Genomic DNA, 259,215 nt, shown 5'->3' with positions numbered 1-259,215 from the left:
AAATCAATTGCAGTTAGAGGCTACATTAATTTTCTTTCTGTAAGCACTTATTGAAATCATCTGAGCACATTACAAGTACATATTTGCTTACTCTGTATGCTCAAATGTGACCCGTTATGGCCACTAGAAAAAAAGAGGAGGCCCGAAAAACAGGTGGGGGTCCTCCACCACCACCACTCACAGAGCCTGGCCACTTGGCTTCCACATTTGTGATAATGTTGGCAGCATCACATATGATCTTCACAGTGCAGAGAACACAAATTAGCATCCATTACTATAATGAAATGATTTGTTAGTTTGAAATGCTACAGGGAACTATGTACCTGTACATTGATGCTGTGGAAAGACTTCCTGTTCACATAGTCTCCTTCATTTACTGAAGGAGCAATGATTGGAATGTGAGTGCCATCTATACAGCCAATCACGCCTGGGAACCGTGAAAATAAATGTAAAATTTAAGTAGTAGTTCAAGTATCACCACACCATGAATTAAATTTTGTTCATCCTGCTACCTGCAATTTTGTGGCATCCCTCTTTGATAAATCTTGTGGGTCTATGACCGGGGAACACCACAGACGAGTACAGGAGACGTTTCAGTGCAACTGTAACATTCCTGACTGCCCGACAGACGGTAGCCTTGGAAACGTGCTCAGCGTCACCAATATTATACAGAAAGCTCCCGTTTGCAAAAAACCGAAGTGCAATACAAATAATATGCAATGAACTGAGAGAATGTCCACGATGTGTCACATGAGCAAGATTAGGCCTGAGGATGTTATTCAAATAACTTATAGATTGTGCTGAAAAACGGTAACGTTCACACAGGAAATCATCAGGAAATGATAAAATGTCCGAACGCGCACTAATCACTCTCTCCCGGCGGAGAGCTCTGCGGAGAATTTGGGCTTCAACATCTACTGGCTCTTCAAGGAAGGAGCACGCCATGTCTGACACTTCCTACAGTCAGGTTTCCGACACAGAGGCGGAGAACGTCAGGGTTAGTTGAAGTAAACCTGCTAGGGGGCAGGTTAGCTTCACGGAGTGTGTCGTCATAGTAACTCACTCAGGATTAATCTAAACTCGCTTTGTGAAACCGAAAACCCAGAGTTTTCGTTAACTCAGGGTATACTTACTCAGAGTTTGCACTAAACCGGCTTCCTGAAATAGGGCCCAGATCTAAATCCAATCAAGAATCTGTGGCAAAATCTGAAAACTGCTGTTTACAAATGCTGCCCATCTAATCTGACTGAGCTGGAGCTGTTTTGCAAAGAAGAATGGGCAAAGATTTCAGTCTGTAGATGTGCAAAGCTGGTAGAGACATAAGGCAAACCGGATTATAAGGAGCACTGTCAATTTCCAGAAAAATCAAAGGACTGATTTTTAGAGTGCCTTATTTTCCAAAAAGCACAGTAATAACATAATAACAACGGCCCGCTAGCATGCTCTTGGTTGCTGAGGGCTATGCTGTGGCTGAGCTGCAAGATTAACTCTGCAAAACCAACTTTCATCAAGTAACAGGGCTCTAGAGTGCAACCAATTTGGTCGCAAATGCGAATCCGTGTAAATGAGAGCAGGTACACTGATTCCACACAAAGACGTAAACACAGAACGGACCGACGCATCAGAATCAGCTTTGTCTTTCTCGGCTTTCTCACCCGACGGCTCGTAGACGGACACGCTGTCGGAGCTTAGCGATCCTGATGCGTCCGGTCCGCGCTGCGATTACGTCTTCTTGCGCTGATTCTGAGCTGCAGGTTTTGTCTCTCCAACCAAAATTCACAGAGCCAGCAGCAAAAGAAGCAGCAAACTGCGCTTCACATTTGATCAATGTCATTAATTTTGCTGTTTTGCTTCCACGACTATTAAAATCACACTCCATGCACAGCTAGCTCTCTCTCTATCTGTCTCTGTACTTCAAGAACAGTTTCCCGTCTCAAATCTCTGTTTTCTGTATTATTCATGCGCTTATTACCCACCAGTCTACCGTTGTTTTTTCCCTGCTAATATTAGCATCACACGGCACAGCTTCTGTATCACGTGGTATAAGGCTCCGCCCTTGTCATTTGTTGAGCAGGAAGAGTGAGCACTTGGTTTCATGCAGAGTACGTCCCGGATCAAAATGCGGTACAATCGTCGTCGTCTTTTTCTTTTTCTTTCTTTTAAATCGTCATTTGGAAATGAGATCGCAAATAAGTTTGAATCGAGATCGCAATTTTCTAACGATTAATCGTGCAGCCCTAATCCTATTAGTCGACTAATCGCAAAAATAATCGGTGACTAGTCGACTATCAAAATAATCGTTTGTGGCAGCCCTAATGCACACAGGGAAAAGTTAGAGAGGAAAAGAGAGAGCAGGAAATTACTCTTACTCTTAGGACGTATATGGCCCAACAGGCCTCGCGATACAGATGAGCTACATCCTCCTGGAAAGCAGCTGCCAATACAGTCTCCCCCATCTGCTGGAAGGCAGATGCTTCAAAACAGAGTGAGAAGTAAAGAGAGAGGGAAGGAACTCAAACAAATTAACACTATATTTTATCTTTAATAATCATATATATTGCTTTACCAAAACAGCTTGTTTTTGTGTTTTTTAAACTACCATCTCTCTTAAACCAACTTGAATTGAACAGTGAGCACAGCCACTAAGTTCTATGTAACAAAAATACAGGGATGGAAATAAAGAAATAAAGAACCTTGAACCTTGATGGGAGGGAGGGAGACGGTACCTGCACTGACGTTTAAAAAGAAGGAATAGGAGGAGGAGGGGTGGAGGTGGTGGAGCTCTCCGACAGGGGGAAAACTGAGATTTCAGTAAAGCTCAGTCCAAAGCACTTTCCTAATGATTTCCCTGTAACATTAGTCCTCGAGGTCCCCGTCACAGCAGACTACTGTGAGTGCCACCAGACAGTTAATGAGACAAAAACGAGACGCTCTTACAGCCAGGAGGATGCTTCCAGATGACGCTTGATTAATTTGATTGATTATCTGTGAATAAGTCTTGAGCCTCTCCTCAGTTCTTTATATTTTGCCTGTACTGAGCCAGATGTTCTTCTTCTTCCTTTCTTTAGACTTTCTGAAGGTCATTTAAAGTTTTTCTTTGGACATTAACTGCTTTTTCACCCATTTTCAGTCCAGTCTTTGTACCTGATCGCTTTCAGAGCGATATTTTTGTTTTTTGGGGGGGTTAAACCACTTAACCTAACTCAAGGGGACAAACACGAGTTGTCAAATACAATACAAAACACACAACTTAGCAAAGAACCAATTTTAAATTTTATCTTTAGGGACTTTGTTACTAGCAACCTGTCACAGAAAAACACTATTTAATTTCTTTGGATTGGGAAAGTAGAAGACAGAAAAAAAGGGGACAAGCTGAAAAATCTATCTACAGAGGAGGAACAGTACCTGAAAGTCATGTCAAAAAAAATTCAGCAAACACCTGACACAGGACCTGAAAGATGCACTTGGTCCTTCAGTTGATCCATCTAGTGTTCACCAAAGCCTCATCTCATGGTGTCAGTGAAGGGTGGCTGTCAAGAAGCCATTATTAAGGAAGGGAACAGGGAGAAAAGGCTGAGGGATGCCAAATTACACAAGAACTGGACTGAAAATCAGTAGCAGCAGGTCTGATGGAGTGATGAACCAAAATTTGACAGTTCTGGTTCAAATTGTGGTAATATGTCTACAACCACCTGTAAACTACTGTACAGCTCTGCCATAGTTTGGGTCTGCATTTCAGCCAGGGTGTTGGGGATTTCGTCAAAATTGATGGAATTATGAAAAGTACCACCAGACTTTGATGCACCATGCAATACCATCTGGAAAGCGTCTGATCGGCAGCAGCTTACTAAACACATCGAAACACCATCATTCATGGACTGACCTGAGCCGTGTGGGATCATCTCGGCAGAGAATGGAACAAAACGGCAGCTGATATCGAAAGAAGAGCTCTGAATGTCCTTAAAGAAGCTCGGAGAACTATTCCTGAAGACTACTTAAAGGAATTCCAAAGAAATGTGCCTAAGAGAGTTCAGGGCGTGCTGAAGATAAAGATGCTCAAGCTCATTACCTCATTATATCAACTCTGTTTTTGCCTTTTATATTGTATTTTCATGTAAACTTTTCAAATTTAAACTGTTGCACCCGTTTCCCATTACCCAGCAAGTTATATCTTAGAATTAAGGTGTGGCTCAAACTTTTGCACAGTCCTACATTTCCCATCTATAAAATGATTTGACACCTGATAAACCTTTAAAAGCACTGACCTGCCTCTCCAACTATCTGTTTTAAACAACACGCACTTACCAGCAGTTGTGTTGCGTTTTCGTCAGTTAGTGGCTCAGACCTAAAACAGCCCAACATTATCTCTAATTCAGGTCTGGACCCAAGCTGACCCATTAAAGTACGTGGTACTCCTTTTATTTGTACTTGTGTACTCAGGCATAAATTAGACTTTTCAGGTACAAACTAAATAACACAAAGAGGAGCTTATGAATAAGAATGAAACTGAGAGGCCCACTGCAAGAAGATACACACCCAAGTGCTGAGATTGTAAAGATGAAAAGTGAGCAGAGGAAAACGAGCGTTTCAGGACACCGAGGCGGTTTCCTCTTCTTCCCATCTGGCAGCCTCACAGCGGGGAGTTATGAGGTAGCCCCAACCTACCTCACATCTCCCCGCTGTGCAAGAACAAGCTCAGCAACACAAGCATCCTCTCTCTTTCGCGAGTGCATACGTGCACATCTACAGTGCTGCATGCCAATGAACCCATTTTCTTGGAGCACCTACACAAGCTGCAATCTACAGATCGTGTTTCACAGCGCTACAGCGAGAGGCAAACACCTCCCTCTGTTTGTGCTTCATTCTAGCTTCGCCCTTCTCTTCCCAACTACACACACCAACACCTTCCTCTTGTGAATTTTATTTTAATCCTTAACATAAAGACAGCTATAAATTAGGATAATCAAACTTGATTTATTACCTCCTGCACCCCCCCACTGTGTGTTCAACAGGAAGCTAAAGACTGGTGCTGTTAAAGTGTTCAAAAAACAGCAGGAGCTCGGTGTGAGGCCACAGTGGGCCAAAAAACACAAGATGACCTCCAGCAAGGACAAAATGTATCTGGACGTCTCTGTGAGCATCTGTCTCACTGTGTAAGTGTAGCACAGTGTCTGTGTGTGCATGGCTGGGCAACAGAGACAGCACAACTGAAAGCCAGCACTCAGACGAGGACCCGGTGCATCGTCTGTCTCATCTCAGCCAGTTTACTTACAAACTCTTTAAGTTTGAATTTTAAAGCCGACAATGTGCACAGGGCAGTGATATTTAAAATGAAGGTAAACTATTCCAATCTCTGCAGCCCCAATTGTGTATCTCACACACACACACACACACACACACAGTCCTGAATTCATTACTGAAGTCTCATCCAGACATTCAATGTGCTGTGTAATTAAATTGAGATGTGGGGTCAAAATTCCCACCTAGATTGAGTGAGATGAAATAGAAATCGGCTCACCTCTAACTGACTTTATAGAAATAATTACATAAGCTGCATTTATAACTGTTATTAAATAACAGCAGCACACGAGAACTAAAGTGTAATCCCAGCACATTTCGCTTCGCTTCCACTGATTCTTTAGAGATGACGACCGTGGTGGGTAATTAAGGGCAAACAATATACAAGTGGCGTGAAAAATGGAGGCTGCATTACCTTTCCAAAGCTTCCTTTCCCGATGGCCCGCAGTATCTGGAAGTGGTCAAAGTTTACTGTGGAGAAAATGAGAAGCAGTTAGTGAGAACGTGTCAGTTTGAGCTGAGCTATAAAACAGGGAACATGACATGTACAGCACTGTGCAAAAGTCTTGAGCCATCCCTCATTTGCTTCCAGGGATCCGGACTTCCCTGTAATCTTTAAAGTGGTATTAAGGAATAGCTCTCCAGGCTTTTTAAAGTGTTTCTGTTAAGACCCTTCACACTAATCTCTGAAACATTCAAACATAAACAGACACCTAAGTCATGGAAAGGACCAGAAAACTTAACAAAGAACCAATTTTAAATTGTATCTTTACTAGTGCTGTCAAAATTATTGCGTTAATTGTTAAGATCAACGCGAAATGTTTAATGCATTAAAAAAATTTAACGCTGATTTTTTTTTAATTAATTTCCTGTAATCTAAGACCTTTAAATTCATGAGCACCTCTGGAGGAGGGGGCAACAGTGTGCTATGCTGGCGTTTGGCCTGACAGAAATGATTAGAAGAAGAAGAAGTGACACCATGCTACTATCTAGCTAACACTAGCTAACACACGCAAGCATGGACGAGGGCGGACTTTTGGGTGGAAAGTTTCTCTTTAAGAAGTTGCCTGATGGCTTGTTGGACAAAACGAGAGTAAGATGCACAATTTGCAAAGCTGAATTCAAGTACCACAGAAGCAGTTCATCACTGGCGTATCACCTGAGAGCAAAACACCCAATTGAATCCACCTCTACGGGACCTCGCCAGTCTACGCTTCAGGAGTATGGTGCTTGTGGACGAATAACAAAAAATGTGAGAGAAAAATTAACCAATTCCTTGGTTGTTTGGATAGCTAAAAACTGCCGACCAGTTAGCATAGTAGAAGATGATGGACTGAGAGAAGTCATTCGTGCTGCATCAGGAGATGAGTGTTACAATCTGCCCTCGAGAGGAACCATTGTGTCGAGACTGCACACTTTGTATGGGGACCAGAGGGCTCAGCAGTCCAGCAAGCTTGTGCAAATAAGGAATGTTGCTCTCACCGGAGACCACTGGACTTCGGTGAACAACGATAATTACTTGGGGGTCATGGCGCATTTTATTGATAACGACTGGACTATGCAATCGTTTGCACTAACAGTGAGTAAAACTGAAGAGAGACACTATGCTGAGGCGTGTGCTGACCATTTTCTGAATGTTCCAAACGAATGGAAAATCAAGGACAAGGTAACCACGCTTGGGACCGACAGTGCTCGTAACATGGTTGCAGCCGCCAGACTACTTCCATTTGAACACATGCCCTGCATGGCCCACATTCTGCAAAGAACGGTCACAGTTTCTCTTAATGACAGCGCATTTGAAAGGGCTCTGGCCAAATGTCGCAAGATTGTTGGACATTTTAAGCATAGTCCAGCAAACGCTCAGGAATTAAAGGCACAGCAAGCTGCACATGGACATCAAACAGAACCGCTTGTTCAGGACGTTCCAACAAGATGGAACTCCACCCTAGAGATGATCAAGCGGATCCAGAGAAACAAATTTGGGCTGACCACCATCCTGACTCAACAAAACAGCAAGGTGACCATGTTGACTGACCAGGAGCTTGACAGACTGCACAAGCTGGAGGAACTACTGGAACCTTGCAGGTAAATCATTTTCTTTCTCATGATTGTGTGTCTATCTTTGCATTCTAGCTTTGTTTTCAAGTATGTTCTCCACCTCCACCTCTCTGTGTATTTTCATATGTTGTATTTATGTTTGTCTCTGTGTGATTAATAGAAAAATACAGACTTGATCTTTCTATTGCAGATATGTTACCGAACTGCTGGGGGGAGAGCGGTATGTCTCTTGTTCCATGGTGTTGCCAGCCTTGTGTCATTTGTTCAGGATTATGGAGCCCTCAGATGATAACCCAGTTTACGTTTTGAGGTTTAAGAAGATTTTTACCACAGACCTAGCTCAGCGGAGGGACAGCAGCAATCTCACATGGCTGAAGATCGCTACTGCCCTTGATCCCAGGTTTAAAGACCTTAAATGCCTTTCCAAAGATGAAAGAAGAGAGGTGTGGGCATCAGTACATGACCTTCTGATGTCAGAGACGGATGCACACCAACCATCTGCTCAGACAACAGAGGAACCCTCACCAAAGAAGAGCAAGATGTCCATCTGCTTGCTGGGTTCTCCTGATTCAGATACAGAGGAAGATGCTATAGACTGCTGTCTGAATCTGTACAAAGCAGAGCCCAAAATTGACATAGGAAAGTGTCCACTACAGTGGTGGTTAAAGAGAGAAGGAGCACATGCCAGGCTGGCACCTATTGCACGCAAGTACCTGTCAACCCCTGCAACCACAGTGCCTTGTGAGAGATTATTCTCACTCTCAGGTCACATCATTCAAAAGAAGCGTGCTTCTTTGTCATCAGACAATGTAAACAGAATAGTCTGCCTCAGTAACTGGCTGAGAGCAAAGAAGGACTAAGCCAGATTGCTCCTTTGAAGTGAAAAATGTTCAACATTCTGGGTTTTCAGCCGTGTCTTTTTGTGTTTTAAATACTGAGTTTTGTGCACCCTTTATTGTTATGATATTCACTTTAACCTGTAGGCCTGGGTTCAGTCACTGTTGATGGCCTTAAAGCTTTTTTGTAAGTTTTCACTGTGTTAAAGATTGATGAAAACTATTAAAATTTTCTTTGAATTTCAGCATACATTCTTTGTGTTTATTCTGCATTTACTTCATTGTGTTGCATAAATGTCTGTTACAATCTTAAAATATAAAGAACAAAAAAATGTAATTGGAGGCAGGCTATTAATAAAGTAATTGAGATAAATCTCAATTAATAACAGAAAATTGTGAGATTAGTTAGTTAATTTTTTTTAATCTATTGACAGCACTAATCTTTACACATTTACTTGCAGCCTATTGCAAAAAAACAAAAGCCCACATCATTTGTTCTCACTTCTTTAGTTGAAGAATGCAGTTAATAACACCGTTAACACAGACTGACCTGGCAAAACACGAAAAAATAAGGGGGTGGTTCAAGACTTTTGCTCGGTACTGTATGAGAAATGGAAATGTGCACTTCACAATGTATCGCTGCACTTCGGCAGTACTGTGAAGATTAAATGTTTTTTCCTTCCCGATGCATGTGAAAGGTTAAGACTTACATCTCCAAATGTACTGGAACTGATTTGAACCAGAGGACTCAGCCACACTGTTACTATGTACTGCATAAACACGTTTACCGATGAAGGTAAATCAGACGCTGTCCTGACTGTGTGGCTAAATTTTGTGCTGAAAGCATCAAATCAATTGAATATGATTAACTTGCTATGAGAGGTTTTTACTCCAAGTGTGACTTTTTCTGGCTTCATACACCTTTCAGGGTCAAATTCAAGCACTTTGTGAGCACGTTTAATGTCCATTTTCAACATTTTCCAGCACATTACCATAAAAAGGATGCATATTTCACTTCGCATCACCTGAGTAAGACCACGTGAAAGGCCAAATTAATAAGTCTTCTCATCAGATATTGATGCTTCTTTCTTATGTGACACAAAAAACAGGAGGAGACAGATCTTTGCTTGTGTTGTTTTTTAAGTTCATTCATTCAAAACTAACTGTAAGACGCTTAACTACATTGCAGTCTGTGTTATTGTTGTAGACCTAATTATCACCTTTAAAGTGTTTGTGCTAATAACATCATGTAGAGTAAGACAGGCATAGAGAACAGCACTGACTGGGAGAGGCTTTGAACAGATGACATACTCAGATCAATTCAACACTTTAATCAGAATCAGAATCAGAATCAGAATACTTTATTGATCCCTGGGGGAAATTATTTTTTGTTACAGTGCTCCATTTTAAACCAACATTAAGACAAGACAGACAATACGCTAACTAAGAATAGTACAATATATACATATATATACATACATACATACATAAGTCACTTATAAATAAATATTTGGAAAAGAAACATGTGTAGTTGTAGCAGCAAACAGTGTGTTAAGTGGATGCGTTGTACAGGGAGATGGCCACAGGCAGGAATGATTTCCTGTGTCGTTCAGTGGTGCTTTTCGGTAATTTCAGTCTCTCACTGAACGAGCTCCTGTGACTGACCAACATGTCATGGAGTGGGTGGGAGGTGTTATCCAACATTGTCTTTATCTTGGACAGCATCCGCCTCTCCGACACCACCTTGAGGGAGTCCAGCTCCATCCCCACAACATTGCTGGCCTTACGGATCAGTTTATTAAGTCTGTTGGCATCTGCGACCCTCAGCCTGCTCCCCCAGCATGCAACAGCATAGAGGATCGCACTGGCCACCACAGACTCATAGAAAATCCTCAGCATTTTCTGGCAGATGTTGAAGGACCTCAGTCGCCTCAAAAAATAGAGACGACTCTGGCCCTTCCTGTAAAGTGCTGTGGTGTTTTTAGCCCAGTCCAGTTTATTGTCAATGTGTACTCCAAGGTATTTATAGTCCTCCACAATGTCAACACTGACCCCCTGGATTGAAACAGGGGTCAAGTGTTTCCTGGTCTTCCTGAAGTCCACGATCAGTTCCTTGGTCTTTGCCACGTTGAGCTGCAGATGATTCTGCTCACACCACGTGACAAAGGAGTCGACCACAGCCCGGTACTCTGTCTCATCATCCCTGCTGATGCATCCAACCACCGCAGAGTGGTTGGATGCTTTAAAAATGCAGACTTTAAAAATGCACAAGCGTCTTTCAAAAACCCATTTATTTAATCTATCATCATTGATATTATTATGTACAGTTATAATGTACTGTTCATCTCCCTTAAATAAACAGGCAGCCTTAAAGTGTGAAATAGTCACTTGTCTACTGTGTCAGTGGCTGATAGTGCCCCACAGGCCTCAATGTCAGCTTGAAGCCATCATGTTTCAATTGTTTAATGATACACAGATTTTGAATGAAAGCGAGGAAACTTCGGTAGCACAAAAAAGTGCCTATTCTTTGTTCCCATACGGTTCAGTCATATTACCGTCATTTCCCCCTAAGCTGTTCCCAAAGACACCAGGTTAATACTTGAAAAGGCTGCAGCGATACACAAAAATATCATCAATATTCTGTTTACTTGGTGACAACGTCGCTTTTAGCCTTCAATCAGAAAGCCTGACGTTGGCTAGTTAAGCATCGGGCTAACGTTTAACGCTTTCACTTGAGGGAAGTAACTCGTATTACTGAACAACTACAGGCCAATCTCAAATCTCCCGTTTTTAAGTAAGATCATTGAAAAAGCAGTTTCTCAACAGCTCAGTTACTTCTTAAAACAGAATAATTGCTACGATGCCTTCCAGTCAGGTTTTAGACAGAACCACAGCACTGAAACCGCTCTGACCAAAGTGTTTAATGACATATGTCTGAATACAGACAGTGGAAAAATGTCAGTCCTAGTTTTACTGGATCTCAGTGCAGCATTTGATACAGTTGACCACAACATATTACTCAAACGACTGGAGAACTGGACAGGTCTTTCAGGAACTGTACTAAACTGGTTCAAAACATACGTAGAAAACAGGAAATACTTTGTATCAATAGGTAACTTCACATCTGAGCAGACAAGTATCACATGTGGAGTTCCCCAAGGTTCCATCTTGGGACCCCTTCTGTTTAACATCTACATGCTCCCACTGGCACAGATTATAAACAACAACAAAATAAACTATCACAGCTATGCAGATGACACACAAATATATATCACAATGTCACCAGGAGACCGAGGCCCTGTACAGGCTCTTGGTAAATGCATTGAGGAAATCAATGACTGGTTGTGCCACAATTTTCTCCAGCTAAACAAAAACAAAACTGAGGTAATAGTCTTTGGCGCCAAAGAAAAACGATTACAGGTCACCAGAGAACTTCAATCTATACATCTAAAAACCACAAACCAGGCGAGAAATTTGGGTGTAGTGATGGATGCAGACCTAAACTTAGAAAAACACATTAAGACAATAACAAAGTCAGCTTACTATCACCTCAAGAATATATCAAGGATAAAAGATCTGATGTCTCAACAGGACCTGGAAAAACTAGTCCATGCATTCATCTTTAGTAGGCTTGATTACTGTAACAGCATCTTTACAGGTCTACCTAAAAAATCAGTCAGACAACTACAGCTCATTCAGAACTCTGCTGCTCGAGTCCTCACTAAGACCAAAAAAGTGGACCACATCAGTCCAGCTCTGAGGTCCTTACACTGGCTGCCTGTCCGTCAGAGGATAGACTTTAAAGTTCTGATGCTGGTCTATAAAGCTCTGAATGGTTTAGGACCAAAATACATCAATGACCTCCTGACCCAGTATGAACCATCCAGATCCCTCAGGTCATCTGGATCCGGTCTTTTATCAGTTCCCAGAGTCAGAACCAGACACGGAGAAGCTGCATTCAGCTTTTATGCTCCTTATATCTGGAACAAACTCCCAGAAAGCCTCAGATCAGCTGAAACACTCAGTTTATTTAAATCCAGGTTGAAGACTCACCTGTTCTCAGCTGCATTTGAATAAAGCACCAAATCCACACTTTAAGCTTAAATTTCAAAACTTACATTTAACTACTGATTTTATCTACTGTTCTGATTTTATCTGTTTTGATTTTATATACTGTTTTGTTTGTTTGTTTGTTTGTTTGTTTGTTAATTAGTTAGTTAGTTTATTTGCTTGTTTTAATCAATTTTAAATCATGCTTTTTATTTGTTCTTGTTTCTAATGTCTCTGTAAAGCACTTTGAATCACCTTGTTGTTGAATTGTGCTATACAAATAAACTTGCCTTGCCTTGCCTTGCCTTGCCTTACTGCTACTGCTGTGTAATCTTGGTTCAATTCACAGCATATTCTACAAGTTACCCTGCAATAACTAACTGTTAGAATAGCGCCACCGTATTGTATCGCACTGAGTGCACTTCAATCCTTTATCCCGCGAGTTTGCTAGCTAGCAAAATAATAATACCAATTTTAAACAAATAACATGTGTAACGTACACACTCGAGAAAATTATTTACTAGTACTTACGCAAACTCCCCCGTTGTGAAAACGTACAAATCCTTCTTGTATTTTTCGTTTTCCAGCAAACACTCATTAAAACGGCCTCCAGGGACATTAGCGCACTCACCCCCGACTGATCAGGGAGGGGGTGAGGGGTCACACATTGAAACAGACTAACGTGCAGAGGTACAGCCCAGGCAGAGAAATGTTGCTTTTAGACTTTGCGACTCGTTTTATTTCTCTATCTGATAAGAAAACTATTCAATCAGATAGTTATTTGTGGTGAATGAAATACGGTTACAGTTTCAAGAAGTTTTAAGCACCAAATCCGAAATCCAAGCACTGCAATATTAAAATCCAATTCAATTTCTTGTTTGCTCCGAAATCTACGACATGACTATATACAGAAAAGCTTGACATGGTATGCAAAAAAAACCCCCGAAGACAATACAAATACAAATACATGAACAAAAAAGGTTTTAACTGTCAGTTATGTCATTTTAAAATTTTCCAAAACTAACATTTTCTTTGATTGACTGATATTAAATTGATTAGGGTCAAGTTTAGTGTGAACAATATTACACAAACAAGCACGTGTGTGCGCATGCGCACATATGAGAATCCCTTCGATCGCTTCTCATATGTGCGCATGCGCACATATGAGAATCGCTTCGATCGCTTGTGACGCGGTAACTTTGCTTTGATCCTTTCTGACGTCATAACTTTGCTTTGATCCCAAAACCCATAAATAGGAGCGCTCACCTGTTACTTTATGCTTAACGGACGTTGACCTGCAGCAACTGAAACCCTTTCGAGAAGTTTTGAGAGCAATTTACGAGAGAAACCAAAACAAGTTCCGTTTTGTTTCTCACCAATCCACAGCGCAAACAGACACATTACACCATGTCAGCCAACCCATTCTTCGGCTCAGATGAGCTTGGAATATCTAAAGGGACCATTTTGGGAGATCACCACATGGTGGAGGCTTTCCTTGGAGAAGGAAGCTTTGGTGTTGTAACGAAATGTCGCGATACAAAAAACAACAAAACTGTTGCTATTAAAGTCAACAAGAGCGACCCTGAAATTCTGCTCCAGGCAAAACTGGAAATTTTCATCCTGGAGCAGCTACGACGCTTGGATCCAGACAGGTGCAACATTGTCGAATGGAACGGCTATTTCCTCGATGGAGAGCGCATTTGCTTGAATTTCGAACTCCTCGACCAAAGCCTGTCAGACTACATAGGGGACCGGAATAACCGAGGTCTCCCAATGAGAGAAATCAGGCCAATTTTGAATCAGCTCGCAAATGCTCTATTCCACCTGGGTTCTGTGGGAATAGTGCATGCTGACCTCAAACCTGTCAACATCATGGTTGTGAACCGCAGTGAGTCTCAAGTCAGAGTCAAAGTTATAGACTTTGGCATCGCATGTAACACCTCTGCAGTGATTCCTGGTGACTGTGTGGGGACAATTGGTTATTGTGCACCTGAGATTATGCTTGGCACTCCATATGATGAAGCAATTGACATGTGGTCTCTGGGGCTGGTAGCTGTGGAGCTTGCTACAGGGGTGCCTCTCTATCCTGGGGAAGACGATTATGACGTTTTGAAATTCATAATTGAAACTCAGGGTCAGCTACCAGATCATCTTCTAGAGTCTGGCTTGTACACTGACTGCTATTTCATCGAGGATAACCACAAAGAACAGCGCTGGACATTTAAGACCCCAGAACAATTTCAATACGAGACAGATTATCGATCCAAGGAAACTCGATCGATAAAACTTAAGTGTCTCGATGACCTCGAACAACTGCTGAAAGTTAGGCGAGGACCGGAAAATGGCCAAACATTATTTGTAAGGCTAATCAAAGAAATGTTGGCCTTGGATGCAAATCAGCGCATAACACCCTCGGAGGTTCTGAAGCATCCCTTTTTCGACCCTGGCCTCTCAAGGAGAACCCCCTGCACGGACATGAATAGTACAGGGGGAGAACTCCTTGTGCTCTCTCAGCAGCCTTCAAGCTGGAAAAGTCATGGATCGCAAAAATTCAGCTGCAGCTTCCAAAACTCAGTTGAATTTCCTCAAAAAAGAGACATCAACATCTCAGCCAACCCATCTGCCTCTGAAGATGATCTTCAAATAATGGAAGGGACCATTTTAGGAGATCACCACGTGGTAGAGGCCTTCCTTGGAGAAGGAGGCTTTGGTTTGGTAACCAGATGTCGCGATACAAAAAACAACAAAACTGTTGCTATTAAAGTCAACAAGAGCGACCCTGAAATTCTGCTCCAGGCAAAACTGGAAATTTTCATCCTGGAGCAGCTACGACGCTTGGATCCAGACAGGTGCAACATTGTCGAATGGAACGGCTATTTCCTCGATGGAGAGCGCATTTGCTTGAATTTCGAACTCCTCGACCAAAGCCTGTCAGACTACATAGGGGACCGGAATAACCGAGGTCTCCCAATGAGAGAAATCAGGCCAATTTTGAATCAGCTCGCAAATGCTCTATTCCACCTGGGTTCTGTGGGAATAGTGCATGCTGACCTCAAACCTGTCAACATCATGGTTGTGAACCGCAGTGAGTCTCAAGTCAGAGTCAAAGTTATAGACTTTGGCATCGCATGTAACACCTCTGCAGTGATTCCTGGTGACTGTGTGGGGACAATTGGTTATTGTGCACCTGAGATTATGCTTGGCACTCCATATGATGAAGCAATTGACATGTGGTCTCTGGGGCTGGTAGCTGTGGAGCTTGCTACAGGGGTGCCTCTCTATCCTGGGGAAGACGATTATGACGTTTTGAAATTCATAATTGAAACTCAGGGTCAGCTACCAGATCATCTTCTAGAGTCTGGCTTGTACACTGACAGCTATTTCATCGAGGATAACCACAAAGAACAGCGCTGGACATTTAAGACCCCAGAACAATTTCAATACGAGACAGATTATCGATCCAAGGAAACTCGATCGATAAAACTTAAGTGTCTCGATGACCTCGAACAACTGCTGAAAGTTAGGCGAGGACCGGAAAATGGCCAAACATTATTTGTAAGGCTAATCAAAGAAATGTTGGCCTTGGATGCAAATCAGCGCATAACACCCTCGGAGGTTCTGAAGCATCCCTTTTTCGACCCTGGCCTCTCAAGGAGAACCCCCTGCACGGACATGAATAGTACAGGGGGAGAACTCCTTGTGCTCTCTCAGCAGCCTTCAAGCTGGAAAAGTCATGGATCGCAAAAATTCAGCTGCAGTTTCCAAAACTCAGTTGAATTTCCTCAAAAAAGAGACATCAACATCTCAGCCAACCCATCTGCCTCTGAAGATGATCTTCAAATAACGGAAGGGACCATTTTAGGAGATCACCACGTGGTAGAGGCCTTCCTTGGAGAAGGAGGCTTTGGTTTGGTAACCAGATGTCGCGATACAAAAAACAACAAAACTGTTGCTATTAAAGTCAACAAGAGCGACCCTGAAATTCTGCTCCAGGCAAAACTGGAAATTTTCATCCTGGAGCAGCTACGACGCTTGGATCCAGACAGGTGCAATATTGTCGAATGGAACGGCTAGTTCCTCGATGGAGAGCGCATTTGCTTGAATTTTGAACTCCTCGACCAAAGCCTGTCAGACTACATTGGGGACCGGAATAACCAAGGTCTCCCAATGAGAGAACTCAGGCCAATTTTGCATCAGCTCGCAAATGCTCTGTTCCACCTGGGTTCTGTGGGAATAGTGCATGCTGACCTCAAACCTGGAAACATCATGGTTGTGAACCGCAGTGAGTCTCCCGTCAAAGTCAAACTCATAGACTTTGGCCTCGCATGTCCTGCTTCTGCAGTGATTCCTGGTGACTGTGTGGGGACAATTGGTTATTGTGCACCTGAGGTTATGCTTGGCATTCCATACGACAAAGCAATCGACATGTGGTCTCTGGGGCTGGTAGCTGTGGAGCTTGCTACAGGGGTGCCTCTCTATCCTGGGGAAGACGATTATGACGTTTTGAAATTCATAATTGAAACCCAGGGTCAGCTACCAGATCATCTTCTAGAGTCTGGCTTGTACACTGACAGCTATTTCATCGAGGATAACCACAATGAACAGCGCTGGACATTTAAGACCCAAGAACAATTTCAATACGAGACAGCTTATCGATCCAAGGAAACTCGATATATAAAACTTAAGCTGAAGGTTAGGCGAGGACCGGAAAATGGCCAAACATTATTTGTAAGGCTAATCAAAGAAATGTTGGCCTTGGATGCAAATCAGCGCATAACACCCTCGGAGGTTCTGAAGCATCCCTTTTTCGACCCTGGCCTCTCAAGGAGAACCCCCTGCACGGACATGAATAGTACAGGGGGACAAAACCTTGTGCTCTCTCAGCAGCAATCATCGTTTGGGTGGCCAGAATTCTAGGGGAGCTAGAAATTCTTGTGGAAAAAAAGCCCAAAACAATAACATCAACAAAAACAACCAATGAATGTGGTCTTAAACTTGGGCACAATTTGGCTTGAAATCCATCAACTAATCTCTCAATATTCAAAGCGGAACAGCAGACAACTTACCATCACATCAGTCCTTCAATCAGACCTACAACAAACGTCTTCCTTCTCTCACCCCAACCGGTCGCAGCAGATGGCCGCCCCGACCTGAGCCTGGTTCTGCCGGAGGTTTCTTCCTGTAAAAAGGGAGTTTTTCCTTCCCACTGTCGCCAAAGTGCTTGCTCATAGGGGGTCATATGATTGTTGGGTTCTCTGTATGTATTATTGTAGGGTCTACCTTACAATAATACATACAGCCTTGAAGTGACTGGTGATGTGATTTGCTGCTGAATGAATTGGGAACTAATTGGATATTAATTAAATAAACCTGCTTTGAGCATCAATTAATTGTTGTTTGAAATTCTTTATAAATATATAAATATAGTGCCACTCTTCTACTGTTCTACCTGTTTTTCAGGTAGTTGTTTACATTATATAATTTATTGTGTTCTGTATACATCACTACAATGTGATACCGACAACAGGGACTTCCGCGGCAATCTCTTCAATCGGAGGACCCTTCACGTCAATTCCCCACGCGAGAGGGGTACCCTGCGCGTCCATAAGTGAAGCAGAGGGAGCCTGACCATGCGTCACACGTTTGACGAGTTGGGAGTGAGAATGTGTTGAGTAAGATTTCAGACCACGTGAGACGTTTCATGAAGAGGGGCATGTGGTAGCACATGATGACCTATATAAGCATTCGATCAAACGTTTGGGGATTGGAGTTGCAGTTGGAGCGGTGCTCACTTGTTGTGCTTCAGGTGAACCTCGAGTGCAGCCAGTATAGTCTATGGTCATATGGTTTTGTGTGTGTTTGGTAACTGTGTGGCATTTATGTGTTACTCTAAATCTTCATGATATCCATCTTCACTTGTACAAGTGAAGAATCCTTTGTTGTTCTTTCTTTGATTGTTGTTGTTGTTTTTGATGCAGTTTTTTTTTTTTATGGGAATGGGTTTGAGCCAAGTCAGTTACATGTACATGTGAGGCACTGATGTCACTGGGATGACTGGGATGAAATCGATGTAATATAGAACAAATATGTACAAAAGTGCTCACACAAGCTGCTTGACAGTAAAGCTGAACATTCTTTACTGATGTCCTTTTTTCTGGTACTTGACTCTACAAACACAGTGATATTACTCAGTAAATGACTGATTTATTATCAGCTGTCCTGGTAGAGACTGAACACTCTACATTTACTGAAAGCAAAGAACTCTGCTCATTTAAGCTGCTGATTTTCCTTTGGCAGGTGATGATAATGCAGGAGGGCTCAACCTCCCTGTTTGGCTCCCACCTCAAGCTGGCAACACTTCCCAACAGCTCTGACACAAAGAAAAGCAAAGGCTTTAATGCGTCCAAGGTCAGTGTCTCTGCTCTTTACCTTGTTAGCTTATAGCACCGCTGCTACAAAGGTCGCTCGTTTTGCAGCAAAGACCAGCTGCTGCAAAAAAGTTGTAGCACAAGCATGAAATATGTTTTTTAAACCTCAGGGTGATTCAGGCTTGTACTGCACTAAACGCTTTGGCCTGTCAGGGCCTGGAGCCTCTCCCAGGGTGCACCGGTGTTTGGTACTAATTTATTTATTTTGTTTTAGATGAATCAGTAAATACTAAAACTACAATATTGTTAGTTGATATACTTAATTAAAAAAGTAAAAAAAATCAATCAATAAATAATAATATGGTGGTAAAGTTTATATATGCTAAAAGCTTGTTGCTAGGCAAAATGATTATGTCATAATGTGTATAATTGAGCTGTGGTGAACAGAACTGAGATGGTGTTGTATGTGGATAAGAGTTTTCTCTGTATCTGTTATTATAGGATATACTGTACAATGTAAAGCTTGTTGTGATTTGGCTGTATAGATAAAATTGAATTGAACCGAGGTGCTTCGGCCTATTCTTAGCAGGAATGTGCCTGAATCATCAGAGCTGCTGTCATTAGACGTATCAGAAGGACTAGTTGTTTAATGTTAACGTTTTAATTGGTGCCCAATGGGAGAAAATTGTGTCTCCCATACGCAGTCGTCTGCCAGCAAATGGCAAAGCAGCCATCGCTTATAAAACTAGGCCTGTTATTGTTACTCACTGCTGAAGTGCAAAGAATGAGATCGCAGATGCAAGACGTGAGCTTTCTCTGAAGGTGGGCTTTTGCTTTGTGATAGGGTGACGAGTTCAAGAGGGACTCGGACTGCAGTCGATGTCCTTCTACATCGAAAGGAGGGCGATCGTGGCTCAAGAGTTGGGAGTTCGCCTTGTACTCGGAAGGTTCCCGGTTCGAGCCCCGGCTCGGACAGTCTCCATCGTTGTGTCCTTGGGCAAGACACTTCACCCGTTGCCTACTGGTGGTGGTCAGAGGGCCCGGTGGCGCCAGTGTCCGGCAGCCTCGCCTCTGTCAGTGCGCCCCAGGGTGGCTGTGGCTACAATGTAGCTGCCATCACCAGTGTGTGAATGTGTGTGTGAATGGGTGGATGACTGGATATGTAAAGCGCTTTGGGGTCCTTAGGGACTAGTAAAGCGCTATATAAATACAGGCCATTTACCATTTGAGTCAGCTGTCGCCGGGGTGAGGTGTTCAGGGCGTGGCCTTCTGGGAGGAGGTCCCAGGAGAGGTTGCTTCTCGGCTGGCTTGGGAATGTCTCTGTGTTTCCTTGGATAAACTGAAGAAGGCGGTTGTTGTGAGGGAGCTGTGGGCTTCTTCACTATATTTTCATTTATACTGTTTCTAGCACGTCCTTGGGTTTCATGTGAGGCGCTCTGCAAACCAAAGTCATTATTGATATATTTATTTTAATGCAACGACCCATCAGAGGAAATGGATGATCATTTATGGTGTTTCTATGAATTGCATCAATGTGCATCATTAATAATGCACAGCACAATGTGCCACAGTGTATTCGTTTTGTCATATTTAATAGTGCACGAACATCTTTAGTAGAAAGTTATCTTCACATCATATTTAACCTTTAGATGAGAGACTGGACCCTACAGTCTTCCACAGGTGGGTCACAAATGTTCAAATCAATGTGTTTTTATGCCACTTGTGTTATTTTGGTTACTAGTAACCAAAATGTTTTGTACCATATTGTGCTTTAATGTTTGAAATATTTTCTTTTTAACGTTTTAAACATTTTTTTAAACATTTTTAAAATTGGAAAAAGGGAAAATAATTCCTCAGCAGCAAAGATGTCATCGTCCGTTGTGTGTATATGCATGAGTACATCAGTGTATGTGGTAAGTTTAAAATTTAAATGGCATGATATCAAAATCATGTTTTTATAGCTGGAACATGAAACCAGAACAACTGCTGTTAAAACCAACCTCAGCAGGTTAGTTTGGAGCCTCTGATGCAGCTGAGGGTTACCATCAGGTTACCTGTTTCTGTTCTGGGTTTAGTCTGGTGTTGGAGGATAACGTGTTTATCATGCACGATGTGAGACGCCACACAGCTGAGCAGCATTTACAGTGTTTGTCCATTATACAGCCCTCAAACTGAACCCACAGTGTGTTGCAGTGTTTCTTAGTTTCACAGCAGCCGTTTGGCTTTCCTCGTTTAGTCAGCTTAGAAATGAGTGGCCAGGAACATCCCTCATTTTTCTGAGATTGTTTGGATCCACTTTATAATATCTGACGTACATCAGAATGTCAGGGGCCGAAGATTTACCCGTGTGGATGTTTGTGGACAAAGAAACAGATATTTAGTGTTTTACAGTAATACAGCATCAGTGTTTCGCTGTACAGTTGATCATTGCAGTGTTTGTCAGCCAATATTGGGACACTGCGTGAAATGTAAATAAAAACAGGATGCACTGATTTAGAACTCATATTTACTCAGAAAAACTTGGTTTAAACTATGAAAATGTAGAAAGATATTAGCAACACATTAGCAAACAGAATCAGCTGATCTGTTCCACACTTTGTGTTTTTGTTTCGCCCAATCAGCTTTGGTTTCAACATCAGCGTGAGGGACAGGATTAGAGCCAATCACCTGTTCAGATTATGATCCCACAGAGTGGGACGAAACCACACCTGAGCAGTGTGACTGCTTCCTTCATAAAGGAGGCATCTTGAAGCTGTACTATCAATAAAGGTTTTTGTACAAGTTTCAGTTAGTGTGTTCAGCACTTTTCCCTGCATTGTTTTTCATTACTATGCATAACTTAATATGTGCACGTGTATGATGTCTTTGCATGTGTGGACTGAGTGGGTTTCATGTCCACGGCACCTTTAAAAACATCTTTGCTTGTAAAATCGGTGGCGTATTCGATACTGTATCAGCTGACAGCGGTATGGTCTCATTAGCGCCCTGACAGCGCGAGGAGCTTCCCTTTGCCTTGTGCCTGAACACTCTGAGCTTTACGTGTTTTTCCCGTGTAGCTTCAGTCTTTCTTTCTCTTTTGTTATTGTTTTGCTTGATGTCACTTTTCATCTACAGCTACTTAAATATCCGACGCTACTATCTGATCTCCTGTGTTTGTTTCAATCTGCAGGATGGCTCTACAGGAAACACTTTCCTCATCATGGCCACAACCACCAGCACTGACAACAGCAGCATCTCCAAACTCCACAAGCCATTTAAGGACCATATAGACAAGACCCCAAAAGATTTAAAAGACCCCAAAAGTGCCTTCAGGGACTCGGGCTGGGAACCCGGAAAAGCCCCCTAAGAATCTTCCAGGAAACCCAAAGAGAACAAGCCACTTAGAGAGATCAATCCTAAGATGGGCTTCAAGCAGCCCAAGTCTTTGTCTAAGGAGCGTAGGACTGAGGGGATAACTCATGCGTCGAGGTTAAACAAGCGCTTGTCCGGCCTCGAAGGTGACGATCACGGGACCAAAAGACGCAAAAAGGGGTTTGTGAATTTCTCGGAAATGCAGATTTCAGAGTTGGACGGTCCGTGTTTGGATAAGAAACTACTGAGAGACAGATCGCAGCTGCACAGCAGTAAGCTACGAGCAGAAAGCGAGGATGCAGACCTCAGGAGCGTGTCCACGCTGCCGCCATTCCAGGACCTGGTCGATGCTAATGACTCTGATATGGAGGACCAGTCTGCCAGATCGGTTGTGAGTAAACGTGACGCTTTACTGTCGTTACAGCTGGGAATGAGCTCATCTCCTGGCTCTGCTACATAGGTACAAGTATAAGGCACATCTTCTCCTTGATGTGTATAAACTCAAACAACCACCAGGGATGGTTTGGGGGGGGCACAGTAAACCTGGTGGAAGTTCAGGTGCGTTCGTCTGCTCATTGATTGGTTTGGGAGCAAACAGCTGATGATGATGTCGAGTGTCTAACAGAGTGTCTGCGTCTTCTTCAAACCCGTGAGCCAAATTAGGAAAATGCTGCAGCTTCATGAACAGGCTGACATTTGACCTTGTTGCCATGCCCACGCTGGTTTGCAGAGAGCCTCCCCATAAAGAAGTTTTAAAGCCAAATCACAGACGAGAAAGATTTATGGTTTTACAGCACCTGAGGAGAAACGAGGGCCGTAAATAGCACAGCTCCTCTTTAATTCTTTTAGCTTTGAAAGAATCAAATGGCTGCGTGTTTGTGCTTCACAGCATTTCTTTCTGCAGCAGTTTTTATTTCTGTTGTCAGTGATTGTATGAAGTGCAGCTCTTTCATGCATCGTTCTCTGCCGCGTGGTTAGTCAAAGGAGTTCTCACAGAGTGGCACCGAAACCTGTGTTTTTGTCATGAAAGCAGCTTTTGGGGTGGGGGCTGCTGCTGCTACTGGTTGTAAAAAGCATGTGGGGTGACAAATTCCAGGCATTTGATTGTGCCCAGGCTAGCAACCCTGGTGGGCCTGAGGCGACACAGCCCAGCGCTCCCATTGCTTCATCTTTGATCTCAGAGTTTGGGAGTGAGTGCTCGGATAAAAACGGCAGAGAAGGAAACGCGGACGAGGTGATGACATGAAGGAAGGGAAACTGGGTGTGGCCTCCGACCAGCACACGTCTGTTTAAAACGAATCAGTTTTATTTCCATGGCGCCGCATCGTCGAGGCGCTTTGTGCTGGATGGTCAGGACCCCACAGAGATGCTGGTGTCTCAGGATGCTGACGATGTCACACTGGTGACGTTCTGGTGACAGATAAATTTAGTAAAAGAAAGTTTATCATCTATTTGATTTAAGTGTCCACTCATCATCATCACACAGCACGAAGAGAAGAACATTTAATTATGGAAGAGTGTCTAAAAATTCAAACATGATAAAAATAATATCTTTATTTTGAATGACAGTATTCATGTTATCCTGAGTCTGTGCAGTGTTTTTCTACATTCAGCTGTTTTAATCACATCCCAGATTTGTTTGCTCTTCATGAGAGTGATGTCGTCTGCTGCTGTGGACAATCCTCTCACTCTTATTTTCAAACTGAAATGAGTGCCAGCCATCTGTTGTCATTAGCTTTGCAGGTTAGCGGGATTCATTATTGTAGGCTGAACAGATCACAGATGGGATATTGATCTGTGACAGTGGACGCGTGGAGGAGCGAGCGGGTTGCTCGCTGTGCAGAGCAGCGGGGGAACCGTAGCTGAACCCATTGTTGGGAACTAATCAGAGGAAATCCAGAGCAGATGAATCGGATGGTTCGAGCGTGAGGAGCAGAGCTGAGGCAGAGCGCTGCGAGCTGTGGATGTGAGAGCGGCTGCAGGCATCAACTTTTCCCACTTTGTTCCCCGTGGTTTCTAAACTAGACCGTCAGACAGTTTCCTGGATGTGCTGTCGGTTTATTGTCTCTTGATGTGATTGGGTTTGCTTACTTGGAGTAAAGGAGAACAAAAGCCGTAAACAGGAGTGCCGGTCAGATTTATGACACTTTGAAGAAGCCTGTAAACCAGCAGAGCAGCTGTGCGCTCTTTCTCTCATGTTTCTCCTCACCATGTTTTGCACTGTGAAGGTTTCCTTATGTATCTGTGCATGTACATTGAAACACGTTTAAACGTGCACTGTCATTGTTTAAGTCCACATCTCAGTCAATCTGAAAGAGTCAAACATCCTCACTCTGGGGTGTGTGAGCCTCTGCTGCCTGTGGGCAGATGCTGCTTCAAGAAAGGGTTTAAAAGAACGATTTTCATTTTTGGCTTTTATGAATCCAAACTACAGACGTGTCAAACACAAACATGGACATGAAGGGAAGGACTGTATGGAAATGTTAGCACACACTGTTTCATGTGAACTGTGTGTGCTGTTATAAAAGGTACTGCTTCAACCTTGAACATTTACACAAAAATCTAATTTTCTCTTGATGCTTTGCCGACCCAACAGACGATGGATGGCACTATGAAACCAGGCTCCTGTTGGAGCTTTTCTTTTTCCAACTAATGTCAGGACAGATAGTTCTGACATTAGTTGGAAAAAGACATCCAGTGCTCTCTGCAGCCTCGTTTGTTTTATGTTTGTATTTGTTGAAAATAAATACAAACCTTGATAAATAAACATATTTTTAATAAAGAGAGTCCCCCTCACTGTAACTCTTAATTCCTGTCCCTTGGAGGTGGTTTGAAAGCCGAACGTGTTCAAAGTGGGAACACTGGTGAGTCCAGGTTGGTCCACTCCTGCTGGGTTTGGTCTTCTTTCAGCACATACATAATAATAACAGTAAATGGTAAATGGCCTGTATTTATATAGCGCTTTTCTAGTCCCTAAGGACCCCAAAGCAATTTACACATCCAGTCATCCACCCATTCACACACTGGTGATGGCAGCTACATTGTAGCCACAGCCACCCTGGGGGGCACTGACAGAGGCGATGGTGTTGGACACTGGTGCCACCGGGCCCTCTGACCACCACCAGTAGGCAACGGCCCAAGGACACAACGACCGAGACTGTCGGAGCCGGGGCTCGAATAGTATTCATTTGCTTCTGTGTTTGCAGAACCGCCACATTCAGTCAAACAGCAGTTTGAGTCATATTTTTATCATTAATCGCTGCCTGTCTCTCTTCTTCCTCCCAGTCTGAGCAGCCCAGTCCAGCGGGTTCCAGCTCCAGTTCAAGCTTTGCTCCCACACCCCACAAACGACAAGGTAACCGACTTGGACCGTGCACACAAGTTACAAAGTTTAGTTTGTGCTGTTTGTTAGTGACACTAACATCATACGTGACACTTCGTGCAGTCAAAGCGATGTAACCAATAAACTGCACCGCTTTGATTTGTTTGTTTTCGTGATTAGATTTATATCATGAGTGCCACGTGAAATTAAACATAATCGTGAGCAAATGATTTAAACTGTACAGGCACATGTGTTCAGTGCCATTCAGCAAACCAGCAAACAGCCGCCTCGCACACATGCGTGTGCTCAGCAGCACCGTAGAAGAATTGAATTCACTTTTTAATGACTTTTCTTTTCAACAAATCAACAACAGCACAGGACAAAGGGGGGTGGGTGGTGGGGTGTTGAGATGTAATCAGATAAATCTGGAATATTAACTGTGATAACAACAATTATCCTAATAGATCTTCAGCTGCTTGTTGGGAGAATCTGGGAGAGGAAAACTAACGTGAGCACAAAGTGTCTGAATGTTTTCCCATCGTCACTTTCCACGATGCACAGAGGACAGGGCTGGGGTGATGTCAGGATGTGACAAGACTATAGTGAGTCCAACTGTTATGTTACACAGGTGGAAGTATTCAGTCTGGCAGTGTGAAGCTTAAACAGTGTTTTTAACATCACTTTAGGTCCAGCTGACATAAACTTATCACACTCACTGGTAGAAATCAAAGAAAGCAAAATGATGCGTCCAACAGTCTGTTGTCATGCAAGCGTAACACCAAGTACACAGTGGTAGCCTAACACTTATTGTGTGCCCTGTAGAGACTGTGGTATGGTTGTCATAAGGTTGCTACACTGTTACTAATTAAAACTAACATTTCCTGTTGGATTAAACCAGTGGCGTGTCTAGAAAATTTTTGTTGGGGGGGCCAGGTAGGGGCACAGATTTGGAGAAGGGTGGCAGATGTAATTGGCAGATAATGTTAAAAACAAATTCTACCAACCATTAACCATAATTCAATAACCCTATAAACCTAATAACCGAATGCGCTCTTAACTCTTATTAGAATGAGATTTTAACCACTACGGTGCAAAGTTTTTAGATACTGCGTTGATAAAGTACAAGAGATACAATCAGTGCTTTGTCAGTGTTTACTCAGCATTCAAGGACAGCAATGTTTGCATAGTATTTTTACTGCCATGTAGTGCACATATGTTTTGGGCAAAAACAGTTTTTAATATTAAAATACGAACATTTGTAACAAACAATTGACAAATTAGCCATGCCAATGCAAAACTTTATCTGCCTGTTAAAAAAAGAAGATAATCTTCTCACAAACTGGTGATTTTGAAACAGGAAAAAAGTGGAGAAACAACTGAAAAGACTAACATTTGAATAAAACCTGAAAGCAAGTAAATACTTTCTATGCTGCCTTATGGTAAACATCTATACATTTTACGTCAGATAAAAACTTTGGTTGTAAGATTCAGATAATTTTTTAAGTTTTAAGAATAACTCCAGCTTTGTGTCTTTTTCCATTCTAGCTAAAGTTCGGGACAAACTGCGTCTCTTCTCAGCTCAATACGAAACGTGTAATATTTTCTCTGAATGAGGGACCATTCCATTTTTTAAGGAGCTGTTGGCAACTCTACTAATTAACCTTATGAATAAAATAAAGTTCACTATCAGTAACATCATAGCACCACCCAGCTGTATAAAAACTCCGTCAAGCTGGCTAGAACGCAATACGAGTTATTGCAACTGAGGGTAAAAAGTCAGCACAACGAAAATAAACTCCACCTGAACTTGGTTTATATCTGACCCAGATAGACTGCAGGTCATAACTTCTTACCTGAAGTTCAGTTCACCTGACACTCGGACTGGCGGCTGCCTCGGGGCTCTCCTCCTGCCTCCCCTTCCCTCATCCACCTGCTGGCCTCTGTGGAAGCTCCGCCACAGCCACCACCAAACAACTGACTTATTTTTACACATCGACCTGCATCTGGCCAATCCACCACCTCTCATTGTTCATGCCATTACAAAAAAAAATAAAAAATAAGTCATATGCCCGGTATGCCCGATGGCCAGTCCAGCTATGTTAACCTGCAACCAAATCTGCAGCTCCATACAGCAATGTTACGACTTAGATTATATCTTATAACGCATAACTCTTATGTTAGCTGCCCTCAGCAGCAAACTGTCTGAAATATTCCACGGCTGCGATAATTCTTTAAGTGTTATTTTTTCCTTGGTATTCTAATTTCACCGAAGTTTACTAAACTCAACAAACTTAATATTACTTACCGGGACATTTATTCTGTCCTCATTTTCTTTCACCGAAAAATTGTTTCCTGCAGTGCCGTCTTTCGTGCTTGGCTCTCCTACCTTTGCTAACGTGATGCACATAGCGATGCTGCATTCACTTACACTCGGATATCTGAGCTTCACCGTGAAAACATAATCGTACATTTGATATTTGATTGAATTTTATTGTTTTGCCTTTGGGGTGGCACCTGGGGTGGCCAGTCTGGTTGGGGGGGTGGCCTGTGCCCCCCCAGGCCACCCCACTGGACACGCCATTGGATTAAACGCTCCTTAGCAGCAGGATCGATATTGAACAGTGTTGTTTCACCGCCTCCAGCTGACACGCAGCACCCCTGCACACAGGCAGACACACAACCTCTTTCCTCACTACGACACATGTAGTTGACATTCACAACAATGCACAGCACTCAGCAAAACTCCAATGTAAAGAAAACTGAAGTGTTACACAGTTACCATGATCGTTAACCTGCTTGGTGGGAATTTAACATGCTCACGATTTGAGATAATTAGCTGTTATCATTAAAGTGGACATGAAACTCTACATGTATGAAGGCTAATTTACACCACTGAGCCCTGCTCTCAAAGGTAACGCTGTCTGTGCAGCTCGATTTAAGAAGTAAGTGCTTAAAGTTTAAGTTTATATAACACGTTTACCGACATCAGCATGTGATGTCACTGGGTTGGTTCGTTTATGTTAGCTTACTAGTAACAGTAACACTTTAAAATACAGTCGGTGCTAGTGCCTATGGCTGATTACAAAACAGTAACAATACTGTGGCTCTATGTTAATTACACATGGAGGCGTTTGCCTGAAAAATGTTATGCTCATGTTAACCTCCTAGGACCGGGCGTCCACATATGTGGACATCACATTTTGGGTTATTTAGACCAAAATACTAAATTTTGCTCTACAAGGGCCTGATATCCACTTACGAGGACATTATACTGCTGCTGTTCTATCAAAATTTTATCAGATGTGGCTGATATTTTTCTTAAAAACAAAAATAAGGTAAAAAACCAAATCTGGTAATTCTTTGTTTTTACATTCATCGGGCCCCAATGTGACCAAATATCAAAGAGAAAGTCTGGAACTGAAGTTAAGAAGTACCCACCGAAGGAAGGATGAATGGCTGGATCATGAAAACCTGACATATCTCTGCATGTTGTGTTTTTCCTCTCGGCTGTAAAAAGGCTGATTGTCATCACCCCGCTGGTCGGATGGTTGGGGTGGAGAGCCAGGTTTGTGCATGCAGTACCTCAAGAACGAGGCTACGTAGGATTTAAGCTAACGACGTCGACGAGTTTGAATCTCGGTGACCTCGAGGTCTCTGGCAGTGGACCCGGTCATGTGAGAAATGTTGTGCCTGGCTCTTCCACTTTAGGGATTACAGCTCCTAACGCGTTCATTCCTACTGGGACCACTTCGTTCTTGACCTTCTACGTTGGCTCCAGTTTTTCTCATGCTCCCCTTCCTGACATGCTCTCTGCTGGGACTGCCACATCTATCACAACTGCAGCCTTCTGCTCCTTGTCCAGCACCACTGTGTGTGGTTGATTAGCCAGCAGCTGCTGCCAGGTGTTCTTGGAGGGCTGTTTGCCTCTTTAGCCAGTAGGTGTCCAGTACTATCCAGCTCTTCATTGTGGAGTCATTGTTGGATGTCTGTGTTTGTTATGTTGGCTTTTTCTGGGAGGTTCTTTGGTCTGCTGTTGGGTCCTCCAGCCACCTGATGTTGGTGTTGTGTGATGCTACTTTCTCACAGTACTGCTCAGTCTCAGGACCTGGTCATGGCGCCATCTCTGTCTTCCCTGGCTAACAGTAGTCTTGCATTCTTCCAGCCTGTGTGCCATCGCCCCACATAACCTGCACTGTGGCTCCTCCGTCATGGACTTGTAGACTAAGCGGAGCAATATTAAGATGTGGAAAGGCTCCAAAGTTAAAGCCAATTAATCGTCTGCTTTGACAGGTCCCACTATGTCCAGATTCCTTGTAAACCCAGTTCCGTGCTTTCCTCCTCTAGCTGCCGGACCTCGGCTCGGACCATGCCTCTCCTCAGCCAGGGCTCAGCTATTGCCCATTGTTGGAAGTGGGTGGACCCGAGTCCCTAACGCCCCATGCAGGACTTGCCAATGAGTCTTGGTACTATACCATGCTGGTATAGCCAGACCTTGAATTTGCCCGGTATGCCTGAACCTGCATCTTATGTAGCCACTCTACATCGTGCTCCTGCAGTGGATGAACTCTCATTTCCAGCCCGCTGGCACAGACTTTCCCGGGAAGGCTGAGGAGAGTGATCCCTCCTACATATTCTAATATGAACCATAAGCTTTATTATTGTAAAATGGAAGCATTAACTAGCTGTGTATATCATATTTAGGGCTGGGTATCGTCACTGATTTCTAGAATCGATTCAATTCCGATTCACAAGGTCCCGAATCGATTCGATCCACGATTCGATTTAATTCGATTCGATTTAAATCTGGGAAATTTTGACAGTCAGAAATATTATAATTCAGATCAGTACATTTACATATTTTTGTATCAATAAAAAGGAAGCTGACACACGCAAGACTTTATCACAGGTGTAAGCGTCACAGCAGATGCCTTTGTGTCAAAGCAGCTGAAGATAAAACACAGAAAAACATGAAGGTGATTTTCCTGGCCTGGGATTTTATAAAAATATTCTGCAGTAGATCAAAAAACGAAAGAAAACCATTAATCAACATATGAACATTACCTCTGACGTTACAGCGGTTTTATTAGAGACACGGTTAAGCGTTTTGCATTTTGAATAATTTTAAAAAGTTTAAATTTGTTCAGTATTGAACAGCAGAAATGAGGTTTTCTTTTCGGAAGAATGTAAAAGGGAAAAAAACAGCGGCCGACAGCGCTGTAAACAACTGTAGACTGGTGCGTAACAAGCAAGCGAATAATGAAGAAAGGGAAACTGTTCTTGAAGTACAGAGAGAGAGAGAGAGAGAGAGAGCTGTGCATCGCGATGGAAGCAAAACAGTAAAGGTCAGAGTGAATTCATGACGATGTTTATGTGAAGCGTTTGGATCTTCTTTTGCTGCTGGTTCGGTCAATATTGTTTGGAGAGAGATAAAACTAACAGCTTTAGAATCGGCGCATAAAGGGCGTGAACACAAAGCGCGGACCTGCCGACAGATCAGACTCAGCGAGCTGTCGGCTTTCAGCCCCGACCGTGAGAAAGGCGACATGTAACTGATTCTGATCCGCGGGTCACGCTGTGTGTTTAAGTCTATGTGCAGAATCCGTGTACCTGCTCTCATTTACTGTCTTAACTGTTTGGTGGTTCTTGAAATTTTGTGATCTTTCACCAGAGATTCTGGCATTTCGGGCAAAATAAATTTATATTAAAAAATCGATTCAGGATTTTAATGAATCAATTTTATGTTATCCAAGCCAGAATCGATTTTAATTGATGAATCGATTATAAAAACCCACCCCTAATCATATTGTCTGCAATCATACCGGTACAAATTCTTACGTGATACAAAACTGTCGTACTGAGATATCATTGCTATAGCAACACCAGGTGGTTATGATCCCTAGTGCATGCAATTAAGAGACAAGCCTGGGCATGTCTGGGAGTGAGAGCCACATGTGTCAGTCTGCAGTGGAGCAACTTCAGGAACCTCCAACAATCACAGTGCTCTGCAACATATGCAAGAACCTGTTTCAGCCCTTCAGGTGAAAAACTGTGCGCTACAGTCAGGCTGTGTGTGGGGAGATATTAGCTGCTGGTGTCATGTGACCCAAATGTAAACAAATGACTCCACCAAGTGTGGCTGAAGGACGTCATGTGACAGGAAGAGCAAACAGTGGATGAAAGTTACTGATACAGTACATGGTGCAAGACCAAAGCAGCAGGTTAAAAAGCTCAACTCATGACCCAACATCCCAGGTAGAAGAGAGTCTTCAGTTTTATTGTGAAAATATTGTGCAGGTTCCTAAAGAGTCACAAGGTTAAGTTACTTTAGTTACTGTTTAACAAAAGTTTCCAGGCCAAACTACGACTAACACCAACCCTGTTTCTGTACTACATTTGACTTATTCTGTGTTGCAATGCCGTGCCACTTTAATGCTGCTGCAAACGGCACTGTTTTTTATTTTAAGGTTGATAAATATAAAAAAAACATATTTGTTAAATTTAAGAGTAAAGAGAGAGAACCTATCTGTATTTCTTAATTGTAAATGGCACCAAATTGTATTCAAACTGAGCCACACTCATGGAGCTCCACAGTTCTTTTCCTGGTGTTTTGGTTGACATCTCTTGATGTTCCCATGTCACAGAAACAGGCTCTGTGTTTTGCCTTATATGCATCCACAGCTGTGCCACCAATTTACTCACATGGACTCTACTAACCTATCAGAAGCTTCTTCAGCTCAGAATGGAATCGTCTGGAGTTTCTTATTAATTAACAATAAACTTAGTGTATATGTACTCCTAAATTTGATGAAAGTGATAAAAAATAGAAGCTCTGTCTCTCTTTATTCTGACATTTAACTAATTCAAAAGATATTTCAATATTTATTTATCCAAAACAAAACAAGTTTACTCTAAATTGATGTTGTACAGTAAAAAAATGTTCTTGTGTTTTCCATAAAGTGTATGTAAATATCTGGTTTCAACTGTGAATATACTGCTGTGTGTTGAAGTTCCTCTTGTTTTGCATAGAAATATACTGAACAACATCCAAAGCATAATATATAAAATAACATCTACCAGAGTTTTTTCTTTGAAAGAAGCTCCATATGTCCATTCTTGTATATCAGTGCATTACTGAAACCGATTTATTTAGCCGTGGAGGGAAACAACTGAAATATGAAATAAACACACATGTAAGCTAAGACAAACTCTGGCCCGCGGGCCAAATTTGGCCCGTAGCCTAATTACATTTGGCCCGCGAAGCCATACCAAATTACTATTAGAGCTGGCCTACTGGTATTATACAGCTAATATATATATTGTTTAGTATTAAGCTTTGCTTGTTCCATATTTGGTTTTCCATCAAAACTTATTTGAGTCCATAAGAAAAGATTCATTCTTATATCTGGAGGAAGATTTGTTTCTCAATAAATATTAATGTTAGCCCGCGACTTTGTTCCAGTTTTGAATTTTGGCCCACTGCGTATTTGAGTTTGACACCCCTGCTCTAAAGAAACAGCATTGTTGTTGTTCGGCTTTTCATTTCGCCATTTGTTGATTCACTCTAAGAAAGAGAAACGTAATATGGGCCAAGTGATCAGTTTGATATCAATCTTTTGTGATAAACCGTCGTATTTACATTATTTGTACAGTACCAATGATTTGCTTTGGTACCTCCAGTTCTCCTCTGTCTGCCTGGCTGCGCTTCTCCAACAGCGCACTCGCCGGTACCAGCTGCCCCGCCCCCTCGCTCAGTCACTTAGTGCCTGAGCTCGGATCATACCAATATTAGGGGGGATTTACGCACAGTCGTAAATTCCCACAGTGTGCACTATGTGCTTCGAATATTGTGTGTAGTTTTTGTTTTATAAAGTTGTCAGCCAGGCATCTAACTATGAAAAAATTACACTCCAAAAGACCCCGGGCTTCTGACAAAACAACCCGGGCTTAAGCCCAGTAAGTCACCCCCCCGCTCCGCCACTGATCTACACACAGGGTAGACTCGTGATGGAGTGATGAAGATCGGATATCTGCAGACATACCTAGGGGGTCAGAGGTAGTGATGTGCGATACCACTGATTTTCTTTCCGATCCGATACCAAGTAATATTCAGGGTGGTATCGACGATACTGATCTGATACCAATACTTTGTACAAAAACTTATTTTATTTATTGTATCTCAAATTATAGCGTCATAATGATTACAGGACATCAGATTTCTTGTTCTTATCACTTAATAATGCAGAGTTCATCATATAGAAATAAAAAAACTGAAGTTGTGCGCTGTTTGAACGCCTTGCCTGCCTGCAGCACTAAAGGACTCCGTGAGAGACGTCTGTCTCGCCCTAGCAGCGTCGTCCCTGTCCCTGTCCTCCTCTTCAGTTCGCCTCAACATACGCTCGTTATATTCTGTGATATGATTTACTCTGAGGTGTTTGCAAGGTTAGTGATGTTGCCACAACCATACATGCCAACCCTCCCGATTTTTCCGGGAGAATCCCAAATTCCAGTGCCCCTCCCGAAAATCTCCCGGAGCCACCATTCTCCCGAATTTCTCCCACCCAGACAACAAAATTGAAAAACCATATCGCAGAATTTATAGCGTGGCCCAGCCAATTCCAGTTTCCAACAATGGCGGCAGTTTTAATATTACTCATATTTCTCTTTCTGGGTCGCAAAAAACTTTTAGCATGTTTTCAGGTGAGCATGTAGCTGTGTAAACGTCAAATATCTGAGCCGACCGACACATCATTTTCAAACCCCCGCGGTCTTTCGCTACTCGGGTTAAACATCATATATAAGTCACTTTGATAACTTAAAAATGTTATTGTTTGGCTTTTTCAGTGTTTTATTTGTTCGTGAGTAAATCGGTTTGGCTGAGATTAAAGTTATTAGATTAGATTAAATTAAATTTTATTAATCCCTCGGGACGGTTCCTCCGGGGTTTTCACACAGCTGAATAAACGTCAAACAGAAAACTGATTAACTCATTCACTGCCAGCCATTTTCAAATCAGGTAACTCCCCACTGCCAGGGTTTTTGAGCATTTTTACTCATTTTTGAAGAGCCACAGAAAACTGTGTGTTATGATCGCTGAACGCTGAACGCTGAACCTACCAAAATGAAGAACAGACTCTCTTCTTTCATCCAAAAAAAAAAAGCTTGTTTCTACCATTTTCCATTCTTTAGTAATCAGCTGTAGAAGAGAGGTGGGTTCCACCAAAAATGCCTGTTTTGACCAAAAAAAAGGGAGAAAACGAGCTTTTTGTCAAAAATACATTTCAAGCAGAAATGTATTTTTGACACTAATATTTCTTGCTTTGTGACACCTCTAACGTATAAAATAGTTTTTCACTTCTATAAAACAGAAATAACACTGAGAAAGGTTATGTTTTATCAAAACAATTTATTTACAAATATATGAAAAAATAAAATTCACTGACAAGCTGCCCGAGGTTGTATTCTGGCCCCTCCCATTGAAAAACGTAATTGACGTCTATAGACGTCAATGGCAGTGAATGAGTTAAACAGAAGAGTTTCAGTCAGCGCCCGGTTATATTTTAGATAGCAAGGAGCAGACGGCAGTTTCACTCCACCGAGGGAGCTCGTGACGTACTACCCGGCTTTCTTTAGACCGCGAAGGCCGGGTCCTCAGGTGGAAGCAGCCTCTGAATTTGGACACCCCCGCTGTTTCCGGCCAGCCAATAATAACGGTGACATTTAATGTATTTTACCCGATAAATAAATCCTGTAAAATGTATTTATCACCCCCCCCCCCCACAACAGCCCTTTTGAATGTCTCCCTTATTCTGAAGTTTCAAGGTTGGCAAGTATGGCCACAACACCTCACTTTTTTGCCACATGTATTGCTGCACAGTAGTTCTTTGCATCCAGCGCTTCATAGACGTCTTTGAGAACTTTTATCGAAGTTCCAGTACTGTGCAGTTTCCTAAAACCAGACTGGAAGGGAGATAAAATCCTATTTTCATCCAGATAACTTTGAAGTTGATTATTTACCAGCCTTTGAAGAACCTTAGATAAGACACAGAGTTTGCAAATTGGCCTGTAATTACTAACTGTTGAAGAATCACCAGCTTTCAGTGGGGGAGTACAGAGGCACACTTCCACATCTGTGGTAAAGCCTTCTGTTGTAGAGAAAGATTAAAAATATAAGACACTGGCTCAGCTATGATATTTGCAGCCAAGTGCAAGAAGGAAGGAGAACGATTGTGAGGACGAGTTTCTGGTGTTGGGGCTATTCAAAGCCTTACAAACCTCTTCTACTGTGACAGGTGTGAAGGAAAAGGTATCAGTAAGCAGGAACTACGAGCAGAGTTGTGTGCAAGAGGTTTACCATCAGATACTGTGCTGAACAAAGAGCAAGAAGCAACAAAGTGTTTGTTAAAGCAACATTTCAGTTTTGTCTGACACAGGAGTGGAGTCGATATTTAAGTGAGGAGGAAGCTCTGAGGAGTCACAGCTGGCAGAGACACTTTATAGTTTGCCAAAACCTCCTACGGTCGTTTGGACTGTCAGTCGTTAAAGTAAAAAATAGTTACATCTTGATGATGGAGGCAGTAATCCGATTACACAGCTAATGAAAACGTAGCCAATCAGCATCAGAGCCAGACTTCCTGCCCAGGCCTGGTTTCTCTCATGTAGGAGATCGGCCGGTACTGAACCAAACCAGGCCTGTCCCAACCTTTCACCCTGACCTGGCAAAAAGGGGCGTGTCTGTCCACAAAGTAGACACAACTCTCCTGTAAATGTTCCCAAACTGACATTGTCAGCCTGTTTAATACGACCCCAGTTCAAACTGATGCGGGCTCGGAGCGTGAGATTTTAGTGTTTCTCACAGCACCAACTACGCAGTGATCACTCAGGTTGTTGGCAAAAACTGCAAATGTGGAAAACTTACGCAGCATATTAGTTAAAAAAGGTCAATAAGAGCAGATTTATCTGGGTGTTTAGGATCAAGGCGTGTGAGGCTTTAAATAATTTGAGTCAGTTTTAAAAACAAGCAGCGTGCCTTAAAATCATCAGACACAGAAGAAAGCCAGTCCCAATGAAAATCATCCATCTGAAAGACGTCATTAAAATGCAGTTCAGATAAAAGTTGAACCAGAGACGGTGATGTGCTGGGGGAAGCAGGTGGAGGCTGATAGCAGCCAACAACAGTCTGATTTCCAAACAGATCAATAGTTAAGGCCAAGATTTCAAATGGCTGAGGTGCAGATGGAGAGAACAAGACTTGAGCAGCAAGACAGAGCTTCACATAAACTTCCAGACCTCCGCCTTTTCTGGGACAGTCTGAGAGCTAAATGTTAAATCCATCAGTTGCTACGTTTTTATCCAGTAAAGATTTGGAAAGTCTCAGAAACAACAATGATACCAGCACCGCTTGAACAGCCCAGATTCCAATCATATCCATGTCAGGAAGCACACGACGTGATGCACGTGTAACCCAGACAGTTTTTAACATCTGCTGGTGTTTCACATTCAGCCAGAGGCCCAGGGTTAGGTTGGATACCAGACAATAATAAAAGCATCGTTATTAGACTCTAGAGCTCGTTTATAGCTGACACCACATGTAGAGTTTAAGTTCACACAGAGACGATGACATTTTTCTACAACCAGCAAACAATAAACAAGAAATGTAACAAGAGTTTCAGAAGAAGCTGTTTTACAGAGAAATGATTCCCTGAAGACAAAATTATTATTATCATCTTTATTTCTCCAGGTGAAAATTTAATTGAGATTAAAAATGTTGTTTTCAAGAGAGACCTGGCATCATGGCAGCAAGAGTCAGAAATACATCATAATTCAAACAAATACAAAATAGGAAAAACATCCTACATAAACTTCATAAAGTTTCATTAACAGACTTTGAACAACAACAACCTTTATTTATAGAGCACATTAACCCGTTTGTGCCCAGATTTTTTTCAGAGTTGTAAGGCATATCATTTTATCAGTTGAGTCCCTCTGAATCATGTTATGTATTTATTTTTTCCATTTTGTACTTTTTTTTGAAGAAAATAGCATTTTTATGACTGGCAACAATTGTTGCCAGTAGTCACACAGCTTGTCACTAGGTCAAATGTCACCTAATAATAATAATAGAGAAGTAATAATAATAATATAATAAGAACAAAATAATAATATAGTCATAATAAATAATAACAAAAAGGTGGAGCCTCAGGTTCCCCCTGTATAAAATTCAAAACATCAAACAATTTGAACTGATTTCTTTATTCTCAATTTTTTTATACTCAAAAACTCAACAAACATTTTTTTCTTAGAACCTCTAAAAACATATATACATATATAACATATTTCTTCCCATACATTCCATCATCTTTCATGCATGTTCTACTCAGTGTGGTACTTCTTGAAGCACTCCACATGTAGTGGCACATCACACTTTCCACACGCAAATGATGTGCGTCCGCCGCAGTTCTTGCATCGCTTGTACCTGCTACCAGTGTTGCAGGGCCAGTGGTTCAAATTATCAAACCTGGTGGCATCAGTTATCGCCACCGCCATTGAAGATCTTCTGCCCTGCCTACTTGGCTTTGTTCCATGGCGCAGGAGGAGGGTCTGGGCTACCAGCCTCTGGAAGGAGAGGAGATCCTTCTCCCCGCTTTTCCAGGACCTAAATGAATGACAAAACAAGCATGATAGATGCATGAATGTGCATCGTTTCATCCTTTCTACAACGTCATGCCCCATATGTAGAATGTTCTGTAAAAGCAATATCACACTTGAGTTTGTGATGTTGGTCTGGATATCATCACTGTTGCTCTTGTCGACCGAAGAGCACTAGCGATGACCTCGAGTCAAACATCACCAACTCAATTGTGATATCACTAAATAACATACAGCCTTGTGTACCTGTAATAGCACCAGCTGTTCACCATGGCACTGTTCAGGGCCCAGCTGAAGCATGGCCACCACCACTTCTTGGACCGGATGTTGACTCTGTAGCGGCTGACAAACTGGTCATGCAGGTCCACTCCTCCCATGTGTGTGTTGTAGTCCTGGATACACTTGGGCTGTCTGACCTTGTCCATAGTCCGCTTCTGTTTATTCCATCTCTTCGCCTCAGTTTCGGTGAACTCCCTCTCCATGTTCGACACCACGGTGACCACGCTGTTGTCATTCCACCTTACAATCAGCTTCTCTGCCTCAACCAGATACTCAGCATCTCCTCTGGGTGTCTTCTTGAAGGTCTGGGGTGCTGTGAAGGGAACGTTATGGAGCTGAGTTTGTCGCATCGTGCCACAGCTGCCATAGCCTCTCAGGGTCATCTCATCCACCAGGGACAGGGTTGTGAAGAGGTTGTCGTGGTAAAACTTGACTCCAGGTGGCACTTCAGCTTTCTCTGCCAGGCCAAGGCCAAGGCCAAGGCCAGCTTTGGCCGCAATTTTGATTTTTTTGAATTTCCTGTCTTGGTTCTTAGTTTTGTGGAGCATGGGCCCAACAATCTGACTGGTCACATTTTCATTTGTGCCACTGACCTTTCTAGTCTCTGTCTGACTCACTGAGGATGAGCACCCAGGATCATCATCGGGGGGATTTGGCAGCTGCATGTCCGAATTAGGTAGAAAGCCTTCACCTTTGAGTATTCTTGATGGGAGGCGGTTATGGTCACCAGTGGCCTCATCATCAGATTGGTCACTGTCACAGTCTGTGTCATGTGCGTGCATTTCTGACTCAGGCACAACTGTGATGTCCGCCACAGTTTCAGAGTCCTGCAGCATGGCCAGGATCTCTGCTACGGTGTACCTAAGGAAAGGACAACATACATGTTAGCTAGCAAGCGAATTTTAGCTAGCAAGAAAATGATGTATGGTAATGTATAAAAATCCTATACACAGAGGCCTTGAATACCTGTGAATTTATTTAGCTAGGAATTATTCTAAAAGGACTAAAATGAGCCATTGTACATCATTCTACAATTTTAAATAAGTAAATTAGGAGCAATCCTGCAGACAGTGTTTTCCTTTAGTTAGCGACATGCTATGTGCCCACTGGCAACTTTTGTTGCCACTCACAGAAATAAGCCCATGAACAAAAAAATATTTATCCTAGGTACAATTTTTTTGGGGAGGGTTACTCTAGAGACTTCAATGATTAAATAATTATAAATATGTTTGGGGGGAAAGTCATAAGAAATTTATGAAAATTACCTCTTTCCAGGATGATTTGCATCCGCCATGTCTTCAGCCAGAAAGAGCGGGAAGCAGATGATGTCATGCGATAGGAAGCACTTGGAAACGATTTTTTAAAAATCAAAACCTTTGTCTAAGTTGTCTACTAGCATATAAGTGGAAAAAGTTGCATTAGTACCTTTGAGATTTTTTATTGTGAGTCGAAAATGACAGTGATAAACTTTGGCAACAATTGTTGCCAGTGGGGCAAAACGGGTTAAAAGCCTAGGCATACCAAAGTGCTTTACAAAAAAACAATAAAATAATACAGTTAAGAGCATTAATATCAAATATAATAAGAACAGCAGACAATGTTCACAGTAGAAAGCCACTAATAAAATGGACTGCAGCACATAGATTATAGCAGACCCAGTGCCGCATGATAGAGAACACCAAGAATGAAGAAATAGTAAAAAGTTAATGCAATAGGTCGCAGTTAACAGTCAGCATTTAACGGGTAGAAAAGGCAAGTTCAAAAAGATAAGTTTTAAGGCGTGCTTTAAAAGAAAAAATAGAATCAGACTCCCGAATGCCAATCGGGAGGCTGTTCCATAACTCAGGTGCAGCAAAGGCAAACGATCGATCGCCTCTAGATTTCAACCGAGATCTGGGCTGAACTAACAATAACTGCGAGGATGACCTTAAAGCCCTGGCAGGGACATAAGGGTTTAAAAGTTCCTTAAGATAGGTTGGTGCAGTATTATTGATAATTTTAAAAGTAAGCAGCAAAATTTTAAATTGAATACGGTATTTGATAGGCAGCCAATGCAGCTCAGCAAGAACCGGAGTAATATGGTCAAACTTCTTGGTTTTAGTTAGAATACGTGCCGCAGCATTCTGAACTGTCTGTAATCTATGTAAAAGGGTAACATGGAGACCAGAATAGAGTGAGTTACAGTAATCTAGTCTTGACGTTACAAAAGCATGAATGAGCTTTTCTAAGTCATTATACGGGATATAGTGTCTGGCCCTGGAGATGAGACGAAGCTGATAAAAACTAGATCTGACAACAGCAGACACCTGTTTATCAAGTTTAAAGGAGCTGTCAAACAAGACACCCAGATTCCTGACAGTATCAGAGAAAGAACTAGTAAGAAAGCCAAAGGCATCTTGAAGTTTGGCGCGAAGGGCATTACTGCCAAAAATCATGATTTCAGTCTTTTTTTCATTGAGAATAAGAGTATTTGCCAACAGCCATTTCTTGACCTCACTCATGCACTCACGAAAGTTATTTAAAGATAAAGCGAGATCATCATGTAACTCAAAATAAATCTGGATGTCATCCGCATAATAGTGAAAAGCAATGTGGTATTTCTCAAAGATAGCGCTTAAAGGAAGCATATACAGTGAGAAAAGGGTCGGGCCTAACACAGAACCCTGGGGGACACCACAGCAAACAGGTACAGGGGAAGAGGAAGATGAGGCCAGATGTACCGAAGAAAGCCGATTGGAGAGGTAAGATTTGAACCAGTCCAAGGCAGTGCCCTTAATGCCAACAGAGTGCTCTAATCTTGCGACTAGGATGTTATGGTCAACCATATCAAATGCAGATGAAAGATCCAATAGAACTAAAACAGAAGGACGACCATTATCAGCCATAAGTAAAAGATCATTAAAAACACGAAGCAGCGCTGATTCAGTGCTATGATGTTGTTTAAAGGCTGATTGGAATTTATCATTTATATTATTCTCGTCCAGGTAGGTCTGCAGTTGAAGTAGAACCACCTTCTCAAGGATTTTAGCCAAGAAAGGAAGCTTGGAACAATGGACTTCAAAATGGACTTCAAACTTCCCCCCAAAACAACAGAAACACATTTGAAGACAATGAATGACATTTATCCCTCTAAAGAAGGACTTAGACTACGATTTAATATGAATGAGAACATGTTCATAAATGGATGCAATCAAAGATTTCATCAATCCCTGATTCAGAGACAACAGAACATTTGGTTTGACTTCACAAGATAAGAATGACGACTGAGTTGGAAGATTGTTTTATGTTTAGTCAAATCTTTCATACATAAAGTCGGATTACAAAATCATCCCCTAAGTTTGTTGTTTTATTCAAGGAATTGAAATTATGGAGAAAATCTGTGAAATGACTTAAAGAAAACAAACCACAAAAACTCTATGATGCTCTAAACCCCCTGGTTTAGGTCGGCAAAACTTTACTAGATCCGCCCCTGCACAGTTACCAGCTGTCAGCTTGACAAGATGACATGATCAACATGACAAGAACTAAACATAACCACGCAGACATGACACATGAACCAGGGAGACTTAGTACAGGGGGAGATGACATAAACAACTAAGGAACAAAACTAAACTGCAATCTAGAAGTTAACTAGGTGAACTAAGCTAGGTGCAAATGAATACGAAAGATACATGAAACTCAAATACTGGGTCGCTTGACCCAGGACCATGACACCGATACTCTAAACCTCCTGGTTTAGGTCGGCAACCTTTCTGATGATGAGTGCATCTAAAACTTCCTCAGAAGTCAATGTGCCATATGATTGCATTAGCAATAAATTACACACTATATAGAACCACTTCATAGGATTATATTTGTGCACAGATGTTTGCAGCTATCAGCGAATATTTATCAGCTATTTTGAAACAAAGAAAGACTTTTTATCCATAACAGCAAATGAACTGTACAACAGAAAATACAAATGCTATTTATGGTCTCCTCACAACAATGATAAGAAAAATAAACTGGGCCAATATGTCATGTTTCTTAATACAGAGACACACATGTTAATGTGATCTCTGGTCTCCCACTCAGAGACACAGGTCTCCGAGTGTCCAGCATTCAGACCTGAGGACTCTCTTCATGTGAGAGAAAATCTGCTCACACAGATATGTAGAGCCGAATACTGTCAATAAGGCCTCTGCAATGTTCTGAAGACAGTTAAACCTGTCAGGTAGTGATGTCCAGCAGGTGAAAATGCAGCTCCATGAACTCCAGAGTCTTGTTGGTATAACTGTCAGCTACTTAGAAAAGGATCCTGGTGTTATTTGTCTCTCAGAAACAGTTCATAACTTCCCTTCAACACATTCATGTCACCTAAAAGGTAAACCTGTTTCTCTATCACCTGTTCAGCTCTGATGATTCAGTAAGGACGTCTCCTGGTTTCATCTTCATGTTTACCTCTCACCACATATCCAAACCGACATCCTGACCAGCAGCTTTACAGCTGTGGCTCCAGCAAACATCAGCTGATACTTGAAATTAATATTAAATAAATTCTAACAACAGCTGATCAAGCTTAAACGTGCTGCTGTTGTTTAGCGCGACATCCGCTGGTTTCCTCTTTCTGGCGCAAAGTGGGCGATAAATAAACAAGAGAGAAAAGCCGATCAGCTGATCATTGATCAGTTTCATGATTGAAGTAGCAACAGTAGAGGGAGGGGAGAGAATGACAGTGTAAAGACACAGAATAAATCCAGCTTTGTGTCTTTTCCATTCTAGCTGAAGTCCGGGACAAATTGCGTAATATTTTCTCTGAATACGAGACGATTCTGTTTTTTACAGGACGGTTGGAAACTCTACTAAAATAAAGTTCACTATCAGTAACATCATAGCACCACCCAGCTGTATAGAAACTCCGTCATGCTAGCTAGTACGCAGTACGAGTTATTGTAACTGACTGTAAAAAGTCAGCACAAGGAAAATAAACTCCACCTAGTGTTACATCCTGTTTGTTTGCTTCCCTCTGTATACATGTCCAGATTCACTGTTATGTTTCTATTCTTACATTGCTGTGTGATCACTGTTCCCTCTGCTGACTGATGTGACCTTTTGTATCTCACACTGATACTTGTCATATTTGTATCTGCGCCTAAAAGATAAAAAGTTTTCCATGCTAAAACACAGCTCCACCTCCTGCAGTTCTCCCTCTGAACCACTAGATGTCTCTGTTATCTAAATGAAGACGTGCAGCACAGCAACCAGAGCAGCGCTCAGATCACACGTGTCCTGTTATTATGTATAAAAGCATGAAACAGGTGAGACAGGTGGGATCAATATTAATGTTGTGGAAATATATGAAAAAGCAACAGAAGAGTGAAAACATTTCGTGTTTCTAGAAAGATCTTTCAGCTCACAGCTGCTCACAGACTGTATTTACAAGTGACAAACTGCAACTCTACAGTACATCTACAGTATATATCAAATATATTCTGTATTCAAATCTATTGAGTGATGTTTGAAAGTCTTTCCAGGTGAGTTTGATCCAGGAGGGTCTGAAGCCAGAGTCAGACAGAGACTGTGCAGAGACTGTAGAAGGACAGAGCAGCAGCAGAGCAGTCCAGATACACTGATGATCCTCTGTCAGATCCAGAGGGACACACAGGGATGATGCTGGACTCTACATTGTGTCTGACAGTGGAGCTGTTCTCAGAGCAGTTCACTCTGCAGCACTGACAGTCATCTGCACTTCTTCTCATTCCTCTGTCAGTCACTGCTGGATGAAGCTCTCCTCTCCACCTCCCAGTAACATGGCCCAGTCAGAGCGTCTCTACACACAAGCTGCTGCTGCTTCAACCTCTCTGGATCATCAGGACACAGCTCCTCCTCTCTCAGCACACACACCGTCCTGTTTACCATCACCACCACCTGCAGAGAGAAGAAGGAAGAGCAGAGGAGATAAACGAGTGTTTCCAGAGACTCTTCATCAGCTGTCAGTCAGTGATGCAGCACATCCAGTATAAAGAGCAGCAGGGACTTCAGTGCTGGGACTGTACTAGGACTCATTGTTGCTTCACTTTTTCTAATCTTTGGATTTTTATTGAAGTTGATGAAAATGTTTTTCCCTCCTAGTTTGAGTTTGGACTTTCATTCATTAGAAGAACCTTGGTGTGTCCACTCTGAGCTCTGTAGGAACCCCAACAACAAGCCCAACAATCCAGATGGACGGTTCCAGCTGTTAACTGGAGGAATTCCATCCAAACATCTGCTCTCACTAAATTCTTCCTCACCTACAGACTGTGTTCTTCACTGCTTTAAACTTGGAAACGAATGCAGTCATTGGTCTGCGTGCTGCTTTGTTCAGAGAGCTGATTGGCTGTTGACAGTGTTTGATCTGAGCGTGTCAGCCGTTACTATGGTGACCATAAAGGTCAGAAACAGGAAGTGTTTGTGTCCAATCCTGAAGCCTGTCACCATTCTCCTCTCACAGCTTCACTGAGAAGCTGCAGCTTTACAGGAAACACTGGATCTTTGTTTCATACTGACTGTGTTTAGTACAATACTGCTGACAGCACCACCCACTCACTCCATCACTCTACTTACTCCAGAGTCTCCAGTCTGTAGTCTGGACTCTGCTGAAGATCAGACAGCTGCTTTACATCTGGATCCTTCAGGTTGTTTCCCCACAGGTTCAGCTCTCTCAGATGGGAGGGGTTGGACTGCAGTGCTGCTGCCAGATAATCACAGCTGATCTTTGACAAACCACAGTCCCACAATCTGTATAAAGAATGAAAGATGTAAGTTTATTAGACAAAGTGTGAGCTTGAAATCATTCAGTGTTTCATCATCTGTTCAGAGCTGAAGAAGGTTCAGAATGTAGAAGTTTAGAAAATGGAAACTCCAAACAGCTGAAGCCAACAGGAAGCAGCTTCAAACAGGAAACTGTGCAGAGTTTCAGACTATATGTCCTGATGCAGCCAGTTGGATTTTGGAGATTTGAATCTCTGTTCTGTGACTAAGTCCTTGAATCATTTCTTCCAGTTGGTCCAACAAGACAGACTAAGTGTTGGACATGTGTTGTGGCTCCATTAGGGGAGCTTCTAAATGTGATGTGATGGCCCCTCTGGGTCTGTCAGGTCACAGGACTGAAGAGAGCTCAAACTGGGCAAACATTTGTTCCAGTCTGGACCAAAGACTATATACTGGGACTGAGGGACTGCTTTGACTGCACCCACTGGGACTTTTTAAAGGCTCATGTTCTCACTTAGATCATCGATTTCTACTTACATTTCTTTCTGGGAAAAATGGGGATTACTTTGGAAACAGGAAGTATTTTCCCCAATAAGCAGCCCTGGATTAGTAAATCACTCCAACATGTTCTCAGGCAGAAGAAGCTGTCTTGTTATGAGGGAGAGAAGAAAAAGAGTGAGGCACAGAAACTTGTTGAAAGAGAGATAAAGCAGCTAAAATCAGGTGTAAAAGTAAAGCAGAGGATGAGCTGAATAAAGGACACTCAAGGCTGGCTTGGAAAGGAATGAAGTCCATGGTGGGGATGCAGAACAAGGAGCAAAGATGAATGTGATGCTGAATCAGCAGAAGACTTGGACTCATTTGATTCCAGCTTTGATATCATTGATTTCAATGAAGAGCTTTGTGATTGTAGCAAAGGGCTGGTAGCTCTGAGAGTCCCACTGATGAGGTGTTTGTGTGGAAATCTCTTAGTGGGACCAAAGAGAGAAAAAGCCCTGGTCCTGATGCTGTGGGAGGGAAATGATTGAAGTGTGCTGTGAGGAACTGACTGGGAGATTTTCACACATTTTCCAGTCCTCCTTGGAACAACAGGAAGTTCCCAGCATATGGAAACAAAGGTTAAGTGTCCTATGGCACTCAGTGATGATGGTGCTGTGGCCCCACCACCTCCACCTCTTTGTAAAGGAACTAACTGTCATCTGAAGCTTCAAATGGAACTAAGACTTCCTCCACTAGGTGGCAGTGTCTGATGAGAAAGTGTTAGTGGAGCTGGCCTGGAGTCAGAAACAGGAAGATGCAGGATTTGGGCTGAAATGGGGGAAAGTGGTTCGCACTAGTGCCTTAAAGCAAGAAGGTTGTAGGTTGAAGCTTGTTGGCCTTTCTGTGGAGGTTGGATGTTCTCCCACAGTCCAATGAAATGCTGCTTAGGTTCATTGGTGCTTCTAAATTGGCTGTAGGTGTGGATGTGAGAGAGTGCTTCTCTGTCTCTCTCTGTTGGCCCTGTGATAGACTGCTCACCTGTGCAGGGGGACCACGCCTCTTGCCCTATGACAGCTAGGGCACAGGCTGCAGCCCTGTGAGCCTAAGCTGAATAAACAGTTAGCAAAAATGATCCATAGATGGCCTGAAATCCCCCAGTTAGCAGTTTGGTAGATAGCTATGACATGCTAATCCCATCCAGCAGCTGTATTCTACCCGTAAGCTGATCCCTGCTGAGCCAAAGCACTTTTTCATATACAAATTACAACCTTTAATAGAAACCTATTGGTCAGCATCTTATTAGCCTGCTGTTAGCTTCATTCCACAGAAAACTGAGAGAAACTAACAGAGTTGATAAAGAATAAAGAGAAATGTGCTGATTTAAAGCCTTTGAAGTGCTTCAGATGATCTCTGTCCACTTCTGTCCACTCATTCATTCATGTAAGCTTTCTAATGCAGCTTTGATCTTCACAGTCTGCTTCATGAAACTCATTCTAACCCTGAATGTCAGAGTGTTCCTCCTTCTCTTTTCCATCATTCATGCTGGCAGTGGAGGAGATTTGGATGTTGGACTGTGTTTTGGATGATGTGTGTATGTTTGTGTTGGACTGCTGTCTGTAAAGCAAACGCACATTTTGCTTTGGATTTCAGTGTCAGACAGACTTTAAGGTGGAATGAAGAGTTGGAGAGTTTCACAGTGAATTATCCAGTGGAGGATTTTTCTTCTTCTTTGAAGGTTTGAAATGTGAACATTGTTCTGCTGCAGTCAATGGACTAAACCAGAGAAGAAGAAAACAGACTTTACCATGAAGATCCTCAGTGTGGATCAGTATAATATCAGCCTGATGTCTGCAGTTTAGTGTCAGCACAACCTTCACATCATATTCATCTCAACACAACTAAAACATGCTGACTGACCTCAGAGTTTCAAGTCCACATCCTGGACTCTCCAGGAAACCACACAGATGCTTCACTCCTGAATCCTGCAGCTTGTTGTTGATGCTCAGGTGCAGCTCTCTCAGATGGGAGGGGTTGGACTTCAGTGCTGCTGCCAGATAATCACAGCTGATCTCTGACAAACCACAGTCCCTCAATCTGTATAAAGAATGAAAGATGTAAGTTTATTAGACAAAGTGTGAGCTTGAAATCATTCAGTGTTTCATCATCTGTTCAGAGCTGAAGAAGGTTCAGAATGTAGAAGTTTAGAAAATGGAAACTCCAAACAGCTGACAGAGTTCATACGCCTTTGTCAGGGTCAAATTCAAGCAAGACCATGTGAAAATTAAAACACATCATCCTAGGTGAACTTAAACACCTTTGTTCCCCTTTTGTTAAGACATAGAAAAGTACACCACACAAAAATACTGCAAAAGGAAACGGTCGCCTTATATACATAGTGTATAAACTCAAAATGCACATTTCACTTCAAATTAAGATTAAGGCTTTGAACAGATCACATAGTTCAGTTCAACATATAAGACTTTAAGAATGCACAAGCATCTACTTAAAATCTATTTAATTTATCATCCATGATATTATTTTGTACAATTCCAATGTATTTTGTTCATCTCCCTTAAATAAACAGGCAGTCTTAAAGTATGAAATATTCATATACAAACACATATAAATGTGTGTACTGTCTCAGTGGCTGATAGTACCCCACAGGCCTCAGTGTGAGCTTGAAGACATTTATAATGTTTAAGTAGTTTAATGTGCAGGTGCTGACGATAAACACATTTTGAATGAAAGCCGGGGAACTTTGGTAGCACAGAAACAAGTGGCTATTCTTTGTGACTATATGGATCACTCACAATACCATTATTTCACACAAAGGCACCAAATTAATACTCAAAAAAGCTGCAGCAATACACACAAATATAAACAGTACTTGGTGACAACTTTGCTTTTAGCCTTTAACCCTTCTTGACTACTTTTGATGTGGCCTCTATATTTTACCTTTAAAAACAGTTTATCTTGCCAATCTGTTATTTTCTCATTTTGACCAACTGTATCAGCACAATTTATCTAAATTCAGACAAAATTTAAAATACAAGTAGAAAGTGATATTTTGACTGTAAAAACCACACACACGTTTAACGAATCATCTTCATAACTTGAAATGCAAATAGAGATTGTACACTTTTAAAAATACGCACACGTTTTGCAAACAACAAAGTTATATGGTACTATTTACCAAAAAATGCAGCCAAGGCTCAGACGTTTTTCATATAATCATTTCAAACTATTTACAGAACAATCAGGTGTCAAACAATAGTTTGTGTCACTCTAACACATATGAGAACAGCACAGGGATAAACCTGCAGGTCTGACAGCAGGTGTGTCACTCAGCGTTTACACTGCAATCTGCCTTTGTTGGCTTTAAGGCAGCAACTGTGACGATCACTAGTAGAACTGACACACAAAACAAAACAACAGCTACACACTAAATACACAAGACAACAAACTAACTTGACACCAAACACGGTAAACGTCACAAATCTCTCACGTATCAAAACTCTCTCTCTCTTTCGCTCACTCGCTCTCTCTTGCCGGTCACTCCTAAAACTTCCCCCTTTTGCTAAACAACCAAATGTCATGTTTCCATATCATTTTTGATTGGTCGACATGGTACATTTTCCCACCTATAGGGCTTTGGAGCGTGATGTCACGGGAGATGGGCCATGCCCCCTTCCGCCATGACAGTAGGCCAGCCAAAGGTGATGCTTCCATATTCCAGTGAGGCCTCCATAATGATTTCAGCTGTTCTGTACACACACTGTGTGCCCTGTATGGCTCAAAGTCTCTGCAGCCTGTTTTTATCTGCTATCATCAGATCTTCATCATCCTCATTCACATCCCTCACACACTCTACAGCCTCATCAGCACTGACTTCATCTTCACTGACTGATGGAGCACAACATGAACCTGTGGATGCTGAAACACTGTCCTGTCAAACATCTCCCCGTCACCACTCCACTTCTGTCAGCCTTTAAATGAACCCTGCTCAAGTCTGTCACTTCTGTTTGGAGCCAAAAGGAAAAACTGTTGTTCAGTCGTTTGGAAAGACAACATTTCTGAAAGCACTCAAACTCCTTCACATTTGTCTTCAGACACATCCTGAACATTTAGGAACTAAAGAAAGTTTCAAACATCAAAGACCTGAAATATAGAAAAACAACAACAGCCGCAGTCAGTGAACTCACCTCAGAGTCTCCAGTCGACAGTTTGGACTCTCCAGTCCAGCACACAGAAGCTTCACACCTGAATCCTGCAGCTTGTTCCAACTCATGTCCAGCTGTGTCAGATGGGAGGGGTTGGACTTCAGAGCTGAGGCCACAACTTCACAGTGAGACTCTGAGAGTCCACAGTGAGTCAGTCTGTGATGATAGAAAATATAAAATGTGTTATTATAAAAGCAGAAAATCTGCATTATAAACACAGACTGAATGTATATGAAGACAAAACAGAGTGAGGTCATAATCTGATGAATCTGCTCTTCACATCTGTGCTTCAGCTCCTCTTACTGTGTTTGACATGACACAACGATTGAGTCTCTCTCAGACCTGCAGACTTTTAATGAGAATCTTTGTTTGGCTTTAATCTGCAGATGAAGGAGGAAGATGGTGTCACATTTAGGCTTCCATAATTTTTTTATTAACTGTATTTATATAGCGCTTTACTAGTCCCTAAGGACCCCAAAGCGCTTTACATATCCAGTCATCCAGTGAATTCACACACACATTCACACACTGGTGATGGCAAGCTACATTGTAGCCACAGCCACCCTGGGGCGCACTGACAGAGGCGAGGCTGCCGGACACTGGCGCCACCGGGCCCTCTGACCACCACCAGTAGGCAATTGGTGAAGTGTCTTGCCCAAGGACACAAAGACCGAGACTATCCAAGCCAGGGCTCGAACCGGCAACCTTCCGATTACAAGGCGAGCTCCCAACTCTTGAGCCACGATCGCCCCAATGTCCAGTCTGTCACTAAGATCTGATCCAGAGTCAGAGTGAAGACACACATTTGGACTGCTTCCTGTTTTGACTCCAGAACATTTTGAATGAGTTCAGCTCAGTGAAGAGTTCCAGCTGGAAAGATGATCTCTGTTTGCTACCTGCTGTCAGGTACGACTGTTCACGTCCACACGCAGGAAAAACCTGCTGACTGTTACCAAACGGAGCAGAAATCTCATCACTGGACAATAATGATGAATGAACTCACAGCTGCTGATATCAGATCTGATTTCAGGGGAACTAAACACAGAAATGATTGGCTCATTTTAGCTTTCTGAGCCATTATCTGCTGGTGTGTCGCTAGTTGGCAGAAAATGATTTGTATTCCTGTTCAGGGCTTCAGTGTTTATGAGTCCAGATCCAGGTGACAGCAAGTCAAAATGATGTTACCTGTCTGTGTCCAGCAGCAGCATGTATTCACTTTGAATATTGTTATAACCTGACACGGATCAGTTTGTCTTTGATTGGTTTGTAAATGTCACTGTTTCCATTGGACCTGAGTGACGTACAAAGACAGAGAGGGAGAGAAAGGAGAGAGAGGATGGAGACAGCAAAGAGAGAGCAAACACAAACAGGTGAGAGTGGACAGGTGACCAAGGTCAGCAACCAATCAGAGAGCTTCTGTTTGACCCACAGTCACTGATGATGACTGCACATAACCAAGCAGTGTGTTACTCTGATATCAAATATGGATCCTGCTCTTATAATAATGATCATCAGATGATATTATTGTGTTATTTTGTAGCTGAATACGATGTTTGTGTGATTATCAGTGAAAGAAGCAGTGAGGAGGATGGAGAGAGAGAGAGGACAGAGGGTGAAGTTAGAAACACTAAAAGGATTTTTCATGGATTTCATGGATGATTTGAGTGATTTCCAGCAGGACACTTAAACATGTCAGTGGACGTCCTAAAGAACATATTCACTGATATGAAACGTGTCATTGAACAGGATCAATATCAGTGGAAACATGGTGGAAACAGCTGTGACTGCATGGATGTGACACACTTCAAATCTGTTCTCCACTCTTGGATTTGGGATCCATGGAGTTGCTGCTGAGTCTGTACAATAAAGGAATGGTGTGGAAGGTTGCAGCGTACGGACACAAACACTTTGTGCTTACAATCTGATTTTATTTTCAAAATTAAACTACTAACCTACACTGATCAATGATGTTAATGATCACATCTGGACTCACCCAGCCTTTCTGCAGTTCCTCACAGCTGGAATCAGTCTCTGTCGTCCCTGCTCTGATGTTTTGTACTTCAGCAGGTCAAACTGATCCAGAACCTCCTCTGACATCTGCAGCATGAAGGCCAGAGCTGAGCACTGGATCTCAGAGAGTTCCTTCTCTGATCTGTTCTCTGACTTCAGGAACTCTTGGATCTCCTGAAATAATGAGAGGTGGTTCATCTCCATCAGACAGTGGAAGATGTTGATGCTTCTGTCAGGAGAGATTTCATAACTGTTCATCTCCTTCAGGTTGTTGATGACTCTCTGGATGGTTCCTGGACTGATCTCTGTCTGACCCAGCAGACCTACTAAGAGTCTCTGGTTGGACTCCAGACAGAGGCCATGAAGGAAGCGAACAAACAGGTCCAGGTGGCCATTTTTACTCTGGAGGGATTTATACATGGCTCTGCTCAGGAAATCATCCAGAGAGGACTCGTTGTATTTTTGTCCCAAGAAGTTCTTCAGCACCTCTGTCTTCCTGTTTGTGTGACAGTGGAACATGTAGACAGCAGCCAGAAACTCCTGAATGCTCAGATGAACAAAGCAGTAGACTGGTTTCTGGAAGATCACACACTCTCTTTTGAAGATCTCTGTACAAACTCCTGAGTACACCGAGCCCTCATTCACATCCAGACCACACTGCTCCAGGTCTTCTTGGTAGAACATGATGTTTCCTTTCTCCAGATGTTCAAACGCCAGCCTCCCCAGCTTCAGAAGAACTTTCCTATCAGCCTCCGTCAGCTCCTGTGGACTCGTCTCACGTCCCTCATGGTACTTGTTCTTCTTCCTCTTTGTCTGAACCAGCAGGAAGTGTGAGTACATGTCAGTCAGGGTCTTGGGCAGCTCTCCTCTCTGCTCTGTAGTCAACATGTGCTCCAGAACTGTAGCAGTGATCCAGCAGAAGACTGGGATACTACACATGATGTGGAGGCTCCTGGATGTCTTCATGTGGGAGATGATTCTGCTGGACAGCTCTTCATCACTGAATCTCCTCCTGAAGTACTCCTCCTTCTGGGCGTCAGTGAAGCCTCGTACTTCTGTTAGCCTGTCAACACATGTAGGAGGGATCTGATTGGCTGCTGCGGGTCGGGAAGTTATCCAGACGAGAGCCGAGGGAAGCAGATTCCCCTGGATGAGGTTTGTCAGCAGCTGGCTGACTGATGACTTCTGTGTGACATCAGACAGCAGCTTCCTGTTGGTGAAATCCAATGAAAGTCTGCTTTCATCCAGGCCGTCAAAGATGAACAAAAGCTGAGAGACAGCCAGCTTCTCTGCTGTGACCTTCTGTAATGTTGGATGGAAAACATGGAGCAGCTCCAGAAGACTGTACTGCTCATCTCTGATCAGGTTCAGCTCCCTGAATGAAAGCAGAACCACCACACTGACATGTTGGTTCTCCAAGCCCTCTGCCCAGTCCAGAGTGAACTTCTGCACTGAGAAGGTTTTTCCAACACCAGCCACGCCGTTGGTCAGAACCACTCTGATGGGTCTCTGTTGGTCAGGTAAGGCTTTAAAGATGTCCTGGCACCTGATTGGAGCGTCATGGAGGGCGTCCATCTTGGAAGGTGTCTCCAGCTGCCTCACCTCATGTTGGGTATGAACCTCTTCACTCTGTCCCTCTGTGATGTAGAGCTCAGTGTAGATGGTGTTGAGGAGGGTTCTACTTCCTGTTTCATCACTTCCTTCAGTCACACGTTCACATCTCCTCCTCAGACTGATCTTATGTTCATCTAAAACCTCCTGCAGACCAACATCTGCTGAAAGAAAGAAAAACAATGAGACTAAAGAGAAAGAAAACTCTTCAATGTCTGAACAACACAAGAAGTCCAGTTTTCAGAAATGAGTCCATCAGCAGACAGATGTTCAGTCTTACTTTGTACACAGCTGCTCTGACTGGCTGTCTGCAGTCCAGCTCTGCTTCTGGATCTTTCTCCACACTGTGCAGAAGCTCTGATGGTGACACAGAAAAGTCACAGTGGAGATACTTCTGTCCACCTTTGATTAGACTCATTATAAAAAGGAAACAAAGTTTGAACACAGTCATGTTTCCAGTTCACTGACTTACATTTATTCCATGGACACTCACTCTAACCTGAAGCACAGCTACAACCCAACATTGTTGAGGCCTCATCTCCTCCTTTCCTGACTGTAGAGGTTAAATATGCAACAACCAACAAATAAAAGAATTTGGTTCATTTCAAAGAAATTCACACGGTGACCAAGTAAAGTAACCGTAGTAAAGGAGACAACATCCCGTTGATGGTGGGATTATTTGAAAGATTTGCTTTGGTCACGTCACCAAATGCAGTTGAACCACCCGTGGATCCATGTTTGACCATTCTACCACTCTGAGCTCTGCTTTTGAATCATTTTATTATTATCATCATTCATTTATTCATTCTTTGGAGGGGGGCTATTTCCTAATGCCGCCCTAATAAGCTGATGTTCAAGGGGAAATATAACAAACTCTTTCAGTGTTATTCATTAATAAATTAACAGATAAACTGTGAAGAAGAAAAAACTGAGATTTAAAGGAGAGAGTGAGAAACTTGATCATCCATCCTCATAATACATGTTTATCAGTATCTGCTGTGACCATACTGCAGTAATAACTACAAGTCTACATTTCTGTGGCTGTTGATCAATCACAGCAGGAATCTGAGCTCATCTCTGCACACAGAGCAGCTTCAGCTCTGGGATAAACTGCTCGCTTCACGTCCTTCTCAGCTCACAGACACTCATCCTGATATTTTCCTTTAACATTTGATGGTATAATTCATCTGAGTTTACACTTTATCTGCATAAATACAGAAAAACAGACCCAAACACCAGAAACCATCAGTTTCACCATGTAGAATATATTGTTGTTTCCTTGCTTTTAATTCAGAGAAAAACTCTGATTTGGATTTTCTCTGTTCTCTTTGCCACAGCCCATCCCAGCAGCAGCTGAAGCAGCTGACTGTCACAACACTGAATAATACTTTAGGAGGAATTTCAGAGGTCAGTAAAGCTCCAGTTTCAACATCAGTTAATTAATCATAGGTCATCATAAATGTTAACCTGGCTGGCACACATGTTAATGTTAGCCATTTAAATATTAGCAGTTAGCTGAGGCCACAAGAAGAAGAGGCCCTAGAAGAACAATGGATGATAAGATTCGATTTTCAAGACTAGGCAGAGACGTGTTTTCCTTTACTGTCTCTTACAGAGGAGGGAGCAGATACCAGACGAGGTCACGGAGGTACGGGGAGGATTCGCAGCAGACAGCAAGACTGCCACGTCCATGCGAGAGAGCGATGGCTACGATAATCTCTGTTTTTGTCTCCCTATATAATGTTGTACAGCCCATATGAGGGTTAACACAAACATCAGTCCTTCTACTTCAGTATGTTTGACACTTTGTTTACACCTAAATTAACTTTACTGTTAACCAGTTTTCATGTTTCTGTAATCCACCAGTGTGCTCATGCTTTTTAAGTGAAAACATATTTTTAATGATCAAATATAATTATGTTTGTTATTTGTGGATTTTAAATGTCCTTGACAGAGACAGATGATGATCATTATCCTGCACTGTGGTCTCAGGTTTGGTCGAGCTAGCACAAAGAATGGCTATGTTGAACTTCCTCCTGGGATCTACACTAAGAAGTGAGTCCAACATTAGCAGGGTCTCTTTCCTTTATCTGGATTCACTTTAGCATTCACAGTCACGTGGAGCTTGTTATTAACTCGATAAGTCAACCCAGGGTTTCAGCTGAGCGCTCACATGAAACACATGGTGTTGGCAGCATCTGATCAATCATATTCATGGAGACGTGTATCAGCAACAGAGCAGCTGAGTTTGCAGAAGGAAGTCAAACTAAACCACAGGAACAATATGAGGAGATTACACACATAATAAAATACTAGCAGTAACACAGCTGCTGCAGACAAATCAGTCGTGTGATCGTGTGTGAGAGGAGAAGGACTGTAAAGGAGTTTGGTGTTAAAAGCTCTGTATGAATGTGGGAGACTTTGAAGGGCTTTAAAAAGGCCAATATAAAATAAAAGGCAGCAAAATTGCTGAGTGTGAAAGTCACCAGACTTATCAGACCTCTGTGATTAAGACCTGTAAGAACACCTATTTGTACTTGTTGGCATTATATCAAACACACACGTATATTAAGCCTTGTGGACAGTCATAGCCTGCTGCTAGCATGAATGCTAAATGTACTGCTGTGGATGATCAGCTGAAAAACTTGTGGTCAGTTTGACTGTTTGCTGTATTTAAAGTGTTTTTCTCAGTTCATCTGTATTCAAAGTGCATTCGGGGCTTTAGCTGACAGCTCTTTGTGCTAACAAACTAAACTCTCTTAGTTTAAGCCAGCAGACTTTACCAAACACAAAGCCTGCTGCTGCCTCCATGGGTTAGCTTGTGTGACTGGTGTTTGCACCAATGAAATCTAAATCACACTAATGTGTCCTCCGAGGTGTTTGGTGGGAGCACTGAGTGAAACATAAGAGCTCTGGTAAAATAACAAACAGGGCTGTGAGAGCAACTGAAGTGATAAAAATACTGTTTAAAGATAAAAAACACTTTGATGTTCTCTCGTCACCTAACAAAGTCCAAACCCTGTGAACTATTTTAGCTTTAATAATTGTGGATTCAGGTATCCTGAACCCATCTTTGGACATTTGTAATGAAATATTTTAAAACTCCATCAGAGACTCCTGATGTGGCTGTTTGGAGAAGGAAAAGAGGGACAAAGTGGAGCGTTGAGCTGAGGCTTCATTCACTGCAAACCTACAGTTATGTTTCCTTATTTCTGCTGTTTGCATGTTCACAGCTGAAATAAAGCTGCCTCTTTGACTTCATCCTGTTGTGTTTGGGTCCAATCCTGCCTGCCACACAGCGCTACAGGACAAAGTCTAAGATTTTTATCTTTTTAATGAATCTTTGGTCATATTTATCCAGGAAAACACAAACATGTAAAGGAGTCATCACAGTTCTCTGACCTCGTTGGTCCAGGTTCAGCACTGAACTCTGGAGGGTAATCTTTGGACCCATCACTCCTTATAGACGGACAGCTGGATCCTGCAGACTGTGACCTCTGACCTCTGCAGACACAAACATGTTTTATTCAATGATCAATTCTCTGATAAAGTGATTGAAGCAGCTGTGATCACACAGACTGCAGATAATGCTGCTGTTTCCTGTCAGTAACAGTCCTCTTAGATTAGAGTTCAGCTTTTTACAGGAAAACAAACGTCCCTGAATGCAACAGTGAGACACAGTCTGCCTGTGTGGCTGTGATAGCTGCCGTTAGGAGCGCTCATGTGTTTGCAGTTAGACGAGGAGATGTTACCATCATGGACACGTTAACAAATCCTGCAGCATCACGTGGCACAAACACTTTGTGTTCCTGTCATCTGCAAGCAACAGGAAGTTCATTAATAAAGGCGGGATGGAGACGTGACTGTGATGGTTCTCCTTCATCCAGCTGTTACACACATCTGGGCTCACACGACGAGCCTTTGTCTAATACAGCAGCTGCTCTCTGAACACTTTTCTGAAGAGGAGCTGCACAAACCTTTGTTTGCTTTCTAGAGCAGCGTATCAAAGTCAAACTACCCACTGCTAGCAGCTGTTTCTATCATAGTTTAGGATCCATATGTGTGAGGTCTAGATTTACACCTCTGATTAAAATACATAGTTAAAAACAGCCAATTGAGTCCAAATGTGTCTTAAAACCAGATAAACTGACAGTTACAGCTGAGCCTGTGTGTCCTTGGAGACACTGCTCTGCTACAGAGATGCATTTTAGAAACCAGGAAACATCAAAATCATTTAAATCAGAGAGTTCTTGTTACTAACAGCTCACCTCTCTGCAGCGAACACAGGCTGGGATTTAAAACCAATGAATCGATGATTGGACCAGTCACTCTTTAAGGACACAGAGCTGGATGGTTTCTGATTGACGCTAAAAGTAAGTGAACATGAAACATGTGTCACATCCAATGTGTCCAATACATTACATAAAAAGTATAAACAAACTATGTAAATAGTTTATTATTTAAATCGTTAAATAGTAAAAAGCTGATTAAAATTTCAAACATTTTAACACTGACATGAACTTACTTTTTGTCAGATGACTTTTTTTGCCCTAAATTATGAAAGAAATGCTTCACCCGTTTGCTCTTAGAGGACACAGAGCTGGGTGGAGGTCCAGGCTGGTTCCTGTGAATAATGATGGAGCAGTGATGTGAGTGCTGAGCTGTGACATGGAGAAGAGTCATGGACAGTTAGAGATGGTCATCTCACCTCTGAGCTTTGGTCTGGCTCTCATGTTCCCCACACAGAGTGCTTTTAGAGGGAGGGACTCCCTCCTCTCTGTCCTCACACTGATCCATGCTGCTCAATTCACATCAGCTCACACATACTTTCTACCTTCACCTGCAGAGGAAACACAAATCATTCATGTGCACATCAACTGAGAGCTGCAGAGGTCGTGTCTGATGTGTTGGACTAACAGTCATCTGAGACGCAGCTTTCATCAGTTCACTACAAAAAGTGTCACAGAGCCCATTTCAGCCTCCAAATCCTCCATTGCTGTAGTCCTACAAAGCAGCTGGTCAAACATGGCTGCAGAGAGCAGCTTTATGTCAGTAACCATGTCCAGGACCGAGCTGACTGCTTACAGAGTTCATACTCTAACTGCTAGCTGCTCTGCTAGCTAAGCTAACTCAGTAACAGTGACTCTGACAGCAGTTACTGTGGAACAGCGGCCGAGCTCAGGACACATTCAGTGTGTTTAGTCTGAGTCCTGGACTCTGATTCAATGGATTCAATCCAGCTCAGAGTTTCATGTGTTCATCAGAATAAAATACATGTACTAATATAACAGAAGTAATGCTCTGAATGCAGGACTGTAATGGAGGATAAATAAGGTTTTTACAGCCTGAAAGAAACATTCAGTTCATATATTTGTAGACAGTGAAGCAGCTTTTAATACTGCAGCTGTTTCCTTCACCTGTGTGTGTGTGTGAGCCACACCTTCATGTGCTGCTGTAGAAATATGTGGTCTGACTGCTCAGACTGAGTCTAGGAGGAAAGTTCACACGCTGGAGAAAGTTTTGTTCCTAACTTTGTCAGAGTTCGGCTCCAAAGACAAAGAAGACGGAGCTCACAGTCTGTAGATGGTCCTCAGTGTGTGTGTGAAGCACACAGGAGTGTGTTTATGTCAGCAAATCAGTGTGTGTGAAGAGTCTGAGGGAGTGTGTGAATGAGACTCAACACTGAAACCAACAGTCCAAGAAAAGCGTCTGGATTTCTTTAAGTTTAACTTAAAGAAGTCCAGACGCTTTTCTTTTTGTCTCCATAATGTCTCCATAATGCTGCAATGTTATCTGCCCCAGAAACACTGTGCAGAAGCTCTGATGGTGACACAGAAAAGTCACAGTGGAGATACTTCTGTCCACCTTTGATTAGACTCATTATAAAAAGGAAAACAAAGTTTGAACACAGTCATGTTTCCAGTTCACTGACTTACATTTATTCCATGGACACTCACTCTAACCTGAACCACAGCTACAACCCAACATTGTTGAGGCCTCATCTCCTCCTTTCCTGACTGTAGAGGTTAAATATGCAACAACCGACAAATAAAAGAATTTGGTTCATTTCAAAGAAATTCACACGGCGACCAAGTAAAGTAACCGTAGTAAAGGAGACAACATCCCGTTGATGGTGGGATTATTTGAAAGATTTGCTTTAGTCACGTCACCAAATGCAGTTGAACCACCCGTGGATCCATGTTTGACCATTCTACCACTCTGAGCTCTGCTTTTGAATCATTTTATTATTATCATCATTCATTTATTCATTCTTTGGAGGGGGGCTATTTCCTAATGCCGCCCTAATAAGCTGATGTTCAAGGGGAAATATAACAAACTCTTTCAGTGTTATTCATTAATAAATTAACAGATAAACTGTGAAGAAGAAAAAAACTGAGATTTAAAGGAGAGAGTGAGAAACTTGATCATCCATCCTCATAATACATGTTTATCAGTATCTGCTGTGACCATACTGCAGTAACAACTACAAGTCTACATTTCTGTGACTGTTGATCAATCACAGCAGGAATCTGAGCTCATCTCTGCACACAGAGCAGCTTCAGCTCTGGGATAAACTGCTCGCTTCACGTCCTTCTCAGCTCACAGACATCTGAAGATTAAACCGCTACATTCTCGGCTAAAAAATATTAAAACGGTATTTGGTGAGACACAAACAGGGTTTTTCAAAGTTCAGTTCTGTTAGTTTCCACATGGCAGTTGTTGGTGTGCAGTAACGCCTTCTAAAAACAATGGCCACCAGGCCAAAGCAATGGTTCTGACTCGATCAGCGTTAACCCCGCCCCCTGGGTTTGATGGGTGAGGTTGACAGATAAAATAAATTTATGGTGAGACCTGAAGGAATCAACTGTGCCAAAATGAATTAATTAAATACACCATTAAATAATTATTTAAATGTGGCAATAATTAATTAAAACGTGAAATAAATAAATAATTAATTAAATGTGTCAAAAATTATTTATTTAATTAATTATTTCAAATAAAAATTTATTATTGTCACATTTAATTTATTATTCAATGGTGCATTTAATTAATTCATTATGGCACTCCTGGCGTTCCATACTGTGGTTGGGTCGACTTTACTATATAGATGTTTCACATGTTTCCATCTCAGCAGCCCCGTTGACAGATCACAGTATTATTACTTTTAAACTTAACCCTGAAAATAAAACGCAGTTTAAAAAAGATTACTGGAAATTAAATGCAGATCTATTAATTGATGACGGGTATGTTAAGATAGTTAAAGAGCTCCTCCATAACATTTACAACAACGTAACAATTGGCAATTACATACATAGATGGGAATTTTTTCATTTAAAGTTAGAGAATTTTCAATTACGTTTAGTAAAATGAAAAGTAGACAACAGAAGGAATTTGAAAGTAAATTACTTTACGATATAAATAACTATTGTAATAGACATTTTATGTCAGAGGCTGATAAGAAATCCCTGTTGTCTTTACTCAATTAGATGATCTATACAAGAAAAAGGCTCATGGAGCTTACATTAGAGCTCGTGCAAAATGGATAGAAGAAGCTGAAAAAGTGCTTCATATTTCTACAATTTGGAGAAACGGAGGCAAGAAAAGAAATCTATTAATACAATAATCGTAAATGGGGAGGAATGCACAAATCATAAGACTATAGAGGAAGAAAAACATAAATTTTACTCAAATTTATACTCCTCGAAATATTTAATCACTGATTCATTAAGTTTTTTGATCAGATTGAACCTTATACTCCAAAAATCGATTCTGCATTCAGAGAAATTTGTGATTCTGATATATCACTGGATGACTGAGATCAAGCCTTAAACAAACTGAAAATGACAAAGCTCCTGGTCAGGATGGCTTGACTGCAATCTTTTATAAATTCTTCTGGAAAGAAATAAAAAAGTTTTTCTTCAAAACTATTACTGAAATCATTAGTAATGAAATGTTGGCAACGACAATGAAACAATAATTCAAACGGTATTTTGGTTTTATTTCCCCAAAATAATTTTCGAGAAGCTCTGAATTTCTTTTAAAGTGCGACTTTGAAATTTCCAAATTAAATTATCCAATTTTCACAAACAGGTTCTCCAGTACTGGAAAAAGATATTAGCATATTTTTTCTCCACATACAAATTCGATTTGGAACAACAGATGTATACGATAAAAGAAAATCCATCTTTTATAAGGATTGGATGGATCATGGCATTTGGACGGTTTTACACCTTTTAGACAATGACGGAAATGTGTTAACATATAACAAACTCATAGATAATTATGGCATATCATGTACTCAGAGTAAATTCATTACAGTTGTGAAAGCCATTCCCCCTGCAATGATTCAGATGTCTTCCCCCGACTGAACAACAACCCGTCAACAACATGCTGAGCTGTGACTCTTCTTCCCTCTAAAGTCCTGGTGTTAACACTCACCCTGCATCAGCTTCACCTTTTTTTTAAATTGTTTTTACTTTTCAAACCGACGGATCATTTGAAGCCAACCATCCAAAAACTGCTTCAGCTGTGTTTGATGTTTATGCTACAGCCTGTTTACAATGTGTTACATACTTAAAAGGATAAATCAATATGAAGAACATGAAAGTAATTTGGGCTAAATGTGGAAGGAAAAATCGTCATTGACATTTAGTAGTGCTGTATATTGCTGATTATCCTGATTTGTTGTTTAGTTTTGCATTGTTACATAAAGATACATGTTAGAGGGATTTTTGGGTTGTTGGCGCCCTCTTGTAAGAATAATTACATTGCAGATAGGGGGCAGGTGCTGAGAAGAATTTTTTCTTCTTCCTGTTCCTTTTCACCCATGGGTGCAGTGTTATATTAATGGGAAGGAGGATCTGTATGTAGGAAACAAAACACTGTTGAACCACGTGTGAAATAAATAAAGAAATGAAATGAAATATAATCAATATCAGATATCAGAGCAACAGAAACCTCGGTGATCAGGACGCTGGGACTGAGAACAGGAAGTGGCTCAAACGTCACAGTTTCATAACGTCACCCTGAACTCCACTCACGGAGTTTCTGTCGCCATTGTAGTTTTTAAAGTCCCGTGATAAAGGCGGGTCTTTCTGTGAATCCGCACGCTCATTGGCTAATAGCTCGAGATTGACACATCGTTATCCAATGAGTGTGCGGGAACTTCCGACATAAAGTTGTTTCCTTTGAAAAACCAAAGTCTGATTATTTTTGCCTCCACTGACGGAGCCTGTTGTTCCTGCCACAGAGACACAGTAATGTCAGAGCAGTGTTAACACTCACCCTGCCTCAGCACAGCTCTCACTCTCCTCCTGCTCTCTCACACTAAACGGAGGCTCAGCTAAACTCACTTCCTCTCTACTTACAGGAAACCAGCGCTCAGAGGAGCCGACCGGCCTCACATTTCACCCACAGACACGAACAGCGTGGAATTATTTTATGTCATAAGAAGAAACATATTCATGTTAACACTCACCTGCCTCAGCTCCACCTTTGTCCTCCTCTCAACGGAGGCTCAATACTTTCACTTTCACTACTGCTCCCTAAACACAGAGGATGCTGGGACTTGTAGTTTTTTCCTTCCGGTGCGGTCTTCCTCTTTGTTTGTTTTTGTTTGTGTTCAAGTTATTTCGATCATGTAAACATCAACAGAACACGTGAAGCCACACAGAGTTTGTATGTCGAGGTGGGTAGGAGGGTTTGAGGGTTTGGGGAGGGGTCAGAGGGAAGAGGTCTCGCCAGTTGCAGGATCTCTAACATTAGAATCTAAAAATGTGTCTTATATAGGTGTTATTTTGGTACTTTACACGTCACACAGTTTCAACAACTCCTTATATGGTACAAGTTGCTCTTTTCTGTCTGGCTTCCTGTATTTATTAATATGCTTGTATATTTCTACACTAACTTCCTGTTTTTCAGTCTGGCTGAGCACTTAGTTTGTGAGTCAAAAGTGGCCTTGCTTTACTAACCTTCATTATTAAAGTACATAAAACTATATAATCAGAAAATAAGCACTAAGAATATATTAATTACATGACAGTTCTCCCCCTTTTCGTGTTTGCTAAGAAACACGACATAATTCCTAATTTATCCCATTAAGTTTACCTGCATGTTAAAAGGCTAAAATATAACAAAAGAGATTATGCTAAACAAAATGAAACCTTTCAATTGCCCAACCCTATCTGTCCCCTCAACGGGTTTTATGTTTTCAATGTTTCATTATTATTTTGTCATAATTACTTCTATCCACAACAAATAAATAAAGCTCTAAGACAGCACCTGTGAAATGTGAAATGTCCTAAATCTACTTCCTACACCCCCTTTTTTTACCCAGAATCCCAGTTTAAACCCACTCCTGACTTCCCTCAGTGCTCACTGTAAACTCCAAACAGATACAATCAGCTTTTCTGGTAAAAGGCCCTAGATTATTTTGTCAATCTTTGGAAACATCCTCCATAGAGTTAGCCCATTTCATCTTCCAAACTTAGTCCTGGTTTCTTTGCCCCCTTTAACGTGTAGAGCATATCCGGCCTGAATACTGTGTTTGGGCAATTTACATAACATAGAAATCCTGCAACTGTTCCTAAAGTCCCTCTCATTACTCTTCATTACTTTTATGCTCACATTTAACCTGTGTCTAACGAGCTTTTAATCTCCTAAACAACACATTTTCTGGAACTATGGTTCTCTGTGCTCTGTGCTTCTTTTGGTTCCCCTTTCTCTGGTTGGTTCCGTGCGGTCTGGGGCTTCCAGGATTCTCGACACCCCTGTAGTCGCTGTGGTCCTGAAATCTTCTCCTGTAAAGGACAAAAAACAAAACGCCTCTCTCTGCTACACCTCAATAATCTACTGTGTGCATCTATTGTTCCCTTAATTATTCAAAGTTGGTTCAAGATATCATGTTCTGGGCTCTGTCCTTTATATTAACTTTACTTAATCTTTAATTAATCTTAATTTACTTGATCTCAATGTTCTTTATGTGTGTGAGCAACACTTTTAATTTTATTAAACACACCCAGGGTCAGATATACACCATCACCATATCAGCATAAAAACAGACAGAGACGTTCCTCTTTCTGTCACATTCTTCCATACATGGCAATTTGTTTCACCTTCCAGATGATTCCTGGGGACTTACAATTTCTTGACTCTTCTTCTGTCACTTGTTACTAGGCAGCTCAAATGCAGTTAGAAGCAAAATGAATTCCAGGCCCTCGGCCTGGCCTATGTTTAAATCATTTGTGTTTGTAAGCGTGTATGCGGTTTAACCTTCTGCTGCTCCAAGTCACTTACACAATAGATCATCGGGACATCGTGCCCAACGAAGCTTAAGACCTTGAATAGACTGAGCATCAACTCTGTCATGAGCACAATATGCAATGTGTGTATACAATGATTATAGCTGCACCTTTAATAAAAGTTTTAGTCTAATGCCAGTAGCTTTAATAAACATTTTAATGCAATGTTAATGATGAAGGCTATATTGTAGCAGTAAAGTATTTTCTTTATTCCCACATTCCCTCTCTTGACCTTTCAAAAAGAAAGGTCACCACACTTCGTGTTGTGTCACTCCTCGGCCCATTTGGCCGCTTCTAAGTCCATCAATGGCATCATGGCCACTGGAACGACCGTTCTGGGGTCCACTGCCCTCGTTATTACCTTTTCCAGCAGTCCTCTGGCGCAAGGAATGAGACAACAACCGCAGGTGACCAGTATCGCTAAAAAGTGGCAGTAGAAAACATTGCAGACATGAAAAACCCCTTCCATTTCCCAAACACTGAGGTCATCCAGCTGTCCAGCGGATTGTCAATTCCCGAGTGCTCATGCATGGTTTTAGACAGAGTTTTCAGCCCCTCCGTATCCGTTACCGTATCCGTATCCGTTGAGAATTTAAAGCATGTGTAGTTGTTTCGTTTGGGCATGAATGGTCCTACTTGTGTTTGCTTGTGAATTAGGGGAAATAAGCTGGACAAGATAGTCCAGTTGCCAGTGCTCACCGCTTCTCTAGTCAACCGCAACATGCAGTCATAGCCCCACTTGTCCTCTGGATACAGTGGTGCGGGCTCCGTGAACAAACGTGGTCTAGCTGAAGCACAGGCAACACAATCAGATACATGTTGTTCTTTAGCATTTTGAGCCACCCAGTCCAGCCAGAGGTTACTGTCACTGAAGCCGGTGGCACGCTCAATCAGGTCCTCAGTCCTAGTGTAATCCACCGTCAGGACTGGCCTCCCGTTTGTTTCCTGCTCCTCTTAATGTAATGGTACATTTTATTTTACTTTATCAGACTTACCCAATGTTGGGGGAAAACTCTGTAAAAGACCCAGGAGAAATAAAGACACAATGAGACAAAGTTACTTTCTTTATCAAACGTGTACACGGGTGAGCTGCTAAGAACAACTCACACCATGCACAGTGGCTTGGTAATTTTTATAGGAAAGACAGTGAGAACAGGATAAGAAAATACAAAACAAATAAAATAAACAACTCCATATGTGGCGCTAGTCTCGTCAGCAGAGAGCTGGGAGAAGGCTGTGAGAGATAAAACAATCTAAAACAATATGTCCCAAAACAGTATGTCTTTGCTGAGAAAGTCTAAAAAGATAATTCTAAACTAATCTAACCATAGGCAAAGGGCAGACAAAAGGCATCTTTGTACATTTAAAAGAAGGTAAAGAAACATAGAATCATTTTTCCTGTAACATTCCCTCCTGTTTTAACTTATTTTAAATGTATACAACAATTGTCTATGAAGGTTATTTATTAAGTATCTTAGGCAATTTTTAATTTCCAAAATCTTCAAAATGTCAGCATAGCAGAAATGGCAGTCATTTGGTCTAAAGAATAAAACAAAAGAAAATAATAAAAAGAAAAACATAGTAAATGAAAATCATAGTAAATGAAATAGCAAGTGGAATAAACAAGAAAAAATAATAAAACTACAAAAAATAAAGGATAAAAAGTAAAATGAAAACTTTATATTTAAAAATGATGAAAGCCTAATATGTAAAATGAAAACTTCAAAAAATACAAGGATGAAAACCTTATATTTTAAAATGATGCAAACCTTAAATTGAAAACTTTATATGTAAAATAATGAAAACTTCATATTTAAAATGAAAAACTTTATGTTTAAAACTCAAGACTTCAAAAAAAATAAAAGCATGAAAACTTGCATAACCTACTAATGTTTTAATCAGTGCATGATCACTTGACAAGTCATTTTTAATCACCACGTCATTTATTAGCAGCTAGTACAAGTTCTCCTCTAACAGAATTGCAACGGGATGTTGTTCTTCTTCAGGCACGGCAACATAAGCAGTCATTGTAGTTGTTATCATCTGTGAAATCATTACTCTTAGGCATGGCAACACACACAACACTAATATGAGCAGTGCTATCATGATGAGACCTAGAAGAAAAAATGGCTTTGCTACAGCAGCCAGCCATGAACCGCTGAACAGCCAGTCAAGCCAGCCTTGTGCTGTAGCTGCTCCAGGTGTGTGTTCAGTGACATATTTTTGCAGAGCGGTCAAATTCTGCAAAGCTTCATAAATGTCTCCTCCAGTTTCGTATCCATCAGGGATAAAAGTGCAACATGTTTCCCCGATCAGCTTGCAAACTCCTCCTTGTGATGCTGTTAGCAGGTCTAGTGTCAGTCTGTTCTGCAGCACCATCGTTCTGATGGCCTGCTGTTCACCTGCTAAGGCAGTTCCCAGGGTCTTAGTCAAGTTGATGTGTCGTAGCAGAGCATATCGGTTGATTTCCACATGATCCCGCACCTCGGCAACTCCAATGCCGGGGATCAAGCTCTGTAAGAATTTCACTCCACCTCCCCAGATGCGAAACTCTCCCGGCACTCCAGTGTCCACAGTAATGCCGAAAGAATTGGGGGAGGCGATGTCCACTTCACGTCTCTGCCGGCTGCTTGGATGATGTGCAACACTTTGCATGAAGAAAACGTGATCTGATAATTCCACCAGGGCGCACAGACCTCCCCAACCTTCAGGGAGTGACAGATAAGCCTTGTTGCCACATAGGAAGTACCAGTCAGCCAAAACTCTGGTTCCTCTGCTGCTGGGTGCCGTCCGTGCACATCCTGTCTGGTACTGAGTCTTTGTTTGTAGTGGCATTCGGTAGCTGTAGTCGGAGCGACAGCTTAGGCCCATCAGCGTCGTGTTACTGGCACAGGTGGCGTTGATTGAACAGGCCATACACTTCCTCTCGTTCCTTGGTGGGCAGAAAGTGTATATGGACTTACATAGGTGAGTAGGCAGCTCCCCCACTGCCCGCGAGCCATTGTTCATCACACATACTGGCAGTTGTGATGCATTCAGTTTGTTCAGTAGAATTACATCAGGCAGTGGGTCTGAGACTTGGGGCCAGGTCAGTAGGTAGGTCTGTCCGGAACAGTTCACATTTGTGAGTGATGATGACCTCCAGGTTGCTTTTGCTGGGATGCTGTAGTTGGCTTTGGACCAAAGAGTACCGTAGCCTGGATGTGTTGCCAGGCCCAACAGACACCAACTGCGATCTTCAGGTATGCTGTACGGCCACAGGCCAGACGTCTGTGAGGATAGGGGCATATGGGTACATGCATAGCAGTCAGTTTTGTTATTCAAGTGAGCTGTAGTGTTCATAAACTGCCACCAGAAGTTAGTGGCGTAGCCATGGGGAAACTTGGTGTACTTTCCTTTGTCATACAGTGTCTGCCTTTTCTCCATATAGCGTGACTTGTTGTCCCTCATGGAAGCAAAGGTGAGGAGCCCGGCCATGGTCAGGGCCGCTGCAGTTATTAGGAGCCACCACCTCATGACAACAGGACACACCCTCCTGTCGTGAGTAGACCCCCCGGCCAGAAAGGCTGTTCCCTCCACCGGGCGAGATCACAACAATTGGGCGAGCCTGTGTCGGCTGAGTTTAGATGGCTTCACTTACTCGCCTGCAGTGACTCTGATGGATCCAGGATGGTCGTTCCGCAATTTTGCAAGCGGTCGGTGTAGTGAGGAGGACTTGGTATGGCCCCTCCCACCTGGGTGTGCTCCAGTTTTTCCTTTGGAGCACCTTGATCAGAACCCAGTCACCGGGCTTTAGTCTGCAAGACACTGGAGAAACATCATCAGGTTGTTGATTATGTACAATGATCTCTTTGTTTTCTAACAGCTTAGACATCCATTCTGCTAATGTGTTTTCTCTGATTGCTTTGTCTATTGGTTGACTGGTAATAGGCAGTGGAAACGGCCTGCCATGAATGATTTCAAATGGAGTTAGTTTATGGGAGCCTTGTGTTAAGCGCATCCACATTTTCACTAAACCCAAACATTCAGGCCACGGCCTTCCTGTTTCTGCCATGCACTTCCTGAGCCTTTGCTTTATAGTGCCGTTAGTTCTCTCTACAAGGCCTGCGCTCTGAGGGTGATAAGCACAGTGGTGTTTTATGCTGAAACCGAGTGCTTCAGAGACCTTAGTGATGACATCATTTACAAAATGAGTGCCGTTGTCTGACCGTATCAAAGCTGGGATGCCATATGTGGGTATGAAGTGATTGCACAGGCACTTTGCTACTGAAATTGCATCTGCCTTTTTCACTGGATAGATTTCCGGCCACTTTGAGAACACGTCTATAACCACTAGGGCGTATTTTGACCCTTGACATTCGCTTAGTTCAATAAAATCCATATGAATTGTGTGAAAAGGATGAGGCGGAGTTGGAAAACGGCCTCTTTGTGGTCGCAGGTTACCCTGAGCATTATATTTTTGACACGTCATGCACGTTCTGACAAATTGTTTTGCTGAAGTTTCAAAATTTACAGTGTAGAATTTACAGTGTAGAAATGAGAGTTGACAATACTGGTCAGTCCCCCCGTTGACAAATGCGTACAGCCATGAGTCACTAATGCCGCCATTTTGTGGAGGAATTTTGGCAACACTGGCTTGCCATAACACATCATTAAGTCGTTTGTCAGAACTGCACCGTGTTTTAGCCATTTTGCCTGCTCTGCTGTGCTTGCTGCTTTTTGTTCATTTTTCAACACATCCAGTGGAATCTGATGTGTGTTTACTGCCATCAATGTCATGTTTGCCTGTTGTGCCGCCTATTTTGCTGTTCTGTCAGCAAAATTGTTGCCTGTAGTAATAAAAGAGCCATCAGTTTTGTGTGCTGCACATTTACACAATGCGAGTTGTTGTGGTAAATTTATTACAGTCAGCAGGCGTTGTAAGAGGCTTGCATGCTGGACTGGTTTACCGGTTGATGTAATCATTCCTCTGTTTTGCCAGAGCTTTGCGAAATGATGCACAGCAGAGAAAACATACTGGCTGTCTGTATGTATGTTTATTAGTTTGTCTTTGTGTATTTAGCTTTCGCGTATCACAGCTATCAGCTCAGCGCTCTGTGCAGAACATGAAGAAGAAAATGGTTTTGCTTCTATTATTTTACTATCTGTGGTTACTGCGTAACCTACACAATTTCGGCCTGTGCTGTAAAGTCAAATGCTGTTCTCCTAGCTTCCACACTTGCTGATCATAAGGTGGATCTGGGCCTGGAGTTTGTTTAAATCTCAGAATGTGGTCGGTTTCTGGCACTCAGGTGTAATACCAGAAAAGAATGGCATGACTGCTATCTTAAGTTTTGTCAGAGCGTCTCTACCTAGCAAATTTACTGGACACAACGGGTCATATATGCATTTAATAAAGCACCTGCGGCCACTTGCTGTGTGTACTAGTTCTAAAAGGGCAGTTAATTGTTGTACAGTTGTGTGGCCTGAAGCTGACTTTACAACTAATTTGTCCTCTACTCCTACAATCTCGTGGGAAGTGACCTTCCTCTCCACGGTTCTAGCAGGCGTTGTCTCTATGTTATCTGCTGTTTCTGCGTGGCTGTCTGCAGCCTTAGTGTTTGTGACTTTGCTCGCCTCTCTGTTCCTGATAGCCACCTGTGGATTAGTGTTTTAGTCTATTGTCAACAGTCAGCCTTATTTTGAAGTTACAGAAAGCTTCTTCTTTTTTGTTTTTTGTTTTTTTTGTTTGGGAGAATAGATGCAACTCTACATTTTCACTTAAGGCAGTTTTAGATAATTTCTAGTTCTTCAAACAATGCATGGATCTCACACATTTCAAACTTTCAAGTTAGGGTTGTTTCCCATTTATACAAATATATATATTTAACTTTGCATTGCTCACAGCTCATAGCTCACAGCTCTAAACCTAGGCATTTTTCAATCATATGCCTAATCACTATGTGTCACTGTGATTCTCAAGTATTGTCACAAGTTCGTTTAAATTCGTTTCCAAAACCAACAAAATAATCAAACAAAAACAAAAAACATAAACGTGTCAGGACACAAAAGAAAAAGGAAAAAAAAAAAAAAAAAAATGCTGCCACCCGAACAAGGCAGAAGTCTGCATATGTTGGCTTGTAATAGCATGCAGCTTGTAACATGGTAGACTAATGTGCCTGTGTTAATTCAGCTCCATATTATTGTGTGAAGTTTCACTGGGTTGGGAGTGGTTTTGTGTGTGTCACATTTTTGGTGAGCCAATGGCTGGAATGAGGTTGGACTAATTAGAGGCAGGTGTACTTGATTGCACTGATACACTGGTCTACTTATAGCCCACACTACAACCACTGCTGTTTTGTCTCTCTGTGCAGATATGTAATGTGATGAAATCAGATATGATTGGGATGGATTGGTTTTGCGCTATGAATTTTATATTAAGTGTGTCGTTTTGTCTCTCTGTGCAGTCCAGGGCCTATTATATGCCACAGCCTAAAGGCAGCTGGGTTGCAGAGGCTTGAGTGACCACTGACTATATGCTTGCAGGGTGGTGGGTCTCCAAGTACAACTTCTAACCCTGTTAAAGGCAACATGTGGAGTGCAACTTGGCCGTGTGTCATAGCTGTCTCTGGCCTTGGGACTGTGTGTTTTTATACAATTCTTAAGTGGGACACTGGACTGTTTTATCTTTTATCTCTTGATATATTTTTCGTCAAATTATCTTTTAGAATTTTATTGACTGACATCTTTTTGCCCATGACTGAGACGGTTGGTCAGACCTACAGTCTTTCTTTGGGTGTGTTACAGCAGCTTCTGCTCTAAAAGAAACAAATAAATAAAAAGAAAAGAAAATGTGGAACATGTTCATCAGCTTAGCAGTGTCTACATATTTAATTCAGCTTCTCAATCCTGTAGTTTTAGCTGTTGTCTACAGGGTTTTGCTTATTGGTTGTTATGATAGGTGTGCTCTATATCTCAGCAATGTGTCATTCTAGGATGATAAGTTTCAAGCTGGTCAAGTGCCTCTATGCACTTCATTAGTTTAGTTATTCTCCGTATTGTCTTCATCTCACATGTCATTACACTGAGTTTCAGCAAACCTTAAGCTTGATGCAGACTACTGCTTAACAATTATCCACCTCACATCATAACCGATTAAGGTGCCTCTTCATATTAATATTATGTCATTGTTCATATTATACCCTTTGTCTTATATAACAGCAATAGCATATTATAATATTTTATCAGTGTGTACCACTATACTACTCCTGAGCCAATTTGTTAGTTAGATCATCTTATTCGGCAAACAGATAATTTAGAATTCATCCAATCTGCGGTCACATTTGTTCTCTCTGTTGCATGGCGGACCAGGCAGTTCTATTATAATATATTATTTATATTTTATTTTGTATCCATCAAGGGCTTCAGATGACCTGCAGAATCATCCTTTTCCCAGGGTGGAGACAGTTACCTTTTCACACACTGTCCTTGGCTGAACAATGACACAGCCTTAATATACCTTATTAAAATATTTTCGTGTGAATTATTTGCTTTATATTCATTTTATACATGCTGGGCATGGTCATCATGTCAACTGTGTTTCATTGTTAATATCACTTTACAGGTTGTTATCCTTGCTATTATTAATTTCAAGTACTCTAAAGATAATTTCTACTGTAACTTTCCCTTCATCTTTATTTCGTACTTTTTATATTTATATCTACTCAGTGGGGTCTGTTTTCAACCCTTTTAAACTACTACAAAACTACTGTGATCTCTAGTTTTCACTTAATAAGGGATTATTAAGTTCTTCCTGATATGGGTGTTGCTGCAGATGCGGCTGCAGGAGTGAGTGATGGTTTTCTAAAAGGGTTGTGGGAACTGCACAGTGTCTCGTCTTCTGGTTTTACTAAACTGGCAGTTGAGTTCTGTTCTTCTGACTGTTTATATTTTGTTTTCTTAAATCTCTCAGTTTACAGACACTGTTTTTGTCCGGCGTCTGGACTTTTCTTTTCTCACCACTGCTCGTCAGCAGGAGTGAGTTTTAATTTCACTTGCTTGATTACCCATCTTATTTATGTATTTACTTATTTTTGTTTAAGTAATATATACACAATACAGCTGCTATCACCTTCGCTGGTATTAGAGACGAGAGTGGTTGCTCACACGCCCTTCTACTTTCGGACTATTTCCAAAAGCGGTGTGAACTTTACGAGACGGAACTCGACCGTTCTCTCAACTCACCAGCACGTCAGTGAATAGCAGTAAAAGAAAAACACAGTAGGAGCAGCTCAGTCTCTTATTGGACCGTGAAAATTCAGCTTGCTCCATTAATTAAAACAATACACACACACATTCACATTCACAGCTTCGACGCGCGCGACCGGAACCCTTATAATAAGGGGAGCTCCCAGAGCTACTTACTCCCTAGACCCAGTCTAGACCCAGCTGGGGGAGCTACCCAGAGCTCCAAAGCTACCAGTCGACGAGCTCCCAGAGCTACCAGTCGACGAGCTACGCTACCAGTCGACGAGCTTCCAAAGCTACCAGTCGACGAGCTACTTCCGCTATTTTAAATTCCCTGAATTCAAAATGCGCTTTTACGCAAGATTGTGTCAGTGTGTCTGTATCTACCTGGTCAGTGTCGCCGGGTCTGGTCCACCTCGATCGGGCCCCACCACCGTGGGTCGCTTTCTAAGAACGTTGGCCAAGACTCGAATTTAACGCTCTTGGTCTTTTATCACACACCTAGTATGTGAGCTGTCGACAGGCGAGCAACGTGGACTGGTCACGGAGATGGGACACGATGGAGGCGCTCCGGCTCCGAAGGACCAAGAAATGTTGGGGGAAAACTCTGTAAAAGACCCAGGAGAAATAAAGACACAATGAGACAAAGTTACTTTCTTTATCAAACGTGTACACGGGTGAGCTGCTAAGAACAACTCACACCATGCACAGTGGCTTGGTAATTTTTATAGGAAAGACAGTGAGAACAGGATAAGAAAATACAAAACAAATAAAATAAACAACTCCATATGTGGCGCTAGTCTCGTCAGCAGAGAGCTGGGAGAAGGCTGTGAGAGATAAAACAATCTAAAACAATATGTCCCAAAACAGTATGTCTTTGCTGAGAAAGTCTAAAAAGATAATTCTAAACTAATCTAACCATAGGCAAAGGGCAGACAAAAGGCATCTTTGTACATTTAAAAGAAGGTAAAGAAACATAGAATCATTTTTCCTGTAACACCCAAAATATATATGCTTTCGTTACTTTGCTGCTGTTTTAATAATTTACTGTTTAAAAGTCAAGTCAAGTCAAGTCAAGTATTTATTTATTGTCATTGTCAAAGAACAATGAAATTGCGTTTGGGGCTTCCGTACAACCCGTAAAAAAAAAAAAAAAAAAAAAATACCCCTTAAAACCCAAGTGTAAATATTTAACCCAGTGTGACTTCAGTGCAATGAGACAATCCTTAGCAACAACATGAGAACAAGACAGGTAATGTTCATAGGACATTCAGACAAAGACCTGAGAAACATGACAAACTGCAACAATGCAACCCGTTCAATATTATTATACTGTGAGATATGATGGTTGTCTATTTAAGAAAGGGGGGGGGGGGGGGCAGGGGGGGAAAAGGGAAAAAAACCTTGGTCACTTGGACAAGTCTTTGTAATTATTTTCCTCTATCAAATTTAATTGACTTCTACAGTGGCCTGCTTTTGTTAATAGTAACATGAGTAACATCCAACATTTTCTCCCCTTTAGCATCTGGTATTTCCCCCTACTATATAATGTACTACCATAATCTACACCAGTCAATAAAACAGAATTTTCTCAAAGCAAACATCGGCAACCCAAAATAAGCAGCCCCAGAATTAAGTCTTCTGCTCCTCCTGCTCATGGCAAAAGCAAAGCAAAGCATCCCCTTTCTCTTGCCAGCATGGTGAATTGTTTGTCAGCATTTATTCATCCTACTCTTGGTCCGGTCTTTATCTCAGTGTCCAGTCAGTCCAACCTTTAGTCCACATCGTCAGTCCAGTCACAGTCCATTCACACACATTGACACCAGATATTGCTGAGGGTGGAGACTCCTGCGCAAATAATCAGATTCTCCACCCTCAGCAACGTGAGCTCATTCATTTGTTTTATTTTGTTTTGTTTTTTGTTTTTTAGGAAAAGAGTTCTTTATGCTCTTGGACTGGATTGACTCGCTGCAATCATTTTAGACAGGGACTTACAACCTGATCAGGTCCCCACAGGTCAGCTTTTCCTCAGCCAGTTGTAATCTGGAAAAGCTCACCTTATATTTGTTCTCCCGAAAATTTTTACAGCGCTGTTAATTCAATCTTTCAGGCCTGCTTAGAACAAAAATGAGAAAAAGAGAGCTGATTATTAGCTCATCAGAGCACAAAACATCATCACCTGACAGGTTTTCTCCAAGTGCACTGTTACAATGTTAAAGGGCCCAGTTCTAACCATGTCCATGTTTAATAAAACTCCCTCTATTAAAATAAGAAAACAACCCAAACCTAACCGACAGAATCAACCCATCACTAAAACAACAACCCCAAAAATCTTAATCACAGAAAAGTTTTGCCTCAAGTTCTTCAGCGTCCTGACAGTCTGAGGTCAACTGACATAGTCTCACCTGCTCAATACACAGAAAATCTTGTTAAAAGCTGCACAGTTTTGCACACCATTGATATTCTCATTAAGCCCTTTCTAAAGACGTTATAACCATCTATCATCACTAAATTCTAAATTTCTTTTCCAAATCTGGACGACTGCACGTAGTCACAGACCTGACCACTTTATTTAATTATCCTGTCTGTTACCAAGCCTTTCTTCTCACACAGTCACAGTGTGTGTTTCAGTGCAAGCTTCACTCATCCAGTCAGACAGGAAACACAAGTTCTCCTTTTTCTGTTCCTGTCCCCAGTCATTCAACTCATTTGCATACTGAGTCATATCTCAACGTCCCTGAGTTATTCCTCAACTTCAGGGTTTAAGTGTGTTACATTCACACTATTTTAACACTGATGAAAGATAACAAGCTGATTTTCATTGCATGTGTGTTATTAGTCAGGTTTAATCGATGTCTGTGCAGTGGAGCTGCAGATCCACCAGGACATGTTCTCAAAGCTGCCTTTCCTACACATTTCTCTGCTATAACTGGATCATTTTTAACTACTTTGATATTAGTCCAATGATCTTTGTATCACTTTTTCTTCACACTAAGTGACTTGGACAAGATGATAAACAGACTCACATGCTGAAGATGTTGTCTAATCTTCATGAGCTCTCTTGTATTTGTAAGTGTTAGTAAGGTTAATACATTTTCTGTTTGTGTGTGTGATTTTGTGTATGTTTCTATTTGCAGTGTTTCAGACTCCTTCACAATTTTCCCACTTAAGCAGTCAGTTTTCTTTTCCCCAGGTTTGCTAACCCAAATTTAGATTTCCCACATTAAATAACAGCGTTCCTCTGTGTTCTCACCTACTGCTCTCACTCCTTTGTCCTCTCCCACTTCAACAATCCAATAACAGGAAGTTCTCTTTCAGCTTTGTCCTGCATTCTCCACTGTCGCTCTTTAACTGCCGTGTTATTGCTCTTTGGAGCTGCATTCCTCGTCTTCAGTTAAGAGTGAGAGCTCGCTTGTCAGGTTTAGTGACACATGGTGCTGTAAACAATTCAGCCAGAAACTTGGCCTGAAACACCAGAAACACCAGAAACTCCAATTTTCCATTCATGAGTGTAAGCGTGTCTTTGTTGCGTGTATGTTGTGTATTCATATTAATATTGAGTGTAAGCTGGTCTTCGTTGCCTCGATGTGTTTTTATAATCAGGTTTAATTCATGTATCCACTACAGAAGGCCTAAATACCGTGGCGATACATTTATAGCCCATAATTCTTCGGGTTTCGACAGCTATATTCTCCTGGAATACCTCGTTAAACAGGGTATTGCTCCGGGTGTAACAATGAGAGGGAGTCGTGTCGTTCTAATGTATGACAAATCCTATGATCAGAGATGGATGGACTCATTTAGCTCTCTGCCTTCTGCCTTGGGATTCGAGGACCTTGAAAAAGGCTTCTTTCCACACACATTTAACACAAGGGCTGACGAATTCTATGTAGGTCCTTATCCTGCCCCGTCTTTTTACAGGTATGAAAAAATGTCTGAATTTGAAAAGGAGAAATTTATGGCATGGTACAAGCCTGCCTGCGAGAAACCATTTGATTTACAGGCTGAAATGTGTAAGTACTGCATTAATGATGTCGAAGTGTTGAGAATGGCTTGTAAAATATACCGCGAGACCTTGATGGAGTGCACGCAGATTGATCCATTTTCACACGCCACCCTGGCATCATACTGCATGGGGATTTTCAAAACCTTGTTTCTTCCAAAAGACACCCTGGCATTGACTCATCACGGTGCGTATGTTGATCAGAATAAGACATTTTCAGACGTGTCTCTTGAATGGCTTCAATACGAAACAAAACATTGTTATCAAGCATGCTCTCAGAGGCGGCGAACAAAAAGTAGGACCTTATTTTGTGGATGGATTTGATGCTTCCAGCAGAACTGCATATGAATTCATTGGGTGTTTCTATCACGGCTGTCTCCGCTGCTACCCGGAGAGTGATGTTAACCCTGCCGCCAAGCTGTCATATGGCGAGTTGTATCATGCGAGTTGTGAGAAGGTGAATGCTCTAAGAATGCATTATGGTCTTAATGTCGTGGTCATGTGGGGGTGTGATTGGTCATCATTAAAGTCGACTGATCAGTCAGTCAAGGACTTTATGCGCAAATACAAAAAGCCTGAGCCTCTGGACCCTAGAGACGCGTTGTTTGGGGGGAGGACTAATGCGATGAAACTGTACCACAAGGTTGATGATGGTGGAGATGAAAAGATCAGATACTATGATTTTACAAGTCTTTACCCCACTGTTCAGTGCACGAAACATTATCCAATAGGTCACCCTCAGATCATATCCAATCATTTTGACAGAGTTGAAAATTATTTCGGGTTTGTTAAGTGCACTGTGCTTCCTCCAAGGGGTCTATTTCATCCTGTTCTGCCCTACAAGTGCCACAATAAGCTGATGTTTCCTCTCTGCAGAACGTGTGCTGAAGAGCAGCGCCAGCACAGTGATTGTGTGCATGCTGAGCGTGAGAGGCAACTGTCAGGTACTTGGGTTTCCTTTGAGCTTGAAAAGGCTATTGAAAAAGGGTATCAGATTGTCTGCATCGCTGAAGTTTGGCACCTCCCTAATAAGACTGACACACTCAAAACTTTTTTGAAATTGAAGCAGCAGGCATCTGGATACCCGAAAAATGTCAAAACAGCTGAGGAGCAGCAGAAGTTTGTTCAAGACTATTGTGAGAGAGAAGGCATCAGACTTGACCCTGCTAAGATTTGTGTAAACAAAGCAATCAGAAGTTGTAATAAACTGCTTCTGAACTCTCTCTGGGGGGATTCTGCATGTGAACAAATATGCCATCTTGCGAGCTGATTACAGACCCTGCCAGATTCACACAGCTGATGTTCAGTGACCATTATGACGGACGCCAGTTTTGTTTCATCTCCGATGATGTTGCAGTGGTTCAGTGGTGTCACGCTGATGGTAGAGGGTCGCGGGTGAAGGATGTGAATGTCTTTGTCGGTGCTATGACTACGGCCTATGCGAGGCTCACTCTGTATGACTTGTTAGACAAGCTGCAGGAACGCATTCTTTACTGCGACACAGATTCAGTTATCTTCACCTCTCATCCCGGGGAGTGGGTACCCCCTTTAGGACCATACCTCGGTGAGCTGACTGATGAGCTCAGTGATGGCGGGTCTGGAGAGGATGATCACATTACTGAGTTTGTCTCTGGAGGTCCAAAATGCTTATTACACAAAACAGGGCAAGACTCAGGTTAAGTGTAAAGGTGTAACACTCAATGATGTTAATTCTAAAGTTGTTACCCACGAATCGTTGAAAGGCTTAGTCAAGGCATTTGTGGCCAACAGGGATGCGCGTTTAGTTGCAGAGTCTGACACCATCAAACGCAATAAGAAGAGGTTTCATCTCAGGAATGAAACAGTTGTAAAAAAAGTTCAGGTGGTCTATAACAAGAGAAGGGTGCTGCCTGACTATACAACACTCCCTTATGGATACTGATCAGGATCAAGCCTTTGATGGGAGGCTCCAGCACCCTTTAGTTTAGTTATTAGCGGGCCGAGTAATTGTGGAAAGACTTTCTTTGTCAAAAGCATCATTGAAAAAGCATCCACTATTATTTCAGCCAAAATTGACAATATTGTTTACATCTACTCCTGCTGGCAACCTTTATACAATCAACTTCTTCAGATAAGAAAAATCACCTTTGTGAATGGTACACCGGAGTCTCTGAGTGACGATGTCCTTTTACCTCCGGATAAGAACAACTTGCTCATTATCGACGATGTGATGAATACTGCGTCTGACAGCATAGAAGTTCAAAATGTGTTCACACAATACGTTCATCATAGGAACTTGAGCTGCATCTGTTTAGTTCAGAATTTTGTTGAACACTAATTATTTAATTCTGTTTAACAACCCTAGAGATAAATATCAAATTTCCAGGTAATACAAAATACTTCTTAGAAGCTTTTAATGATGCCACATCCACCCCATACGGGTATCTTCTAATCGATTATAAATCTAAGACGCCTGACTATTTAAGACTCAGAACCAATTTGTTGTCGGATCGTCAAGTTGTTTATATCCCCAAAAAACGGCTAAAGCGGTAAAAAGGATGTCGTATTCACGGATGCAGAGAAACATTGCACTGTTGGAGTTGTTGTATAAATCCCCACCCAGCGTACGGAGGAATATTATTTGTAATGCAAGCATGGATTTTATTAATGCTCTGTGTGAGATATCGCTCAATGTTTTGAAAGGTGTTATCCCGCTGACTGATCAACAGTACAGACAACTAAAAAAGAAAAAAGTAATCAGACTGGTTCCAGACAAAAAGGTCAAAAGTTTGAAAAAGAGAAGATCCATCAACCAATCTGGAGGATTTTTGCTACCGTTATTAGGGGCTGCCATACCCTTCATCACCAGTCTTATAGCATGATGTTTAAAGATTTTATTATTACTAAATAATGTTTTTAGCAATTAGGTGAAAATAAATACCAGATGAAACGATATTCTCTTCTGTTATCTTTTATTATTTGTTACTTGAATCAGTATCCGCACTGCACACAATCAAAGTTATTTTCAAAACATGCAGAAACAGGTCTTATTTTGTTAACAAAATGACAAACCATTGCATCGTTGCAAACAAGGTTATCACTGTACATATTAATTAGTCTTGAATAAGACGCTCCTTTTTGGACATGATATAGAAAAAACACACAGTGTTGTCCGCAGGTTACCGAAAAGTCCTTCTGAACCTGTCTCCCAGAATACAATATCCGAGCGGTGTTTTTAAAAGAAAAACTTTTATCTCGGGTGAAAACGTATCAGGTGAGTTACCGAAGCTGTCAAAAAAGTGCCCTTGCTTGTCTTTTGTGATATTGAACGCCAACCAGTGCTTCCCAGGTAAGTCTGATGGATCTGTATTCACAATGCCCATGCATGGATATCTGATGGGCTTTGTTGGCAGCTGGTCACATGCTAAGACGCCTAGAAGATGAGCCCTGTTACTAATCCTTTTAACAATGCTGGTTAGTTCTATTGTATTCATTTTGAATCTTTAGTAGTCGTCCAGCAGCACTTGTCTCATATTAGATATTTGGATGACTGAATCAAATACAGAGTAACACACCAGGTTCATTGTTCGGGGTAGCGGATTTCTGAAACGGGTTTCCAGCCTCACGTTCCCTGTTTTAACTAACGATACATTCCCTGAATGTCCTTCATCAGCTTCCAGATTGAAACAGAATAATGTGTAGCCAAAGTCCTCACGTGTTATGGCCAATGGTCTATCCTTTAAATGTCTTCCAGTGGTTTGTATCAGCTGATAAAATTCTCTGGTGTAGTGTTTTCTCTGAAAATTTGGCTGGAATTGTTTGGCCGGATACGACTGTCCATCAGCGTATAAACACATGAATTCTATAGTTCACAGTTCACAGTTTTAAAATTAAATGGATTACGTGTAAAAGAACCAGGATAAGCTTCGTTATCCACGAAGGCGATGATGACAAATTTAGGCAACCTGCCCATAAATAAATTAGTTGATATTCTTGCCCCAGCAGGTGTGGAGAAGGTCTTTAAAGAAACTCTGCCTACAGCATATTTTGCATTTGCATGATGCAGCGCCTTGCCGTGTGCCAGCCTGACACTTGGTGAGACACTGATTCTTTTCACAAATAAGCTGGCAGAGACGATTTTAACTTTATACGCGGTGTTAGCTCCAGTCATGAGAGCAAATTCGTCTTTAGAGCGCACAAATTTCAGCGACAGATCGATTCCATTAAGTAATAATTTTTCTTGAAAAAACAGGTCTGCGTGTGCTGGAGCAATCAATTCAACAATACTGCTATTCGCTGTATAAGTACCTCTGGTCACCAGACCCTGGCTCTCCCCTTCTATACATGTATCATTCATGTGCGAGGCTGTGTCTGTACAGAATAAAGCGCTGCTGAACTGTGTGTCTAAAGTCTGCTTATTATAATTGATAAGACATTCTATTATGCCTCTGTATGGATACGTGTTGGATGATTGGCTAATCAAGCGATCCCCCAAATTTACATCTACCTGACTAAATAAGGTGCAACCTGGATAATTAACAAGTCCCACGTTTGCATCCCTGCCTAAGTTTGTGCCGTCAGCATCTGTGATTCTTACTCGTGTGTAGATATAGGAATCGTTTAGATCCAGGTAATCCTCTCCGGACGATGAGATTTAAACTCGATTGGACCTCCGTCTGTGATTGCAGAAACTGGTGGAATTTCAATAAAGGTCGTTTTCTCTATGGACGTTTGTGTGTATGGGACAGTAAAAAGATCGAGCTCTGTTTTTAGACATTCTCTGATTGGTTGTGTAACAGAGCCATGTCACATGCTGTAGTTTTTGAACGACTGGTTCTGGGTCTTTTCACTCCGCGTGGTTGTCTCCGTTTGGTGGCTTTCCTGGCAGGTTTTTGTCGTTTTACGCTTTTTATGCGGCGGCGTATCACGCATGCGTGCAGTGGGAGGGGTCTTAGAAGGTTTGGGTGTATACACATACAAGCTGTTGCCATCCTGCTCAGTAGATGTTGGCTTGGTTATGTTGGATATCACATCAGACACTATGCCTGATGCTGCTGTTTTTAGGTGGGGTTTGACTATGCTGACTCCTTTTTTAAACAACGGTACAGCAATTCTAAACAGGCTGCTGAACAAACCTCCCAGACCTGCGCCACATTGCGTGCTGGTCCCAATATAACCATTCAATTCGCCACCAGCCTGATTTAAATAATATCTTACATATTTTGCTTCATCTGTGTTGTAGACAGACATCCTTATTTTTTAAAAATGGTGTCTTATGGGTCGGAAGTTGAACTTGACAAACACCTTCCCGTATAAAAAGGGTATGTGTTGATTTTGGTCGTCTTTCAAATCAATTTCTATGTCATGGATTAAGGATTTCGAGACTGGTGTGTAGTGTGGGCTGTCAAATTGAAGAATGGCTCCCCGACGGTCATCGTCTGTTATATTTATTGCTCTTAATAGCTGCGCATGGGCGTCACCCACAAGCTGGTAATCAACGATATCTGCATAAATAAAAATGTTCTATTTTCCGCCGTATACGTCTGCAGGATGTGGTGCGTATGTGTTTTTATAATGAAGTACAAACGGGTCTTCTGATTTGAATCCTAAGATTCCTGCCAGTCTCCCTCTAAATGTGAGAACTGTGCCCCTAGGGCCCATAACACTAACATAGTTACTAACTTCACTGTATTGTGTTTTAATGTCGGTGTTATGTTTTAATGTTTTATTATCTGCGCCACAGATGCATAATGCCCCACAGACAGCTCAATCACGGTTATGGACAATGCTCCATCTTTGACTGGATCATAAATTTCCACTCGCGAATCTGATTGTGGAAAAGACAAGCATAGTCTTGGGTATTGAAATTCTATAACACCGACCTCATACGGTTCATTTAAAACAACAGGTTTTGCTAGCTTTGTTCTAAAATTAGATTTCTTATTGCCTGGATAAACATGTGCTGAAGCATTCGAGAAGAGGCTCACATAAAAGCCTGCGTTGTTGTTGTTCGTTTTATCCATTCCTTCCTTCCTTTATCAGTCTTTGTCTAGTGCAGAATGAAAGTATGCAGAGCTGCGGCGTCTCTGTTAATCACACTTCAACGATGTCTTTTTCTTTTTCCATGATTTTCAAATGAGAAGGCCAACCGAGCCATTTGACCAGCGCTAACTTTTTTCGGTCCTCTTTTTTCTGCCAAGTATTTTCTCTATTTGAAACCTTTTGTTTTTGTCAATAGTCACCTGCTGTGTATTCATAAATTACACCTTTCACTGCAGCTCCTGTGAGATCCTCCAGTTTGTATACGGGAGGGTCTCTTCCTAAACGCTCCTTTATGGTAAAGTACTCGTCTGTGTAGGTCTGATGGTAACCCTTTCAGAATATGCCTTGTAGTTTAGATATTCTCTCTGTATCGCCCACATTAAATTTAAAAGTCACCGGTTTTTGGGGTTTCATTTTGTACAGGGTGTTAAAGACTGCTTTCTCATTATCTTTGCACACCTCGGTGGGGTCATTTTGATAGAGCTGTGATAAGACAGGTTATAGGACTGTACAAGATCTTGGATCACATTAACATATCTTGGCGAGTTAACTGATGTTAAGTATTTCCACATTTTCCCCTTTAAGGTGCGGTTAAAACGCTCTACCACACATGATTTCATTTCACTAAAGGTTGAAAAATGTGTGATGTTATGCTGCTCCATTAGTTTTTTAAATGTTTATTATAAAATTCCTTCCCTAAATCTGTTTGGAGTTTTTCAGGCACACGGCCCTCTCTCAGAATATCACCAAAAGCCTCAGCAACAGCATGTCCTGTCTTGGTTTCAAGGCACCTAACCCATGCATACTTAGAAAACACATCTATGCATGTCAATAAGTACCTAACATTATCATCATCCGCAGAATATTCACGCATGTCAACCAAATCAGCTTGAAACTGTTTGTCAATCCCGTTAACCAAAACTCTATTTCTGTATCCTTGCATTTCTGTATCCTTGCATTTCTGTGTCCTCTATCCTTGCAGGTTTATGAAGAGTATATGTGTCATCTCCTTTTAAAAACGCTCCACGTCAGGTAATGACGGCTTTAAGCCTGTTGCCTCACTGACAGCGATACGGAGCTTCTTTACACTTCCTAAACCCCCTGGGTGTGCAGGGTTGTGATATATTTTTCTCAGCGTGTTTTCCATAATCACTTTGACCAAACACAAACACAAATGACCAGAAAAAAGTGTTAGCATACGTTTTTATTTCATTTTCTGTGTAGTGCACAGTAAGGTTTTTATAACAGATGTGCATTAAATCTTGTGTCTCCCAGACCAGTAGTTTCCAATCATGTGGAGCAGCGCTGATTTAACTCCGCGGGTGTGATGATTGGTATTTAGCAGGTATCCGACATTCTCATCAGTGGTGCAAACAATGTGCGGCACTGATCTCAGTTCACACAGAAGACGCTCTGCAGTGCTGATGATTTGTGCTTCAGCCTCACTGACGCTGTATGAGCAAACAAACAGACGGATGGCCGGGATGAATCGGGGCGTCCGGAGCTTTTCCATCACCTCATCATAGCAGGTCTCGAAGAAAAACACAGGCAGCTCAAACAGGCAACTGTGTTGTAACTGGCTGGGGTGACCGGATTGGCATCCATAACATATCTCCTGCACATACTCATTCAGTGCCGTCGACAGCAGGTGGAAGGTTGCGAGTTTAATGTTGAGTTCCGTTTCCTCAGACGGGTGTGATCCTGCAGAGTCCTGTGAGCATCCTGGAGAGGGGGGCGGAGTCGGTGGGGTCTGGTGTTAGAGTGAATTGTTAAATGTTTGTCATTTTTATGTTTACCATTTGTACATTGTTTTAACTCTGATGAAAGAAATTCCACTGTCCTTCCCCCCAGATTCTCGAGGATCAAGGTGGGGGGTTGTAGTCTTTTATCACAGACACATCCTTGTGCTTCTTTTGATGTAACCTTCCTGCGTTTATGACCCTTTGGTCAGCAGGAGGTCTGACACACACACACACACACACACACACACTTACAGAAGTTCACACATATACATACAATGCCTTGTCTGGGCGTGGCTTTGTTCTGACGTGTTTTGTGTGAACGGTCTCTCAATAAAGGCAGCAGGAGGAGGAGGATCTAGAGGTCATTTTCATGGTGGCCTCCCTTGCGCAAATAATCGATCGATCGACTGTCTTGTTTTCTTCATGATGAATAAGTCTCTAGAATTCGCGGGGCTTGTGGAAACACAGATCCAACATCTGGATTAGCAGTGCTGGAGGGGGAGACTCTGAGCGGTCCACAACATGGCAGATGTTGTCTGTAAAAGAAATCCACACATTGCATTTTTAAAAAACATATCGGGTATAATGCCAACGTCTCTCACACAGAGACAACCTACCATTTGGTTTTTTTTGTTTTTTTTCTGTCCTCAGGGTTTTTGGCCTCAACATGGCAGAAGGTAAACCAATCTTCGGGCCATGTGCGAGCCGATCATATATACAAGACGCGTCCTAATATTCTCATAAGAAGAGTTGTTTGTATGTGCTAAAAAAACAAGCCTCAGAATGAAAACAAAATGAGGCTAATTAGTTCTTTGCCTTATATAGTGTACAAAGGTTGCAGCCTTGTTCTATCATGGAAATGTTAGTAGACTCCTATGACTCACAGAACATTTGAGCCGACCTGGTTTTCCATTTTAGGATGAAACCTCTTCTCACCCACACTCTGCTATTCATCTCTGTTTTTATGTTGCGGCTTTTGAGCCGGGTCGTAACACTGAAGATTACAAAGATCAACATTAAGACCAGTCTGTGCATTCAAAGCAGTGACAGAAAAGAGTGTGGGGCATTAACCCCCACTCACTGAAATGGCATCCAAGATGCCTTCATAACTTTAAGAAAAGGAAAGAAAAAAGGCAATAAAATGTAACTCTAGGAATCACTCATTTCATCCACCTTTGCCACCATTTTCCACATTAATTAGAAGATGAAATGAATCGATTAGCTCAAAGAAATTCCACTGCAGACGAGTGTTTTGGTGGTTAACCCTTGGTAAGTCCTAAAAAAAAAAAAAAAGTACCCCTTATGAAGACCTAGAGCCAAAAATCGACCACGCCATAAAAAGTGCTATAAAAAGATTATACATTAACATTTTTCCACTTTAAATTAGCCAATATTTTAGACCTACTTCTCCTTGAAATATTCATATAAAGTTTTAATTATATTTCGCGATTTTAACCTTTTATATCCCGGTTTTGTCACATGAGCACACTGCCTTTTTTGGCAAAAAAAATGAAAAAATTAAATATTTTCCATAAAATACATTTGACAGTTATATTTTATTGTACTTTTAATTAGGCCTTTGGATGGTCTAAAAATTACTACTGACCTTCATTTTGATCGGCCGTTAGTTTTTTTTGCAGGAGAACGTTTTTCACTCTTGCCCCAATAAATGCATATTACCTTGTTGCCATCTAAAATCAAATAAAAAGCATTATGTAAATAAAAATACAAGATCAGTTTGAACCAAATAAACATTTATTTTTCAACAATGAACAAGAACATGTATATGGTAAATGTAATTATGTATATTGTTGTTGGGAATGGGGAAATGTATGAATGAAAGAGAAAGAGAGTGTGAGAAAGTGAGAAAGCAGTGAGAGGGTGGGGGGCGTGTGTGTGGCTGGGGGGTAAATGTCTTGCTCAGGTAGAGCAGTGGCTGCAGACAAATTTGCTGTGGGCTCGGCAGCTGAATTTTCCACATTTGCTGCATGTGTTTCCCACTCGCCTCCTTTTCCCAACACAGAGCTCACAGAGCTTCCTGCCCTTGGGATTTGTCACTCCAGAGGGGCCTGCAGCAGCACCATCCTGCGCATCTCTTACTAACTCAGCAGCGGCTGATGAGCGGGGAAGACGCTGTCTTTGTGACAAATGGGGCGTGATCAGGCCTTCTCCCACCTCTTCAATGAACATCCTCCTCCTGTGTGGCTTCTGCTGATGCCAGGCCTGATCCACGAAGGTCCACAGCATGAAGGCGTTGTAGAGGGAGACGTCTATGATGTGATGAAAAAGGGCCATTGGCCATCGATTGGTCCGTCTCCTGCAGGAGTAAGTGCCGACAACCTAACAAAAAATAAACATAACAAAAAAAAAACAACATAAAACCTCTGTATATTTTACACAAGAATATATGAAGAAAAATGAATAAAGGTGTGCGTAACTGATGCGTAATGACACCCACCTTATCAAGGTTGTCGACACCTCCTTTGCATCGATTGTAGTCTGTGATGATCGCTGGCTTTTTTCTCTCGTCATCGCTGACCGGTTTCGTGCTCAATAAAAGCACATTCCTGCCCCGTCGGGGAATGTACGACACTAGGGTCTGTTTCGCTGAAAAGGCAAAGATCGAGGAGTAGACGGCTCTCCCTCTCATCTGGCGCAAAACGGGTGGGATTCCTTTTTTGTTCTGGCGGATTGTGCCGACCAGAGCCATTTTATTTTTGAGGAGTTCCTCTGCCAGTTCAGATGAGGTGAAAAAAAAATTGTCGACTGTGACGACATGCCCATGGAGCCCGTCAGTCATCTGCTGGACGACCCTCATCCCCTGGTTTACCTCGGCCGGTTCGCCCGCTGCTCTCCCGGTGTAAACCTGCAGCCGCCAGGCGTATGATGTCTTGACATCGCATGCTGCCCAGACCTTTATGCCGCATTTCGCAGGCTTTTTGGGGATATACTGGCGGAAACTGCACCTTCCCTTGAACGGTACCAGCTGCTCATCCACCGTAAGGTCCCGGTCTGGACTAAACAACATCCCCAGGCGGTGTGCCCACATGTCCCATATCTGCCGAATGGGAGCCAATTTGTCCGCACGTCGTGCAGGTCGGGTGAGTTTGTCATCAAATCGGAGCGCTCTGGTTATGTGACAAAATCTTTTCTCAGCCACTGAGGCACGGAAAATCTTCCTTCCCGTTTTCTCACTCCAAAGGCTGGCGATGGCCTCGTGCTTTGACCGGTATACACCGGACAAAATTAGCAGCCCCACATAAGCGAGCATTTCGTTGCTATCTAAATCTCTCCAGAATGAGATTTAGCGTCTGCCCTGAAGGTTTGTCATTGCAACTATGCTGTATAATCCCATCAGTTATGTACAACCTGAAGCTGGAGAGTGGGTCCGTAATTCGGGCTACAGCGTAGTGGGTCGGTCCCGGAATAAGCCCCGTGGGTGCTGCGACGTAGCGCAGCGTCTTGGCGTTTGTTGCGGACCATTTCTTCCCATCTTTGGAGGTCCACGCCGCTGCTTCCTCCGGCGTCCTCCCCTCGTTCTCATCTTCAGAAGAAAAATCAGAGGACGACTCCTGGTGATCAGTGTCGAGAGACGAATCATCCGTGTCACCCCCGGAATCAGAGTCACTCTCGGCAGATGAAGAGGAGAGATCCTCGCTGTCAGAGCGCATCAGGATGTCCACTACTTCCTCGGTACCGTGCCATCGTGAAAATGCCTACTCCCGCGCTACGGCTTATTCTTATAACCTCTCCTGCCTGCACCTGCATAAACAAGCTGAGGTTGGCGACAAAATAAAGTCTAATTTGTTTTTTATTCTTGTTTTCATGTTAGATTTGTTTGCATTGCAGGGTGTACTTCAAAGAGGGAAGGCTTTTATCTAAACTTAGAATGAGACAGACAAATTTTTTTTCTTTTAGGCAGAGAGACCTTTATTTTATTTATTTTTAAATATAAAGGTCAAAATGCACCCTCTAACAGCCCTAAGGGCAGAAAATGGTCCCGAACGAGCAGCGGGCCAAGCTGCTGCTGCACTCGGGGAATGAGTCTGCCTTTCCCGGGTGTATATCTCGAGCAGCCCGCTGGAAAAGGTCTATGTTCCAGCAGGCGTCACATGTGGAACAAGGGCGCCACCCGGTGGCCAAAAAAAAAAAATACAATTCTAAGGCCCCTTGTCCAACACGGAACCGAAACAGAAGCCATCACCCATACGTTAATGGTAATAATTCTGCAGTGAAAAATAGCGTTTATAATGGGTTTCAATGGGGCGATTTATGGCTCTAGGACCTCATGTGGATGGCGGTTTGTAGCTTAGCCACTTTAAGCTAATCTAATAAACGGAGACTGCAATTCTAAAGAAAAAAGAAAAAAAAAAGGGTCGGAAGGTTTGGCTATATTCTATTCAACACAGTGAAAATGGCCTAATATTAAAAAACGCTGGGGATGAAAAATGGCTGTAGGTCCTACTGAGGGTTAAACTGCAAAGCAAGCCATGCACATGGTGCAGGCCACTTCTGTGGGCTCTATCAGGGATTTATGTGACTAGTCGACTAATTGTCACTAGTCTGTATCAGACTTACCAGTCGTTCAATCTAATTGTTAACATTTTAATTGATGCCCAATGCTGGTACATTGTGTTCTAAATGTTAGGCAGCGATCTACCACCAGATGGTGCACTGTTGTTGAGAAACGCCATAAATCTATTAATCTACCCTGATCTTCTTGTTAACACTGAGATCGCAGATACACGCAGAGGAAATTAGTTTCCTGAGAGGTGGAAAACCTCTCCTTTAGGAGAGCAGTTAAGTCAATGGGGGAGGGGCTCAGAGTAGAGTCACTACTCCTTCACATCAAAAGGTGACAGCCACCTTGGCCAGGAGGCTGTTCCAGCTGGGCACGTCCTACCAGTAGGAGGCCCCAGCATCCTTGGTCATGCTAGCCAGTTTACATCTATCAGCTGTGGTCAGGAGTGGTCCTTCCTGCTGCCCCCACAACCTGACTAGAAAACGGCTGTATAATGTATTACCTGAATCATTCTCGCCACACTTAGACGTACTTTTAGATTCTCAAATGATTGTCATATTTTAATAGAACATCTTTTGTAGTAACGCATTTTCATTTGTATTTAACAGAATGTGATAAATGGTTTAAGATACCTCTGCGTCTAGTTTGACAGTTTCTATTAATCAGTTCTGAAAATTAACTCAATATCTGAATGTTCCTTAGTTTTACATTAGTTGGTTAGTCTAATTATTTCCCCCTCGATTAGTCAACTAGTAAATAAGACGCCAGGAACATCCCTACTCTTCAGACAAAATGTGAGTATGAATTACACACCAAGGTATTAAAATGGATATGGAGTATGGCTTTGGTTTACCATAAACAGCTGATGTAAGGACATCATTAATGTACTCTGTCCAATGAACACTGGAAACAAGACTGCACTGACCTTGCTGGCAAACCTCAATGAGTTCAGAGTTTCCCCAAAGCTGTCGGGCTCCGGAGCAATGTTAACAAACATCAAGCTGCAAATAAAGACATCCAAAATTAGTGCCAAAGAATAAACAGTCACAATCTGAAGTGATGAGATCAAACGCTGTTAAATATTTTTTGGGGATAAATTCCTTCAGTTTTATGTGTCGTCATTATAAAGATTTGTGATGTCAACAAACTCACGTTTTGCCGTTTCCCCCCCAAACATCCCTGAAGGAGGTACGTGAGCTTCGAGTTCCTGTAAGCTACGTAAGTCTCCTGGAACACAAAGGCCAAAAAAATCATTAATACTGTAAATGTAAAGAAAGCAGGTGTGACATCTAAGACTACAGAAACTGCAGCTGCAGACCTTTTTGGCCAGAGCGGCGATAACGACGCCCAGGTTGGACAGTGAGCTGTTGATGGCGGTCATCTCTTTGAAACGGTCACCCTGAGACTGGCTCTTCACCATTCGCTCACTGCCAGCCAAGTCCACCAGGCACAGAGTGGCTACACACACAGAGAAAACCAACTCTTATAGGAAGAAGTGATCCGTTTTTCCTTCCATTAAAGGTAGTTTTAATACTTTACAAAACACTTCTTTTAGCGCTCAGGGGCTCAAACATTAACGTTGAGTCATTGGAGCAGATTTTGCACTGGTTACAGTAACAATAACTAACCAGACTAAATATTATAGATCCAAAAAGAAGAAACCACATTCCTGATGCTGGTACTTCCAGTGTGATACATTTGCACTTGACATCCCTGCCGGCATTAACTCCCTCAATATCCAGCTGGAAGACTGAGTGGGAGCGAGACGAGCGGTCATTCTGGGCTGTCTGGGCAGTGGAGCGATTCTGATTGGCCAAAGCAATCAGACGGAGAACCTGAGAGGACGAGGGAACGTTTTAAAACATAGAGCATCGATAAAGTTTGATGTATTTTCAAAGTTTGGTAACAATTTCTCAGCAGATTTGAAATTAATTTGTTCTGAGCTACAGATGTCTGTCTGCTGTACCTGATCCTCATTGGAGACCCGCTCATAGGTGAGATTAGTGATTGTCAATTCGTTGCTGGTTGTCTTGCGGATCTCATGCTCAGGTCTCTTGCTGGACTTGCCAGTGAACACAAGGTCCCTCAGGGTCTCATTGTAAATTTCGACGAAGCTCGCTGTGAACGTGAACTGTGAAGTGAGTGGGGGTTAATGCCCCACACTCTTTTCTGTCACTGCTTTGAATGCACAGACTGGTCTTAATGTTGATCTTTGTAATCTTCAGTGTTACGACCCGGCTCAAAAGCCACAACATAAAAACAGAGATGAATAGCAGAGTGTGGGTGAGAAGAGGTTTCATCCTAAAATGGAAAACCAGGTTGGCTAAAATGGCTGGTGCCACCAAGGCAAAGACTAGTGCACTGCCGGGAAGCTTGCCTCAGGTATGCTTTTATCCACACCTGACTAGGTGTGGCCAATTAGCACCAGCTGAAAACACTGAGACGATTAGAAGCTGCAGAGGGACGTAACATTCAGTATTGATATTTGTAAATGTAAACTATGAGGATTTATTTATTTTTAATTCTTTTCTTTTTTTTTCTTTTTTTTCCCTCTTTTTTTCTTTTTCCAAATAAATGTCCCGATTGAGTAATGAAACTAACCCAAAGGAGAATTCTAACAATATTAGACAGGCCATTCAATATGCTTCATCGTGGACAACTCGTGGCTAAAAACCCACACACACACACACACAAACCTCTAATCAAACATGAAAACGGATAATCCAGCTGAAGCTTCAGACAGCCGTCAGACAGTGAAACACTGCCATCTGCTGGACTCGAATAACAAAGACGCTGCTTTGACGGGTGAGGGAGTTTCAACAAGTCTGCAACGACTCAAGCATCAAACTTAAGCATCAAGCAGCTTCGCACTTTTACACAAGTTTTATCATCAGTGTCACAATGGCTGCTGCTAAAATTGAGTACAAGATATTTGTTGGCCTGATTAAAAGGTCTTGATGCGTGCTCAATCATCAGGGAAGTAAATCTCCAAAAGTTGATTCTGTTCTTCTGGACGTAGCGTTTTCAGTCAGAGAAACCAGCCGACTGAAGGAACAATGGGCTGGGAGGTCAGTTCCTTAATCATGATTATGCAAATTCTCATGACCATTGATCAACAACCACTGATCAATGGTCTTGAGTACCATTCACAGAGAGTTGGAGAACGGCTGCAATCACAGCATTGTAAGATGGTGACAGATGTACCCTTAGGCCCCCTCCTTGATTCAGAGAGGGTCTTTCCCTTTGGCCTCCTTGACTCCGCCCTCAAACCAGCGTTCAGTGCAGTTATTGTTGACAATCACATTGTGTCGTGTAACCATCCAGCTCACATATTCAATGTAAATGATTTGTTGAACTGAAGACATGATGAATGTTCCTGCATTAAAACACATCCAGCCTAGTGTTCTCACTCTCCCTAAATGGATCTGTTACATTAGTGATATATGGGAGTTGTGTTTCAGTCTTTTCCACATGAGGACATTTACATTTAGTTTTTGCTTTACTGATGAGTGGCTGGTTAACCTGCAGTGGTTGAAGCATGTGTCGGTCGTCTGGAAGAGTAGGTGTAGAAGACGTCTTTAATGAATGTAATGCTCTGAAGGTGTCAGTGATTACTGTGAATTCATTATAAAAGTGGATTTCAGTGAATAAAGTGAATAAAGACAGGCCCTCATGGTGACGCTCAGGTGTCCATAAAGTGTAACAGGAGAGCTTTGTCATACTTTCAGAGATTTTACATGAGCCAGTCTTTCAAAAATTACATAAATAAATAATTCATTCATTCATCCACAGGAAACACAATGCTCATATCTGAAAGTAAACTCTGATATATATCCCCGACTAGAGTTACTACTAAATAAAGGATCGCCCCAAAATGACTAAATATATAAAGACACTCTCCAGAAGAAGTTAAAGGGATTTTATTTATTGTACAAGCAATATCTTCATAAGAATTACAAATTCTGCAGACATATTACCTTCTTACTGAACCTGAACAACTCACACACAGACGTGTCTGCTGCTTATCGTTGTTCAAACATGATGTTTTATCTTCTCTTCAAAACACATTACTCATCTTTCTGGCATCGTGTTACATGAAAACACCTGCATTCTACCTGTGTCATTGTACCACAAAGACAATGATTGCAACACTGTGCTTGCAAAATAGAAGAAATAAGACGACCAGCAAATACATAAAAGATGGTAAAAGTGATTCCATCTTTGTGTCTCCTCCCATTGTTTCCCCAGTCTGTCTAGTTCCCATATTCCCAGGACACCGCTGGACAACAAGTGGGTATTCCAAGACTGAGAGACAGCCAGAGTTGGCAAAAGATCAGACATTCTCCACTTAAGTAGAAGTAAAAATACTATTGTTCCAGTGAAAGTTAAAGTACTGATTCAACTTCATTACTCAGCTAAAGCAAAAAAGTACAGGCTCGAAGCGCTTACAGAGAAAAGCAGACAACAGAATACAACAGAATGCTGATGGCGGCAGTAACACACACTTGGAGGAGAGGCTCCAGCCGTCCATTCCAGCCCTATCCCTAACATTAACTCTAACCATAACTTTAACCTTAACCCTATCAGGTCTTGTTTTACAAAGCAATTCATGATTAGAACAAAAAACACATTTACACATACCGATGATTTGTCACATAGCATCGTTACCTGTTGGGATGAGAACGTGTTGTTTCCAGAGCACCACAAATTGGGGTGTCTGTAGCTCAGGTAGAGCAGGAAACCTACTAATCAGAAAGTTGCTGGTTCAATCCCCGCCTGCTCCAGCCTGCATGCCAAATATCCTTGGGCAAGACGCTAACCCCAAGTTGCTCTCCGATGCATCCATCGGGAGGATGAATGCGTATTAATGTTAGATAGAAAGCACTTACAGAGAAAAAGCATAGAAAAAAGTGAGTGCATGAATGAGGCAAGTTGTAGAGAGTAGAAAGGTTTTATACAAGAACCAGTTCATTTACCGTTATATTTTAGTTTCATTTTCAGTTCTGTACTTTTTACATGTAATATTGATTCATTAGATTGACGACATGCATTAGACCTAACTTGCTGACAGCAAATTTAAACAACCGTAATAATTTATTTTCAGCATCTGAAATATTTATTTAGTTTGTTTTTTGTTTTCTTTTTGGCTCCTGATATTAGTCAACTACTATTTGTCAATGTTGAACTAATAATGAATCTAAGAAAAGCTATTTGTCACGGTTGGCCAGCGTCAACCGTGGGGATGTGAGGAAGGAGGAGCCAGGCACGGAGCTCTGAATGCAAGCAGTGCGTTTATTTACAGTGAATGGAAAATAACAATAAATCCGCAGTGCGTTCCCGACTCCCGTGAAATGTCCTCTTCCCAGTGCTAGTGTTCCTTGTCTCCGCTCCTCAGTGTCTGAGCACCCCGTGCTCGCTGCCCTCTCGTCTCCACGCTTCTCCTGGGGAGATAACAAACAGGCAGCCGTAAGACACATACAATGCGGCAGACTATCCGTACTGACTGGCCGAGAGACTAACGTGAAGTCACGCAATGATCCAGCGTCAGAGAGAGCGCCACCGCATTCTTAAGTAGCTCCTCCGACAAGGCTTGATCAGCTGTGTGATGGTCTTCAAGTGTGGCCAACCACCTGGCAGGGCCACACCCACCAGGCCTGAAGGTGCCTGTAAACGGGTGCTCTCAGAAACTCCGGCATCCACACACACACACAGATATACCTGCAAGCAGGGAGAACGAGGGACAGCACACCAAAAACACACATGTCCATAACTGCTGGGTCGTTTAGACTCCTGAGCTGTGCACGAGGGGTCGAACACCCACTGGAAGGCCGGGCACTGGTTTTCAACCGTAATATACCTGATGTGCTCAGGTAACCTGTAGCGCCATGAAACCACTGTCACACCAGGGCGCATAAGAAATGATGCTTTAAGAGACTGATGGGATCGGGCAGCAGGGAAAACATCCACAAAATGCTACTTTCAGTTTGACTCCCTAAGACTACCTAAACTAAGTAGAGTCATTACATGCTTGTTAAAAGCAAACTCTCATATAGTTTTTAATGTGCTTCTTTCATTACAATGACTAGATAAAGAATGTGGCCCTGTCTCTATTTAACACTGGCTACCCCAAAATGTTTCCAAACCTACAACCGTAACTTTCACTGAGAGATTTTTAGATACGGTTATTGAAGCTGTGGGGTTAATTTTTTAAGTAACATGAGAGAGAGGCAGCAGCATACTGTTAGATTATAATATTATTTTATGCCATGTTATACCCCTAACTAAAGATTGTGAATTATTATGTAGTTTTAGTTTGCATTATTCTCCTGAATTAGAAGAAGCTGACAACTACTGCATTAGTTAAACTGATTTGCATTACATTAGACTGCTGATTTATTGTGGATGAATGATATTGTTTTATGATGCATAATACTGCTGCAGAAAGCCATCGCCTTATTTGTCTGATTAGAAGAGAACAGAGCATGCTGGAGTTTTCTGCCCCATCTCAGCAGGAGCAGATAAACGGGGAGCCAAGGTCGTAGCTTAGGCGCCGTGTGAGAGAAAAGCATGTGAATGTTTAGGCTTTTATGATAAGGTGGAGGCACCAGAGGCTATAAGAGTTTGAGCAATGCTCCACCATTTTGAGATCTGAGGCTGTCTGCATACGGTGTTCATCTCCCACGCGTGTGATCATTAAAATCATCGTTTGACTCAACCCGGCCGGACCAGTGTTGTTATTGTGGTTTTTTTCTCTTGTCTCTTGTCTCCATCCCCATATTTTGAACCATAACAATACACACAGAGCATCAGTGATAGAAAGCTAGGCTAACATAGGGTAGCTACCTGTTCAAGGAGAAACATGTATAGGCCCATCTCAAGTGCCAGTGAACATCTAAATGATTCAGGGAAGACTTTGGAGAAAGTGCTGTGGGGAGATGAAACCAAATTCCAATTATGTGGCTTTAACTGACCTTTTGAAATAGGAGTGTGATGCAAAAAATAGCATCCCCGCAGTCAAGCAGAGAGATGGAAACATTATGATGTGGGCTACAGGACGACTTAGTCGGGGTTCCAAGCAGTCAGGAAATGTGACATCGTCAGACTGCAGGCCACGGATTGGCTCGTCAGTCGCGGCACTCAATGAGTCATGAGACGGTGTCTTTCACTAAAATCAAAACTGCAGTTTTTTAAAAACCCTGCAACAAGGCAAATAGCTGCACAACACCGTGGTTTCCAAGTGTGACAAAAAGCCACAGATACATCATTCACACATTCACACACTGGTGATGGCAGCTACATTGTAGCCACAGCTGCCCTGGGGCGCACTGACAGAACATTGCAGAACCTTCAGCACCTCGTATGAAAAATATTTGACTGTGTGCATGCTTTTAGCACTGTTTGGATTTGAGAAAATCTAAAATAAATCGAAATTTGCTTTTAGAAGTTGTTTTATAAAGTTCAGTGGTATATTATGCATACAATAGGACATCTATTTAGATTTACATCTTCCACAGAAAAAACTGCACATTACTGAAACTTAGTATACTGGACTTTGTTGTTGTCCCACACAGGTTCAATTTCGAGTGGTAGATGGCTCAGTGCTCAGTCAACCAAGATTTTATGATAGTGGGCACAATGAGATAGATAAGCTGCTTGTAAACAGTACTTTTATGCTCTCTTTTTCCATTTGGATAAGAAAGAAAGAACCAGGAAACAAAGGCAAACAAATAATCTGTGCCTTTATCCCAGATTCACATTATAGGAACAGCTGCTCAATGACCACTGTAGTCTTTGCTTACAGCACTTTTATCTAGATCTATGCAAAGTGATCCACTACACCTACTTTTACAGTTAAATCATTTTATGAGCACTGATGCCATTTTAATCTGAGTTTCTACTCAAATACAATCAGTAAAGAAAAACACAGTCTGTGACGTTTGTTTTGAAGGAAAAGGTATTCCCTGCAAATGTTTATCTGTGTGAGACTATTCAGAAAACAGTCATTTTGTTTTATAGGTGAGACACTTGGCCTCTTTTTTCCTTGTTCTACGTTTGTCTTTTGTCCGATTACTCTGGAACACAAGATGGAAAACTGATATTCTCATGTTAAAAATATAGAAAAAGGATTTTATCACCCATAAATGTTAACTTCTCATGCCCCTAAGCACAAGCAGGAGCAGAAGTGCCCTCTGCAGTTTGTGTGTGGAAGTGCAAAAGCTTACAGCACCTGGTATTCCCAGGAGGTCTCCCATCCAAGTACTGACCAGGCCCGACCCTGCTTAGGTCACGATATCGGGCAAGCAGAGCTGAAGAGGAGGATGCAGGAGGCCTGTGTGTGTTCAGCAGCCTGCTGCATTGGAGTTTGCCTGGTAACAGATGACTCAAACAGCCCACACACCCGCTGGACGTGACCGCAAACATGCCCCCCTACACCTTTTACATAGCCCGGCTGCTCGAGTTCTTTTGCTGGTTTTTCCCGCGACCCCCCACCTTCTTCAAATCCAACAAAAGTGGTATCAAACGTTTATGCTACGTTTGTGCTGTAAAAATTTTTGTTTGTGCTGCTATCATTTTAAAGATATTCAAGAAAATTTCTAGAGGTCCCCAGAGGTCAACCAGCCCCCCCACATTAATTAAATCAAACAAAACTGGTGTCAATCAACTGTGCTACGCTTGTGCTGGTTTGTGCTGCTAAAATTCTCGTTTCTGCTGCTTCTGTTTTAAAGATATTAACGAAAATGTAAAGGTCAAAAGGTCTCTTCAGTATCCTTCCTGATGGCAGCAAACTGAAGACGCTGTTGAAGAGATGAGTGGAGTCACCTGTAATGAAGAGGATCTTTCGAATGAGGCAGGCACAGTAGATCTCCTGGGGAGGGAGGCAAGAGAGGACCCTGCAATCCTCTCCACTGCTCTCACTACCCGTTGTCATATTTTTCCTGCAGGACCCAGTGCAGGAGTCATACCACACAGTGATGCAGTTGGTGAGGATACTTTCAATGGTGCTCTTTAGAAGGTGCTCATAGTGGGGGTTGAATCTCTTGTCAGCAGAGTGAAGAGAATTGTTATGTGCATTATTATTCAGCCCCCTTTGGTCTGAGTGCAGTCAGTTGCCCATAGACATTGCCTGATGAGTGCTAATGACTAAATAGAGTGCACCTGTGTGTAATGTAATGTCAGTACAAATACAGCTGCTCTGTGATGGCCTCAGAGGTTGTCTCAGAGAATACTGGGAGCAGCAACACCATGAAGTCCAAAGAAACACTCTGATGGACGTGTGGACAGCAATGCTGCCTTGAACAGTACCGATGTTTCAGGGCTGGGTGACGTTGTTGGGTGGGACATCTACATCCTGACATATCAAGGTTACTTTACTTTTAGGTCAATTTGCTTTACAGAAAAATAATAGCATTTGTCATCAAGATATTTATATGACTGCACTTGCTCAGGTTTGTCCGGATTTCAAACTGTTCTAAAAGTCTTTTGATTCAAATCTGGGGCTGTGTTATTGAAAGCAGCAGAGAAATCGATGAACTGAAGTCCTTTACTCTCTATGTGTTTGACAATCAGGTGAAGTAGAATCAAAAGCACGTCCTCCACTCCTCTATTGGGCTTATGTGCAATCTGCATTGAATCAAGCTGAAGTTCAGTGTCTTCCATAATCACATTTCTGATGATTTTTTCAAAGACTGAGGTGAGGGCAGCAGGCCTGAAGTCGTTTAGAACTTTTGGACGACTAGATTTAGGACCAGGAACCACGACAGCTTCTTTCCAAAGAGAGGGCATGAACGATTTATTCAGAATAACCTAAAATATGGGACTGAGTTGTCTGTGACGGTTCTCAGTCATCCAGGTCATTGTAGACTAAGGAGCTTGCAAAGAAAAGCGTCTGGACTTCTTTGAGTTGCTTGAAGACGTTTCACCTCTCATCTGAGAAGCTTCTTCAGTTCTAAGGGTCAGTTGGTGGGGAGTCCCAGATTTAAACCCAGTGGGAGTTTCCCCCCAAAGAGGGACAAAGGACCCCCTGATGATCCTCTACGTAATCACATGAGCCAAGGTGTGAAAGCGGGTGGGGGTCCTAATCAGCCAGGGTTTCGGGTGAGCTCATTGTGAAACCTGGCCCCACCCTATCATGTGATTTCCTGAGGTCAGATGGCCCAGGATGTGAGTGGGCGTTAAGGCGTCTGGGGAGGGAACTCAAAACTGGATTATAGATTATTTATATTATATATTGATATTATTTATCTGAATATTTATTTATCATAACTCTGTTTCTACACTCACTTTATATGAGTGCTTGTTGTTTCTTGTATATTTGCTGCTATGACAGCTCAGTTTCCCTCCTGGATTAATAAAGTTTCTCTGATTCTGAAATACAGTGAGCCATTATATTTGTAGTTTCTAACTAACAATATAAAGGCTCTGCAACTGATAGAGCCACAGCACGTCCCACTGGCAGCTGAAGGAGCTTTTATACAAAGGACTTTGTAATTGAAGCTTTATTTATACAGGTCGGCTCATTGAGACTCAATGTCTCATTTACAAGAGAGACCTGTTCCAGACACACATATTAAAATTACAACAATAAGAGAAAAGTTTGTGTAATGTACTCAGTCACATTAAAAACGAGAACAAGTTCCCAGAGATGGTTTCACAAAAACATGTGTACGTCTTTTGAAGTCTGCAAGTGAAATCAACGGAGAGCCTTAAATCCTTCGGTTATGTTTTCCATGAAGACGGAGCAGAAAAGGAGAACGCCTTCTTCCCAAGCTCTGCATGAACTGATGGAACAGTGAATGTAATGATGTCCTGAGACTGCAGGCTGTGACTAAACTGTTTGCCTAACATGTACTCTGATGAATAGGAGGCAGTAACCCAGAAACAGATTTATAGATAAAATGATACTAATGGACCATCCTGTGTAAGACCAATGAGGACCAGTTAACCAGAGAACACAGAGTATAGTGGTGTTCTTCTGTTGTAGAGAAAGATTAAAAATATAAGACACTGGCTCAGCTATGATATTTGCAGCCAAGTGCAAGAAGGAAGGAGAACGATTGTGAGGACGAGTTTCTGGTGTTGGGGCTATTCAAAGCCTTACAAACCTCTTCTACTGTGACAGGTGTGAAGGAAAAGGTATCAGTAAGCAGGAACTACGAGCAGAGTTGTGTGCAAGAGGTTTACCATCAGATACTGTGCTGAACAAAGAACAAGAAGCAACAAAGTGTTTGTTAAAGCAACATTTCAGTTTTGTCTGACACAGGAGTGGAGTCGATATTTAAGTGAGGAGGAAGCTCTGAGGAGTCACAGCTGGCAGAGACACTTTATAGTTTGCCAAAACCTCCTACGGTCGTTTGGACTGTCAGTCATTAAAGTAAAAAATAGTTACATCTTGATGATGGAGGCAGTAATCCGATTACACAGCTAATGAAAACGTAGCCAATCAGCATCAGAGCCAGACTTCCTGCCCAGGCCTGGTTTCTCTCATGTAGGAGATCGGCCGGTACTGAACCAAACCTGGCCTGTCCCGACCTTTCACCCTGACCTGGCAAAAAGGGGCGTGTCTGTCCACAAAGTAGACACAACTCTCCTGTAAATGTTCCCAAACTGACATTGTCAGCCTGTTTAATACGACCCCAGTTCAAACTGATGCGGGCTCGGAGCTTGAGATTTTAGTGTTTCTCACAGCACCAACTACGCAGTGATCACTCAGGTCGTTGGCAAAAACTGCAGATGTGGAAAACTTACGCAGCATATTAGTTAAAAAAGGTCAATAAGAGCAGATTTATCTGGGTGTTTAGGATCAAGGCGTGTGAGGCTTTAAATAATTTGAGTCAGTTTTAAAAACAAGCAGCGTGCCTTAAAATCATCAGACACAGAAGAAAGCCAGTCCCAATGAAAATCATCCATCTGAAAGACGTCATTAAAATGCAGCTCAGATAAAAGTTGAACCAGAGACGGTGATGTGCTGGGGGAAGCAGGTGGAGGCTGATAGCAGCCAACAACAGTCTGATTTCCAAACAGATCAATAGTTAAGGCCAAGATTTCAAATGGCTGAGGTGCAGATGGAGAGAACAAGACTTGAGCAGCAAGACAGAGCTTCACATAAACTTCCAGACCTCCGCCTTTTCTGGACAGTCTGAGAGCTAAATGTTAAATCCATCAGTTGCTACGTTTTTATCCAGTAAAGATTTGGAAAGTCTCAGAAACAACAACGATACCAGCACCGCTTGAACAGCCCAGATTCCAATCATATCCATGTTAGGAAGCACACGGCGTGATGCACGTGTAACCCAGACAGTTTTTAACATCTGCTGGTGTTTCACATTCAGCCAGAGGCCCAGGGTTAGGTTGGATACCAGACAATAATAAAAGCATCGTTATTAGACTCTAGAGCTCGTTTATAGCTGACACCACATGTAGAGTTTAAGTTCACACAGAGACGATGACATTTTTCTAAAACCAGCAAACAATAAACAAGAAATGTAACAAGAGTTTCAGAAGAAGCTGTTTTACAGAGAAATGATTCCCTGAAGACAAAATTATTATTATCATCTTTATTTCTCCAGGTGAAAATTTAATTGAGATTAAAAATGTTGTTTTCAAGAGAGACCTGGCATCATGGCAGAAAGAGTCAGAAATACATCATAATTCAAACAAATACAAAATAGGAAAAACATCCTACATAAACTTCATAAAGTTTCATTAACAGACTTTGAACAATGGACTTCAAACTTCCCCCCAAAACAACAGAAACACATTTGAAGATAATGAATGACATTTATCCCTCTAAAGAAGGACTTAGACTACGATTTAATATGAATGAGAACATGTTTATAAATGGATGCAATCAAAGATTTCATCAATCCCTGATTTAGAGACAACAGAACGTTTGGTTTGATTTCACAAGATAAGAATGACGACTGAGTTGGAAGATTGTTTTATGTTTAGTCAAATCTTTCATACATAAAGTTGGATTACAAAATCATCCCCTAAGTTTGTTGTTTTATTCAAGGAATTGAAATTATGGAGAAAATCTGTGAAATGACTTAAAGAAAACAAACCACAAAAACTCTATGATACTCTAAACCCCCTGGTTTAGGTCGGACACCTTTCTGATGATGAGTGCATCTAACATTTCCTCAGAAGTCAATGTGCCATATGATTGCATTAGCAATAAATTACACACTATATAGAACCACTTCATAGGATTATATTTGTGCGCAGATGTTTGCAGCTATCAACGAATATTTATCAGCTACTTTGAAACAAAGAAAGACTTTTTATCCATAACAGCAAATGAACTGTACAACAGAAAATACAAATGCTATTTATGGTCTCCTCACAACAATGATAAGAAAAATAAACTGGGCCAATATGTCATGTTTCTTAATACAGAGACACACATGTTAATGTGATCTCTGGTCTCCTCTGAGTGGGAGTTATTATAACTGACTGTAAAAAGTCAGCACAAGGAAAATAAACTCCACCTAAACTTGGTTTATATCTGACCCAGACAGACTGCAGGTCATAACTTCTTACGTGAAGTTCAGTTCACCTGACACTCGGACCGGCAGCCGCCTCGGGTCTCTGCTCCTCCTGCCTCCCCTTTCCCTCATCCACCTGCTGCCTCTGTGGAAGCTCCGCCATAGCCACCACCAAACAACTGACTTATTTTTACACATCGACCAGCATCCGGCCAATCCGCCATCTTTCATTGTTTATACCGTTACAAAAAAATAAAAAAACATCATCGGCCCATTAAAAACGAAAAATCACCATCAGTATGCCCGATGGCCAGTCCAGCTATGGTCGTGCCATCAGTTAACCCTTCGCTTGCCAGCTGTGACACGCGTGCCCAGGGTTGCCGACCCCTGCTCTAAAGCATCTGATTTGGATTCCTGAGATCAAATATATTTTCCTTTGGCTTTGTTTTCTTCACATTTGTGGCTTTAATGTAGTGTTACATCCTGTTTGTTTGCTTCCCTCTGTATACATGTCCAGATTCACTGTTATGTTTCTATTCTTACATTGCTGTGTGATCACTGTTCCCTCTGCTGACTGATGTGACCTTTTGTATCTCACACTGATACTTGTCATATTTGTATCTGCGTCTAAAAGATAAAAAGTTTTCCATGCTAAAACACAGCTCCGCCTCCTGCAGTTCTCCCTCTGAACCACTAGATGTCTCTGTTATCTAAATGAAGACGTGCAGCACAGCAACCACAGCAGCGCTCAGATCACACGTGTCCTGTTATTATGTATAAAAGCATGAAACAGGTGAGACAGGTGGGATCAATATTAATGTTGTGGAAATATATGAAAAAGCAACAGAAGAGTGAAAACATTTCCTGTTTCTAGAAAGATCTTTCAGCTCACAGCTGCTCACAGACTGTATTTACAAGTGACAAACTGCAACTCTACAGTACATCTACAGTATATATCAAATATATTCTGTATTCAAATCTATTGAGTGATGTTTGAAAGTCTTTCCAGGTGAGTTTGATCCAGGAGGGTCTGAAGCCAGAGTCAGACAGAGACTGTGCAGAGACTGTAGAAGGACAGAGCAGCAGCAGAGCAGTCCAGATACACTGATGATCCTCTGTCAGATCCAGAGGGACACACAGGGATGATGCTGGACTCTACATTGTGTCTGACAGTGGAGCTGTTCTCAGAGCAGTTCACTCTGCAGCACTGACAGTCATCTGCACTTCTTCTCATTCCTCTGTCAGTCACTGCTGGATGAAGCTCTCCTCTCCACCTCCCAGTAACATGGCCCAGTCAGAGCGTCTCTACACACAAGCTGCTGCTGCTTCAACCTCTCTGGATCATCAGGACACAGCTCCTCCTCTCTCAGCACACACACCGTCCTGTTTACCATCATCAGCTCCACCTGCAGAGAGAAGAAGGAAGAGCAGAGGAGATAAACGAGTGTTTCCAGAGACTCTTCATCAGCTGTCAGTCAGAGATGCAGCACATCCAGTATAAAGAGCAGCAGGGACTTCAGTGCTGGGACTGTACTAGGACTCATTGTTGCTTCACTTTTTCTAATCTTTGGATTTTTATTGAAGTTGATGAAAATGTTTTTCCCTCCTAGTTTGAGTTTGGACTTTCATTCATTAGAAGAACCTTGGTGTGTCCACTCTGAGCTCTGTAGGAACCCCAACAACAAGCCCAACAATCCAGATGGACGGTTCCAGCTGTTAACTGGAGGAATTCCATCCAAACATCTGCTCTCACTAAATTCTTCCTCACCTACAGACTGTGTTCTTCACTGCTTTAAACTTGGAAATGAATGCAGTCATTGGTCTGCGTGCTGCTTTGTTCAGAGAGCTGATTGGCTGTTGACAGCGTTTGATCAGAGCGTGTCAGCCGTTACCATGGTGACCATAAAGGTCAGAAACAGGAAGTGTTTGTGTCCAATCCTGAAGCCTGTCACCATTCTCCTCTCACAGCTTCACTGAGAAGCTGCAGCTTTACAGGAAACACTGGATCTTTGTTTCATACTGACTGTGTTTAGTACAATACTGCTGATAGCACCACCCACTCACTCCATCACTCTACTTACTCCAGAGTCTCCAGTCTGTAGTCTGGACTCTGCTGAAGATCAGACAGCTGCTTTACATCTGGATCCTTCAGGTTGTTTCCGTACAGGTGCAGCTGTCTCAGATGGGAGGGGTTGGACTTCAGTGCTGCTGCCAGATAATCACAGCTGATCTCTGACAAACCACAGTCACTCAATCTGTATAAAGAATGAAAGATGTAAGTTTATTAGACAAAGTGTGAGCTTGAAATCATTCAGTGTTTCATCATCTGTTCAGAGCTGAAGAAGGTTCAGAATGTAGAAGTTTAGAAAATGGAAACTCCAAACAGCTGAAGCCAACAGGAAGCAGCTTCAAACAGGAAACTGTGCAGAGTTTCAGACTATATGTCCTGATGCAGCCAGTTGGATTTTGGAGATTTGAATCTCTGTTCTGTGACTAAGTCCTTGAATCATTTCTTCCAGTTGGTCCAACAAGACAGACTAAGTATTGGACATGTGTTGTGGCTCCATTAGGGGAGCTTCTAAATGTGATGTGATGGCCCCTCTGGGTCTGTCAGGTCACAGCACTGAAGAGAGCTCAAACTGGGCACACAGTTGTTCCAGTCTGGACCAAAGACTCTATACTGGGACTGAGGGACTGCTTTGACTGCACCCACTGGGACTTTTTAAAGGCTCATGTTCTCACTTAGATCATCGATTTCTACTTACATTTCTTTCTGGGAAAAATGGGGATTACTTTGGAAACAGGAAGTATTTTCCCCAATAAGCAGCCCTGGATTAGTAAATCACTCCAACATGTTCTCAGGCAGAAGAAGCTGTCTTGTTATGAGGGAGAGAAGAAAAAGATTGAGGCACAGAAACTTGTTGAAAGAGAGATAAAGCAGCTAAAATCAGGTGTAAAAGTAAAGCAGAGGATGAGCTGAATAAAGGACACTCAAGGCTGGCTTGGAAAGGAATGAAGTCCATGGTGGGGATGCAGAACAAGGAGCAAAGATGAATGTGATGCTGAATCAGCAGAAGACTTGGACTCATTTGATTCCAGCTTTGATATCATTGATTTCAATGAAGAGCTTTGTGATTGTAGCAAAGGGCTGGTAGCTCTGAGAGTCCCACTGATGAGGTGTTTGTGTGGAAATCTCTTAGTGGGACCAAAGAGAGAAAAAGCCCTGGTCCTGATGATGTGGGAGGGAAATGATTGAAGTGTGCTGTGAGGAACTGACTGGGAGATTTTCACACATTTTCCAGTCCTCCTTGGAACAACAGGAAGTTCCCAGCATATGGAAACAAAGGTTAAGTGTCCTATGGCACTCAGTGATGATGGTGCTGTGGCCCCACCACCTCCACCTCTTTGTAAAGGAACTAACTGTCATCTGAAGCTTCAAATGGAACTAAGACTTCCTCCACTAGGTGGCAGTGTCTGATGAGAAAGTGTTAGTGGAGCTGGCCTGGAGTCAGAAACAGGAAGATGCAGGATTTGGGCTGAAATGGGGAAAAGTGGTTCGCACTAGTGCCTTAAAGCAAGAAGGTTGTAGGTTGAAGCTTGTTGGCCTTTCTGTGGAGGTTGGATGTTCTCCCACAGTCCAATGAAATGCTGCTTAGGTTCATTGGTGCTTCTAAATTGGCTGTAGGTGTGGATGTGAGAGAGTGCTTCTCTGTCTCTCTGTTGGCCCTGTGATGGACTGCTCACCTGTGCAGGTGGACCACGCCTCTTGCCCTATGACAGCTAGGGCACAGGCTGCAGCCCTGTGAGCCTAAGCTGAATAAACAGTTAGCAAAAATGATCCATAGATGGCCTGAAATCCCCCAGTTAGCAGTTTGGTAGATAGCTATGACATGCTAATCCCATCCAGCAGCTGTATTCTACCTGTAAGCTGATCCCTGCTGAGCCAAAGCACTTTTTCATATACAAATTACAACCTTTAATAGAAACCTATTGGTCAGCATCTTATTAGCCTGCTGTTAGCTTCATTCCACAGAAAACTGAGAGAAACTAACAGAGTTGATAAAGAATAAAGAGAAATGTGCTGATTTAAAGCCTTTGAAGTGCTTCAGATGATCTCTGTCCACTTCTGTCCACTCATTCATTCATGTAAGCTTTCTAATGCAGCTTTGATCTTCACAGTCTGCTTCATGAAACTCATTCTAACCCTGAATGTCAGAGTGTTCCTCCTTCTCTTTCCCATCATTCATGCTGGCAGTGGAGGAGATTTGGATGTTGGACTGTGTTTTGGATGATGTGTGTATGTTTGTGTTGGACTGCTGTCTGTAAAGCAAACGCACATTTTGCTTTGGATTTCAGTGTCAGACAGACTTTAAGGTGGAATGAAGAGTTGGAGAGTTTCACAGTGAATTATCCAGTGGAGGATTTTTCTTCTTCTTTGAAGGTTTGAAATGTGAACATTGTTCTGCTGCAGTCAATGGACTAAACCAGAGAAGAAGAAAACAGACTTTACCATGAAGATCCTCAGTGTGGATCAGTATAATATCAGCCTGATGTCTGCAGTTTAGTGTCAGCACAACTTTCACATCATATTCATCTCAGCACAACTAAAACATGCTGACTGACCTCAGAGTTTCAAGTCCACATCCTGGACTCTCCAGGAAACCACACAGATGCTTCACTCCTGAATCCTGCAGCTTGTTGTTGTATCTCAAGTCCAGCTGTCTCAGATGGGAGGGGTTGGACTTCAGTGCTGCTGCCAGATAATCACAGCTGATCTCTGACAAACCACAGTCCCTCAATCTGTATAAAGAATGAAAGATGTAAGTTTATTAGACAAAGTGTGAGCTTGAAATCATTCAGTGTTTCATCATCTGTTCAGAGCTGAAGAAGGTTCAGAATGTAGAAGTTTAGAAAATGGAAACTCCAAACAGCTGACAGAGTTCATACGCCTTTGTCAGGGTCAAATTCAAGCAAGACCATGTGAAAATTAAAACACATCATCCTAGGTGAACTTAAACACCTTTGTTCCCCTTTTGTTAAGACATAGAAAAGTACACCACACAAAAATACTGCAAAAGGAAACGGTCGCCTTATATACATAGTGTATAAACTCAAAATGCACATTTCACTTCAAATTAAGATTAAGGCTTTGAACAGATCACATAGTTCAGTTCAACATATAAGACTTTAAGAATGCACAAGCATCTACTTAAAATCTATTTAATTTATCATCCATGATATTATTTTGTACAATTCCAATGTATTTTGTTCATCTCCCTTAAATAAACAGGCAGTCTTAAAGTATGAAATATTCATATACAAACACATATAAATGTGTGTACTGTCTCAGTGGCTGATAGTACCCCACAGGCCTCAGTGTGAGCTTGAAGACATTTATAATGTTTAAGTAGTTTAATGTGCAGGTGCTGACGATAAACACATTTTGAATGAAAGCCGGGGAACTTTGGTAGCACAGAAACAAGTGGCTATTCTTTGTGACTATATGGATCACTCACAATACCATTATTTCACACAAAGGCACCAAATTAATACTCAAAAAAGCTGCAGCAATACACACAAATATAAACAGTACTTGGTGACAACTTTGCTTTTAGCCTTTAACCCTTCTTGACTACTTTTGATGTGGCCTCTATATTTTACCTTTAAAAACAGTTTATCTTGCCAATCTGTTATTTTCTCATTTTGACCAACTGTATCAGCACAATTTATCAAAATTCAGACAAAATTTAAAATACACATAGAAAGTGATATTTTGACTGTAAAAACCACACACATGTTTAACGAATCATCTTCATAACTTGAAATGCAAATAGAGATTGTACATTTTTAAAAATACGCACACGTTTTGCAAACAACAAAGTTATATGGTACTATTTACCAAAAAATGCAGCCAAGGTTCAGACGTTTTTCATATAATCATTTCAAACTATTTACAGAACAATCAGGTGTCAAACAATAGTTTGTGTCACTCTAACACATATGAGAACAGCACAGGGATAAACCTGCAGGTCTGACAGCAGGTGTGTCACTCAGCGTTTACACTGCAATCTGCCTTTGTTGGCTTTAAGGCAGCAACTGTGACGATCACTAGTAGAACTGACACACAAAACAAAACAACAGCTACACACTAAATACACAAGACAACAAACTAACTTGAGACCAAACACGGTAAACGTCACAAATCTCTCACGTATCAAAACTCTCTCTCTCTTTCGCTCACTCGCTCTCTCTTGCCGGTCACTCCTAAAACTTCCCCCTTTTGCTAAACAACCAAATGTCATGTTTCCATATCATTTTTGATTGGTCGACATGGTACATTTTCCCACCTATAGGGCTTTGGAGCGTGATGTCACGGGAGATGGGCCATGCCCCCTTCCGCCATGACAGTAGGCCAGCCAAAGGATACCATTTCAGCTATGGATCGTACGTGTTGTGTTGTCGGTTGCAACGTTAGATCACACGATCGTGAAGGCAAGAAGCTGGATAACGGGCTCTCTTTTCATCGTTTTCCGTCCTGGAGGCAACGTGAGGGATCCCATGTATCCGATATTACTACACAAAGACGTCAGGCTTGGATTGCAGCGGTGAGACGAGCGGATATCGAGTTCTCTGCAATCCCCAGCTTTTTGTTGGTTTGCTCACAGCATTTTCTTTCCGGTGAGTTCTAAATTAATTCATATCACTCTTGAAAGGCTTTTAGTGTGATTTTCAACGTGCTGAGGTCATAGATAATGAGATAAAACATGCTAATGTGTGATGCTGCAGAACCACATCATGTCGACTGAGTAGCTTATGATTTGGCATTATTGCAGGCAAACCAGCATATGAAATGGATGTAACAAATCCAGACTGGGCACCAACACTGCACATGGGGCATGACGACATACCTGTATCAGACTCGGACCGGCACTCAAGGCGTACGCAACGGAAGCGAAAAAGAGCACCCATCGGAGGTAAACAACCCCCCCCTCTAAAAACATACTAAATTGCTATCACTGTACACTAATCCGCACATAACTTCCAGATGAATCACACACCTGTCATTGGAATATTGGTGTACATTTACCTTATGTCTAATTTTATCTTACAGGCTTTCGTTATGCAGCTGCAGAGTCTGAAGGTGTGCCCCGTGCAGAAGTGATTGATGAAGATCTGACAGAAGACCAACAGCAAAATCACAATGTCATGGAGGCAGTGGACAGCAGTTGTGTTGGACAAGTGGAGGTTGAGGTACCAGCTGCAAATGTGGATATACTGAAGAAATGTAAACCTTTTAAAATGATGACAGATTACAAACTCTCAGCTGTGTCTGTAATCAAACCTCTGTAACTTTGCTTCACTTCAGCAGCATCAGCTCATGTTCACATGTTGATTTATGGTTTGCTTCAGTTTTTGATGGACTGCAGAATATTTTGAAGGTTATCTGCTATAAAAAGCCAGAACAGGAAAATCTGCTTCATGTGTTTCTGTTTGATCCTCAGTGACTTTGACACAAAGGCCTCTGCTGTGATGATCACACCTCTGATCAAGTCTCACAGTGTCAGCTTTGTTTTTATACATATGGATATGTGCTGATAAATGATCAGAGTTATAATATTTCCCACTGTCTGCTGTGTGCCGTGACCTTTGACCTGCTAAAGACAGTCAGCTGTGGATTAGTCATTGTTGTGTCTGATACTTAGAACTGTGAGGAAGAACACTACACAGTTAATCAGGGCCCCCTCTCTCTGAATCAGGAAAGGTGGGCAGGCCGCGTGTGGGCCGCGGGCCATACGTTGAGTCTCACTGTTTGAAATGTGAACATTGTTCTGCTGCAGTCAATGGACTAAACCAGAGAAGAAGAAAACAGACTTTACCATGAAGATCCTCAGTGTGGATCAGTATAATATCAGCCTGATGTCTGCAGTTTAGTGTCAGCACAACTTTCACATCATATTCATCTCAGCACAACTAAAACATGCTGACTGACCTCAGAGTTTCAAGTCCACATCCTGGACTCTCCAGGAAACCACACAGATGCTTCACTCCTGAATCCTGCAGCTCGTTCCAGCTCAGCTCCAGCTCTCTCAGATGGGAGGGGTTGGACTTCAGTGCTGCTGCCAGATAATCACAGCTGATCTCTGACAAATCACAGCGATACAATCTGTATAAAGAATGAAAGATGTAAGTTTATTAGACAAAGTGTGAGCTTGAAATCATTCAGTGTTTCATCATCTGTTCAGAGCTGAAGAAGGTTCAGAATGTAGAAGTTTAGAAAATGGAAACTCCAAACAGCTGACAGAGTTCATACGCCTTTGTCAGGGTCAAATTCAAGCAAGACCATGTGAAAATTAAAACACATCATCCTAGGTGAACTTAAACACCTTTGTTCCCCTTTTGTTAAGACATAGAAAAGTACACCACACAAAAATACTGCAAAAGGAAACGGTCGCCTTATATACATAGTGTATAAACTCAAAATGCACATTTCACTTCAAATTAAGATTAAGGCTTTGAACAGATCACATAGTTCAGTTCAACATATAAGACTTTAAGAATGCACAAGCATCTACTTAAAATCTATTTAATTTATCATCCATGATATTATTTTGTACAATTCCAATGTATTTTGTTCATCTCCCTTAAATAAACAGGCAGTCTTAAAGTATGAAATATTCATATACAAACACATATAAATGTGTGTACTGTCTCAGTGGCTGATAGTACCCCACAGGCCTCAGTGTGAGCTTGAAGACATTTATAATGTTTAAGTAGTTTAATGTGCAGGTGCTGACGATAAACACATTTTGAATGAAAGCCGGGGAACTTTGGTAGCACAGAAACAAGTGGCTATTCTTTGTGACTATATGGATCACTCACAATACCATTATTTCACACAAAGGCACCAAATTAATACTCAAAAAAGCTGCAGCAATACACACAAATATAAACAGTACTTGGTGACAACTTTGCTTTTAGCCTTTAACCCTTCTTGACTACTTTTGATGTGGCCTCTATATTTTACCTTTAAAAACAGTTTATCTTGCCAATCTGTTATTTTCTCATTTTGACCAACTGTATCAGCACAATTGATCTAAATTCAGACAAAATTTAAAATACACGTAGAAAGTGATATTTTGACTGTAAAAACCACACACATGTTTAACGAATCATCTTCATAACTTGAAATGCAAATAGAGATTGTACATTTTTAAAAATACGCACACGTTTTGCAAACAACAAAGTTATATGGTACTATTTGTTGTGATATTTTGATACCATGGTAGCATTTACAGGATATTGTTTTATTGTGATATTATACAGAAAAGAGTTACTCAATAAGGCCCATTTAATAGTTGTTTTTCTCTTTCTCTCTGACCCAAGAATTAATGTGTAAGACTCACAGGCTGGTACACCAAGGTCGAAAACACCACAGAGATGAGACCACTTCCTTACTCCCATCCTCCCTTTTTCTTTATCTCCTGGAAAAGGCTCGTTAAAGGCTAGGTGGTTTGTTTCAGAATTCACTAATGAAAGAACTCTGTATTTTATGTCTAGGAGTGTATTTTGCTGGGATGATCATAAATTGTAGCTGAACTGATAAACTACACACAGGATACTTCTTTGCTCACAAGGCAGGAAGACGTTTCCTTATTTGGTCTGTACCGGTTTGAACTGAGAACTTGCTGACACACGAACCTTTTTTTCTCTATATAAACTGCTGTGTATCAAATAAACCTTTGAGTCGATTTGGGAAGACAACCTGAAGCAGTCTGTGTTTCCTTGTTCTCCCAAGCTGCTCCCGACGTCGTAACTAACCCAGCTGAATGGCATACCTGAGTGTTACTTTAAATAATTAGGAATCTTAGAAGGAAAGGACAGAACTCTGCTTATCGCTCGTGCCTTGGAGGGAAAACCGGGATGGACATTTTTTCCTTCAATTTGGCGTCAGAAGTGGGATTGACTGACAGAAGGTAAATATGCGTCTTTCATATTTATATAAAGACCGTATTATACCTCTCTCAGTGATCGATCCATAAAAAAAAAACGGGATATGCTGACGAAGTTTCACTTAGTGATCCAGAGAGATACACTGACGACTTCCTCAGTCCCCGAATAAAGTAAATTAACCCTTGTGTGGTGTTGGTGGACACAGGAAGTTGCCTGTTGTCTTGAAACGTACGTTAAAAAGTGAGAAGTTGCTCACTCAGAAAAAGTGACACAGGAAGTTGCCTGTTGTCTTGAATATTTCTCGTTAAGTGAGAAGTTGCTCACCAAAAAGTGACACAGGAAGTTGCCTGTTGTCTTGAAACGCACGTTAAAAAGTGAGAAGTTGCTCACTCAGAGAAAGCTAGTAAATAATTAAATTTAATTTTGTTAAAAAACAAAAAAAACAAAAACAAAAACGAAAGAAAACTGAAAACGGGTCTCACAGACCCGATTACCATACAAGGGTTAAAAGCAGTAAATTAAAAGCAGAAAGACACAGGAAGTTGCCTGTTGTTTTACGAGAAGTTGCTCGTTAAGCGAGAAGTTGCTCGCTAAGTGAGAGTTGCTCACCCAAACAAAAATTGCTAGCAATAAATTTAAAGTAACCTCAGCTGTGCCGCAGCGAAAATACTAACATAAATCCTTCAAGCGTGTAAACCCCTCTGGAAATCACTGAACATGAGTCAGAATTATTCAAAGACCACAGACAGGTCCGATAAAAAATCTAAAGTACCTGTAAAACCAAAAAATTAATAAAATACAAAATAAAGTCTCAAATAACGGCTCAGTATAACTCCCATTTCCGGTTACGTGTAACCTACGTCCGCGAATCGGTGAAGACGTCCATGATCACGTATCCAGAACATGCGGAAGTGCTTATGTGACTGACTTTGTTTACAACTTACGGACTGTAATTCAATGCATTCTAATTTATTTCCGGAGCCCTATCCCGAACGATTATCGCCAGAAACCAGGTCAGTAGAAATGTTGAATATCATTTGTGATAAGAAAAGTAGTCTGCTTAAAAAGTCCTGTAGAAAATACATGATAGAATGCCGCGACGTGATACATCAAATGTTACCACTATGGAAAAAGGGACCGGAACCAGGTGTAGATGCTTTAACATCAAATAAAACTAGTGCAGGCTCCAGCATAGAAAATAAATCTACTGCGGGAAAAGCTAGTCTAGCATGCTCAGCCATTCAGCCCACAGCCCCGCCGCCTTACGAAGATGAGACCGAATTAATAGTTGCTGCCGCAGCCGCATGCAAACAACGTCAGCGCTTTGATCCAACCAGCTTAAAAGACAGTGACAAAAAAACCTGAATCACATGCAACGGGTCTCAGCCACCTAATTGAACAAGATCAGGAAAAACAATATATACGCCGCGAGGAAGAATTAGCAGAACATAGAAAGAGAGAAAAACTTTTGAAAGAAGAATGTGAGGAACTTATGAAAAACAATTTAGACGTCTATGAAGAAAAAACTTTTGCATCAGGCAGTGTCCACAATAGACACCCACATGAAACGCCACGATATCGTAGCTAGAGGTTTAGAGGTAGCTAAAGAAATACCTGTTACCCGAACTTTAATAAAGACTTATCTAAAAGGAAAAAAGGAAAAACAAAGCCAGGATGACAAAGGTCCTTACGCCAACACTCGCGGTAGTAAACAAACAGACCCAAAATCTAGTGACGTCAATGACACTTACCCCTTTATGATAATAGGAGATCAGTGTTGTATTCAGCCCCCTAAAATCTCAGAATTAGTGACAACTATTAAAGAGCTTCCCGATCCTCTTAAAAATCCTACAGCCTTTGTCTCTGCACTACAGAGAAGTACCAGATATCACCATTTGGGTGGTCCGGATTACAGGTACATATTGTGTCAATGCATTCCTGGAGTAACCGAGTCACAACTCATAAGAGAGATAGGTGAATTAGACCCAAAGCATGATAAAGCATCCACAACTGCAGAGTTTTTGTGGGTAAATAATGACAAAGTCGCCGATTTCTTTAAGAATCTAAAGAAATTCCTGCTCACAATGTCCAGAGACAAAATTGACTTAAATGCAGTAACTATGTGTAAACAGAAGCCTGATGAATCTATCCTAGTATTCATAAAACGCTTTATGCACTGTTGGACAAGCTAGAGGTGCAAATTTAGCTCAGTTTTCCAGCAGCCGCAGACACCCAGAGCAAAAATGAATTTGTGTATTTCATTTAACATAAAGGGTGAAATGTTTGCTGACACTGATAACAGCTTATGTTTTCTCTGCCCTATGTACCGACATGATGGAGAAGGAACAACCTCTGTGTCAGCTGGACCCTCAGCAGAGAATGAACTCAACATCCTTTTTGTCCGGTACTCTATGTCACACACTGTGCCAAAAAAAAACGTGTACAGACGCCGCTACCAGGTAATCCCATGACTGGGAGCCACACTTTTGTTTCTCTAAGGTCAAACAGTGATTTTGTTACATAACTCAGACATAGGTTACGAAATATGTCGTCACATAGATCTAACCTACCCTATCGACTGTACTATTTCTGCACTTACGTTGCCAGCTGAATACCAGAATATGACATTGTGGTCTAAAAGTGAGAATGATATAGGATTTATTGACTGTACACTTTATCACGTACACCTATTAAAACACAACAAGCCAGTATATGTCAAGCAACATCCCATTTCTGCCGAAAAAGCCGCAGCCCTAGATGTCATGATAGGAGATTTATTGACTACAGGAGTAATAAAGCCCACACTCCTGTCAATCCTGTGCCAAAGCCTAACAAACCTGGCGTATGGCGTTTCATACAAGACTTAAGGCAAATCAATGCAGTCAACATTCCTCTGCCACCTCTCATTTCAGATGTTTACAGCATATTGACATGCATTGCATACACATTTTACCGTGGTGGATTTATGCTCCGCTCCTTTTTCTCAGTACCTGTGCATGAAGACACACAGCCGTTATTTGCATTCACACATAGAAATAAGCAGTACACTTGGACTCGTTTGCCCCAAGGCATGATAGACAGCTCTGCTGCTTTCTCAATGGTGCTTCACTCCTCCAGGGCTACACCCTGATCCACATGTGGATGACCTCCTCCTCTGTGCTGAAAGTGAAAAACTATGTCAAACTGCTACACACATGCTTCTCCAGCACCTCCAAAAGACTGGCCACAAAGCATCAGCAAAGAAAATGCAGTACTGTCAGACTTCTGTTCAATATTTGGGATTCACACTGTCTCACGGAAAACGTTCCATGACTGCAGACAGGGTCAAAGCTGTGACCTCCGTCCCTCGTCCCACTACACAGAAGGAAATGTTGTCCTTCCTAGGCATGGTGAACTATTGCAGACAGTGGATACCAGACTGTTCTTTTCATGACCACATTCTGCGTGACTGTTGTAAAAAAGACAAGCCTCCTCGAATACTGTGGTCCACAGAAATGACTGCCTCTTTCAATGCATTAAAGGGAGTGCTGATCTCCGCCACTCAAAGGTGCTGCCTGTGGGGATGCCGGCCTGCCTGAGGGCAGTAGCAGCTTGCTCTATCATGATAAGGGACTGCGAGAAGCTCACACTCTCACATGACACTATTCTACACACCAATCACCAGGTCACGACCATTCTAGCAAACATAACTACACAACATATGCAAATCTCACCATAAAAGCGAGCAGCACACCTGATTCGCCAGCACATTTATTGATCCTATGCTGTGTTCTTCTGACCGACAGGATGGCTCAGACAGGCTTGATGATCATGACTGCATGACACGTATACAGGAATCCACAGCACCACGTCCAGATTTAGAGCAAACACCTATCCCAGACTCAGCCACGGTTTATGTGGACGGGTCCTGTTCAAGGCCGAGTGACAACTCATTTCTTTGTGGCTATTCAGTGGTAACAGTGCCTGACATCATACTAGAGGCTCACTCATTACCATTTCACTCAGCACAAAAAGCAGAGCTCATGGCTTTAATACGCGCCTGTGAGCTACATTTGGATAAGCATGTGACGATTTACGCAGACAGCCGCTATGCATTTGGCGTTGTGCATGACTTTGGCACATTGTGGAGACAGAGAGGATTTAGATCTGCTGATGGAAAATAAATTGCTAAATTCTGATTTTGTTCAAAGACTTTTGCAGGCTATACAGCTGCCATCGGCCGTTGCAGTTGTAAAAACGAAAGGACACAGTACAGCTGACACAGACGAAGCAACAGGTAATGCCTTAGCAGACGTGACAGCCAAGGCTGCAGCTGCATCACAGCTCCCACCTCCGCAGGAAGTATTATCTGTGCCCCTACAGCTGCCACTTGTTACACTCCCAGACTATTTAGAAACAAATGTTGATTTAAAATTCATACAAGAGCAGGCCTCTGCATGTGATTACACCTATTGGGAGAATAATGACTGTACCTTAGATGACAGAGATGGCTTATACAAAATCTTAAGGGTTTGATTGCCCTCCCATATTCCCTGATGCCAGTCCTTGCCCGACATTTTCACTGTGTGAGTCATGTCGGACAAAGAGGGGTAATAGGGGCAATAAAATCAAGATTTGTAATTGAGAAAACATCACATGCAGTAAAAAGCATATTAGCAACCTGCCTAACATGTGCACGAACTAATGTAGGAAAACCAAAAGCAAAACATCAGCATTTACCACAACCAGATTTTCCATTTCATACATTACAAATTGATTTCACACATATGCCAGCGCAAGGAAGCATCAAGTACTTACTGGTAATAGTGGATCAATTTAGTAAATGGGTAGAAGCTTATCCAACCTCAAAAGAAACTGCAGAAGTAGTCTGTCAAAAGTTGAGCAATGAAATAATACCCAGATTCGGAATACCTCACCAGATTAACAGTGATAGAGGATCTTCATTCACATTAGAAGTAATTCAAAAGTGTGCTAAAACTTTAATGACCTGGGTCAAATTACTTCCTCAAGTCCTCTGTGAGATTAGAATGACTCCATCTGCAGTAACCAAATTATTTCCATTTGAAATAAGACTATTTCCAACACCATGGTCAGCTTCCAGAGGGGCACCGCTAGTAGAAGGTGATGTATATTGCATTGTCCACTGATGTTCACAACCTGGTAGAAAAACTGAATAATAACTATCAGAAAGTTTGTCTCTCTCAGCCTTTCCCCTCCACAGTTCCACCAGTGGAGACAAGGAGATGCGTGTCGGAGAAGTCACTAAAACCAAGGACACTCTGGGAGGCCGCGCGTGTTCCAGCCCCAGACTGTACTGGCAGTGACGAAGAACCAGCATCCTCACGGACGGACAACCTCAGTGGATTCATGCCAGCAGGGTTAAGACCAGCCCAATCGGACCATCTCAGGCGTCGGATCAAGCAGATGACATCTCCGGCGGGCCAGCGCCAGGAACAAGAACAAATAAACACACACGGGTAGATGACATCTCAGGCGAGCCAGCGCCCGGATCCAATGTACATACACACACGCAATCACTGATTAACACACAACGTCTGAAAGAACAACAACAAGGTACTCGAACATCCAGCAGGAATAGAAAGCCAAAAGTACCACATGATGTCTAACCTGATAAAGCCAGACTCATTCCATCCTGATAATGGAGAAAATGAAATGCCCATTGTCATCATACGACGCTTATTCTGTGCCTCTCGAACCTGGGACCAGGCCAGAAGACGACTGAAGAACTGTCTTTCTTATATATTTAGGTTATTTATCATATCTATCGCATTAACCTTAGGATTTCTCTTTGCTATTTTGTATTGTAAACTGCAACCATGTTCACATTTCTGCAGGTCATATTTTGCTGACTATACCTCATGCTCTATTTTGCAAGACACCTACTTAATGCACTCCTCACGTTCCCTAAAATCAGTAAATGACAACATAGACGCCACTAATAAACCATTTTATGCACCCTCTAGAGCAGGAGCTAACGCCTGGTATGAAAATGCCAGAACAGCCGCTCGTGATTTAGGAAACAGTAACTGTTATGTCTGTTCAAAGGCTAATCCAGAACAGGTAATAGTAGGATACCCCATATCCGGTTTCCCCCTCACTGAGGGACTAGAGGAAATCGGCGGAGATAATGCTCTCCTTAAAGACACTTTACAGTTGACTCTGAGCCCTCTCGACTGCCTACTTAGACACACACACACACCAACTAACCCTGAGACTCCATTAGCGAATTATTGAAGTTATGTATATGACACCGCAGGGACCTGCGCCCCAATGAAACGCCCTAAGAATAGGTTAAAACCCTCACTGCCCTTAGGACAGATCCCTTTCCATTTTAATACTAGTATGATATGTCTGCGCAGACTAAAGTTAACTGGCCCAGACACACACATAGATTATACAAAGGATAACTACACATTCTTCTCTGACTCCCCAGGTGCACGCTGTAATGAGACATGGCTAGCTGTCTCTATGGCTGAAGTTTTATCATATCTGGAGGAACACACACACAGTTCAAGTTCGAGCAGAGAATCGATCATTGTTCCCCCAGAGGGTGTCTTAAATGATACTGACTGGGGGGAGTTAGTTAAATCACACATGGTCACGCGCCTAACTAGAGCAATCCCACATGCTTATTGGATGTGCAATAATACTCTTAGATTAGCTCTACCTGTTAATTGGACCGGTACCTGTGGTCTAGTAACCGTTGATGTATGCTGTACTTTCATTCCCAATAATACCGCTCCTAACGGTTCATTCACACAAGCTATGAATAGACTTGAAGCATTGAAGATAGAACTAATTGCCAATGCAGGTCACGGTCAGTGGCTACATAAGTGGCTACAGGACACGTTTGGAAGATGGAAGGAACTAATTGTAGCCTTTGTAACCATTGTAGCATGTATTATTTGTTTTTGATGATTATTGTCTGTTGTGTGATACCATGTATACGCTCTCAGAATTTTTGATATTAAGCTTGCTCGAAGGACCAGTTACATTTATGATTTGTTTTATGTTTATGATTTGTCTTTATATTATGTTATTACATTCTGTCTTTATACTATGTTATCATTTCATGATAAAAGGAGAGAACTGTTGTGATATTTTGATACCATGGTAGCATTTACAGGATATTGTTTTATTGTGATATGATACAGAAAAGAGTTACTCAATAAGGCCCATTTAATAGTTGTTTTTCTCTTTCTCTCTGACCCAAGAATTAATGTGTAAGACTCACAGGCTGGTACACCAAGGTCGAAAACACCACAGAGATGAGACCACTTCCTTACTCCCATCCTCCCTTTTTCTTTATCTCCTGGAAAAGGCTCGTTAAAGGCTAGGTGGTTTGTTTCAGAATTCACTAATGAAAGAACTCTGTATTTTATGTCTAGGAGTGTATTTTGCTGGGATGATCATAAATTGTAGCTGAACTGATAAACTACACACAGGATACTTCTTTGCTCACAAGGCAGGAAGACGTTTCCTTATTTGGTCTGTACCGGTTTGAACTGAGAACTTGCTGACACACGAACCTTTTTTTCTCTATATAAACTGCTGTGTATCAAATAAACCTTTGAGTCGATTTGGGAAGACAACCTGAAGCAGTCTGTGTTTCCTTGTTCTCCCAAGCTGCTCCCGACGTCGTAACTAACCCAGCTGAATGGCATACCTGAGTGTTACTTTAAATAATTAGGAATCTTAGAAGGAAAGGACAGAACTCTGCTTATCGCTCGTGCCTTGGAGGGAAAACCGGGATGGACATTTTTTCCTTCACTATTTACCAAAAAATGCAGCCAAGGCTCAGACGTTTTTCATATAATCATTTCAAACTATTTACAGAACAATCAGGTGTCAAACAATAGTTTGTGTCACTCTAACACATATGAGAACAGCACAGGGATAAACCTGCAGGTCTGACAGCAGGTGTGTCACTCAGCGTTTACACTGCAATCTGCCTTTGTTGGCTTTAAGGCAGCAACTGTGACGATCACTAGTAGAACTGACACACAAAACAAAACAACAGCTACACACTAAATACACAAGACAACAAACTAACTTGAGACCAAACACGGTAAACGTCACAAATCTCTCACGTATCAAAACTCTCTCTCTCTTTCGCTCACTCGCTCTCTCTTGCCGGTCACTCCTAAAACTTCCCCCTTTTGCTAAACAACCAAATGTCATGTTTCCATATCATTTTTTATTGGTCGACATGGTACATTTTCCCACCTATAGGGCTTTGGAGCGTGATGTCACGGGAGATGGGCCATGCCCCCTTCCGCCATGACAGTAGGCCAGCCAAAGGATACCATTTCAGCTATGGATCGTACGTGTTGTGTTGTCGGTTGCAACGTTAGATCACACGATCGTGAAGGCAAGAAGCTGGATAACGGGCTCTCTTTTCATCGTTTTCCGTCCTGGAGGCAACGTGAGGGATCCCATGTATCCGATATTACTAAACAAAGACGTCAGGCTTGGATTGCAGCGGTGAGACGAGCGGATATCGAGTTCTCTGCAATCCCCAGCTTTTTGTTGGTTTGCTCACACTTCAGCAGCATCAGCTCATGTTCACATGTTGATTCATGGTTTGCTTCAGTTTTTGATGGACTGCAGAATATTTTGAAGGTTATCTGCTATAAAAAGCCAGAACAGGAAAATCTGCTTCATGTGTTTCTGTTTGATCCTCAGTGACTTTGACACAAAGGCCTCTGCTGTGATGATCACACCTCTGATCAAGTCTCACAGTGTCAGCTTTGTTTTTATACATATGGATATGTGCTGATAAATGATCAGAGTTATAATATTTCCCACTGCCTGCTGTGTGCCGTGACCTTTGACCTGCTAAAGACAGTCAGCTGTGGATTATTCATTGTTGTGTCTGATACTTAGAACTGTGAGGAAGAACACTACACAGTTCATCAGGGTCCCCTCTCTCTGAATCAGGAAAGGTGGGCAGGCCGCGTGTGGGCCGCGGGCCATACGTTGAGTCTCACTGTTTGAAATGTGAACATTGTTCTGCTGCAGTCAATGGACTAAACCAGAGAAGAAGAAAACAGACTTTACCATGAAGATCCTCAGTGTGGATCAGTATAATATCAGCCTGATGTCTGCAGTTTAGTGTCAGCACAACTTTCACATCATATTCATCTCAGCACAACTAAAACATGCTGACTGACCTCAGAGTTTCAAGTCCACATCCTGGACTCTCCAGGAAACCACACAGATGCTTCACTCCTGAATCCTGCAGCTCGTTCCAGCTCAGCTCCAGCTCTCTCAGATGGGAGGGGTTGGACTTCAGTGCTGCTGCCAGATAATCACAGCTGATCTCTGACAAACCACAGTCCCTCAATCTGTATAAAGAATGAAAGATGTAAGTTTATTAGACAAAGTGTGAGCTTGAAATCATTCAGTGTTTCATCATCTGTTCAGAGCTGAAGAAGGTTCAGAATGTAGAAGTTTAGAAAATGGAAACTCCAAACAGCTGACAGAGTTCATACGCCTTTGTCAGGGTCAAATTCAAGCAAGACCATGTGAAAATTAAAACACATCATCCTAGGTGAACTTAAACACCTTTGTTCCCCTTTTGTTAAGACATAGAAAAGTACACCACACAAAAATACTGCAAAAGGAAACGGTCGCCTTATATACATAGTGTATAAACTCAAAATGCACATTTCACTTCAAATTAAGATTAAGGCTTTGAACAGATCACATAGTTCAGTTCAACATATAAGACTTTAAGAATGCACAAGCATCTACTTAAAATCTATTTAATTTATCATCCATGATATTATTTTGTACAATTCCAATGTATTTTGTTCATCTCCCTTAAATAAACAGGCAGTCTTAAAGTATGAAATATTCATATACAAACACATATAAATGTGTGTACTGTCTCAGTGGCTGATAGTACCCCACAGGCTTCAGTGTGAGCTTGAAGACATTTATAATGTTTAAGTAGTTTAATGTGCAGGTGCTGACGATAAACACATTTTGAATGAAAGCCGGGGAACTTTGGTAGCACAGAAACAAGTGGCTATTCTTTGTGACTATATGGATCACTCACAATACCATTATTTCACACAAAGGCACCAAATTAATACTCAAAAAAGCTGCAGCAATACACACAAATATAAACAGTACTTGGTGACAACTTTGCTTTTAGCCTTTAACCCTTCTTGACTACTTTTGATGTGGCCTCTATATTTTACCTTTAAAAACAGTTTATCTTGCCAATCTGTTATTTTCTCATTTTGACCAACTGTATCAGCACAATTGATCTAAATTCAGACAAAATTTAAAATACACATAGAAAGTGATATTTTGACTGTAAAAACCACACACATGTTTAACGAATCATCTTCATAACTTGAAATGCAAATAGAGATTGTACATTTTTAAAAATACGCACACGTTTTGCAAACAACAAAGTTATATGGTACTATTTACCAAAAAATGCAGCCAAGGCTCAGACATTTTTCATATAATCATTTCAAACTATTTACAGAACAATCAGGTGTCAAACAATAGTTTGTGTCACTCTAACACATATGAGAACAGCACAGGGATAAACCTGCAGGTCTGACAGCAGGTGTGTCACTCAGCGTTTACACTGCAATCTGCCTTTGTTGGCTTTAAGGCAGCAACTGTGACGATCACTAGTAGAACTGACACACAAAACAAAACAACAGCTACACACTAAATACACAAGACAACAAACTAACTTGAGACCAAACACGGTAAACGTCACAAATCTCTCACGTATCAAAACTCTCTCTCTCTTTCGCTCACTCGCTCTCTCTTGCCGGTCACTCCTAAAACTTCCCCCTTTTGCTAAACAACCAAATGTCATGTTTCCATATCATTTTTGATTGGTCGACATGGTACATTTTCCCACCTATAGGGCTTTGGAGCGTGATGTCACGGGAGATGGGCCATGCCCCCTTCCGCCATGACAGTAAGCCAGCCAAAGGATACCATTTCAGCTATGGATCGTACGTGTTGTGTTGTCGGTTGCAACGTTAGATCACACGATCGTGAAGGCAAGAAGCTGGATAACGGGCTCTCTTTTCATCGTTTTCCATCCTGGAGGCAACGTGAGGGATCCCATGTATCCGATATTACTAAACAAAGACGTCAGGCTTGGATTGCAGCAGTGAGACGAGCGGATATCGAGTTCTCTGCAATCCCCAGCTTTTTGTTGGTTTGCTCACGGCATTTTCTTTCCGGTGAGTTCTAAATTAATTCATATCACTCTTGAAAGGCTTTTAGTGTGATTTTCAACGTGCTGAGGTCATAGATAATGAGATAAAACATGCTAATGTGTGATGCTGCAGAACCACATCATGTCGACTGAGTAGCTTATGATTTGGCATTATTGCAGGCAAACCAGCATATGAAATGGATGTAACAAATCCAGACTGGGCACCAACACTGCACATGGGGCATGACGACATACCTGTATCAGACTCGGACCGGCACTCAAGGCGTACGCAACGGAAGCGAAAAAGAGCACCCATCGGAGGTAAACAACCCCCCCCCCCTCTAAAAACATACTAAATTGCTATCACTGTACACTAATCCGCACATAACTTCCAGATGAATCACACACCTGTCATTGGAATATTGGTGTACATTTACCTTATGTCTAATTTTATCTTACAGGCTTTCGTTATGCAGCTGCAGAGTCTGAAGGTGTGCCCCGTGCAGAAGTGATTGATGAAGATCTGACAGAAGACCAACAGCAAAATCACAATGTCATGGAGGCAGTGGACAGCAGTTGTGTTGGACAAGTGGAGGTTGAGGTACCAGCTGCAAATGTGGATATACTGAAGAAATGTAAACCTTTTAAAATGATGACAGATTACAAACTCTCAGCTGTGTCTGTAATCAAACCTCTGTAACTTTGCTTCACTTCAGCAGCATCAGCTCATGTTCACATGTTGATTCATGGTTTGCTTCAGTTTTTGATGGACTGCAGAATATTTTGAAGGTTATCTGCTATAAAAAGCCAGAACAGGAAAATCTGCTTCATGTGTTTCTGTTTGATCCTCAGTGACTTTGACACAAAGGCCTCTGCTGTGATGATCACACCTCTGATCAAGTCTCACAGTGTCAGCTTTGTTTTTATACATATGGATATGTGCTGATAAATGATCAGAATTATAATATTTCCCACTGTCTGCTGTGTGCCGTGACCTTTGACCTGCTAAAGACAGTCAGCTGTGGATTATTCATTGTTGTGTCTGATACTTAGAACTGTGAGGAAGAACACTACACAGTTAATCAGGGTCCCCTCTCTCTGAATCAGGGAAGGTGGGCAGGCCGCGTGTGGGCCGCGGGCCATACGTTGAGTATCACTGTTTGAAATGTGAACATTGTTCTGCTGCAGTCAATGGACGAAACCAGAGAAGAAGAAAACAGACTTTACCATGAAGATCCTCAGTGTGGATCAGTATAATATCAGCCTGATGTCTGCAGTTTAGTGTCAGCACAACTTTCACATCATATTCATCTCAGCACAACTAAAACATGCTGACTGACCCCAGAGTTTCAAGTCCACATCCTGGACTCTCCAGGAAACCACACAGATGCTTCACTCCTGAATCCTGCAGCTTGTTGTTGGAGCTCAGGTCCAGCTGTCTCAGATGGGAGGGGTTGGACTTCAGTGCTGCTGCCAGATAATCACAGCTGATCTCTGACAAACCACAGCCCCACAATCTGTATAAAGAATGAAAGATGTAAGTTTATTAGACAAAGTGTGAGCTTGAAATCATTCAGTGTTTCATCATCTGTTCAGAGCTGAAGAAGGTTCAGAATGTAGAAGTTTAGAAAATGGAAACTCCAAACAGCTGAAGCCAACAGGAAGCAGCTTCAAACAAACACAACAAGAGAAAAAACTCTGAATGTTTCACATTAAAGTCGTACATTTATCATAAAAACAGGACAAAGACTTGAAAAAGTCGTGTTTTTCCTTCCAGGAACCACAAGGCTTCACTTTTAAAGGTGAAGTGTGAAAGAAATGGACATATTTGAAGTCCAACACCTTTTTCCAGTCACATTATTAAAGCAGACAAACTACAAGCTCATTTTCATTCCAACAAGTCATCTTCTGACCTGGACTAACAACACTGGTCTCTATGTGCAGCTGGCTGTGAGACCAGTGCTCAGGGAGCGTCTACAAAGTGCAACACTGAAAGAACATCACACACTAGCTGTGTCCCAAAACGTCGGCTCCATCCTTCGGAGGACCCAGTATTCGCGGTCTACGTGGGCCGGGTCCTTCAAAGATCGAAAAGGCTGGAAGTGCGAGGCTGTGAAATGGGACGGTCTAGCCTTCAGATTTGCGTCACCGCTGTGTCGGTGGAGTTTAATAAACTCGGCCGTCTGCTCCTTGCTATCTAAAATATAACAGGACACTGGCGTAAATTCTCGACCGTCTCACACTTCTGTTTAATCAGTTTCCTGTTTAACGTTTATTCAGCTGTGTGAAAATCCCGGAGGAACTTTGATCTCAGCCAAACCGATTTACTCCGGAACAAATAAAACACAGAAAAAAGGCAAACAATTACATTTTTAAGTTATCTGAGTGACTTATATATCATGTTTAACCTGAGTAGTGAAAGAGCAGGGGTCTGAAAACGATGAAGCCGGGCGTCCGCTGCTCTCGCCGGCTGGAGTGACCATTGAACCCCCCGGCTTGCTAGCGAGCGGGTGGGGAACAGACGTCTCCGAAAACGTCGGCACACTTTTGCAAATATGCGATGTCTTGATAAACCGAGCAGATATTTGAAGTTTACACAGCTACTTTCTCGCCTGAAAATATGTTAAAAGTTTATTTTGTGACCCAGAAAGATTAATAAGAGTAATTTGAAAACTTAGTAGCAGCCGCCATTGTTGGCAGCTGAAATTTGGCTGGGCCGCGCTATGAATTCTGGGATATGGTGGGCCACGAAGGACACACCCGACGAATCCTTCAAATTCGGGGAAATGAAGGACGCATTTGTCGGGCACATTTGAAGGAGTCGACAAATACGGACAGCCTTCATCGCCTGGCTGTGATGTAATCGGCCTTCAAATGCAGCCTCTGGAGGATGCAGCCGACGTTTTGGGACACAGCTACTAATTTGCTTCCATCATCCAACCTGAAGAGGAAACAGGGACGGCTCCCCTTCAAAGTAAAAGCTGCTCCTTTTGGACACAGTATCAAAGAAAGTCTACAGTATAACATAGAAAAGACAGAACAAAGTTTTGGTTGTTTTTAAATTGTGCAGAAATGAAACTACACTAAGCTCAATTATGTGACAGACATTTCATCCCATGTCAGTTTGGCCTCATCCTGGGCCGGATTATCCAGCACACACTCTGACCACAGGCCCAGGGGCCACGCACAGCTGGGCTCCATCCAAGAGACAGGAAACAAACCAACACAATAATAAAAAGCACCATGTGATCTTCTTACATCTTCAAGACAAACATAGTAAAAACATCAGCACATTTGTTTCCTGATAAAATGATGTGACAGGTAGAACAGAGTAAAGTGGTGGTGTTACAGCCTTTCTCCCCTCTGCTGCCGAGGCTGTTAGTCTCTCCCAAACTCAGCTACAGGACTTCCAAATGAATGAAAGCAGCAGAAGTGGCTTTACAAATGAAAGAGGAAGAGGAGAAGAAGAGGAGAGGGAGGCCACCCTGACCATCACTCCAGCTGAAAACATCACACTTCCATTAAAGTTGGTGAGGAAATGTTGAGCAGGATGAGCTGCTGGCTAATCTGGAGGCTGTAGCAGCAGCTCACAGTCACAGTGGATTTCCACTCATGAAAAAGCTCTGGCTGCTTCATTTCTCATCTCATATCAGAGACTTTAATGCTTCACTGAAGCTGTACTGTGATGCTCCCATATCCCAGTGAGGCCTCCATAATGATTTCAGCTGTTCTGTACACACACTGTGTGCCCTGTATGGCTCAAAGTCTCTGCAGCCTGTTTTTATCTGCTATCATCAGATCTTCATCATCCTCATTCACATCCCTCACACACTCTACAGCCTCATCAGCACTGACTTCATCTTCACTGACTGATGGAGCACAACATGAACCTGTGGAGGCTGAAACACTGTCCTGTCAAACATCTCCCCGTCACCACTCCACTTCTGTCAGCCTTTAAATGAACCCTGCTCAAGTCTGTCACTTCTGTTTGGAGCCAAAAGGAAAAACTGTTGTTCAGTCGTTTGGAAAGACAACATTTCTGAAAGCACTCAAACTTCTTCACATTTGTCTTCAGACACATCCTGAACATTTAGGAACTGAAGAAAGTTTCAAACATCCATCAAAGACCTGAAATATAGAAAAACAACAACAGCTGCAGTCAGTGAACTCACCTCAGAGTCTCCAGTCGACAGTTTGGACTCTCCAGTCCAGCACACAGAAGCTTCACACCTGAATCCTGGAGGTCTTTATTTCCACTCATGTCCAGCTCTGTCAGATGGGAGGGGTTGGACTTCAGAGCTGAGGCCACAACTTCACAGTGAGACTCTGAGAGTCCACACTGAGTCAGTCTGTGATGATAGAAAATATAAAATGTGTTATTATAAAAGCAGAAAACCTGCATTATAAACAGAGACTGAATGTACATGAAGACAAAACAGAGTGAGGTCATAATCTGATGAATCTGCTCTTCACATCTGTGCTTCAGCTCCTCTTACTGTGTTTGACATGACACAACGATTGAGTCTCTCTCAGACCTGCAGACTTTTAATGAGAATCTTTGTTTGGCTTTAATCTGCTTTTGGCTTTTTCATGGATTTCATGGATGATTTGAGTGATTTCCAGCAGGACACTTAAACATGTCAGTGGACGTCCTAAAGAACATATTCACTGATATGAAACGTGTCATTGAACAGGATTAATATCAGTGGAAACATGGTGGAAACAGCTGTGACTGCATGGATGTGACACACTTCAAATCTGTTCTCCACTCTTGGATTTGGGATCCATGGAGCTGCTGCTGAGTCTGTACAATAAAGGAATGGTGTGGAAGGTTGCAGCGTACGGACACAAACACTTTGTGGTTACAATCTGATTTTATTTTCAACATTAAACTACTAACCTACACTGATCAATGATGTTAATGATCACATCTGGACTCACCCAGCCTTTCTGCAGTTCCTCACAGCTGGAATCAGTCTCTGTCGTCCCTGCTCTGATGTGTTGTACTTCAGCAGGTCCAACTCATCCAGAACCTCCTCTGACATCTGCAGCATGAAGGCCAGAGCTGAGCACTGGATCTCAGAGAGTAACTTCTCTGATCTGTTCTCTGATTTCAGGAACTCTTGGATCTCCTGATGTACTGAGAGGTGGTTCATCTCCATCAGACAGTGGAAGATGTTGATGCTTCTGTCAGGAGAGATTTCATCACTGTTCATCTCCTTCAGGTTGTTGATGACTCTCTGGATGGTTCCTGGACTGATCTCTGTCTGACCCAGCAGACCTACTAAGAGTCTCTGGTTGGACTCCAGACAGAGGCCATGAAGGAAGCGAACAAACAGGTCCAGGTGGCCATTTTTACTCTGGAGGGATTTATACATGCCTTTAGTCAAAAAGACATCCATTGATGGGAAGCTATAAGACTTGAACATGTTCTTAAAAAAAGATCTGTTTTTGTATTCTTCTCGGAAATTCCCTAGAAAACCTTCTACCACCTCTGTCTTCCTGTTGGTGTGACAGTGGAACATGTAGACAGCAGCCAGAAACTCCTGAATGCTCAGATGAACAAAGCAGTAGACTGGTTTCTGGAAGATCACACACTCTCTTTTGAAGATCTCTGTACAAACTCCTGAGTACACCGAGGCCTCTGTCACATCCAGACCACACTGCTCCAGGTCTTCTTGGTAGAACATGATGTTTCCTTTCTCCAGATGTTCAAACGCCAGCCTCCCCAGCTTCAGAAGAACTTCCCTGTCAGCCTCCGTCAGCTCCTGTGGACTCGTCTCACGTCCCTCATGGTACTTGTTCTTCTTCCTCTTTGTCTGAACCAGCAGGAAGTGTGAGTACATGTCAGTCAGGGTCTTGGGCAGCTCTCCTCTCTGCTCTGTAGTCAACATGTGCTCCAGAACTGTTTCAGTGATCCAGCAGAAGACTGGGATACTACACATGATGTGGAGGCTCCTGGATGTCTTCATGTGGGAGATGATTCTGCTGGACAGCTCTTCATCACTGAATCTCCTCCTGAAGTACTCCTCCTTCTGGGCGTCAGTGAAGCCTCGTACTTCTGTTAGCCTGTCAACACATGTAGGAGGGATCTGATTGGCTGCTGCGGGTCGGGAAGTTATCCAGACGAGAGCCGAGGGAAGCAGATTCCCCTGGATGAGGTTTGTCAGCAGCTGGCTGACTGATGACTTCTGTGTGACATCAGACAGCAGCTTCCTGTTGGTGAAATCCAATGAAAGTCTGCTTTCATCCAGGCCGTCAAAGATGAACAAAAGCTGACAGAGAGCCAGCTTCTCTGCTGTGACCTTCTGTAATGTTGGATGGAAAACATGGAGCAGCTCCAGAAGACTGTACTGCTCATCTCTGATCAGGTTCAGCTCCCTGAATGAAAGCAGAACCACCACACTGACATGTTGGTTCTCCAAGCCCTCTGCCCAGTCCAGAGTGAACTTCTGCACTGAGAAGGTTTTTCCAACACCAGCCACGCCGTTGGTCAGAACCACTCTGACGGGTCTCTGTTGGTCAGGTAAGGCTTTAAAGATGTCCTGGCACCTGATTGGAGCGTCATGGAGGGCGTCCATCTTGGAAGCTGTCTCCAGCTGCCTCACCTCATGTTGGGTATGAACCTCTTCACTCTGTCCCTCTGTGATGTAGAGCTCAGTGTAGATGGTGTTGAGGAGGGTTCTACTTCCTGTTTCATCACTTCCTTCAGTCACACGTTCACATCTCCTCCTCAGACTGATCTTATGTTCATCTAAAACCTCCTGCAGACCAACATCTGCTGAAAGAAAGAAAAACAATGAGACTAAAGAGAAAGAAAACTCTTCAATGTCTGAACAACACAAGAAGTCCAGTTTTCAGAAATGAGTCCATCAGCAGACAGATGTTCAGTCTTACTTTGTACACAGCTGCTCTGACTGGCTGTCTGCAGTCCAGCTGTGGTCCTGGATCTTTCTCCACACTGTGCAGAAGCTCTGATGGTGACACAGAAAAGTCAAAGTGGAGATACTTGTGTCCACCTTTGATTAGACTCATTATAAAAAGGAAAACAAAGTTTAACACAGTCATGTTTCCAGTTCACTGACTTACATTTATTCCATGGACACTCACTCTAACCTGAAGCACAGCTACAACCCAACATTGTTGAGGCCTCATCTCCTCCTTTCCTGACTGTAGAGGTTAAATATGCAACAACCAACAAATAAAAGAATTTGGTTCATTTCAAAGAAATTCACACGGTGACCAAGTAAAGTAACCGTAGTAAAGGAGACAACATCCCGTTGATGGTGGGATTATTTGAAAGATTTGCTTTAGTCACGTCACCAAATGCAGTTGAACCACCCGTGGATCCATGTTTGACCATTCTACCACTCTGAGCTCTGCTTTTGAATCATTTTATTATTATCATCATTCATTTATTCATTCTTTGGAGGGGGGCTATTTCCTAATGCCGCCCTAATAAGCTGATGTTCAAGGGGAAATATAACAAACTCTTTCAGTGTTATTCATTAATAAATTAACAGATAAACTGTGAAGAAGAAAAAACTGAGATTTAAAGGAGAGAGTGAGAAACTTGATCATCATCCTCATAATACATGTTTATCAGTATCTGCTGTGACCATACTGCAGTAATAACTACAAGTCTACATTTCTGTGACTGTTGATCAATCACAGCAGGAATCTGAGCTCATCTCTGCACACAGAGCAGCTTCAGCTCTGGGATAAACTGCTCGCTTCACGTCCTTCTCAGCTCACAGACACTCATCCTGATATTTTCCTTTAACATTTGATGGTATAATTCATCTGAGTTTACACTTTATCTGCATAAATACAGAAAAACAGACCCAAACACCATTAACCATCAGTTTCACCATGTACAATATATTGTTGTTTCCTTGCTTTTAATTCAGAGAAAAACTCTGATTTGGATTTTCTCTGTTCTCTTTGCCACAGCCCATCCCAGCAGCAGCTGAAGCAGCTGACTGTCACAACACTGAATAACACTTTAGGAGGAATTTCAGAGGTCAGTAAAGCTCCAGTTTCAACATCAGTTAATTAATCATAGTTCATCATAAATGTGAACCTGGCTGGCACACATGTTAATGTTAGCCATTTAAATATTAGCAGTTAGCTGAGGCCACAAGAAGAAGAGGCCCTAGAAGAACAATGGATGATAAGATTAGATTTTCAAGACTGGGCAGAGACGTGTTTTCCTTTACTGTCTCTTACAGAGGAGGGAGCAGATACCAGACGAGGTCACGGAGGTACGGGGAGGATTCGCAGCAGACAGCAAGACTGCCACGTCCATGCGAGAGAGCGATGGCTACGATAATCTCTGTTTTTGTCTCCCTATATAACGTTGTACAGCCCATGTGAGGGTTATCCTCTCTGTGAACCAGATGCTTGATTTCACACAGAGGACCACCAACTGAATTTGATCAGTTATGGAACGATTTACCTCGACAGGCTCCTTCACTCGCTGCTTTTAAACCTCCTTTAAAACACACTTTTACTCCCTGACCTTTGACCCAGTGTGACATGTTGACTCACTACCTCAGACAGCTTAAAATAGTCTTTTTGTTTTTTGGTGCTGCCTAAAAGAACCGTAAAATATTATGTTCATATATTTTTGTGCTACATCAGGAAACTCAAAAACATAGTTTGTAATATTTTAATCCTAATTTTTAAAACTGTTTTTGTCATTTTTCTTCTCCCATTGCATCAAAATCATTATTTACACTGAATAAATGAGTCAGCAGCTCTCTTACATTGTTGCTGCAGGTTCATTAGTGAACACTGGAGGTTCTTCTCTGGACCGGTCACTCCTCACAGACACACAGCTGGATGCTGCAGATCCTGCTCCATCCTCTTCCTCCATCTTCTTGATGTCAGGGTGGAGTTAGTCTGAGAGGTAAACACACACACTCAGAGGTGCTGTTGTACTGGAAGCATCACACTGACGGGTTTCTAAAGTTCTCATTGATCATTTCATGGAGTTTCTGTGGTAAACACTGTCCTGTGACGTATGTGTTATGGTGAGGGTCATGAGGGCTAACCAGCCCCACTCCTTACTCCTCATATTTCAGCCTGAAGCACAATAACAGCCTAAACCTAACCAGGAGGCTGTAACCTCAAAGGGACTTCATGGTTAGAAATAAAGGTTCAATGAAATGAAGCAGATCATAAAAACATGAGTTCCAACTTTAAAAGAAGCATCCACACGATGACGGCACAGCAGAGGAGCACTTTCTCTAACACACTGATTCAGTTCCACTGACACAAGGACACACACAGGAAGGCACACACACAAGCCTTTATAAGAAACAACACAATCATCTGCGCTTGACTTGTCAATCCAAGTCCTTAGCCCATGAGCCCGCGGTATCAGACCACAGATATTCCCTTACTTTGAAAAAATAAAGACAGTTTTCAGAACAGACCTGATGTTTATGCTACAGCCTGTTTGCCAATATAATCAATAGGGCTGGGTATCGTCACTGATTTCTAGAATCGATTCAATTCCGATTCACAAGGTCCCGAATCGATTCGATCCACGATTCGATTTAATTCGATTCGATTCGATTTAAATGTGGGAAATTTTGACAGTCAGAGATATAATTCAGATCAGAACATTTACATATTTTTGTATCTATAAAAAGGAAGCTGACACTCTCAAGACTTTATCCAAGGTGTGAGCATCACAGCAGATGCCTTTGTGTCAAAGTAGCTGAGGATAAAACACAGAAAAACATGTAGGTGATTTTCCTGGCCTGGGATTTTATAAAAATATTCTGCAGTACATCAAAAACGAAAGAAAACCATTAATTAATCAACATTACCTCTGACGTTACAGCGGTTTTATTAGAGACATGGCTAAGCATTTTGCATTTTGAATAATTTTAAAAAGTTTCAATTTGTTCAGTATTGAACAGCAGAAATGAGGTTTTCTTTTCGGAAGAATGTAAAAGGGGAAAAAACAGCGGCCGACAGCGCTGTAAACAACAGTAGACTTGTGCATAACAAGCAAGCGAATAATGAAGAAAGCGAAACTGTTCGAGAGAGGGGGGGGGGGGAGAGAGGGGGAGGGAGAGAGGGAGAGAGAGAGAGCTGCGCATCGCAATGGAAGCAAAACAGTAAAAGTCTGAGTGAATTCATGACGATGTTTATGTGAAGCGTTTGGATCTTCTTTTGCTGCTGATTCGGTCAATATTGTTTGGAGAGAGATCAAACTAACAGCTTTAGAATCAGCGCATAAAGGGCGTGAACACAAAGCGAGGACCCGGATCAGCGAGCTGTTGGCTTTCAGCCCCGACTGTGAGAAAGGCGACATCTAACTGATTCTGATCCGCGGGTCGCGCTGTGTGTTTAAGTCTATGTGCAGAATCCCTGTACCTGCTCTCATTTACTGTTTGGTGGTTCTTGAAATTTTGTGAGATGTCACCAGAGATTCTGGCATTTCGGACAAAATAAATTTATATTAAAAAATCGATTCAGGATTTTAATGAATCGATTTTACGTTATCCAAGCCAGAATCGATTTTAATCGATGAATCGATTATAAAAACCCACCCCTAATAATCAATATCAGATATCAGAGCAACAGAAACCTCGGTGATCAGGACGCTGGGACTGAGAACAGGAAGTGGCTCAAACGTCACAGTTTCATAACGTCACCCTGAACTCCACTCACGGAGTTTCTGTCGCCATTGCAGTTTTTAAAGTCCCGTGATGTGATAAAGGGGGGTCTTTCTGTGAATCCGCACGCTCATTGGCTAATAGCTCGAGATTGACACATCGTTATCCAATGAGCGTGCGGGAACTTCCGACATAAAGTTGTTTCCTTTGAAAAACCAAAGTCTGATTATTTTTGCCTCCACTGACGGAGCCTGTTGTTCCCGCCACAGAGACACAGTAATGTCAGAGCGGTGTTAACACTCACCCTGCCTCAGCACAGCTCTCACTCTCCTCCTGCTCTCTCACACTAAACGGAGGCTCAGCTAAACTCACTTCCTCTCTACTTACAGGAAACCAGCGCTCAGAGGAGCCGAGCGGCCTCACATTTCACCCACAGACACGAACAGCGTGGAATTATTTTATGTCATAAGAAGAAACATATTCATGTTAACACTCACCTGCCTCAGCTCCACCTTCCTCCTCCTGCTGCTCTGAACGGAGGCTCAATACTTTCACTTTCACTGCTGCTCCCTAAACACAGAGGATGCTGGGACTTGTAGTTGTTTCCTTCCGGTGCGGTCTTCCTCTTTGTTTGTTTGTGTTTGTGTTCAAGATATTTCGATCATGTAAACATAGGGTTGCCAACTCCATGAGAAATAAATAAGGGACACCTCGTGGCCAGGGCCGGGCGACCCAGTTGTCTTCACCCTTCCCAGTGTGGTGAATTTTTTAGCTCTTTTTTTGTGTGTGAAATTATTTTTTAACCATTTGACTTGAATTTGATTTAAGCAGATGCATATTCTTTGTGACATGAACACATGAAAATCATTTAGCCATTTATTTTTAGCTCAAAATGACAACATTAACACAGTAAAATAGGTCTCTTTCTTAAGCAGAAGCCTGTCATGCTTAACTTTTGAGAATATAAGTAAATCTTTCTTTAAAAGAACTCTGTCCTGCTTAACTTAAAATTATATAAATTAATAGAAAACAATAGAAAGAAAAATATTCTTGTAACAGTGCACATTTAGTGCATTTAGTACAATTGGCTTCAGTAGAGGCATTATTTCAGCTTTTGCTCCCGTTTGTAAACCCGCTTGAGTACGCATCATAACTCATCATCATTATTCATGTATTACTTTTATGTATTAGTCATCTATTTGTTGTAATCATCTATCCTTGCAGTTGTTTATTACACAAAATAAATTATATTATCACACTTCTGGCCACATAGCGCTGATATTCACTGCACATGCCCATATTAACCTTAACCAGAGGGTTTAAAAAAAGAGACAGTGTTTACATACCATATCTGCTTCTGCCGTGGCCTGGTGGACAAAAAATTGGTTTAGGGTTCCCCGAGCTTTCACGTCCCTCATGTTCTTCATGTGCCCACCACTAGAAGCTGCCTATGGAAAAAGTGCACCGGCACACAGTGCAGTGCGCTTTATATGTGTTATCGTGCACTTTTCCAGCCAGGTGTTTTCCTTTTCCCATTCCTCCCTGTACTTTTGCAGCCTTTTTTTTCTTTCTCTGAGGGGAACAAACATTGCTCGCTCGTGAGCGTGTCGCCACAGCCGCTCACACTGCTCACACGCAAACACGTAAACGTCGGTGAAAAAGACGGTGCAGCACGGTAGTGCAGCGTGTGATCTGGACACAAGCGATGGAGGCACAACTTGTAGAACTTTGGAAAGCTCATCCGAGCCTTTTCGATGTGGCATCACAAAATTATCACGACCACAACAACCGTGAAAATAGTTGGATTTACACTGCTGCTCAATCACAGCTGCCTGATCATGTTTTTCATTAGCAATTTAGCAAAGTTGATGGTGGTGGTGTGTCTGTGTGAGAGAAAGACAGAGAGAGAGAGAGCGACAGATTTTCTGTTATAACCTTCATTATATGGAGGCACAGTGTGCGCACTCAGGTCGCATCAGAGCATCGGGCGGTATAGTGTGAGACCTGCATCGTGACCTACCAACTGCGAGCCAATCGTGCAGTTTGAAAATTGCAGTGTTTGCCCAGCTTTAGGTGTACTGTCGTCCAAGACTTGCAGCACAGTGTCGGCGTTTGTTTCCCTGTTGGCCAGGACTGGCCTGGGACAGAAAATCGGGCATTTTGACTAGAGACCGGCCCCCCAGGTATTAAAGCCATAAAGCCTTTGAATGAAAACAAACACTGTTGTGACAGTGATGTACAGTCTTGTTGGTATATGTATGATTTCTATACATTTTACATCAGATAAAAACTTTGGTTGTAAGATTCAGATAATTATTTAATAACAGTGAGACATTTTAAATGAGAATAAGAAAGAAAAATGGTAAAATGGTCTGTATTTGTAAAGCGCTTTACTTGGTCCTAAGGACCCCAAAGCGCTTTACACTATACACAATCATCCACCCATTCACACACACATTCATACACTAGAAAAGTATTTCTTTGTGCCCCCCTTTCCCTGTTAATGCCCTACCTGGCCCCCTGGCAACACTTTGCTAGACCCGCCTGTTGTGGAAGTTTTCCATTTAAATAAAGCCTGCAGACGAGCGGTGAGCGGTAGCTAACATTCTTTAATCAAAACACACAGAGAACAGACAACCAAGCTTGATGGAGAGCCTACATGACCACGGGGCAGGGTCAGCAGAGTCTCCCTGAGCCTAGCATGGCTCTCAGTTAAATACCTTCTCCAGGAACAAAAGGCAGTACACAGCTGTTTCACACCTTAACACTAGAATTACTGAGCCTTTTTTTTCCCTGGTGCGAGTCCCTACTACTAGATTTACTAGCCCTGCGCAAATTTGCGTAAATTCCACTGGCACTGCGTTGTCTTTACAGTCCCTGGCACAGCAGCTGCAGCAGCTTCAGCAGCCTGCGTCTGTGCTAATATTTCCTTGTGCTACATGAATCGGCAACGAAGTTCCTGAGCTAGAAGACTCAGAAACAATCTTCTTTTGCCTGTCCACCCTGTACATGCCTTGTACAAAATGTAGGCATTCACCGCTAACAGGTCCAGCATATTGTAGAAAACCGCTACTGACCACCTGCATGTTGCTGCTCTTATGGAATACATCCGCACAAGTTGAGTAAGTTCACGCCAGACTTTATTCACCGTGCCCCATAACGGCGTTTTGCGCTGCAGCAGTCTGTGCGACAGTGACAGTGAAGTAAAGAAATTGTCTGTTGTGACGTTTCTCCCATCATCCAAAAACGGCTCCATCAGTTTCATGACCACGTTCTTGATCCCAAATTTGTCTGGCTTGGCTGCGATACACTGTGTGAATGGACAACGAACCTTGGTAGGGAACAGCTGTTCATCTATGGTCATGTGTTCTCCTGGAGTGAAACTCTTAGCACAGTTCTTGTTGAAGCGTGTCCAGATGTCGGAGATCGCCGCAAATTTATCTGTTTTCACCCGTTCTGCCCGCGTGTCCCTGTCATCAAATCGAAGGTGTTGCATAATTGAAATGAATCTATCTCGGGGCATTGTCTCTTTGATTACTGGCACCAGAAATCTTTCTGACCAGCAATCCACAATGGCACCAACAGGACACATGATTGCTCTTACAAACAGGATTGAAATGAATGCCATCAGTTCATGAACTGACAAATTCCAGTCCGGCTCTATTCTGTGGGCTTGATGGACCGTACACTCCCTGATGGTCTGCAGCATTCCCACGTCTAACAGGCAAAGGAAGCTTTGGAGCACACTTGTAATCTTGCGCTGTCGGAAGATAAACAAATAGAGAATGGTAAATTTACATGAACCTCACTCTAAATGGGTTTATATAAATATCATATCTACTATGGCAGTGACAAACCTTAGCAGACTCTGTGGGTCCAGCTTGCGCAGTGAAGCACGAACGATTTGCTACTGCACTGGGCATTGCAATGTCCTCCTCTACAGTGCCGTCTTTTGCCGTGTGGCTCTGGCTGGGCTTCCCAGTACCACGGGGCCTCTTCTGTGGAGGCATGTTGGGTTCTTGTTCCGTCTCCTTTTCAGATTCTTCTGAGGAGGTATCAGTGGCCTGCTGGACAAATGAAACCTCTCCTCCATCAGAATCTGCTTCGTCCATTTTCTGAAGCAAAGCCAAAGCCTGTTGCGCGGAGAGGTTCTTCCTGCGTGGCAGTGATACGGAGGCCATCCTGATGTGCGTTCTCAGAAATGCGAACAAGAAATGATTCTCCCGTCTGGGTCGGTCTGCTTTTATGCACAGCACTGTGCTGTAGTCAAGCAATGCCACTCCCTCACATACACAGTCACAATGGAACAATGGAAGATCTGTGCTGAGACTCAAGGAAGGTGTGAATGTGTGTCTTTTATATTTGCAGGTCAGTCAATGTGTGGGATATTTTGTATAGATACGGCAGGCATTTCTGAAAGTCGTAACACAGAGGTTTGGCCTGACTTGGATCTGAGCAACTCTGAGTGTGCAAATGCAAATGTGCCAGGCCTCAAGGATAATGGGTGGTTTGCACAACAAAAGCTGGAGGAGAAATGAGCTGACGACCTGTGAAAATCTCAGCAGGGGTGATTAACACCTCGGGACTTGCACCAGAAAATAAAAAAGCCAGTAATTCTAGGGGGTGTTGGGTTTAGGGAAGTTACGCAAATTTGCGCAGGTTTAGTAAATCTAGTGATAAATACGTGGTAGAAATCCCAAAAGGGTGATTCTGTTCACCTGGACGTAGCATTTTCAATGGGAGAAACGCCTCCTGAACTGAATTGTCTCAGTTGATGGCCATGCGGTTGGCCTCCTGAACTGTTTCTTTGGACTGTTTTTCCTCCTCTTCTGAGTTTTCCTTCCTGGAGCTCCAGCACCCACCCAGGTTTGGTGGAAATGTTCTAATTTTAAGAGTTTGATTGCAAAAGAATAAACTGCTGATGTCCGCAGAAGTTTTTAACTTTGGTTGAAAGGACAAACTATGAAAAATAATAGACCTTTGAGGATTTGAGCATTATGCAAAGTTCCTCTTAATTGTAAAACACAAATCTGAGGATGTTGGAAGACATGTGTGGTTCTCATCAGCTTTGTGGCATGTAGATGCTCCTTTTATTAATATTCCTAAGTCCGGAAGAATACTCATAAACACTGAGGTCCTGCTATGTGCCAATGTGTATCTGGGCCATTACTAAACAAAGATGTGAAGCAATGTTAATAATTGTTGGTAACTTTTTTTTCATTTCCAGGTTTCAGTTACTGCTGTTGATATGTTAAGAGTAAGAATAAGTTCAGATTCTCTTAAAGATAACAACACTAATATGTTAACAATTGTTGGACTTGTGGAGGTATTTTGAGAACCCTTATAAACATCTGAAGGAAAAATATTCTTTAATCATAGATGCAGACTCATGGAAAAAATATTGATTAATCGTTTTATTTGATTTTGTAGAGTTAGAACAAACAGATTGGATTCTCAAAATCAGTCAGGTTCTTGGGGTCTGAAGCAACAACAGAACAGGGCTCTGAATTTTTGGCAGAAGCCCTTTTTTTTCTTCTTTTTCTCCTTTTTCTCCTTGATTTTAATGTTGTCAGACTTCTCTGAATTATTAGTAAAAGAGACAACTGGCTCAGACATGGATAGACATACAGAAGGGAGTTCCTCACTAGGAAGATCATCAGACGTTGCCAGACTTTCAGAAGCAGGCTCTTTAGTAGGAAGAACATCAGCCTTTGATGAACTTTCAATGAGAGGTTCTTTAGTAGGATGAACATCTGGAACATCTGACTTTGGCAGACTTCCACGAGCGGGTTCTCCAGTGGGAAGAATATCAGCCATTGTTGAACTTTCAAAAAGAGGTTCGGAAGTAGGAAGAACATCTGACTTCAGCAGACCTTCAGGATGAGGTTCTTTAGTTGGAAGAACATCAGACACTACTGGACTTTCACAAGGGGGCTGGAAGATCTGGCATATGCTCGTCTTTGCTACATCAGAAATTGCCCTGAGTAGTCCTGGTGCAAAGTTTGCAATGTGGCTCAGCAGAATCTTTTCTGAATATTTCTCTCTGACTTCAGACAGGATACTTTGCACCATGTCATCTCTGATGGACCTTGAGAAGATGGCCTGGTTTTCCGTTGTTAGGAGAGATTTGGACACTCGATCCAAAGTGGCCTTTGTCACACTGGTGGAGAGGATGCTCAATTTTTGGGAGGACATGTTCAGTAGGGGGTAAGAAGGAAGCTTCCAGAAGCCATGCAGGACACGGGGAACCACCTCTATCACCACGTCTGTTGCAGTGAACAGTTTGGAGGTTTGTGCGTCCTGCTGCCTCTCTTTAAGGAGGTCAATGTACTTCCTGACATTGCTGAGGAGCTTAGGTGTTCTGCAGAATAAAGTTATAAGAATGATCTTTTACACCTATTTAAAAAAATAACAGAAATTTTGAAATACTGTAGCTGGACTGTTAATGATTTTATGTCAGAGGTGACTCACTGAAATTTAGGAGGTATGGCCTCTGGAAATTCCAGCAGCATCCGGGCTTGAAACTCGATGTCCCTCATTTTATTTATTGTGTTCACTGCCCACACCTGAAACAGAAAGCATGTTTACATTGCAGTTTTGTTGAGAGGTTATGTGATTGTAGTAAAAAAAAAAAAAAAAAATCTCCAAATGACTAAAACTCTTGTGAGTTTTCTAGTCTTACCAGTTTCAGAAGAGGTTTGGCTTCTGTTTCTTCCAAACCCTCCAATTCAAACTCCCAAAGTCTTCAAAAGAAAACAAAAGAGAGGTTTTCTCTCAGCATTTACACTTCAGCACAAACAGTTTCAGGTGTGAGGTGGATGGTCTGTAGGTGTCACAGTAACTCACTGCTCTCTGACTGTCTCTTTGCTCCTCTCCACCAAAAGATCTCCCATATCTTCTGCAGTGAGGCTTGATGGTATTTGGTTTTCCTTCTGAAGTCTGAGGAATTCCATCATCATTGCAATCTAAAAATAAAAGGAGACATTTAATCAGCATCAGTCCCAGGTCTTCAGAAATCACCTGACATTTTATCTCAGTTTTGGTTTGGATGGATCTGGGTCTTACCTGAGCCCTGTAACCTGGTAGATACCAGCAGATCTCCACAGCTGTGTTATATATGGGTGTGTTGAACAGCACCTGTCAAAGAAATAAGAAATTACTCATTGTAACTTAAATTGATTCTCAGTTTGTCAGCTTTTTAAAACTACATCAAATTCTTCAAAAATGCAGTAAAAACAAAAAGTGTCACATACCCTGATGGGTTTGTAGATCCCTTTACTGGCTTCCATTAAAACGCTGCTGTTCTATCACAGTTGGGGAAGAGAAACTTTCCAAAACTCTTCAAAACTTGTGTAAGATCAAATGTAGATATGAAAATACTCCTGACTTGATGGTTTTTCTTGCACAGATGAGCTCTTTTTCAAGTCTGATGCAGATTTAAAAATACACAATTCTAAAACAGTCACCATGGAAACATTTGATCCCTGCTTTATGTCATTAAATTAAAAGAAAACACTCTATTTTACACCACATTACACTATATGTTGTTCATTATATAAGTAAATAAGGGTAGGCTACAGCCGTCCTTAGGTCACTCCTGTGAAAAGATGCATACAAACTGGTGAATCAGAAAAGAAAGAAAGCCAACCTGCAGCATTATGTCCTTTTATGTTATTTCAATTCACTTCAGTTTTATTGATACAGCACCAAATCACAACAACAGTCGGCTCAAGGTGCTTTACTTTGTAAGGTAGACTCTAAAATAATATACACAAGGAGAAAAACCCAACAATCATATGACCCCCTATGAGCAAGCACATTGGCGACAGTGGAAAAAAACTCCCTTTTAACAGGGAGGAAGCGCCGGCAGTAACAGGCTCAGTGAGGGGCGGCCATCTGCCAGGAGTGGTTGGGGTGAGAGAACGAAGATGGGACAAGAGGCATGCTGTGGAAGAGAGACAGAGATTAATAACAAGTGTGATTCAATGCAGAGAGGTCTATTAACACATAGTGAGGGAGAAAGTCTCTGTCTGCTTTTCCTAATGCTGAGGTGAGGAGGACTATTAGCCAATATAAAGGCGACACTGGCGACCCGAGTGTGGAAACAAATGGTTTGCACAAGAAGCGGTCACTGAGCAATCAAAGCTTATTTACCACACATAAAAAGTCAAGGCAGAGTAGAAGCGGGTGGATCGATTTTTAATGAATTTTAAAATTGTTTGTTTTTCTTATTCTTGAAAAAAAGATCATTTACCCTCGCATTTGTTTCCCTTTTTATACACTACTACTTATGTGTTTTTTCTTATTTATGTCTATATTGTTTAGTTAAACAGATGACAGTTTTCCCCTTTTTACTACTTTTTGAACTCTATGCTGATGTTTAAAGATTTTATTATTACTAAATAATGTTTTTAGCAATTAGGTGAAAATAAATACCAGATGAAACGATATTCTCTTCTGTTATCTTTTATTATTTGTTACTTGAATCAGTATCCGCGCTGCACACAATCAAAGTTATTTTCAAAACATGCAGAAACAGGTCTTATTTTGTTAACAAAATGACAAACCATTGCATCGTTACAAACAAGGTTATCACTGTACATATTAATTAGTCTTGAATAAGACGCTCCTTTTTGGACATGATATAGAAAAAACACACATTGTTGTCCGCAGGTTACCGAAAAGTCATTCTGAACCTGTCTCCCAGAATACAATATCCGAGCGGTGTTTTTAAAAGAAAAACTTTTATCTCGGGTGAAAACTTATCAGGTGAGTTACCGAAGCTGTCAAAAAAGTACCCTTGCTTGTCTTTTGTGATATTGAACGCCAACCAGTGCTTCCCAGGTAAGTCTGATGGATCTGTATTCACAATGCCCATGCATGGATATCTGATGGGCTTTGTTGGCAGCTGGTCACATGCTAAGACGCCTAGAAGATGAGCCCTGTTACTAATCCTTTTAACAATGCTGGTTAGTTCTATTGTATTCATTTTGAATGTTTAGTAGTCGTCCAGCAGCACTTGTCTCATTAGATATTTGGATGACTGAATCAAATACAGAGTAACACACCAGGTTCATTGTTCGGGGTAGCGGATTTCTGAAACGGGTTTCCAGCCTCACGTTCCCTGTTTGAACTAATGATACGTTCCCTGAATGTCCTTCATCAGTTTTAAAATTAAATGGATTACGTGTAAAAGAACCAGGATAAGCTTCGTTATCCACGAAGGCGATCATGACAAATTTAGGCAACCTGCCCATAAATAAATTAGTTGATATTCTTGCCCCAGCAGGTGTGGAGAAGGTCTTTAAAGAAACTCTGCCTACAGCATATTTTGCATTTGCATGATGCAGAGCCTTGCCGTGTGCCAGCCTGACACTTGGTGAGACACTGATTCTTTTCACAAATAAGCTGGCAGAGACGATTTTAACTTTATACGCGGTGTTAGCTCCAGTCATGAGAGCAAATTCGTCTTTAGAGCGCACAAATTTCAGCGACAGATCGATTCCATTAAGTAATAATTTTTCTTGAAAAAACAGGTCTGCGTGTACTGGAGCAATCAATTCAACAATACTGCTATTCGCTGTATAAGTACCTCTGGTCACCAGACCCTGGCTCTCCCCTTCTATACATGTATCATTCATGTGCGAGGCTGTGTCTGTACAGAATAAAGCGCTGCTGAACTGTGTGTCTAAAGTCTGCTTATTATAATTGATAAGACATTCTATTATGCCTCTGTATGGATACGTGTTGGATGATTGGCTAATCAAGCGATCCCCCAAATTTACATCTACCTGACTAAATAAGGTGCAACCTGGATAATTAACAAGTCCCACGTTTGTGTCACGGGGTGGAGAGGGACAAGTTACCTAAGATATTTTTATTGTGCATGTTTGGTTTTGTTTTTACTTTCTTTAATATTTTAATATTGTATAGTGTTCTATTCTTGGTTTTATTGCATGTTTTATGGTATTCATCGGTGACTTGTCCTGGAAAGTCTCCGCCCCTCCTTGATTATGAACCCGACACACCTGTGAGGTCCCGGAGGCCAATAAGAGTGATGGGAGACGAGAGAGAGGAGATTGATGGTGGAGTGAGGACTGAGAGAGTGAACGGTATCAGGCGGTGGCGGTGCCACAAGCCCAGACGGGCTGGTGCCGGTTGGTGTGCCACAGGAAAGCGGTGGCAACCGGAACAGAAACATCGATAGGGCGGCGAGACGCCGCCGGGTTTTCCCTTCTTCTAAGGCGGCTAGAGTTGGCTAATGCAGGCACCAGCGCGCAGAGGCACCAGCGGAAGCCACGAGACGGCTGTGCCGATTTCCAGTTTTAAAGAAGCGGCGGGCGGAGTTGAGAGCTCTGCCCACCCGGGCATATCGGGGCGTGAGTGCGAGAGGGAGGCGAGGACTCCGCTGGTTCCTTTGGTTATACCACCTGCTGGATTTCTTAGCTCCCTGGGACTTTTAGGTCGTGGCGCAGGCCACAGGACTTTTAATGTTATGCTTTATTGATTTTTACTGTGTTACCCCTTGGCCAAGGTTGTTTTAATTCATTTTACATTTTTAACTATTTAAATATAATAAATTATATTTTTAATCTTACAGTTTAAATTGTGTGCTTTCCCTTGGCGGCTCCACTGCTCTGCCCGTTTTGAGGAAGGTTTCCTTCCTTTAAAAAAAAAAACCACAAAACACTGTGGAAATAAAATCAGCCTTTCCGCTCCGTTACATAATCATCCCTGCCTAAGTTTGTGCCGTCAGCATCTGTGATTCTTACTCGTGTGTAGATATAGGAATCGTTTAGATCCAGGTAATCCTCTCCGGACGATGAGATTTAAACTCGATTGGACCTCCGTCTGTGATTGCAGAAACTGGTGGAATTTCAATAAAGGTCGTTTTCTCTATGGACGTTTGTGTGTATGGGACAGTAAAAAGATCGAGCTCTGTTTTTAGACATTCTCTGATTGGTTGTGTAACAGAGCCATTTAGAAGATGTCACATGCTGTAGTTTTTGAACGACTGGTTCTGGGTCTTTTCACTCCGCGTGGTTGTCTCCGTTTGGTGGCTTTCCTGGCAGGTTTTGTCGTTTTACGCTTTTTAGGCGGCGGCGTATCACGCATGCGTGCAGTGGGAGGGGTCTTAGAAGGTTTGGGTGTATACACATACAAGCTGTTGCCATCCTGTTTAGTAGATGTTGGCTTGGTTATGTTGGATATCACATCAGACACTATGCCTGATGCTGCTTTTTTTAGGTGGGGTTTGACTATGCTGACTCCTTTTTTAAACAACGGTACAGCAATTCTAAACAGGCTGCGGAACAAACCTCCCAGACCTGCGCCACATTGCGTGCTGGTCCCAATATAACCATTCAATTCGCCACCAGCCTGATTTAAATAATATCTTACAGATTTTGCTTCATCTGTGTTGTAGACAGACATCCTTATTTTTTAAAAATGGTGTCTTATGGGTCGGAAGTGGAGCTTGACAAACACCTTCCCGTATAAAAAGGGTATGTGTTGATTTTGGTCGTCTTTCAAATCAATTTCTATGTCATCGATTAAGGATTTCGAGACCTGTGTGTAGTGTGGGCTGTCAAACTGAAGAATGGCTCCCCGACGGTCATCGTCTGTTATATTTATTGCTCTTAATAGCTGCGCATGGGCGTCACCCACAAGCTGGTAATCAACGATATCTGCATAAATAAAAATGTTCTATTTTCCGCCGTATACGTCTGCAGGATGTGGTGCGTATGTGTTTTTATAATGAAGTACAAACGGGTCTTCTGATTTGAATCCTAAGATTCCTGCCAGTCTCCCTCTAAATGTGAGAACTGTGCCCCTATAGGGCCCATAACACTAACATAGTTACTAACTTCACTGTATTGTGTTTTAATGTCGGAGTTATGTTTTAATGTTTTATTATCTGCGCCACAGATGCATAATGCCCCACAGACAGCTCAATCACGGTTATGGACAATGCTCCATCTTTGACTGGATCATAAATTTCCACTCGCGAATCTGATTGTGGAAAAGACAACCATAGTCTTGGGTATTGAAATTCTATAACACCGACCTCATACGGTTCATTTAAAACAACAGGTTTTGCTAGCTTTGTTCTAAAATTAGATTTCTTATTGCCTGGATAAACATGTGCTGAAGCATTCGAGAAGAGGCTCACATAAAAGCCTGCGTTGTTGTTGTTCGTTTTATCCATTCCTTCCTTCCTTTATCAGTCTTTGTCTAGTGCAGAATGAAAGTATGCAGAGCTGCGGCGTCTCTGTTAATCACACTTCAACGATGTCTTTTTCAGGGATCCATGATTTTCAAATGAGAAGGCCAACCGAGCCATTTGACCAGCGCTAACTTTTTTCGGTCCTCTTTTTTCTGCCAAGTATTTTCTCTATTTGAAACCTTTTGTTTTTGTCAATAGTCACCTGCTGTGTATTCATAAAATACACCTTTCACTGCAGCTCCTGTGAGATCCTCTAGTTTGTATACGGGAGGGTCTCTTCCTAAACGCTCCTTTATGGTAAAGTACTCATCTGTGTAGGTCTGATGGTAACCCTTTCAGAATATGCCTCGTAGTTTAGATATTCTCTCTGTATCGCCCACATTAAATTTAAAAGTCACCGGTTTTTGGGGTTTCATTTTGTACAGGGTGTTAAAGACTGCTTTCTCATTATCTTTGCACACCTCGGTGGGGTCATTTTGATAGAGCTGTGATAAGACAGGTTATAGGACTGTACAAGATCTTGGATCACATTAACATATCTTGGCCAGTTAACTGATGTTAAGTATTTCCACATTTTCCCCTTTAAGGTGCGGTTAAAACGCTCTACCACACATGATTTCATTTCACTAAAGGTTGAAAAATGTGTGATGTTATGCTGCTCCATTAGTTTTTTAAATGTTTATTATAAAATTCCTTCCCTAAATCTGTTTGGAGTTTTTCAGGCACACGGCCCTCTCTCAGAATATCACCAAAAGCCTCAGCAACAGCCTGTCCTGTCTTGGTTTCAAGGCACCTAACCCATGCATACTTAGAAAACACATCTATGCATGTCAATAAGTACCTAACATTATCATCATCCGCAGAATATTCACGCATGTCAACCAAATCAGCTTGAAACTGTTTGTCAATCCCGTTAACCAAAACTCTATTTCTGTATCCTTGCATTTCTGTGTCCTTGCATTTCTGTGTCCTCTATCCTTGCAGGTTTATGAAGAGTATATGTGTCATCTCCTTTTAAAAACGCTCCACGTCAGGTAATGACGGCTTTAAGCCTGTTGCCTCACTGACAGCGATACGGAGCTTCTTTACACTTCCTAAACCCCCTGGGTGTGCAGGGTTGTGATATATTTTTCTCAGCGTGTTTTCCATAATCACTTTGACCAAACACAAATACAAATGACCAGAAAAAAGTGTTAGCATACGTTTTTATTTCATTTTCTGTGTAGTGCACAGTAAGGTTTTTATAACAGATGTACATTAAATCTTGTGTCTCCCAGACCAGTAGTTTCCAATCATGTGGAGCAGCGCTGATTTAACTCCGCGGGTGTGATGATTGGTATTTAGCAGGTATCCGACATTCTCATCAGTGGTGCAAACAATGTGCGGCACTGATCTCAGTTCACACAGAAGACGCTCTGCAGTGCTGATGATTTGTGCTTTAGCCTCACTGACACTGTATGAGCAAACAAACAGACGGATGGCCGGGATGAATCGGGGCGTCCGGAGCTTTTCCATCACCTCATCATAGCAGGTCTCGAAGAAAAACACAGGCAGCTCAAACAGGCAACTGTGTTGTAACTGGCTGGGGTGACCGGATTGGCATCCATAACATATCTCCTGCACATACTCATTCAGTGCCGTCGACAGCAGGTGGAAGGTTGCGAGTTTAATGTTGAGTTCCGTTTCCTCAGACGGGTGTGATCCTGCAGAGTCCTGTGAGCATCCTGGAGAGGGGGGCGGAGTCGGTGGGGTCTGGTGTTAGAGTGAATTGTTTGTCATTTTTATGTTTACCATTTGTACATTGTTTTAACTCTGATGAAAGAAATTCCACTGTCCTTCCCCCCAGATTCTCGAGGATCAAGGTGGGGGGCTGTAGTCTTTTATCACAGACACATCCTTGTGCTTCTTTTGATGTAACCTTCCTGCGTTTATGACCCTTTGGTCAGCAGGAGGTCTCTCACACACACACACACACACACACACACACACACACACACACACACACACACACTTGTCTGGGCGTGGCTTTGTTCTGACGTGTTTTGTGTGAACGGTCTCTCAATAAAGGCAGCAGGAGGAGGAGGATCTAGAGGTCATTTTCATGGTGGCCTCCCTTGCGCAAATAATCGATCGATCGACTGTCTTGTTTTCTTCATGATGAATAAGTCTCTAGAATTCGCGGGGCTTGTGGAAACACAGATCCAACATCTGGATTAGCAGTGCTGGAGGGGGAGACTCTGAGCGGTCCACAACATGGCAGATGTTGTCTGTAAAAGAAATCCACACATTGCATTTTTTTAAAAATATCGGGTATAATGCCAACGTCTCTCACACAGAGACAACCTACCATTTGTTTTTTTTTTTTTTTTTTCTGTCCTCAGGGTTTTTGGCCTCAACATGGCAGAAGGTAAACCAATCTTCGGGCCATGTGCGAGCCGATCATATATACAAGACGCGTCCTAATATTCTCATAAGAAGAGTTGTTTGTATGTGCTAAAAAAAACAAGCCTCAGAATGAAAACAAAATGAGGCTAATTAGTTCTTTGCCTTATATAGTGTACAAAGGTTGCAGCCTTGTTCTATCATGGAAATGTTAGTAGACTCCTATGACTCACAGAACATTTGAGCCGACCTGGTTTTCCATTTTAGGATGAAACCTCTTCTCACCCACACTCTGCTATTCATCTCTGTTTTTATGTTGCGGCTTTTGAGCCGGGTCGTAACACTGAAGATCACAAAGATCAACATTAAGACCAGTCTGTGCATTCAAAGCAGTGACAGAAAAGAGTGTGGGGCATTAACACCCACTCACTGAAATGGCATCCAAGATGCCTTCATAACTTTAAGAAAAGGAAAGAAAAAAGGCAATAAAATGTAACTCTAGGAATCACTCATTTCATCCACCTTTGCCACCATTTTCCACATTAATTAGAAGATGAAATGAATCGATTAGCTCAAAGAAATTCCACTGCAGACAAGTGTTTTGGTGGTTAACCCTTGGTAAGTCCTAAAAAAAAAAAAAAGTACCCCTTATGAAGACCTAGAGCCAAAAATCGACCACGCCATAAAAAGTGCTATAAAAAGATTATACATTAATATTTTTCCACTTTAAATTAGCCAATATTTTAGACCTACTTCTCCTTGAAATATTCATATAAAGTTTTAATTATATTTCGCGATTTTAACCTTTTATATCCCGGTTTTGTCACATGAGCACACTGCCTTTTTTGGCAAAAAACATGAAAAAATTAAATATTTTCCATAAAATACATTTGAAAGTTATATTTTATTGTACTTTTAATTAGGCCTTTGGATGGTCTAAAAATTACTACTGACCTTCATTTTGATCGGCCGTTAGTTTTTTTTGCAGGAGAACGTTTTTCACTCTTGCCCCAATAAATGCATATTACCTTGTTGCCATCTAAAATCAAATAAAAAGCATTATGTAAATAAAAATACAAGATCAGTTTGAACCAAATAAACATTTATTTTTCAACAATGAACAAGAACATGTATATGGTAAATGTAATTATGTATATTGTTGTTGGGAATGGGGAAATGTATGAGAGAGAAAGAGAGTGTGAGAAAGTGAGAAAGCAGTGAGAGGGTGGGGGGGCGTGTGTGTGGCTGGGGGGTAAATGTCTTGCTCAGGTAGAGCAGTGGCTGCAGACAAATTTGCTGTGGGCTCGGCAGCTGAATTTTCCACATTTGCTGCATGTGTTTCCCACTCGCCTCCTTTTCCCAACACAGAGCTCACAGAGCTTCCTGCCCTTGGGATTTGTCACTCCAGAGGGGCCTGCAGCAGCACCATCCTGCGCATCTCTTACTAACTCAGCAGCGGCTGATGAGCGGGGAAGACGCTGTCTTTGTGACAAATGGGGCGTGATCAGGCCTTCTCCCACCTCTTCAATGAACATCCTCCTCCTGTGTGGCTTCTGCTGATGCCAGGCCTGATCCACGGAGGTCCACAGCATGAAGGCGTTGTAGAGGGAGACGTCTATGATGTGATGAAAAAGGGCCATTGGCCATCGATTGGTCCGTCTCCTGCAGGAGTAGGTGCCGACAACCTAACAAAAAATAAACATAACAAAAAAAAAAAAAACAACATAAAACCTCTGTATATTTTACACAAGAATATATGAAGAAAAATGAATAAAGGTGTGCGTAACTGATGCGTAATGACACCCACCTTATCAAGGTTGTCGACACCTCCTTTGCATCGATTGTAGTCTGTGATGATCGCTGGCTTTTTTCTCTCGTCATCGCTGACCTCCGGCCTGCGATGTTTCGTGCTCAATAAAAGCACATTCCTGCCCCGTCGGGGAATGTACGACACTAGGGTCTGTTTCGCTGAAAAGGCAAAGATCGAGGAGTAGACGGCTCTCCCTCTCATCTGGCGCAAAACGGGTGGGATTCCTTTTTTGTTCTGGCGGATTGTGCCGACCAGAGCCATTTTATTTTTGAGGAGTTCCTCTGCCAGTTCAGATGAGGTGAAAAAAATTGTCGACTGTGACGACATGCCCATGGAGCCCGTCAGTCATCTGCTGGACGACCCTCATCCCCTGGTTTACCTCGGCCGGTTCGCCCGCTGCTCTCCCGGTGTAAACCTGCAGCCGCCAGGCGTATGATGTCTTGACATCGCATGCTGCCCAGACCTTTATGCCGCATTTCGCAGGCTTTTTGGGGATATACTGGCGGAAACTGCACCTTCCCTTGAACGGTACCAGCTGCTCATCCACCGTAAGGTCCCGGTCTGGACTAAACAACATCCCCAGGCGGTGTGCCCACATGTCCCATATCTGCCGAATGGGAGCCAATTTGTCCGCACGTCGTGCAGGTCGGGTGAGTTTGTCATCAAATCGGAGCGCTCTGGTTATGTGACAAAATCTTTTCTCAGCCACTGAGGCACGGAAAATCTTCCTTCCCGTTTTCTCACTCCAAAGGCTGGCGATGGCCTCGTGCTTTGACCGGTATACACCGGACAAAATTAGCAGCCCCACATAAGCGAGCATTTCGTTGCTATCTAAATCTCTCCAGAATGAGATGTAGCGTCTGCCCTGAAGGTTTGTCATTGCAACTATATGCTGTATAATCCCATCAGTTATTGTTACGGCCCTAGCTGGGCCTCCTGATACTGCCCTTGTGTGGGCGTGGTGTGTTTCTCCGCCTCCTCCTCTTTTGCTCCACCCCCCGTCTCTCTCTTGCTCTTCTCTCTCCCCAGGACACAGCTGCTGCTCATTGGACTCATTTACCACCTGGGCCCAGTCAGCAATCACCTCTCGGAGGTCATATAAGCTGGGGATGAGCTGTGAACAGGGTGGGGTGTTCTCTGGTGTCTCTGCGTTGTGTGTGGTTAGCCTGCTCAAAGTGTGGAGTTGTGGAAACAGCATAGCTGCTTTGCGTGAGTAGTGTGGGCTTGTGGGCCTTGGCAGCAGTAAAGCCAGCTGCTGTTAGTGACAGGGTGAGCTTGTGGGCCCCTGGAAGTACCTCCTCGTGGTGTGGAGTTTTTGTTTGGTTGTTGTGTTCTTTGTTGTTGCAACCCTTTTTTCTCTTTTTCCAAGTGTTATTGGTAAAACGGTGTTGCCGGCTCTTTATGTTAAGATGATCTATAATAAAGACTATTTTATTTACTGAAAACTCTGGTCTGTTTTCCTTTCATTCTGTTCTGGACTCATTTGTTACTGGTCCCCTCACTCACATGCCTAGACCCTTTCGGGGGGAACGTAACAAAGTGGGGGCTCGTCCGGGATATGACTGGAAGGAACAGCAATTGAGTTTTAGTGAGTTGTTTGCCGGTGGCTTGTTTAGTTGTATTGTATCTGCTGCGCTCTCTCTCCAGTTAGCAAAGGGGAGTGTCTAGCTGAGCGTAAGCTCCTCCTTCGGGCACTCATTTTTTATTTTTCCTTTGTTATTTTCGGAGTCATCCCGGGTGGGGATTAGTTCCCTGTCGGGGGTAGGCTTGTCGGTGCTTTGTGCACTTGATGCTTAGCCTTTAAAGTTGCCTCGAGCCTGGTACACTCCAGAAGCTAACTAGGCTAAGATTTTAGTAGGCAGGTCTGGGGAGAGGGTTGGCGGTATTTTTTTATTTATTGGTTAACCTGTGGCCACGCTTTTCCCGCCTGTTTCTCATTTGTGTATTGGAGGTGGTGCTTCTTTGTTGTTATTGTTAGCCTCAGGTAGTTTTTGTTTTAGAGTCAATGGCTACCTTTGATATTGCAGTGTTTAAGGGTGAGCGTGGTGCAGCGTCTCAGCCCGTTCTGCAGGCGCCAGCTCAAGCTGTAGGTCCATTGGTGTCGACACCTGTTGATCAGGGGCTGCCTGAGGACAAACCCATGACAGTGCCTTGCTTCGAACCCCTCTCCATTGAATCAAGTGAAGGCTCGAAGCTGGATGCTAAGCTCCGTGTCCGTCTGGCTCGTCTCCAGCTGGAGAAGGAGCAGCGTGAGAGAGAGTTCCAGCTGAAAAGGGAGCTAGAGCTTAGGCGTTTGGACGCGGAACTGGCTAGGGCTAGGGAGGTTGAGCTGATGAAGGTGGAGGTGGAGGCAGAGACAGCTGTGAGGTTGCGACAGCTGGAACTCCGGCAGGTTTCCCTTCCTCCGACTGCCTCCATTCGTCAGGCCGACACCTCGTTTGACGTAGGGAAAAACAGTCGTCTGGTTCCGATGTTCCGTGACACTGAGGTCGATAGCTACTTCGAGTCGTTTGAACGAATAGCCACGGCCTTGCACTGGCCACGGGATTCATGGGCCATTTTGCTCCAATGTAAGCTGGCGGGTAAGGCTCAAGAAGTCTGTTCCTCGTTGTCAGCTGAGGACAGCTTGGACTATGACAAGCTGAAAAGGGCTATCCTGCTGGCCTATGAGCTGGTCCCAGAAGCCTATAGGCAGCGTTTCCGGGGGTTGAGAAGAGGTCAGGGTCAGTCCTATCTTGATTTCGCCAGGGAAAAAGGTGTTCTTTTCGATCGGTGGTGTGCGGCCTGCAAAGCCACTGACCTGGCTTCGATCCGGGAACTAATGCTCATAGAGGAATTTAAGAACTGCATTGCTGAGCGCATCGCGGTATATATTAATGAACAGAAGGTTTCCTCGCTACAGCAGGCTGCGACGCTGGCTGATGAGTTCGCGCTCGTCCATAAAACCAGTGTCAGTAGGTATGACCGGCGCGATGCCCCAGTGAAGGTTAGTGATGTGCCAGCTACACAGTACCGAAAGGGTGAGGTACTTGTGTCCCATTCCAGTGTGAAACGAAAGTGTTTTTTTTGTTTAAAGTCTGGCCATTTAATAGCAAATTGTGGAGCCTACAAACAGAAACAGTCAGTCTTGAGAGTTAGGAGTGTGCCAGCTAACAAAGCCGATACAGGCGTGGTTTCAAGAGCCAAAACAAAGCTCTGTTTCTTCTGCCACAAACCTGGCCACCTGGTTGCTCACTGTTTGAAAGCAAACTCAAAGCAAAATCGATCTGCTTTCAAAAGAGTGAACTGTGGTTCACAAACCGACAAAGTTGCCAGTCCTAGGCAACAGTTGGAGCATAATTGCTCAGTGGTGTCATTTGGTCACTGTCAGAGATCAACTAATTGTAATTTGCCACCTGATGACGGTCTCTCGGGTCCAGATGACCTACAGTGTGATGGATTGTGTGTGACACAACCATTTCAACCTGCACCTCTGGCTAACCAGCATGCCTTTTGCCATGACCTAGCGAAGAAGCGTCAGAGAAATGTTGCTGTACGGCCTTCTAGCTGCCTGATGGGTTCTCCATATGTGATGGCTCAAAAAACATTTGGCTGTCATTTGGGACACTATGTTGAGGGACTTGAGCCAACCCCGTGCAGTGTTTTCAACCCATCAAAAAGGTCTTGGCAGATTCGGCAGGGTATGCCTAACCGTTATTATGGTGGATGGTAGGTGATATGTTTAAAAGCTGGGTAGGACGTTCTATGACAAACCACTGGTTTGTATTTATGGGAGGGGGTGTTACGGCCCTAGCTGGGCCTCCTGATACTGCCCTTGTGTGGGCGTGGTGTTTTTCTCCGCCTCCTCCTCTTTTGCTCCACCCCCCGTCTCTCTCTTGCTCTTCTCTCTCCCCAGGACACAGCTGCTGCTCATTGGACTCATTTACCACCTGGGCCCAGTCAGCAATCACCTCTCGGAGGTCATATAAGCTGGGGATGAGCTGTGAACAGGGTGGGGTGTTCTCTGGTGTCTCTGTGTTGTGTGTGGTTAGCCTGCTCAAAGTGTGGAGTTGTGGAAACAGCATAGCTGCTTTGCGTGAGTAGTGTGGGCTTGTGGGCCTTGGCAGCAGTAAAGCCAGCTGCTGTTAGTGACAGGGTGAGCTTGTGGGCCCCTGGAAGTACCTCCTCGTGGTGTGGAGTTTTTGTTTGGTTGTTGTGTTCTTTGTTGTTGCGTTCTTTGTTGTTGCAACCCTTTTTTCTCTTTTTCCAAGTGTTATTGGTAAAACGGCGTTGCCGGCTCTTTATGTTAAGATGATCTATAATAAAGACTATTTTATTTGCTGAAAACTCTGGTCTGTTTTCCTTTCATTCTGTTCTGGACTCATTTGTTACTGGTCCCCTCACTCACATGCCTAGACCCTTTCGGGGGGAATGTAACAGTTATGTACAACCTGAAGCTGGAGAGTGGGTCCGTAATTCGGGCTACGGCATAGTGGGTCGGTCCCGGAATAAGCCCCGTGGGTGCTGCGACGTAGCGCAGCGTCTCGGCGTTTGTTGCGGACCATTTCTTCCCATCTTTGGAGGTCCACGCCGCTGCTTCCTCCGGCGTCCTCCCCTCGTTCTCATCTTCAGAAGAAAAATCAGAGGACGACTCCTGGTGATCAGTGTCGAGAGACGAATCATCCGTGTCACCCCCGGAATCAGAGTCACTCTCGGCAGATGAAGAGGAGAGATCCTCGCTGTCAGAGCGCATCAGGATGTCCACTACTTCCTCGGTACCGTGCCATCGTGAAAATGCCTACTCCCGCGCTACGGCTTATTCTTATAACCTCTCCTGCCTGCACCTGCATAAACAAGCTGAGGTTGGCGACAAAATAAAGTCTAATTTGTTTTTTATTCTTGTTTTCATGTTAGATTTGTTTGCATTGCAGGGTGTACTTCAAAGAGGGAAGGCTTTTATCTAAACTTAGAATGAGACAGACACAAATTTTTTTTTCTTTTAGGCAGAGAGACCTTTATTTTATTTATTTTTAAATATAAAGGTCAAAATGCACCCTCTAACAGCCCTAAGGGCAGAAAATGGTCCCGAACGAGCAGCGGGCCAAGCTGCTGCTGCACTCGGGGAATGAGTCTGCCTTTCCCGGGTGTATGTCTCGAGCAGCCCGCTGGAAAAGGTCTATGTTCCAGCAGGCGTCACATGCGGAACAAGGGCGCCACCCGGTGGCCAAATAAAAAAAAATTACAAAATTACAATCCTTGTCCAACACGGAACCGAAACAGAAGCCATCACCCATACGTTAATGGTAATAATTCTGCGGTGAAAAATTGCGTTTATAATGGGTTTCAATGGGGCGATTTATGGCTCTAGGACCTCATGTGGATGGCGGTTTGTAGCTTAGCCACTTTAAGCTAATCTAATAAACGGAGACTGCAATTCTAAAGAAAAAAGAAAAAAAAAGGGTCGGAAGGTTTGGCTATATTCTATTCAACACAGTGAAAATGGCCTAATATTAAAAAACGCTGGGGATGAAAAATGGCTGTAGGTCCTACTGAGGGTTAAACTGCAAAGCAAGCCACGCACATGGTGCAGGCCACTTCTGTGGGCTCTATCAGGGATTTATGTGACTAGTCGACTAATTGTCACTAGTCTGTATCAGACTTACCAGTCGTTCAATCTAATTGTTAACATTTTAATTGATGCCCAATGCTGGTACATTGTGTTCTAAATGTTAGGCAGCGATCTACCACCAGATGGTGCACTGTTGTTGAGAAACACCATAAATCTATTAATCTACCCTGATCTTCTTGTTAACACTGAGATCGCAGATACACGCAGAGGAAATTAGTTTCCTGAGAGGTGGAAAACCTCTCCTTTAGGAGAGCAGTTAAGTCAATGGGGGAGGGGCTCAGAGTAGAGTCACTACTCCTTCACATCAAAAGGTGACAGCCACCTTGGCCAGGAGGCTGTTCCAGCTGGGCACGTCCTACCAGTAGGAGGCCCCAGCATCCTTGGTCATGCTAGCTGCTAGCCAGTTTACATCTATCAGCTGTGGTCAGGAGTAGTCCTTCCTGCTGCCCCCACAACCTGACTAGAAAACGGCTGTATAATGTATTACCTGAATCATTCTCGCCACACTTAGACGTACTTTTAGATTCTCAAATGATTGTCATATTTTAATAGAACATCTTTTGTAGTAATGCATTTTCATTTGTATTTAACAGAATGTGATAAATGGTTTAAGATACCTCTGCGTCTAGTTTGACAGTTTCTATTAATCAGTTCTGAAAATCAACTCAATATCTGAATGTTCCTTAGTTTTACATTAGTTGGTTAGTCTAATTATTTCCCCCTCGATTAGTCGACTAGTAAATAAGACGCCAGGAACATCCCTACTCTTCAGACAAAATGTGAGTATGAATTACACACCAAGGTATTAAAATGGATATGGAGTATGGCTTTGGTTTACCATAAACAGCTGATGTAAGGACATCATTAATGTACTCTGTCCAATGAACACTGGAAACAAGACTGCACTGACCTTGCTGGCAAACCTCAATGAGTTCAGAGTTTCCCCAAAGCTGTCGGGCTCCGGAGCAATGTTAACAAACATCAAGCTGCAAATAAAGACATCCAAAATTAGTGCCAAAGAATAAACAGTCACAATCTGAAGTGATGAGATCAAACGCTGTTAAATATTTTTTGGGGATAAATTCCTTCAGTTTTATGTGTCGTCATTATAAAGATTTGTGATGTCAACAAACTCACGTTTTGCCATTTCCCCCCCAAACATCCCTGAAGGAGGTACGTGAGCTTCGAGTTCCTGTAAGCTACGTAAGTCTCCTGGAACACAAAGGCCAAAAAAATCATTAATACTGTAAATGTAAAGAAAGCAGGTGTGACATCTAAGACTACAGAAACTGCAGCTGCAGACCTTTTTGGCCAGAGCGGCGATAACGACGCCCAGGTTGGACAGTGAGCTGTTGATGGCGGTCATCTCTTTGAAACGGTCACCCTGAGACTGGCTCTTCACCATTCGCTCACTGCCAGCCAAGTCCACCAGGCACAGAGTGGCTACACACACAGAGAAAACCAACTCTTATAGGAAGCAGTGATCCGTTTTTCCTTCCATTAAAGGTAGTTTTAATACTTTACAAAACACTTCTTTTAGCGCTCAGGGGCTCAAACATTAACGTTGAGTCATCAGAGCAGATTTTGCACTGGTTACAGTAACAATAACTAACCAGACTAAATATTATAGATCCAAAAAGAAGAAACCACATTCCTGATGCTGGTACTTCCAGTGTGATACATTTGCACTTGACATCCCTGCCGGCATTAACTCCCTCAATATCCAGCTGGAAGACTGAGTGGGAGCGAGACGAGCGGTCATTCTGGGCTGTCTGGGCAGTGGAGCGATTCTGATTGGCCAAAGCAATCAGACGGAGAACCTGAGAGGACGAGGGAACGTTTTAAAACATAGAGCATCGATAAAGTTTGATGTATTTTCAAAGTTTGGTAACAATTTGTCAGCAGATTTGAAATTAATTTGTTCTGAGCTACAGATGTCTGTCTGCTGTACCTGATCCTCATTGGAGACCCGCTCATAGGTGAGATTAGTGATTGTCAATTCGTTGCTGGCTGTCTTGCGGATCTCATGCTCAGGTCTCTTGCTGGACTTGCCGGTGAACACAAGGTCCCTCAGGGTCTCATTGTAAATTTCGACGAAGCTCGCTGTGAACGTGAACTGTGAAGTGAGTGGGGGTTAATGCCCCACACTCTTTTCTGTCACTGCTTTGAATGCACAGACTGGTCTTAATGTTGATCTTTGTAATCTTCAGTGTTACGACCCGGCTCAAAAGCCGCAACATAAAAACAGAGATGAATAGCAGAGTGTGGGTGAGAAGAGGTTTCATCCTAAAATGGAAAACCAGGTTGGCTAAAATGGCTGGTGCCACCAAGGCAAAGACTAGTGCACTGCCGGGAAGCTTGCCTCAGGTATGCTTTTATCCACACCTGACTAGGTGTGGCCAATTAGCACCAGCTGAAAACACTGAGACGATTAGAAGCTGCAGAGGGACGTAACATTCAGTATTGATATTTGTAAATGTAAACTATGAGGATTTATTTATTTTTAATTCTTTTCTTTTTTTTTCCCTCTTTTTTTCTTTTTCCAAATAAATGTCCCGATTGAGTAATGAAACTAACCCAAAGGAGAATTCTAACAATATTAGACAGGCCATTCAATATGCTTTATCGTGGACAACTCGTGGCTAAAAACCCACACACACACACACACACACACACACACAAACCTCTAATCAAACATGAAAACGGATAATCCAGCTGAAGCTTCAGACAGCCGTCAGACAGTGAAACACTGCTGGACTCGAATAACAAAGACGCTGCTTTGACGGGTGAGGGAGTTTCAACAAGTCTGCAACGACTCAAGCATCAAACTACAGAACTATTCTAGCGGACATGGTGCTCTAATGACTGCTTCATTAACGCAGCTCAGAAAGGATCAAACATATCAATAAATCATAAAACACAAAACGTCTCTTATTGCCCAGGGCTCAGGAAGTGAGTGTGTTCCTTATAGCCTATTAAACCTTAGCAGGTTATTTTGATGTGTTACAGATGAAACAGCTATCCAGTAACATTCAGCTACAAAAACGCTTTTTTATAATTACTTTTTTACAGCTTCGCACTTTTACACAAGTTTTATCATCAGTGTCACAATGGCTGCTGCTAAAATTGAGTACAAGATATTTGTTGGCCTGATTAAAAGGTCTTGATGCGTGCTCAATCATCAGGGAAGTAAATCTCCAAAAGTTGATTCTGTTCTTCTGGACGTAGCGTTTTCAGTCAGAGAAACCAGCCGACTGAAGGAACAATGGGCTGGGAGGTCAGTTCCTTAATCATGATTATGCAAATTCTCATGACCATTGATCAACAACCACTGATCAATGGTCCTGAGTACCATTCACAGAGAGTTGGAGAACGGCTGCAATCACAGCATTGTAAGATGGTGACAGATGTACCCTTAGGCCCCCTCCTTGATTCAGAGAGGGTCTTTCCCTTTTCACGTAAATGGCCTCCTTGACTCCGCCCTCAAACCAGCGTTCATTGCAGTTATTGTTGACAATCACATTGTGTCGTGTAACCATCCAGCTCACATATTCAATGTAAATGATTTGTTGAACTGAAGACATGATGAATGTTCCTGCATTAAAACACATCCAGCCTAGTGTTCTCACTCTCCCTAAATGGATCTGTTACATTAGTGATATATGGGAGTTGTGTTTCAGTCTTTTCCACATGAGGACATTTACATTTAGTTTTTGCTTTACTGATGAGTGGCTGGTTAACCTGCAGTGGTTGAAGCATGTGTCGGTCGTCTGGAAGAGTAGGTGTAGAAGACGTCTTTAATGAATGTAATGCTCTGAAAGTGTCAGTGATTACTGTGAATTCATTATAAAAGTGGATTTCAGTGAATAAAGTGAATAAAGACAGGCCCTCATGGTGACGCTCAGGTGTCCATAAAGTGTAACAGGAGAGCTTTGTCATACTTTCAGAGATTTTACATGAGCCAGTCTTTCAACAATTACATAAATAAATAATTCATTCATTCATCCACAGGAAACACAATGCTCATATCTGAAAGTAAACTCTGATATATATCCCCGACTAGAGTTACTACTAAATAAAGGATCGCCCCAAAATGACTAAATATATAAAGACACTCTCCAGAAGAAGTTAAAGGGATTTTATTTATTGTACAAGCAATATCTTCATAAGAATTACAAATTCTGCAGACATATTACCTTCTTACTGAACCTGAACAACTCACACACAGACGTGTCTGCTGCTTATCTTTGTTCAAACATGATGTTTTATCTTCTCTTCAAAACACATTACTCATCTTTCTGGCATCGTGTTACATGAAAACACCTGCATTCTACCTGTGTCATTGTACCACAAAGACAATGATTGCAACACTGTGCTTGCAAAATAGAAGAAATAAGACGACCAGCAAATACATAAAAGATGGTAAAAGTGATTCCATCTTTGTGTCTCCTCCCATTGTTTCCCCAGTCTGTCTAGTTCCCATATTCCCAGGACACCGCTGGACAACAAGTGGGTATTCCAAGACTGAGAGACAGCCAGAGTTGGCAAAAGATCAGACATTCTCCACTTAAGTAGAAGTAAAAATACTATTGTTCCAGTGAAAGTTAAAGTACTGATTCAACTTCATTACTCAGCTAAAGCAAAAAAGTACAGGCTCGAAGCGCTTACAGAGAAAAGCAGACAACAGAATACAACAGAATGCTGATGGCGGCAGTAACACACACTTGGAGGAGAGGCTCCAGCCGTCCATTCCAGCCCTATCCCTAACATTAACTCTAACCATAACTTTAACCTTAACCCTATCAGGTCTTGTTTTACAAAGCGATTCATGATTAGAACAAAAAACACATTTACACATACCGATGATTTGTCACATAGCATCGTTACCTGTTGGGATGAGAACGTGTTGTTTCCAGAGCACCACAAATTGGGGTGTCTGTAGCTCAGGTAGAGCAGGAAACCTACTAATCAGAAAGTTGCTGGTTCAATCCCCGCCTGCTCCAGCCTGCATGCCAAATATCCTTGGGCAAGATGCTAACCCCAAGTTGCTCTCCGATGCATCCATCGGGAGGATGAATGCGTATTAATGTTAGATAGAAAGCACTTACAGAGAAAAAGCATAGAAAAAAGTGAGTGCATGAATGAGGCAAGTTGTAGAGAGTAGAAAGGTTTTATACAAGAACCAGTTCATTTACCGTTATATTTTAGTTTCATTTTCAGTTCTGTACTTTTTACATGTAATATTGATTCATTAGATTGACTACATGCATTAGACCTAACTTGCTGACAGCAAATTTAAACAACCGTAATAATTTAGTTTCAGCGTCTGAAATATTTATTTAGTTTGTTTTTTGTTTTCTTTTTGGCTCCTGATATTAGTCAACTACTATTTGTCAATGTTGAACTAATAATGAATCTAAGAAAAGCTATTTGTCACGGTTGGCCAGCGTCAACCGTGGGGATGTGAGGAAGGAGGAGCCAGGCACGGAGCTCTGAATGCAAGCAGTGCGTTTATTTACAGTGAATGGAAAATAACAATAAATCCGCAGTGCGTTCCCGACTCCCGTGAAATGTCCTCTTCCCAGTGCTAGTGTTCCTTGTCTCCGCTCCTCAGTGTCTGAGCACCCCGTGCTCGCTGCCCTCTCGTCTCCACGCTTCTCCTGGGGAGATAACAAACAGGCAGCCGTAAGACACATACAATGCGGCAGACTATCCGTACTGACTGGCCGAGAGACTAACGTGAAGTCACGCAATGATCCAGCGTCAGAGAGAGCGCCACCGCATTCTTAAGTAGCTCCTCCGACAAGGCTTGATCAGCTGTGTGATGGTCTTCAAGTGTGGCCAACCACCTGGCAGGGCCACACCCACCAGGCCTGAAGGTGCCTGTAAACAGGTGCTCTCAGAAACTCTGGCATCCACACACACACAGATATACCTGCAAGCAGGGAGAACGAGGGACAGCACACCAAAAACACACATGTCCATAACTGCTGGGTCGTTTAGACTCCTGAGCTGTGCACGAGGGGTCGAACACCCACTGGAAGGCCGGGCACTGGTTTTCAACCGTAATATACCTGATGTGCTCAGGTAACCTGTAGCGCCATGAAACCACTGTCACACCAGGGCGCATAAAAATGATGCTTTAAGAGACTGATGGGATCGGGCAGCAGGGAAAACATCCACAAAATGCTACTTTCAGTTTGACTCCCTAAGACTACCTAAACTAAGTAGAGTCATTACATGCTTGTTAAAAGCAAACTCTCATATAGTTTTTAATGTGCTTCTTTCATTACAATGACTAGATAAAGAATGTGGCCCTGTCTCTATTTAACACTGGCTACCCCAAAATGTTTCCAAACCTACAACCGTAACTTTCACTGAGAGATTTTTAGACACGGTTATTGAAGCTGTGGGGTTAATTTTTTAAGTAACATGAGAGAGAGGCAGCAGCATACTGTTAGATTATAATATTATTTTATGCCATGTTATACCCCTAACTAAAGATTGTGAATTATTATGTAGTTTTAGTTTGCATTATTCTCCTGAATTAGAAGAAGCTGACAACTATTGCATTAGTTAAACTGATTTGCATTAAAGTAGACTGCTGATTTATTGTGGATGAATGATATTGTTTTATGATGCATAATACTGCTGCAGAAAGCCATCGCCTTATTTGTCTGATTAGAAGAGAACAGAGCATGCTGGAGTTTTCTGCCCCAACTCAGCAGGAGCAGATAAACGGGGAGCCAAGGTCGTAGCTTAGGCGCCGTGTGAGAGAAAAGCATGTGAATGTTTAGGCTTTTATGATAAGGTGGAGGCACCAGAGGCTATAAGAGTTTGAGCAATGCTCCACCATTTTGAGATCTGAGGCTGTCTGCATCAGTGTCCGTCTCCCACGCGTGTGATCATCATCGTTTGACTCAACCCGACCGGACCAGTGTTGTTATTGTGATTTTTCTCTTGTCTCCATCCCCAGTATTTTGAACCTTAACAGTACCGATTTAAAATCCTACATGTCTTTGTTCTCAGGTTTTCACGTTCACAAACTTTGGTGTCCACGCTATTTGCCTGCCAGGCTGACAATGATTTAGATCACAGAAATCCAACAACATTTTTAAGCTGTTATTCCTGGTTTCACAGTGGAAAACTCCGGGTAACGTCCATTATCTTTGCTCCTGTATAAGACTTTCCTGAATGCTGAGGTTTGGTCTTCCACATGAAATTCAGTACTTTTGTTTCAGTTTCATTAATGATGCATTGATTTTGGACATCGATGTAATATATATGTGATACACGACAGTCTTTGAGTCCGTCCTTCTCATATATAATCCCAGTGTTTTTGCACTTCAGATGATTCCAGTAATGACTGATTTAAAAAAGAAAAGTGAAATATTTCTAATGAACTCACCACGATTCTTATTACAAACTTCATTAAGAGCTGCTGGATCAACAGGGGTGTCCTGGATTTGTTAGTAATATAATATAGTAATATATTATTATTAGTTTTAATTATTTAGTCAAAAATCAATTCCAGACTGCTCTGAGCAACATGCTGCAGCGAGAGTCCTGACAGGGACTAGAAACAGAACATTTATTGGCTCCCTGTTTTATCCAGAATAAAAGATTCTTTTTTCTTTTGTGTCCCGTTTGGATCTATAGCCATCAGAATTGTTGTCTTAAGGCCAAGAAAGATGCCAAGAGGATTTATTTTACCAAGTGGATCATCATGGCCTTGCCATATTGGTCCATTTGATTGACCTTTATTATAATTATGAATTTATTTTATTTTCAGTTGCTACAAACGGGACAGACATGACTGTGGGATAGGACAGGGAGAAAGAATGAAAGAAAGAGAGGGAGAGAAAGAAAACCAAAGGGGAGAAGAGACGGTGAGAAGGGGGGGAAGAGAGAAAAAAAAACCAAAACTCCTGGGTCACCTGTATGGAGAAAAAAAAAACAGAAGAGAAAGCAAACAACAAAGAGCAACATAATAAGAAAAAAAAAGCACCATCACAATAAACTAGCTAGCAGTAGATATCAATAGTTACTAAATAATAAATGATATTGTGCAGCACGCAAGATAGACAGCGCACAATGTGCTTTGAGGCAGCAGCCAAGAAAGCTGTAGTCCGTGTCTGTGAATACCCGTGTGTACACCTGTGTGCATACCTGCGTGGATCAGCATGCTTGTATTCCAAAGGTTTCTCCATGTAACGATCTGCTAGGGAGTGTGTGTGTGTGTGTGGGGGGGGGGGGGGGGGGGGGGCACAGCCCCGTCCTCCAGGGCATGAAGCAGGTATGAAGGAGATCAAAACTCGAGACATCCAGAGGCCCCCAGAACACAAGACACCAAGGAAGACCAACAGAGGGGCAGCCGCGCCACTGTCCCAGTAAGAGCTGAGGAGAGTCCCAGATGAGGGCTCATTCAGCAGCCGCAGAGCAGAAGCCAGGGGGAGTTGCAGTGACGCGCCCGTGAGCTCCGCCAGCAGCCAGCTGTGCCTGAGTGACCAAGCCCCAGGCCGAGAGGCCGGGGGCACCCCACCTCCGGAGTGCCCCAGGCTCCCAGCCCCGACAAGCGGCCGCCAAGGAGTGAGCCGGTGTGTACCCGGACGCCCACCCCCAGACACAAAGAACCACCAACGCACCGACACCTGAGGGAGTCCGCCACCGGCAGGGGAAGTGGTGGTGGGGGGAGATAGGCCTCCAAACCTTGGAGGGCCTGAGATGTCCCCAGAGAGGTGGCGTCTGATACCCAACCTGACATATAGACACAGACATACAGGCACACACAGACACAAACATCCATTCCCCCCCTCATGCTCTCATATGCACTTACTCCACACTCAACCAACGTGGAGACAGACATAAAGAGACGCTGTACACACGATCACACTCCCCAAGCGTACTCTACGAACTGGGTCTAGGTACCCTTGCCCCTGGAGGGGGGAACTGCACCCAGACCCAGGTAGTGTTACCCTTTTCCCTGCAGTGGGGAGAGGCAGACCGCCCCGACTCCGCAGCAGCAGGGAGGCCCCACACCCCAGACCGCAGCCGGACGGCCAACTCCTCCTAGCCCCCCCGCTCCAGCAGGCCGCAGAGGATGGGGGTGAGAGAAGACTCCAAACCTCCCTCCACCCGCTCATTGTAGTGTTGATGCATGTGTGTTCTAAGGTGTAATTAAAACCCAGGAGGGCATGGAGCTACCTGCCAGAGAGCAGCAGGTAAGCGCATAGTCCCTCCTGCTAGCCCTCAATGTCTACGTGTATTTAAAATTGAGAGGTGGGCAACGATGCCAGGGGTGAGGTGTACACCCTGATGGTAACTTGGACTCCGTGTATCGTGCCCACCCCCAAGATCCTATATGTATGTGCAATGAGGGTGTGAGTAATGTGAATGTCTAAGTTGTGGGATAAAATTGTCCATCTCCCACGCGTGTGATCATTAAAATCATCGTTTGACTTAACCCGGCCGGACCAGTGTTGTTATTGTGGTTTTTTTCTCTTGTCTCTTGTCTCCATCCCCATATTTTGAACCATAACAATACACACAGAGCATCAGTGATAGAAAGCTAGGCTAACATAGGGTAGCTACCTGTTCAAGGAGAAACATGTATAGGCCCATCTCAAGTGCCAGTGAACATCTAAATGATTCAGGGAAGACTTTGGAGAAAGTGCTGTGGGGAGATGAAAGCAAATTCCAATTATGTGGCTTTAACTGACCTTTTGAAATAGGAGTGTGATGCAAAAAATAGCATCCCCGCAGTCAAGCAGAGAGATGGAAACATTATGATGTGGGCTACAGGACGACTTAGTCGGGGTTCCAAGCAGTCAGGAAATGTGACATCGTCAGACTGCAGGCCACGGATTGGCTTGTCAGTCGCGGCACTCAATGAGTCATGAGACGGTGTCTTTCACTAAAATCAAAACTGCAGTTTTTTAAAAACCCTGCAACAAGGCAAATAGCTGCACAACACCGTGGTTTCCAAGTGTGACAAAAAGCCACAGATACATCATTCACACATTCACACACTGGTGATGGCAGCTACATTGTAGCCACAGCTGCCCTGGGGCGCACTGACAGAACATTGCAGAACCTTCAGCACCTCGTATGAAAAATATTTGACTGTGTGCATGCTTTTAGCACTGTTTGGATTTGAGAAAATCTAAAATAAATCGAAATTTGCTTTTAGAAGTTGTTTTATAAAGTTCAGTGGTATATTATGCATACAATAGGACATCTATTTAGATTTACATCTTCCACAGAAAAAACTGCACATTACTGAAACTTAGTATACTGGACTTTGTTGTTGTCCCACACAGGTTCAGTTTCGAGTGGTAGATGGCTCAGTGCTCAGTCAACCAAGATTTTATGATAGTGGGCACAATGAGATAGATAAGCTGCTTGTAAACAGTACTTTTATGCTCTCTTTTTCCATTTGGATAAGAAAGAAAGAACCAGGAAACAAAGGCAAACAAATAATCTGTGCCTTTATCCCAGATTCACATTATAGGAACAGCTGCTCAATGACCACTGTAGTCTTTGCTTACAGCACTTTTATCTAGATCTATGCAAAGTGATCCACTACACCTACTTTTACAGTTAAATCATTTTATGAGCACTGATGCCATTTTAATCTGAGTTTCTACTCAAATACAATCAGTAAAGAAAAACACAGTCTGTGACGTTTGTTTTGAAGGAAAAGGTATTCCCTGCAAATGTTTATCTGTGTGAGACTATTCAGAAAACAGTCATTTTGTTTTATAGGTGAGACACTTGGCCTCTTTTTTCCTTGTTCTACGTTTGTCTTTTGTCCGATTACTCTGGAACACAAGATGGAAAACTGATATTCTCATGTTAAAAATATAGAAAAAGGATTTTATCACCCATAAATGTTAACTTCTCATGCCTCTAAGCACAAGCAGGAGCAGAAGTGCCCTCTGAAGTTTGTGTGTGGAAGTGCAAAAGGTAACAGCACCTGGTTTTCCCAGGCGGTCTCCCATCCAAGTACTGACCAGGCCCGACCCTGCTTAGGTCACGATATCGGGCAAGCAGAGCTGAAGAGGAGGATGCAGGAGGCCTGTGTGTGTTCAGCAGCCTGCTGCATTGGAGTTTGCCTGGTAACAGATGACTCAAACAGCCCACACACCCGCTGGACGTGACCGCAAACATGCCCCCCTACACCTTTTACATAGCCCGGCTGCTCGAGTTCTTTTGCTGGTTTTTCCCGCGACCCCCCACCTTCTTCAAATCCAACAAAAGTGGTATCAAACGTTTATGCTACGTTTGTGCTGTAAAAATTTTTGTTTGTGCTGCTATCATTTTAAAGATATTCAAGAAAATTTCTAGAGGTCCCCAGAGGTCAACCAGCCCCCCCACATTAATTAAATCAAACAAAACTGGTGTCAATCAACTGTGCTACGCTTGTGCTGGTTTGTGCTGCTAAAATTCTCGTTTCTGCTGCTTCTGTTTTAAAGATATTAACGAAAATGTAAAGGTCAAAAGGTCTCTTCAGTATCCTTCCTGATGGCAGCAAACTGAAGACGCTGTTGAAGAGATGAGTGGAGTCACCTGTAATGAAGAGGACCTTTCGAATGAGGCAGGCACAGTAGATCTCCTGGGGAGGGAGGCAAGAGAGGACCCTGCAATCCTCTCCACTGCTCTCACTACCCGTTGTCATATTTTTCCTGCAGGACCCAGTGCAGGAGTCATACCACACAGTGATGCAGTTGGTGAGGATACTTTCAATGGTGCTCTTTAGAAGGTGCTCATAGTGGGGGTTGAATCTCTTGTCAGCAGAGTGAAGAGAATTGTTATGTGCATTATTATTCAGCCCCCTTTGGTCTGAGTGCAGTCAGTTGCCCATAGACATTGCCTGATGAGTGCTAATGACTAAATAGAGTGCACCTGTGTGTAATGTAATGTCAGTACAAATACAGCTGCTCTGTGACGGCCTCAGAGGTTGTCTCAGAGAATACTGGGAGCAGCAACACCATGAAGTCCAAAGAAACACTCTGATGGACGTGTGGACAGCAATGCTGCCTTGAACAGTACCGATGTTTCAGGGCTGGGTGACGTTGTTGGGTGGGACATCTACATCCTGACATATCAAGGTTACTTTACTTTTAGGTCAATTTGCTTTACAGAAAAATAATAGCATTTGTCATCAAGATATTTATATGACTGCACTTGCTCAGGTTTGTCCAGATTTCAAACTGTTCTAAAAGTCTTTTGATTGAAATCTGGGGCTGTGTTATTGAAAGAAGCAGAGAAATCGATGAACTGAAGTCCTTTACTCTCTACATGTTTGACAATCAGGTGAAGTAGAATCAAAAGCACGTCCTCCACTCCTCTATTGGGCTTATGTGCAATCTGCATTGAATCAAGCTGAAGTTCAGTGTCTTCCATAATCACATTTCTGATGATTTTTTCAAAGACTGAGGTGAGGGCAGCAGGCCTGAAGTCGTTTAGAACTTTTGGACGACTAGATTTAGGACCAGGAACCACAACAGCTTCTTTCCAAAGAGAGGGCATGAATGATTTATTCAGAATAACCTAAAATATGGGACTGAGTTGTCTGTGACGGTTCTCAGTCATCCAGGTCATTGTAGACTAAGGAGCTTGCAAAGAAAAGCGTCTGGACTTCTTTGAGTTGCTTGAAGACGTTTCACCTCTCATCTGAGAAGCTTCTTCAGTTCTAAGGGTCAGTTGGTGGGGAGTCCCAGATTTAAACCCAGTGGGAGTTTCCCCCCAAAGAGGGACAAAGGACCCCCTGATGATCCTCTACGTAATCACATGAGCCAAGGTGTGAAAGCGGGTGGGGGTCCTAATCAGCCAGGGTTTCGGGTGAGCTCATTGTGAAACCTGGCCCCACCCTATCATGTGATTTCCTGAGGTCAGATGGCCCAGGATGTGAGTGGGCGTTAAGGCGTCTGGGGAGGGAACTCAAAACTGGATTATAGATTATTTATATTATATATTGATATTATTTATCTGAATATTTATTTATCATAACTCTGTTTCTACACTCACTTTATATGAGTGCTTGTTGTTTCTTGTATATTTGCTGCTATGACAACTCAGTTTCCCTCCTGGATTAATAAAGTTTCTCTGATTCTGAAATACAGTGAGCCATTATATTTGTAGTTTCTAACTAACAATATAAAGGCTCTGCAACCGATAGTGCCACAGCACATCCCACTGGCAGCTGAAGGAGCTTTTATACAAAGGACTTTGTAATTGAAGCTTTATTTATACAGGTCGGCTCATTGAGACTCAATGTCTCATTTACAAGAGAGACCTGTTCCAGACACACATATTAAAATTACAACAATAAGAGAAAAGTTTGTGTAATGTACTCAGTCACATTAAAAACGAGAACAAGTTCCCAGAGATGGTTTCACAAAAACATGTGTACGTCTTTTGAAGTCTGCAAGTGAAATCAACGGAGAGCCTTAAATCCTTCGGTTATGTTTTCCATGAAGACGGAGCAGAAAAGGAGAACGCCTTCTTCCCAAGCTCTGCATGAACTGATGGAACAGTGAATGTAATGATGTCCTGAGACTGCAGGCTGTGACTAAACTGTTTGCCTAACATGTACTCTGATGAATAGGAGGCAGTAACCCAGAAACAGATTGATAGATAAAATGATACTAATGGACCATCCTGTGTAAGACCAATGAGGACCAGTTAACCAGAGAACACAGAGTATAGTGGTGTTCTTCTGTTGTAGAGAAAGATTAAAAATATAAGACACTGGCTCAGCTATGATATTTGCAGCCAAGTGCAAGAAGGAAGGAGAACGATTGTGAGGACGAGTTTCTGGTGTTGGGGCTATTCAAAGCCTTACAAACCTCTTCTACTGTGACAGGTGTGAAGGTAAAGGTATCAGTAAGCAGGAACTACGAGCAGAGTTGTGTGCAAGAGGTTTACCATCAGATACTGTGCTGAACAAAGAACAAGAAGCAACAAAGTGTTTGTTAAAGCAACATTTCAGTTTTGTGTGACACAGGAGTGGAGTCGATATTTAAGTGAGGAGGAAGCTCTGAGGAGTCACAGCTGGCAGAGACACTTTATAGTTTGCCAAAACCTCCTACGGTCGTTTGGACTGTCAGTCGTTAAAGTAAAAAATAGTTACATCTTGATGATGGAGGCAGTAATCCGATTACACAGCTAATGAAAACGTAGCCAATCAGCATCAGAGCCAGACTTCCTGCCCAGGCCTGGTTTCTCTCATGTAGGAGATCGGCCGGTACTGAACCAAACCAGGCCTGTCCCGACCTTTCACCCTGACCTGGCAAAAAGGGGCGTGTCTGTCCACAAAGTAGACACAACTCTCCTGTAAATGTTCCCAAACTGACATTGTCAGCCTGTTTAATACGACCCCAGTTCAAACTGATGCGGGCTCGGAGCGTGAGATTTTAGTGTTTCTCACAGCACCAACTACGCAGTGATCACTCAGGTCGTTGGCAAAAACTGCAGATGTGGAAAACTTACGCAGCATATTAGTTAAAAAGGTCAATAAGAGCAGATTTATCTGGGTGTTTAGGATCAAGGCGTGTGAGGCTTTAAATAATTTGAGTCAGTTTTAAAAACAAGCAGCGTGCCTTAAAATCATCAGACACAGAAGAAAGCCAGTCCCAATGAAAACCATCCATCTGAAAGACGTCATTAAAATGCAGCTCAGATAAAAGTTGAACCAGAGACGGTGATGTGCTGGGGGAAGCAGGTGGAGGCTGATAGCAGCCAACAACAGTCTGATTTCCAAACAGATCAATAGTTAAGGCCAAGATTTCAAATGGCTGAGGTGCAGATGGAGAGAACAAGACTTGAGCAGCAAGACAGAGCTTCACATAAACTTCCAGACCTTCGCCTTTTCTGGGACAGTCTGAGAGCTAAATGTTAAATCCATCAGTTGCTACGTTTTTATCCAGTAAAGATTTGGAAAGTCTCAGAAACAACAATGATACCAGCACTGGTTGAACAGGCCCAGATTCCAATCATATCCATGTCAGGAAGCACACGACGTGATGCACGTGTAACCCAGACAGTTTTTAACATCTGCTGGTGTTTCACATTCAGCCAGAGGCCCAGGGTTAGGTTGGATACCAGACAATAATAAAAGCATCGTTATTAGACTCTAGAGCTCGTTTATAGCTGACACCACATGTAGAGTTTAAGTTCACACAGAGACGATGACATTTTTCTACAACCAGCAAACAATAAACAAGAAATGTAACAAGAGTTTCAGAAGAAGCTGTTTTACAGAGAAATGATTCCCTGAAGACAAAATTATTATTATCATCTTTATTTCTCCAGGTGAAAATTTAATTGAGATTAAAAATGTTGTTTTCAAGAGAGACCTGGCATCGTGGCAGCAAGAGTCAGAAATACATCATAATTCAAACAAATACAAAATAGGAAAAACATCCTACATAAACTTCATAAAGTTTCATTAACAGACTTTGAACAATGGACTTCAAACTTCCCCCCAAAACAACAGAAACACATTTGAAGACAATGAATGACATTTATCCCTCTAAAGAAGGACTTAGACTACGATTTAATATGAATGAGAACATGTTCATAAATGGATGCAACCAAAGATTTCATCAATCCCTGATTTAGAGACAACAGAACGTTTGGTTTGATTTCAGAAGATAAGAATGACGACTGAGTTGGAAGATTGTTTTACGTTTAGTCAAATCTTTCATACATAAAGTCGGATTACAAAATCATCCCCTAAGTTTGTTGTTTTATTCAAGGAATTGAAATTATAGAGAAAATCTGTGAAATGACTTAAAGAAAACAAACCACAAAAACTCTGATACTCTAAACCCCCTGGTTTAGGTCGGACACCTTTCTGATGATGAGTGCATCTAACATTTCCTCAGAAGTCAATGTGCCATATGATTGCATTAGCAATAAATTACACACTATATAGAACCACTTCATAGGATTATATTTGTGCGCAGATGTTTGCAGCTATCAACGAATATTTATCAGCTATTTTGAAACAAAGAAAGACTTTTTATCCATAACAGCAAATGAAATGTACAACAGAAAATACAAATGCTATTTATGGTCTCCTCACAACAATGATAAGAAAAATAAACTGGGCCAATATGGCATGTTTGTTAATACAGAGACACACATGTTAATGTGATCTCTGGTCTCCTCTGAGTGGGAGTTATTATAACTGACTGTAAAAAGTCAGCACAAGGAAAATAAACTCCACCTAAACTTGGTTTATATCTGACCCAGACAGACTGCAGGTCATAACTTCTTACCTGAAGTTCAGTTCACCTGACACTCGGACCGGCAGCCGCCTCAGGTCTCTGCTCCTCCTGCCTCCCCTTTCCCTCATCCACCTGCTGCCTCTGTGGAAGCTCCGCCATAGCCACCACCAAACAACTGACTTATTTTTACACATCGACCAGCATCCGGCCAATCCGCCATCTTTCATTGTTTATACCGTTACAAAAAAATAAAAAAACATCATCGGCCCATTAAAAACGAAAAATCACCATCAGTATGCCCGATGGCCAGTCCAGCTGTGGTCGTGCCATCAGTTAACCCTTCACGTGGCAGCTGTGACACGCGTGCCCAGGGTTGCCGACCCCTGCTCTAAAGCATCTGATTTGGATTCCTGAGATCAAATATATTTTCCTTTGTGTTTGTTTTCTTCCCATTTGTGGCTTTAATGTAGTGTTACATCCTGTTTGTTTGCTTCCATCTGTATACATGTCCAGATTCACTGTTATGTTTCTATTCTTACATTGCTGTGTGATCACTGTTCCCTCTGCTGACTGATGTGACCTTTTGTATCTCACACTGATACTTGTCATATTTGTATCTGCGCCTAAAAGATAAAAAGTTTTCCACGCTAAAACACAGCTCCACCTCCTGCAGTTCTCCCTCTGAACCACTAGATGTCTCTGTTATCTAAATGAAGACGTGCAGCACAGCAACCAGAGCAGCGCTCAGATCACACATGTCCTGTTATTATGTATAAAAGCATGAAACAGGTGAGACAGGTGGGATCAATATTAATGTTGTGGAAATATATGAAAAAGCAACAGAAGAGTGAAAACATTTCCTGTTTCTAGAAAGATCTTTCAGCTCACAGCTGCTCACAGACTGTATTTACAAGTGACAAACTGCAACTCTACAGTACATCTACAGTATATATCAAATATATTCTGTATTCAAATCTATTGAGTGATGTTTGAAAGTCTTTCCAGGTGAGTTTGATCCAGGAGGGTCTGAAGCCAGAGTCAGACAGAGACTGTGCAGAGACTGTAGAAGGACAGAGCAGCAGCAGAGCAGTCCAGATACACTGATGATCCTCTGTCAGATCCAGAGGGACACACAGGGATGATGCTGGACTCTACATTGTGTCTGACAGTGGAGCTGTTCTCAGAGCAGTTCACTCTGCAGCACTGACAGTCATCTGCACTTCTTCTCATTCCTCTGTCAGTCACTGCTGGATGAAGCTCTCCTCTCCACCTCCCAGTAACATGGCCCAGTCAGAGCGTCTCTACACACAAGCTGCTGCTGCTTCAACCTCTCTGGATCATCAGGACACAGCTCCTCCTCTCTCAGCACACACACCGTCCTGTTTACCATCATCAGCTCCACCTGCAGAGAGAAGAAGGAAGAGCAGAGGAGATAAACGAGTGTTTCCAGAGACTCTTCATCAGCTGTCAGTCAGTGATGCAGCACATCCAGTATAAAGAGCAGCAGGGACTTCAGTGCTGGGACTGTACTAGGACTCATTGTTGCTTCACTTTTTCTAATCTTTGGATTTTTATTGAAGTTGATGAAAATGTTTTTCCCTCCTAGTTTGAGTTTGGACTTTCATTCATTAGAAGAACCTTGGTGTGTCCACTCTGAGCTCTGTAGGAACCCCAACAACAAGCCCAACAATCCAGATGGACGGTTCCAGCTGTTAACTGGAGGAATTCCATCCAAACATCTGCTCTCACTAAATTCTTCCTCACCTACAGACTGTGTTCTTCACTGCTTTAAACTTGGAAATGAATGCAGTCATTGGTCTGCGTGCTGCTTTGTTCAGAGAGCTGATTGGCTGTTGACAGCGTTTGATCAGAGCGTGTCAGCCGTTACTATGGTGACCATAAAGGTCAGAAACAGGAAGTGTTTGTGTCCAATCCTGAAGCCTGTCACCATTCTCCTCTCACAGCTTCACTGAGAAGCTGCAGCTTTACAGGAAACACTGGATCTTTGTTTCATACTGACTGTGTTTAGTACAATACTGCTGACAGCACCACCCACTCACTCCATCACTCTACTGACCACAGAGTCTCCAGTCTGTAGTCTGGACTCTGCTGAAGATCAGACAGCTGCTTCACTCCTGAATCCTGCAGCTTGTTGTTGTATCTCAGCTCCAGCTCTCTCAGATGGGAGGGGTTGGACTTCAGTGCTGCTGCCAGATAATCACAGCTGATCTTTGACAAACCACAGTCCATCAATCTGTATAAAGAATGAAAGATGTAAGTTTATTAGACAAAGTGTGAGCTTGAAATCATTCAGTGTTTCATCATCTGTTCAGAGCTGAAGAAGGTTCAGAATGTAGAAGTTTAGAAAATGGAAACTCCAAACAGCTGAAGCCAACAGGAAGCAGCTTCAAACAGGAAACTGTGCAGAGTTTCAGACTATATGTCCTGATGCAGCCAGTTGGATTTTGGAGATTTGAATCTCTGTTCTGTGACTAAGTCCTTGAATCATTTCTTCCAGTTGGTCCAACAAGACAGACTAAGTGTTGGACATGTGTTGTGGCTCCATTAGGGGAGCTTCTAAATGTGATGTGATGGCCCCTCTGGGTCTGTCAGGTCACAGGACTGAAGAGAGCTCAAACTGGGCACACAGTTGTTCCAGTCTGGACCAAAGACTCTATACTGGGACTGAGGGACTGCTTTGACTGCACCCACTGGGACTTTTTAAAGGCTCATGTTCTCACGTAGATCATCGATTTCTACTTACATTTCTTTCTGGGAAAAATGGGGATTACTTTGGAAACAGGAAGTATTTTCCCCAATAAGCAGCCCTGGATTAGTAAATCACTCCAACATGTTCTCAGGCAGAAGAAGCTGTCTTGTTATGAGGGAGAGAAGAAAAAGATTGAGGCACAGAAACTTGTTGAAAGAGAGATAAAGCAGCTAAAATCAGGTGTAAAAGTAAAGCAGAGGATGAGCTGAATAAAGGACACTCAAGGCTGGCTTGGAAAGGAATGAAGTCCATGGTGGGGATGCAGAACAAGGAGCAAAGATGAATGTGATGCTGAATCAGCAGAAGACTTGGACTCATTTGATTCCAGCTTTGATATCATTGATTTCAATGAAGAGCTTTGTGATTGTAGCAAAGGGCTGGTAGCTCTGAGAGTCCCACTGATGAGGTGTTTGTGTGGAAATCTCTTAGTGGGACCAAAGAGAGAAAAAGCCCTGGTCCTGATGCTGTGGGAGGGAAATGATTGAAGTGTGCTGTGAGGAACTGACTGGGAGATCTTCACACATTTTCCAGTCCTCCTTGGAACAACAGGAAGTTCCCAGCATATGGAAACAAAGGTTAAGTGTCCTATGGCACTCAGTGATGATGGTGCTGTGGCCCCACCACCTCCACCTCTTTGTAAAGGAACTAACTGTAATCTGAAGCTTCAAATGGGACTAAGACTTCCTCCACTAGGTGGCAGTGTCTGATGAGAAAGTGTTAGTGGAGCTGGCCTGGAGTCAGAAACAGGAAGATGCAGGATTTGGGCTGAAATGGGGGAAAGTGGTTCGCACTAGTGCCTTAAAGCAAGAAGGTTGTAGGTTGAAGCTTGTTGGCCTTTCTGTGGAGGTTGGATGTTCTCCCACAGTCCAATGAAATGCTGCTTAGGTTCATTGGTGCTTCTAAATTGGCTGTAGGTGTGGATGTGAGAGAGTGCTTCTCTGTCTCTCTCTGTTGGCCCTGTGATGGACTGCTCACCTGTGCAGGTGGACCACGCCTCTTGCCCTATGACAGCTAGGGCACAGGCTGCAGCCCTGTGAGCCTAAGCTGAATAAACAGTTAGCAAAAATGATCCATAGATGGCCTGAAATCCCCCAGTTAGCAGTTTGGTAGATAGCTATGACATGCTAATCCCATCCAGCAGCTGTATTCTACCTGTAAGCTGATCCCTGCTGAGCCAAAGCACTTTTTCATATACAAATTACAACCTTTAATAGAAACCTATTGGTCAGCATCTTATTAGCCTGCTGTTAGCTTCATTCCACAGAAAACTGAGAGAAACTAACAGAGTTGATAAAGAATAAAGAGAAATGTGCTGATTTAAAGCCTTTGAAGTGCTTCAGATGATCTCTGTCCACTTCTGTCCACTCATTCATTCATGTAAGCTTTCTAATGCAGCTTTGATCTTCACAGTCTGCTTCATGAAACTCATTCTAACCCTGAATGTCAGAGTGTTCCTCCTTCTCTTTCCCATCATTCATGCTGGCAGTGGAGGAGATTTGGATGTTGGACTGTGTTTTGGATGATGTGTGTATGTTTGTGTTGGACTGCTGTCTGTAAAGCAAACGCACATTTTGCTTTGGATTTCAGTGTCAGACAGACTTTAAGGTGGAATGAAGAGTTGGAGAGTTTCACAGTGAATTATCCAGTGGAGGATTTTTCTTCTTCTTTGAAGGTTTGAAATGTGAACATTGTTCTGCTGCAGTCAATGGACTAAACCAGAGAAGAAGAAAACAGACTTTACCATGAAGATCCTCAGTGTGGATCAGTATAATATCAGCCTGATGTCTGCAGTTTAGTGTCAGCACAACTTTCACATCATATTCATCTCAGCACAACTAAAACATGCTGACTGACCTCAGAGTTTCAAGTCCACATCCTGGACTCTCCAGGAAACCACACAGATGCTTCACTCCTGAATCCTGCAGGTTGTTGTTCCTGCTCAGGTCCAGCTGTCTCAGATGGGAGGGGTTGGACTTCAGTGCTGCTGCCAGATAATCACAGCTGATCTCTGACAAACCACAGTCCATCAATCTGTATAAAGAATGAAAGATGTAAGTTTATTAGACAAAGTGTGAGCTTGAAATCATTCAGTGTTTCATCATCTGTTCAGAGCTGAAGAAGGTTCAGAATGTAGAAGTTTAGAAAATGGAAACTCCAAACAGCTGAAGCCAACAGGAAGCAGCTTCAAACAGGAAACTGTGCAGAGTTTCAGACTATATGTCCTGATGCAGCCAGTTGGATTTTGGAGATTTGAATCTCTGTTCTGTGACTAAGTCCTTGAATCATTTCTTCCAGTTGGTCCAACAAGACAGACTAAGTGTTGGACATGTGTTGTGGCTCCATTAGGGGAGCTTCTAAATGTGATGTGATGGCCCCTCTGGGTCTGTCAGGTCACAGCACTGAAGAGAGCTCAAACTGGGCACACAGTTGTTCCAGTCTGGACCAAAGACTCTATACTGGGACTGAGGGACTGCTTTGACTGCACCCACTGGGACTTTTTAAAGGCTCATGTTCTCACTTAGATCATCGATTTCTACTTACATTTCTTTCTGGGAAAAATGGGGATTACTTTTAAAACAGGAAGTATTTTCCCCAATAAGCAGCCCTGGATTAGTAAATCACTCCAACATGTTCTCAGGCAGAAGAAGCTGTCTTGTTATGAGGGAGAGAAGAAAAAGATTGAGGCACAGAAACTTGTTGAAAGAGAGATAAAGCAGCTAAAATCAGGTGTAAAAGTAAAGCAGAGGATGAGCTGAATAAAGGACACTCAAGGCTGGCTTGGAAAGGAATGAAGTCCATGGTGGGGATGCAGGACAAGGAGCAAAGATGAATGTGATGCTGAATCAGCAGAAGACTTGGACTCATTGGATTCCAGCTTTGATATCATTGATTTCAATGAAGAGCTTTGTGATTGTAGCAAAGGGCTGGTAGCTCTGAGAGTCCCACTGATGAGGTGTTTGTGTGGAAATCTCTTAGTGGGACCAAAGAGAGAAAAAGCCCTGGTCCTGATGCTGTGGGAGGGAAATGATTGAAGTGTGCTGTGAGGAACTGACTGGGAGATTTTCACACATTTTCCAGTCCTCCTTGGAACAACAGGAAGTTCCCAGCATATGGAAACAAAGGTTAAGTGTCCTATGGCACTCAGTGATGATGGTGCTGTGGCCCCACCACCTCCACCTCTTTGTAAAGGAACTAACTGTCATCTGAAGCTTCAAGTGGAACTAAGACTTCCTCCACTAGGTGGCAGTGTCTGATGAGAAAGTGTTAGTGGAGCTGGCCTGGAGTCAGAAACAGGAAGATGCAGGATTTGGGCTGAAATGGGGAAAAGTGGTTCGCACTAGTGCCTTAAAGCAAGAAGGTTGTAGGTTGAAGCTTGTTGGCCTTTCTGTGGAGGTTGGATGTTCTCCCACAGTCCAATGAAATGCTGCTTAGGTTCATTGGTGCTTCTAAATTGGCTGTAGGTGTGGATGTGAGAGAGTGCTTCTCTGTCTCTCTCTGTTGGCCCTGTGATGGACTGCTCACCTGTGCAGGTGGACCACGCCTCTTGCCCTATGACAGCTAGGGCACAGGCTGCAGCTTTGATCTTCACAGTCTGCTTCATGAAACTCATTCTAACCCTGAATGTCAGAGTGTTCCTCCTTCTCTTTCCCATCATTCATGCTGGCAGTGGAGGAGATTTGGATGTTGGACTGTGTTTTGGATGATGTGTGTATGTTTGTGTTGGACTGCTGTCTGTAAAGCAAACACACATTTTGCTTTGGATTTCAGTGTCAGACAGACTTTAAGGTGGAATGAAGAGTTGGAGAGTTTCACAATGAATTATCCAGTGGAGGATTTTTCTTCTTCTTTGAAGGTTTGAAATGTGAACATTGTTCTGCTGCAGTCAATGGACTAAACCAGAGAAGAAGAAAACAGACTTTACCATGAAGATCCTCAGTGTGGATCAGTATAATATCAGCCTGATGTCTGCAGTTTAGTGTCAGCACAACTTTCACATCATATTCATCTCAGCACAACTAAAACATGCTGACTGACCTCAGAGTTTCAAGTCCACATCCTGGACTCTCCAGGAAACCACACAGATGCTTCACTCCTGAATCCTGCAGCTTGTTGTTCCTGCTCAGCTCCAGCTGTCTCAGATGGGAGGGGTTGGACTTCAGTGCTGCTGCCAGATAATCACAGCTGATCTCTGACAAACCACAGCGACTCAATCTGTATAAAGAATGAAAGATGTAAGTTTATTAGACAAAGTGTGAGCTTGAAATCATTCAGTGTTTCATCATCTGTTCAGAGCTGAAGAAGGTTCAGAATGTAGAAGTTTAGAAAATGGAAACTCCAAACAGCTGACAGAGTTCATACGCCTTTGTCAGGGTCAAATTCAAGCAAGACCATGTGAAAATTAAAACACATCATCCTAGGTGAACTTAAACACCTTTGTTCCCCTTTTGTTAAGACATAGAAAAGTACACCACACAAAAATACTGCAAAAGGAAACGGTCGCCTTATATACATAGTGTATAAACTCAAAATGCACATTTCACTTCAAATTAAGATTAAGGCTTTGAACAGATCACATAGTTCAGTTCAACATATAAGACTTTAAGAATGCACAAGCATCTACTTAAAATCTATTTAATTTATCATCCATGATATTATTTTGTACAATTCCAATGTATTTTGTTCATCTCCCTTAAATAAACAGGCAGTCTTAAAGTATGAAATATTCATATACAAAGACATATAAATGTGTGTACTGTCTCAGTGGCTGATAGTACCCCACAGGCCTCAGTGTGAGCTTGAAGACATTTATAATGTTTAAGTAGTTTAATGTGCAGGTGCTGACGATAAACACATTTTGAATGAAAGCCGGGGAACTTTGGTAGCACAGAAACAAGTGGCTATTCTTTGTGACTATATGGATCACTCACAATACCATTATTTCACACAAAGGCACCAAATTAATACTCAAAAAAGCTGCAGCAATACACACAAATATAAACAGTACTTGGTGACAACTTTGCTTTTAGCCTTTAACCCTTCTTGACTACTTTTGATGTGGCCTCTATATTTTACCTTTAAAAACAGTTTATCTTGCCAATCTGTTATTTTCTCATTTTGACCAACTGTATCAGCACAATTGATCTAAATTCAGACAAAATTTAAAATACAAGTAGAAAGTGATATTTTGACTGTAAAAACCACACACATGTTTAACGAATCATCTTCATAACTTGAAATGCAAATAGAGATTGTACATTTTTAAAAATACGCACACGTTTTGCAAACAACAAAGTTATATGGTACTATTTACCAAAAAATGCAGCCAAGGCTCAGACGTTTTTCATATAATCATTTCAAACTATTTACAGAACAATCAGGTGTCAAACAATAGTTTGTGTCACTCTAACACATATGAGAACAGCACAGGGATAAACCTGCAGGTCTGACAGCAGGTGTGTCACTCAGCGTTTACACTGCAATCTGCCTTTGTTGGCTTTAAGGCAGCAACTGTGACGATCACTAGTAGAACTGACACACAAAACAAAACAACAGCTACACACTAAATACACAAGACAACAAACTAACTTGAGACCAAACACGGTAAACGTCACAAATCTCTCACGTATCAAAACTCTCTCTCTCTTTCGCTCACTCGCTCTCTCTTGCCGGTCACTCCTAAAACTTCCCCCTTTTGCTAAACAACCAAATGTCATGTTTCCATATCATTTTTGATTGGTCGACATGGTACATTTTCCCACCTATAGGGCTTTGGAGCGTGATGTCACGGGAGATGGGCCACGCCCCCTTCCGCCATGACAGTAGGCCAGCCAAAGGATACCATTTCAGCTATGGATCGTACGTGTTGTGTTGTCGGTTGCAACGTTAGATCACACGATCGTGAAGGCAAGAAGCTGGATAACGGGCTCTCTTTTCATCGTTTTCCATCCTGGAGGCAACGTGAGGGATCCCATGTATCCGATATTACTAAACAAAGACGTCAGGCTTGGATTGCAGCGGTGAGACGAGGGGATATCGAGTTCTCTGCAATCCCCAGCTTTTTGTTGGTTTGCTCACGGCATTTTCTTTCCGGTGAGTTCTAAATTAATTCATATCACTCTTGAAAGGCTTTTAGTGTTATTTTCAACGTGCTGAGGTCATAGATAATGAGATAAAACATGCTAATGTGTGATGCTGCAGAACCACATCATGTCGACTGAGTAGCTTATGATTTGGCATTATTGCAGGCAAACCAGCATATGAAATGGATGTAACAAATCCAGACTGGGAACCAACACTGCACATGGGGCATGACGACATACCTGTATCAGACTCGGACCGGCACGCAAGGCGTACGCAACGGAAGCGAAAAAGAGCACCCATCGGAGGTAAACAACCCCCCCCCCCTCTAAAAACATACTAAATTGCTATCACTGTACACTAATCCGCACATAACTTCCAGATGAATCACACACCTGTCATTGGAATATTGGTGTACATTTACCTTATGTCTAATTTTATCTTACAGGCTTTCGTTATGCAGCTGCAGAGTCTGAAGGTGTGCCCCGTGCAGAAGTGATTGATGAAGATCTGACAGAAGACCAACAGCAAAATCACAATGTCATGGAGGCAGTGGACAGCAGTTGTGTTGGACAAGTGGAGGTTGAGGTACCAGCTGCAAATGTGGATATACTGAAGAAATGTAAACCTTTTAAAATGATGACAGATTACAAACTCTCAGCTGTGTCTGTAATCAAACCTCTGTAACTTTGCTTCACTTCAGCAGCATCAGCTCATGTTCACATGTTGATTCATGGTTTGCTTCAGTTTTTGATGGACTGCAGAATATTTTGAAGGTTATCTGCTATAAAAAGCCAGAACAGGAAAATCTGCTTCATGTGTTTCTGTTTGATCCTCAGTGACTTTGACACAAAGGCCTCTGCTGTGATGATCACACCTCTGATCAAGTCTCACAGTGTCAGCTTTGTTTTTATACATATGGATATGTGCTGATAAATGATCAGAGTTATAATATTTCCCACTGTCTGCTGTGTGCCGTGACCTTTGACCTGCTAAAGACAGTCAGCTGTGGATTATTCATTGTTGTGTCTGATACTTAGAACTGTGAGGAAGAACACTACACAGTTAATCAGGGTCCCCTCTCTCTGAATCAGGGAAGGTGGGCAGGCCGCGTGTGGGCCGCGGGCCATACGTTGAGTCTCACTGTTTGAAATGTGAACATTGTTCTGCTGCAGTCAATGGACTAAACCAGAGAAGAAGAAAACAGACTTTACCATGAAGATCCTCAGTGTGGATCAGTATAATATCAGCCTGATGTCTGCAGTTTAGTGTCAGCACAACTTTCACATCATATTCATCTCAGCACAACTAAAACATGCTGACTGACCTCAGAGTTTCAAGTCCACATCCTGGACTCTCCAGGAAACCACACAGATGCTTCACTCCTGAATCCTGCAGGTTGTTGTTCCTGCTCAGGTCCAGCTGTCTCAGATGGGAGGGGTTGGACTTCAGTGCTGCTGCCAGATAATCACAGCTGATCTCTGACAAACCACAGCCCCTCAACCTGTATAAAGAATGAAAGATGTAAGTTTATTAGACAAAGTGTGAGCTTGAAATCATTCAGTGTTTCATCATCTGTTCAGAGCTGAAGAAGGTTCAGAATGTAGAAGTTTAGAAAATGGAAACTCCAAACAGCTGAAGCCAACAGGAAGCAGCTTCAAACAAACACAACAAGAGAAAAAACTCTGAATGTTTCACATTAAAGTCGTACATTTATCACAAAGCTCAATTATGTGACAGACATTTCATCCCATGTCAGTTTGGCCTCATCCTGGGCCGGATTATCCAGCACACACTCTGACCACAGGCCCAGGGGCCACGCACAGCTGGGCTCCATCCAAGAGACAGCAAACAAACCAACACAATAATAAAAAGCACCATGTGATCTTCTTACATCTTCAAGACAAACATAGTAAAAACATGAGCACATTTGTTTCCTGATAAAATGATGTGACAGGTAGAACAGAGTAAAGTGGTAGTGTTACTGTTAAGTCTAATTGTTGAATGTTGCCATTGTGTTTCTCAAATTTGTACAGTCTTAGTTCAAGCAGTAGGATCAAAGCCATTCCTTTGATCCTGGCCACCTCTCCAACCACTCTGTGCTGGGGGAGGTTTTATTGTAGATACATCCTATCTGAAAGATCTGTTTCTTTTGATGTAAACTTCCTGGGTTTACGACCCTTTGGTCAGCAGGAGGTAACACACACACACACACACACACACACACACACACACACACACAGTGCCTTGTCTATGTAACCAAAGGGGGGTTGCAAGGGGAGGTGCTTTGTAAACTATTGTTTGAGGATTGTCAATAAAAGGCAGCGAGAGGAGGCCACCATTGGGGTCATTGTCGTGCTGGACACAGACGAGGCCTCCCTTGCGCAAGTAATGGATCGATCGACTGTCTTGTTTTCTTCATGATGAATAAGTCTCTAGAATTAGCGGGGCTTGTGGAAACACAGACCCAACAGTTACAGCCTTTCTCCCCTCTGCTGCCGAGGCTGTTAGTCTCTCCCAAACTCAGCTACAGGACTTCCAAATGAATGAAAGCAGCAGAAGTGGCTTTACAAAGGAAAGAGGAAGAGAAGAAGAAGAGGAGAGGGAGGCCACCCTGACCATCACTCCAGCTGAAAACATCACACTTCCATTAAAGTTGGTGAGGAAATGTTGAGCAGGATGAGCTGCTGGCTAATCTGGAGGCTGTAGCAGCAGCTCACAGTCACAGTGGATTTCCACTCATGAAAAAGCTCTGGCTGCTTCATTTCTCATCTCATATCAGAGACTTTAATGCTTCACTGAAGCTGTACTGTGATGCTTCCATATCCCAGTGAGGCCTCCATAATGATTTCAGCTGTTCTGTACACACACTGTGTGCCCTGTATGGCTCAAAGTCTCTGCAGCCTGTTTTTATCTGCTATCATCAGATCTTCATCATCCTCATTCACATCCCTCACACACTCTACAGCCTCATCAGCACTGACTTCATCGTCACTGACTGATGGAGCACAACATGAACCTGTGGAGGCTGAAACACTGTCCTGTCAAACATCTCCCCGTCACCACTCCACTTCTGTCAGCCTTTAAATGAACCCTGCTCAAGTCTGTCACTTCTGTTTGGAGCCAAAAGGAAAAACTGTTGTTCAGTCGTTTGGAAAGACAACATTTCTGAAAGCACTCAAACTTCTTCACATTTGTCTTCAGACACATCCTGAACATTTAGGAACTAAAGAAAGTTTCAAACATCAATCAAAGACCTGAAATATAGAAAAACAACAACAGCCGCAGTCAGTGAACTCACCTCAGAGTCTCCAGTCCACAGTTTGGACTCTCCAGTCCAGCACACAGAAGCTTCACACCTGAATCCTGGAGGCCATCATTCCAACTGATGTCCAGCTGTGTCAGATGGGAGGGGTTGGACTTCAGAGCTGAGGCCACAACTTCACAGTGAGACTCTGAGAGTCGACACGGAGTCAGTCTGTGATGATAGAAAATATAAAATGTGTTATTATAAAAGCAGAAAATCTGCATTATAAACACAGACTGAATGTCTATGAAGACAAAACAGAGTGAGGTCATAATCTGATGAATCTGCTCTTCACATCTGTGCTTCAGCTCCTCTTACTGTGTTTGACATGACACAACAATTGAGTCTCTCTCAGACCTGCAGACTTTTAATGAGAATCTTTGTTTGGCTTTAATCTGCAGATGAAGGAGGAAGATGGTGTCACATTTAGGCTTCCATAATGTCCACAGTCTGTCACTGAGATCTGATCCAGAGTCAGAGTGAAGACACACATTTGGACTGTTTCCTGTTTTGACTCCAGAACATTTTGAATGAGTTCAGCTCAGTGAAGAGTTCCAGCTGGAAAGATGATCTCTGTTTGCTACCTGCTGTCAGGTACGACTGTTCACGTCCACACGCAGGAAAAACCTGCTGACTGTTACCAAACGGAGCAGAAAGCTCATCACTGGACAATAATGATGAATGAACTCAGAGCTGCTGATATCAGATCTGATTTCAGGGGAACTAAACACAGAAATGATTGGCTCATTTTAGCTTTCTGAGCCATTATCTGCTGGTGTGTCGCTAGTTGGCAGAAAATGATTTGTATTCCTGTTCAGGGCTTCAGTGTTTATGAGTCCAGATCCAGGTGACAGCAAGTCAAAATGATGTTACCTGTCTGTGTCCAGCAGCAGCCTGTATTCACTTTGAATATTGTTATAACCTGACATGGATCAGTTTGTCTTTGATTGGTTTGTAAATGTCACTGTTTCCATTGGACCTGAGTGACGTACAAAGACAGAGAGGGAGAGAAAGGAGAGAGAGGATGGAGACAACAAAGAGAGAGCAAACTCAAACAGGTGAGAGTGGACAGGTGACCAAGGTCAGCAACCAATCAGAGAGCTTCTGTTTGACCCACAATCACTGATGATGACTGCACATAACCAAGCAGTGTGTTACTCTGATATCAAATATGGATCCTGCTCTTATAATAATGATCATCAGATGATATTATTGTGTTATTTTGTAGCTGAATACGATGTTTGTGTGATTATCAGTGAAAGAAGCAGTGAGGAGAACAATGTTCTGGACATTTTCCAGTCTGGTTTCCGCAAATTGCACTCCACTGAAACCGCTTTGCTTAAAGTGTCTAGTGACATTCTGATGGCAGCAGACTCTGGAGAGTACACTGTTCTGGTTATGTTGGATCTCAGCTCTGCTTTTGATACTGTTGATCACAGCATCATGATAAATAGGCTGAAGGACTTGTTTGGGATTACTGGCGTTGTTTTAAAATGGTTTATGTCATATCTATCTGAGAGATCCTTTACTGTCTGTATAAATCATGTGCTGTCGGAAACATCAGTTCTGTCTTCTGGGGTACCTCAAGGATCTGTTTTAGGTCCTATTCTCTTTTTGCTGTATATCCTCCCTCTAGGCCACATTATCAGATGTTACAATAACATTTCTTATCATCTCTATGCTGATGACATTCAGTTGTACTGTTCTTTCAAAGCTTCTGAGTTGTATAAATTGTCTTGTTTAAATAATTGTCTGTCAGAAATCAAACAATGGTTAAATGACAATTTCCTTCAGTTAAATGCAGATAAAACAGAAACTTTGATTATTGCACCTGATCACATGCTCTCAGAAATTAGGCAGCATATCAGTTTTTTAGACCCTTCATTTCAGTCGAGTCTCAGAAACTTAGGTGTTATATTTGACAGTTCGATGTCTCTTGAGAAACACTCTAAACAACTTGTCCGGAACTGTTTTTATCATCTCTACTGACTCCTTTAAAAAGCAGCTGAAGACATTTTTATACAAACGGGCTTTTAATTAATTTAATTAATTTTAACTTGTATGTCTGATCTTACTGTAAAGCACTTTGTGATTTTTATCTGTGAAATGTGCTATATAAATAAATTTTACTTACTTACTTACTTACTTACTTACTTACTAGGATGGAGAGAGAGAGAGGACAGAGGGTGAAGTTAGAAACACTAAAAGGATTTTTCATGGATTTCATGGATGATTTGAGTGATTTCCAGCAGGACACTTAAACATGTCAGTGGACGTCCTAAAGAACATATTCACTGATATGAAACGTGTCATTGAACAGGATTAATATCAGTGGAAACATGGTGGAAACAGCTGTGACTGCATGGATGTGACACACTTCAAATCTGTTCTCCACTCTTGGATTTGGGATCCATGGAGCTGCTGCTGAGTCTGTACAATAAAGGAATGGTGTGGAAGGTTGCAGCGTACGGACACAAACACTTTGTGGTTACAATCTGATTTTATTTTCAACATTAAACTACTAACCTACACTGATCAATGATGTTAATGATCACATCTGGACTCACCCAGCCTTTCTGCAGTTCCTCACAGCTGGAATCAGTCTCTGTCGTCCCTGCTCTGATGTGTTGTACTTCTGCAGGTCCAACTCATCCAGAACCTCCTCTGACATCTGCAGCATGAAGGCCAGAGCTGAGCACTGGATCTCAGAGAGTTTCTTCTCTGATCTGTTCTCTGACTTCAGGAACTCTTGGATCTCCTGATGTACTGAGAGGTCGTTCATCTCCATCAGACAGTGGAAGATGTTGATGCTTCTGTCAGGAGAGATTTCATCACTGTTCATCTCCTTCAGGTTGTTGATGACTCTCTGGATGGTTCCTGGACTGATCTCTGTCTGACCCAGCAGACCTACTAAGAGTCTCTGGTTGGACTCCAGACAGAGGCCATGAAGGAAGCGAACAAACAGGTCCAGGTGGCCATTTTTACTCTGGAGGGATTTCTCCATGGCTCTCCTCAGAAATACATCAAGTGATTGGAGATCTTTGTTATCAAAAACACTGAAAATCCTCTTGATTAAAGATTCTGATTTTAGAAACATCTTCAGCACCTCTGTCTTCCTGTTGGTGTGACAGTGGAACATGTAGACAGCAGCCAGAAACTCCTGAATGCTCAGATGAACAAAGCAGTAGACTGGTTTCTGGAAGATCACACACTCTCTTTTGAAGATCTCTGTACAAACTCCTGAGTACACCGAGGCCTCTGTCACATCCAGACCACACTGCTCCAGGTCTTCTTGGTAGAACATGATGTTTCCTTTCTCCAGATGTTCAAACGCCAGCCTCCCCAGCTTCAGAAGAACTTCCCTGTCAGCCTTCGTCAGCTCCTGTGAACTCGTCTCATGTCCCTCATGGTACTTGTTCTTCTTCCTCTTTGTCTGAACCAGCAGGAAGTGTGAGTACATGTCAGTCAGGGTCTTGGGCAGTTCTCCTCTCTGCTCTGTAGTCAACATGTGCTCCAGAACTGTAGCAGTGATCCAGCAGAAGACTGGGATACTACACATGATGTGGAGGCTCCTGGATGTCTTCATGTGGGAGATGATTCTGCTGGACAGCTCTTCATCACTGAATCTCCTCCTGAAGTACTCCTCCTTCTGGGCGTCAGTGAAGCCTCGTACTTCTGTTAGCCTGTCAACAAATGTAGGAGGGATCTGATTGGCTGCTGCGGGTCGGGAAGTTATCCAGACGAGAGCCGAGGGAAGCAGATTCCCCTGGATGAGGTTTGTCAGCAGCTGGCTGACTGATGACTTCTGTGTGACATCAGACAGCAGCTTCCTGTTGGTGAAATCCAATGAAAGTCTGCTTTCATCCAGGCCGTCAAAGATGAACAAAAGCTGAGAGACAGCCAGCTTCTCTGCTGTGACCTTCTGTAATGTTGGATGGAAAACATGGAGCAGCTCCAGAAGACTGTACTGCTCATCTCTGATCAGGTTCAGCTCCCTGAATGAAAGCAGAACCACCACACTGACATGTTGGTTCTCCAAGCCCTCTGCCCAGTCCAGAGTGAACTTCTGCACTGAGAAGGTTTTTCCAACACCAGCCACGCCGTTGGTCAGAACCACTCTGATGGGTCTCTGTTGGTCAGGTAAGGCTTTAAAGATGTCCTGGCACCTGATTGGAGCGTCATGGAGGGCGTCCATCTTGGAAGCTGTCTCCAGCTGCCTCACCTCATGTTGGGTATGAACCTCTTCACTCTGTCCCTCTGTGATGTAGAGCTCAGTGTAGATCCTGTTGAGGAGGGTTCTACTTCCTGTTTCATCACTTCCTTCAGTCACACGTTCACATCTCCTCCTCAGACTGATCTTATGTTCATCTAAAACCTCCTGCAGACCAACATCTGCTGAAAGAAAGAAAAACAATGAGACTAAAGAGAAAGAAAACTCTTCAATGTCTGAACAACACAAGAAGTCCAGTTTTCAGAAATGAGTCCATCAGCAGACAGATGTTCAGTCTTACTTTGTACACAGCTGCTCTGACTGGCTGTCTGCAGTCCAGCTCTGCTTCTGGATCTTTCTCCACACTGTGCAGAAGCTCTGATGGTGACACAGAAAAGTCACAGTGGAGATACTTCTGTCCACCTTTGATTAGACTCATTATAAAAAGGAAACAAAGTTTGAACACAGTCATGTTTCCAGTTCACTGACTTACATTTATTCCATGGACACTCACTCTAACCTGAAGCACAGCTACAACCCAACATTGTTGAGGCCTCATCTCCTCCTTTCCTGACTGTAGAGGTTAAATATGCAACAACCAACAAATAAAAGAATTTGGTTCATTTCAAAGAAATTCACACGGTGACCAAGTAAAGTAACCGTAGTAAAGGAGACAACATCCCGTTGATGGTGGGATTATTTGAAAGATTTGCTTTAGTCACGTCACCAAATGCAGTTGAACCACCCGTGGATCCATGTTTGACCATTCTACCACTCTGAGCTCTGCTTTTGAATCATTTTATTATTATCATCATTCATTTATTCATTCTTTGGAGGGGGGCTATTTCCTAATGCCGCCCTAATAAGCTGATGTTCAAGGGGAAATATAACAGAAACTCTTTCAGTGTTATTCATTAATAAATTAACAGATAAACTGTGAAGAAGAAAAAACTGAGATTTAAAGGAGAGAGTGAGAAACTTGATCATCCATCCTCATAATACATGTTTATCAGTATCTGCTGTGACCATACTGCAGTAATAACTACAAGTCTACATTTCTGTGACTGTTGATCAATCACAGCAGGAATCTGAGCTCATCTCTGCACACAGAGCAGCTTCAGCTCTGGGATAAACTGCTCGCTTCACGTCCTTCTCAGCTTACAGACACTCATCCTGATATTTTCCTTTAACATTTGATGGTATAATTCATCTGAGTTTACACTTTATCTGCATGAATACAGAAAAACAGACCCAAACACCAGAAACCATCAGTTTCACCATGTAGAATATATTGTTGTTTCCTTTTAATTCAGAGAAAAACTCTGATTTGGATTTTCTCTGTTCTCTTTGCCACAGCCCATCCCAGCAGCAGCTGAAGCAGCTGACTGTCACAACACTGAATAACACTTTAGGAGGAATTTCAGAGGTCAGTAAAGCTCCAGTTTCAACATCAGTTAATTAATCATAGTTAATCATAAATGTTAACCTGGCTGGCACACATGTTAATATTAGCCATTTAAATATTAGCAGTTAGCTGAGGCCACAAGAAGAAGAGGCCCTAGAAGAACAATGGATGATAAGATTAGATTTTCAAGACTAGGCAGAGACGTGTTTTCCTTTACTGTCTCTTACAGAGGAGGGAGCAGATACCAGACGAGGTCACGGAGGTACGGGGAGGATTCGCAGCAGACAGCAAGACTGCCACGTCCATGCGAGAGAGCGATGGCTACGATAATCTCTGTTTTTGTCTCCCTATATAATGTTGTACAGCCCATGTGAGGGTTATCCTCTCTGCGAACCAGATGCTTGATTTCACACAGAGGTCCACCAACTGAATTTGATCAGTTATGGAACGATTTACCTCGACAGGCTCCTTCACTCGCTGCTTTTAAACCTCCTTTAAAACACACTTTTACTCCCTGACCTTTGACCCAGTGTGACATGTTGACTCACTACCTCAGACAGCTTAAAAATAGTCTTTTTGTTTTTTGGTGCTGCCTAAAAGAACCGTAAAATATCTGTCCTATATACAGTTATGTTCATATATTTTTGTGCTACATCAGGAAACTCAAAAACATAGTTTTTAATATTTTAATCCTTATTTTTAAAACTTTTTTGGTCATTTTTCTGAATAACACTTTAGGAGGAACGTCTTGATGCATTCTCAATCATCCAGGAAAGTAAATCTCCAAAAGTTGATTCTCTTCATCTGGACGTAGCGTAAATGTGTCCCAGCTGGACTTTTGTCAAAGCTGGAAAGGCTCCTAAAGAAAGTTCCAGTCGATCCAGGAGAGAAGGACAACCGCTGCCCAAGAGAAAACCTGTAGCTATCCCATATGTGTCAGGAGTGTCGGAGCAGCTGAGTCGCATTTTTTCTAAACACCGGGTCTCTGTGGCTTTTAAACCCCAAAACACGCTGCGCCAAAAACTGGTCCACCCCAAGGATCGGGTCCCCCGACACAAACAGAGTAACATAGTGTACGCTGTTAAGTGCAGGAGGATTGGCAGGATTTATACATCGGGGAAACCAAACAACCTCTGGCTACAACACAGAAGAGCCACCTCGTCAGGCCAGGACTCTGCAGTCTATTTACACCTACAGGCCAGTGGACACTCTTTCAATGATGAGGATGTAACATCCCGGACAGGGAGGAACGCTGGTTTGAAGGCGGAGTCAAGGAGGCCATTTACGTGAAAAGGGAAAGACCATCTCTGAATTGAGGAGGGGGCCTAAGGGTACATCTGTCACCATCTTACATGCTGTGATTGCAGCCATTCCCCAACTCTCTGTGAATGGGACTCATGACCATTGATCAGTGGTTGTTGATCAATGGTCATGAGAATTGCATAATTAAGATTAAGGAACTGACCTCACAGCCCATTGTTCCTTCAGTGGGCTGGTTTCAGTCATCATGCAAATGTCCTGTTTATAAGATTGAATCCTGCAGTCAGCTGAGACTGAAGGAGTCACCTGGATGAGAGACGAAATGTTTCTCCCACTAAACGCTACGAACAGATGAACAGAATCAACTTTTGGAGAAAGAAGTTGAATCAGTATTTCAGCTTTAAGAGGGTATTTTAACACAAACATCAGTCCTTCTACTTAAGTATGTTTGACACTTTGTTTACACCTAAATTAACTTTACTGTTAACCAGTTTTCATGTTTCTGTAATCCACCAGTGTGCTCATGCTTTTTTAAGTGAAAACATATTTTTAATGATCAAATATAATTATGTTTGTTATTTGTGGATTTTAAATGTCCTTGACAGAGACAGATGATGATCATTATCCTGCACTGTGGTCTCAGGTTTGGTCGAGCTAGCACAAAGAATGGCTATGTTGAACTTCCTCCTGGGATCTACACTAAGAAGTGAGTCCAACATTAGCAGGGTCTCTTTCCTTTATCTGGATTCACTTTAGCATTCACAGTCACGTGAAGCTTGTTATTAACTCGATAAGTCAACCCAGGGTTTCAGCTGAGCGCTCACATGAAACACATGGTGTTGGCAGCATCTGATCAATCATATTCATGGAGACGTGTATCAGCAACAGAGCAGCTGAGTTTGCAGAAGGAAGTCAAACTAAACCACAGGAACAATATGAGGAGATTACACACATAATAAAATACTAGCAGTAACACAGCTGCTGCAGACAAATCACTCATGTGATCGTGTGTGAGAGGAGAAGGACTGTAAAGGAGTTTGGTGTTAAAAGCTCTGTATGAATGTGGGAGACTTTGAAGGGCTTTAAAAAGGCCAATATAAAATAAAAGGCAGCAAAATTGCTGACTGTGAAAGTCACCAGACTTATCAGAGCTCTGTGATTAAGACCTGTAAGAACACCTGTTTGTACTTGTTGGCATTATATCAAACACACACGTATATTAAGCCTTTGTTTGAACTCTGGTTGAATTTCTTACTTTCAGACTGTGAAACATCACAGAGGCTGCAGCTGCAGATCTTTTATTCACCTGGAAATTTACTTTAAATGTTAGATGGAAAATGTATTGCTCAGTTTAACCAAAGTAAGAACAAGAATCCATAAACCTTCATAAAGACAAACATCTCCCAGAACATTGAGCTGCTGAAGTGTCACTGAAGGGAAAAACTATTTGTCCTCCTCCATCCAGCAACACCTGAAACACCTGAGTGGAAGCTCCTCCCTACACTGTGTTTGAAGCAAAGCACAAAGGAGACACCTGCTGGAGCAGCTGGAGTCCTACAGACACTCAGCCTCTTCACTACACAAACACCTCCTACAACATCCACTCTTTCCACTCTGACTGCTGTGTTTGTGGAAACACTCCAACACACACCGCTTCACATACCAACATAGAAATGTGTGAAAAAGAGCTGAGCTGATATTAAACATGAGGATTTATTCAAAAATACAGAGTCAGGAACAACATCTAGACACACATTATCTCTCAGCAGCAGAAGAACAGCCTTTAAAGTTTGCACCAACACCCTTCGACCTGTTGCTCTTTAAGGAAACACAGCTGGGTTCAGGTCCAGGAGATTCTGGCCTCTTATTGATCCTAAAAGAAAAACAATAAATGTCACAGATTCATGAGACAGGAAGGAAAAACTGGAAATATTAAATTAAAGACATGATGAACAATCTCATAAAAATAATGTACTTACTCTTTGTTACATAACAATCTTTTGTTAAAGTTTACAGCAGCATCCTTCGACCTGTTGCTCTTTAAGGAAACACAGCTGGGTTCAGGTCCAGGCTCTGGATTAGTTTCAGGGTTATGTCCAGCTGAGCCTGGTACGCCCCACAGCTCTGGGCTTTAAAACAACACACACAGAGGTATGAGTGTGAATAATGATGGAGCAGTGATGTGAGTGCTGAGCTGTGACATGGAGAAGAGTCATGGACAGTTAGAGATGGTCATCTCACCTCTGAGCTTTGGTCTGGCTCTCATGTTCCCCACACAGAGTGCTTTTAGAGGGAGGGACTCCCTCCTCTCTGTCCTCACACTGATCCATGCTGCTCAGTTCACATCAGCTCACACACACTTTCTACCTTCACCTGCAGAGGAAACACAAATCATTCATGTGCACATCAACTGAGAGCTGCAGAGGTCGTGTCTGATGTGTTGGACTAACATCCATCTGAGACGCAGCTTTCATCAGTTCACTACAAAAAGTGTCACAGAGCCCAGTTCAGCCTCCAAATCCTCCATTACTGTAGTCCTACAAAGCAGCAGGTCAAACATGGCTGCAGAGAGCAGCTTTATGTCAGTAACCATGTCCAGGACCGAGCTGACTGCTTACAGAGTTCATACTCTAACTGCTAGCTGCTCTGCTAGCTAAGCTAACTCAGTAACAGTGACTCTGACAGCAGTTACTGTGGAACAGCGGCCGAGCTCAGGACACATTCAGTGTGTTTAGTCTGAGTCCTGGACTCTGATTCAATGGATTCAATCCAGCTCAGAGTTTCATGTGTTCATCAGAATAAAATACATGTACTAATATAACAGAAGTAATGCTCTGAATGCAGGACTGTAATGGAGGATAAATAAGGTTTTTACAGCCTGAAAGAAACATTCAGTTCATATATTTGTAGACAGTGAAGCAGTTTTTAATACTGCAGCTGTTTCCTTCACCTGTGTGTGTGTGAGCCACACCTTCATGTGCTGCTTTAGAAATATGTGGTCTGACTGCTCAGACTGAGTCTAGGAGGAAAGTTCACACGCTGGAGAAAGTTTTGTTCCTAACTTTGTCAGAGTTCGGCTCCAAAGACAAAGAAGACGGAGCTCACAGTCTGTAGATGGTCCTCAGTGTGTGTGTGAAGCCAAGAGAGCACACAGGAGTGTGTTTATGTCAGCAAATCAGTGTGTGTGAAGAGTCTGAGGGAGTGTGTGAATGAGACTCAACACTGAACAGTCCAAGAAAAGCGTCTGGACTTCTTTAAGTTTAACTTAAAGAAGTCCAGACGCTTTTCTTTTTGTCTCCATAATGTCTCCATAATGCTGCAATGTTATCTGCCCCAGAAACACTGTGCAGAAGCTCTGATGGTGACACAGAAAAGTCACAGTGGAGATACTTCTGTCCACCTTTGATTAGACTCATTATAAAAAGGAAAACAAAGTTTGAACACAGTCATGTTTCCAGTTCACTGACTTACATTTATTCCATGGACACTCACTCTAACCTGAACCACAGCTACAACCCAACATTGTTGAGGCCTCATCTCCTCCTTTCCTGACTGTAGAGGTTAAATATGCAACAACCAACAAATAAAAGAATTTGGTTCATTTCAAAGAAATTCACACGGTGACCAAGTAAAGTAACCGTAGTAAAGGAGACAACATCCCGTTGATGGTGGGATTATTTGAAAGATTTGCTTTAGTCACGTCACCAAATGCAGTTGAACCACCCGTGGATCCATGTTTGACCATTCTACCACTCTGAGCTCTGCTTTTGAATCATTTTATTATTATCATCATTCATTTATTCATTCTTTGGAGGGGGGCTATTTCCTAATGCCGCCCTAATAAGCTGATGTTCAAGGGGAAATATAACAGAAACTCTTTCAGTGTTATTCATTAATAAATTAACAGATAAACTGTGAAGAAGAAAAAACTGAGATTTAAAGGAGAGAGTGAGAAACTTGATCATCCATCCTCATAATACATGTTTATCAGTATCTGCTGTGACCATACTGCAGTAATAACTACAAGTCTACATTTCTGTGACTGTTGATCAATCACAGCAGGAATCTGAGCTCATCTCTGCACACAGAGCAGCTTCAGCTCTGGGATAAACTGCTCGCTTCACGTCCTTCTCAGCTCACAGACACTCATCCTGATATTTTCCTTTAACATTTGATGGTATAATTCATCTGAGTTTACACTTTATCTGCATAAATACAGAAAAACAGACCCAAACACCAGAAACCATCAGTTTCACGATCAACGGGAAGTGGCTCAAACGTCACAGTTTCATAACGTCACCCTGAACTCCACTCACGGAGTTTCTGTCGCCATTGTAGTTTTTAAAGTCCCGTGATAAAGGCGGGTCTTTCTGTGAATCCGCACGCTCATTGGCTAATAGCTCGAGATTGACACATCGTTATCCAATGAGCGTGCGGGAACTTCCGACATAAAGTTGTTTCCTTTGAAAAACCAAAGTCTGATTATTTTTGCCTCCACTGACGGAGCCTGTTGTTCCCGCCACAGAGACACAGTAATGTCAGAGCGGTGTTAACACTCACCCTGCCTCAGCACAGCTCTCACTCTCCTCCTGCTCTCTCACACTAAACGGAGGCTCAGCTAAACTCACTTCCTCTCTACTTACAGGAAACCAGCGCTCAGAGGAGCCGACCGGCCTCACATTTCACCCACAGACACAAACAGCGTGGAATTATTTTATGTCATAAGAAGAAACATATTCACGTAAACACTCACCTGCCTCAGCTCCACCTTCCTCCTCCTGCTTTCACTTTCACTGCTGCTCCCTAAACACAGAGGATGCTGGGACTTGTAGTTGTTTCCTTCCGGTGCGGTCTTCCTCTTTGTTTGTTTGTGTTTGTGTTCAAGTTATTTCGATCATGTAAACATCAACATTAATTACAACAATTAATTACAGCAAAAACCATCATTATAATTATCTTGATTGATATTGTAATCTCAGTTTTCAACACAATTGTTCATTAACTTAAACAATGTTACAAGATAAATATATATTCTTAGTGCTTATTTTCTGATTAGATTGTTTTATGTATTTTAATAAGAGAGGCCTTTATAAACCAATCGCAGTGTGTGTCTGGCAGGAAGTGAAGCAGGAAGTCTGAATATAGCTTGTGAGCTTGTGAGAGACATTTCAAAATGAAAACAGAGGAATTAGAGAATGAAAGTGCAAAGTAATAGTAATGAAAATGATATTAAATAAATGTCTTAGTGTGTTAATACAGGTGCCCATGGACTTGCTCAACCTCCTGGAAGAATACAGCAGAAAAATGATAGATTAACAGAATTGGGACGAAAACAGGCTTTGGTTTAAAATGTCACAGCTTCACCTCTCATCCTGTCCTTATCCTGAGAAGAAGCTTAAAGGACAGTTAATCTCCTGATGAAGACAGAAGACAGACAGAACAACACCGTGGACTTGAAGAATTAACAGCAGGCAAAAAGACAGTGCACCTGACCTACAACACTGAAGGGTCCAGCAGCATGTATGTTGATGGAAACATGCGCTCTGAATTACAAGCTGGAAAGTGTACCAGTGACATGACTGTGTGAAACCACTGGATGGGACTGTCTGAGTTCATATTTGCCATGCTGGGAGTTAAGCGCCAAGAAAAGACTGAAAAGAGGAAGAGAGAAGAAGAAACAGCTGATTTGGGCCTGTGTTTGATTTGGGAGGCCACACAGGAAGTTGAGAGAAGAGGGGACGAGGACCGGTGAGAGGTGAAGGCTGGACGTGTTAAAGTGACAGCATAGGAAAGTTGGGTTGAACATTGAGGCTGAATTTGTGGGTTTAGAAACATCCAGAGCATCACAACAGAAAGGTAAATAAAAAAAGTAAGAGAGATAAAGAAATAAATGAACTAATAATACATAAATGAATAGAAAAATATAAAACACACATGTAGAAATTGTCACATGTGAAATTGTTTTTGGAGAGAATCAGAAGTGAGACAGTTTGAATCCACAGTTCAGCGCAAAGATGCAGGAATTAAATCTGATTATAAAAACACATCGAGGCAACGAAGACCAGCTTACACTCAATATTAATATGAACACACAACATACACGCAATGAAGACATGCTTACACTCATGAATGTGAATACATGACATAAATGCTGAATGGTGTAGATTTAACACACTTAAAGCTGAGGAATAACTCAGGAAGCTGCAGGACAATAGAGCGACTTTTGTGACAAGGAAAAAGAGACTGGGAGGACCAACCAGGGATTAGAAGCTTAAAGCAGGTTTAAAATAGTGAATTAGAAGTGGTTTCCAGCTGATTGAGCAAAAGAAGTGACGACTGTAGAAATAAAAATAAAATAATAATAATTGAATTATGCAGCAATGTTTTGAATATGCATTTCTGTTGTCAGGGCAACTTCTCGAGATGTGACTCAATATGCAAATTAGTTGAATGAGTGGGGACAGAAAAAAAAGAAAAACTCAAGTTTCCTGTCTGAGACATGAGTGAAGTTTGCATTGAGAGAAATATATCTGTGACTGTGTGAGAAGAACTGTTTGGTAAAATATATGATAGCAGCCGCAGGACAATTAAATAAAGTCTGTGACTAAGTGCAGTCGTGCAGATTTGGAGAAGAAGTTTATAATTTAGTGATGACACATTGTTATAAAGTGTTTAGAAAGGGCTTAATGGGAATATTACTGTTGGGCAAACTGTGCGGCTTTAACAAGATTTTCTGTGTATTTAGCAGGTGAAACTCTGTCAGCTGACTTCAGACTGTCAGGAAGCTGAAGAACCTGAGGCCAACCACTGAAACATGATGTGGGCAAAATGAACAGAGGGAGGGATTTTAAAGGTGAACATTCAGGACTTACTGCAAATGTTACTATGTCAAAGTTACTGTGACTCAAACAGAGGAAATTCTGATTTTCTTATTTCCACACCCAGCATGTTTTGGGTGTTATATGCTATTAAATACTTTTAAATAAATTAAAAAGTATTTAATAGCATATAACACCCAAAATATGCTTCGGTTCACATTTAACTCCAGAAAATCATCAATCAAAACATGGATATTACCTGACCACAGATTCGTGGTGACGTCACTGCTCTTTTAACTGTTCGGTGTCTTTGTTTGTTTGCTGGTTGTAGAAATGGTTTATATGAGCTTTGAGCTGAGAGTCAGAGGTTTCTGTGGACACTGCTCATGTCGGCACTTATATTTCTGACCTTTTCTTATAACCGATTAAACATGATCTCCTCCCTTTTGCCCCCATTTTTGGTGGTGTAGGTACAAATGATCAGGCATGACATTCTCATAATAAATAAGATACTGCAAATAATTATTTCTGCATTTGTGCGATTGAAGTGAATTGAAAATGTGTATGAAATGACACTGTTTTAAAGATTTGGCCTAAATAATTTTGGAGTGAATGAGTCTAAACATGATGACCTAACTAGTGATACCCTGACACACACACACACACACACACACACACACACACACACACACACACACACAGCATGTTATGCCAGTTTCAGCTGAAACTATGTTTCAAACCATGTTCCGGGTTTTTAGTTCACCATTTATGAGGCTTCAAGAAGAAAATAAAAGACAGATCTGAATGTTTGAAAATGTTTTGGAAAGATTCTGTAAAGATGAGATGAAAAATACTCAAAGGATAAATTTAATTGGTTTATTATTTAGATAAGTTGAAAAAAGTTAAACAAGCAAGTAAATGAAGAAACAAGGTAAAATGAAGTAATAATGAAAAAAGTTAAACAAGTAAATGAAGAAACAAGGCAGAGGAGAGAAAAGCCCAACAATCCCCTCTGAGCAAGCAGTTGGCGACAGTGGGGAGGAAAAACTGCCTTTAAACGGGCAGGAACCTCCGGCAGAACCAGGCTCAGGAGGGGACAGTCAACGGCCGGGACTGGTTGGGGGGGTTAACAGAGGTGGAGCAAGACGAGGCTACATCAGGTGAGGAAGCAGTAGCGTCTCTCCTCCGGAACAAGTGGAACCATTTTTTCTTTTTTTTCATGCACTTTTCCACGAGCGCTTTTTTCTCCAGGATGAGATTTCTCAGCTCATCGATGGTTTCTGCGTTTTGTTCTTCAAGTTTCTCACATCTTTGTTCCACCTCTTCCAATGTTGCTTGTTGTTCTTCAAGCTTGTCTTTGAGTTGTTTGGATGTTGCCTCCTGTATCAGCTTGTCCTTGTGCATGTCTGCATTTCTCTGTTGGACCTCTTTGTGCTTGTCTTCTAACTGCTCGTTTCTTTTCTGGATTTCTTGGAGCGTGAGCTGCAGGTCTTCATGTATTTTGTCTTCTTGTTGTTTTTGCGCCTGCATTTGAGTGTTTTCACGCTTCAAGTTATTGAATTCCACCAAAATCCCCTTAACGAGCTCGGAGTTGTTTCTCGCTATCTGATCGATCCTTCTCTGCATCTGTGAGCAGCGTTTCTCCAGTTTGTCCTTTTCTTCTTCCACTTTAGTTGCTTTGTCCTCCAGCTGATTACAAAACTCTTGCAGTTTTAGATTTTTAGACTCAAAGTCCTGGACGATACGTTTTCCTTCTTTCAGTCTTTCTTGCTGTTGCTCTTTCTGTTGAAGAAGGTCTTTATTTTGGCGCAGTGTTTCATCCAGGCTTTCTTTCAGCATGCGGTATTTTTCCTGCATGCTCTTCAGTTCGTGCTGCATGTCTCGTTGCTTTTTGTCCTGCTCTTCCTTCTGTTGGAGGAATTCTTTCTTTTCTTCCACAGCTTCATGGAGCTGTCTTTGGAGGAGCCGATTTTTTCGGTCCATGTATTGGAGATCCCGTTGTATCTTATCAGTCATCGTTTTCTTGTCTTGGAGCTGGTTGGTCATTTCTTTTAGTTCTGCACTCTTTTGCCTGTTTTCTTTAATGAGGTGCACAATCTGCTCTCGGCTCTGAGCAAACTTGATTCCCCAGCCCTCATTAATAATTTTTATGTCCGGCTGGCGCTGTTGTCTTTCTTCCAGCTCTTTATTTTGGGCTTCCATTCGTCTACATTTGTCCTCCAGTTGAAGTTTCTCTTCTTCAATTTGTTGCATTTTTTCTGGAGAAGGTAGTTTTCCTTCCTACTCTCCTCTAATGCCCTTTGGAAGGATGAGACGCCATTTGGGGAAATTGGCCGGCCACGCCAGGAAGGAGAGGCGGCGTAATCTTTTTGAATTGGTTGTTTTTTTCTTGGAAACATGTTGGAGTTTCTATACGATGACTTTGAAGAGCTTGTGATGAACGTTTTGTAGGCTGCAAACACAGATGCTGCTGAAACGAACTAAAACTTGCTGTTTCTCACCCCTACTTAAGGAAAAACATCAAAGGACTTAAGATTCTTAAGATCTATGACATCATCACTCCCTAAGCCAATGAGATTGTCACAAGACATTTTGGAATGGGGTATTTTTTTTTTAAACTGTTTTCAAACTTAACTTAAAATTTCAGTGTTTCCTGGTTGTGGACTATTGGTTAGTCCAGCCGATTAAGAAATTAATTGTCACAAACATCCCTAATATTATATAACAGACGACAGAAAACACGAGTTTTTTTTCTACTCAATAGAGGTATAATAAAAGTTTTTTTAATTATCCTACTTTTTATAAAAGAGAACATTTATTAAAGATTATGTATTTAATTAAAAAACTCTGTTCATCTAAAGCAGGGGTCAGCAACCTTTAAGACCCAAAGAGCCAAAGAGCCATAATTGGCCTATCTGGGGTTGAAAGGCTCGATAAATGCACGGCGTTTCGCCGGGTACACCGGCTTCCGCGAGTGTGACGCTTATTTTGAGCGATGAAAAAATAAGAAAATATAATTTTATTTGTATATTGCAAAATCACAATAATCTTCCAATTTAGAACTACAAGTTAAAAAAAGAACTAACATAAATAAAATACACTTCAGCTAATTTATTTTCACAAACCACGCGGAGCCGCACTATAAGGACTAAAGAGCCGCAGGTTGCCGACCCCTGATCTAAAGGGTTTAACAAAAAGGGGGAGCTTCCTGCTGGAAATTGAAATGTCCCCATGTCCCCACTGGGCGATCGTGGCTCAAGAGTTAGGAGTTCGCCTTGTAATCGAGCCCCGGCTTGGACAGTCTCGGTCGTTGTGTCCTTGGGCAAGACACTTCACCCGGCAAGACACTTCACCCGTTGCCTACTGGTGGTGGTCAGAGGGCCTGGTGGCGCCCCAGGGTGGCTGTAGCTACATCACCAGTGTGTGAATGTGTGCGTGAATGGGTGGATGACTGAACGTGGGTGCTTAACTAGTTAAAAAGACAAAACAAACATCTGTCTCTTATTTTTTATGTCACACAGGAAAGAAGCTTCAATGTCTGATGAGAAGACATTAATTTGTTGGTGTTTGTGGTGTTTGGTGCAGTTTTCTTGTTCTCTGGCTTGTTGTTTATTTACAGTGGAGATGAAGATCTCTAACAAGTTGATTTGTTCACATTTGCGCATTTTTAAGAGGAATGTGTTTTTTGAGTTTGTACACTATATGCATGTAAGGCAACCGTTTCCTTTTTCTGTATTTTTGTGTGCTGCTCTTTTAACAAAAGGGGAACAAAAGACATTTAAATCGACCTCAGATGATTTGTTTAAATTTTTACAAGGTCTTACTGAGGTGATGCAAAGTGAAACATGCTTCTTTTTTGGTAATGTGCTGGAAAAGCTTGAAAATTGACCTTGAATGTGCTTAAAAAGTGCTTGAATTTGACCCTAAAAATGTGTATGAACCCTGCATATATTGCAGTATTTACAGTTTATAGTAGGAATTTCATGGCAACAGCTAATCTTTATTTTGTTTACTGGGAAATGAAATGCTGCCAATTCACAAAGCTGTGCTTCAGCTGCACTTCCTGTTGTAGACTTGTGATGCACACAGGCTCTGTTCCAGCACTCAGCATGTTCTTCCTTATTTGCTCCACCAGGGGGAGCTCCTAAACTATGACATCCTGATAGGAGTGAACCAGGGAGAGGGGCTGAAGTTTGTGGACGACAGTGAGGACAACGACGGCATCTCAGCTGCGGCGTTCGACTACACCATCTCCAACTTTGTTGACAACCTCTACGGCTACCCAGAGGGTGAGGACGCCACCTCTGTACACTGCCACTTTTTCAGTTATTCCATTTTACAGCCTCCTCTCACTTAACTGCATTTTGCAGCATCATCAGGTTTTGTCTCATTAGGAGCCGCGTTTGTTGATTTGTTCGTTTTTTTCTGTTTGCTGTATTCATTAAAATAAACGGATATGACAAATGTGGACAATTATCAAAGCTTACATTACAATTCTGACAGCTTGAGTTCACATGAATTTTCAAAAGAATATAAAAAGCTGTGAAAGTGCTTTAAGCGTTTAAAACATGCGAGTAAAGAATGGAATCAGTAACATGTGAGCCCAGTGAAGTGCATCAAACAAGACAAGCGTGCTAAAGAGAGCCACTCATCCACATCACGGCGTGTCTGCGCCTTAACCTTTGAGGCTCTGTGGGCAGTAATGCTATCATCCCCCAGGTAGTCGGCTCCCAATCTCAGTGTCGGTGTTTCTGACAGATCGGCCTGCGAACCCCTCACAGCCGGACCACAGTCGCAGTACAGACATGTTTGGATAATGCAGTCATGCTTCCTCTCTGCTGCCTGTCACTCCTTCTGTTATCAGAAAGACTTTTTTTTCCTCTCTAGATTTCTCACTCACTTCCTGTTTACGGACCACCAGTGGGTGGCACCAGCTGTGGCCACTGCCAAACTCCATGCTGAGTTTCAGTCCCCAGTTTACTTTTACACGTTCTACCACCACTGCCACACCGAGACGCGGCCCGAGTGCCGACGCCGCGCACGGAGACGAGATACCTTACGTGTTCGGCGTACCGATGATCGGTGCCACGGACCTGCTCCCGTGCAACTTCTCCAAGAACGATGTGATGCTGAGCGCTGTGGTCATGACTTACTGGACTAACTTCGCAAAGACTGGGTAGGCCTCATGTCACAGTAGTGTAAACTGTACACGTTACTGTATGTTCTCTGACAGCCTTCTAGTCATGTTGAATACTTGAATCTAGGTTGCTAGTTTAATTCCCGTGTGGCTTTGAAGAATTGAACATACTGGTTCACCAAAAGCATCCAGATCCCAGAGCAGCCGGTTGGTCTTAGATAGTTTAAAGGTTGCACAGAGAATGGGCCTCCTGTCTGTATTCAGTGTATTGATGCCACATGTTACTTATAATGGAGACTGAATATAACTTTGAACTGAAACGTTTAACCTTTATGCTCCACCAGGGACCCCAACCTGCCCGTCCCTCAGGACACCGAGTTCATTCATACCAAGCCCAACCGCTTCGAGGAGGTCATCTGGACCAAGTTCAACTGGAAGGACAAGCAGTACCTTCACATCGGTTTGAAACCTCGTGTCAGAGACAACTACAGAGCTAACAAAGTGGCCTTTTGGCTGGAATTAGTCCCTCATCTTCACAGCCTGCACGACGTGCTCTTTCCCACCACTACGCGCTCCCCCGCAGGCCGTGACCCCGGCACCATGAGGCCCAGAAACAACGTTCCTCGAACCACTCGTCATCCTTACCCTACCTTCCCATCAGATCCTGAGCCCGAGGGCTCAGAGCGCCCGCCCCAGGACCTCTTTCCCGGAGACACCCGCGACTACTCCACCGAACTGAGCGTGACAGTTGCAGTTGGAGCGTCTCTCTTCTTCCTCAACATCCTGGCCTTCGCCGCCCTTTACTACAAGCGTGACAAGCGGCACGAGATGCGCCGGCACCGGCTGTCCCCTCAGCGGGGCGGCCCCGCCAACGACCTGGCTCACAGGCAGGAGGAGGAGATCATGTCCCTGCAGATGAAGGACTGGGAGCACGACGCTCACCACGACATGGAGCCCCTGCGATCCCACGACATCCTGCGGCCCGCCTGCCCTCCCGACTACACCCTGGCGCTGCGCCGCGCCCCCGACAACGTGCCGCTGATGACGCCATACACCATCACCGTGATCCCCAGCACCATCACCAGCATGCAGCCTCTTCACGCCTTCAACACATTCCCCTCCACCGGCCACAACAACACCCTGCCCCACCCCCACTCCACCACCAGGGTATAGTAGGGACAGGCCCGACACAGCGCCACCTAGGGACCAGGAACACTGGCTCTGCTACCGCTCTGGAAGGGAGGCCTCTAGACGTGGGCCTTCGTTCTGTCCTCTTATTCTCTTCTTTCTCCAAAAGCAACTACACCTGCTGCGTCATGTGCTGTGAAACTTGGCAGCTCCCTCCACTGGTGGCATGTGGAGGTGCGACTGAAGTGTCCAGCAGCAGATGAGCAGTTTGGGGTGGGTGACTCAGATCTTTCAAAGATACTGTTTTCAAAGACGGTCTGCTGTTTCCAGGCTCAAGACCTCCAACATTTGTCAAAGGGACGAATGCTCTCTCGCTCCTCGCTGTTTTCTCTTTTTTACGTTGGCGTCATCTCTTTTTCCATCTCCTGTGTGTTATGTGCACATTATGCTTCTCTTTTCTACATCCGTGTTTTATTACTGCTCTCTTCCTCTCATTTGACACGCCTCCCTCCTGCTCTTCTCTAAAAATTCCCGATCTGCTGAGCAGTCTGGAGGGGGGAGGCGTACACTAAACATATAACTATGAAAACACTGATATCTTTCATTCGACCAGCATTTTTAGGTGCCAAGTAAGTACTGCTGTGTTTCATTTCTCATCGAGGGAGAAGAAAAACCAAAGAAAAATAGAGTTTCGCTATTTACCGTCAACTAACAGAGTTCTGTCATGTTCTCATGACAAAGTGCCAAACTGGCCTCAGTCGTGATTTTCTTTCTTCCATCTTCTCTCTTTTTGTTGTTTTGTTTGAAGCATTTGTTTAATTGTTGTTTTTTATTGTGTGGAAAGAATTTTTCTGAAAATATAGATATAGAGAAATGATATTATATATAGTTCTATATAAAATGTGTACAAAGGAGAAAGTATATAAAAGGGTTTTCTCAGTGGGGGATCTATGCATGAATTATTTTTAAAGACGCGGGGAAAAGGACACTGTACCTGTCGATGCACGTTTCCCAAAATCTAAACGAGTCATATCGCTCCATGTTTGCTACTTTTGGTTTTTGGTTTTCTCCCGCAGAGTAAGAGCATTGCAGGAGCATCGCAGGAGCATCGCAGGAGCATCGCAGGAGCATCGCAGGAGCATCGCAGGAGCTCCTGAAGTCAAACGACGCCTCCCAGCACTCATTTATTAAAACGGAGTCGATGCCAAAAGTCTTAAACGTTAGAATCAAAGCAACAGCTGTGAACTCAGTCATGGTGTCATGTGCAGCCTCCATCTTACTGTCACTACTTTTTCATTTTAGGGTACGTGAGGTAAAGCGTCCGTCGATGTAGCTTGATTGTACAAAATTATTTTTCTACGTTATTAACAAAACAGAGCAGAGACTGATGCTGCTCCTGTCTGACCCCCTTATGTCTGCCACATGTGTATTCTGACTTCATATCATCACTGCTCCCTCCCTCCTCCTCTCTCCATCCTACACCGCCTTTGTTATTTAACACCGACCCCCCCAAACTGATAATCAGACAAATTCCCAAACAGCTGACTTCACTGTGTCGACACCGTTCCTGACTATTTCTGACCTCAGCTCAGCTCTGCTATTATCCTCACATTAAGGGTTCGTTCACCTGCCTGCAGATGATCTGTGAGCTCGTCGGTTGTAAATTAAACTCTAAGCACACTGAGGGTAACCGGGAGGCGTTCAGGGCCTGCAGTGCAGAGCTGCAACATGAAAAAAAGGGATGGGGGCTCAGATCTCCTGAACAGGGTGGAAACAACACGGTGGGTTTGTGCTGTTTGTGATTCCTGCTCCGTCACTCTGGTGGAGACGACTGCAGCTCAGCAGCGCTCCCTGCTGATCCTCTGATGAAGATGTCAACAGTATGTAAACTGAGCTGATGTGCTGCTGTTTGAGCCCACGTGGTAGCGTACGTCCAGTATGGGAGAACTTAGTCACCGGTGCTGTCTTTGCTTGTGCTCTAGCTTTAGCCTGTTTGATTGTTTGTTTTCTATTTTATTACTGCCTAAAAGGGGAGGTGGGGGAAACACATGCCTGACTTCTCCTGTCAGAGGTTTTGTAAGCTCAGTGGAAGGGAAACGTGCACAATGTAAATCATAAAACAACTGAGTGGGGCTGTGCTGCAGGTGGATCAGTGCTGTGGACAGTAGCTGTGGAAAAGAGACTGGACAAAGACTCTCAGCCTTAAATACAGGACAGAGGATGATCCGATCATCTTTCAGCTAACAGTGTCGAGCAGAAGGACGGCCGGCTGATGCGTCCGTACGAACCCTTTTGTACTCACTCCTGTGTATAAGGAGGTGGCGAGGGGTTGTGTAGTTAACCTCAGTGATAGGTTTGTAGCATAAACCTATTCGTTGGAACGTTAAGGACAATTTAATTACATAGCAAAGCAAGACACGAGTAGGCAAAGTTCTTCATGTTTCCCGTGCACGGGAGAGAACCGGACAAACGTCGTTCCTTCGCTTCACCCCAGTTGCTCTCGTCCGCTCCCCCGTAACACTGCTCTTTTATTGAGGTTACATGAATATACATATGACGTTCATTAACATATGACGTCTACATACAAACAAAGAGTACGTTGCCTGTGCGTGCCTGTGCGTGCGTGTGTGTGTGTGTGTGTGTGTGTGTGTGTGCGTGTGTGTGTGTGTGTGTGTGTGTGTGTGTGTGTGTGTGTGGTGGGGGGGGGGGTCAGAGTGTGACCCCATAAAGACTTCCCTAAACCTGCTGGTCTGGAAGTCCAGCAGTTCATCTAAACAAAAGGCACTTAGCCTAAATCAGATATAGATACATTTATCCTAAATGAACAGAGGGAGTGACTTTAAGTCTGATTTCAGACTATGTCAGTATTAGTTAAGCCAAGAGTCGGGCAAAAGCTTTATGACCCGGAAAGTTCTAATTCCCATAACATATTGTTGGATTAGTAAGCAAAACTTTTCTGTGATGAAGATTTTTGGGGTCGTTGTTTTAGTGATGGGTTCATTCTGTCAGTTAGCTTTGGCTTGTTTTCTTATTTCAATAGAGGGAGTTTTACTAAACATGGACATGTCGAGGAGCGGCTCATTATTTCTGTAACAGTGCACTTAGAGAAAACTGTCAGGTGTCGCCCCCTTTGGTGATGATGTTTTGTGCTCTGATGAGCTAATAATCAGCTCTCTTTTCCTCCTTCTTTGTTCTAAGCAGGCCTGCAAGATTGAATTAACAGCGCTGTAAAACATTGTTGTGAGAGCAAATATAAGGGGAGCTTTTCCAGATTACAATGGGCTGAGGAAAAGGTCACCTGTGGGAACCTGCCAGTTCCTGTCTAAAGGATTGCAGCGAGTCAATCCAGTCCAAGATCATAAAGAACTCTTTTTCTAAAAACAAAAGAAAGAACAAATAAATGAGCTCATATTGATGAGGGTGGAGACTCTGATGCTTTGTGCGTGAGGCTCCACTATCAGCAAGATCTAGTGTGAATGTGTGTGCATGATGTGTGTGACTGGACTGACCATGTGGACTAAAGTGTTGACTGACTTGACACTGAGACAAAGACTGGACCAACGTTAGGATGAGTAGATGTTGACAAACAATTCACGACGCCGGTAAGAAAAGGGTGGATGCTTTGCTTTGCTTTTGGCAGGAGCAGGAGCACAAGAGAGAGAGGGAGACCGAAAGGTATCGATTTGTCACATGGCATCGGTTTGTCACATGGCATCGATTTGTCACATGGCATCGATTTGTCACATGGCATCGGTTTGTCACATGGCATCGATTTGTCACATGGCATCGATTTGTCACATGGCATCGGTCTGTTAGGTTTTGGGATGAGAACGTGTTGGATGGTTATCTGTCTTGGTCTGGTGGAGGTCTCTTCCCATAAGAAGACTGATGACTTTTTCATTAACACTGAAGTGTTTCTTTCTTCTCTCTCCCCTCAGATGACTTCACACTATAACCAAGGACACCTCATAGGGGATCATCTGATTGTGGCTTCTCTAATAATCTTTCTAATAGTAATATTGTTCACTGTTATGTTACAGAGTGAAGTGAGATTAGTGCTGTAAAACTTCCATAACACTGAACAGATGCCACCACAGATATGTTGAAATCTCAGTCAAAACTAGCAAAAACAAATGAAATCCATGAATCAGAAATGCTGATTGTTGAACAGATAATTCAGTCTGTGCATGAGGAGGATCCACTTTAGACTAAACTACATACAGAAACACAGGAACCAGGGCACAGTGTAAATCCAGGAGCTCTGTGTGCAACAGCTGACCTGTATGAACACAAAACACTGATTGAAGTCCACGTTGATGCTTTCTGTCTGTTTAACTTTTACATTTGAAGCAACACATTTTACTTCAAACACACAGATCAGGTAGAAAACTGTGGATTAGAAAACAAATTCATCAAGAAGGTCCTGAAGCAAGAAGTTCATCATTGCATAGAGTAAGAAAAAGGACATGAATCATCCCACGGGTCTGTGCAGTCGTTATATTATCATCACCTAAATCATGTCTGCATACTGTGTGTGTGTGTGTGTGTGTGTGTTGCTTTTTTAAATCTTCTACTTAGAGTTCAAACTTGGATAGTGATAAAAACATTGCACTGCTTCATTTAATATCTAATTGAACACATCTGTGGTTGAATTTGAATCTTAAATGTTTTGATTTCAAAGATGTGGTTCTGATATGAAGGAACAGGAAGTAAATTGTTGCCATGGATACAGTGAGACAGACGCCTCAGACCCTTATTTTTTATTTCTTTGACTTTTTATTTTATTGATTCATTTCTTTATTTTTACATTTTAAAAAGTGTATTTGTCTGAATGAACTAATCCCCATTTCCCATGCTTTGTATCACTGGTCATACTGGGAACAGCCATAGAAAATGTTTGTAAAGAAGAAATCTTAAACATGAGCAGATTCTCAGGCGATTTCTGTTTCCTAACCATTGTTTCAGTGCACACGTCCCATCACTACATGTGTGTTAAAGATTTCTTTGGGATCAAAATCATCCACTGACAGTTATCAGTACAAACAGGATGCAAAAATCCAAAGTTCAGACTTCAGAGTTACTAAAACAGAGATCTGAGGAAAACTGGTTCTTCACACGACGTTTCATGTGTGAACAGTAGAGGTGGTTTCATTTTCACATGTAGGTGTTGCAGTGAGGATTGCAGGGAGACATTTGCTGAATAGCTGCAGCTCTGCTCCTGTAGACTGCCTCTGAATGTGTGTGTGGTGATAAAGTCACTTTAATTAAATGTCACCTGTCAGGGAAAACTTTGTGTTGACTGAAGAAAGTTCACTTCTCTTTCATTGCAGCTCCACTCTTATTTTTGATGCACTCATTTGTTTCATAAATGATTTCAATGATTTTGCCACAGCTCTGCATTGTCAGGTCGGAGCATGTGTGCTTTTGATGAAATGCTGATATGATGACGCTTGATTGGGGAAAGATTTCCACAGGTGGTGTTGTTGGTCTCCTCCTTCCAGTTTTCTTGTTGCTGCCTCTCTCCTCGCCTCAGTTGCTGCAGCTGTATCATGTATGTTGTTATGTTACATACAAAGAGGAATTTGTGACATTAAAGAGTAAAGATTCTTCTAATTGTTTTCATCTCATCTCCTACTGCTTTAGTCTGCGTGGACAATATATGAGTAAATCATTACCAAGCCAGATTATATTTGGAATATTTCAAACAGAGGACATTACAGTGAAATCTGCTTTCAATGTGACATTTACTTTGATCCTTTAAGACACAGTTTATACATCAGACAAGCTGTTTGCAGAGCGATTAAATGTTTGATATTGTTGTTAAAGTTGTACAGATGAGCGTTAATCACCAACAGCTTCATTCATGTGGATGAACTGGACGGTTCCAGGGAAACTATCAGGATCACACGCCTCCAGTGGTCACTGTGAGTAACTACAACTCTGCACATACAATAATTAAGATGAAGAAATGTTTTTATTGTAGAAAGATGAACCAAATGTAGTTTGACTCTCTGACAAACGATGGCAAGATAAAAGTAGTTTGTTAAAAAAGACACAAAAATGGTAACAATGCAAACAAATACAAACAACAGCATATCCTGATATGAGGCTCACAGATCAGGATCAGTACAATACGTAGCAACCGACATTGATGTTGCCATGGTGACCGCTGCTATATATAGTGTTTCTGTTACCTCACTTGTCTTAAACATCAACGCTGGCTGTTTTTCATTTTACTAATGAGTCCACTCTCTTCCCTCACTTTCGTCTCTTCCTCGTGTTTGAGCTCCTCTCAGAGAGGATTTAAGAAAGAGCTTTGATGATGGCTGTAGCTCAGGAGACAGAGCAAGGCATCTAATGATCAGAAGGTTGGTGGTTCAATCCCTGACTGCTCCAGCTGGCACGCAAAGTGTCCTTGAGCAAGACACTAACCCTCTCCGATGCATCCATCAGAGTATGAATGTGTTAAACAAGAATCAGTCCATTCACCATGGAAATATCAAAGTAGAAAGTGATGGCAGTTATGATTGGCTGCACAGCTGGATCACATGACCAGGTGAGTGGTACAAATAACAGGAAGCTTCTCTTGTGGCTTTAATAATCATTTGAATTGATAACTTGTGATTTACAGACTGTTCTTTATCTTTTCATTGTCGTCTGAAACACAGAAAAATATCAATGTTGGAAAATATGACATTTATATCTAGTTTCTACAGGATGGTTTAATTCTCCAAAGGCCACCACAGACATGACGAAGTTATTTCATCATTATAATGCACAAAAACAAAAAGCAGGATGAGCCCTGCTGCTCACCAAACTTGTGTTGAATAATAATTTGTGAATCATTTAGTTTAAAACATCAACTGACTGAATCCATGAATCTCATCATGTGTTTCTGAGTGAAAGACACAGACATGAACAGACTGAACTGTTTCTCTAACAGGTAAGACTAACTACAAAGAGTCAATTCATACCTAAGTGTGCCAAAAAAGTCTGAAATACCCTTCATGAAACCAGTCGATGGATCCCAGAACCCAAATCCAGGATAAAGAGGTTCAGTGAATGTGGTGTGGAAGGTGTGGAGGTGGATCAGAGAGTCAGAGGAGACTCTGTAGAAGGACAGAGTGCCAGCAGGACAGTCCACACACACTGCTACTCTGTTAGAGACAGAGGAGGAGGAGATGGGTGTTTCTCTGTTATTGTGCCACACAGAGGAATAATGATCAGAGCAGCAAAGACTCCAGGACTGATCATTTCCACCAAACACACACTCATCACTCCTTCCTTTCCTTTTGATTCCTCTGTAACTCACTGATATCCAAGCCCTCCTCGTCCACTCGACCTCCCAGTAACAGCGACCAGTCAGACCATCTCTACACAGCAGCTGTTCACAAACATCAAATCTGTCTGGATGATCAGGATGTGACTGAAGCTCCTCCACATGTGTCACCTTCCTGTTGTTGTCAGACAGTTGGAGCTTTGTGTTCACTGTGTTTGTGTCGATTGTGAGTTGACAGGAATCTAAGTTCAAAATACTTATTAAATATATACATCATTGATTTAATGCCAAATAATTTCATTTCCAACATTTACAATAAATTAATTAAAAATTTAATGATTCTTAAATAAATGTAATTAATCAATTAATAACACATTTAATTAATTATTTAAGAATCTATTTATTTAATTCATTTGGGCCCTTCTAGCCCTGCAGCTGTGCATGTGCTCACATATCCACTGGTATGTATCCTACAGGTATTCTCACAGCAGTGCTGCTGAACATTAAATGACCAGCAGATGTCAGTTCTTCATAATAAGCAGTTAAACTTTGTGTGATCTGCCTTTGGGTGAAGCAACAAAGCCGGAAAAATTGGACACATTCACAGAGCTTTACCACACCATCACTAGACAACAATGGAATTATTTTAACTAAAAACAAATAATCAGAAAGTCTTCTGCCTGGTCTCGTACCTCTGTGTTTCTGTAACATGAATAATGAGCTGAAATTCTCCTCACGACACCACCGATCAGCTCGAAGGGCCCTCGAGTTTACCTGCATGCATCCTGTTCACCTGTCAGCTGTTTAACACCTGCTGCTTATTCAGCAAACACGCCCACATTACCTGGTGACAGTCACAGTTTAATGCGGGCCGCTGTTTGTCAATATAAAATAGTTTAGTTCCAATATTGTGCACATAATTTGCAAATGCACCATATTTTACAGACCATGAGGCTCACTGGATTATAAGGCGCATTAAGCGAAACAAAAATGTCGCATGAGTCAAACTTTACTCAGCTCATTCTTCTTGCTTCCTCCACTTCCGTACCATTGATTCATTCATGTTTAATTCTCTCACAGCTGCTTTATTCCCATGTTGGGAAGGGCGATGGACACTAAGATAACTACAGAATACTTTATAAGTGAACCTGATGCTTTAATCAGGATTTGGGCTATTTGCATTTAAATTAAATCAGTAATATAGTTCTGCCACTTATCTGCTCTAATGACTGGAAATCTGATATCCAGTCACCAGCACAGCTCACTCACTTACAGTCACTGACTTCACTGTTTTTGCTCCTGAGCAAATCAGTTTGTTTTAGATTAAAGTTGTTTCATAACTGCATCATTTTACTGAAGTTTAATGTGTCAGCAGAGCACATGTGGAACTGAACCATTCGCTTGTCTTAATTATCTGATGTTTATATGTGTTACACTTTTTTAATCTTTAATTTTAAATTGAAACTAACATTTAAAAACATTTGGTACAATGTGGAAAGAGGAAGAGTATTTCCAGCAGGAGCAGAAACGTCTGACTCAGCATGACGATGCTGTTGGTGGATACTGAAGAGCTCAGCCTGTCAAGACAGGATTAGGTTATTGTTTTTAAACATGTTTATTCAATTATATTCTGAGGCCAGTTATCTGGTATAATCTTTGGAAGTCTATTAAAATAAAAATGAAATCAGATGTGTGGACTTTTGGTTGTTTTTGTTTTGTTCAATAAGCAGATGTTGGTGTTTCAGCAATGCAGTAACTTAAGTTTAAAAGGCTTGTTAGAACCTATGAAACACATCATACAGACTTGTGGACATTAGAAGACGACTAATAATCATCATGAATAAGACTAAAGGCAGGAAGGTGTCCTTTATAACTAATAATATTAATAACTAATAATATTAATATCATAGTCTGTCTGCAGCTGAGACAATACAAACTCAAACTGTGGGGAGAAGATTATATCACTTCAGTTTAAATTGACCTTAAGTGCCACATTTTCACAGACTTCTTTATTTACAGCATTTTTTACGTGCTGTATAGATTATACAGTTGGGTCCATAAATATCTGGACAGAGAGAACTTAGTTTCTGATTTTGGTTCTGTACATACACTAAAATCTATTTTAAATGCAACAACTCAGATGTGTTTGAAGTGCAGACTTTCAGCTTTAATTCAGGGGGTTGAACAAAGAGATGCAGAAAAATGTGAGGAACTAAAGCATGTTTAACACAATCCCTTCATTTCAGGGGAAATGTGGAGGAAAAATTAGAAAAATTAAATAACTTAATTAAATTAATTAAATCATAAGATTGTCAGCTGATAACCAGCTTCATGCGACCGCTTATCCTGGTCCCAGTGTTAGGGTCAGTGAATCCAGTTAACAGAAAGATATCCTGGATATACTTGACTGACTTTTTAGACTCAAGATTAATAATCATTATAAAAATTATAGTCTAACATCCAGAAATCTGCACGATGTGTTTCATTATGTCTAACAAGCCTTGTACAGTTAAAGCTAACAGTTACTACATGCATCAGTACATTTCTATATTTTTATATCTATAAAATAAATCTGACACTTGCCAGACTTTATCAAAGGTGTGAGCGTCACAGCAGATGCCTTTGTGTCAAAGTAGCTGAGGATCAAACAGAAAAACATGAAGGTTTTCCTGGCCTGGGATTTTATACAAATATTCTGCAGTACATCAAAAACAAAAGAAAACCATTAATGAACATATGAACATGACCTGATGCTGCTGACGTGAAGCAGAGCAGAGTTACAGAGGTTTGATTACAGACACAGCTGAGCATTTTGCAATTTTGCATCATTTTAAAAAGTTTAAATTTGTTCAGTATTGAACGGCAGAAACGAGGCTTTGTTTTCAGAAGTAAGTAAAAGAAAAAAAAACAGCGGCCGACAGGCTGTAAGAACGGTAGACTTGTGCATAACAAGCAAGCGAATAATGCAGAAAACAGGAAACTGTTCTTGAAGTACAGAGAGAGAGAGAGAGAGAGAGAGAGCTGTGCATGAAGTGTGATTTTATCCTGGTGGCAGCAAAACAATCAGAGGGAATTCATGACGATGTTTATGTGAAGCGTAGTTTGGAGCTTCTTTTGCTGCTGGTTTACTCAATATTGTTTGGAGAGAGATCAAACCTGCAGCTTCAGAATCAGCGCAAAAAGGGCGTAAACACAAAGCGTGGAGCCGCCGAAACATCAGAATCAGCGAGCTGTCGGCTTTCAGCTCGTGTCCGTGCCGTCAGGTGAGAAAGTCACATCTCACTGATTCTGATGCGTCGGCGGCTCCGCGCTTTGTGTTTACGTCTTTGTGCAGAATCCGTGTTCCTGCTCTCATTTACTGTTTTAGCTGTTTGGTGGTTGTTGAAACTTTGGGAGGTTTAACCTGAGATTCTGGTGTTTTGGCCAAAATAAATTTATATTAAAAATCGATTCAGGATTTTAATGAATCGATATCACGTTATCCAAGCCAGAATCGATTTTAATCGATAAATCGATAATCAAAACCCACCCCTGATGCATATACACGGGTCACACTGCTTATTGAAACCCCCCAAAGATCAGATCTTAATCAGACAGGTTTTTGTTTTCAAAGTTTAGACTTTGCTTCTATTGGACTTTTTATCAGGAACACGTGCTTACTTTCTGCAGGAACAGTTGAAACTAACATAAATAACTCCAGAGGTGATAGTCAGCAGGGGGTTTACAAGTTGTGGCCGCGTTGTCGGCGGTATGAGCTCGACCACTTGCAAGGTGAGCTGGCAGACATCACTGAACTCATCAGAGATGATCAGGTTCATTTTGACAAAGTGAGCAGATATTTAACCTCCTAGGACCTGGCGTCCACATATGTGGACATCACAATTTGGGTTGTTTAGACCAAAATACTACATTTTGCTCTACAAGGGCCTGATATCCACTTACGAGGATGTTACACTGCCACTGTGCTATCAAAATTTTAGACAAATATCCTCATATGTGGCTCTCATTTTTCTCAGAAACAAAAAATGTGGTAATTCTTTGTTTTTACATTCATCAGGTCCCAATCAGCCCAAATATCAAAGAGAAATTAAAAATGAATGCCACGGAGGAGTTTGGGTCTTAGGAGGTTAAAGATTATGCCACTACATTCTTGTCTAGAAGATATTAAAGTGTATTTGGTGACACACAAAAAAGGGTAAAGTTTAAGTATAGTTTGGGTCCACACATGTCCAAACCCTGGTGTGTAGGCCTACTTAGTTTTGAGGAATTGTCATGGGACCGGGGTCTGGGTGACCCAGGGCCTGTAAGAAGTTATGGACATGTGTGTTTTTGGTGCTGCTGTCTCCTGTTTCCATGTTTGTGTATCTAGGTGTGTGTGTGGGTGTGTCAGCCAGGAGCCTGGCCACACCTGCGGAGGAGAATTACTCACACCTGCAGCTGATCAAGCCTCGTCAGAGGAGCTACTTAGGAGTGTGGTGGAGCTGTCTCCGATGCTGGATCATTGCGTAACTTCACGTTAGTCTCTTGGCGAGTTAGTTAAGGTTAGTCTGCTGGATTGTGGTGTTGCTGACGGCTGCCTCTTTGTTATTCCCCAGGAGGAGTGTGGAGACGAGAGGGCAGCGAGCACGGGGTGCTCAGACACTGAGGAGTGGAGACAAAGAACACTAACACTGGCAAGAGGACATGTCAGAGTCGGGAACGCACTGGGGATTTATTGTTGTTTGGATTATTTTGCATCACTGTAAATAAACGCACTGACCTCATCAAAGAGTCCAGCATCGGGGTCCTCCTTCCCCTCATCATAGTCTGCCACGCAGGCCGTGACAGAAAAGCCCACTAAAAGAACGCCCACCAGACCAAAGCAATGGTTTTGACTTGATCAGCATTAACCCCGCCCCCTGACTTTGATGGGTGAAGCTGACAAATAAAATGTATTTATGAACAGCGATGCAGGGCCAGGAGTAGCAACGTGAATTAAATAAATACATCATTAAATAATTCATTAAATGTGTCAGTAAAATAATCAAAATAGAAAACAAACCAATAATTGATTAAATATGTAATTAACTAATTTGAATTGTATATAAACAAATAATGAAACATTTTAAATGAAATTAATGGATAATTTATTATTAATATATTTCTTTACTTGATTATGTACATTTTTAAATTAATTACTGAAATAATTAATTCATTAGTGATGTATTAATTTAATACAACCATAAAATACCATAAAATTGCTAATTTACTCAAAATCTATTTAAAACATCAATATTAAAGGTTAAATTATGATAATGAATACATGCAACTATAACTGATGACATAAAAATGAGGATTTCTTAAGCTGAAGCCAAAGTGCTGACTCATTTGTCATGTTACTCTCAAATGTTTTCCCTAATAACAAGAACATAATTACACTTTAGCCACAAGAGGGCAGCAGCATTAATATAAGTCACATGTATATAAAGGTACAGTGATTATATTACAGTGATTTTGACAAAAACAAAACAGTTGATGGCAGTGTGTTTTTCCATGACAGAATAATTACGCACACCCCACTTTGCAGTTATTTATTTGTAAAAAATGTTTGGAATCATGTATGATTTTCGTTCCACTTTGTGTTGGTCTTTCACGTGGAATTCCAATAAAACTGATTCATGTTTGTGCTGTAATGTGACAAAATGTGGGAAAGTTCAAGGGGGCCGAATACTTTTGCAAGCCACTGTAAAGTTCACTATCAGTAACATCATAGCACCACCCAGCTGTATAGAAACTCCGTCATGCTAGCTAGTACACAGTATGAGTTATTGTAACTGACTGTAAAAAGTCAGCACAAGGAAAATAAACTCCACCTAAACTTGGTTTATATCTGACCCAGACAGACTGCAGGTCATAACTTCTTACCTGAAGTTCAGTTCACCTGACACTCGGACCGGCGGCCGCCTCGGGTCTCTCCTCCTCCTGCCTCCCCTTTCCCTCATCCACCTGCTGCCTCTGTGGAAGCTCCGCCATAGCCACCACCAAACAACTGACTTATTTTTACATATCGACCAGCATCCGGCCAATCCACCACCTTCCATCGTTTATACCGTTACAAAAAAATAAAAAAACATCATCAGCCCATAAAAATGAAAAATCACCATCAGTATGCCCGATGGCCAGTCCAGCTATGGTCGTGCCATCAGTTAACCCTTCACGTGGCAGCTGTGACACGCGTGCCCAGGGTTGCCGACCCCTGCTCTAAAGCATCTGATTTGGATTCCTGAGATCAAATATATTTTCCTTTGTGTTTGTTTTCTTCCCATTTGTGGCTTTAATGTAGTGTTACATCCTGTTTGTTTGCTTCCATCTGTATACATGTCCAGATTCACTGTTATGTTTCTATTCTTACATTGCTGTGTGATCACTGTTCCCTCTGCTGACTGATGTGACCTTTTGTATCTCACACTGATACTTGTCATATTTGTATCTGCGCCTAAAAGATAAAAAGTTTTCCATGCTAAAACACAGCTCCGCCTCCTGCAGTTCTCCCTCTGAACCACTAGATGTCTCTGTTATCTAAATGAAGACGTGCAGCACAGCAACCACAGCAGCGCTCAGATCACACGTGTCCTGTTATTATGTATAAAAGCATGAAACAGGTGAGACAGGTGGGATCAATATTAATGTTGTGGAAATATATGAAAAAGCAACAGAAGAGTGAAAACATTTCGTGTTTCTAGAAAGATCTTTCAGCTCACAGCTGCTCACAGACTGTATTTACAAGTGACAAACTGCAACTCTACAGTACATCTACAGTATATATCAAATATATTCTGTATTCAAATCTATTGAGTGATGTTTGAAAGTCTTTCCAGGTGAGTTTGATCCAGGAGGGTCTGAAGCCAGAGTCAGACAGAGACTGTGCAGAGACTGTAGAAGGACAGAGCAGCAGCAGAGCAGTCCAGATACACTGATGATCCTCTGTCAGATCCAGAGGGACACACAGGGATGATGCTGGACTCTACATTGTGTCTGACAGTGGAGCTGTTCTCAGAGCAGTTCACTCTGCAGCACTGACAGTCATCTGCACTTCTTCTCATTCCTCTGTCAGTCACTGCTGGATGAAGCTCTCCTCTCCACCTCCCAGTAACATGGCCCAGTCAGAGCGTCTCTACACACAAGCTGCTGCTGCTTCAACCTCTCTGGATCATCAGGACACAGCTCCTCCTCTCTCAGCACACACACCGTCCTGTTTACCATCATCACCACCACCTGCAGAGAGAAGAAGGAAGAGCAGAGGAGATAAACGAGTGTTTCCAGAGACTCTTCATCAGCTGTCAGTCAGTGATGCAGCACATCCAGTATAAAGAGCAGCAGGGACTTCAGTGCTGGGACTGTACTAGGACTCATTGTTGCTTCACTTTTTCTAATCTTTGGATTTTTATTGAAGTTGATGAAAATGTTTTTCCCTCCTAGTTTGAGTTTGGACTTTCATTCATTAGAAGAACCTTGGTGTGTCCACTCTGAGCTCTGTAGGAACCCCAACAACAAGCCCAACAATCCAGATGGACAGTTCCAGCTGTTAACTGGAGGAATTCCATCCAAACATCTGCTCTCACTAAATTCTTCCTCACCTACAGACTGTGTTCTTCACTGCTTTAAACTTGGAAATGAATGCAGTCATTGGTCTGCGTGCAGCTTTGTTCAGAGAGCTGATTGGCTGTTGACAGTGTTTGATCAGAGCGTGTCAGCTGTTACTATGGTGACCATAAAGGTCAGAAACAGGAAGTGTTTGTGTCCAATCCTGAAGCCTGTCACCATTCTCCTCTCACAGCTTCACTGAGAAGCTGCAGCTTTACAGGAAACACTGGATCTTTGTTTCATACTGACTGTGTTTAGTACAATACTGCTGACAGCACCACCCACTCACTCCATCACTCTACTGACCTCAGAGTCTCCAGTCTGTAGTCTGGACTCTGCTGAAGATCAGACAGCTGCTTCACATCTGGATACTTCAGGTTGTTAAGTTGTAGCTCCAGCTGTCTCAGATGGGAGGGGTTGGACTTCAGTGCTGCTGCCAGATAATCACAGCTGATCTTTGACAAACCACAGAAACTCAATCTGTATAAAGAATGAAAGATGTAAGTTTATTAGACAAAGTGTGAGCTTGAAATCATTCAGTGTTTCATCATCTGTTCAGAGCTGAAGAAGGTTCAGAATGTAGAAGTTTAGAAAATGGAAACTCCAAACAGCTGAAGCCAACAGGAAGCAGCTTCAAACAGGAAACTGTGCAGAGTTTCAGACTATATGTCCTGATGCAGCCAGTTGGATTTTGGAGATTTGAATCTCTGTTCTGTGACTAAGTCCTTGAATCATTTCTTCCAGTTGGTCCAACAAGACAGACTAAGTGTTGGACATGTGTTGTGGCTCCATTAGGGGAGCTTCTAAATGTGATGTGATGGCCCCTCTGGGTCTGTCAGGTCACAGGACTGAAGAGAGCTCAAACTGGGCACACAGTTGTTCCAGTCTGGACCAAAGACTCTATACTGGGACTGAGGGACTGCTTTGACTGCACCCACTGGGACTTTTTAAAGGCTCATGTTCTCACTTAGATCATCGATTTCTACTTACATTTCTTTCTGGGAAAAATGGGGATTACTTTGGAAACAGGAAGTATTTTCCCCAATAAGCAGCCCTGGATTAGTAAATCACTCCAACATGTTCTCAGGCAGAAGAAGCTGTCTTGTTATGAGGGAGAGAAGAAAAAGATGGAGGCACAGAAACTTGTTGAAAGAGAGATAAAGCAGCTAAAATCAGGTGTAAAAGTAAAGCAGAGGATGAGCTGAATAAAGGACACTCAAGGCTGGCTTGGAAAGGAATGAAGTCCATGGTGGGGATGCAGGACAAGGAGCAAAGATGAATGTGATGCTGAATCAGCAGGAGACTTGGACTCATTTGATTCCAGCTTTGATATCATTGATTTCAATGAAGAGCTTTGTGATTGTAGCAAAGGGCTGGTAGCTCTGAGAGTCCCACTGATGAGGTGTTTGTGTGGAAATCTCTTAGTGGGACCAAAGAGAGAAAAAGCCCTGGTCCTGATGCTGTGGGAGGGAAATGATTGAAGTGTGCTGTGAGGAACTGACTGGGAGATTTTCACACATTTTCCAGTCCTCCTTGGAACAACAGGAAGTTCCCAGCATATGGAAACAAAGGTTAAGTGTCCTATGGCACTCAGTGATGATGGTGCTGTGGCCCCACCACCTCCACCTCTTTGTAAAGGAACTAACTGTAATCTGAAGCTTCAAATGGGACTAAGACTTCCTCCACTAGGTGGCAGTGTCTGATGAGAAAGTGTTAGTGGAGCTGGCCTGGAGTCAGAAACAGGAAGATGCAGGATTTGGGCTGAAATGGGGAAAAGTGGTTGGCACTAGTGCCTTAAAGCAAGAAGGTTGTAGGTTGAAGCTTGTTGGCCTTTCTGTGGAGGTTGGATGTTCTCCCACAGTCCAATGAAATGCTGCTTAGGTTCATTGGTGCTTCTAAATTGGCTGTAGGTGTGGATGTGAGAGAGTGCTTCTCTGTCTCTCTCTGTTGGCCCTGTGATGGACTGCTCACCTGTGCAGGTGGACCACGCCTCTTGCCCTATGACAGCTAGGGCACAGGCTGCAGCCCTGTGAGCCTAAGCTGAATAAACAGTTAGCAAAAATGATCCATAGATGGCCTGAAATCCCCCAGTTAGCAGTTTGGTAGATAGCTATGACATGCTAATCCCATCCAGCAGCTGTATTCTACCTGTAAGCTGATCCCTGCTGAGCCAAAGCACTTTTTCATATACAAATTACAACCTTTAATAGAAACCTATTGGTCAGCATCTTATTAGCCTGCTGTTAGCTTCATTCCACAGAAAACTGAGAGAAACTAACAGAGTTGATAAAGAATAAAGAGAAATGTGCTGATTTAAAGCCTTTGAAGTGCTTCAGATGATCTCTGTCCACTTCTGTCCACTCATTCATTCATGTAAGCTTTCTAATGCAGCTTTGATCTTCACAGTCTGCTTCATGAAACTCATTCTAACCCTGAATGTCAGAGTGTTCCTCCTTCTCTTTCCCATCATTCATGCTGGCAGTGGAGGAGATTTGGATGTTGGACTGTGTTTTGGATGATGTGTGTATGTTTGTGTTGGACTGCTGTCTGTAAAGCAAACGCACATTTTGCTTTGGATTTCAGTGTCAGACAGACTTTAAGGTGGAATGAAGAGTTGGAGAGTTTCACAGTGAATTATCCAGTGGAGGATTTTTCTTCTTCTTTGAAGGTTTGAAATGTGAACATTGTTCTGCTGCAGTCAATGGACTAAACCAGAGAAGAAGAAAACAGACTTTACCATGAAGAGCCTCAGTGTGGATCAGTATAATATCAGCCTGATGTCTGCAGTTTAGTGTCAGCACAACTTTCACATCATATACATCTCAGCACAACTAAAACATGCTGACTGACCTCAGAGTTTCAAGTCCACATCCTGGAATCTCCAGGAAACCACACAGATGCTTCACTCCTGAATCCTGCAGCTTGTAGTTCCTGGTCAGCTCCAGCTGTCTCAGATGGGAGGGGTTGGACTTCAGTGCTGCTGCCAGATAATCACAGCTGATCTCTGACAAACCACAGTCCCACAATCTGTATAAAGAATGAAAGATGTAAATTTATTAGACAAAGTGTGAGCTTGAAATCATTCAGTGTTTCATCATCTGTTCAGAGCTGAAGAAGGTTCAGAATGTAGAAGTTTAGAAAATGGAAACTCCAAACAGCTGACAGAGTTCATACGCCTTTGTCAGGGTCAAATTCAAGCAAGACCATGTGAAAATTAAAACACATCATCCTAGGTGAACTTAAACACCTTTGTTCCCCTTTTTTTAAGACATAGAAAAGTACACCACACAAAAATACTGCAAAAGGAAACGGTCGCCTTATATACATAGTGTATAAACTCAAAATGCACATTTCACTTCAAATTAAGATTAAGGCTTTGAACAGATCACATAGTTCAGTTCAACATATAAGACTTTAAGAATGCACAAGCATCTACTTAAAATCTATTTAATTTATCATCCATGATATTATTTTGTACAATTCCAATGTATTTTGTTCATCTCCCTTAAATAAACAGGCAGTCTTAAAGTATGAAATATTCATATACAAACACATATAAATGTGTGTACTGTCTCAGTGGCTGATAGTACCCCACAGGCCTCAGTGTGAGCTTGAAGACATTTATAATGTTTAAGTAGTTTAATGTGCAGGTGCTGACGATAAACACATTTTGAATGAAAGCCGGGGAACTTTGGTAGCACAGAAACAAGTGGCTATTCTTTGTGACTATATGGATCACTCACAATACCATTATTTCACACAAAGGCACCAAATTAATACTCAAAAAAGCTGCAGCAATACACATGTGGCGGAGGCGTGGCCCCGGGCGCAGCTGCAGGGGAGGAGTGGAGCGGAAGGCTCATCAGGGCGGCGCTGCGAGGCCGGTAAGAACAGCTGATGTTGTTTATGGACTGATGATGGTCTCCCTCCGCTGTGTTTATAGTGAGACGAGGAGGAGCGGCCAGGAGAGAGATCAGCTGGGCTCGTGAGCTGTCAGACTGTGTGACTGAGTCAGCTGTCAAAACAACAAACACTTGAATAAATGTGGAAGTTGGCTGTACCTACCTGTGTGTGCGTGTGTCTGTGCCTGGTGTATTCCACAAGTGGTGCCGAAACCCAGGAAAGTGCCGGTGGGGAAATGTCCGACCCACAGGCCGCGCCACCCGCCCAGCCTCTGCAATTCTTGGCGCAGATGCTGGCGGAGATGGCGACGATGAGCCGGGATCAGGCGGCCGACCAGCGTGCCCACCTGGCCGCGCTGCGGGAGCAGACGGACCGGCAGACGCAAGTTCTGGAGCGGCTGGTCGGGGCCGCTGCCACGCCGAAGCCCTCGCCACTGTCGGTGGCGGTGCCCCGGATGGGGGACGGGGACGACCCACAGGTTTTTTTGGAGACCTTCCGTGCCACGGCGGAGGCTTGCCAATGGCCGCGGGAGGAGTGGGCTCCGCGGCTGCTCCCCCTGCTGTCCGGGGAGGCACAAACAGCGGCCCTGAGTCTGCCTCCGGCGTCGAGGAGCAGCTTCGCGGACGTGAGCCGGGCGGTGGTGGACAGGCTAGGGCTCACCGCCGAAGACCACCGCCGGCGGTTCCGGGCCTGTCGGCTGGCTACAACGGACCGACCATTCGCCTGGGCCCGGCAGCTGCGCGACGCGGCGGTACGCTGGCTGCAACCGGGAACATCGGAGGGGGAGACGAAGCTGGTGGACAAGGTGGTGCTGGAGCAGTTCACGGAGGGATTGCCAGCGGAGACGGCGAGATGGGTCCGGTGCCACCGGCCCGCAAGCTTGGAGGTAGCGGTGACGCTGGCGGAGGACCACCTTGCCGCTGGAGCAGGGGAACCCGGGGACGCCGGACGGAGGCCGAACAAACAGGCCCCGGTGCCGGCCCCGAGGCGCCGTGTGCCGGCACCAGGGCAGGCAGAGCGGCTGCCGGCGCTGAGCCCCACTAACCCTTTCGCGGCGTTGGTGCCGTCCAGGGCAGCCGAGCCAAGTGGAGCCGCCCCCGAGCCACGGAGAGCAGCACAGACGCCGGGGCCGGAGTGTTGGAAGTGCGGGCAGCCGGGGCACCTGAGGAGGGATTGTCCGCTTATGGAAGTGGGGCAGGTGTTTCGTGTTGCTGGCGCCCCAGCACCCTCCCCCGGTCCAGGAGGGACATACAGTATTCCGGTAAGGACTCGAGGGGGTATACGCCAGGCGTTGGTGGACACGGGCTGCACGCAGACCCTCGTACACCAAAGCTTGGTTCGCCCCGGGGCATTGCTGGAGGCAGAATGGGTGGAGGTGAGGTGTGTGCATGGTGACGTTCACAGGTATCCCATAGTGCCGCTGTTATTAAAGTATAAGGGCAAAACGCATAGAGTAACGGCGGCGGTTAGCCCGCGCCTGTCGCACCCCCTGATTCTGGGTACCAATTGGCCGGGGTTTCATCAGCTACTGGGACAGTACGCGGGGGTGCGATCACGACCGGAAGCGGGGTGTAGCGTGTGCGCGGCGTTCAGCGGTGACGCGGGGTCGTCCGACACTGACTCCGGGGGGGAGGAGCCGGCGGGTCCCTCACGGGACGTCCCGCCGGCCCCGGAAGTGTCCCCCATGGGTGATTTCCCACTGGAGCAGTCTCGTGACGGCACCCTACGCTCAGCCTTTGACCAAGTGATGGCTATTGATGGTCACGTGGTGCGCCCTGAGGCCGCGCAGACCTACCCGCGTTTCGTCTTATTAAACGACCGATTATATCGAGTGAGTCGTGACACTCAGACAGAGGAAACACACACCCAGTTGTTGGTGCCGCAGGGCCGCCGGGAAACGCTTTTCCAGGCGGCCCACTATAACCCCATGGCAGGGCATATGGGCTATGAGAAAACTCTGGAGCGAATAACGGCCCGATTTTATTGGCCGGGCATCCGAGCGGATGTGCGCCGCTGGTGCGCGTCCTGCCCGGACTGCCAACTTGTTAACCAGCCGGCCATACCGAAGGCGCCGCTGCGCCCTCTCCCCCTCATTGAGGTCCCGTTTGAGCGCATCGGCATGGACCTCATCGGGCCGTTTCACCGGAGTGCACGCGGCTACCGCTTTGTGTTAGTCTTGGTGGATTACGCAACGCGGTACCCGGAAGCAGTTCCGCTGCGCACCATCTCTGCAAAGAGTGTGGCGCAGGCACTGTTTCAGGTCATCTCCCGAGTCGGAATCCCGAAAGAGATACTGACTGACCAGGGCACGTCGTTTATGTCTCGTACACTGCGGGAACTGTACGAATTACTGGGCATTAAATCTATTCGGACCAGCGTCTACCACCCTCAGACTGACGGGCTGGTGGAGCGGCTGAATAAGACTTTAAAGTCCATGATTCGGAAGTTCATTAACGAGGATGAACGCAATTGGGATCACTGGCTAGACCCTCTGTTATTCGCAGTGCGGGAGGTGCCCCAGGCCTCCACGGGATTTTCTCCCTTTGAACTGCTGTTCGGCAGGAGGCCACGTGGGGTGCTCGACCTGATTAAAGAAAGCTGGGAGGACGGTCCGAGCCCCGCCAAAAATGAGATTCAGTACGTGTTGGACCTGAGAGCAAAACTCCACACTTTGGGGAGGTTGTCACGGGAGAATTTGCTCCAGGCTCAGCAGCGTCAGCAACGCCTGTATGACAGAGGGGCTAGGCTCAGGCAATTTTCACCGGGAGATAAAGTGCTTGTGTTACTCCCTACTTCCAGCTCGAAGTTGCTCGCCAAGTGGCAAGGACCCTTTGTGGTCACACGGCGAGTCGGGGACGTGGACTATGAGGTCGCTCGGTCGGACAGGGGAGGAGCCACGCAGATTTATCACCTCAATCTCCTCAAACTGTGGCGAGAGGTTGAAACCGCTTCTCTGGTGAGCTTGGTGAAGGAGAGAGATGAGTTGGGGCCTGAGGTGCCAAATTCTATCATTCCCGCCTCCCTCCCTTGTGATGACCATCTCACACAGGCCCAGAGAGCGGATGTTGTCGCGTTGCAACAGCGTTTTGCGGACGTGTTCTCCCCCCTGCCCGGCCGGACGTCCCTCATCGAGCACCATTTCGTGACGCAGCCTGGCGTGACGGTGCGTTCACGGCCCTACAGGCTCCCGGAGCACAAGCGAAAAATCGTGCAGAGGGAATTGGCGGAAATGCTGAGGATGGGAGTAATAGAAGAGTCGCACAGCGCCTGGTGTAGCCCCATCGTTCTGGTGGCGAAGAAGGATGGGTCTATACAGTTCTGTGTCGACTATCGCAGGGTGAACGAAGTGTCACGCTTTGATGCCTACCCCATGCCTCGGGTCGACGAGCTCCTAGACCGGTTAGGCACGGCCCGCTTTTTCACGACACTGGACTTAACCAAGGGCTATTGGCAGATTCCCTTGTCTGCCGAGGCCAGGGAGAAAACGGCCTTCTCCACTCCGTACGGTTTGTACCAGTTCGTGACACTTCCGTTTGGCCTGTTCGGGGCCCCGGCCACTTTCCAGCGTCTCATGGACCGGGTACTGCGTCCGCACGCAGCGTATGCTGCCGCCTACCTGGATGACGTGATCATCCACAGCGACACCTGGGCGGAGCATGTGCTGCGGGTGGCCGCGGTCCTGGAGTCCCTGAGGGGGGCGGGGCTCACGGCCAATCCGAAGAAGTGCGCGGTTGGACGGAGGGAGGTGCAGTATCTGGGGTACCACCTGGGGGGCGGGCAGGTGCGTCCACAGGTGGAGAAGACGGCGGCTATCGCATCCTGCCCGCGCCCCAGGACGAAAAAGGAGGTGAGACGGTTCTTGGGGTTGGCGGGTTACTATCGTCGCTTTGTGCCGGGGTTTGCGCAGCTAACCAGCCCCCTGACCGATCTCACTCGAAAGGGTGCCCCGGATCTGGTCCAGTGGACGGGGCCGTGCCAGGCGGCGTTTGTGCAGGTGAAAAAGGCTCTCTGTGGGGAGCCGCTGCTTCACACTCCTAACTTTTCCCTCCCTTTTGTTCTGCAGACTGACGCCTCGGACAGAGGGCTGGGAGCCGTTTTGTCCCAGCAGGTAAGGGGGGCCGACCGCCCTGTCCTATACATCAGCCGGAAGCTAGCAGAGCGCGAGCGCCGGTACAGCACCGTGGAGAAGGAGTGCCTGGCCATCCGGTGGGCGGTCGGCTCCCTGCGCTATTACCACCTGGGACGCTCATTCACCCTCTGTTCGGACCACGCCCCGCTGCAGTGGCTCCACCGCATGAAGGATGCCAACGCCCGGATCACCCGGTGGTATCTGGCGTTGCAGCCCTTTAAGTTCAAGGTGATCCATAGGCTGGGGGCGCAGATGGCAGTGGCCGATTTCCTCTCTCGCTCGCGGGGGGGGGAGTTGGCTCGGCCGGACGGCTCCCCGGCCTCGAACGGGCGGTGGGGGTGTGTGGCGGAGGCGTGGCCCCGGGCGCAGCTGCAGGGGAGGAGTGGAGCGGAAGGCTCATCAGGGCGGCGCTGCGAGGCCGGTAAGAACAGCTGATGTTGTTTATGGACTGATGATGGTCTCCCTCCGCTGTGTTTATAGTGAGACGAGGAGGAGCGGCCAGGAGAGAGATCAGCTGGGCTCGTGAGCTGTCAGACTGTGTGACTGAGTCAGCTGTCAAAACAACAAACACTTGAATAAATGTGGAAGTTGGCTGTACCTACCTGTGTGTGCGTGTGTCTGTGCCTGGTGTATTCCACAACACACAAATATAAACAGTACTTGGTGACTGTTAAGTCTAATTGTTGAATGTTGCCATTGTGTTTCTTAAATTTGTACAGTCTTAGTTCAAGCAGTAGGATCAAAGCCATTCCTTTGATCCTGGCCACCTCTCCAACCACTCTGTGCTGGGGGAGGTTTTATTGTAGATACATCCTATCTGGAAGATCTGTTTCTTTTGATGTAAACTTCCTGGGTTTACGACCCTTTGGTCAGCAGGAGGTCTGACACACACACACACACACACACACACACACACACACACACACACACACACACACACACACACACACTCTTACAGAAGTTCACACATATACATAAAATGCTTTGTCTTAGAACAAAGGGGGCGTGGCTTTGTTCTGACGTGTTTTGTGTGAACTGTCTCCCAATAAAAGGTAGCAGCAGGAGGTCAGATCTGTGGTCATTTTCGTGGTGGACACAGACGAGGCCTCCCTTTCGCAAATAATTGATCGATCGACTGTCTTGTTTTCTTCATGATGAATAAGTCTCTAGAATTAGCGGGGCTTGTGGAAACACAGACCCAACAGTGACAACTTTGCTTTTAGCCTTTAACCCTTCTTGACTACTTTTGATGTGGCCTCTATATTTTACCTTTAAAAACAGTTTATCTTGCCAATCTGTTATTTTCTCATTTTGACCAACTGTATCAGCACAATTTATCTAAATTCAGACAAAATTTAAAATACAAGTAGAAAGTGATATTTTGACTGTAAAAACCACACACATGTTTAACGAATCATCTTCATAACTTGAAATGCAAATAGAGATTGTACACTTTTAAAAATACGCACACGTTTTGCAAACAACAAAGTTATATTGTACTATTTACCAAAAAATGCAGCCAAGGCTCAGACGTTTTTCATATAATCATTTCAAACTATTTACAGAACAATCAGGTGTCAAACAATAGTTTGTGTCACTCTAACACATATGAGAACAGCACAGGGATAAACCTGCAGGTCTGACAGCAGGTGTGTCACTCAGCGTTTACACTGCAATCTGCCTTTGTTGGCTTTAAGGCAGCAACTGTGACGATCACTAGTAGAACTGACACACAAAACAAAACAACAGCTACACACTAAATACACAAGACAACAAACTAACTTGAGACCAAACACGGTAAACGTCACAAATCTCTCACGTATCAAAACTCTCTCTCTCTTTCGCTCACTCGCTCTCTCTTGCCGGTCACTCCTAAAACTTCCCCCTTTTGCTAAACAACCAAATGTCATGTTTCCATATCATTTTTGATTGGTCGACATGGTACATTTTCCCACCTATAGGGCTTTGGAGCGTGATGTCACGGGAGATGGGCCATGCCCCCTTCCGCCATGACAGTAGGCCAGCCAAAGGATACCATTTCAGCTATGGATCGTACGTGTTGTGTTGTCGGTTGCAACGTTAGATCACACGATCGTGAAGGCAAGAAGCTGGATAACGGGCTCTCTTTTCATCGTTTTCCATCCTGGAGGCAACGTGAGGGATCCCATGTATCCGATATTACTAAACAAAGACGTCAGGCTTGGATTGCAGCGGTGAGACGAGCGGATATCGAGTTCTCTGCAATCCCCAGCTTTTTGTTGGTTTGCTCACGGCATTTTCTTTCCGGTGAGTTCTAAATTAATTCATATCACTCTTGAAAGGCTTTTAGTGTGATTTTCAACGTGCTGAGGTCATAGATAATGAGATAAAACATGCTAATGTGTGATGCTGCAGAACCACATCATGTCGACTGAGTAGCTTATGATTTGGCATTATTGCAGGCAAACCAGCATATGAAATGGATGTAACAAATCCAGACTGGGCACCAACACTGCACATGGGGCATGACGACATACCTGTATCAGACTCGGACCGGCACTCAAGGCGTACGCAACGGAAGCGAAAAAGAGCACCCATCGGAGGTAAACAACCCCCCCCCCCTCTAAAAACATACTAAATTGCTATCACTGTACACTAATCCGCACATAACTTCCAGATGAATCACACACCTGTCATTGGAATATTGGTGTACATTTACCTTATGTCTAATTTTATCTTACAGGCTTTCGTTATGCAGCTGCAGAGTCTGAAGGTGTGCCCCGTGCAGAAGTGATTGATGAAGATCTGACAGAAGACCAACAGCAAAATCACAATGTCATGGAGGCAGTGGACAGCAGTTGTGTTGGACAAGTGGAGGTTGAGGTAGCAGCTGCAAATGTGGATATACTGAAGAAATGTAAACCTTTTAAAATGATGACAGATTACAAACTCTCAGCTGTGTCTGTAATCAAACCTCTGTAACTTTGCTTCACTTCAGCAGCATCAGCTCATGTTCACATGTTGATTCATGGTTTGCTTCAGTTTTTGATGGACTGCAGAATATTTTGAAGGTTATCTGCTATAAAAAGCCAGAACAGGAAAATCTGCTTCATGTGTTTCTGTTTGATCCTCAGTGACTTTGACACAAAGGCCTCTGCTGTGATGATCACACCTCTGATCAAGTCTCACAGTGTCAGCTTTGTTTTTATACATATGGATATGTGCTGATAAATGATCAGAGTTATAATATTTCCCACTGTCTGCTGTGTGCCGTGACCTTTGACCTGCTAAAGACAGTCAGCTGTGGATTATTCATTGTTGTGTCTGATACTTAGAACTGTGAGGAAGAACACTACACAGTTAATCAGGGTCCCCTCTCTCTGAATCAGGAAAGGTGGGCAGGCCGCGTGTGGGCCGCGGGCCATACGTTGAGTCTCACTGTTTGAAATGTGAACATTGTTCTGCTGCAGTCAATGGACTAAACCAGAGAAGAAGAAAACAGACTTTACTATGAAGATCCTCAGTGTGGATCAGTATAATATCAGCCTGATGTCTGCAGTTTAGTGTCAGCACAACTTTCACATCATATTCATCTCAGCACAACTAAAACATGCTGACTGACCTCAGAGTTTCAAGTCCACATCCTGGACTCTCCAGGAAACCACACAGATGCTTCACTCCTGAATCCTGCAGGTTGTCGTTGTAGCTCAGGTTCAGCTCTCTCAGATGGGAGGGGTTGGACTTCAGTGCTGCTGCCAGATAATCACAGCTGATCTCTGACAAACCACAGTCCTTCAATCTGTATAAAGAATGAAAGATGTAAGTTTATTAGACAAAGTGTGAGCTTGAAATCATTCAGTGTTTCATCATCTGTTCAGAGCTGAAGAAGGTTCAGAATGTAGAAGTTTAGAAAATGGAAACTCCAAACAGCTGAAGCCAACAGGAAGCAGCTTCAAACAAACACAACAAGAGAAAAAACTCTGAATGTTTCACATTAAAGTCGTACATTTCTCACAAAGCTCAATTATGTGACAGACATTTCATCCCATGTCAGTTTGGCCTCATCCTGGGCCGGATTATCCAGCACACACTCTGACCACAGGCCCAGGGGCCACGCACAGCTGGGCTCCATCCAAGAGACAGGAAACAAACCAACACAATAATAAAAAGCACCATGTGATCTTCTTACATCTTCAAGACAAACATAGTAAAAACATGAGCATATTTGTTTCCTGATAAAATGATGTGACAGGTAGAACAGAGTAAAGTGGTGGTGTTACAGCCTTTCTCCCCTCTGCTGCCGAGGCTGTTAGTCTCTCCCAAACTCAGCTACAGGACTTCCAAATGAATGAAAGCAGCAGAAGTGGCTTTACAAATGAAAGAGGAAGAGGAGAAGAAGAGGAGAGGGAGGCCACCCTGACCATCACTCCAGCTGAAAACATCACACTTCCATTAAAGTTGGTGAGGAAATGTTGAGCAGGATGAGCTGCTGGCTAATCTGGAGGCTGTAGCAGCAGCTCACAGTCACAGTGGATTTCCACTCATGAAAAAGCTCTGCCTGCTTCATTTCTCATCTCATATCAGAGACTTTAATGCTTCACTGAAGCTGTACTGTGATGCTTCCATATCCCAGTGAGGCCTCCATAATGATTTCAGCTGTTCTGTACACACACTGTGTGCCCTGTATGGCTCAAAGTCTCTGCAGCCTGTTTTTATCTGCTATCATCAGATCTTCATCATCCTCATTCACATCCCTCACACACTCTACAGCCTCATCAGCACCGACTTCATCTTCACTGACTGATGGAGCACAACATGAACCTGTGGAGGCTGAAACACTGTCCTGTCAAACATCTCCCCGTCACCACTCCACTTCTGTCAGCCTTTAAATGAACCCTGCTCAAGTCTGTCACTTCTGTTTGGAGCCAAAAGGAAAAACTGTTGTTCAGTCGTTTGGAAAGACAACATTTCTGAAAGCACTCAAACTTCTTCACATTTGTCTTCAGACACATCCTGAACATTTAGGAACTAAAGAAAGTTTCAAACATCAAAGACCTGAAATATAGAAAAACAACAACAGCCGCAGTCAGTGAACTCACCTCAGAGTCTCCAGTCGACAGTTTGGACTCTCCAGTCCAGCACACAGAAGCTTCACACCTGAATCCTGGAGGCCATCATTTCCACTCATATCCAGCTGTGTCAGATGGGAGGGGCTGGACTTCAGAGCTGAGGCCACAACTTCACAGTGAGACTCTGAGAGTCGACACTGAGTCAGTCTGTGATGATAGAAAATGTAAAATGTGTTATTATAAAAGCAGAAAATCTGCATTATAAACACAGACTGAATGTATATGAAGACAAAACAGAGTGAGGTCATAATCTGATGAATCTGCTCTTCACATCTGTGCTTCAGCTCCTCTTACTGTGTTTGACATGACACAACGATTGAGTCTCTCTCAGACCTGCAGACTTTTAATGAGAATCTTTGTTTGGCTTTAATCTGCTTTTGGCTTTTTCATGGATTTCATGGATGATGTGAGTGATTTCCAGCAGGACACTTAAACATGTCAGTGGACGTCCTAAAGAACATATTCACTGATATGAAACGTGTCATTGAACAGGATTAATATCAGTGGAAACATGGTGGAAACAGCTGTGACTGCATGGATGTGACACACTTCAAATCTGTTCTCCACTCTTGGATTTGGGATCCATGGAGCTGCTGCTGAGTCTGTACAATAAAGGAATGGTGTGGAAGGTTGCAGCGTACGGACACAAACACTTTCTGCTTACAATCTGATTTTATTTTCAACATTAAACTACTAACCTACACTGATCAATGATGTTAATGATCACATCTGGACTCACCCAGCCTTTCTGCAGTTCCTCACAGCTGGAATCAGTCTCTGTCGTCCCCGCTCTGATGTTTTGTACTTCTGCAGGTCCAACTCATCCAGAACCTCCTCTGACATCTGCAGCATGAAGGCCAGAGCTGAGCACTGGATCTCAGAGAGTTTCTTCTCTGACTTCAGGAACTCTTGGATCTCCTGAAATAATGAGAGGTGGTTCATCTCCATCAGACAGTGGAAGATGTTGATGCTTCTGTCAGGAGAGATTTCATCACTGTTCATCTTCTTCAGGTTGTTGATGACTCTCTGGATGGTTCCTGGACTGATCTCTGTCTGACCCAGCAGACCTACTAAGAGTCTCTGGTTGGACTCCAGACAGAGGCCATGAAGGAAGCGAACAAACAGGTCCAGGTGGCCATTTTTACTCTGGAGGGATTTATACATGCCTTTAGTCAAAAAGACATCCATTGATGGGAAGCTATAAGACTTGAACATGTTCTTAAAAAAAGATCTGTTTTTGTATTCTTCTCGGAAATTCCCTAGAAAACCTTCTACCACCTCTGTCTTCCTGTTGGTGTGACAGTGGAACATGTAGACAGCAGCCAGAAACTCCTGAATGCTCAGATGAACAAAGCAGTAGACTGGTTTCTGGAAGATCACACACTCTCTTTTGAAGATCTCTGTACAAACTCCAGAGTACACCGAGGCCTCTGTCACATCCAGACCACACTGCTCCAGGTCTTCTTGGTAGAACATGATGTTTCCTTTCTCCAGATGTTCAAATGCCAGCCTCCCCAGCTTCAGAAGAACTTCCCTGTCAGCCTCCGTCAGCTCCTGTGGACTCGTTTCACGTCCCTCATGGTACTTGTTCTTCTTCCTCTTTGTCTGAACCAGCAGGAAGTGTGAGTACATGTCAGTCAGGGTCTTGGGCAGTTCTCCTCTCTGCTCTGTAGTCAACATGTGCTCCAGAACTGTAGCAGTGATCCAGCAGAAGACTGGGATACTACACATGATGTGGAGGCTCCTGGATGTCTTCATGTGGGAGATGATTCTGCTGGACAGCTCTTCATCACTGAATCTCCTCCTGAAGTACTCCTCCTTCTTGGCGTCAGTGAAGCCTCGTACTTCTGTTAGCCTGTCAACACATGTAGGAGGGATCTGATTGGCTGCTGCGGGTCGGGAAGTTATCCAGACGAGAGCCGAGGGAAGCAGATTCCCCTGGATGAGGTTTGTCAGCAGCTGGCTGACTGATGACTTCTGTGTGACATCAGACAGCAGCTTCCTGTTGGTGAAATCCAATGAAAGTCTGCTTTCATCCAGGCCGTCAAAGATGAACAAAAGCTGAGAGACAGCCAGCTTCTCTGCTGTGACCTTCTGTAATGTTGGATGGAAAACATGGAGCAGCTCCAGAAGACTGTACTGCTCATCTCTGATCAGGTTCAGCTCCCTGAATGAAAGCAGAACCACCACACTGACATGTTGGTTCTCCAAGCCCTTTGCCCAGTCCAGAGTGAACTTCTGCACTGAGAAGGTTTTTCCAACACCAGCCACGCCGTTGGTCAGAACCACTCTGATGGGTCTCTGTTGGTCAGGTAAGGCTTTAAAGATGTCCTGGCACCTGATTGGAGCGTCATGGAGGGCGTCCATCTTGGAAGCTGTCTCCAGCTGCCTCACCTCATGTTGGGTATGAACCTCTTCACTCTGTCCCTCTGTGATGTAGAGCTCAGTGTAGATGGTGTTGAGGAGGGTTCTACTTCCTGTTTCATCACTTCCTTCAGTCACACGTTCACATCTCCTCCTCAGACTGATCTTATGTTCATCTAAAACCTCCTGCAGACCAACATCTGCTGAAAGAAAGAAAAACAATGAGACTAAAGAGAAAGAAAACTCTTCAATGTCTGAACAACACAAGAAGTGCAGTTTTCAGAAATGAGTCCATCAGCAGACAGATGTTCAGTCTTACTTTGTACACAGCTGCTCTGACTGGCTGTCTGCAGTCCAGCTCTGCTTCTGGATCTTTCTCCACACTGTGCAGAAGCTCTGATGGTGACACAGAAAAGTCACAGTGGAGATACTTCTGTCCACCTTTGATTAGACTCATTATAAAAAGGAAACAAAGTTTGAACACAGTCATGTTTCCAGTTCACTGACTTACATTTATTCCATGGACACTCACTCTAACCTGAACCACAGCTACAACCCAACATTGTTGAGGCCTCATCTCCTCCTTTCCTGACTGTAGAGGTTAAATATGCAACAACCAACAAATAAAAGAATTTGGTTCATTTCAAAGAAATTCACACGGTGACCAAGTAAAGTAACCGTAGTAAAGGAGACAACATCCCGTTGATGGTGGGATTATTTGAAAGATTTGCTTTAGTCACGTCACCAAATGCAGTTGAACCACCCGTGGATCCATGTTTGACCATTCTACCACTCTGAGCTCTGCTTTTGAATCATTTTATTATTATCATCATTCATTTATTCATTCTTTGGAGGGGGGCTATTTCCTAATGCCGCCCTAATAAGCTGATGTTCAAGGGGAAATATAACAGAAACTCTTTCAGTGTTATTCATTAATAAATTAACAGATAAACTGTGAAGAAGAAAAAACTGAGATTTAAAGGAGAGAGTGAGAAACTTGATCATCCATCCTCATAATACATGTTTATCAGTATCTGCTGTGACCATACTGCAGTAATAACTACAAGTCTACATTTCTGTGACTGTTGATCAATCACAGCAGGAATCTGAGCTCATCTCTGCACACAGAGCAGCTTCAGCTCTGGGATAAACTGCTCGCTTCACGTCCTTCTCAGCTCACAGACACTCATCCTGATATTTTCCTTTAACATTTGATGGTATAATTCATCTGAGTTTACACTTTATCTGCATAAATACAGAAAAACAGACCCAAACACCATAAACCATCAGTTTCACCATGTAGAATATATTGTTGTTTCCTTTTAATTCAGAGAAAAACTCTGATTTGGATTTTCTCTGTTCTCTTTGCCACAGCCCATCCCAGCAGCAGCTGAAGCAGCTGACTGTCACAACACTGAATAACACTTTAGGAGGAATTTCAGAGGTCAGTAAAGCTCCAGTTTCAACATCAGTTAATTAATCATAGTTCATCATAAATGTGAACCTGGCTGGCACACATGTTAATGTTAGCCATTTAAATATTAGCAGTTAGCTGAGGCCACAAGAAGAAGAGGCCCTAGAAGAACAATGGATGATAAGATTAGATTTTCAAGACTAGGCAGAGACGTGTTTTCCTTTACTGTCTCTTACAGAGGAGGGAGCAGATACCAGACGAGGTCACGGAGGTACGGGGAGGATTCGCAGCAGACAGCAAGACTGCCACGTCCATGCGAGAGAGCGATGGCTACGATAATCGATTTTCCTCTCTCAGCTCTCAGCGAAGGCGGTCGCACTTTTCTCCTCTCCTCCTCACCCTTATCTTCCCTGCTTCGACTCTATGTCCTTGTCTTGTCTTGTGTGAATTTACTTTTCCCTGGAACAGTCTCTCACTGTCGTTCTCTAAACCTAAAAGAGAATTATGGATTTGATCAACTGGTCCCTGAGTGCTATTGACACCCTTTTCTCAACGAGAAGTCGGGGCTCGGGAGAGCCTGAGTGCCCTGGAGGGACTTTCCCTGCCGGTTACACGATGGACGGGTGGCAGAACTGGAGGACCGTGTACCTGGCGGGACTGTCGATCGAGGACGCTGAAGATATCTACCTATTCGGAACCATGATAACAGGGTTCATGCTGATCGGCGTTGGCCTAGCCCTGCTTTATCGGAGAAATAAGAGAGCGGAACCGGCTGTTCAAACCCCCACATGGCTGCCCGCTGGATTCGAAGCGCCGGGACGAGGTGCGACCTCTCACAACGAACGTAATATGGTCAACACCTTGGAGACGCTTACAGCTGCTGTGAAGGCTCAAAACAACACCATTGAGCATATGAGGGGAAACATCAGAGAGAGGCCTGCTCAAAATGACACCCTTGAGCGACAGTTGGAAAACATCGGGGAACGGATCACTGCAGTTGTGAAGTCTCAGAATCAAAAGACTGACAACACCTTGGAACTGAAGTTTGCTACCATCATGGGGAGGCTCGCAGCTCTCCAACGGGAGGTTGAGGGACCTGTCTCAGAGTGCTAAAATTCGAGCTGCTCACAACAGAAATCAACAATATTCAACATTCGGACACCACGGCGCCAGCTGCAGGCCCAAGGCTGGAGCCCACCAAAACAACTCCCTGATAACGACTGTGTGATGACTATTCTTCCCGTCCCATGAAGGCCACCTGGGTTGGCTGGCAGACTGTTTACTTAGCCTGATAGAGCGAAGGACACTGTCTCCGCTGAACTCTGGACACGCATACACATACACTTACACTGATAAGCACACACTCATCCCCCTCCCTTCCAAACGCCTTCGATGCTTGTTTCCTGAAGGGGCAGCACGGCGGGTCTGTGTGCCGCGCTGGAACGGTAGCGCTGTGCAGGGTGGCTGCTGTGTTCGCTTCGGATTACTCCTCAACCCCCACCCACCCCTGTGGCTTGTCATGTCTTCACAATGTTGTGCTGTGGACATTTATGTGCTTCTTGTGCAGAGGAGTTTTTTTGTTTCCTGTTCTCATGCTGTCCTACCATGGAAGCATAGCATGAGTAGGGGTCTCTTTTTTTCCTCTTGTACTTTCCCCAGTGTAGTGTACATTTCAATGTTTTTCTCTGATTCTACCAATCTCCGACCTGTATCCCCATGTAATGTTTGTGCTATATGTGTAAGGTCGGGGGGGGGGGGGGGTCCTATTTCACTGCAGGGCAACCTGCATGTGACGAATAAAGCTTTGATTGATTGATTGATTGATTGATTGATAATCTCTGTTTTTGTCTCCCTATATAATGTTGTACAGCCCATGTGAGGGTTATCCTCTCTGTGAACCAGATGATTGATTTCACACAGAGGTCCACCAACTGAATTTGATCAGTTATGGAACGATTTACCTCGACAGGCTCCTTCACTCGCTGCTTTTAAACCTCCTTTAAAACACACTTTTACTCCCTGACCTTTGACCCAGTGTGACATGTTGACTCACTACCTCAGGCAGCTTAAAAATAGTCTTTTTGTTTTTTGGTGCTGCCTAAAAGAACCGTAAAATATCGATACGGAATAAAGACCAAAAAGGACAAGATACATACTGCTGGATTTATTGGACTGTGAACTTAATTCATGCATACCAGTGACATCGCGTCACCCCCGTTAACGACCACCTCAGTGGCTTCAAGCGTAGGCTTAGCCTCTACAGATATGATTACCTGACAAAAGGAATGTCATATACATGTCTATTCAGTAAAAGAAATGAATTGTGTTTAAAGCAAACAGATAAAGGGATCAGTAATGGCAATTATCTGTCATTGTCTTACTTGTCTTAGCCCAGTTAGGTAAACATTAACAATTGTGGTGGCAGATTTCTTTTGTCAAGTATTAACTGAGAGCCTATATACAGTTATGTTCATATATTTTTGTACTACATCAGGAAACTCAAAAACATAGTTTTTAATATTTTAATCCTTATTTTTAAAACTGTTTTTGTCATTTTTATTCTCCCATTGCATCAAAAATCATTATTTACACTGAATAAATGAGTCAGCAGCTCTCTTACATTGTTGCTGCAGGTTCATTACTGAAGTCTGGAGGTTCTCCTTTGGACCGGTCACTCCTCACAGACACACAGCTGGATGCTGCAGATCCTGCTCCATCCTCTTCCTCCATCTTCTTGATGTCAGGGTGGAGTTAGTCTGAGAGGCAAACACACACACTCAGAGGTGCTGTTGTACTGGAAGCATCACACTGACGGGTTTCTAAAGTTCTCATTGATCATTTCATGGAGTTTCTGTGGTAAACACTGTCCTGTGACGTATGTGTTATGGTGAGGGTCATGAGGGCTAACCAGCCCCACTCCTTACTCCTCATATTTCAGCCTGAAGCACAATAACAGCCTAAACCTAACCAGGAGGCTGTAACCTCAAAGGGGCTTCATGGTTAGAAATAAAGGTTCAATGAAATGAAGCAGATCATAAAAACATGAGTTCCAACTTTAAAAGAAGCATCCACACGATGACGGCACAGCAGAGGAGCACTTTCTCTAACACACTGATTCAGTTCCACTGACACAAGGACACACACAGGAAGGCACACACACACAAGCCTTTATAAGAAACAACACAATCATCTGCGCTTGACTTGTCAATCCAAGTCCTTAGCCCATGAGCCCGCGGTATCACACCACAGATATTCCCTTACTTTGAAAAAATAAAGCCAGTTTTCAGAACAGACCTGATGTTTATGCTACAGCCTGTTTACCAATATAATCAATATCAGATATCAGAGCAACAGAAACCTCGGTGATCAGGACGCTGGGACTGAGAACAGGAAGTGGCTCAAACGTCACAGTTTCATAACGTCACCCTGAACTCCACTCACGGAGTTTCTGTCGCCATTGTAGTTTTTAAAGTCCCGTGATAAAGGCGGGGCTTTCTGTGAATCCGCACGCTCATTGGCTAATAACTTGAGATTGACACATCGTTATCCAATGAGCGTGCGGGAACTTCTGACATAAAGTTGTTTCCTTTGAAAAACCAAAGTCTGATTATTTTTGCCTCCACTGACGGAGCCTGTTGTTCCCGCCACAGAGACACAGTAATGTCAGAGCGGTGTTAACACTCACCCTGCCTCAGCACAGCTCTCACTCTCCTCCTGCTCTCTCACACTAAACGGAGGCTCAGCTAAACTCACTTCCTCTCTACTTACAGGAAACCAGCGCTCAGAGGAGCCGACCGGCCTCACATTTCACCCACAGACACGAACAGCGTGGAATTATTTTATGTCATAAGAAGAAACATATTCATGTAAACACTCACCTGCCTCAGCTCCACCTTCCTGCTCCTGCTGCTCTGAACGGAGGCTCAATGCTTTCACTTTCACTGCTGCTCCCTAAACACAGAGGATGCTGGGACTTGTAGTGTTTTCCTTCCGGTGCGGTCTTCCTCTTTGTTTGTTTGTGTTCAAGTTATTTCGATCAAGTAAACATCAACAGAACACGTGAAGCCACACAGAGTTTGTATGTCGAGGTGGGTAGGAGGGTTTGAGGGTTTGGGGAGGGGTCAGAGGGAAGAGGTCTCTCAGTCTGGACAATCCACATTGATGGCATTGCATCTTTCAACGTGTTTGTGGGTCGATTTGGATGCTCCAGGTGTTCACACCGAACGCGATGGACGCGAGAAAAAAGCCCAAAACGCCCCTAACTTGACGCGTGCACATTCGCACCTCATACGCGTGTCCAAGAAAAATCCAACGCGCCCCAAAATATCATATTTTAACGCGCGTGAACCGGAAATGTGGGAGGAAGTTGTGCCAGACTGGTATCTTTGCAAGATGGCAGCTGTCGAGCTAGCGCTTGAAGAGAGAGTCTCCCTTCTCTATGTACTGTGGAGAGCAGAGCAGCGGCGTAAAAGACGTCCTCGCCGTACCTGGGTCCATCAGGTCCTCCAGAGGCATGAGCAGTTTGGTGAGTTTCACCATTTGCTCCAGGAGCCAGTTTGAAGACCTGCTTTCCCTCGTCGGTCCCAGCATCGCCCGCCTAGACACCAACTACAGGCGCTCAATCCCACCTGCAGAGCGCCTGTCCGTCTGCCTGAGGTTAGTAAAAGTATTTAATACGGTAGTCCTTTATTGATACCTGTGCTAATATATGCTAAACCATCCATTTAAACACTGCTAACATGGATGTGCTATGCTAACAGTGAATGCTGTCGGTGTTTACTGAAAGCAAACTGTGGTACAGACGACTGTTTATAATATTTCTAGTGATACTCAGAAGGTCTCATCAAGTCCCGATTTAATTCGATTTATGCTGTTATCAGTGTTTGAATGATAGCATGGCTGTGGTGTCACATCAATGTATGCGCTTGGTGTTTGCTGATATCAAACTGTAGCATTAGGACCACTGAGTTAACCTTAGTGATACTCACTCCTTTTTATTTAGACCTGGTTTAATTCTGGGATAGTTGAATATTTGTATATAATCCCTGCAGCTGTCAGACTCTATAACAGGGGTCACCAGCCTTTATTAAAACAGAGTTAGATAAAACTGTGAACAGTTTGGTTCATCTTTATGTGACAGGTGAGACCTGGAGACTCGGGACCGCCCCTGGTGGGCGGAGCTGGTCTTTGCTCCTTTCATAAGCGCAGGTGTGGGCAATTGGGTATTCCTCTGCAAACCTGAAACTGCGAGTGCTTGGTCCGAGTTGGGCAAGTTGGTGTTTCTTAACTATGAAAGTCTGATATGGGTCTTCCCCTAAACTTCTGTTAGAACGGTAGGTTACACAAAATGTACCACTTGAGCTCTGGCTGTTGGCAGAGGTTTACAGTTATTTGCACCCTTGTAGGTGGGAAACATTGCTCCCGTGAGAACGGTATAGTGGACTTCATCACCACTGACCCACATTTATTAGGGTGTGACACGAACTTGTGGACAGGTAACAAAACCAATTCAGTTGGGGAATATTCCTGTGTTTTACTGTCCAGCTAAGTGATCTCCTGCCTTTTATTTACAGAGTACCGAGCTGCTGCTTTGCCAGGTGGAATTCTGGCTGCGGGCAAAGGACCTGACACTTCAGTGTGTTTTAATTTGTTTTAAACTGGCGTAAGTCGACAGACTGACTGTTGCGGCTGTCGATGGTTTTGTTTTTTTGTTTTAATTTTTTTCTGTATCAGTAGGCACCACAGATATTGATCCTTTTAGTATTTTTAACCCCTTTTATATATATATATATATATATATGTGTGTGTATGTTTATATTTGTCTCCCCGCTTTTGCATGCACAGCGGTGGGCCCGAGTGAAGACGGCACTGAAGATTTGCCTTTGTCTATAGTGTTTTACCCATTTGGGGTCATGTGTGAGTTGCCGTCCACTTTTAACCTGTGTGCTATGTCGATTTGTTTTTAAATGGTTCCCCGCAGCGCTTGTCCTGGCTCACGGGCAATCGTACAGTTTTATAGTGTCTAATAAGGTAAAGTTTTTAATTGCTTTAGGTGCCGCTGTTACACTGTTTTTTTTTATTTTGTATTAAAAATTAAACTCTCTTTTAAACTGACTGGGCTCTGTCCTAGTTTAAATAGGTACCTACCACGGGTCACATTTAGTTACATGGTTCTATCTTGATAAGCTATGTCTTATCACAGATTAATTTTTCAAAAATATTAATGATTTAAGCAAGGAAAGGGCTACATGTCAACATACAACTCTTTATTTCTATTAATGTCTTACTTCATTCCTACCTGATTGACATGTTTAGGATTGTGAGTGATTGGCACACTGTAGTGGTAAAAGTTGCTACCAATCAAATTAGACTGGGGCATGACGCAGACTGGGGCATGTTCAGAAACGGCTCCGATGATGATGTCAACGTGTTTACGGAAGCGGTTGTGGGATTCATCGGGAAACTAGCGGATGATACCGTGGAGACAAAGACTATCACAACGTTTCCCAACCAGAAGCCGTGAGTGGATAAAACCATCCGCGACGCTCTGAGATCCCGCACCGCTTCCTACAACACGGGACTCACGACGGGGGACATGGACCCGTACAAAGCCGCGTCATATAACGTGCGGAGGGCGGTAAAAGAGGCGAAGCAGCGCTACGGGAGGAAACTAGAGTCACAACTCCAACAGAGTGACTCTAGGAGCCTGTGGCGGGGACTAAGGACAATAACGGACTATAAAGCACCAACAACCGGTATGACGAACGCGGCCGTGACTCTGGCAGACGAGCTGAACACTTTCTATGCTCGCTTCGAGGCTGCAGCTAAGGACTCCAACGATGCTAGTGCTAGCGGCGCTAACGGCTGCAGACAGGAAGATACTGCCAGCACCGGAAACGTGCTCGTCATCTCCGAGCATGAAGTAAGGAGAGCCTTCAAGAGAGTGAACACCAGGAAAGCAGCAGGACCAGACGGCATCCCAGGTCGTATCCTAAGAGACTGCGCATACCAGCTAGCTCCTGTGTTCACTGAGATATTCAACATCTCTTTATCTCAGTCGGTGATCCCCACATGCTTCAAAGAGTCCATCATTGTTCCTGTCCCGAAGAAACCCCACCCTGCTTCTCTCAATGACTATCGCCCTGTAGCCCTCACCTCAGTAGTGATGAAGTGCTTTGAACGCCTGGTCAGAGACTTCATCATTTCTTCACTACCAGACACACTGGACCCACTACAGTTTGCTTACCGTCCAAATCGTTCCACAGACGATGCCATCTCTCATCTCCTCCACACATCACTCACTCACTTGGACACTAGAAGGGGGAATTATGTTAAAATGCTCTTCATAGACTAAGGCTCTGCATTTAACACCATAATTCCCTCCACACTCACCACCAAGCTGGAGCATCTGGGACTCAGCTCATCTATGTGTCAGTGGATCTCCAACTTCCTAACTGGCAGACCACAGGCAGTAAGGATGGGCGGACATGTCTCAGCCTCCACCACTCTCAGCACTGGAGCCCCCCAGGGGTGTGTTCTGAGCCCCCTGCTGTACTCTTTGTACACATATGACTGTGTGGCCACTACCAGCTCCACCACCATCATCAAGTTTGCTGACGACACCGTCGTGGTGGGCCTGATCTCTGATAACAACGAGACGGCCTACTTGAAGGAGATTAGGAATCTGGAGAACTGGTGCCAGAGGAACAACCTCCTTCTAAACGTCAGTAAGACAAAGGAGCTGATAGTGGACTTCAGCACTAAGCAGGAGAGGAACTACCAGACCCCTGTCATCAACGAGTGCCCAGTGGAGAGAGTGGACAGCTTCAAATACCTCGGAGTTCACATCACGCAGGACCTGTCATGGTCCTGTCACATCAACACCATGGTGAAAAAGGCCCGACAGCGTCTCTACCACCTCAGACGCTTGAGAGACTTCCAACTGCCCTCCAAGGTGCTCAGGAACTTTTACTCGTGCACCATAGAGAGCATCCTGACGGGAAACATCTTAACCTGGTTCGGGAACAGCACCATGCAGGACAGACGAGCTCTACAGAGGGTTGTGCGGTCAGCTGAGCGCACCATCCGCTCCGAGCTCCCTGACCTGCACTCAATCTACAGCAGGCGGTGCTGGACCAAGGCCAGGAAGATCGTGAAGGACCTCAGCCATCCCAACAACAGACTGTTCTCTCTGCTGAGGTCAGGAAAGCGATTCCGCTCCCTGAAGACCAACACAGAGAGACTGAGGAGGAGCTTCTTCCCGCAGGCGATACGGTCTCTCAATCACACCACCACACAGTACTGACCCACACATATGGTTCTTACACACACACTGGACATTCTGGACATTGTTTTCACTTCATCACTTAAATCACTGCTGCTGTTATTGTGTATATATTTATTTATACTTCTTGTGTATTTTGTTCATACATTCTTATATAGTTCTATATTGTGTATTTTGTTGTACAGTTATTTTATTTTCAATTTAATTTATATATTTTATCTTATTCTTTCCCAGTGTGTTGTACAGTTATTTCATTTTTAACCTTAATTTATATTTTATTCCTTCCTAGTTAAATTTACCCTTTTTAATTTTTCATATTTATTTCCTATCTTATTCATAGCCTTTTCCTTTTTTGTTTTCTTTAGGTCACGAGCAGTTGTCCAAGCATTTCACTACATATCGTACTGTGTATGACTGTGTACGTGACAAATAAAATTTTGAATTTGAAAAAATTATGATATGTTAAAGTTAAAACAAAACACAGCTGTTTTAGATATTATCGAATATACATTTTGTAATTATCCTTATAATTACAAAATGTTTTATGTAAGATTTAAGTTTTGTGATTTAAATCTGACATCACAAAAGTATTTTGGAATTTGAATAATGTATTTTGTAACTGCAGTACACATAATACTGATTTTGAACAATTTTGTCCAGGTTCCTTGTCACCGGGGACTCCTTCACGACCAAGCATTCAGTTACAGAGTCGGTGTGTCCATGGTGAGCCAGATCACCCCCCAGGCAGCGACGGCCATCTGGGACTGTCTAGTGGACGACTTCATGGCTGTGCCTTCACCTGGAGACTGGCGGTCCATCACAGAGGGTTTCCAGGAGCGCTGGAACTTTCCTCTGTGCTGTGCAGCTCTGGATGGGAAACACGTCCAGACAAAGGCACCCCATATATCATATAGGAGACACACACATTGATATACACTAAATATTCATTTCATTTCTTTTTTGTGGTGCCCAAATTGATGCACCTGCTTGATTTTGTTTAAACAATTATTGCACACTTTCTGTAAATCCAGTAAACTTCTTTTCACTTCTCAAATATCACTGTGTGTGTCTCCTGTATAATATTTAACTGACATTTTTTATTGTAACAACCAACGATTTATACAGGAAAATGTCTATTAACAAGGTTGCCCAAACTTCGGCATCCCACTGTATCAGTATATTTTGTCATTAGTATAATATGAAATAAATTCTACATGTGTCAAGTCGTGTGCCAACATTTGCTGTGTAGTAGAACTGAGACATTAGTTATTATAAAAATTTATTTGAAATAATATTAAAATTCTCAAACAGAAAAACATTAAACATGAATATATAAAATATAAGAATTTACAGAGAGACAGGAATAAAAAGGACCAGCTGCTCTCCAGAGCAGGAACAAGGCTGAGGAGGAAATGCTCCATTGGAGACTGGTGTGGCCTCTTCAGGGACACCAGGGTGGCCAGCTCCAGCGCCGATGGACCGTCCTGGGACCCGTCCCTCATCTGCCTCAGAGCCGTCCTCCTCTGTGGGCCTGTAAAAAAGCACAAAACACAAAGAAATGAGAAGGCTGCTACTAGATTTTAATTTCAACATTGAAAAAAAACAAAAAAAAAAACAGGATATAATCAGATTGGTTGTAGATATTTAGTAAAGGTGATCACAAGGGAACCCACCGACTAAAAAGGTATCAGTGCTTGCTGTACATATCTGTGGGTGCAGCAGCAGGAGCTCAGGGACTGGGGATGCTCTGCTGCAGAATCAGTTGGTTCTATCAATACAGTATTAAATGTTAACAGGTTGAATATAATAATCATAGAGTAGACAGTGGTCCCTCATTTATTGCAGCAGGGGTTCTCAGAATAACTAGCCCCTGGCCACGCACTTTATACACTGTTTTCCCCACACACATGAACATTGGTCACAGTTCTCACAACTGATTCTCAAAGTGCAAACCTTTGTAGATTGCAAAACGTAAAAGTATTAATATGCCGCGGTTTGTCTTCATCTGCCCGCCACTTTCGTGCGCCTTTTCCCCTCACGGTGCAGGTGTCTATTTCCGAATGAGGCTCATAGTTATGGGTGTTTTTGTGCTGTTTTTTCTATTGGACGCGATGGTTATCAAAACCAAACGTGATAAATTTGGCAAGCGCAGGAGACACGACACGGAGCAGATTTGGCAATCAGGCTGCAGAATGCAATGCTGTCCGGTGCAAAAAAAAATCAGCGAAAAAGCGAAGCAGTGATGGATGAACAGCGGGACCACTGTGTGCTGTTTATTAATAAACAATAAAATATATTCCTAAATGACAACATGCATGAAAGCAGAACGGTATTTGTACGTCAGTGGGAAAATAGCGGTGGCTTGCTAGCTTTTGTGCGGCTTCCCCGGGTCAGTAAAGACTTTCAAAAGAGAAATGAATGAACTTACCAGGTTGCTCGATCTCTTCACATATCTTCCTCCAAGCTCGGTCCTTTATATTCCTGTCTCGGTACAGAAAGCAGCTGGTGTCGTACAGCTCCGAGTTGTTTGCTACGGCATTGATTAGCCTTCCCCTCCATCGAAGTATGAAGGGCTTTGGCTGGATCTGCCCCTTTGACCTAGGTCCTGATTGGTTGTCGCGGCGCGGTTTGACGCTTGAGTTCAGATTTTTCCAACTCGAGCGGTAGACGCGAAACGCGCGTATGCACAAAATGCAACACAAAAACTCACGCGCGTGGTTTTATTCGCGAGTCAAACGCCTGAAACGCGCTACACTGACGCGCGTTTCAGGCGTTTTCGCGACGCAAATCTGCTTCCGAATTTTCGCGGGAGCCGCAATCGCGGGTCATCGCGCCTTTCCATTGACTTTACATGTAAACCTGACGCTCTGGCCGCCTCTATCGTGTTCGGTGTGAACACACCGTTACGGGCGCGAGTGAGCGTCCGGGTGATGTAGACGTCGTAGGAAACTCTCGCTCGCACCCGAGCATTTTGTGGCATGTTTTGACCTATTTCGGGCCATTTTCGTGTTGCTGGGGGGTGAACTCTGAATGACCTATTAAATAAAAGTGTAATATCTTTGACACCTAGCGATACAAACGATGATTTTACCAGCACAAACCGACACAAACGGAGCACTAACCACCCAGTATTTTTTCTGTTTTTCTTTTTCTCTCAGGTTGCTGGTTGTGGAATTTGGAGCTGCAGAGATTTGAGCTGTGCTCCAAAAGTGCATGTTGAAGGTACCTAATGCTTGCATATTATTTACTTTTTCCTTAATACGCAATTTTACATTTTGAATTCTCTTATTTGGTCTTTTAGGTTATCACCACAGTTCCACTGCTGTCCACATTCATGAGCAGTCTTGACCAGTACTCTGACCAGTTGATGAAGATTCTACGAAAAAAAGGAGGGGAAACAGCGCGGCGGATCACAGCAGCATTGTCTACAATTTCACAGGTATTCTGTCTTGTTATAATGTTCTGTAACTAATAGATTAGTTGCAGGTTGATCTCAGGTCTGGTTATTAACCTGTATTTTTAACTTTCTTGGGTCATTTTATGCTTGTTCTGTCCTACTTCTCATCTCGCTTTTGGCTTATATTCTGGACTTGGTCCTGACACAAAGCAGAACTAAGTAACTCATGCCCCTAGAGGCCATAAGTGCTGCTGTTGGCATTGTAGCTTTTTTCTTTTCTTTTTTTTGTTACTCATTAATTGTCCAAAGGAATAATTAGCTACACTGAGAAAAGACAAAGGCAGACAACATTTCACATTTCGCCACAACTCAGTAACACAATAGATTATTTTTTTTCACTCAAACTTGGTATAAATACTGCAAATGTGGTGGTAGCCCGCATACCTCATATTAACGTGACAGTGTGTAGTTTTTGTCATTAATTTTTGGAAATCTCTATCAAAATGTTTTTGATTCCTTTGAACAGCACTCCTATGCAACAACACTTTTCTTCCTTCTTTCGGGTGGTACACCACGCTAAAGCTGCATTTTCCACGACCCAATGTATTGCAATCAATGTAATTGGACTCATAACTTATAATCTTTATGGGAGTGAATTGGTAAGCTTCTCATTCTCTAACACAAAATACTACTTGCTTGCAAAAAGCATGTTTAAAATTACTTAGAAACAATTATGAATTGGTTAAACAACAATAAAAATTGACTTAAGTTCTGTGGGGGTCTCTAAAAACTTCAAAAAAGTAATTGCGCTGCATGTGTTGTTTTGTTTAGAGTTCCAGAATCGAAGTGAAGCGTGAATATATACCTGAATGAGAACCCTGAAAATCTCATCAAAGAGTACATGGTAAGTTTATTTTTAAAGGGATATTCCACCCCTCAGTAAAATTTTGACTGTCATAATTCCCAGAGTTTTGTAAGTTGAAAAATGTATTTTCTAAACAAGCCCAGGCATTCTCCTGTTCTGGCAGCAATCAGTTTTCTTTAAATTAGCTTACAACAATAAAGTGCATGGGAAATACTAGGATTTTGTTTCCATTCACTTACATTGTTTTATGCGAAACTAAAGAAAATAACCCTGGTCAGCAGAATATTGATAATATTATTAATGCATACTCCTTCTGCCCTCTGTCCATGTTTCATGTATCTTCTTCTTGGTCTTTATTTGGTGATAGTCTTAAATCCACATTTTTCTTTGGTCTGTTCTCCTCAGTCTCATTCAGGGATATGTGTAATTAGGATAGTGTGGACCATTTTAACTAAAATGGAGTGAATAGATAGATGATGCAATGACCAAAATACAACAGATTTAAAATATATCTGTCCTTTTCAGGATTTCAACGTGATGGAAGCTGAAGAGCTTGAGAGGATGGATTTGGCGTGTTTATAAAATAATCCATGAAGGAGCACAGCCTGATGACTCCCTTGAAGATGTTGGCATCATTATCGAGAGATGCACCGTCTTGCAGGATCTTCACGATGTGGCGAGCGGGTGTGCACTTTTGTTTGGGCTAATTTACTGCCTCAATCTGAGTTACCCAAAGCCACTTCGCTACACATTTGAGTTCTTCCAGAAGGTGCTCATGGGACTGGAAGACAAAAAACTGTCTAACAAAATACAAGTGCTGAAGAACAAACTCTGCCAAAAGGAGACGCAATGACTCTTTTTTTTTTTTTTGTATTTACACTTCATATTAGTTCTGGTGTACCAGGTTTCCATTGTAGGTCAAGGATCTTGAGTGTTATAAATGTTAAAGTGTATGTGCAAACAAATGTGAAAAGGTTCTAAGGTTGTCACCTGTACTCAAGTTAAGTACTGGATTTTTGGTCTTAGCATTTAATTAAGAATATTTTGAGATTTTTGATGCATTTTTTTTATTGTAAAATGTATTATATAATAGAAAACTTATAATTCTGAATCAGATTTTTGTAACTGGGGACTAAATCGTTTTTACCTTTTTGTGTCACTTAACTATTTTCTGTACTGTAATTGCATTATACAGTGATTTTTAAGTAGCTGTGGTAAATCTGCAGATCTGACTATAATCACAAGTTGTATTGAATTTGACATCTTACGGCACACTACAATGTCACTTTGTTGAAACTCGGAAAGTTGTTTCCAATGTTTAAATTTTGGTCATGCACTTTAAGCATTTAATGTTGCCTTATGCAGTGTTGTTCCCTGTTGAAGCTTTGCCTTGTCAAGGCTCACCGTAAATAAAGTTGTTGATGCAGCACCCTTTTTTTGCATTTACACTTTATGTAAGCTTTGGTGTAAGAGTTTTCTATTGAAGTGCAAGGATCTTGAATGTTATAAATGGTAACGTGTGAGCAAGTGTAAAAAGGTTTTTGAGTTGTCACCTGTACTCTAAGTGTTAGACCTTTGCTGAAGACCTCTGAAAGGTCCAAACACCTAATTACAATGTATAGATGACAACTCAGGAACCTTTCTAGACTTGTTTTGTTGATGCCTAAACATTTAGCATATAGATGAAACTATTAATTAAATCATAATTAATCAAATTAATTAGGTCCAAAACGCAATCTAAATGGTTCCATTAAATTCAAATTAATATTGTCAATTGAACCTAAAGCAATACAGTTAATAAAATGAACAAAGTGTTTAAATTCTAATTAATGGTGTTAAATAGTAACAGTGAAAGGAAAGCTGTTGCTTTTATAGAACAATTTCACTTCTGATATACATCACCATTGAAATTGCAGATAACAACCATATTGATTTATGTTTAATTGACCAGGTTTTGTGGAAAAGATTGCCTTAACTTTGTCAATTAAATCCAACGTTTTATTTCTTAGAGTGTTGGTTTAAATGGACTCACTGTATTGGTGCATGGGTGTGGGGCGTGTCTCATGGGTGTGGTATAAGATAAATGTGGTTGCACTCACTTGTTCACAGCACCTGATGTGATGAGCAGAAGCTAGGGTGAGCACGAGGCAAAACTTTCTGTTGACTGCAACATACCGCAACATTATCGCAATATGAATGCAAATTGAACACAACGTGATTGCAATTGATAGCAGCTTGAATGATTGTGATATATTTGGACTGTAACTTGATGGTATTTGTATATTTGTGCACCAATTGATGCCATAGATCAGTTTGTAATTTTGACATAGTAGCTATTGCAGTTATTCGTAAGTTGCAGTTATTTGTTTGTGCAGTCTGTGCGTTTGTTTGATAGTTAATCCCATATGCTGATTTGTGGTTTGGACAGTGGCATGCGGAAATAAAGAAGCAAATGATACAGAAGTGTATTTTGTGCGTTAATTGTTGCGCGTCATCGGTGTCCTCATGTTTAGCCTGCCGCGGCCATTGGCTGGAAGAGCCGCAACAAATTGTCAACAGAAAGGTTTTAGGTTTTATTGGATTATTTATAAATAGATGAGTTTTATTGATGATAGTTTTGTAGTTTGCTGTTGCCTTTTACAACCCGCTTTTTGATTAAGCCTTTGGCTACACAAAATAGATTTCGTTCAGGAGTCTTATTCCTCTGTTAGGTTTTAGCAGTACAGCTGCATTAGGCGTTGTACTGATTTGCTTTCTAGTTATTGTGCATCAGGCAGCTGAAGCCATTGGCTTGGGAGTACCGCCGCAGTTTGTGTTTAAGACAGTTTGTCTTTCTCACAGCTGACGGTATGGAGGTACATAAATACCCACCGCTAGTATGTACGGAAGACTAGGTTAAGTTAGTTAGGTTTAATAGGCAGTTAGTGGGGGATATTGCTCCTGTCAATTGTGTGTGTCCAGGGTTTATGAAGTGAATGTCATCAAGTTGATGCGTTGGAATGAAGCTGTGTGGCATAGGTGCAGTTCAGCGTTTGGATTTTTGTAATATTTTGAAGAAAAATGGAGACACACCAATTAATACAATGTGGTGATGTGGATGGAAAGAAAAGACAGCCGAAACCGACTGCTAAGGCTTTGGAGAATCAGATTGAAAGGCTTCAGACAGAACGTCACACTAAGATTAATAACATTAAAAAGGTCATAAAGATTATTAAAGAGTTAAAGCAATCTGAGGATAATGTTTCAACTGTTCAGGCTCAGTTAGAGAATTTGTCTGTTGCTTAATGAGGCGACTCAACTGCAGGAAACCTTGCTTCCTTTGTTTCCTCAAGAAGAGCAAGAAAAACAGACTGCTTGATTTATAAGTGTGCGAGCACATAATACTGAGTTTATGGAAGCGGTAAAGAAATGGCTTCATGTTGCAAAGGGAAACCCTCAGAGCAAAAATCAGGTGTCTGAGCTTGATTTGCCACATTTAAATCCACCTGGTGTTGATTCCTTTGATGTATTACCTGCTGGAAATGGTTCTGCTGTTTCTATGTACACCGGGAATGTTAGTAAAGGTGCTGCGATAGATGATGTTAATCCAAGTGATGGCGTCTCTAATGTTGGAAACAAAAGTTGTAGGAAAAGTAAATCATCACTCAGTGGCTCAATGGTTTCATCTGCCTTGTCAGCACGGATAACGGCAGAGGCTGACATGGCTGCCCTTCTTGTTCGACAGAGGTTGTTGAAAGAAAAGCATGCTCTGGAAGAACAAGAAATACAGCTTAAGAAAAGAAAGGAGCTGCTTGACTTGGAAACTGAAATAGCAGCCTCAGCAGCAAAGGTGAATGTTTTAAAAACTTCTGAAATGTCCCGAGTCTCAAGTGCTGTTAAGGTTAAATCAGATGGAATGAATTCGTATTTAGAACGAGAGCGGGGGCGTTTAGGTGTTTTAAATCTTAATGCTCCAACGTTCAAACCTGTGTTACCAGAGCAACCATATCAGGGTGTTGATGCAGGTGATCATCAAGCGCAGGTATTGGATGTTAGGCCCAAGGTTAAAAATACTTTTCAGCCTAAGGTCGTTTCATTGGAAAGGTCAGAGACGAAGTTACATCAAGTACTTCCAGGTGCAGTTTCAACTACTCAGATGATGTCGCAGTCTCACACACAATCAAAACCTCTTACACATACAGTGCAAGGTGGTGAGGGTCATGATCATTTAGTCACAGTTTTGAAGAAACAAAATGAAATTACAACTTTATTGGCTGAGCAGCAGTCTGTTTTTGTTACCAAGACATGACATTCAGTTATTTGATGGCGATCCTTTGCAATATCAAACATTTATGAGAGCTTTTGAGCACATGGTGGAGAGTCAAGCTCACAGTGCTAAGGATTGTTTATATTTTCTCGAGCAATACACTAGAGGCCATCCCAGAGAAATGGTCCGAAGCTGTCAGTATATGCCTGAGTATGGATATGTGTCGCGGCCTTTTACTTTCCAAACACCAAAAAAGTCCAAGAAAAGGCCGTGGGTGGCAACGGGAGGTTTGTTTTAGAACGCACTTCTGATTCCATTGTTTAAAAATCATATGCCGTTTATTTCGTGAAAAATTACAAACAGAAATCAGCCAAATAACTTCTTAAAACTTAAAATTAAACAAAAGTTAACTTAATTTGCTTTAACAACTTCAAAAGTGGTCAAATCATTTTCTAACCCTCCCGTCTTCCCATCTGACATTTGGCAAACAAAAAACCTCTCTACCACACCCATCCAGGGTGCTCTTAATCTCTTGATTAATGGGAGGGTCCATAAGCTAATAAACCAATCACTTTCCAAAAGCTTCTCCAATAAAATTAATTACAAATTTACATAACAAAACCAGGTCAGTATATTCTTACACCTTTAAAGAAAAAACAAAAAAGAATACAAATTGCATTTTATAAACATTCAACAAAAATGGCCACAACATTCCGGCCCCTAATTCCTGTGTAACATGAATTATATCTGTCTAAGTGGCCATCACCAAAAGCAATGCCAATAATTTTCTTCAGTAGTCCGTCCGTATAGGTCTTCTTAAAAACCAAACAAAAGGAAAGGTCAATGTTCTATGATTTCAAGTCTCTGATGTTCATGTGTTTGCTTTGTGTGTATTCAGAAAAGGTGTATGTTGCATAATGGAGTGTAGAGCAAAGTGAGTGTCAGTGTAAATGTAGAGCCAGAGGTTCCAGAACTTGGCTCAGTTGGAGGCCAACATTCATTGTTTCCTCTAGATGGCCTCCACCAGGAGACATATTTTGTTGATTGGCCTCTCCAGCTCATTTGTTCGTGTCTTAACTCTAACACTGCGAACTACTCCGTGTGCATCGGCCATGGTTTCAGTGATGCGGCCAATTTCTTGGTGCAGCTCCATCAACAACAAGCACAACATCACCAATGCAAAAGTTCCTACGAATCTTGTTCCATTTCTGTCGTTCCTGCAACATAGGAAGGTATTCTTTCACCCACCTTTTCCAGAATAGATCCACAATATACTGGGCTTGTTTCCATCGTCTTCGCAGATACAGATCCTCTTTTTTTTAAATAAACCTGGTGGCAGCACAGGTTTGCCTTTTAACTGTCCATCCATCTTCATCCGCTTTATCCGGGGCTGGGTCGCGGGGGCAGCAGCCTAAGCAAAGAGGCCCAGACCTCCCTCTGCCCAGCCACCTCCTCCAGCTTATCCGGGGGAACACCAAGGCGTTCCCAGGCCAGCCGAGAGATATAATCTCTCCAGCGTGTCCTGGGTCTGCCCCGGGGCCTCCTCCCGGTGGGACATGCCTCGAACACCTCACCCAGGAGGCGCCCAGGGGGCATCCTTGTCAGATGCCCGAACCACCTCAGCTGGCTCCTTTCGATGTGGAGCAGCAGCTGCTCTACTCTGAGCCCCTCCCGGATGGCCGAACTTCTCACCCTATCTCTAAGGGAGAGGCCAGCCACCCTTCGGAGGAAGCTCATTTCTGCCGCTTGTATCCGCGATTCCTTGTGTTTTAGAACGGAAAACAGAACATTCAAACAAAAAGGGACCACAGGTTTTAAAAAAATCCATTCAGTATTCAATCTTCAAGACAAATGCTGCACGCTGCATTCATACTGTTTAATTTAAAAGATAAGATAACCTTTATTAGTCCCACACGTGGGAAATTTGTTTTGTCACAGCAGGAAGTGGACAGTGCAAAAGTTATGAGGCAAAAATTAGGATACAATAAGAATAAATACACAACTGTACAGAATAGAATAAAATACTATATACAGTAGAATAAAATAAATATACAATAAGATAAAAATAGAATACAAATGCTATATACAACTGAGTAAAAATACAACGATGACAGAAAGGATTATTGCACTTAGTATTATTGCATATGTATTCATGTAAAATATTTATGCACATATAGTAAAATACCACATAACTGGCCTTTTAACTGGAGTAAGTGATTTGGAGTAAGAGCTTCTACATCATTGGGATCATCAGAAGGTGTGATTGGGCGGTCATTCAGTATAGCCTCCACTTCACAAAAAACTGTATGCAAGGTTTCATAATCTAGTACTTGCTGGTTTGTGATAGAGTATAATATTCTCTTTATTTCTTGCACCAAGCGCTCCCATACTCCACCATGATGGGCCCCATAGGGCGGGTTAAAGGTCCACTTTATGCCATCCTGCGCTAAGCCTTTTTGGATTTTACTTTGGTTTAGCTCTAACATGGCTTGTTTTAACTCACGATTTGAGCTGACAAAGTTGGTTCCATTGTCTGACCGGATTTCTTTGACCTGTCCTCTGCGGCAGATGAATCTCCTGATGGCATTAATGCAGGAGCCTGTATCAAGAGAATGTGCCACCTCAAGGTGGACTGCACGACAGGTTAGGCATGTGAAGAGAACTCCATACCTCTTAACAAGACTCCTGCCTCTCTTTACTTCTATTGGTCCAAAATAATCAATACCAACATAAGTAAATGGTGGAAGATCAGCTGAGATTCTGTCAATAGGAAGATCAGACATTTTCTGCTCACCTGGCTTTTGCCGTTGTCTTTGACACACTATACAATCTTTGATTATTTTTCTAGCTGCTGAATTAGCATGAGGGATCCAGTATTGACAGCGAAGGGTTGAAAGCATGTGATTTCTTCCTCTGTGACCAATCTTTTCGTGAATATGCTGAAGAATAAGCTTTGAAACATGGCTTTCTTTTGGCAAAATTGCAGGATGTTTTGTTTCCTCAGGTAAATCCACTTTGCTCAGTCTTCCACCCACTCTCAAGACACCATTAGCAACTACAGGATCAAGCTTATACAGATGACTTGACTTCCTTACAGTGCCAGAGTTTAGGGCAGTCATTTCATCAGCAAAATGTTTTCTCTGCACAAAACTCACTATAGCTTCCTCAGCCTTGGACAAATCCTCAGGTTTGAGCAGAGTGTTCCATTTATCATCTTGCTTAACACACATTTGACTTCCACAGTGCGTGCCCAGCAACTTCTGTCTTTTCCTTGTTTGCAGTTTAAGTCTTTCTTTTACTTTCAGGATCCATGCCACACACCTTTTTAATTTTGTCCAGCTGGAGAAGTACAACAGCAGCTTAGTAGTGGGACACACATCTTCTTTCAGCACAGCTGCACACATCAGGCCCTCCCCTTTTATTTTTGGGTCAGCTTCCAAATGGACAGATACACAATTCATGCCTACAGGCCAGTGAACAACAGGTTTACTGAGAAATTCTGGACCACTGTTTTCCTTTTCCCATTCCTCCCGGTACTTTTGCAGCTTTTTTTTTTTTTTTTTTTTTTTCTTTCTTTCTTTCTCTGAGGGGAACAAACATTGCTGCTCTAATGCTGGGCTCACACTGTGCGATTTTTGGCCCATTTTGAGACTATTTTTGAGTCGTGCGACCGATTTGGCGATCGGCCCAATTTTGGCCTTCATCGTGCATCGTGTAGTATACGTGGGGTAACGAGAAGCGATTAACACCTCACGACCAGCTCCCGATCATCAATCGCTCGTGAGCGTGTCACCACAGGCGCTCACACTGCTCACGCGCAAACACGTAAACGTCGGTGAAAAAGACGGAGCAGCACGGCTGTGCAGCGTGTGATCTGGACACAAGCGACGGAGGCACAACTTGTAGAACTTTGGAAAGCTCATCTGAGCCTTTTCGATGTGGCATCACAAAATGATCACGACCAAAACAACCGTGAAAATAGTTGGATTTACATTGCTGCTCAATCACAGCTGTCTGATCATGGTTTTCATTAGCAATTTAGCAAAGTTGATGGTGGTGGTGTGTCTGTGTGAGTGAAAGACAGAGCGACAGATTTTCTGTTATAACCTTCATGTTATGGAGGCACAGTGTGAGCACTCAGGTCACATCAGAGCATCGGGCGGTATAGTGTGAGACCTGCATCGTGACCTACCAACTTCTAACCCCTGCGAGTCAATCGTGCAGTTTGAGCAGGAGCTGAATAACGTGACTGAAAAAATCGCACAGTGTCTGCCCAGCTTTAGGTGTACTGTCGTTCGAGTCTTGCACCGCAGTGTCTGTTTCCCTGTTGGCCATGCTTCTTGTTGTGGTCATCTGTTGTCTTCCGGTATTTTCTCCGTAAGCGACCTTTCCTCGACCAATGAGATGAGCGGTAATCTGAATTGTCATACTCGAATTGTCGTAAGTGTGCTGTCAGCTCATTGGTCACAAAGCAGGAGAGGGGCTGGGAATTATGTTTTCAGACAAAACGTTAATTCCATTAACATTTATAGACTACTTTTGATTCTCACTGTATTACGGGACAAAGTGCGTCCCTTATTAGCTCAATACGGGACGATTCTGTTTTTTAAGGGACTGTTGGCAACCCTAGTCACACGTTTGACGAGTTGGGAGTGAGAACGTGTTGGCATGTCCTATTTTTACAAGAACATAAGCTGAAAACACTAAATGAAAATCCTTCATTGCTATTCTGGAGTATTAACCCTCTGGGGTCGCCGGACGGCCGGCGCGTCAAAATCACATGACCAATTTAAGACAACACAGCTACAAGATGCAGCGAGTCAGAGGCTGTATCCCAATTCAGAGTCTGCAGCCTTAAAGGACGCAGCCTCAACGATCCTCAAGGGCCGCGTACTCAAAGACCGCTAAGGCCGGAAGTGCGAGGCTTGTGAAATGGGACGGTCTAGCCTCCGTTGCGCTGCCTAGGTTGCCTAGCAACCATGATACTAACAGCTGGAAACGTGTCATACAGCTTTGTTTGACAGAAATGAAGGAGAAAATTTTTTGTTCATGTCAGGGTCCTGGGACTGGGCGACCCAGGATCCCTGAGCAGTTATGTATTATATTATTATTATTATTATTATTATATGTATTTTGGTATTGCTGCTGCTCTCCTCCATGATTGTAGATGTGAGTGTGTGTGTTTATGTCTGCGGGGATGCTTGGAGGATGGAGCTCAGCCACCTGCAGGCCTGAGGGGTGTGGCCCTGCGGAAGGACTGGCCACACCCGAAGCCACACACCTGCCGCTGATCAGGGCTCGTCGGGGGAGCTACTTAGGAGAGTCTTGGAGCTCCCACCGACGCGGGATCATTCCTTGAGACTCCACGTTAGTCGTCCCATTGAATTGAGTTAATGTGTGTAAGTGTATGCCCGCGGTTATTTGTGTCCTGACGGCTGCGTCTATTGTTTCCCGCAGGAGGAGCGTGGAAGGCACGAAGAGCAGCGAGCACCGGGGGGTGCTGACACGGGAGCGGAGAGCACAGAGACACGACACGGGAGTCTGGGAGAACACGGGGATTTATTGTTGTTTTTGTTCCACTCGGTAAATAAACACACTGTTTATACATAGAGCACCGCGCCTGGGTCCTCCTTTCCCCACATCCCCACGGTCTGCCAGCCAGACCGTGACAGTTCATTTGTTTGTGTCTACATGAGCTTTGATCATTCTCTGTAAGATTAAGCTCAGCTACTGAACGGCGTATATTTTAAAGTAAAGGCTTTAAAAGTTAGTACAAACGTCACTAATGTCACATAACTTTGCCGACATGTGGCCAACAGGAATGTTTTAATGTTCTTCGTTATTAAACATTTGCACATAAATAAGTGA

At 42.8% G+C, this 259,215-nt stretch overlaps 10 protein-coding genes, 1 long non-coding RNA gene and 2 pseudogenes across 18 annotated transcripts; 4 read left to right on the top strand and 9 right to left on the bottom strand.

The window, feature by feature from the left end:
• The first annotated feature begins 6,187 nt into the window (after positions 1-6,187).
• Positions 6,188-8,216, top strand: LOC146577702 (E3 SUMO-protein ligase ZBED1-like). Its single transcript, XM_085268340.1, has 2 exons — positions 6,188-7,383; positions 7,547-8,216. The coding sequence occupies exons 1-2, from the start codon at positions 6,317-6,319 to the stop codon at positions 8,214-8,216; spliced, it is 1,737 nt and encodes a 578-aa protein (XP_085124466.1). The 5' UTR covers positions 6,188-6,316.
• Positions 8,217-44,785: 36,569 nt separating this feature from the next.
• LOC146577700 (protein NLRC3-like) lies at positions 44,786-134,922 on the bottom strand. Its single transcript, XM_085268236.1, has 10 exons — positions 134,859-134,922; positions 57,966-58,097; positions 57,783-57,881; positions 57,526-57,624; positions 56,660-56,761; positions 53,538-53,614; positions 51,630-53,421; positions 49,619-49,792; positions 47,334-47,510; positions 44,786-44,963 (listed from the first exon to the last, which is right to left on the bottom strand). The coding sequence occupies exons 2-10, from the start codon at positions 58,052-58,054 to the stop codon at positions 44,786-44,788; spliced, it is 2,787 nt and encodes a 928-aa protein (XP_085124362.1). The 5' UTR covers positions 58,055-58,097; positions 134,859-134,922.
• On the bottom strand, positions 65,594-68,124 carry LOC146577701 (uncharacterized). Its single transcript, XM_085268348.1, has one exon. The coding sequence runs from the start codon at positions 68,071-68,073 to the stop codon at positions 66,511-66,513; it is 1,563 nt and encodes a 520-aa protein (XP_085124474.1). The 5' UTR covers positions 68,074-68,124; the 3' UTR covers positions 65,594-66,510.
• On the bottom strand, positions 101,611-134,924 carry LOC146577699 (protein NLRC3-like). 3 transcript variants are annotated; one of them, XM_085268226.1, is made up of 11 exons: positions 134,859-134,924; positions 132,496-132,631; positions 130,625-130,701; positions 128,669-130,508; positions 127,900-128,076; positions 125,068-125,244; positions 121,701-121,874; positions 110,546-110,719; positions 107,179-107,355; positions 104,637-104,810; positions 101,611-103,961 (listed from the first exon to the last, which is right to left on the bottom strand). In XM_085268226.1, exons 2-11 carry the CDS (start codon positions 132,603-132,605, stop codon positions 103,952-103,954), a joined length of 3,090 nt encoding a protein of 1,029 aa, XP_085124352.1. In that variant the 5' UTR covers positions 132,606-132,631; positions 134,859-134,924; the 3' UTR covers positions 101,611-103,951. The 3 variants fall into 3 exon arrangements, with proteins under 3 accessions (XP_085124352.1, XP_085124353.1, XP_085124354.1); XM_085268227.1 differs by lacking the exon at positions 101,611-103,961 and having other exon boundaries at positions 104,633-104,810; XM_085268228.1 differs by lacking the exons at positions 101,611-103,961; positions 125,068-125,244 and having other exon boundaries at positions 104,633-104,810.
• On the top strand, positions 132,536-135,619 carry LOC146577698 (uncharacterized). The gene is made up of 2 exons (XR_014891443.1): positions 132,536-132,638; positions 134,751-135,619. It is a non-coding gene; the product is annotated as an uncharacterized LOC146577698 (long non-coding RNA).
• Positions 135,620-139,821: 4,202 nt separating this feature from the next.
• On the bottom strand, positions 139,822-142,443 carry LOC146577697 (uncharacterized). The gene is made up of 6 exons (XM_085267698.1): positions 141,615-142,443; positions 141,427-141,498; positions 141,208-141,326; positions 141,044-141,104; positions 140,833-140,927; positions 139,822-140,722 (listed from the first exon to the last, which is right to left on the bottom strand). The coding sequence occupies exons 1-6, from the start codon at positions 141,648-141,650 to the stop codon at positions 139,822-139,824; spliced, it is 1,284 nt and encodes a 427-aa protein (XP_085123824.1). The 5' UTR covers positions 141,651-142,443.
• Positions 142,444-157,003: 14,560 nt separating this feature from the next.
• LOC146577696 (carboxy-terminal kinesin 2-like) lies at positions 157,004-160,730 on the bottom strand (annotated as a pseudogene).
• Positions 160,731-172,950: 12,220 nt separating this feature from the next.
• LOC146577695 (ribonuclease inhibitor-like) lies at positions 172,951-181,959 on the bottom strand. Its single transcript, XM_085268417.1, has 4 exons — positions 181,895-181,959; positions 177,247-177,423; positions 174,700-174,876; positions 172,951-174,024 (listed from the first exon to the last, which is right to left on the bottom strand). Exons 2-4 carry the CDS (start codon positions 177,417-177,419, stop codon positions 174,015-174,017), a joined length of 360 nt encoding a protein of 119 aa, XP_085124543.1. The 5' UTR covers positions 177,420-177,423; positions 181,895-181,959; the 3' UTR covers positions 172,951-174,014.
• LOC146577694 (protein NLRC3-like) lies at positions 179,181-190,019 on the bottom strand. Of its 2 annotated transcripts, XM_085268280.1 has the most exons (6): positions 189,289-190,019; positions 187,345-189,169; positions 184,772-184,948; positions 182,798-182,974; positions 179,428-179,604; positions 179,181-179,283 (listed from the first exon to the last, which is right to left on the bottom strand). In XM_085268280.1, exons 2-6 carry the CDS (start codon positions 188,970-188,972, stop codon positions 179,202-179,204), a joined length of 2,241 nt encoding a protein of 746 aa, XP_085124406.1. In that variant the 5' UTR covers positions 188,973-189,169; positions 189,289-190,019; the 3' UTR covers positions 179,181-179,201. The 2 variants fall into 2 exon arrangements, with proteins under 2 accessions (XP_085124406.1, XP_085124407.1); XM_085268281.1 differs by lacking the exons at positions 179,181-179,283; positions 179,428-179,604; positions 182,798-182,974 and having other exon boundaries at positions 184,768-184,948; positions 187,345-189,172; positions 189,289-189,364.
• Positions 190,020-200,867: 10,848 nt separating this feature from the next.
• On the top strand, positions 200,868-204,836 carry LOC146577693 (neuroligin-2-like; annotated as a pseudogene).
• A 6,848-nt stretch (positions 204,837-211,684) lies between these two features.
• LOC146577692 (stonustoxin subunit beta-like) lies at positions 211,685-212,278 on the bottom strand (the record flags this gene model as incomplete). Its single annotated transcript, XM_085268429.1, has 1 exon — positions 211,685-212,278. A coding segment is annotated over one exon (594 nt), but the record flags the coding sequence as incomplete, so codon positions are not given.
• A 5,315-nt stretch (positions 212,279-217,593) lies between these two features.
• LOC146577690 (protein NLRC3-like) lies at positions 217,594-240,547 on the bottom strand. Of its 5 annotated transcripts, none has more exons than XM_085268244.1 (9): positions 240,434-240,547; positions 239,176-239,311; positions 235,461-235,537; positions 233,517-235,344; positions 232,748-232,924; positions 231,271-231,447; positions 222,488-222,664; positions 219,944-220,117; positions 217,594-219,268 (listed from the first exon to the last, which is right to left on the bottom strand). In XM_085268244.1, exons 2-9 carry the CDS (start codon positions 239,283-239,285, stop codon positions 219,259-219,261), a joined length of 2,730 nt encoding a protein of 909 aa, XP_085124370.1. In that variant the 5' UTR covers positions 239,286-239,311; positions 240,434-240,547; the 3' UTR covers positions 217,594-219,258. The 5 variants fall into 5 exon arrangements, with proteins under 5 accessions (XP_085124370.1, XP_085124372.1, XP_085124371.1 ...); XM_085268246.1 differs by having other exon boundaries at positions 233,517-235,341; XM_085268245.1 differs by lacking the exon at positions 240,434-240,547 and having other exon boundaries at positions 239,176-239,481.
• Positions 223,532-228,104, top strand: LOC146577691 (uncharacterized). The gene is made up of 2 exons (XM_085269753.1): positions 223,532-227,534; positions 227,604-228,104. Exons 1-2 carry the CDS (start codon positions 223,680-223,682, stop codon positions 228,102-228,104), a joined length of 4,356 nt encoding a protein of 1,451 aa, XP_085125879.1. The 5' UTR covers positions 223,532-223,679.
• Positions 240,548-259,215: the final 18,668 nt, after the last annotated feature.

Source organism: Mchenga conophoros, linkage group LG3, assembly GCF_057382185.1.
Source record: "Mchenga conophoros isolate Kocher_MC1m ecotype Shallow Benthic linkage group LG3, M_conophoros_male_GT1.1, whole genome shotgun sequence".
Lineage (NCBI taxonomy): Eukaryota > Metazoa > Chordata > Actinopteri > Cichliformes > Cichlidae > Mchenga > Mchenga conophoros.
The sequence above is the reverse complement of the archived record's forward strand: the minus strand, read 5'-3'. Positions and strand labels throughout refer to the sequence as shown.

Bases quoted from the DNA above. Each gene is read 5' to 3' on its own strand.
- LOC146577702 (XM_085268340.1), top strand. From the start codon at position 6,317: ATGGACGAGGGCGGACTTTTGGGTGGAAAGTTTCTCTTTAAGAAGTTG. The intron at 7,384-7,546 runs GTAAATCATTTT...TTTCTATTGCAG, and splicing joins GAACTACTGGAACCTTGCAG to ATATGTTACCGAACTGCTGG.
- LOC146577700 (XM_085268236.1), bottom strand. From the start codon at position 58,054: ATGGATCAGTGTGAGGACAGAGAGGAGGGAGTCCCTCCCTCTAAAAGC. The intron at 53,422-53,537 runs GTAAGACTGAAC...TCTTTCTTTCAG, and splicing joins TCAGAGCAGCTGTGTACAAA to CAGATGTTGGTCTGCAGGAG. The intron at 49,793-51,629 runs GTGAGTCCAGAT...CTATCATCACAG, and splicing joins AGGAACTGCAGAAAGGCTGG to ACTGACTCACTGTGGACTCT.
- LOC146577701 (XM_085268348.1), bottom strand. From the start codon at position 68,073: ATGAGGTGGTGGCTCCTAATAACTGCAGCGGCCCTGACCATGGCCGGG.
- LOC146577699 (XM_085268226.1), bottom strand. From the start codon at position 132,605: ATGGAGGAAGAGGATGGAGCAGGATCTGCAGCATCCAGCTGTGTGTCT. The intron at 130,702-132,495 runs GTAAGAGAGCTG...TGTCACCATCAG, and splicing joins AATGAACCTGCAGCAACAAT to AGCTTCTGCACAGTGTGGAG. The intron at 130,509-130,624 runs GTAAGACTGAAC...TCTTTCTTTCAG, and splicing joins TCAGAGCAGCTGTGTACAAA to CAGATGTTGGTCTGCAGGAG.
- LOC146577697 (XM_085267698.1), bottom strand. From the start codon at position 141,650: ATGGAAGCCAGTAAAGGGATCTACAAACCCATCAGG. The intron at 141,499-141,614 runs GTATGTGACACT...TTTCTTTGACAG, and splicing joins GGATCTACAAACCCATCAGG to GTGCTGTTCAACACACCCAT. The intron at 140,928-141,043 runs GTAAGACTAGAA...TTTCTGTTTCAG, and splicing joins CCAAACCTCTTCTGAAACTG to GTGTGGGCAGTGAACACAAT.
- LOC146577695 (XM_085268417.1), bottom strand. From the start codon at position 177,419: ATGGACTGTGGTTTGTCAGAGATCAGCTGTGATTATCTGGCAGCAGCA. The intron at 174,877-177,246 runs GTCAGTCAGCAT...TTCTTTATACAG, and splicing joins TGTGGACTTGAAACTCTGAG to ATTGATGGACTGTGGTTTGT.
- LOC146577694 (XM_085268280.1), bottom strand. From the start codon at position 188,972: ATGGACGCCCTCCATGACGCTCCAATCAGGTGCCAGGACATCTTTAAA. The intron at 184,949-187,344 runs GTGAGTCCAGAT...CTATCATCACAG, and splicing joins AGGAACTGCAGAAAGGCTGG to ACTGACTCCGTGTCGACTCT. The intron at 179,284-179,427 runs GTCAGTCAGCAT...TCTCTGGTTTAG, and splicing joins TGTGGACTTGAAACTCTGAG to TCCATTGACTGCAGCAGAAC.
- LOC146577691 (XM_085269753.1), top strand. From the start codon at position 223,680: ATGTGGAAGTTGGCTGTACCTACCTGTGTGTGCGTGTGTCTGTGCCTG. The intron at 227,535-227,603 runs GTGAAAAAGGCT...TTTGTTCTGCAG, and splicing joins GCCAGGCGGCGTTTGTGCAG to ACTGACGCCTCGGACAGAGG.
- LOC146577690 (XM_085268244.1), bottom strand. From the start codon at position 239,285: ATGGAGGAAGAGGATGGAGCAGGATCTGCAGCATCCAGCTGTGTGTCT. The intron at 235,538-239,175 runs GTAAGAGAGCTG...TGTCACCATCAG, and splicing joins AATGAACCTGCAGCAACAAT to AGCTTCTGCACAGTGTGGAG. The intron at 220,118-222,487 runs GTCAGTCAGCAT...TTCTTTATACAG, and splicing joins TGTGGACTTGAAACTCTGAG to ATTGAGTTTCTGTGGTTTGT.